General features: G+C 39.7%; 4 protein-coding genes, 1 long non-coding RNA gene and 2 pseudogenes across 5 annotated transcripts; 4 read left to right on the top strand and 3 right to left on the bottom strand.

The window, feature by feature from the left end:
- Positions 1-24,337: 24,337 nt before the first annotated feature.
- On the top strand, positions 24,338-27,138 carry LOC134224373 (putative uncharacterized protein DDB_G0277255). Its single transcript, XM_062703700.1, has 5 exons — positions 24,338-24,508; positions 24,655-24,789; positions 24,930-25,024; positions 25,136-25,903; positions 26,217-27,138. The coding sequence occupies exons 3-5, from the start codon at positions 25,004-25,006 to the stop codon at positions 26,922-26,924; spliced, it is 1,497 nt and encodes a 498-aa protein (XP_062559684.1). The 5' UTR covers positions 24,338-24,508; positions 24,655-24,789; positions 24,930-25,003; the 3' UTR covers positions 26,925-27,138.
- Positions 27,139-75,378: 48,240 nt separating this feature from the next.
- Positions 75,379-75,910, bottom strand: LOC134224372 (uncharacterized). The gene is made up of 3 exons (XR_009982928.1): positions 75,681-75,910; positions 75,546-75,615; positions 75,379-75,492 (listed from the first exon to the last, which is right to left on the bottom strand). It is a non-coding gene; the product is annotated as an uncharacterized LOC134224372 (long non-coding RNA).
- Positions 75,911-85,342: 9,432 nt separating this feature from the next.
- Positions 85,343-88,304, top strand: LOC134224371 (UNC93-like protein). Its single transcript, XM_062703699.1, has 6 exons — positions 85,343-85,706; positions 85,905-86,197; positions 86,599-86,999; positions 87,106-87,370; positions 87,947-88,109; positions 88,182-88,304. Exons 1-6 carry the CDS (start codon positions 85,426-85,428, stop codon positions 88,264-88,266), a joined length of 1,488 nt encoding a protein of 495 aa, XP_062559683.1. The 5' UTR covers positions 85,343-85,425; the 3' UTR covers positions 88,267-88,304.
- A 9,000-nt stretch (positions 88,305-97,304) lies between these two features.
- Positions 97,305-104,786, top strand: LOC134223132 (uncharacterized; annotated as a pseudogene).
- Positions 104,787-107,827: 3,041 nt separating this feature from the next.
- Positions 107,828-227,982, bottom strand: LOC134223131 (uncharacterized). Its single transcript, XM_062702270.1, has 11 exons — positions 226,547-227,982; positions 167,129-167,373; positions 166,752-167,045; positions 165,192-166,050; positions 148,416-149,014; positions 135,729-135,909; positions 134,959-135,015; positions 134,032-134,115; positions 133,726-133,874; positions 109,377-109,471; positions 107,828-108,932 (listed from the first exon to the last, which is right to left on the bottom strand). Exons 1-11 carry the CDS (start codon positions 227,980-227,982, stop codon positions 108,915-108,917), a joined length of 4,017 nt encoding a protein of 1,338 aa, XP_062558254.1. The 3' UTR covers positions 107,828-108,914.
- Positions 111,214-112,315, top strand: LOC134221406 (putative nuclease HARBI1). The gene is made up of 4 exons (XM_062700596.1): positions 111,214-111,341; positions 111,406-111,844; positions 111,903-112,043; positions 112,181-112,315. Exons 1-4 carry the CDS (start codon positions 111,214-111,216, stop codon positions 112,199-112,201), a joined length of 729 nt encoding a protein of 242 aa, XP_062556580.1. The 3' UTR covers positions 112,202-112,315.
- On the bottom strand, positions 116,288-117,311 carry LOC134224368 (uncharacterized; annotated as a pseudogene).
- Positions 227,983-243,510: the final 15,528 nt, after the last annotated feature.

Below are 243,510 nucleotides of genomic sequence, written 5' to 3'. Positions count from 1 at the left end.
TGCAAAATAGCCTTTGAAAATTTTCTTTCAGAAATTCCTTTGGAACTTCCTCAAGGAATTCCTTCAGTAAACCATACAAAATTCCTGCAGGAATTCTAATTAGAGGAATTTCAAAGGAATTTTCGAAGAAATTTCAAAGGATTTGGGAGTAAGAGGAAGCAGAAAGGGACCTAAATGTGTGAAAAGAGATGGAATACAGAAAAGGATTTTATATTGAAGTGGATAGTCACCTAGGATTGGGTAGACAGAATATAATTTAAAAGCCCAAACTATTTCTCTGGCTCTTAGACCTGTACGCACCTAAATTGACCTACCAGAAATATTTGGAATTATCTCTTAACACGTGAGTAGGACGGTGATTATTATATTGTGAGTGCTGAAAATGAGAATTTGAGTGATCTTTGTGAATATCACCATTTTGAAATCGTTTCCTGAGGTCAGTTTGTATGTACCTTCGACTAACTAAGTCATGTGCAGCTAGTTACTTCCAAAGGAATAAAACCGTGCTCAATGCGGGTGTTCCGTTGGAACCCAAAACGAAAGTATCTCCTATACAACGTGCTTCCATTGGATTTCGGTAATACGACCGCTTTCCGTAGTGACGTCAATCCTCGCAACGCCAACAACGGGCCCAAACGTCACGTGATGTGCTAGTCAAAGCGTGTAAAACCATCAGTTCGAGTGAGACGCCATGTGTTTGAGGCGTAATTTTGATAGATCCGAAGCGATACTCCGTACGCTATTTCACCAAATCGTAATTGTGGAAGGAAATTTGAAATAGCCGTTGACGACGGGCAGTGACACAGTGGAAAACAACAGCAAAACAGTGTAATACGACGAAAAGGCCAACTAGAATTCGGAGGTGTCGTGAAACTGCGGAAGATCAGCCACATGCCCAGAAAACTAAGGTCGATGTTTCTATATTGCATCTAGCTATAAGAAATCTAAACAGAATTAGGAAAATCGGTGTGACGTCATCCCAAGATAGAAAGCGATAGCTACAGCAAAAAAATATTAAAATGTGACGTAACGCTTCGAAACGTACTCAATAATTCTATGTAAAATGGATTTAACGTATTTTACACCATATTGATGCTTATGTACATCGCTCAACGTAAAACACGATTGATGAAAATATTTTATGCCGCGTAAAAAATCGCAAATTACCTCTTATTGCATAATACATAAGAAAAGCTAGCATCATGTTGGTTCAAAACAAGGGTAATATTCATAAAAAGGATATTGCGCGTAATCAATGTAATAATACCGGAACGTGATCACAACTGTCACCTCGGTCGAGCTATAAGTTTTCACTTTTCGTCTGCGGAAAGAACAGTCCAGCAGCAGAAGCAGAGCAAAATCTTTTGAAGCGGAAAAAACGCACGGGTCTAAATTTACTTTGCTGACTCGATGAACAAACGACAACGCGGAGTGATACGAAACAAGGAAATTTTAAGGTAAGATACTCCCCAGATGCATGAAATCGGAAACAAAATTTCTATATGATCTTTCCAAAGAGTTGCTTGTGAATCTTATTTTTTTTGTAGATCCTGTGCGCTCTTCGTCGTATACTACCGGGAGCAGATATCGAAAATCATGATGAGTAAAGGCGCTTGCCAATTTAACAATTTGGGAATCTACCAGGTAAGTGATATTTTAGATGCATAGAAAATTATTCATCTGGAAAAATTACCTATTTATTTTTCTGATTATTGTTATAGCGGATCGAATGTGCTGCAGAACAAAATTTAGTTTCGACTCATGGATTTGAGAGGATGGAGGAGCTAATTATCAATTGTGATGTTGAGTGCCGAACGCGAAACAAAGCGACATCGAGGAAAGGTACAAAAAGCAAAAAAGTAAAAATATTATGAAATTGCTGTACAATTAAAATTTAAATTTTCCCGATTAAAATTTTAAGTTCTTAAATTCAATTTAACATTTAAATCTCTTCTTTAAAATTTAAAATCTTAAATTTAAAGTACAAATTACGTTTAAATTGAAATCTATCGATATTCTATCTACATCTTCTTCTATATAATCTTTCTTCTATATATTAAAATGAAAGGTCGTTCGTATCCGCCATCTCAAAAACGGCTGGATGGATTTTTTCATTCCTTCAGCAGATATGATCGTTATAGTTCGACGGGTTTATATGATATTCCTGATTCGAAAATTATGAGTAAGGTCGAGTAAATAAAAAATAAATACAGGAAATTACGGGGCAGTTCACAACGCGCATTTTCGCCTACTATGCAGGACAAGTGCCGGGTGAAAATATATTAAAATTGTATATTCAACATTTTCGTCCAGAAGTCTGTTTTAAGACAATTAAAACCGCTGTAAAACCACATTTCTTGACCGATTCCTTTGCAACAAGTTGATGATCCGGATGGATCCCATTCGATTCTTATTTGAATTGGGCATTCCTCAGTACGGTTCCAGAATTACCTAAGAATCTTGAGGGAGTTGTTTCGAAAAAGTGGACATTCTTAAACTTAAGTCAAAACAGGTTGTGACACCTCAAACTTCATGATTTCATAAAACAATGATGATATTATGTTTAGGGCTCTTGGGCCACTCGGTTCAATCGGTTACAATCCAGTGGTCCTCCGAACATCTTCAAATTGAGCCAAAAATGTGACAAACTTCAAGATTACACAACACAATCATCGGAAATATTTCCAGGATTCCTAATAGGGTTCCGCCACAATCTGGAGGGCCTCAAAATAGCATTTCCAAAATAGAGCAAATGGGTCAAGACAACTCAAACTTCATGATTTGCAAGGGAATGATAATTTAGGGTTTCATTTTTGTATGGCCACATCAGCCTATAATCCGGGGATTCTGGAATGGCCAATTCCTAAGTAGAGTCAAAATAAGTCGTTTGACACCTCAAAACAACGATGAAATGATATTTTAGGGTTTCTGGGCCACTGTTCAATCCGGCCATATCGGCCATAATCCGGGAGACCTCTGAATGGCGCTTTGCGTAAAGAGTCAAACTAAGCTTTGTGACACTCCAACTTCAAGATTTACAAAAATAATGCTAGAAAGAATATTTTAGGTTTCTGGGCCATTTTCTGAATTGAACCAAAATAGGATGTGCGACACCTCAAGCTTCATGATTTCACAAAAGAATGATCAGGTTGATGCTTTAGTCCGGGAACCTGAATAACCATGTCTAATTTGAGCCAAAATAGGTCGTGAGATACCAGTTTCTAATTTAATACTAACTAATTTGAAAATTCTCGAGGAATTCTTGGAATGGAATTTCGCTGGACTTCTTGGATAATATCAGGACAAATCACTTTCTAAATTCCAGGAAATTTTTGAGAAATTTCTTCGTACTTTGGTGGATTTCTAGTTTAGTTTTTGATCACTGAAAACATTGATGAAATTTTTGATGAACTTGCGGAGAAACTTATGGAGCAATACGAAATTGAACGGGAAGTGTCATCGATTGCAGGAATCCCTGGATTTATGTACAAATTAATTTCAATTTTCAATAGCCAATTTTTGCGTAACGTAAATAATGGATCTTCCCTTTTTTAAAAAGAGATTTTCAAAGAAATTCATGGAGGAATTTCCGACTTAATTCTTAAAGGAATAGCCGAAAGAGAACCTGAAAAGATGTTCGAACAGAGCTTTTGAATGAATTTCTGAAGGAATATCCGAAGAAGTTCTGAAAAGAATTTACGATGGAGTTTTTAATGGATTTTCCAAACAAATAGCTATTGAAATTTACATAGAAATTCCCATATTTTTTCAGAAATTTCTTCGAAAATCCGGACAATAGTAAAACAAACTCAATTTTGACTCTAGAATGCCAAGAAAACTCCCAAAATATCGAGATTGCGGATATTCAGATATTCGCAAGAATTCCTTGGGAATATATTGCAGGAGTTCGTTCGAAAATTTCTACAGATTTGTTTTCGTAAATACCTTAAATAAATCCCTAGAAAATACATTCAGGAATTAATTCGGTAAGTCATTAAGAAACTCATTCTAGTATACCTTCAAAAGTTCCGTCAGGAATTCGAATTCGAATTTCTCCAGGGATTCCCTTAAAAATCTCCACAAATGAAACCAGGTTTTTCATTGAAATTTCCCTCAGGAATTGCTTTGGAATTTCTTAGGACGTTAGTAGGCTGACCAGATCATCCCGGTGAAAAAACGGGACAAACGCACTTGCAAAACGGGACATGTCAAAAAAACCTTGTGCCAAAATTCTAGAGCTGTGGAAATTTGAAAAAAATACTACGAATATTTTCCTCTTCAAAACCTATTTCAAAACGGGCGCGAACTAAAACTCCTTCCAGAAAACTACACATTTTGATGTTTTTAAAAAAGATTATATGGAGTTATAGAAAAATCCATTCTTAAACATGCATTAAGGCGGTGTTTTTCCAACCCGGTGGTCCACGCGACCCTAGGGGAGCCGTAGAGATCTTTACCAAAGCATTACATTGCGACTTACCGTTATACCCTTGCCTCAGTTAGACCCTATCGCAACCATTTCAAAAAGTGCTAGAACCGTTATCAGAATCGTGAACAACATCAAATTTGGAGCTCTTAACACACGTCTGTTCAAATAACTGTGCAAAATAAAATAAGGCAGATCCACGAGGACCTTTTTTCAACATTTGCCATACGAAGGACAGAGTAAATATTATTTGCTTGTTTATCTCAAAAAGAAAGGTAGAAGAAGAGAGTCTCAACTTACCTAGATCAGTTATTTTTGATCATTGCAGCTTCCAACTAGAGAAAGAGCATAAACTGATCCACAATTTTGGCATATTGTTATGTTCCAAAACCTATTTTGATAGAATTTTATTCTTAGTAGCTGTATGCTTTCAAATGTTGTAAAAAGATTTTATCAAAATATGATTTGAAAATTGATTAACACTGAAATGCCAAAAGTGAGGCAATTTGAATGGATGTTTAACTTAGTCTCAAGCCTTAGATATCACAACGCTGATATAATTTGAAAGGTTGCCTAATTATCAGTACTGGTCTTGCAGTTTATGGTCTTGAAAAATAATTTCCAGACAAAAACCAAAAATTACTGATTGTTGGTCACTATCTAGAGACCTGTAAACAATTTCAACTGCACAATAAAAATATATTTAGTATCTGTTTCTGTTATAAATTAATTATTTTTGCTTAGGAAGCTAGATCAAGAAGATGATTTATTAAGTTTGCCATTTGACTTTTCGTTTTACATTACATATTTGAACATGTTGGAGTGGTTCATCATCTTGTGAGTTATTCATTGAAAAACAGCTTGAACCAGTATTGGTGTTCCATACGATTCGTATTCCAAAGTTTGCAGGGGAAACAAGTTTGAAAATTCTAATACCGTGCAAACTCAAACTTCGGACGCTTAAGCACTTTCTGATAATGCAGTTATCCTGCTTACCCAAATTTTCAATCACACCGTTTAAGTTAGCATTGTAATTAGAGGTGTGCGCCGGTCTGAAAATCGACGGCGGCGGCGTTTGCCAGAATTTTGAGTCGGCGGCGGTGGCGTTTTCGGTGACACGCCGAAAGCTATTTCAATCGGCGGCGGCGGCGTGAATCCAGCGTGGTGATTTTTTTTATAACGTTCTCGAAGATTTTTTTTATTTTTCAGGATAGCTTCAGAGACATCGCTTGGCAGGAGCATCTTTTCCAGTTTTTTACGTAAACTACGTCTAAAGGGAAGACTCTGATACAGAAGTTGTAAAACGGAAATTTCAAATTCCAGAGACCGTCACGAAATTAGGATAGATTTCAACGCTAATAACTCCTTTATCTTCAATGGATTTTTGAGATTTTATTATCAAAATCGAGATCGGCAACTCTCCAGCAATTTTTTAAACCTATTGGAATTATTAATTGTCCAATGAAAAACATTGAAAATTTCAAATCTTCGACAACCCAGTAAAATTTCACGGTTTCGTTACGACCGCCGTCTGCGGTTGGATTTTACGCTCTACTGTGCCGATGATTCGCACAAAAAAGTACAAAAAATAAGAACCAGAGCAATGAAAGCCGCAGTCGGAGCAAAAAGTGAGATGTTTATGAAGATGCTACAGAGTGCTGCAGATGCTGGACATGTTCATGTAAGACAAGAAGTGAATAATAAAATTGATCAATTTAACAAACAAACAAGGAAATTAAGTACAAAATTTCATGGGATAGAAAAGAGAGAGCAATGCAATTTTACTCCAGTCACTGTGGTAGGTGAAAGTTAGCGATATCCTACTATTTAGGCAGCATCCTTTTAAAAAACACTTCAAAAGCATTTTAATAGCCATTTAATAAGCAATAAACTATGAAATCTCGTTAATCACTTTAAGTCGAATAACAATCGGAAGAAAGCACCATCTCACTGCGGAATGATAAATTTGGGGTTTTAATGAAAATTTTTAAATTGCTCGTTTCCAACCATTTTTCATATATAGTGAATTACACTTAATTTTGGTCGAAACAAGGAAATGGATTGGTGTGCGATCGAACATGATTTGCGAAAAAACTACACATTACACGCAGCAAAACGTTTACATATACAAACCTCGCTGCCTCCAAACCCCTTATATATCAACATCCCAATAGGTTGTAATTTGACTAAACGCACGCGCCAGTTTGGAAAGCTTGTATAGAAAATTACTATGAAAACAGTAAAATTTTCGGAAAACCGTTTTTGCAACATTGGTAATTAATATCTAAAAATATATGAGTACGATTGGCAACATAGGAAACATAGCAGTAAGTGAATAAATCGTCTTTATTGCGAAACAATTCGCTGCTTGCAAGAAAGAAAATTATTAAGGAAATACTAAATCGTGGGAAATTCAATTGAGCACGTGAAGAATAACTTTTTATCAATAATGAGCAGTTTTATTTTTCTTTATAACTTTGCTTACAAAAATCCGATCGGTTCACAACAACAATCATCTTAAAAGATTTAGAAATATTCTACAAAGTCTTCGGGTTGATTATATATTTGGGGAGATTCTCAGTGCCGGACACATAAGCCGATTAAACTAAAAAAACTTTAACTATCCGGATTATATTTCCTTTTATACCATACTAGCAGAACGTACCCTGCATTGTTGCTCAGGTATTTTCGTTTAACATTCAGAAATGTCATTTTTCTGCGTTGATTGCGACGACGCCACTCTAGATCATTTTTCGAGCGATCGCATTAGGTTTTCTCAAACTCCCTATATATGTGTATTTTGACAATTTTCCCAACTTTTCCTTTAAAATTTACTATTGCTTTTCTCATCGAAGAATAGACTACCGTGCAAATTTGTCGAAGTACCAACACAAATGCTCACATGTCCAATTGTATAGAAAATAGCGAAAGCACAATCCAAAACATCATTCTTGCACCTTATTTCCACACCTTTTACAAAAGCTCTTTCTTGTAGTGGAGACGTCATCCATATATGGAGAAACTGGTGGGAGCATATTTTGGTTGGACAATATTTTTTGCATGGGAGTCGAACACGGCGCAAAATGCGCAATAACCTTATGCATATAGAAACACAGCTGATCCCAATACGAATCGATTAGTGAGGAAATCTCGCAAATCGGTCATCCTCTTCGTTATATTGCCTCAAAGGAAGAATTGATAGAAAGAAAAGAAACACTACTAAATATGACTATTGAGCCATTGATGATTCATACAAACTATATTTGAGTCATTTGAGACACGTTTTTCGACGATGGAATTTTGGTGAAAAATTTTACGATTCAGAAAAATGTCTCCTAGTACCGGACACTATTGCATCATGTTCAAATGTGACTAAGTTCCTGTTACATGAATAAAGACATAATTCAGAATAGTAATATTATTCACGTGCTTTAAGTTGTAAATATTAAAGATTGTTAGTGGAGCTTATTTGACTCTTCAGCTAAATTTTTTACATCCTAATCCAAATTCCCACTTTTTTCAATGTCCTCTTCATTTTTTTTTTTTCGGCCAAATCGGTCAACGTTTGGGCGATGCTAAACTCGTTGGAAGTTTTTATGCAAAAATGTATGCCGAAACATCCCAAAACAGTGAATTGCAGTTGAACGGCACAACTTACGATGAATAACTATGATACTCATTCAGATCTTGAAGAATTTAATACCGAATGTTATGCAACAAACCGCGAGAAGATTAAAGTTTGTTCGGCAAAGTTATTAGCATTTCTCTGAAGTGGGGTTTGAGCAAATTTCGTTTCTTTTACCTTTGAAAAGAAATAAATTCACCCCTACAACACTCCAGTAAAATGCTAATATCTTTGCCTAATAAACTCTAATCTTCTCGCGGTTTTCAGCATAACATTCTGTATTTAATTCTACGAGAACTGAATGAGTATCATGATCGTAAATTGTGCCGTCAACTGCAAATCACAGATGTTCTGCATACATTTTTCCATATAAACTTCTAACGAGTTTAACTACCAAACGATTGACCATTAACTGAAGTTTGTCCAGAGCATCAGGGCATCAAATAGAATCGAATAAAAGGGCGGCCCATCAAAAATTTGAAAAAGTGTTTTTGAGCCACCCTAAAGTGTAGTTTTGTACAAAGTTTATCACATGAAGATCTTATATTCCTTGCCGTTAGAAGCCTGTTCAATAGCTTCCTTTTGTACTTTATAAGATGAAGGAGGGACTTCTGCAAGTAGTGTCGTTTTAAGAAGTGTCCGGTATTGGGAGGTGTCCGGCACTGGGAGATCTTCCCTAAATAGTTAGTGATCCGCCTCACGTAACGATCTCTCACATACGGGGCGTTTTCTATAGTAATTTCCATACAAACTTCAAACTGCTCGTACTCAGTTATATTATAACTAGGGGTGGTGGAAATTCGCGGCAAAATTTTCAAAATTTCGCGGACAGCCAATTCAGAAAATCTAAAAATTCGCGGCCATTTCGCGGTAAATTATATTTCGGTACAAAAAATTATTTAAATTGTTGCATTTATCATTTATTTTTTTTAAATTATATCTTTGCATTACTGGTCAAAAGCACTTAGTTGGACCGCAACACCACCAAAGCAGAGCATCGCGTGTAGCTTCTATTTATTCGTGTTGTTAGTCCGAACCAACAGCCCAAACAGCGTTCGGTTGGCAGTTTGACGCGCACATTCCGAATAATTGTATATTCTTTGAGGCAAAATTGACTTTTTTCTTATTAATTCTCTTATTTAGGATAAACTTTTCTAAAAAAATCCATATTTTTAAAATCTATATAATAAAAAATGAATTTCTGTCTGTCTGAACCTTATATACTCGGAAACTACTGAGCCGATCAGCGTGAAAATTTGTATGCAAAAGGTTTTTGGGGCCAGGAAGGTTACTAAGATGATTCAAAACCCCTCCCCGTTTTGTAGAGGCTCCCATACAAATGAGACATCAATTTCTTCATAACTCGAGATCTAATCAGAGAATAAATCAATTTTAGGCGAAACGAAGTTCGTCAGGTCTGCTAGTTTGAAATAAAACAAAATTGTTCTTCAATTTAATTGTGGCTCAACATTCGACCAACTTGCACTTTAAAAAAAACTTCGAGAAGTCAAAAAATGCGTTGTTTGTCGAGTTGGTATTGACTAGGTCAAGAAATCGATTGAGGCAATAGAAAGGAATAAAATTATTGACGGGAAAGGTTAATTTCGCGGTTTTTGGCGAAAATGTTTAAATTTCGCTGATTTCACGGCTTCCGCGAAATCGTGAATTTCTACTACCCCTAATTATAACCAATTCAGTTGAAAATTTAGGAGGTTAACCAAACAGCAAATGTTATCGTTCAAGCATAAGGGAGCGCAAAAGTCAAAATTTCAATCACTCTAGGCTTTAACCAAAATAATTATCTTATGATCTGTATTACGTAGTTTCCGTCAGGCGGTCGTATCTTATATATAACCCTTCTGATTTTTTTTTTTTTCAAAAATAGGGTTTCTTACCCCATTCCCGGCCTAACATGCATACGACTGCATTACTTAATTGATATTTAGACAGAAAGCATTTTTTCCTTAATTTCGTGGGCCGTGCAATACTGCAATGGGGTTCACTTCTGCTTAAATTGCTTTTCTTGGTAAACATCGTTTGAAAAAGGCTTTATTTGATTTAAATTAACGAGGTCTAGCACTAATTTCAGGCATATCGATTTCAAATCCGAGGAAGCCCAACTAGTTCCCAGGCCTAAGCAAAATTTCGCTCAATCCTCAGCATCTTACTCTCATTCTCTCTCAGGACAGTGAAAATGCGACGTAAAACAAAAATATACGTTCAACGTCCACATGATGCCAGATGTTATTATTTATAATAATTTTTATTTGGTTAAAAAGATATATTCGCTCATTCAAATTACTTCCAAACGCTTAAAAACTATATTTTTTCACTTTTTGAAATCGAGAGAATTATAAATAACATGATAGCGTCAACGTATTAGATAGTTTTCCTATGAACGGTAAAGGATTTTTTCACACTAAAAAAAATCCTTGCCTTTTGGCAGCACGGTGCGGCTAGAAGTTCTTATGCCGAGGTGAATTTTTGTTTGGTTTGAGGATACATTTTTAAATGTATTCTGATATGTTTATATTAGTTCTAGTGAAATGAACACCTAGAAAAGATGAAAGTGCGTGAGTTTAGAATTATAATCCTGAAAATACTGTTTTGTAAAAGTGGAAAGATTCACTCCGGCTCAGTGGTGCAGCAACGGAGAGCGAATGTTCGAAATCTACATTTTTGTTTTCTATAATTGGACCAATTAGGAGTGAAATAAATGGATTTACACAATATTGAGTATTGTGCAAAATAAATGGGAGACTTTTTTAAAATTATCAATCATAAGCCTACGGCTTCCAAAAAGTATAAATCTTTAGTTTTCTGTGCAGTGAGCCGGGAAGTAGTGATTTACCCTATTGATTGTTGGAAATTATTTTCGGATTTTCCACAGGAACTATTTTGCAGCTTTTTGTAATTCCTAAGGAAAATTTGTCTGGAATTTCAGGGGAAAATCATTCAAAATTTACAAACTTTTCAGAATTTTCATGAGTTTTGTTCTTCAGAATACTCAACAAAAAAATGTCAAATTTACACTGAGCATTTGTCGGAACATCCGCGGGAGACTTTGAGAAGATTTTACAGGAAACTCGCTGGAGTTTTCACCAGAAATTTTCCGCGGGTAATTTGGAAGAACTTTCGGAGAAATTTCTGGATCAACTTTTAAAAGAATTTTCGAATGGTTTTACAAAGGAATCACGTGTCCTAGGAATTATAGTATTAGTAGTTTTCTAAACTATTCCTGGGGGATTTTCCAAGATGAGTCCAAATCTTGAGGAAATTGTGAAGGATTTCTGCAAAAGGAATTTTCGATGGAATACCGAATGGATTTTCCAAGGAACTTCCAGAATAATATTCAAAGTAATTTCTAAAGGTATTTGTAGGAGCGCTAGCCCGGCTCCTGGGGGATTTCGCTGGTTTCCAATCCTTGCACTACGTCGAATAAACTCAGTGCTCTTTCGAGGCGGATGGTAGCTATCTTGTGAGACTGTTAAAATCCCTCAAACTAAGACACTTGGTGCAACCCAGTACAAAAGGTGGAAATATTCTCGAATTGGACTGTATTAGATCGGTTTCCGTTTGTGTACTTCTCTGTAGCACTTTGTAGCAATCAAAACTCGGTTTTGTTGGTTTGGAAAAATATGCTAATTAACTCTTGTATACACAGTTTCAGTCTGACGACTGGCAAAAATCCTTAATCCTACACCTTATTTATTTACAGAAGTTTAGGGTTACGCATTTTATTTACATCACTTACTCTCTAGAAGGCGGTACCAATTTCGGCTTTACTCTGTTGCGCTATTCAACATACATTTTTCTACCCGCTTGCTTGGATGTTTTGCTGTTATATACATACATGTACCTGGATCTATAATACATAGGGAAATTCCTAGCTGCGCAAACAAACCAACAGAGCTTGGGTTTTTACGAATTGCAGGAGAGACAGAAAGTGGAGACACTTACTTTGGCGGTGGCGCCAACATACTCCCCGCCAGGCTGAGATGAATTCTCTGACGTTTTAACCAAACTTGCATTGTCACTAATAAGGCAAAACTGCAATCTTATTTATTGCTCGCTTATAAACTACTGTACCAATTTGCACTTCGACTGTTCGTACCAAATCATCCTTCCCCGGATAGGTTCTGATAATTTTACCAAGTTTCCACACCTGCGCGGGCGCACATCCTTTTCCTCAAGTAAAACAATCATGCCGGATAAACATTTAATATTTTTCTTCTATTCTTACTGCGAGTTGGAGGGATTGCAAATAGTCACGGTGCCATTTCTTCCAAAATTCGTCACGCAAACGCTGTACGTATTGCCAACGGCTGAGACAATTTATTCGAACCCCATCGTAACTGGGCTCCGAAACAGCAGTTAATGGTCTACCAATTAAAATATGACCCGGAGTAATTATTTCCAAATCATTTTGATCTGATGGATGGGTATAAAGTGGACGTGAATTTAATATTCCTTCCACCTGAGATAAAAACAGTTGTGTACAATACTCTTCCGAAGGTTAAATGAGCATCTTTAAATTGTCCTCTTGAGGTGAAATTTAGTGCTCTTGACTGCAGCTTCCACAACCCACCAAAGTTTGGTGCTTCTGGCGGAATAAATGACCAAATTATCTCTCGAGGCTGACAAAACTGGGAAATGTGGTCAAAGGTGGACTGAGACCGCAAAAGCCCATATAGTTCATGCAATTCATTTTTCGCCCTCGGAAATTGGACCCATTGTCAGAATGCATTTCTTTCGGATTTCCTCGTCGACCTACGAAACGTTTCAATGCTGCAAGAAAAGCTTCTGTACTTAAATCAGAAACTAGCTCCAAATGAATGCTTCTGGTAACCATACAAACAAATACTGATATGTAAGCTTTAACTATTTTTGGCTTGTATCGACCTTCTTTCACGTATACAGGCCCTGCAAAATCTACACCTGTTATTTCGAATGGAAATGCTGGAGTAACACGACACGCAGGTAAATCTCCCATCAATTGGCTAGCAATCTTAGGTCGAGCACGAAAGCATGACACACAACTTCGGGTTATTTTGCGCACTGACGACCTTCCATCTAACAGCCAAAATCTAGTTCTTAATGAAGCAAGAAGATTCTTTGGGCCTTCGTGCATTCCTTCAAGGTGGTAGGCACGAATTAAAAGATCGACAAGAGGGTGCTTTGGCAAAATATATGGATGTTTGGGTGGAATAACAACGACGAGTGTCTTAATCTTCCTCCTACTCTTATAATTCCATCGTGAAAAAAGGGTTCAAATCTGAAATTCGCTTACACGGATCGTGGTTTTGAATTCGTTGAATTTCATCAAAAAGCATTTCATGCTGAATGATACGAATTATTAGCTCTAAAGAACTCCGTATCTCTGGAATGGTCAGGTTTCTCGTCAAAGTCCGTAAGGCTGGATTTTTCTGACGACAATTTCTGATAAAACGCTGTACGTATGCCATGACACGTTGCAGCTTTCTGAATGAACTAAACTTTGAAAATACTTCGAGCTGATTTTCATTGTAAACCGGGGTTGCTATCATTGAACAATGTTTTAGTTCTGGTAGTTCATCATTAGGAATTTCTGAGCATAGCTCCTCAGAATAGTTATCTACTCGTAGGAAAGACGGGCCTTCCACCAATCATTATTGGATTTAAGGGCATCAGGGAGCTGTCCTCTAGACACGATATCTGCAGGATTGTCTTTTGATCTGATATATTTCCAGTTGAAATTCTTAGTCTCCTCAGTGATACTAGCCACTCTATTTCGTACAAACACTTCAAGACTAGCAAAAGGTTTTTTAAGCCATGCAAGCACGATTTGACTATCAGACCAAAGAACAACGTCATCAAACTTGATTTTCAAATCATCAAGAATTCTTGTTAATAATCTGGAGAGTAATCTAGCAGCAAGAAGCTCTTTGCGGGGTATGGTGTAGCTTTTTTTAATTGATGCGACTCTTGACTTACTGCAAAGCAAACGTAAGCGAGCTGATCCATCGGAAAGTAAACTTCTAACAAAAATCACTGCTCCATAAGCAACGGAAGAGGCATCTGCAAATCCATGAATCTCTACACCTTTACGAACAGGGAGAAATCCATATCGTGGTATAGAAATTTCTCTAACCTTAGGAAGAGCATTTCGAAAATGTAGCCATGATTCAAGTAACTCTCCTTCTATCTTAGTATCCCAACCAAGTTCAGCTGCCCATAGTTTTTGCATATAAATCTTAGCAATGACCACAATTGGCAACAAAAATCCCAAAGGATCAAATAGTCGACCAATTTCGGAGAAAGTTATTCGCTTTGTAAATTCTGTCACATTACATGGAAGCTGGACCGCAAATAAGAATATGTCTGTCTGCGGGCACCAAATTAACCCCAGGGGCTTAACTACTTCATCATTTTGGTCAAAGTTTACCAATTTCTCTCGATCATTTTCGGGTATTTGGTGCAACAATTCTTCACAATTGGAGCTCCATTTATGGACACGAAAGCCGCCAGACTCTAACATTTTACCAATCTGCCGTTGCGTTCCAATAGCCTCTGCAGGAGAACTAGCACCGGACAGAATATCATCTACATAGCAATCTTCTTTTACAGCTTTGGAGGCTAAAGGAAATTTTTCTTTTTCATCATCACACAGCTGTATCAAGCATCTGGTAGCAAGGAAGGGAGCAGCTGCGGTGCCATAAGTAACAGTTTTCATTTCTAATACTGTTAAAGGTTTGTATGGTTCATTTCTCCAAAGAATGCGTTGGAATTTAGTTTGCGAGGGATCAACTAAGACTTGTCGGTACATTTTTTCAACATTAGCAGTTAACACTATAGGATGTTTACAAAATATAAGAAGAGTGCTAAACAATTCGCTTTGGACTGGTTGGCCTACATGAAGCATATCATTCAATGATTTCAACGAAGGGCCAAGCTTTGCCGAAGCATCAAATACGACCCTAAGTTTTGTAGTGGAACTATTAGGTCTCAACACGGCGTGATGGGGCATGTAATATCGCATTTGATTCTCATCTTCAGATTCATCAACTTCTTGGCAATGGCCTAAGGTTTTATACTCATCAATAAACTTTACATATTCTCGTTTCAAACTTGAATCCTTGTGAAGTCGAAAAGCTAGAGAACGATTATCTTGCAAATCAGATACATCTTCTCTAATTGGTAATTGTACAACATATCGACCAGATGGTAAACGATGATGCGTCTGCTGAAACAATTTCTCACAGTCATCTTTATCATTTGAGGTATCTGTGTCCACAAAGTCTTCAACTTCCCAAAATTTGGTGATGGTTTTGACTAGAGAGTCAAGTGAAGCTTGGTGAGCTAAATGAACGTGATTCATATAATTTTCTATTTCTCCTGAGAAAATCCAGCCGAAATGAGTTTCTTGGAGCTCTGGTATACCTTCAGCTAGACGTAGATGTCCGGATTTAAGGAGACTAAAAAACTTGGAGGCACCTATCAACATATCAATTTGCTCAGGAATATTGAACTGAGGATCTGCAAGCTGAATCCCAACAGGTATTTCCCAAGAGGAGATATCAATTTTTGATCCAGGGATAATTCCAGTTATCTTTGGAACAACTAAACACTCGACTTCGGTAGAGAACTCTGAGTATCTTGACTGAACTGTAACTGCTAACCTTTCCCTAGCATACATTTTTGAGCCACCTACACCTGCAATCGGGACACACATGGATTCTCTGGGTACCTTCAACTGATTGGCCATTGGCTCAGAAATGAAATTAACCTGAGACCCACTGTCAAGGAGAATACGACAAGGAATTAACTGCCCATCATTATCAAGCATTACAAAAGCTGTCAATAGCATAACAGTTTTCAAACTTTTGAAATGGTTATAAGAACATTGTAGATTGTTGTTGAATCGCGGAATGTTCATTAGAAGTAGGAATGGATGAAGCTGTTTTTGAGTATGAAGGTTTAGGTTCCTGGGTTTTCGATTCAGATATAGACGGTTGGAACTTTGAGAAAGATTCTTCATGCAGAAGTGAATGGTGCTTTCTAAAACAAGTTGAACAAGTTTTCTTGGCAGAACAATCTACTACTCGGTGACCAGATCGGAGGCAGATGAAACAAATCCTCAATTCTTTTACTTTGGCAATGCGCTCTGAAACGGTCATAGCGTGGAATTTTGGACATTCGAAGTGGCGATGGATCTCTCCACAAATTAAACAAGAAATTGCTCCCTTTACAGATGTGGAAATATGAGTCTTGAGAGGGGGTTTGGTATTGGATGATTTGGTACTTGGCTCCTTATTTGAGCCTGGGGTGCGAGAATTACTACAACGATCAAGTACTTGGCACTCATTTTTAAGGAATAGCAAAGTTTGTTTAAAGTCAGGTAACTCACCGTGTTTCTGCGTCCTTTCCCAGAGCTGACGAGTGTGGTCATCTAGGCGGTTGACGACGAGCTTGGTAATGATGAGTCCAGATAAGTTGTCAACTACCAAGCCTTGGTACTCCAATCCCGCGACGTGGCGATCGCAAGCCTTAATCAGCGACACGAGATCCTTGAGGCTTCCTTTGCTACCGGCTTAAGCTGAATCAATCCTTCGATGTGAGTATCTACGATGACGCGGGGATTCTCAAACTGGTCAGTGATTTGCTTCCACACTTGCTGGAAATTGTTGTCCTGGATCATTTTCGCGTTGATCAAATCAGCTGCATCGCCGACTAGAGCTTTGTCTAGATGATGCAACTTGACGGCGTCCGAGTCACGGCTTCGACCTACCAAATCCTCAAACATGGCCTTAAACTTAGGCCAATTTTCTGTCTTACCGTCGAAAGTTGGTATCGGTGCTCTCAGAGGCTGTTGTTGCACTATCACTTGAGGTGCTGAGGTATCAGCATACACTTGGTTTGGGTAGCGTGCAACTGCAGCCTTAGCGAAAGATTCCATCAGTCGCTCAACTCGATCCAGTGCTTCGGTGTGAAGCAAATCAAACTCATCCAGCTTCTGGTCTTGCTCTTCTATCTTCGTTGGAGGTGTTGCCGCAATCACTTCACGATGCACCGCTACATACTCATTGTAGTGCATCTCGAGCTTTTTCGCAAACACTTTTAGCAATGACACACTCACTTTTGATGGATCATCTTCACCCTCCTCAATGGTTTTGTTTATCTTCGTCACTTTTCCTTTGATTTGCCCTCGTTGGTGGATCAACATCTTCACTTCTTCTTGATCCACGGATTGCTTCTTCGGCGTATGTTCCATTGGCATTTTGACACTTTTTAGTTCACTTTTTCACTCTCACAAAATTGGTCTTTTTTCCCACTGTATCACTTTAACGTCACTTTTGAAATTTTGCTGCTCGGTACTACACGTTCACAGGTGTTCCTGATGGATTCGGCTCTCGAAGGACCATGTAGGAGCGCTAGCCCGGCTCCTGGGGGATTTCGCTGGTTTCCAATCCTTGCACTACGTCGAATAAACTCAGTGCTCTTTCGAGCGGATGGTAGCTATCTTGTGAGACTGTTAAATCCCACTCAAACTAGACACTTGGTGCAACCCAGTACAAAGGTGGAAATATTCTCGAAGTGGACTGTATTAGATTGGTTTCCGTTTGTGGACTTCTCTGTAGCACTTTGCAGCAATCAAAACTCGGTTTGTTGGTTTGGAAAAATATTCTAATTAACTCTTGTATACACAGTTTCAGTCTGACGACTGGCAAAAATCCTTAATCCTACACCTTATTTATTTACAGAAGTTTGGGGTTACGCATTTTATTTACATCACTTACTCTCTAGAAGGCGGTGCCAATTTCGGCTTTACTCTGTTGCGCTATTCGCTTATACATTTTTCTACCCGCGCTTGGATGTTTGCTGTTATATACATACATGTACCTGGATCTATAATACATGGGAAATTCCTAGCTGCGCAAACAAACCAACAGAGCTTGGGTTTTTACGAATTGCGGGAGAGACAGAAAGTGGAGACACTTACTTTGGCGGTGGCGCCAACAGTATTCTCGAACGAATTCTCAAAAAAAATCGAAGAGTTCCTCAGAAGGATTCCAAAATGAATTTATGAATGTATTCCCGAAGTAATTTAGAAATCAATTTCTATGGAAATTTTAGGAGAATTTCCGAATGTACAAAGAAATTTGTAGAAGATAAACTCTCTAGAAATGATCGAAAAAATTTTCGGAGAGGTTACTGGAGGAATTCTCAAAACAAATACTGAAAAAAATCTCCTCTAGGAATTTTAGAAATAATTTCCAAAGAAATTCTTGAAGGAGTTTATTAAAACTTCCAAATAAATTTGTAAAAGAATTTCCGAAGGAACCTCTAAAGGAATTTTCCTAAGAATATCCAGAACAATTCTTTAAAGTGTTTTCTAAAGTTTTCGTAAATAAATTTACGAATGAATTCCTAAAAAATCCGAATAATTTTCCGAATGTGTTCCCAGTAGAAGATAAGTTCTAAAACGCTAGTGGCACTGTAACCATTAAAATTATTTAGCCATTTAAAATAATTTGGCTTCAATAAGCTTAACTTGGCATATGTTGTCTATCATGTTGTAGTGTATGATTGGTTGCATCAACAACCTCGGTTTGACACTTATACTACCGGTTTTTTGCTGTCATGTTTGATTGAGCACAATACTGCCCCCACTCGCATAACAGTCCCAGTTGACTTTTCGTCTCTTTTGAGTTAACCTAATGAATAGGGTTCATTTCTGATGTACTTCCATAAATCATAATAAAAATTGCGATTTTGTATGCCCATGAGTGAAAAAATACCGAGCCATAGTCCCATATTGAAAGTACTCGTATAACAGATCAACTGAGAATTTACATGAACTTATTGCTCAAAACTAAACAATGTTTCGATCAAACTAAATCGCTTCATGGTAATTCAGCGAATGATGAACAACATTTCAGCAAGATACGATGATGTTTCAATTTATTAAATTTTTTTAAAGTTTCATATTGAAGATGTGATTTTTAACCTCAATGGCTATTATATCAGTATGCGAAAAAACGGTATGGGACTAATATGTGAGTGGGGGCAGCATAAATGTTGGTCACATGAACTGGAGCGACAAAAGCAGTTTTATACTTTTTCATCATCTGTTTTTTTCGAACGAATTTCTAAATGAATTCCTTAAAACATTTCCGAGGAATCTGAGAAGAGCCAGCCGTGGGCTGAAAATCTCATTAATAATAAAGACATTAAAACTTTCGAGAAATGTGCTAAAGGAACTCGTAAAAAAATTTAAAAAGGAAGCGTCAAATGATTTTCTGAAGGAATATCCGTACGAAGTTCTGAAGGAATTTTTGATTGAATGATTAAAGAATTTTCTGGATGAACTAATTTACATAAAGCAAAACCATGCAGAAAGCGGCTGGGTTCTATTCCCGATCAGATCTAGGAAATTTATGGGTTGAGATTTTTTGACCTCCCTGGTCATATAAATGTATCATCGTGTGCCTCACGATATATTAATGAAAAATGGTAGCCCGGCTTAGATAAACCGCGCATTTGACAACAGTGGAAGTGCTTAATTAACACTATAAACTGCGAGGCGGCAATGTGCAACCTCTGCCAATAAGAAGAAAAAGATGACGAGAAAAAATGTTGTGAGGCCACCAAAAATTTCTTTTGAAAAACGTGTTTCGCAATATTTACTTGTTTGAATTGGCTGTTTTGCTGCAAAAAATCGGTATATGGCCCGTTTGTTTTTACTTAAAAAAGAATGTAGAGTATCTAAGCAACAGGAAAAAGTAGGGAATTTTGTTTTTACAGTTGAGTAGACTGTTCAACTAAAATTCAGAATTTATATGTGAAATATTTTAATTTTCACGGAAAGTTTACGTAATTTTTTTTCGGAAAGATTTTGGATTTCTACGGAAGATCTTTGTGTTGTCAACAAGAAATTCTTCCAAAGTTCCATTGGAAAATATTTAAAACAGGAAAGGGTCGTCGACCAAATGACATTTTCAGCCAAATAACTTTGGACTAGATGGACTTCGGTCAAATGATGTGCTTGGTCAAACTACATATTCGGCCTAACAACTTTCGGCCTTGTGGCTTTCGGCCAAATTACTTTCTAGGTTCAAAAATTCTATTTCAGCGAGAAATTATTCGGAATTTCCACTCACAATTTTTCTAAGTTTTTACGGAGAGGTTCTTTGGGGTTCCAACGTGATGATGTGGGGATCATTCAGGAAAAATCTACTGAAATTCCACTGAGTCTTCGGAATTTCTACGGGAAATTCTGCGGATTTCTTCAAATTTGAATCGGCGTGGAAAATCAAGATCGGCGGCGTGACAAAATTTTGAACGGCGGCGCGCCGATGCAAACATGCCGGCGGCGGCGGCGTGTCAAAAACTATCGGCGGCGGCGGCGTGGCGCGGCGGCGCACACCTCTAATTGTAATCACTAAGTATAGTATTCATCTTTGACCTACGTATTTAATATGTGCAAGATATTGCGAAGAATGTTTGCAATTTATGAAAATGTCCGGCTTCTGTTTGCTTCAAACCTCGGTCATCGGCGGGATTGGATTCATATTTCGGACACAAAGATTCAAACTTCGGACACCTGATTACACAGTATCGGGAAAAATAATTGAAAACAATTCCCACTGCACCTGAGTCTGAGCTGTCTTTTAATCATTTCGTCGTTTTGTTTTAACATGTCTAATTAGAATGTAATTATACTAAAACAAGCAAAAATTATTATTCCTTCCGATTCAGCTTGACGAAACATTTCGATGAAATATTTCCGAAAATTTCCCATACGAATTGAAGCGTCCGAAGTTTGAGTGTGTCCGAAATTTGATTATCCACGGTACCGTTTGCTTCTACACTTCTACACAAAGCTTCAATGAATTTTTAACACATCCCCAGATAAGCAAAGGGAGAAAAATGTTGTTCATGATTTCAGCATAACATATTAAGGGGGCCGTAGGCCACTGGACTGATTGTCAAGGGGGTCGCGATACTGAAAAGGTTGAGAACCACTGCATTAAGGATTTTATTACTGACCAATATCAAAAACTTTTATTATTCTGAACAATTGAAAATAGCAAAAAATAGTCAAAGTAAAAGCTAAAAGTAAAAAAAAGGGTCCAAATCCTGTGACACTTTGGCCAAACTGTAAACCAGTTTTAAAGGAAACCAGAAAAAAGTTCCCTTTTGTCATTAACTGTTAAAAACCTTAAGAAAGGTCGATCAATGGAAAATACCTACATAACGGCATAGATAGCATTCTTTTGAAAGCTACACTAATAACATAAAATCTCACACATTTTTGATGGGTTCCGTCCACTTTCTTTGAATTTTAGTTCTAGATTCCTTAGATTGAATTTGTTTGAATAATAGAAGAATCAAGAAGAATCAATGAAAAAACGGGACAAATAGAGGATTTTTAAGATTACGACGGGACAGCCCAAAAAGGTCTGAAAAACGGGACTGTCCCGTTAAATACGGTACGTATGGTCAGCCTAGACGTTAGGAAATTTCTTAAGGAATTCTTCTGGAAATTCTTTCAAAAATTCTTCAAGGATTATCTCTGACAATTCCATCAGAAACTCCTTCTGAAATTCTTTTTGGAATCTTCTTCTTCTTCTTATTGGCATTACATCCCCACCCTGGGACAGAGCCGCCTCGCAGCTTAGTGTTCATTAAGCACTTTCACAGTTACTAACTGCGAGGTTTCTAAGCCAGGTTACCATTTTTGCATTCGTAAATCATGAGGCTAGCACAATGATACTTTTATGCCCAGGGAAGTCAAGACAAATTCCAATCCGAAAATTGCCTAGACCGGCACCAGGAATCGAACCCAGCCACCCTCAGCATGGTCTTGCTTTGTAGCCGCGCGTCTAAGGAGGGCCTCTCTTTTTGGAATACTTTCAAAATGTTCTACCCATATAGATGGGTCTTCCCCACATATGTAATGGATTCGACGCGCCCATCTTCGGAAAGCTCAAAAGGATTGCGAATCTATTTATTAGTTCTCTATCCCGCGGGCTTCGCCTAAGTGTCTCTGCTGTACAAACATATATACTAGAGTGGGGCGCAGTTGTATGGAAAAACACATACTTCGTCCGATCAAGTGAGATCAAGGTTTTTCTGAATCGTTTTGTGACGCCAATCAACTGTGCAAAATATGGGCTCGATTGGTTGCAACCTCGCATGCCGCATCGCGTTTTAAATTTACATGGAGATTAGTATGGGAAAACGTACTTTTTACACTTTTGCTCTTAGCGGCTTCATCGGTTATCGAAGGGCAAAACCCATCTTCCTTCTTGTCGGATTTTTTGCTTTGTGAAATAATTCTGGATAGCTCCCATTAGCTCTAAAGCCCTATAATATCAATTATTTTGAATTAACACTCAGTTAAATTATTGGTCTGCGTAGTACGGCAGTGCTGGCAGAATAAACGATTTTTTGCATGTGGTTTGAACACTCAATGTTCGAAGCGTTATAATTTTTTTCGTGGACGTTTCAGCAACTTGCCTTCTTCAGCAAAGTTTTTCGGCATCCTTTGGGTTATACTTTAACGCAATGTGCCACTTGGTTTACGATGAACTGAACCTCTAGTAGTAGAAATACAAAAATATACGTTCTCCCATACTAATTTCCATACAATCTTCAAACGCGATGCGGAAAGCGAGGAAGCAACCAATCGGTCCCAAATTCTGCACAGTTGTTCAGGACCCAGAATGGCTTCGAAAAACCATTGATTTGAAAAAATGACCATGACGCCTCACTCTTATATATACATACTTTTAAAATATTCTACAACATTTCTTCGGACATTATTTTAACAATTCCACTGGTATTTTTCCAGGTATAATAGGCTTGTAAAATGTCATCTGCATGTCATTTGACTAATTTGTTAATAACTTTCTTCAGAAGTAAAGTTCACATCATAATTTTAGCTGTACTCATAACGGTTTAGTAGGGCTATATTTTTGTTCAAGGGTACATTGCTCTAAATATAACATCAGGCTAGAGACTGAATACTCTCCAAAATGTCACGTGTCATTTGACATAATGTCATTTGAATGACATTTTGTCTCCCACGCCCCAGATTATATATTTACAGCAATGTCTTGTTAGACAAAGTTGTAGGCACATTAAAGCGCTATAAATTCGTTATAAATCAATAATCAATAGCTAACTTTTGAAAAAAGTTCTAGAAAAATTATACAAACGAATGCAAATGAAATTTTACAACACTGCGGATATGACATTCCATTCCTTCGGAAATTCATCTAGCAAATCCTTCGGAATTTCTTTCGCCATTTTCTTCCAAAATTCTAGGAGGAATTTTCAGAAAGCTCCGTACATTCCTAGAGCAATTTATAAAAGAACTCCTAAACGAATTACCGACATTCTTCAATTTCTTAAAGAATTTGTTTGTACATTCCTCCAAGAATTCCTTCGGAATTTTCCCCAGAAATAACTTCGGAGATAAATCCAGAAATTCCTTAAGACTCTTTTTTTCAGATATTCCTTCAGAACTTCATCCAGGACTTCCGTCGGAAATTATTTCAAGAAAACCAAATAATTTCTTTGCAGATTGTTTATCAAAATAAATCGAAACCAGCTTTCTTTTAGAACAAATCTGGCAATTCAAGTACAAGGAGGAGGTAAGAAAATGCACAATTTGGTGGGTCATGTACCCCACCGTGCTCCAACTGCAGAAGCCAAGTTAACATTTTTGCATTCGCATATCACGAGGCTAACACATTGATAATAATGCTCATTGAAGTTAAAATAAATCTTACCAGACTGTAAATCCTAATCCAACATTTATTATGGTGTTGACTTGTAGCCGCGTATATAAGCACTAGGCCAATTAAGATATGTAACATTCAAACCTTTGAGAAGATGATGAACTACCCAATGGGTCCAGAATAAGGTTATTCCACATGAAGTTACATATGAGATTAGAAGTTCATCGCTACGCTTGTTGATTTGTAGGTCTGTAGCCAAGAAGTTCTTGGATGACCCAACATTTAACAGACCAATGCGGATGAAAGTGACAGAGATAAAATCAAACAAATGTGCTAAAGATATAATAGCTATTTAATTAATAGGTTGCCTTGGTTCGGCAGATAACAGAAAAAATAGATTAGTTAATTTGCTAAAAAAATAAAAGAGACACTAACCATATGTTGCTAAAATCGAGAAGGGACCGTAGTATACAACATAGTAACAAACTATCTGGTGATCGGTCTAAAACTATTTACCCGGTGATGGCAATACCTGACAAGTATTCAATCAAACTTCAATTCACATTCTGTGCCATCGCATATTTTCACATTTATTCAGGTCCCCACCCAAACCTGAGCCAGATGCGTCGGAAAACATCCAACAGTATGATAAAACTGTCCGATGGCGAATCCGCCGGTTCTTCGAAAAGCGAAACAGTATTGATCTGCTCAAACTGTCAACACAAAATGGTATCATCATTGAGAAATTCTTATTTATTTAACTGACTAACATTTAACTCATATGTTTCGTATTTTTTTCTTTTTTCATTTTCATGGTTTATCGCTTTCTAATTTGATTTAACCGCCTGTGTTTCCCGTTGTACCTGATTTAATAGTTATTACTTATGTTAAAAAGCCTCAAGTTACACCAACGCAATCAGCAAACACAACAACAATCACCTCCAAAGAACCTCAGCAAACAAGCGGTGATAGAAATGAGAATGTACCGCCAACTGGTACAGATGTAGTAGGTATGACTGAACTGAATCTTATTTTGTATTCACAGCTCCGAATTAATGACCACAACCGAACACGATATCCATTTCACTTGATGTGGCAGCGAATATTCATGAGATGGTTCTGATGATTTCGTGTGTTTGTTATATTTCAGTTACTGGCGGATCGTCGACTGCTGGAGAATCCCAAATAGAACCCGGAGAATATGAGAACCTACCCTTCCATGGTATGCAGACTCCTCCTAAGAAGGTATGTTACAAAACACGGTGACTTTATTTTAATCGAACTACCACATTAAGCTGATTGGCTTCAAACTAACCGCAACCCTTGAATGAATTCGTGAATGTGATTGTGTTTCAGGCTATGCTAGCAAAGAATAGTCTCGCTCCGGCAGTGAAGTGTCCTAACAAGTCGCTGACACCCTCATGTTTCCCAACTCATCCGTACAACTACATCAACTATCAGCAACGAGACAGCAATAGCAAACCAACCCCAAGCCTTTCATCCTACAACACAAGCCAATCGACTGTGCTAACTAACCAAAGCAATATGTCCTCGCTGTCCAACAGTCAGGACTCGTCAAGCAACACTAACAACTCCTATCTCAGTAAGACCGTTGATCGGAAGAAACCAAACCAACACCAGCAGCTGCTGGACAACAGCGATACTCTTTCGACCCACAGTTTCTCTTCGGGGAAATCGCTCAAACGGCCGCCAGGTCCGGCTGGAACCTGTGGTGAAAACAAAAAGCTTATCGACCTTGAAACGGTCACCCCGCTGTACGAGAACCTAACCGACTCGATCCAGATCCACGAATCGCCGATGGGAAGCGCCGGGTGTGGCATCGGAGCCAAATTTGCAATCGACGGCCAGGAACGGTACAAAATTAGTTTGCGAAAGCCGCGGAAATCGAACAGTCGGTCGAACAGTGCCGTGTCCAACAGCTACTACGACTGCATTAAACCCATCCCGGCGCCACGACACCGGAAGTATGCGTCCACCAATTCGCTGCTTTCGAAGAATATCCAAATGTACAGCAATAAGCTCGATCCGATCTACATGAACCTGCCGGTCAGCTCCGGCTACGAGACGGATCCCCGATCGAACGATGAGTTCAACGGTGCCGAGGTAGGTATGCCAAATAGGCAAATTTGATAATCAATAAAAATACACTAAGCTTTTGAAGATAAATTGCTGATTTTTGAATGAGGTTTCGGATGAGAAACGGAAATTCTTCCAAATTTCCGCTGAGAATTCTTCTAGAGCACAGTAGTGGAGTGTCTTCACTTAATAAAGTATTCATAAGTTTTTTTATACCGAATTGAAACGGAATCCAACGCACTTGGATTGGTTTTATTAGTCCAGTTATCAATATCAGCATTTAATTATCTTCGGCTTGTTTGCATGCATGTTCTAACACAGCTTTTAAACTGACTTTCAGTGCCCCACATCATATGACAACCAATACTTTGAGATCACACAACACCAGACACGAATCCTGATACCGAAAGAGCTCTTCCCCGTAGATAGAAGCAACCAAGTCAAGATTAATCAATTACTGAAAAAGAACCTAGTTTCCTCGAATCGACGTCACATTAAACTGCCTTTACAAAAACATCATAGCTTTAATTTCCAATCCTCCCAAACCGTGGAAGCGACCGTGCGCGATCTCAAGATCAAGTCACACTCGATCAGTTCAAAAACCCTGCGAGACTATCGAAACAGCAGCAATATCAGCAGCAGCGGCAACAACAACAACAACCACGTCAACAGCAGCAGCAGCAGCAACAATATCTGCGGCAGCGCCCACAGCAACAACAACATCATCAATAGTAGCAATTTTATCAGTAGCAATAGCAATAGCAAGTTCCCCATTAACAGTTCCACCAATCCGTTCATCAACAGTAGCAACACACTGGCAACCCTGACCAGCAGCAGTAGCAGTCGTCGATCGCTCGCGGTGGCCCGTCAGCATACCACCCTGGCGACGGCCACACTTGCCACGGTTCGACAGCACCCGACCAGCAGTCAATCGCAGAGCGAGGATGAAAGCAGCAGCGATCAGGAGCCGATCAAACCGCCGCCACCACCCCACTCTATCATCACCAGCAGAGCAAACCCAAGCACTTGCACCACAGTTCCCTTGTAGTAGGAGGCGGAGGAGTAGGCATGATCACATCGACGGCGGCCGCGGGGCCAATCACATCACAAGTCTACAAGTATGATACTAACTCGATAGCCTTCAAACCTATCACTCCTGTGCCAACGAGTACTCCAGCAATAACTAACTCTAAATCAACGGTTAATAATATGTGTAAAGATAAATTTGCTATTAAATAATAAAACTAATTACAAAAAAAAACGGAGACGGATAGAAAAGCAAGCAAATGGAAGTAAGACGAAGCAACTGAAATCTGAGATAACAAAGCTAACTAAACTGACTAGAAGTGTGGTCTGCTTTCGGGCACGTGTTTTATTCGCTTTTGGTTTGTTTTATTTGATTTTTGTGGTGGTTGATATAATGCATGATGATGACACGAGACTTCAGTGCGTAGAAAACAAGTAAGTATGCGACTATGGGTTCCAGAATAGGTACCTAATTGGAATGGAAAGCTTTTACTAACAACTGTTAGCCTTTGTTGCTTCTAAACTATTTTGGATTTATGTCTAAACTACTGCTGGCTTAAAACTCAAACAATTTGCACTTTCACGGCCCTTTGTTCATGCTATAATGCTCATTGATGCTAACAGTAAGTTAGTAAAATAACCTCTTCCATATGAGAACCTGAGGTTTTCACATCGTGAATTGTTGAAATTGATGAAACCGATTTCCAAAATGAGAAAAAGCATAATTTTATCAATACTTAGATGTTTAGATTTGCCGTACAAGTTTGAAAACGCTTTATTTGTAGTATGTAATTGTCGCTTGTTAAAATTTGTGCAAATATCAGATATATATATTTTGACTCGGTTGGCCGCTTGGGAATTCAACAACCGTATCAGGCATGGTGGTATTATGAAAACCGATTTTGCAAATTTATAGTTCATTCCTTTTCTAGTTTGTTTACCAAATGCTCATGTTAATTTTTTCTTATTTTCTCAGTTGAGGGACAAAATATTTGAATAAACAATTTTTGAATAAATTTTAGACTAGGTATTCTAGGTAAATATACCTAAAATAAGTGCTTAGCAACCATGATGCGAAATGTTGGTTCGATGTTCCATGGTGGAATACAAAATTTGATAAGCTAGAAAAATCTTCCGCAAGGAAATTCAATTGATTGATATTCTCACCGCAAGGCTCTGACAGAGTACAATTAAGAAACACTAAGAGTCGATCTCTGTAGTTGTAAGACTCCATTAGTATCGAATATACGTGCAGAAGGTACTGAATTTGATGACTCTATTACTCGTACTACTATTGATATTGCATTGTTTGCAAAGTTTGAGTATTCTGGTAGCAGAGTAGAAAGACAAGACTAACCCTAAGCATTTGAACCGATCGGTCATGCAGAAATGTGCGAAGAAGGTATTTTTTGAACATATAACTCCTGATTAATACCTCTCTCTGAATCCCGATTTGATCACCAAAGCGGAAAATATATTACCTCAGTACTGCTTATGGTCGGGGTTCTGCTGATGCGGACCAATTCTTGATGAAAAATCATCCAATAACAGAGCACTTAGATAGGAGTTCTGTGGAGCTCCATCTGCAAGAAATCTTTCAGTAGAAGTTTCTCCGTCGAGTTTGACATCTTGATTCCTGTTTTGCTAGAAACATTTCATTCGTTTGATAGCATGGATAAAGATCCGAAGTCCCTTGGCAGCTTCTGCTGTAACTTCGTATGTTTCACGCCGTTGTAGGCTACGGAAAAATCTTCAAGCAGCACTAAGGTAAAGTGACCAGACGTCCCGGATTATGTGGGACAGCCCCGGATTCAGACTACATGTCCCGCATTGCCAGGCGTCCCGGAAAACGTCCCGCATTATATGATAAATCTGTAATGCCTGGAGTAGCTATGGAACCCGTAGAAAATGAGATGCCAAGAAAATCTGTAACTGATCCGAGTAATCAGAAGTGAATTGGGAACTTCGGCAGTCTAGAGGGTCTATTGGTGGATTAAGGTTAGAGTAATTTTGAGAATCTAGACAATTTCTATATGCATTAGCATATCTATGCATCCAGAAGGATAAACAAAAGTTGAGTTGATTTGTCAGACTTTGGACGATCCTTATATCTCTGGAATCTGAAGCATTTAGATAACCTGGATGGTCGAAAAAAAAATTTGGGAATATTAATGATGTGTACGATAAACAAAATCAAAAATATCTGGAGATATTTAGAAATATTTAAGTCACGATAATGATCTGAATCGGAAGGATCTGAGTCAGTTCAAGAATCTGGAAAAATGTTATATCAGAAAATGTGTTTCATCTGCACCATCGTTAAATCTGCACAGATATAAAAATTTACTTACAGAATCAGGAGAACGCCTGAAAGATCCGAAGGTTGAAAAGACCGTATTCAACTAGTTGCTGTATAGATCGAACACTTTATAAGACAAATATCCACTAGGTCAGGGAAGAATGTTTCGTTCATCAAAGAGCTTCCATGACAGGAGCGGGAATCGAACTACTAATTTCATTATTACGCATTACTTTCAGAAGACCAACGTCGCTGATTGCGTGGCCACGAGGTCTAGATTATAAAACACTTTTTATGTGTGTGTATCTTCAATCTAACCCCCACTGTCCGGCAGTGGTATTATGGAAGAAAGTTGTCTTTAATAGAGTCAGCTTTAGCCCGGGAGTTAGAAGGTGCTAGCTCTACTGCAGCTCCAGTGACCCATTTCAGACTGCCTGGTAACTCACGTCCAGTCCGAGGTCACTTTCACTAGCAATAAGCCCCGCCTGTTTATGCTACCATTATCAATTGGATAATGGATCCATAAACAAACTTCCGGATTTTTTTTAATCCAGCGTGCATTTAATTTTGGAATCATATAAAAACATATTGAAACAATCTCACCAAATTGATCCAATCACTTCCACGAACAATTTACTTCACTATTTCAATCTCTGGTATTATCACACAGCCACACATATTTCAACAAAAACATCCCCGCACCGCATACACAAACGACTTCGCGCACTCAATTAAGAAATACATTTTATTAAAGGTAAATTCCAAACTTCATTACACTTTTCTAGTACATGCAAAATATAAACATCAGCCGAATCTGTTTCTTGCGCGAACGAACAAAAACGTGACAGCAAATTCAAAACCAACCATCCACACGCATGGCTTGCTGCGATTCAGGTCTAGATTATAAAACACTTTTATATTAAAAATATTTAAGAAATTCAATGATTTTAGTGTGTTTGTTTCTATGAAATCGTGAAGTTAGCATCATAATTGGTGTTTTTTAGGGAAAAAATGGAATCGATTTAATATGCTTTTAAAGTAGGGTAAAGAACCATTTGGGCACCACCCCTTTTTCCCGTCAGCAACGTTCATTACTCGAGCTCATTACAATCGAGTTGCTTGTTTTTTAGTTAGTTTCTGTCGATATCTAGTGATGTACAAACAATCAAGCAATTTGGTTGGAACGCGGTCGAGTTATTAACGTTGCGGACGGAAATAAGTGCAGCCCAAATGGTCCCCTCCCTGTTATTATTTATTCAAACTAAGGCCGAAGTGGCCTGTGCGGTATATAAGAGTCTTCTCCATTCGGCTCGGTCCATGGCTACACGTCGCCAACCACGCAGTCTACGGAGGGTCCGGAAGTCATCTTCCACCTGATCGATCCACCTTGCCCGCTGCGCACCTCGCCTTCTTGTGCCTGTCGGATCGTTGTCGAGAACCATTTTCACCGGGTTACTGTCCGACATTCTGGCTACGTGCCCGGCCCACCGCAGTCTTCCGATTTTCGCGGTGTGAACGATGGATGGTTCTCCCAATAGCTGATGCAACTCGTGGTTCATTCGCCTCCTCCACGTACCGTCCGCCATCTGCACCCCACCATAGATGGTACGCAGCACTTTCCTTTCGAAAACTCCGAGTGCGCGTTGTTCCTCCACGAGCATCGTCCAGGTCTCGTGTCCGTAGAGGACTACCGGTCTATGAGCGTTTTGTAGATTGTCAGTTTGGTACGGCGGCGAACTCTATTCGATCGGAGCGTCTTACGGAGTCCAAAGTACGTACGATTTCCAGCCACTATGCGTCTCCGAATTTCTCTGCTGGTATCATTTTCGGCAGTCACCAGTGAGCCCAAGTACACAAATTCATCTACCACCTCGATTTCGTCACCACCGATGCCAACTCGCGGTGGGTGGCTCACATTGTCTTCTCTTGAACCTCTTGCTATCATGTACTTCGTCTTCGACGTGTTGATGACTAGTCCGATCCGCTTGGCTTCCCTCTTCAGCCTGATGTAGGCTTCCTCCATCTTCTCAAAGTTACGTGCCATAATATCTATGTCGTCGGCGAAGCCAAATAGCTGGACGGTCTTATTGAAAATTGTACCACTCGTGTTAATCCCTGCTCTTCGTATTACCTCTTCAAAAGCGATGTTGAATAGCAGACACGAAAGACCATCACCTTGCCGTAACCCTCTGCGGGTTTCGAAGGGACTCGAGAATGCCCCTGAAACTCGAACTACGCACATCACCCGATCCATCATTGATCAACCGTGTCAGTTTATCCGGAAATCCGTGTTCGTGCATTAGCTGCCATAGCTGGTCCCGATCGATTGTATCATATGCGGCTTTGAAGTCGATAAATAAATGATGTGTGGGCACGTTGTATTCGCGGCATTTCTGCAGTACTTGGCGAATGGCGAACACCTGGTCTGTGGTGGAGCGTTCGCCCATAAAACCCGCCTGGTACTGCCCCACGAACTCCCTTGCAATTGGTGCTAGTCGACGGCATACAATTTGGGAGAGTACCTTATAGGTGGCATTCAGCAATGTGATTGCGCGGTAGTTGCTACAATCCAGCTTATTGCCCTTTTTGTAGATGGGACACACGACACCTTCCATCCACTCCTGCGGCAAAACTTCCTCCTCCCAAATCTTGGTAATGTCCCAGTGCAGCGTTCTAGCCAGTGCCTAACCACCGTGTTTAAATAACTCTCTTGGTAGTTGGTCAACCCCAGGGGCTTTGTTGTTTTTCAGCTGGCCAATCTCCTTCTGGGTTTCCTGGAGATCAGGAGCCGGTAGAATTATGCCCTGCACGCGTTCTCCCAGGTCCATCACCATACCGCCATCTTCGTCTGCCACATCGCCATTCAGGTGCTCTTCGTAGAGCTGCCGCCACCTTTGGATCACCTCAGGCTCGTTCGTAAGAAGGTTCCCGTTTATGTACTTACACATATCAGGCTGTGGCACGTGGCCCTTACGTGAACGGTTTAACTTCTCATAGAACTTTCGTGTGTTATTAGCGCGGTACAGTTGCTCCGTCTCTTCACGGTTTCGATCTTCCTGCTGGCGCTTCTTCTTCCGGAAAATCTAGTTTTGTCTGTTTATATCGTGCCTCCTTCGCCCTCGTGCGGTGTTGCAGCAATCTCGCCCATGCTGCATTCTTCTCTTCCACTAACTGCTCACATTCGCCGTCATACCAGTCGTTTCTCTGATCCGGGGGCATCGTGCCAAGTGCAGCGGTTGCGGTGCTTCCAATGGCGGATCGAATATCTCTCCAGCCATCTTCTAGAGACGCTGCGCCTAGCTGCTCTTTCGTTGGGAGTGCCACTTCCAGCTGCTGCTTGTATTCTTGGGATAGTCTACCATCTTGTAGCCGCCCAATGTTAAGCCGCGGCGTCCGACTTCGACGCGTGTTGTACACCGTCGAGAGTTTTGAGCGCAGGCATACTGCAACGAGGTAGTGGTCGGATTTAATATTCGCACTGCGGTAAGTGCGTACGTTCGTGATGTCGGAGAAGAATTTACCGTCGATTAGAACGTGGTCGATTTGGTTTTCCGTTTCTTGGTTAGGTGATCTCCATGTGGCCTTGTGGATATTTTTGCGGGGGAAGAAGGTGCTTCGGAATACCTCGGGCCACAATATTCACAATATTGTTTACGTACAAACGCGCTTTCGAACGAAAGCTGATACGCATTCTCGTTTACGCCAGCAAAATCAAATGGGAAAACGATTCGAACGAACTGCATTCGTTCGAAAGTTTCGTTCGTCCGTAAGCAAGTGATTGGGTGAGTATCCAATAGTTCCTTTCAGGAGGCATCATTTTATTAGCAGAACCAATCTTCATAATAATCATTCTAGGCTAAATGTGAATCTTGTTGTAACTCAACCAAAAACTCACTGGATTATTTTTTTTTTCGAGCCCACCTATCTCAAAAACTCCCCAAAATCTGGAAATTTCGTAAAATGCTAAATTCAAAAAGCTTCTACAAGAATTTTCGGAAATCCTGAAGTAATTTTAGAAAATCCTCCACTAATCACCCTTATTCTTGTTCACGTCCATATCGGACTTTCAAACGAACGTCTCGATTCGAATGAGTTCGAAAATGGTATTCCAGCTTTCGATCGAATGCTTTACGGATAAGATTCGTATGCGAAAAAGTGTTGCCCTGTCGACAATCAATTTCGCAACAATTCTAAGCTGTCAAAAAACAAAGATCAAAAAGTTTCCGGTTAGAATGTTTTAATTCTAAATGATCATCAGTTTCTTTCGCAATTTTTAATCAAATATCGCGATAACGGTATCGGAAAGAACTATTAAATTAGACGGGTTATCAGACGATTGTTAGGAATCCCGCACCGGTGGGTTCCAGCTGCTGATGGTACCTACGACCAAATTTGCCCAGCTTGTTGCGGATATCCAGTATATGCTGACCCTCGCCTGTATGGAATCATTTGCGGGAAAATACAACCATTATTCGAAGGATCTGTTACCACGAATCTCCGAGGATTACATAACGAGTGACCAACATTGTGTCATTTCCAGAAACAGCTGTTTCAAGAACCGAAAACAAGACGGAGAGGATTACGGTGCGCTGAAGCATTCCCTGCTATCCGTCGCTGGGATTAGTTTTATAATTTTGCATGTTTGATTGAATGATATTTTAGGTGTGAATGTTGAGTTCCGTACAATACAACATTCAAAGAAATTCTAAAAATGAGTTCCGAAGAGAATAAAATAAATGCTAATGGTGTTAATGAAACAAATATAAATTAAACCCTAACGTATAAATTTATTGAAATCCGTTGATTTCTCTAATCATAAATAAGGTGCTCTACTATTAAACAATTACATGTGAAGTCTTGAAACGAGATTCAGATTTTCATTTCTTCTTCTGGGATTCTTCTGAAAATTCCTCTAGGAATTCCTCCAGAAGTTCTGCTAGGAATTCCTCCGGAAGTTCTTCCTGGGATTCCTCCGGAAGTTCTTCCTGGAATTCCTCCGGAAGTTCCTCAAGGAATTCCTCCGGAAGTTCCTTCTGGAATTCTTCCGGAAGTTTCTCCAGGAATTCCTCCGGAAGTTCCTCCGGGAACTCATTCGGAAGTTCCACCAGGAGTTACTTCAGGAACTTTTCTTGGAGCTGCTATAGAAATTCCTCAGGGAGTTTCTCTAACCCAAGTAACATTTTATGTTTTATAACGCTATTGTAGACCATTATTTACTCTACAAGAATGCATAATATCAAAATGTTACTAGGGAAGCATCCCTTCGGGAGTTTCTCTGAGCATCCCCCCGGGAGTTCCTCACAACATCCCTCCGGGAGTTCCTCCAGGGTTCCTTTCGGGAGTTCCTCAAAGACTTCTTTCGGAAGTTCCTCTAGGAACCCTTTCGGGAGTTCCTCCGGAAGTTCCTCCTGGAATTCCTCCGGAAGTTCCTCCTGGAATTCCTCCTGGAACTCCTCCGGAAGTTCCTCTTGGAACTCCTCCGGAAGTTCCTTTTGGAACTCCTGCGGAAGTTCCTCTTGGAGCTCCTGCGGAAGTTCCTCTTGGAACTCCTGCGGAAGTTACTCTTGGAACTCCTGCGGAAGTTCCTCTTGGAACTCCTGCGGAAGTTCCTCTTGGAACTCCTGCAGAAGTTCCTCTTGGAACTCCTCTGGAAGTTTTTCTTGGAACACCTCCGGAAGTTCCTCCTGGAACTCCTACGGAAGTTCCTCCTGGAACTCCTACGGAAGTTCCTCCTGGAACTCCTACGGAAGTTCCTCCTGGAACTCCTACGGAAGTTCCTCCTGGAACTCCTACGGAAGTTCCTCCTGGAACTCCTACGGAAGTTCCTCCTGGAACTCCTACGGAAGTTCCTCCTGGAACTCCTACGGAAGTTCCTCCTGGAACTCCTACGGAAGTTCCTCCTGGAACTCCTACGGAAGTTCCTCCTGGAACTCCTACGGAAGTTCCTCCTGGAACTCCTACGGAAGTTCCTCCTGGAACTCCTACGGAAGTTCCTCCTGGAACTCCTACGGAAGTTCCTCCTGGAACTCCTACGGAAGTTCCTCCTGGAACTCCTACGGAAGTTCCTCCTGGAACTCCTACGGAAGTTCCTCCTGGAACTCCTACGGAAGTTCCTCCTGGAACTCCTACGGAAGTTCCTCCTGGAACTCCTACGGAAGTTCCTCCTGGAACTCCTACGGAAGTTCCTCCTGGAACTCCTACGGAAGTTCCTCCTGGAACTCCTACGGAAGTTCCTCCTGGAACTCCTACGGAAGTTCCTCCTGGAACTCCTACGGAAGTTCCTCCTGGAACTCCTCCGGAAGTTCCTTCTGGAACTCCTCCGAAAGTTCCCAGTTTCCCCAGGAATTCCACCGGAAGTTCCTCCAGAAAATCCTCAGGAAGTTCCTTCTGGAATTCTTCCGAAAGTTCCTCCAGAAGTTCTTCTAGAAATTCCTTCGTTTGTTTCTCCAGGAATTTCACCGGAAGTTCCTCCAGAAAATCCTCAGCAAGTTCTTCCAGGAATTTTTCCGGAAGTTCCTCCTGAAGTTTCTCTAAGCATCCCTCCGGGAGTTCCTCAAAGCATCCCTCCGGGAGTTCCTCAAGGGTTCCTTTCGGGAGTCCCTAAAGGGTTCTTTTCGGGAGCTCTTCAAGGGTTCTTTTCGGGAGTTCCTCAAGGGTTCCTTTCGGAAGTTCCTCAAGGGTTCCTTTCGGGAGTTCCTCGAGGATTTCTTTCGGAAGTTCCTCCAGGAATGTAAGCACTACCTCCTGGATTTCTTTCAGGAATTCCTTCAGGCATTTCTCCGGCTGTTCCTAAAGAAGTTCGGTCAGGAATTACTTCGGAAGTTTCTCCAGGAATTCCTTCGAAAGATCCTCCAGGAATTTCTTCGGAAGTTTATCCAGGAATTCCTTCAAACTTCCACGGAAAAGTTTCTGTATTTCCAGGAAAAGCTCTACAGAAATTCCACGGATTTTTTTTTGCCACGGAAAATTTTCTAAACGGGAAATTTGTCTAAATTTGCAAACTCTACTGCATTCCCTCAGGACATGTATCTGATATTCTAGGAAAAAATCTCCTAAATTTCCACGCGATTTTTAATTCCAAATTCTATCGAACATCTACGGAAAATTCTTCTGAATCTCCTCGGTTAACTTCTGCACTTCTACTTCCTTTTCTTCTTAATTTCCACGGGAAATTTTATAGAAAAACTTTCACGGATAAGAATTCTGAAATTCCACGCAAAATTCTCCTTAGATTCCATGAGAAAATTCTTCAGAATTAACTCGGAAAATGTTCCCGGGTTTACACGGGATGTCTTACTGAATTTCCACGTCAAACTCCTCTGTATTTTCACAGAAAATTATTCTGCGATTCCAGTAAAAAAAATCTGATATTCCACGAGAAATTCTGTCGAATCTCTACACGGAAGAAATAAACTACCCAATAGTGAGTTTAATTCACCCAACCTCGAACATCCGTACGGGAAGCCAAAATTGAGTAAGTAGGGTCGAAGTAGTTTTCCTTTACTCCCATGTTAAAAAAGTACCCAACGGAAAATTTATTGACCCAAATTTAAGTTTAATTCACTCAATTTCGACCTCAGGTAATAAAACTCAAAATTGGCTTCCCGTATTGCACTGGCGTCGTTGGATTGTTTGGCTCTTTTGTTTTTGACAACAAAAGAAAGAGTGGATGAAAGCGAAGAGAAACAATAACTCAAAAGTAAGTTTAAAAGTACTCAATTTTGGGTACTTTTTTTCTTCCGTGTATGGAAACAATTCTGAATCTCTACCGGACACTATTTTGAAATTCCAGAAAAACGATCAGAATTTCCAGAAATCTTCAGAGATTCCATGAAAAATTGTCTTGGAATTCAGGAAAATTCTTTTGAGTTCTCACGGGAAATTATTCTAAAATTTCAACGTTTTTCAATTTCTGAGATTCCAGAAAAATTGATCTGAATTTCCACATATATTTATATTTCCACAATTTTGAGTTTTATCGGAAAATTATTCTGCATTACTCTGTGAAATTCCTTTGCACAGATTCCAGTTTCTTGGAAACGATTGATTTGCAATAAACGCATTTCAATTCGCAAGTTCAGAGTGACGAATTGAAAAGGTATCAAAATACGCGTTCGAACGAAAACGGGAATGCGACAAACATTCGAAAGAGTGAAGTTCGAAAAATCGAATGGTTAGAATTGGTTCGAACGAAAACGGGAATGCGAATTAGTGAAACGTTGTCACGTATTCATTTCGAACGTAAACCAGAATGAGGGTGAATATCTACATCTTACATGTAACTCTGAATAAATTCTAAAGGGCATTCTTCTAGAATTCTGAGGAATTTATTATTAGTTCTAATGATCCGGGGATGTTCTTTTTGAAATTATGGGAAATTTATTCTATGGAGACAGGAACGGCTTCCAGTGAAGATCCTAAAGAGTTTTAAGTTAGGAAAAGGATTCCCATTGAAGAAGCTGGAGGATTTTTCAGTGATGCTCCTAAACCTAGTAGAATTCTGAAAGGAATTCCTGGGAGATATTGCTGAAGATATTACCCCAAGAATTCGTTGAAGAAAACCTGAAGGAATTCCAAGAACAGAATCCTTCAGAATTTAATCCACAAGTCCTCCAGAAATTCATTCTGAATTCCCCCAGGAATTCATTCGGAATTCCTTCAGGAAATTCACAAGAATTCCTGGAGAATCAACTCCCTTTTCTTCTAATTTATCTGATAAGAAGTTCTCGTTTCATCGGTGATCCATTGTTTTCTCTGGGTGCGCAGTTCGCCCAGATAGTTCTCGCTGGTGGCGATGAAGGCATTCTTGACGGCGTACCATTGGTCTATCACGCTACCACCTTCCGGAATATTCACTTCACTTCATAAGCGCGGAGTTGGCTTCCTACAGCGCTCAGGCACACTCTGCGCTTATGAAGTGAAGTGAATATTCCGGAAGGTGGTAGCGTGATAGACCAATGGTACGCCGTCAAGAATGCATTCATCGCCACCAGCGAGAACTATCTGGGCGAACTGCGCACCCAGAGAAAACAATGGATCACCGATGAAACGAGAACTTCTTATCAGATAAATTAGAAGAAAAAGGGAGCTGGATTCCTCCAGGAATTCTTCTGAAATTCCTGAAGGAATTCCGAATGAATTTCTGGGGGAATTCAGAATGAATTTCTGGAGGAGCGGGAGCGTGTTTACCTCTTAAACCAGAGTATAGTCAAATTTTTTTAAAGTCTCACCCCACACCAGGACTAGGCTGGTGCGCTTTGAGCGACACACGGTCGCTTTGATGGGGCCTGCTTGGGACACATGCAGCTTTTTATAAAAGTTCAACAGAGCCCACTGTCGAACCCCACCACATCCTAGGCAGACCCCACATGCTATTTTCTGCCATTCCAAGTATCAGTGCCGTGACAGAACTTGCTGCACATGTTTTGATGTGACTGGATGATTCGATTTCGATTTCTCAATCGATTTGTGATACTGCTCACATTCGATTGTCTTTTTTCTCAAAATGTATCCATTCATCTTTCTCTAAGCTTGTATTTTTTCCTCTCGTTTCTCTGCCTGGCCACCATTATCGACATTTTGGATAGCTATTTTTCGTAGGTTAGTGGAGAAAGCACCTGTCTAGCATACTGGGGTCGCGAGATCAAACCCCACCGAAGGAAGTGGCTACCTCCAATACATGTTTCGAACTACATAAATCTCATGTTGTACATATGCACAAATAGAGTTTCGTACACAATAAATTCTATTGGCAAAAGATTTGTATTTTTCAATGCGTCTAAAATAAAGCTTCTTGAATATATGTATATTAGGATTGATTTTTCGGCGATTTCGGCGAGAGTAGTCTAAATAAGTAGCAAATACTTTGTTGCTCCTAGATCCGACGTTTCGGAGTATTTATTTTACTGTCGGATGCAGGAACAACAAAGTATTTGCCACTTATTAGGATTGTTATCGCCGAAAGAAATAAATCTGAATAGCAAAACATCAGTCGTCAACTCCCAGATAAAAATCGATTTAGCGCGATTGCCTCTGGTTTCAAAAGCTCTAATAGAGAAATATTTGCTAAAATTTTAAACAATTTTTCATATATGGTTTGAAATATTATTTGAGCCTTACAGTAATTCTAATTATAACAAAAATTCTATCTGAGAATGCTTCAAACTATTCCATGTTCTTACGCAAGATAGCTAATGTGATTTATCATGGTTTCGAATGCTTTTTAATTGATCGGCAAACGCTTATCTAACCAGGCCCATCTAACATAATCACCTTGCAGCAAAATAAAAATTGCCCCCTTTCCCCGCTGTGTAAAAATTTGCAACCAGAAATTTTCCCTAAGTTCATTTCAATACCGAACGATCCCTAAAACCGAAATTCTTCTCTTCATTTTCTAGGAAAAGGAAGCAATCACAGCCAAAAGTAACACCTACATATACTAGCAGTTGGAATAATATTTATTTGTAAATTTCTAAATTAATTAGGGCATATTTTACTATAAGCTAGTCAGTTCTCGAGAAAAGGAAGAATCGAAATCGAAAAATCAATGTTTCATTAAAAATGCTTCTTATTATCATCGACATAAGTTTTCACCCTTTGATCAAAGTCGAAAATCGAGGGAATCACAATATACCGTTTCTGTTATCATCGTTGTTGGAGTAAATAAAATTTACAATTTTTATTTTGCACACATGCCAATCTGTTCTATTCGTTGTTCATTGCTGTTATGGTGTTTAACTAAACACGACTGTTTGTTACTAAATTAATAATAAAACGAATTCACATTTTCATACGCTGGAAAGATGCTTCCTAGCTTGAGCACGTGGTGATTTGGAATTGTAAGTAACAAATTTTTGCCAGAAATTAGTACAAAAGCAGCCTAATGCTGATTGCTATCATGTATGTGTCACGTGAATCGATTGAGGGAAATTTGAGCAACTTTTCAAATTTCTCATTTCTTCGAACAAACAGCCACTGCACGACATCGCAGACGATCTGGTGTACGCCGACCTGGACGAGAGCAACTACGGTCCCATCAACTACAAGGCCGCGTCCATCTACAACATGGTGAAGTTCAAGGGACGAACTCAGAACTAATATTTCGTTTGATTGGGAGAATGGGAAGGGGTGTTAAACTGCTGTGCTTTTGTAACTTTTTGAATAATTGAAAGAAAATTTGCACTCATTGCAAACTATAATCCGTGAAGTGACGTGACTGTGTTTAATAAAGCTTATGCGTATACTATCGAGGATCAAAATACGATACTTCTATGCTTTTTTACATCCGAAACAATTCATGTCTTTTTGGGAGCAAAAAATCATTAAAGCAACGGATGGCGTAGCCAGAGGGAACGATGCCTTCTCCCATAGCTTCGTACAACACCTATTGAGTACGCAGTCGTTAACAGGCTGTAATACGTCGTCCTTTCTACTCTGGAAAGTTGAACGATCCATCTACTGGGTAAACGCGCCACTAAGTGTATAGAACAATTTGACGCTTTCCGGACCTGGAAGGCCAAACCCATACGGATTGACCATTATTCCAATACAGCCAATGTATCATTGCCTGTGCGGTAACATTATCTTCGTCAACCTGTTCTACAAAGCACAACTCTAAAGCTTTGTTAATGAAGCAAAGAAGCAGAAATCCCTCGAATATGTACTTTGATTTCTATTTGAGGTCAAGTCATGTCAAGGTCAAGGTCAAGGTCAAGGTCAAGGTCAAGGTCAAGATCAAGGTCAAGGTCAAGGTCAAGGTCAAGGTCAAGTCAAGGTCAAGTCAAGGCCAAGTCAAGGTCAAGAGGTCAAGTCAAGGTCAAGTCAAGGTCATGTAGAGGTCAAGTAGAGGTCAAGTAGAGGTCAAGTAGAGGTCAAGTAGAGGTCAAGTAGAGGTCAAGTCAAGGTCAAGTCGAGGTCAAGTAGAGGTCAAGTGGAGGTCAAGTAGAGGTCAAGTAGAGGTCAAGTAGAGGTCAAGTAGAGGTCAAGTAGAGGTCAAGTAGAGGTCAAGTAGAGGTCAAGTAGAGGTCAAGTAGAGGTCAAGTAGAGGTCAAGTAGAGGTCAAGTGAAGGTCAAGTAAGTCGAGGTCAAGTAAAGGTCAAGTCAAGGTCAAGTCAAGGTCAAGTAGAGGTCAAGCAGAGGTCAAGTAGAGGTCAAGTCAAGGTCAAGTCAAGGTCAAGTCAAGGTCAAGTCAAGGTCAAGTCAAGGTCAAGTCAAGGTCAAGTCAAGTCAAGGTCAAGTCAAGGTCAAGTCAAGGTCAAGTCAAGTCAAGGTCAAGTCAAGGTCAAGTCAAGGTCAAGTCAAGGTCAAGTCAAGGTCAAGTCAAGGTCAAGTCAAGGTCAAGTCAAGGCCAAGTCAAGGTCAAGTCAAGGTCAAGTCAAGGTCAAGTCAAGGTCAAGTAGAGGTCAAGTATAGGTCAAGTAGAGGTCAAGTATAGGTCAAGTAAAGGTCAAGTAGAGGTCAAGTAGAGGTCAAGTATAGGTCACGTATAGGTCAAGTAGAGGTCAAGTAGAGGTCAAGTAGAGGTCAAGTAGAGGTCAAGTGAAGGTCAAGTAAGTCGAGGTCAAGTAAAGGTCAAGTCAAGGTCAAGTCAAGGTCAAGTAGAGGTCAAGCAGAGGTCAAGTAGAGGTCAAGTAGAGGTCAAGACAAGGTCAAGGTCAAGTAAAGGTCAAGTCAAGATCAAGTCAAGGTCAAGTCAAGGTCAAGTCAAGGTCAAGTCAAGGTCAAGTCAAGGTCAAGTCAAGGTCAAGTCAAGGTCAAGTCAAGGTCAAGTCAAGGTCAAGTCAAGTCAAGGTCAAGTCAAGGTCAAGTCAAGGTCAAGTCAAGTCAAGTCGAAGTTCAAGTCAAGGTCAAGTAGAGGTCAAGTCAAGGTCAAATCAAGGTCAAGTCAATGTCAAGTCAAGGTCAAGTCAAGGTCAAGTCAAGGTCAAGTCAAGGTCAAGTCAAGGTCAAGTCAAGGTCAAGTAGAGGTCAAGTATAGGTCAAGCAAAGGTCAAGTCCAGGTCAAGTCAAGGCCAAGTCAAGGTCAAGTCAAGGTCAAGTCAAGTAGAGGTCAAGTCAAGGTCAAGTCAAGTAGAGGTCAAGTAGAGGGCAAGTGAAGGTCAAGTAAAGGTCAAGTCAAGGTCAAGTCAAGGTCAAGTCAAGGTCAAGTCAAGGTCAAGCCAAGGTCAAGTCAAGGCCAAGTCAAGGTCAAGTCAAGGCCAAGTCAAGGTCAAGAGGTCAAGTCAAGGTCAAGTCAAGGTCATGTAGAGGTCAAGTAGAGGTCAAGTAGAGGTCAAGTAGAGGTCAAGTCAAGGTCAAGTCGAGGTCAAGTAGAGGTCAAGTAGAGGTCAAGTATAGGTCAAGTAGAGGTCAAGTAGAGGTCAAGTGAAGGTCAAGTGAAGGTCAAGTGAAGGTCAAGTAAGTCGAGGTCAAGTAAAGGTCAAGTCAAGGTCAATTAGAGGTCAAGCAGAGGTCAAGTCAAGGTCAAGCCAAGGTCAAGTCAAGGTCAAGTCAAGGTCAAGTCAAGGTCAAGTCAAGGTCAAGTCAAGGCCAAGTCAAGGTCAAGGTCAAGTAAAGGTCAAGTCAAGGTCAAGTCCAGGTCAAGTAGAGGTCAAGCAGGGGTCAAGTAGAGGTCAAGTAGAGGTCAAGACAAGGTCAAGGTCAAGTAAAGGTCAAGTCAAGGTCAAGTCAAGGTCAAGTCAAGGTCAAGTCAAGGCCAAGTCAAGGTCAAGAGGTCAAGTCAAGGTCAAGTAGAGGTCAAGTATAGGTCAAGGTCAAGGTCAAGAGGTCAAGTCAAGGTCAAGTAGAGGTCAAGTATAGGTCAAGTCAAGGCCAAGTCAAGGTCAAGAGGTCAAGTCAAGGTCAAGTAGAGGTCAAGTATAGGTCAAGGTCAAGGTCAAGTCAAGATCAAGTCAAGGTCAAGTCAAGTCAAGTCGAAGTTCAAGTCAAGGTCAAGTAGAGGTCAAGTCAAGGTCGAGTCAATGTCAAATAAAGGTCAAATCAAGGTCAAGTCAAGGTCAAGTCAAGGTCAAGTCAAGGTCAAGTAGAGGTCAAGTATAGGTCAAGTAAAGGTCAAGTCAAGGTCAAGTCAAGGCCAAGTCAAGGTCAAGAGGTCAAGTCAAGGTCAAGTTAAGTAGAGGTCAAGTGAAGGTCACGTCAAGGTTAAGTCAAGGTCAAGTCGAGGTCAAGTCAAGGTCAAATCAAGGTCAAGTCAAGGTCAAGCCAAGGTCGAGTCAATGTCAAGTCAAGGTCAAGTCAAGGTCAAGTCAAGGTCAAGTCAAGGTCAAGTAGAGGTCAAGTAGAGGTCAAGTAAAGGTCAAGTCAAGGCCAAGTCAAGGTCAAGAGGTCAAGTCAAGGTCAAGTCAAGTAGAGGTCAAGTGAAGGTCAAGTCAAGTAGAGGTCAAGTAGAGGGCAAGTGAAGGTCAAGTAAAGGTCAAGTCAAGGTCAAGTCAAGGTCAAGTCAAGGTCAAGTCAAGGTCAAATCAAGGTCAAGCCAAGGTCAAGTCAAGGCCAAGTCAAAGTCAAGGCCAAGTCAAGGTCAAGAGGTCAAGTCAAGGTCATGTAGAGGTCAAGTAGAGGTCAAGTAGAGGTCAAGTAGAGGTCAAGGCAAGGTCAAGTCGAGGTCAAGTAGAGGTCAAGTGGAGGTCAAGTAGAGGTCAAGTAGAGGTCAAGTAGAGGTCATGTATAGGTCAAGTAGAGGTCAAGTAGAGGTCAAGTGAAGGTCAAGTAAGTCGAGGTCAAGTCAAGGTCAAGTCAAGGTCAATTAGAGGTCAAGCAGAGGTCAAGTCAAGGTCAAGTCAAGGTCAAGTCAAGGTCAAGTCAAGGTCAAATCAAGGTCAAGCCAAGGTCAAGTCAAGGTCAAGTCAAGGCCAAGTCAAGGTCAAGTCAAGGCCAAGTCAAGGTCATGTAGAGGTCAAATAGAGGTCAAATAGAGGTCAAGTAGAGGTCAAGTAGAGGTCAAGTAGAGGTCATGTCGAGGTCAAGTAGAGGTCAAGTGGAGGTCAAGTAGAGGTCACGTATAGGTCAAGTAGAGGTCAAGTAGAGGTCAAGTAGAGGTCAAGTGAAGGTCAAGTAAGTCGAGGTCAAGTCAAGGTCAAGTCAAGGTCAAGTCAAGGTCAAGTCAAGGTCAAGTAGAGGTCAAGCAGAGGTCAAGTCAAGGTCAAGTCAAGGTCAAGTCAAGGTCAAGTCACGGTCAAGTCAAGGTCAAGCCAAGGTCAAGAGGTCAAGACAAAGTCAAGTAGAGGTCAAGTATAGGTCAAGGTCAAGGTCAAGTTAGGTAGAGGTCAAGTGAAGGTCACGTCAAGGTTAAGTCAAGGTCAAGTCGAGGTCAAGTCAAGGTCAAATCAAGGTCAAGCCAAAGTCGAGACAATGTCAAGTCAAGGTCAAGTCAAGGTCAAGTCAAGGTCAAGTCAAGGTCAAGTCAAGGTCAAGTCAAGGTCAAGAGGTCAAGTCAAGGTCAAGTAGAGGTCAAGTATAGGTCAAGGTCAAGGTCAAGTCAAGGTCAAGTCAAGGTCAAGTCAAGTCAAGTCGAAGTCAAGTCGAAGTTCAAGTCAAGGTCAAGTAGAGGTCAAGTCAAGGTCAAATCAAGGTCAAGTCAAGGTCAAGTCAATGTCAAGTCAAGGTCAAGTCAAGGTCAAGTCAAGGTCAAGTCAAGGTCAATTGGAGGTCAAAGTCAAGGTCAAGTCAAGATCAAGTCAAGTCGAAGTCAAGTCGAAGTTCAAGTCAAGGTCAAGTAGAGGTCAAATCAAGGTCAAAACAAGGTCAAGTCAAGGTCAAGCAGAGATCGAGTCAATGTCAAGTCAGATCAAGTCAAGGTCAAGTCAGGGTCAAGTCAAGGTCAATTGGAGGTCAAGTATAGGTCAAGTAAAGGTCAAGTCAAGGTCAAGTCATGGCCAAGTCACGGTCAAGAGGTCAAGTTAAGTAGAGGTCAAGTGAAGGTCACGTCAAGCTTAAGTCAAGGTCAAGCCGAGGTCAAGTCAAGGTCAAACCAAGGTCAAGCCAAGGTCGAGACAATGTAGAGGTCAAGTCAAGGTCAAGGTCAAGTAAAGGTCACGTCAAGGTTAAGTCAAGGTCAATTCAAGGTCAAGTCAAGGTCAAGTCAAGGTCAAGTCAAGGTCAAGTCGAGGTCAAGTAGAGGTCAAGTAGAGGTCGAGAGGTCAAGGTCAAGTCAAGGTCAAGTAAAGGTCAAGACAACCAAGGCCAAGTCAAGGTCAAGTCAAGGTCAAGTCACGGTCAAGTCAAGGTCAAGTCAAGGTCAAGTCAAGGTCAAGTCAAGGTCAAGTCAAGGTCAAGTCAAGGTCAAGTCAAGGTCAAGTCAAGGTCAAGTCAAGGTCGAGTCAAGGTCAAGTCAAGGTCAAGCCGAGGTCAAGTAGAGGTCAAGTAGAGGTCAAGTGAAGGTCAAGTAAAGGTCAAGTAAAGGTCAAGTAAAGGTCAAGTCAAGGCCAAGTCAAGGTCAAGAGGTCAAGTCAAGGTCAAGTCAAGGTCAAGTAGAGGTCAAGGTCAAGTAAAGGTCAAGGTCAAGGTCAAGGTCAAATCAAGGTCAAGTCAAGGTCAAGTAAAGGTCAAGTCAAGGTCAAGTCAAGGTCAAGTCAAGGTCAAGTCAAGGTCAAGTCAAGGTCAAGTCAAGGTCAAGTCAAGGTCAAGTCAAGGTCAAGTCAAGGTCAAGTCAAGGTCAAGTCAAGGTCAAGTCGAGGTCAAGTAGAGGTCAAGTAAAGGTCAAGAGGTCACGGTCAAGTCAAGGTCAAGTCAAGGTCAAGTAGAGGTCAAGCAGAGGTCAAGTAGAGGTCAAGTAGAGGTCAAGTGAAGGTCAAGTAGAGGTCAAGTCAAGGTCAAGTAGAGGTCAAGTAGAGGTCAAGTCGAGGTCAAGTAGAGGTCAAGTAGAGGTCAAGTAAAAGTCAAGGTCAAGTGAAGGTCAAGTCAAGGTTAAATCAAGGTCAAGTCAAGGTCAAGTCAAGGTCAAGGTAGAAGTCTAGTAGAGGTCAAGTAGAGGTCAAGTAGAGGTCAAGTGAAGGTCAAGAAAAGGTCAACTAAAGGTCAAGTCAAGGTCAAGTCAAGGCCAAGTCAAGGTCAAGAGTTCAAGTAGAGGTCAAGTCAAGGTCAAGTCAAGGTCAAGTCAAGGTCAAGTCAAGGTCAAGTCAAGGTCAAGTCGAGGTCAAGTCGAGGTCAAGTAGAGGTCAAGTAGAGGTCGAGAGGTCAAGGTCAAGTCAAGGTCAAGTAAAGGTCAAGACAACCAAGGCCAAGTCAGGGTCAAGTAGAGGTCAAGTAGAAGTCAAGTAAAGGTCAAGTCAAGGTCAAGTCAAGGTCAAGTCAAGGTCAAGTCAAGGTCAAGTCAAGGTCAAGTAGAGGTCAAGTAGAGGTCAAGTGAAGGTCAAGTAAAGGTCAAGTAAAGGTCAAGTCAAGGCCAAGTCAAGGTCAAGAGGTCAAGTCAAGGTCAAGTCAGGTCAAGTAGAGGTCAAGTAGAGGTCAAGTAGAGGTCAAGTCAAGGTCTAGTCGAGGTCAAGTCGAGGTCAAGTAGAGGTCAAGTAGAGGCCAAGGTCAAGTGAAAGTCAAGTCAAGGTCAAATCAAGGTCAAGTCAAGGTCAAGTCAAGGTCAAGTCAAGGTCAAGTCAAGGTCAAGTCAAGGTCAAGTCAAGGTCAAGTCAAAGTCAAGTCAAGGTCAAGTCAAGGTCAAGTGGAGGTCAAGTAGAGGTCAAGTAAAGGTCAAGTAGATGTCAAGTCAAGGTTAAGTCAAGGTCAAGTCAAGGTCGAGTCAAGGTCAAGTCAAGGTCAAGCCGAGGTCAAGTAGAGGTCAAGTAGAGGTCAAGTGAAGGTCAAGTAAAGGTCAAGTAAAGGTCAAGTAAAGGTCAAGTCAAGGCCAAGTCAAGGTCAAGAGGTCAAGTCAAGGTCAAGTCAAGGTCAAGTAGAGGTCAAGGTCAAGTAAAGGTCAAGGTCAAGGTCAAGGTCAAATTCAAGGTCAAGTCAAGGTCAAGTAAAGGTCAAGTCAAGGTCAAGTCAAGGTCAAGTCAAGGTCAAGTCAAGGTCAAGTCAAGGTCAAGTCAAGGTCAAGTCAAGGTCAAGTCGAGGTCAAGTAGAGGTCAAGTAGAGGTCAAGAGGTCAAGGTCAAGTCAAGGTCAAGTGAAGGTCAAGTAGAGGTCAAGCAGAGGTCAAGTAGAGGTCAAGTAGAGGTCAAGTGAAGGTCAAGTAGAGGTCAAGTCAAGGTCAAGTAGAGGTCAAGTAGAGGTCAAGTCGAGGTCAAGTAGAGGTCAAGTAGAGGTCAAGTAAAGGTCAAGGTCAAGTGAAGGTCAAGTCAAGGTCAAATCAAGGTCAAGTCAAGGTCAAGTCAAGGTCAAGGTAGAAGTCTAGTAGAGGTCAAGTAGAGGTCAAGTAGAGGTCAAGTGAAGGTCAAGAAAAGGTCAACTAAAGGTCAAGTCAAGGTCAAGTCAAGGCCAAGTCAAGGTCAAGAGTTCAAGTAGAGGTCAAGTCAAGGTCAAGTCAAGGTCAAGTCAAGGTCAAGTCAAGGTCAAGTCAAGGTCAAGTCGAGGTCAAGTCGAGGTCAAGTAGAGGTCAAGTAGAGGTCAAGTAGAGGTCAAGAGGTCAAGGTCAAGTCAAGGTCAAGTAAAGGTCAAGACAACCAAGGCCAAGTCAGGGTCAAGTAGAGGTCAAGTAGAAGTCAAGTAAAGGTCAAGTCAAGGTCAAGTCAAGGTCAAGTCAAGGTCAAGTCAAGGTCAAGTCAAGGTCAAGTCAAGGTCAAGTAGAGGTCAAGTAGAGGTCAAGTGAAGGTCAAGTAAAGGTCAAGTAAAGGTCAAGTCAAGGCCAAGTCAAGGTCAAGAGGTCAAGTCAAGGTCAAGTCAGGTCAAGTAGAGGTCAAGTAGAGGTCAAGTAGAGGTCAAGTCAAGGTCAAGTCGAGGTCAAGTAGAGGTCAAGCAGAGGTCAAGTCAAGGTCAAGTCGAGGTCAAGTAGAGGTCAAGTAGAGGCCAAGGTCAAGTGAAAGTCAAGTCAAGGTCAAATCAAGGTCAAGTCAAGGTCAAGTCAAGGTCAAGTCAAGGTCAAGTCAAGGTCAAGTCAAGGTCAAGTCAAGGTCAAGTCAAGGTCAAGTCAAAGTCAAGTCAAGGTCAAGTCAAGGTCAAGGTAGAGGTCAAGTAGAGGTCAAGTAAAGGTCAAGTAAATGTCAAGTCAAGGTCAAGTCAAGGTCAAGTCAAGGTCAAATAAAGGTTAAGTAAAGGTCTAGTAGAGGTCAAGTAAAGGTCAAGGTCAAATCAAGGTTAAGTCAACGTCAAATCAAGGCCAAGTCAAGGTCAAGTCAAGGTCAAGTCAGGTTAAGTAGAGGTCAAGTAGAGGTCAAGTCAAGGTCAAGTCGAGGTCAAGTAGAGGTCAAGTAAAGGTCAAGTAGAGGTCAAGTAGAAGTCAAGCAGAGGTCAAGTAGAGGTCAAGTAAAGGTCAAGTAAAGGTCAAGTCAAGGCCAAGTCATGGTCAAGAGGTCAAGTCAAGGTCAAGTCAGGTCAAGTAGAGGTCAAGTAGAGGTCAAGTAGAGGTCAAGTCAAGGTCAAGTCGAGGTCAAGTAGAGGTCAAGTAGAGGTCAAGTCAAGGTCAAGTCGAGGTCAAGTAGAGGTCAAGTAGAGGCCAAGGTCAAGTGAAAGTCAAGTCAAGGTCAAATCAAGGTCAAGTCAAGGTCAAGTCAAGGTCAAGTCAAGGTCAAGTCAAGGTCAAGTCAAGGTCAAGTCAAGGTCAAGTCAAAGTCAAGTCAAGGTCAAGTCAAGGTCAAGGTAGAGGTCAAGTAGAGGTCAAGTAAAGGTCAAGTAAATGTCAAGTCAAGGTCAAGTCAAGGTCAAGTCAAGGTCAAATAAAGGTCAAGTAAAGGTCAAGTCAAGGCCAAGTCAAGGTCAAGTAGAGGTCAAGTAGAGGTCAAGTAGAGGTCAAGCAGAGGTCTAGTAGAGGTCAAGCAGAGGTCTAGTAGAGGTCAAGTAAAGGTCAAGGTCAAGTCAAGGTCAAGTCAAGGTCAAGTCAAGGCCAAGTCAAGGTCAAGTCAAGGTCAAGTCAAGGTCAAGTCAAGGTCAAGTCAAGGTCAAGTCAAGGTCAAGTCAAGGTCAAGTCAAGGTCAAGTCAAGGTCAAGTCAAGGTCAAGTCAAGGTCAAGTCAAGGTCAAGTAGAGGTCAAGTAGAGGTCAAGTAGAGGTCAAGTAAAGGTCAAGGTCAAGTAAAGGTCACGTCAAGGTTAAGTCAAGGTCAAGTCAAGGTCAAGTCAAGGTCAAGTCAAGGTCAAGTCAAGGTCAAGTCAAGGTCAAGTCAAGGTCAAGTCAAGGTCAAGTCAAGGTCAAGTCAAGGTCAAGTCAGGTTAAGTAGAGGTCAAGCAGAGGTCTAGTAGAGGTCAAGTAAAGGTCAAGGTCAAATCAAGGTCAAGTCAACGTCAAATCAAGGCCAAGTCAAGGTCAAGTCAAGGTCAAGTCAAGGTCAAGTCAAGGTCAAGTCAAGGTCAAGTCAAGGTCAAGTCAAGGTCAAGTAAAGGTCAAGTCAACCAAGGCCAAGTCAAGGTCAAGTAGAGGTCAAGTAGAGGTCAAGTAGAGGTCAAGCAGAGGTCTAGTAGAGGTCAAGTAGAGGTCTAGTAGAGGTCAAGTAAAGGTCAAGGTCAAATCAAGGTCAAGTCAAGGTCAAGTCAAGGTCAAGTCAAGGTCAAGTCAAGGTCAAGTCAAGGTCAAGTCAAGGTCAAGTAGAGGTCAAGTCAAGGTCAAGTCGAGGTCAAGTAGAGGTCAAGTAAAGGTCAAGTAGAGGTCAAGTAGAGGTCAAGCAGAGGTCAAGTAGAGGTCAAGTAAAGGTCAAGTCAAGGTCAAATCAAGGTCAAGTCAACGTCAAATCAAGGCCAAGTCAAGGTCAAGTCAATGGCAAGTCAAGGTCACGTCAAGGTCAAGGGTCAAGGTCAAGTCAAGGTCAAGGTAGAGGTCAAGTAGAGGTCAAGTAGTGGTCAAGTAAAGGTCAAGGTCAAGTAAAGGTCACGTCAAAGTTAAGTCAAGGTCAATTCAAGGTCAAGTCAAGGTCAAGTCAAGGTCAAGTCAAGGTCAAGTCAAGGTCAAGTCAAGGTCAAGTCAAGGTCAAGTCAAGGTCAAGTCAGGTCAAGTAGAGGTCAAGTAGAGGTCAAGTCAAGGTCAAGTCGAGGTCAAGTAGAGGTCAAGTAAAGGTCAAGTAGAGGTCAAGTAGAAGTCAAGCAGAGGTCAAGTAGAGGTCAAGTAAAGGTCAAGGTCAAGTAAAGGTCAATTCAAGGTCAAGTCAATGTCAAGTCAAGGTCAAGTCAAGGGAAAGTCAAGGTCAAGTCAAGGTCAAGTCAAGGTCAAGTCAAGGTCAAGTCAAGGTCAAGTCAAGGTCAAGTCAAGGTCAAGTCAAGGTCAAGTCAAGGTCAAGTCAAGATCAAGTCAAGGTCAAGTCGAGGTCAAGCAGAGGTCAAGTAGAGGTCAAGATGTCAAGGTCAGGTCAAGGTCAAACCAAGGTCAAGTAAAGGTCAAGTCGAGGTCAATTAGAGGTCAAGTGGAGGTCAAGTAGAGGTCAAGTAGAGGTCAAGTAGAGGTCAAGCAGAGGTCAAGTAGAGGTCAAGTAGAGGTCAAGTAAAGGTCAAGGTCACGTAAAGGTCAAGTCGAGGTCAAGTAGAGGTCAAGTGGAGGTCAAGTAGAGGTCAAGTAGAGGTCAAGTAGAGGTCAAGTAGAGGTCAAGTAGAGGTCCAGTAGAGGCAAGTAAGTAAGGCAGTCAAGTAAGTCGAGGTCAAGTAAAAGTCAAGTCAAGGTCAAGTAGAGGTCAAGCAGAGGTCAAGCAGAGGTCAAGTAGAGGTCAAGTAGAGGTCAAGTAAACGTCGCGTCCAGGTTAAGTCAAGGTCAAGTCAAGGTCAAGTCAAGTAGAGGTCAAGTAGAGGTCAAGTCAAGGTCAAGTGGAGGTCAAGTAGAGGTCAAGTCGAGGTCCAGTAGAGGTCGAGGAGAGGTCAAGTAGAGGTCAAGTAGAGGTCAAGTAGAGGTCAAGTGAAGGTCAAGTAGAGGGCAAGTAGAGGTCAAGTAGAGGTCAAGTAGAGGTCAAGTAGAGGTCTTGTCAAGGTCAAGTAGAGGTCAAGTGGAGGTCAAGTGGAGGTCAAGTAGAGGTCAAGTAGAGGTCAAGTAGAGGTCAAGTGGAGGTCAAGTAGAGGTCGATAGAAGGTCAAGTAGAGGTCAAGTAAAGGTCAAGGTCACGTCAAGGTTAAGTCAAGGTCAAGTCAAGGTCAAGTCAAGGTCAAGTCAAGGTCAAGTCAAGGTCAAGTCAAGGTCAAGTCAAGGTCAAGTCAAGGTCAAGTCAAGGTCAAGTCAAGGTCAAGTCAAGATCAAGTCAAGGTCAAGTCGAGGTCAAGCAGAGGTCAAGTAGAGGTCAAGATGTCAAGGTCAGGTCAAGGTCAAACCAAGGTCAAGTAAAGGTCAAGTCGAGGTCAATTAGAGGTCAAGTGGAGGTCAAGTAGAGGTCAAGTAGAGGTCAAGTAGAGGTCAAGCAGAGGTCAAGTAGAGGTCAAGTAGAGGTCAAGTAAAGGTCAAGGTCACGTAAAGGTCAAGTCGAGGTCAAGTAGAGGTCAAGTGGAGGTCAAGTAGAGGTCAAGTAGAGGTCAAGTAGAGGTCAAGTAGAGGTCAAGTAGAGGTCCAGTAGAGGCAAGTAAGTAAGGCAGTCAAGTAAGTCGAGGTCAAGTAAAAGTCAAGTCAAGGTCAAGTAGAGGTCAAGCAGAGGTCAAGTAGAGGTCAAGTAGAGGTCAAGTAGAGGTCAAGACAAGGTCAAGGTCAAGGTCAAGTCAAGTTCAAGTCAAGGTCAAGTTAAGTAGAGGTCAAGCGAAGGTCACGTCAAGGTCAAGTAGAGTTCAAGTAGAGGTCAAGTAGAGGTCAATTAGAGGTCAAGTGAAGGTCCAGTAGAAGTCAAGTAGAGGTCAAGTGAAGGTCAAGTAGAGGGCAAGTAGAGGTCAAGTAAAGGTCAAGTAGAGGTCAAGTGAAGGTCGAGTGAAGGTCAAGTAGAGGTCAAGTGGAGGTCAAGTAGAGGTCAAGTAGAGGTCAAGTGGAGGTCAAGTAGAGGTCAAGTGGAGGTCAAGTAGAGGTCGAGTGAAGGTCAAGTAGAGGTCAAGTAAAGGTCAAGGTCACGTCAAGGTTAAGTCAAGGTCAAGTCAAGGTCAAGTCAAGGTCAAGTCAAGGTCAAGTCAAGGTCAAGTCAAGGTCAAGTCAAGGTCAAGCCAAGGTCAAGTCAAGGTCAAGTCAAGGTCAAGTCAAGGTCAAGTCAAGGTCAAGTCAAGGTCAAGTCAAGGTCAAGTCAAGGTCAAGTCAAGGTCAAGTCAAGGTCAAGCCGAGGTCAAGTAGAGGTCAAGCCGAGGTCAAGTAGAGGTCAAGTAGAGGTCAAGTAGAGGTCAAGTGAAGGTCAAGTCAAGGCCAAGTCAAGGTCAAGTCAAGGTCAAGTCAGGTCAAGTAGAGGTCAAGTAGAGGTCAAGTAGAGGTCAAGTAGAGGTCAAGTGGAGGTCAAGTAGAGGTCAAGTAGAGGTCAAGTAGAGGTCAAGTCAAGGTCAAGTCAAGGTCAAGTCAAGGTCAAGTCAAGGTCAAGTAGAGGTCAAGTAGAGGTCAAGTAGAGGTCAAGTAGAGGTCAAGTCAAGGTCAAGTCGAGGTCAAGTCAAGGTCAAGTCAAGGTCAAGTAGAGGTCAAGTAGAGGTCGAGTCAAGTCGAGTCAAGTCGAGTCAAGTCGAGTCAAGTCGAGCCAAGTCGAGTCAAGTCAAGGTCAAGTCAAGGTCAAGTCAAGGTCAAGTCGAGGTCAAGTAGAGGTCAAGTCGAGTCAAGTCGAGTCAAGTCGAGTCAAGTCGAGTCAAGTCGAGTCAAGTCGAGTCAAGTCGAGTCAAGTCGAGTCAAGTCGAGTCAAGTCGAGTCAAGTCGAGTCAAGTCGAGTCAAGTCGAGTCAAGTCGAGTCAAGTCGAGGCAAGTCGCGTCAAGCCCAGACAAGGCGAGTCGAGTCAAGTCAAGTCAAGTCGAGTCAAGTCGAGTCAAGTCGAGTCAAGTCGAGTCAAGTCGAGTCAAGTCGAGTCAAGTCAGGTCAAGTCGAGTCAGTCGAGTCAAGTCGAGTCAAGTCGAGTCAAGTCGAGTCTAGGTCAAGTCGAGTCAAGTCGAGTCTAGGTCAAGTCGAGTCAAGTCGAGTCAAGTCGAGTCAAGTCGAGTCAAGTCGAGTCAAGTCGAGTCAAGTCGAGTCAAGTCGAGTCAGGTCGAGTCAAGTCGATTCAAGTCGAATCCAGTCGAGTCGAGTCGAGTCAAGTCGAGTCAAGTCGAGCCAAGTCGAGTCAAGTCGAGCTCGAGCCGAGTCAAGTCGAGTCATGTCGAGTCAAGTCGAGTCAAGTCGAGTCAAGTCGAGTCAAGTCGAGTCAAGTCGAGTCAAGTCGAGTCGAGTCGAGTCGAGTCGAGTCGAGTCGAGTCAAGTCGAGTCAAGTCGAGTCAAGTCGAGTCGAGTCGAGTCAAGTCGAGTCAAGTCGAGTCAAGTCGAGTCAAGTCGAGTCAAGTCGAGTCAAGTCGAGTCAAGTCGAGTCAAGTCGAGTCAAGTCGAGTCAAGTCGAGTCAAGTCGAGTCAAGTCGAGTCAAGTCGAGTCAAGTCGAGTCAAGTCGAGTCAAGTCGAGTCAAGTCGAGTCAAGTCGAGTCAGGTCTAGTCAAGTCGAGTCAAGTCGAGTCAACTGAGTCAAGTCGAGTCAAGTTGAGTCAAGTCGAGTCATGTCGAGTCAAGTCGAGTAAAGTCGAGTCAAGTCGAGTCAAGGTCAAGTCAAGGTCAAGTCAAGGCCAAGTCAAGGTCAAGTCAAGGTCAAGTCAGGTCAAGTAGAGGTCAAGTAGAGGTCAAGTAGAAGTCAAGTAGAGGTCAAGTGGAGGTCAAGTCGAGGTCAAGTAGAGGTCAAGTAGAGGTCAAGTAAAGGTCAAGTCAAGGTCAAGTCAAGGCCAAGTCAAGGTCAAGAGGTCAAGTAGAGGTCCAGTAGAGGTCAAGTAGAGGTCAAGTAGAGGTCAAGTGAAGGTCAAGTAAGTCGAGGTCAAGTAAAGATCAAGTCAAGGTCAAGTAGAGGTCAAGCAGAGGTCTAGTAGAGAGGTCAAGTCAAGGTCAAGTCAGGTCAAGTAGAGGTCAAGTAGAGGTCAAGTAGAGGTCAAGTAGAGGTCAAGTAGAGGTCAAGTGGAGGTCAAGTCGAGGTCAAGTAGAGGTCAAGTAGAGGTCAAGTAGAGGTCAAGTAAAGGTCAAGTCAAGATCAAGTCAAGGCCAAGTCAAGGTCAAGAGGTCAAGTAGAGGTCCAGTAGAGGTCAAGTAGAGGTCAAGTAGAGGTCAAGTGAAGGTCAAGTAAGTCGAGGTCAAGTAAAGGTCAAGTCAAGGTCAAGTCAAGGTCAAGTCAAGGTCAAGTAGGTCAAGTCAATGTCAAGTCAAGGTCAAGTCGAGGTCAAGTCGAGTCAAGTCGAGTCAAGTCGAGTCAAGTCGAGTCAAGTCGAGTCAAGTCGAGTCAAGTCTAGTCAAGTCTAGACAAGTCGAGTCAAGTCTAGTCAAGCCGAGTCAAGTCGAGTCAAGTCGAGTCAAGTCGAGTCAAGTCGAGTTAAGTCGAGTCAAGTCGAGTCAAGTCGAGTCAAGTCGAGTCAAGTCGAGTCAAGTCGAGTCAAGTCGAGTCAAGTCGAGTCAAGTCGAGTCAGGTCTAGTCAAGTCGAGTCAAGTCGAGTCAACTGAGTCAAGTCGAGTCAAGTTGAGTCAAGTCGAGTCATGTCTAGTCAAGTCGAGTAAAGTCGAGTCAAGTCGAGTCAAGGTCAAGTCAAAGTCAAGTCAAGGTCAAGTCAAGGTCAAGTCAAGGTCAAGTCAAGGTCAAGATCAAGTAGAGGTCAAGTAGAGGTCAAGTAGAGGTCAAGTAGAGGTCAAGTGAAGGTAAAGTAAGTCGAGGTCAAGTAAAGGTCAAGTCAAGGTCAAGTAGAGGTCAAGCAGAGGTCTAGTAGAGGTCAAGTAATGGTCAAGGTCAAGTCAAGGTCAAGTAGAGGTCAAGTTGAAAATCATAATTTACTCTTCAAGAGTGTTATAAAACCAGCATGAACCCAAAATACTACTAAGGCATAGTTTCCCAAAGTGGTGGGTCGCGGCCCCCCGACTTTGGGAAGCTATGTATTAAGGTATACTATCAACTCCTCGTGCGGCCCTACAGCTCTATTAGTGGAGTGTCTTCAACTGTCACAAGACGAGTTTAGTACTTTCCATTTGATTCCACCACGTTTTGTAATCTTTGCAGATACGTATTGCGGCCTCAACTGTGAGGCCGTCTTCAGTGTCTCGTACATGACTCGACTGACAGTTGAAACAAAAATGTTCTAGCTAAATCCAAACAGAATTTCATAATGTTCTGGCATCAAAAATAAATAAGTACGATTGAAATAAACATAATGTTGCATTTCAAACGACCATAATCTATTTTAAATCAAGCATGCATTTCGAACTGAATCATTTGTTTGAGAATCAGCAGTTATCCATTTTAAACAATTACGAGGAATCAACAAAAAGCTGTTTGTCAAAAATGGCACTGAGTCTTTTGATATAGATGAATAGCTTTATTATATTCTAAGATAGTTTATTTATTTTCAATACCAAAGATAGTATATTGTAAGATCTACTGCCACAGAAATAAGGTTCGCATTCGATTTTATCGTCAAAGCTTGTGAAAAGTAAAGTTGAACGCTATGCGCCGGAGATCGAGTGTAATCGAGTATTAAATTAATTATTTGATAATGTCTTAAGCGCTTCATCATAGCCATAAATCTGTTTATAATCTAAATAGGCATTTGACGTTTGAAGCTTTCTTAACATTTTCCTTTAGGAACGCCATTAAAAGTGGGCTGCTTATTATGGTGATTGTTGTCATTAATCCGCAATAAGAATTGAATAAAACTAAGAAGCACTAAGCATCTAAGAAGTAGTTGTTACTTAGGATAGCCATTACGTACTTAGTGTACGAGAAAAGCAGAAACATAAAGCTTTTTATCTCGGTAGTTGGTGAGCTATTGTGTAATTTATTGTTGAAATTTGTTTTACCCAATTTTTTAAAAAGCTTAAATTTGAAGTCCAGCCTTTCTTGACAGCCTGTTCGAGCAAAAGTGACGACAGCGACAATCATCCTCTTCAGTTTACTATCTCTATAGGTTTGTATCATGCCATATGCTTCAATCAAGCTATTATGTGATGCTCTTTTCAAAGTGGCAAGATATCTCGCGAGAATTGAAATGTCACCCCACCATAATTCACTTGGCAGTATTTTCCATCCCGAAAGGAAATTCCCTACGGATAAATCCACTCTACTAACTCCATAATGCAAATGCCGCCATCCGTTTCCCTGCCCGGCATGTAGCTGCAACAACCGGTCGCAGACATTTGCGCAACATCACCACACCGACCGTCCGCGCGATTGCCTATAAAAGTCCCCCATCGCGCCGAGTGTCCTTCCAGAACCTCATCAGCAATCGGATATTCCTCATCGCTAGTGCTGGCACTTTCGTTGTTGCAACGGGTGTCGGGGAACGATGAAGGACTAACGTAGTCTGCAAACATCTTTCAAAAAATAACTATTTTTGACCGCTCCTCGGCAACAGAGAATTAAATTTCCTGGCTGGGGAGGCATCTCCTAATAAAAAATTAAACTTTTTGTGTTTGTTCTAATAAGTTGCACCGAAATGTATTGAACAAGAACAGTTCAGTGAACAACGTGACGCGAGGAATACAAAGCGCATGTCGGACCACCGGAGGATGACCGTTACGCTTGGATTAATCGTCAAAGATGGTGGATACGTCCCCCACTATGTGGGGATTTGCGAAAGAAAATCAGAATGGCTGCATAATTTCAAGTGAACAGTGAAACGGTGCTTTAAAATGTTTCTTTTTGTTTAAGTTGATTAGATTAATGAGAATTTCAATTGTCAATGTTATATTCGAAATTTTATTGGAGTAAATAAGTGGCTTTCAATTATCTTTACACAGTATGATTGTCTAAACCTGCTATGAAAACTATTAACGATAAAGTGAATTTACATTTTTTCGACAAAACGGATAATGTGGTTTTCATTGTGCAGGGCTTCAGCATTAACAAATTGAGTTTAGTTGAATAGCAGCATGGACTGATGTTCACACAAAACGATCAAAAAATAGCAGTGTTGTTTAGGCAATGATCTAAAAATAGAGTTCAGGAATTTTAAAATCTACAATTTTCCAATTACGATTATTGCACTCCATAATAAGTAATAAGTCGAAAAACGGCAAAAGTTTTGCAGTTATTCAAAATTGTCTTGGGACTATGACGTTAAGAAACAAACCACTATGGCAAAGTAATTTGTCTTTGTTTCTTACGCATTGATGGAGAAAGCGATATCTAATTGATTATTATGAACTTCGTCGGTCTGAAAAATAGCACTCAACTATTAGACTTTATTATTCTTCCATTTAATTCCACTATAATAAAATTTTGTGTATCAACAGATACGTACCTATTTCGTTTTCTACTTGAAAACTTTTTCAGTGATTTGTTATCGACGAACCACTGAAGAAATTTTCAAATAGAAAACGAAATACGTTTCTGTTGGTACACAAAAATGGACTATAGTGGAAGTAAATTTAAGATTATAAAGTCTTATAAGTGTGTAACATTACTCCTAAAACGCTCTAAAACAATAAGTCAGCATTCAACTATTAGATCATCAAATTTAAACTTGAAAATTTGTGTAATCCAATATCATATCTTGACTTCCAGAGCAGATACAAATAATGTTCATATAGAGAAAATCTTGGCAGTAACTTTTCCTACAACTTTGATGTATCTGTATAAATGGAAGAAGAAGAATTTCTATTATACTTTTAAGGAGAATTAGCATAAAATAATTTGAATCAATAACATGAACTCCTGGATTAAAAAATATGGCAACGTTTTGACGAGGAAATTGTGTCTTTTTCCCCGTTTCGAAAGATTGGATAAAGAAAATACTAGTTTTGAAATTAGTGCCGTTCAATAAATATAATAAAAGTACAGTTCGTCAGGAATTTCCTCGAAAATTTCCCCTAAAAACATCTCAAAGAATTGTTTTGGGAATTCTTTCCGAAATTCCATTGCAGATCTTTTTTTTTTAATTTCCTTTATTCGTTTATTTGGAAATGTTTTTGAAATCTCTTTTGATAAGAGTTCCTCTAGAAGTTCCATTAGAAGCTTCTTGAGAATATCCTATTATTACAAGAGAATGGAATTGTGAGCCCCTGATCATTAGTAGAATTAGAAATGTGTTCGATTTGTGTGTGAATTCATCTTCCGTGTTCTTTTGCCTGCCAATCGAATAAATAACGATAAAACAGCAGCACGGGAGTGATGGAATTGATGTTTCCGTTGCTTAAAAAGTGAAACACCGAAGGAAATCCTTCAGATTCTTTTTTTGGAAATCCTTCAGATAATCCTTGAGGAATTTCCTCAAAAAGTGACATTACAAATTCCTTTGGAATTTTTTTAAGACATCTTCCAGAAATTCTTTCCTTTTCCTTCAAAAATTCCTTCACGAAATTCTTTGTAAATTTATTCACGAAATGTTTTGAATTTTTTGGGAATTTATTCTTAAATTTATTTGAGAAAACTATAAAAAAAACTTTTTAAGGATTTTTTCCGGAACCTTTTCAGATATTCCTTTGGAAACTCCTTCACTTTTTTTTTCGGAAATACTTTAAGAAATTTCTTTGTGAATTTTTGCAAGAATTCCTTCGAGAAGTAAAAATTCTTTTAGGAATTCTTTTGGATGTTTCTTTTAACAAATACTTCACAAATTCCTTAAGGAATTGCTTTTGGAAATTTCTTCAGATTCTCCTTAGGAAATTTCTCCTGAAATTTGTTTTGAAAGACTTCTAGGAATGATTATGAAAATTTCGCCTACAATTTATCTAGACACTTTTGTGATTTTTACGGAAGATCCTTCAGGAATTCCCCCGTAACGCCGGATAAACACCTTTGCGTGGTGTGCAAGATAACGTGCCCCATCATGACTTAGCTCAACTGGTAAAGTAAACTGTAAACTGTGTGAGACTTGCACAGTCGCTGTGTACTGTCTCACCTGCGCAGTCTTGTCTTTTCGTGGCATTATCAATGCAAATAGTAGAAGCTTATGTAGAACAAATTACTTAATGCGTGGCCTTACGGTTATTATTGTTACAATTCATACAATTTTGTCATTGTTGTGCAATAACTCTCACAAAAAAAATTAGAGAGTGGTAAAAGTGATAAAACGAAAAAAGATTTTCATCTAATAGGCAAGATTTTCGTTTATCACCTAAGGCTAATTCTAGAGGAAAGTTTCATGGGTGAAAGATGATCCTCAACATAAACAACAAAAAAAGATTCTCCATTGGCCCGAAAAACGAAAAGTCGAAACCCTGGTAAATAACTTTACCTCGAACTGTCCTTTCGGATCGCTATAATTGCGAACGTGTCCAGAATATGTCCAAAAGAATCGTACTTCATTTAGATTTTTTCTTTTGTTTTGATGGCGAAACAAAACAATCCTGACTAATCCACCTAGCGGTGATGGTGCCTTTCTCGTGCGTTGAAAACTTTCGATCCCATGGTCCGATCTGGCTAATTTTCAATAGGAAACAATGGAACAGGGGCCTCCTTAGCCGTGCGATAAGACGCGCGGCTACAAAGAAAGACCATGCTGAGGGTGGCTGGGTTCGATTTCCGGTGCCGGTCTAGGCAATTTTCGGATTGGAAATTGTCTCGAATTCCCTGGGCATAAAAGTATCATTGTGTTAGCCTCATTATATACGAATGCAAAAATGGTAACTTGGCTTAGAATCCTCGGAGTTAATAACTGTGGAAGTGCTTAATGAACACTGAGCTGCGAGGCGGCTCTGTCCCAGTGTGGGGATGTAATGCCAATAAGAAGAAGAACAATGGAACAGGATTCCCCATCGAATCCAAATTGCGAGCAAATCGGTTAAAGATAAATACTTAAAATATGAATGCGCTTTAATACACACTAGGGTGGCTCAAATTAGTATGGAAAACACTATTTTTTTTATGGGCTGCCCTTTTGTTAGGTTCTATTTGATGTCTTGATGCTCTGGACAAATTTCAGCCAAATCGGTTAACGTCTGGGCGATGCTACACTCGTGACTCGTAGGAAGTTTATGTACACGGAACCGCGAAACAACGCACTTTACGGTTCCTTTCACTCAAACCCGCCCCCGCGTGGAAGAACCCAAAAATAAGTAAAATGCGAAAAAATCCGGTGAGTACTTTACCTTTACTCTCGTGTTGAGTTTTCACCCACTATGAAGTTCCACCAACTCAAATTTATGTTATTTTTACTCACCCGCGACTATGGTGAAAACAACTCAAATTTGGCTTCTTCCACGGAACAGCACACGTTGAGTCGATGCAGCTCTCTTTGTTTATAATAACATTCAAAAGAGAGAGTGAGAAAACTACCTACTATTAAGGTGACTCCTGACGGAATCCAAGTTCCAAAGTGCTCGCGTTTTCGGGGGCACATCACTCGTAGAGATGTCGTAAAATCACGATTAATCGATTAGTAACTAATCGATTACTCTCGATTCTTGTCGATTATTGAATCGATTAATCGTTGTATATTAATCGATTCAAAATTAATCGATTATCATAACGATTCATCGAAGTAAATAATCAATTAGCGACATCCTTATGATGTCGTAAAATCCTGATTAATCGATTAGTAACTAATCGATTACTCTCGATTCCTATCGATTATTGAATCGATTAATCGTTGGGTAGTAATCGATTCAAAATTAATCGATTATCACAACGATGAATCGTAATCGATTAATTTTTGACATCTCTAATCACTCGATTCAGAGGCGGCGCACAACTGTCATTTTTGTTAATTCAGCTTTGCTGCGTCGCAGCATGCGTGAAATAATAAAAATGACAGTTGTGCGTTGCTGCCGTGTCGAGTGGTGTGCCCCCGAAAACGCGAGCATTTTTAATCTTGGATTCCGTCAGGAGTGACCTTAAGTTAAAAATTTGAAACAGCGGTTTGAAATTAGACGGCACAATTAAAGAACTATGATACTCATTCAGATCTTAAAGAATTTAATACAGAATTTTGTGCTGAAAACCACGAAAAGATTAGTGTTTGTCCGGCGAAGTTATTAGTACTGCTCTGAAATGAGGTTTGAGCAAATTTCTTTTCCTTACCTTTGAAAAAAAAAGTCACCCCTACAACACTCCAGTAAAACGTTAATATCTTTGCCTAATAAACTCTAATCTTTTCGCGGTTTTCAGCATAACATTCTGTATTCAATTCTACAAGAACTAAATGAGTACCATGGCTCTTCATCGTAAATTGTGCGGTCCAACTGCAAATCACTGTTTTTCGATGTTTCTGCATACATTTTTCCATATAAATTTCCAACTAGTTTAGCACCGCCTAAACGTTGACCGATTTTGCAGGAATTTTGTCCAGAGCATCAGGCCATTTAGTAAAATTTCATAAGAGGGCGGTCCGTCAAAAAAATTGAAAAAGTGTTTTTTGAGCTACCTTAGTACACACATGCCTACACACAAATACACACACACAGACAGACATCATCTCAGTTCATCGAACTGTGTTGATTGTTATACATATCAAACTATGGGTCTCCGAGCCTCCTGTAAAAAATGCTTTTGGAGTGAACATATAGCCTATCGGAACACTTAGTGTACGAGAAAAGCAAAAGCATATTAGAGTGGTCAAAATATCACTTAAGTGAGATAGATTCCATTTTTTCCATCAGTTAAAGGTAAGTCTCTAGAAATTAGCGAGTTTTTTTTTGCGACGTACACACATGCATATGCACACACAAACAAAAACAGACATAACAGATTTCATTCGCGTTTCCGAATGGAATCATTCGGCGATAACAAATAGAATTCTCTGCTTCTCGCAACGGAATCTATCTGAAGCTTGGAACGGAATTCATCTGCGATTTCGAGAGTTAAGGCCTAGCTACAATTGTGAGCGCAGCGGCTCGTTTTAATAGAAAATACATGGGTTAACTGCTAAAACGTACCGCTACACTGTTCGAACGAATCATGTACATTTACATCAAATATCATGCACATAATTGGAGCATGATAAACGATAGAAATTTACATTTTATTTTATCTTTGCATCACTTATCATCTCAAATTTATGTGTTGTTTTAAATTTACATGTTCTATTTTATGCTATATAAATAAAAAAACGGTTAACATGAGAATCGAACTAAGGTCCGCAGAGTGATAGCCCGTTCTGATACCACTCTACCGTCTTCACTTCTTGAAACCAACATTGCCCAAAGAGTAACAGGTTCTGAGTTATGACGATTCAATCATACAGTATCGAACCCGTCGTGATCGGGTTCTAGCTAGGTAATGTAAATTTACATGCTCTGAGTAAGCGCATGCGCATCGCCAAGGGGAAATATCTGACTGGATGAAGTGCAAGAATTTGAAGTTTTTCCATCGATTTAAGAAAACGCCTGATGAAGTACACCGATGAAATGCAGCATCATGGATGCTGCTTCGTAGTAGTAATGAAAAAAACTTCACTTTAGTATGACGGTGGTCGTAAACAAAGGTTTCCCGCTGCATTTGCGGCTGCCTTGATGGAATTGAGTGTTTTGTTTACATTCTACCGTGATCGTGCAAGCGTGGCCATATCTTTAGTTTCGGTTCACATAATATCATGTAAACTTAATGGTTTATAAATGAATTTTCAGGGTGAATCAAGTATTGTTTTCAATAGAATGTAGTAATCATGGAAATGTGATGTATTTATACGGTTCAATTCGTGCTCTGTTTATGTGCATGATTTTCAACGCATAATTATATTGAGAAAACGATTACATGATCTGTATTTACATTAGTTTCATTGATTACATTACCAGTAAAAATCAAATTTTTTTGGTGTGTATAATTATGATAAATCTCATTAAAACCCCGCTACCTCCACTATTGGTGCTACCTCCACTAAGGGTACGGTTACCCTATAGAAAATAATTATTCTTTTCTAGATTCAAAACGGAATTTTTCGGCAATGCCGCACGAAGTCGTTCTGCGATTCCAAACAGGTGTCTTCTTCGATTACGAACGGAATTCAGTTGCGATTCCTAAAGAATTTTTTTTGCGATTCCGCATGTTATTCTTTTGCGATACCGAACATAATTCTTCTGTGATTCCTAGCGGAATTCTCTCGCGATTTCAAACGAAATCCTTTTGTGCTTTTGAAAGAAGTTCAATCCGAGCGTAATTCATTTGCGATTTCGAGCATCATTCTTTTGCGATTCCGAACAAAATCCGAACGGAATTCCGCTTTTAGATGGAATCAATCTGGCATTTCAATCTTTTGTCCGTTGTATAGAAAACAATTCTCGTGTGATTTTTGAAAACGTCGTAAGTCCAAATGAGAGACTCTCTTTCATTACGCTCTCTTTTGCTAATATCTAGGCTAGTTTAAAATTTGTTGTAATATTTTCACCTCAGCACACTAGACAAAGCTATTTTCTTCAGATCGGTGCTGGAAAATCCAATGTAAATGTTAGTATGCCTTTGTAATAATCGAAAGAGAAAGTAAACAAAGAGAGCCTCTCTTTTGGACTTACGACGTTTTCAAAAATCACGCGAGAATTATTTTACAACCGAAACTGCGTATCTGAAAAGTGCTTTTTTTAACTTTATTATAGTTAAATTTCTTGTTAGGAAGTTCATCACTTTTAAAGGTGTATTTTTCGTGTCCAAACGTAGTCATTGTTCGAACCGGAACGGAATCGAATGAAATCTAACGGAATCTGCTGTTGCAAGCAAATCAGTTCCTTTTTGCCTAAAACGTATTTTGGCCAATACTTTCCATCTCATACTCCAATTCGATCAACATGCAAAAGGAAATAATGCGACTCCCAGTCGAATGCATCTTCTTGCAAGCAAATCTGTTAAGGTTAAATGCCTAAAAAATAGGCTTTACTTTTTGCGTACATACATGCATACACACACACAGACATCACTTAACGTTGATTGGTAAATAACACGATGGGTCTTTGGACCTTCTATAAACAGTTTACCTTTACGTATACTTTGTATATGATAAAGGCAAAACATCTTTAACAAACCATACGTGAAGTGCCCACCATCGGCTTAAGGGGCCCCACACACGCTCCGACATGTTGTACAACTTTGACTCCGCCCCCAGCAAATTCGGTTCGGTCGGAGTAAAATCGGACCGTCTGTGGGTAAGTTAATACGACTGTTGGACAGATGGTTTCAAAGTTCGTCGGATGATTTTGCTCAGACATTTTTGAGGTTCAAAAAAATCCCTGCACTCTACGATAAAATTTTCGGAATAACCATTTTTGCAAATGTTCCGGATCTTCCTTGGTACCACTCAGTAACGGGTTAGTGTGTGGTCATAACATCAATGTGATTTTTTATTCAACATTAGTTCATCACCTACAATTCAATACTCAGGGTTCGACAACAATAGGTTTCACAAAAAATCCAGACGTTCTACGAAGAAACTTACCAATTGATCTGGTGGACACAATGGTCCGTTTATGGGTTACAACAATTCCACATTCAGGGTTCGACAAGAAATGGTTTTAAAAAAATCTCGGCGCTCTGCAATGAAATTTTTAAATTGACCATTTTTATGGATGTTTCGGATCTTCCAGGGGACACCCGGTGGTCACAATGGTCAAAACATCAAATCCGTACTCAATGTTCAACATGGAATTATTCTAAAAAATTCCTCCGCTCTACGATGTAATTTTCGAATTGACCAATTTTATAGATGTTCCGGATCTTCCAGTGGACCACCGGGTGGTCAAAAATGTCCATGTTGGGAGTCATAACATTAATTTCATATACAGGTTTCGACATCAAATTATGAATTGACCATTTGAAATTTTGACACAAATCGTAGAACTTTTTGGAAAATCGTGCTGTACGAAGCTGCAAGACCGGAGACGAGCCAGCCTCGGGCTGAAAGTCTCCTTAATAAAGACAAAAAAAAAGAAGCTGCAAGACCGCGTTTTACCCTAATGTCCCTTATTTGTTATGCTTCCCGGAAGACCTTGGCCTTTTGGGTTACTTGAAGATTTTTTAAGGAATATTTTTATAACATTAACGGAAGAATTTTATATCTTCGTTGAAAAAATCTAATCCCTAGGAAATTATTCCAAGTTTTTCGAATTTTTGACGGTTAATACTCTGAAGTTTTCTTCTTTGAAATTGGCCGAATAAAATGTCAAGGCGAGAGTTATCTAGCAAACTTCCATTTGGAGGAAACGGTTTGGCCAAAAATGTCATTTGGCTGAACAAGAAATACGGGCGAGGTGGTCAAACGGTCGAATTGATAAATTGAAATTGGTCAAAAGAAATTCAGTCGAATGATATTTCGTCAATAGACATGACGTCGAATAGATTAGGTCATATGACCATTTGGTCGGAATTCAATTTTCGGCCAATAATTAACGAATTATGGTTGGAATTTTATTCTGAGCTAATGATTGTATAAATATTGAGTGAAAAAAAAGATTTTCAATGGAAAGAATAAGAAAACCATTTCCATTCGACTAAACGTCTTTTCGATGAAATGTCATTTGACCAAATGCCATTAGACTAAATGTTCCAAAGCCGACTACGATAAAGTATTGGCAAAATAACATTGATATCATTGGTTTTTGACCATGTGCCGAAAAATAGATTAGAGGGTATTTCACCATCAGTACCTAATATTTTGCTATTTCTGTAGGTTTTCAATTTTTTTATAATCCATCAGGGTCTCCAGAAGTTTCTGTTAGCTCAGGTGAAAAATCCTCATTAGCATCCGTATTCGTTTCTTCCGCTGCTGATTGAACTTCCTCACGTCCACTGAATTCCTCTAATCAGTTTATCAATGTATCTTGTGGATTATTTATTCAAATTTAACCAAAAATCTATTGACGAATTATCTATTTAACTAATTACCTATTACCGACTAAACAATTTCAACATTCGACTAAATTTCCATTCGACTAAATGTCCTTTCGACTAAATGTTCTTTCGACTAAATTTCCTTTCGACTTCATGTCCTTTCGACTAAATGTCCATTTTAACTAAGTTTCTATTCGACTAAAGCCTGTCCACGTTAAATTTCGGACACTGAGACAATGCCTAATTGATTTGTAACCATTTTATCACTTTGGATAAGAATGAAAACACGCTGAACGAATCACATAAAGCGGAGAGATTGAGCTGTCATGTAAATTGATCTTCTCAGTGGTTTGTGAAAATTAAAAAAAATCGCATTGGATGATGGGTGCCTGAAATTTAACGTGGACAGGCTTTAAATGTCCATTCGACTAAATGTCACTTCGACCAAATGTACTTTCGACTAAACGTCATTCGACATGAAATCTCATTCGACGAAGCCACCTGAATCTGCTGGCGCACACCCTTATCCACCGTGGTCGTCCGGAAGATCTGGAAGATCTATCAAAAAGGCAAATCTGCGAATTCCATCGAAAAAGCACCAGGTTTTTTTTTTAATGCATTGGATTTCATATTCTGAGTATGGATTTGATGTTATGGCTTCTACATGTTTACTGTTACCCTCCGGAAGATCCGGAACATCCGGAAAATGACAAATTATTAAATACCATCGCAAAGAACCATTTGCGATGACATTATTATAATGCAAATTATTTCATTTATTCAAACTAAGGGCAGTGCAGAACACTCTGCAGTACATAACATCCGAATCCATTCCTCTCCACAAATCGTCTTCCACGGATTCATTCCACCTTGCTCGCTGTGCACCTCGTTTTCTTGTTCCCGTCGGATCACTATCGAGAACCTTTTCCACCGGGTAATTGACCGACATTCTGAGTAGGACCCAAGTAGGCCATTTATATCGAATCTGGTTACAGCAACTTGATTGTGACCTAACTTGGTTTAACATCAGTTACGCGAACGACCTGGAACATGTGTGCTTCTAAGGTGACATGGTTGTTCATATATTGATCACCTTGGCCACTGATCCTTTAGAACATCCGGGACATCCATTTTATCGTGGACACGAGCACAATTTTTCTTACTATGAGTATGGAGCTGGTGTTGTAATTCATACATGGCACACCTTAGGTGGTTAGCCATTTTTTTTTCATATAAATATTCAGGAAGACCATTTGGTGGCATTAGTCACAATACCAATGCCGTACTCAGAATGAACTTACAAATATTTCTAAAAAATCTTTGAAATGAAGTAAATGAATTTGCCACTTTTATGAATGTTTGATTTTGGATCCCTTAGAAAAGCGAGAAAGGCACTATCACTACTAGGTGCATTAATCTGGCTTTTTAATATAAGTGCCAGACATATTGGGTACACTACGGCTGCGTTCGTCTTGATTTTGTGTTATGTTGTGCCAAACACGGCTAATATTTTTATCTTTGTATGATTTCGGATAACCGAACCATTTTCTCCGGATAATCAATTCTGCCCTGTAGTTAGAAAATAATAGGATCGTAGGGTAAAATGGTAAATATTTTAGCTTCTTTGGTCATAGTGTGGATAAAACTAACTCCACTAGATTCCCTGGAAAATTCTAGATCAGACTAGTAATGTGAGGTTATTAATAATTAATTTGAGAAATATGAGAACGTGGGGTAAAATCAGCAAGATCTCAATCCCCAACATCGTGCAGTAAACAGAGCTCACATAACACGATTTTAGGGTAAAACAAGGTCTTGCAGCTTTGTGCGGTGAACGGTGAATAAATGAACATAAGCACGATTGTTCAGAAAGTTCTACGATTTGTGTCAACATTTGTGCGCAATCCTCCCATACCGAACCAAGATATTGAATTTATTCGCGTTATGAACATCTTTTTCCCATTACGTAGAGTCTGTATAAAAAGCTTACATTTCGTATATTGAAACCTTGTAGAGTTGATGAGAAAATTACTTTGAGCTTTTAGTGGAATGTCTTTTCTTGTCATTAGACGAGTTCGTACAATTCCATTTAATTCCACCACTTGATTGTGCCTGCTTCAGTGTTTCGTATTTCTTGTCTTTCTTGCATGGTTGACTTAGTTGACAAGTCGAGTCAAGTAAGAGACACTGAAGACGGCCTTACTGATGATGTCAAATTACGTATCAGTCAAGACATAATTAAGTGGTGGAATTAAATGGAATTGTACGAACTCGTCTTATGACTTGTCTTTATCTCGATTTTTTTTTACAAAAATTTCAAGATTTGTTTTCTGGATGTACTTAAAATTAAATGTTTACAACAAACCAGTGACCACTCTGTCTATCTCTCTTTGTCATTTTAATTATTCTCAGCTTTCTAAATAATGACACAATTGAAACCTTCGTACATGGTTAGTATAAAGTAGCAAATATTTACTTTTTTCTCTTGCATCTCCCGACCCTTTGTTGTCATAAAATGAATAGCAAAACTACTCTACAAGAGCAGTAAAGTGTGGGAAGCCAACGTTAAGTAATCTCATGTTCTCAAAAGCAAAGTTAAATTTACCTAACTTTTTGTCAGTTTCTATTTAAAATTAAGTATATTTCAAGAAAAAATAGTTAATTTTAGGTTCCCGCTCTCGATTTGAGTGAAAGTTCCTAATATTAGGTACTTTTTTTCTAACCGTGTAGGATTTCCCATATTTGCCATATTTTGCTTGATTAGCAAGAGTGAGGCAAACTTAAACAAAACAAAAGTTCATTGCTGGGGGCAAACGTTTTTGTGCGAATCGGTGTTTTGTAATTTGTATGCAATTTAGTAGAAATCATACATTGCAAAGCTTAAACCAAAGTCATTCGTGAATTCATATTTTAGAACCAATTCCAACTCCATTAACCACCAGACACAATCAGCCAACCTTATCACCAATCCGATCATAATTCATCAAACCGCCACCACCCACAATCACGCTTCATAATTGCTTAATTCGCGGCACAAGCCAATTCCATCGTGATGAATCTCTGTTTTGCTTCCCCGCATCACTAGGGCATGTGATAGATACTTTCTACATTGGCGATAATAAAAACCCACCGAAAAAGGGAACGTCAAGCTCCTAAGAACCATAACCCCTGTCTCCTTGCACCGTGTAAAAGAACCGTAAACTTCGGTTGAATGATTCACTATTTAAAAGCAAAAAATACCATCAGTTTCTTTAATGAAAAATATAACGTGATGAAATGTTTCGCAGTACAGCATAATTTCTAAATATTATAAACAATATTTCAAACTATTCCCATATGCAATATCACGAAATTCACCTTAACACTAATCGTGTGTCGAAGCTAGGTACATTGATACCTGGGACAAAGAATTTAAGAAACAAAAATAACGTTTCTATATTCAACACCAGTTTACGGTAACCTAAGTGCAGTACCCTCCTCTGTTGGCAGTAAAGTGCGACACAACGCTGCCTCCAGGGAAAACAAGATTGATAACATCTCTTTCTAGGTGGGGTGAAAGTACCCTCTTTGCAACACATGGACCAAATGATACTTTTGCATGGGATGACTGCCTACCGCTGGATGTTCGCTGGAAAATGTCTGGAGGTTGTTATTACAATGATAATAATATCGGGAACAAGTGTATCAAAATGAAATCAGCTACAGAGGGGGACTAAAAGCGGTTTCCTGGTCTTCCCGCCAAAGAATTGGCGATGCACTTAAGATGAGTTTGAATGGTGTGCATTAAGAGACATTAAACTTAATTGGATTATCTTTGTTGATAAATAAATTGATCGACTATGGAAGGGCACACGAGTAGTGGGCCATATGGCGTGTATCAATTGGCGTGTTGGTGTTAACCCATTCAATATTTAATATGAATTCTCAGTAGTAACGTGGAATCAAATAAAGAATTTGTAATCCTCAAATTATCAACACAAGATTAGTATCAGATTTTCACCAATGTTCTTCAAGCGTCGACAACCATCCGATACCGAACCACTCACCAGTGTTAACGCGAACATAGTTCCATCTTCATAAATTGGCCATTAATCTTGCCAGACGACTGTAGTCCGTAACTTTTGCACTACACTTCCTGGTTTCTCAATCGACACAATCCGCGGCGGCTGCTGGCTGTGGTGAAGTTAATGCAGAAATTATCTACGGATATGATGGTGACCTTACGCCGGATGGCTCGGTGTGTTGGCAAACATGAGAAGTGTTTTCACCCGGCACGTGCCCCGGCTTTGCGGATGGCTGATTGCGATTCGAGGGCGCCACTCTGGCAGTGATAAAGTCAGAAATGTAAGAACGTAACAATGTGGCGTAGTTTCTCCATTGCTTATGCATAAAACAGGGCTATCCAATCCAAGCTATGGTATATTAATTCTATATTTTGGTCTATCACGTGGTCGATGGTTTAATTAAAGATGGATTAAAGCATTTTTGACATTTAAATTAACGTTAAATTTCGAATGTTACATTAGCATATAACAATCTTAACGTAATTTGAATAAACGTCGTTCGCAACGTAAAAAAGTTGAAAATATTATATGAAAATCATTATTTTGCACAAAACTGAGCTGTTTATCAATGTTCATGCTGTAATAAGTTATTACTAATAACATTCTCTCGCGGACACGAATGTCATCGAAGTGATAAAGTGTCTTTAATAAACTAAACTAACTAAACTAATAACATTCTCTGTGCGTCATGCTCATGCAAACACATCGTCACTATCGTCGTCCATGCTGCCAGCTACCGTTCGACCACCGTTGCTTCATACATTTAGCTCCGCCTACTGTTTTTGCCGTTTAAATCGCACCATTCGCTTTACACCGTCCGATGGCAAAGAGTGCGTTTAGTGCTTACAATGCACAGTGTTCGATTTCGTGGTTTCAACGATCAAAATTGAATAACTTTCAAACTGTTGGTTTTGGATATTTGGTATCTTCTACAACACAGACACATCTTTTGATGTAATGAGTTTGATGAATAATCCACCTAGAAGTGAGATGAAAATTTTCTTTTCACCAAAAACATAAATAATGTATTCATTTCTTCAGAAAAGGTTAGAGTTCGATATTCCGAGAAATTTTGTAGAGCATTCCGAGGCTCTATCTATTAAAGGTATCGAAATATGAGCGTTATCTGAGGATGACCCCCTTAAAACAGTTTTTATAATATAACTTTTCAACCCGATTTTTTTACATTATCGTTATCAACAAAGTTTTTCGGGCCGGTAAAATACGCATTTTGATTACTACAGGTAGTTCCTTTCTTCAAAGTTATTCATATTTTCCATTATTTCTAGACTAATTTTTACCTAGTAGATCCTCCCGGCGCAAAATGGCGCAGTTGGTTCAGATGGCACCCATCCGCTGGTTGGGTGTACTGTTAATGTTTTTATTAAAATTGTAAAAATTCGTTACGAAAATTTTGAAGAGTATAGCAAAACTCTATCTGATCCAAGTGTTGAGATATGAAATGCTTTCGATCTTCTCCATAGTTGTTTAATATGTTTGGATAACAAAACAACCATTTCCTAAAGATAGTAAGCCCCTATCTTAAAAAATAAAAAAGAAACAGAAACTATGTAAAGCCCACCAATTGAATAGCCTTCTTGGGATTAGAAAACCATTCTCACTGTACATTCTATGGAGTTTTATTAGCTCAAGGCCAACGATGTTATCCCTTATGCGGCCAACAAAAAAACACACGTGGATGGCCGACAGGGTACCCGTGTTCCCATACATTTATTTGGATAATTTTGACAGTTTTGGAAACAGAAACTCATATACTTTACCAATTATCATATATACATACAAATTGTCAAGGTTTACAGCTTATGTCCATGGTTGTACAGGAAATCTTTGAAGTAAGGCTTAAGAGTCTACACGTGTAATTAAAGGCCATTCACCCGTTTCAAATATGCTACAAGCTGTTTGCGCTTCTTGGAGTTGAAAGTGTTCACAGTATATGCTTCGGGTAATTAAAAAAATCCCTGAAGTGAAGTCTTAGTCATCCGAGAAATCTCTGGAGTGAAGCCTAAGGATCCGCTCTCGTAACCAAAAGCCCATTATCGAAATTCAAATACACTACATGCTCTTTGTGGTACTTGGCATAGAATACGTTTACAGTATATGGTCCGAGTCATCCAAGAAATCACTGGAGAAAGGCTTTAACTCGCAACCCTGGACTTGTCTCAAAAGTGGTACATCCTCTTTGTGCTCCTTGAAATCAAACGAGATTACTACATATTTTCTTCGCTATCGAATAAATCTCTCGGATAAGTCCTCAGTCATACAAAAAAATCTGGAGAAAGGGTAAAGGGTAACGCGTAACCAAAGGTCTGTCAATTGGTTTCAAAAGTGGTACATGTCCTTGGAAAATAATACGATCACAACATATGTACTGCGATACCTCTTTTTGCCCCCAAAACGGGGGAGCGTAAATGGAATCAGAGCGTAAAAAGAGGGAGCGTTATTTTGAATTTGGAGCGTAAAAAAAGTTTGCCAGCTTTTAGGTATACACAGTATGATATTAAACTTACTTTAAGTCTTAAGATGTTTCTTTTGACAATTGCGATATATGGGTCGTCCAAATTTTTTTCGTTATCATGGTCGTCCAAAGTTATGAGTGCTGATGCCTTAAGATGTTCTCGGTACGCCGAGAAATCAAGAAGTCATAAGGGGTGCAGATGCTTGATGACGCACAGTAAGACGTTCAGCATCATTTTCAAGTATTTAAAGTTTTTCGAGATCATCCTGGAGCTTGGACCTATGTGTTTTGTGATTAAGATCTACACGCGTAACCAGAGTTCTTTCAGATTGTTTCAAAAAATTGGTACATGCCCTTTGTGGTACATAGAACAGAACGTCTTCATTGCATATGTTCAAGGTCATCCAAACAAGGCCTTAAGATCTTCAAGCGTAATCAGAGATCTTTCGGATTGTTTCAAAAGTGGTACATGCCCTTTGTGGCACGAAAAATAGAATGCGTGCATTGCATAGGTTCATGATCATCCACGAAACCCTGGAAAAGACCTTAAGATCTACATGCGTAACCAGAGATCTTTCGGATTGTTTCAAAAGTGGTGCATGCCCTTTTTGATAAATAGAATAGATTGCATCCATTGCATATGTTTATGGTCTTGAAAATGATAGAATAGGCCTCAGGATCTCCTCAGGTTACCAGATAAATTTCGGATTGTTTCAAAAGTTGCATATGTCCTTTGTGGTACATAGAATAGACCGCTTCCTTGCATATGTTCAAGGTCTTCCAAGAAAACCCTTGAACAATCCTAAAGAACTTTACGGAGCCCACGACATCGAAAATAACTACTTAAAATACAGTGAACTCTCCCTAACTCGATGTTTTGTAACTCGATATTTTCCCTTACTCGATGAAACTCAAAGTCCCTTGAATTTAGCATACTGCGCTCCCTCTGTAAGTCGATATCTCCCTTGCTCGATATTCTCTACGTTGAAGTAATTTTCCAATGTATTCTCGATAACTCAATGTTGTCAAAAACAGTACATGCACGATATAGTTAGAAATTGGAAGTAAAAAATAATAAGCGAGAAGTGAGAAATAAGTAGATAGAAGTAAGAATGGAGCAGGGGGGTAATATGCGGTGCATCGCGCCTCCTCTGCATGTAGTATGAAGTAAATGTAAATAAACAATCCCACATTTTTTTCGTTAGTCAGCAGTAGTGTAGGTTAACCAATATCCTACAAGAATCCAGTTCGAAAAATGTTACACTTGCCAAGCGGGGTGGCCCAGGGTGGCCCGCCTTTCCCAAGCGGCGAGGCCCGGATAATACATCTTAGGTAGGCTAGATTTGTTCGTGGATGACAGGCTTACTCCCCCCCTGGAATGGAGAAGGGAAATATGAGTAGTGAGAAGTCAGAAATCCTAAGTGAGAAATGAGAAATGAGAAGTTAGAAGTGAGTAGTGGAAAGTGAGAAATGAGAATTGATTCAAATTGCGAAGTGAGTAGTGAAAAGTGAAAAATTAGAAGTTAGAAGTGGCCAGAGATGAGCCAGCCTAGGGCTGAAAATCTCTTTAATAAAGATAAAAAAAAAAAGGTTAGAAGTGAGAAATGAGAAGTCAGAAGTGAGATATAAGAAGTTAAAAGTGAGAAGTGACAAGTGTGGAATGATAAGTAAGAAGTGAGAAATGAATAGCAGGAAGTGAAAAGATAAAAGTGAGAAGTAAGAAATTTGAAGTGAGAAATGAGAAGTAAGTAGTAGGAACTGAAGAAGTGAAAAATGAGAGGTACGGAGTGAGAAGTTCGAAGTGAGTAGTGAGAAGTGAAAAATAAGAAGGGAAAAAGAGAAGTGAAACCTTAGACATTAGAAGTGAAAAGTTATAAGTTAAAAATGAGAAATCAGAAACGAGATATAAGAAGCTGTAAATGAGAAGTGAAAATGAGGAATGAGAAATTAATATTTACAAGTAAGAAGTAAGAAGGGCTAAGTGAGAAGAGAGAAGTAAGGAGTAAGTAGTGAGAAGTGAGAAGTGAGTTGTGAGACGGGAGTAGTAAGAAGTGTGGACCAAGGAAAGAGGAGTTATCATCTCTCACTTCTCACCCCTTGCTTCTGTTTTTCTTACTATTCACATCCTCACTTCGCAACTATCACACCTCACATCACAAAAATGGTTCTCACTTCTCATTTCTCACTTTCCACTACTCACATGTTACTGCACGCATCTCACTACTTAATACTCACTTCCGTTTCTCAGTACTCCTTTCGAACATATAATTTCTCACTTCTCAGTTCTCGCTGTTCACTATTCACTTCGAACATCTCACTTCTCACTTCACTTAATAAGGAAACAAATTTTAACTGTTCGGCTAAACGGCATTCGGCCAAATATAAATGTGTTCCCTATCTCGATACCTTCCTAACTCGATGGTCCCTTCAATATCGAGTAAGGGAGAGTTCACTGTACAAACATATACCAAGAAGGGGTCTCACAACTTCTTTATTTTCAAATAACTGCCTTCATTAAAAAGGTTGATCCACCGACCTTTACTCTATGGAGTTCATAGACTACCTCAAGCCCAAGACACCAACAAGAACTACTTGGAATACAAACATATACAGTATACCCCCGCTGATCCGACAATTCCTTTAATTTTCCTGTAATAGTGTATCGTATTTCATGTTAATTGTACAGTCAGAAGTTTTAATTATCACTATCAGTACTATTCAAGAATATTAGTTTTTACCATCTTCTACTCACGTTTAGTCCCGCTGTGCAGGGTTTATGGGGAGAAACCTATTGAGCCGACAATGATCGGTAATCGCTATATGGTGCTAATGATGAACTCTCCGTACTTTATACAAACATCCGTACTAAAACAATTATAATAAGTCTCTTGTACATATTTTAGATAAGAAATAATTACCTTTGCATGTAGGTATGTATGGTATAACGTAGCGTTTAAGTTAGAATAATTCAATAGATGTAAGCTAACACTAATAAAGGAAAAATGAATAGTTCAATAATTTTAATAAATCTCCTATAAGATATAAACTATTACCTAGCAGAATTCACACTTGCTCTAAATATATTCGTGGATATTTAGATATAAGAAGGGGGATTTGCACTATGCACGTTATAATGTTATCTAACCACTATTTATCTGTAGAGGCTAAGAATGACGTGTCGGCCAACGCTCCCGACGGAAGGGTTGTACTGTACCTGTTCGCGTTGGTATGGGTTAGTCGGCGGGGTTGGATCGTGAGGTGCGCAACTACGTCATAGGTGTACGTAACACGACTGTCAAATCCATACAAATGAATCAAAACAAATTCACAGCACAAATTTGAAAACTGACAGTATAATGTGATTTACAATGATATGGAAATGCTAATATCATCTTCCAAACTTGGACGTACATGTTCATGATAGCATTAGAGGCGAAAGTATAGAATTGATAGTTCCGTTAGGATACGGCAGGCATGAAGAATGTTTTTATAGAAGTCGATTTGAAAGCGAGCGGAGGGCAATATTTGTGATGGCACATATCGCACGACCTTCCTTCTGCCAAGCTCCCGTATGAAGGGGGAGGGAAGAATATCAGTGTGGAAGCTGATATATCTCCACTGGCAGAGGAAGGTGGTTTGACTTGCTCATATGCCATCGCGTGCGGAAGGATTTGCTATCGACGAGTACTGTCTCCAAATTTCTAATATGACATCAGCATTTAGTCGAATAGGATTTTTATTGCACAGTTCTGTTTTCTCATTGCGTCCGTCTCGTCGCAACCAACTTGGCTGCCTCGGAGAGAACAAAGCAGAGAAAGGCACTGCTGCTGTACCGTCGACCAATAACAGCTTAATTGATGGATGCCCCCACCAAGGGTAGTACAGGTCGGACTCGATTATCCGGAGACTCGATTATCCGGGGACTCGATTATCCGGGGTTCGATTATCCGGAATTTTAGACTCGATTATCCGGAGTATTTTTTTTCTTCAAATTTTTTTAATTCTAAATTTTTATTTTCAGTAGGATAATATACACTATGATTATTTTAACAATGTAGCGTATCTAGGTTGTGGGAGGGGGTTGAAAAAGGGTTCGTTTTGTAAATTGAAATTTGACTATAGGCTTGTATATCAACTTCATGAATTCAAATGATTATATTACTATTATATTCATACAAAATAGGATTATATGAAGAAATATGAACGTAGCTTGTATGGGATGGACTGAAATAGGGTTGTTCTATATATTTATTTTATTTGGATGAATCAATTATTTTCTTCAGAACATGTCCACAAACTTCTTGCTTCAAGAACTTTTCCGTGGTCGGAGACGAGCCAGCCTCGGGCTAAAAGTCTCCCTAACAAAGAAAAAAAAAACATTTCCGTGGAAGCCTTGCCACCATAGAACGGTGTGTTTGGATGCATAACATTGGTTGAAGAATTCGCTCTCAATTAATAATTAACGACGATGGACATAAAGCATAAGGCTTTTTCTTTATCATATCAAGACATGAAAACAAATTGCTCGTCACCTGATACAAATGCGAGAAAAGGGGCAGAGAAATATTTCCCCCACCGACGTTGTGATAAAACGCTTCGTTCTACTACAATTTCCATTGAAGATCATGTGCAAAACAAGTCAAAATGCTCCATCAGCACCAATAACTTTTACCTATAATTACTATAACCTTTCAATGAATCGACTGCTTTGAGCGTGCTTACAGCGGCACACAAGGAGTTAACTTTCTGAAATCAGTATGGCGAAAAGCATCTAAGGTTCGATTTCTCAAAATTAAGCACTTTAATCGAAAAAATATTTGGTATGCGTAGTAGCGGACACCATCCCTCATAACCGGTACCAAATAGTTTTTCATGAAAAGTTCCTAATTTTGAGAAAACCAGCGTTAGATGTCTTTCGCCATACAAATTTCTGGTGGTTAACTCTTGCTGGCTATTTTGTGCATATACTATAGCGCCTGGATGTGGCTGCGGCGAGTAGAGAATCAGCCACTGCCAATAATTCATTGAAGTTATCGTAAAGGAATTTATCTTGCAGAATATCACCCTTTAAGGAATAATCCATTAATTCTTCTTCTTCTTATTGGCATTACATCCCCACACTGGGACAGAGCCGCCTCGCAGCTTAGTGTTCATTAAGCACTTCCACAGTTATTAGCTGCAAGGTTTCTAAGCCAGGTTACCATTTTTGCATTCGTATATCATGAGCCTAGCACGATGATACTTTTATGCCCAGGGAAGTCGAGACAATTTCCAATCCGATCTTTGGTCTTGCTTTGTAGCCGCGCGTCTTACCGCACGGCTAAGGAGGGCCCCTATTGGCACTTATCCTTATCCAATTTGCTTGCGACTGGTTGCATTTAACGGAAAATCTTATTAAGTTCCCCCTAACACACGTGACTTGACCGAAAAATTGCGACGCGATTCTAACGCTTGGCAAACGCGATTCTGTCGCCGTTGGAGTGAAAGAGTAACTGGAACATTGCCTACAGCGACCCAACGATAAAATCGCGGCGACTAGTTTTTGCCGTTGAGGTGATGAAATCACTCAGGTCTGGGGGAGCCTGAAAATTGAAAATTTTCCTATTGAAAAATGGATAGATCGGACAATTGACTCAAAAGTTTCATAGCTTTTTGTTGAAAATTGACTAGATCAAACTTTGGGTTCAGAAATAATGACCAAAATACTATTTTTGTACAAAAAGTGCGTAAATATTCTAGTTATTTTTTTTGGCACCTATTCTCAAGCATCAAGTTCGATTCAAATGGGAATCCTGTCTCATCATTTCATATTGAAAATTGGCTGGATCGTACTATAGACTCAAAAGTTATGGCAAAAATACTATTTTCCATTGTATACCAGAAAATCACTGATACCGTTAGGCGGATTAATCAGGGTTTTTCCAAAATAAATTCTGACTACACCACTGCAAATACAATAAAACATAATCTTTTCGTCATTTAATTGCAGATTTGATTTTTGCCTTTCTCGTATACTAAGTATACGTAAAGGCTATAATTTCACTCCAAAACCAAACTTTTGATAGAAGGCTCGGAGACCCATAGTGTTATATACCAATCGACTCAGCTCGACGAAATGAGGTGATGTCTGTTTGTGTGTATGTATGTATGTGTGTGTGTGTGTGTATGTGTGTATGTGTACAAATTTTGTAGACACACTTTTTGGAACTTAGCATTACCCGATTTACTCGCAACAAGTCGCATTCGACGGGGAATGCGGTCCCATTGTTTGCTATTGAAAATTGGCCTGATCGGACATTGCATTTCGGAATTATTGAAAAATCATTGTTTTTCCCAAGGGTCCCTGGAAAAAAAATTCAAAATCGAAACAAATTTTTTTTTCAAGAATGGTGGGAATGCATAGTAATTAATGCAAAAACATGAAAAATTATAGAAAATATGCGATCTATCCCCCTAAAGTGCTTTTTTGACCTTTCCTATGTGATTTTTTCAGTACATTTTACGATGCACGAGAAAGGCATCATCGCCGCTAGGTGGATTAATCTGGGTTTTTTTCTAGTGATTCGATTATCCGGAGGATTCGATTATCCGGAGTGAAAAAAAAATCGATACTCCGGATAATCGAGTCCGACCTGTACACTAAATTAATGTGTACTACCCTTGGTGGGGGCATCCATCAATTAAGCTGTTATTGGTCGACGGTACAGCAGCAGTGCCTTTCTCTGCTTTGTTCTCTCCGAGGCAGCCAAGTTGGTTGCGACGAGACGGACGCAATGAGAAAACAGAACTGTGCAATAAAAATCCTATTCGACTAAATGCTGATGTCATATTAGAAATTTGGAGACAGTACTCGTCGATAGCAAATCCTTCCGCACGCGATGGCATATGAGCAAGTCAAACCACCTTCCTCTGCCAGTGGAGATATATCAGCTTCCACACTGATATTCTTCCCTCCCCCTTCATACGGGAGCTTGGCAGAAGGAAGGTCGTGCGATATGTGCCATCACAAATATTGCCCTCCGCTCGCTTTCAAATCGACTTCTATAAAAACATTCTTCATGCCTGCCGTATCCTAACGGAACTATCAATTCTATACTTTCGCCTCTAATGCTATCATGAACATGTACGTCCAAGTTTGGAAGATGATATTAGCATTTCCATATCATTGTAAATCGTTTAACTTCACGTAGAAGTAACACACACGAAATCATTAATTTAGAGTATAATGTGTTTAAATGGATGTTCATACTTTTTAATCCGGAAAATTCCGAATTAGCGAGATCCGGACTAACGAGTCGTCGGATTAGTGAGGTCCAAATAAGCGGGGGGATACTGTATCAAGATGGGGTCACAAAACTTATTTATTCTTCGATAACTGCCTCCATTACGGAGATTGATCCACAGATCTTAACTATATGGAGTTCGTAGACTATCTGGAATCAATGACAACACTCAGAACTACTTGGATTGCAAACATGGCTTAAGAAGAGGTCATTGGATGAGATTTGTTCGATGTACCGTTTTTGAATTTGCACGATAGACCTTTGGTTACGTTAGCAGACCTGGCTTTGGGACAGTTCGTCGAATGACATTTCGTCGAATAACGTTTAGTCGAATGACATTTAGTCGAAAGTACATTTGGTCGAAGGGACATTTAGTCGAATGGACATTTAGTCGAATGGAAATTTAGTCAAATGGACATTTAGTCGAATGGACATTTAGTCGAAATGACATTTAGTCGAACGGACATTTAGTCGAAAGGACATTTAGTCGAATGTTGAAAGTGTTTAGTCGGTAATAGGTAATTAGTTAAATGGATAATTCGTCAATAGATTTTTGGTTGAATTTGAATAAATAATCCACAAGATTCATAGATAAACTGATAAGAGGAATTCAGTCGACGTGAGGAAGTTCAGCGGAAGTGCGGAAGAGCGGAAGAAACGAATATGGATGTCAATGGGGATTTTTCACCTGAGCTAACTCTGGTGTATTGTAGAAAAATTGAAAGCCTACAGAAATAGTAAAGTATTAGGTACTGATGGTGAAAGTCCCTCTATTTTTTTTCGGCACATTATCTAAAACCAATGAAATCAATGTAACTTCTTCATCGTAGTCGGCTTTGGAACATTTCGTTGATTGACATCTAGTCTAATGACATAATGATGAATAATCGGGTAGTCGTTCTGTGGGACTTTTTAGGATGTTATTAAAAATGAGTAGCTTTTAGAAGACAGTGGCAGTTGTTATGAACTTGGTCTAATGACATTTCGTCGAAAGGACGTTTAGTCGAAAGGACATTTGGTCGAATGAAAATGGTTTTCTTATTCTTTTCATTGAAACTCTTTCTTTCACTCAATATTTGTACAATAATTAGTTCAGGATGAAATTGTCTTCCAACCATAATTCGTTTATTATTGGCCGAAAATTTAATTCCGACCAAATGGTCATATGAATTTCTGGTGAAAAGGCGACTGAATTTCTTTTGACCAGGTGGTATAGATTCATCGTAGTCGGTTAGAGGGGTTCACCAAAGTCAATATCCAGTCGGAAATATTCTCGGGATATTCACCGTTTTCGTATTATTTTTTGGTTTTTATGGACTCATCATTCTTTGGACAATATTGGAGCAATAATTATGTGACTTTTAGGAATCCCGAATAAATCATTTATTTTTTTATTGTTGTTGACTAAAGTTCTTTTCTTTCAAATAGCCATTCGACGGAACATTGTTAGACCAAATTTACCAAGATTTTTAATTCGAAAACTCGCATTCGACCAAACGTCATTCGACCGAATGTGCAAAGATTCTTCATACTAAAATCAGATTTCGACTAAATGTCCATTCGACCAAATGTCCTTTCGACGAAGTGTCCTTTCGACCAAACGTCATTCGACCAAATGTCCTGCGTATCTAGTGCATAAAAAAACATTTTCGACTAAATGTCCTTTCGACCAAATGTCCATTCGACGTAATGTCTTTTCGACCAAATGCCATTCGACTAAACGTCATTCGACGAAATGTCTTTCGACGAAATGGTATAGATTCAGCAGACCTTACGATCTTATTCAAGGAATTTTTCGGATGTCTGAGGCCTTACTGCCAGGGGTTTTTGGAGACCCAGAACATATACTGTGAACACTGACTATTTTAAGAAGCGCAATGAGCATGTAATATATTTGAAACTGGTTGATAGTCCTTTGGTTACACGTGTAGACTCTTAAGCCTTACTTCAAAGATTTCTTGTATAACCATGGACAAATGCTAAATACCTTGACAATGGACAAGAAGTATATGAGCTTCTATTTCTAAAACTGTCAAAAATATCTAAATAGGTAGAAATTTTTTAAAGTTATGAAAATATCAATTTATGGGAACACGGGTACCCTGTCGGCCATCCACGTGGTAAAAAAAAATCAGATGCCCCTCCCTACGTCCCTCGTCCCTGTATCGACGTGATTTTTTCACAGATGCTACATTTTATGGAGTCCTTAGATGTCACCGAGTTTCAGCTTTCAGCTACAAAAAGACATTGAAATATCACCACCAAAAAAAATATCACCAAATATCACCACTGAATAACGAACACGGGTACCCTGTCGGCCGCATAAGAGTAATAGATCATCTAGTAATCTGTATTCGATTCTCTAGTAGTTTGTCAATAACTCATTCCAAAGGCTGAACTTCAAAACGTGATGTATGGTATGACTTCTATTGCGAAGGTTTTTCTACAACTCTGTTCAATGGCTCGTTGTTTGAATTCCACCAAAAACGTTGTTATAATTTACAATGTTGTGAAAACTCATATGTGAATATCTGGGTGGTGCGGATAGAATCGATTTGGTTGTCAAACTGAAGCCAAAATTTTCTATTGTGCCGGAGCCAAACATTGAAGATTGTGGTTATGTTCGTTTCTGATCTAATATTGAGAAGTATTGCTATTATTTGGGGAAAAAATAAAAATAAACTATGTTTGAGTTTTGTATTCTTTGTAACTAATATTCTTACATTATATTTCGAGTGTAAAATTAGTAGGAATGCAACTAAAAAGCACTCGTTACGTAATTTCACGAGATTCAGCAGCTGATTGGAGCATGAATGTATGTAAACAATCGTAAAGTCATGTAGAGTCTAGCGCATTTGTGCGCCCTCATGCAGCGTGGAAAGAGAAATTCGAAGAGCGGGAAATGTTTGACAGCCAAGTAACTGCAAAATAATTTTGTTTGTGGGAGTGATTTCAAAATATCCCTCTACTCGCTTGAGCGCAGAAAAGCGGCTCTATCCGCAACACCCAGGTGAATATGTACGTTATGTGAAAGATATTGATTTGAAAAATGTATTGGAGGTAACCACTCTCCCTTCGATGGGACTCGAACCCATGACCCTACAGTACGCTAGACTGGTGCTTTAACCATCTAAGCTACGAAGGACCTCCGTCGGCCTTCGCAACCTAGCGGCTGCTGAACGAGCTCGAGATTCCCAAATTAGACGCATAGTCAAATCACTCGCAATCCATTTCTCAAGCCAACACTTTCACATTAGAGGAGCGTGAGTATTTAGAATGTCTGGCAGTATACACATTCTTCATCAGCAACTGTACTGATCAAGTGAGGTTGTGTAAGCTATTTGCCAGTCGGTCGTCAAGCTCAGACCCGACCGCATTGCGTAGCCAAGAGCACGCAACTCAGGTTCAGTTCAATTGTTATAATGCTAGTTGAAGTGGCTTGAACTAAATTATTATAACCGCAACAGGTGCTTCAGCTCCGTTATAAGTAGAATCTAAACAACAAATCATTAAGCAGATTTGTAGAAAAACCTTCGCACAAGAAGTCCACCATCAGTACTGAGATTTTCATTTTCAGTTTATTTTTCAATCTTATCAAATTTATCATTATCAAAAATAGGATTAAACAAAAGAAGAATAATGTTCGATCCGACCTAACTCAACACAATATTCATATTTCGAGATTTAACAGAAAAGACTAAAAGAGGAATTTATGTTGGTGCACGGCAAATGCTGGGTAAAGCGTACCATTGGTACTTCGCGTACCTGAAGGTATAAAATAATACCCCATCTCACAGTCCTTAGCCTCTTACCCAGCAACTCCTAACCCTACCTCCCCACGGTGCTGGCCGCGATATAAGCAACCTTAGGGAAAATCGGGTAACCAACACCGGTGGGTGCAACTCAGCATTTGCCATGTCATCATCATCTAAGTATGTAGATATATCCATGACTAAAAGGTGGCTTCCAATATCGACTCTTGGAGGGTTGTCTATACGTCTATACCATGTTAAGTTGTTCGTATACACTGGAGTCGCTTTTTTACGCGGTTTGGTTTTGCTTGTTTCTGGTCTTTGAAATTAATACAATGTTCATGAACCGATGAAAAATTTCACAAAAAATTGAAGAAAAATCAGACGTTATTGAATGGGAAATTAAGGAGACCGGTAAAATCCATCCACTTAAAAATTTCCCTCTCACAGGAGTTTCATTTTTCTCTTAGAAGCATCTGAAATTTTTTAATTGGTTGTCATGTTGCAAAAAAGTCTTCCTACTTCCTTCGAGCGTGTCGTAATTTATAATTGATTCCATACTCAATCTAAATCTTCTAAAGTTTCCTACACAGCTTCTTTATTCTTCTTCTCATTGGCATTACATCCCCTACTGGCACATTGCCGCCGCGTTGCTTAGTTTAGCACTTCCACAGTAATTAACCGCGAGGTTTCTAAGCCATGCTACCATTTTTGCATTCGTTTATCGTGAGGCTAACACGATGATACTTTTATGCCCAGGGAAGGCGATACAGCTTTCAAGCTGGAAATTGCCTAGACCGGCAGCGGGAATCGAACCCAGCCACCCTCAGCATGGTCTTGCTGTATAGCCGCGCATCTTACCGCTAGACCAAGGATCAGCGCTAGCATTTAATCTCAGCTCTGTTGCGCGTTGCTGTGCATTTTACCACTGAACTACAGAAGATCTCATTCTGGTTACATAAAATCTCTCCTGTCTAAATCAATCAAATAACAATCGAAATATAAGCAAAGCTTGCTGAGCGTTCACAAAGGAGTATACATATCGGGACCGCTTTGCGATTTGGGCGTAACTTATTTTGTAAACAAACATTATTTCATGGATTCAGCAGAATGCAAGCGATTTTCCCCAAAACTAGTTCCCCTATCTGATAGAGGAAAGCCTACTCTGTCGAATACATACCGTGGCTTTCTCGGGAAATGCCTCCTGGAGCAGGAATTCGCCTTCCAATGTTTGTTTACAAAATAAGTTACGCCCAAATCGCAAAGCAGTCCCGATATGTAATATTTTATAACTTTCTTCTAATCACAAAGATAAATCTGTTACAAACACAAACCTGTATGCACAAAGCGTCATGATACCAATTTGTGTATTCCTTCTTCCCAAATGCAGTCTGGAAAAACCGACCAACTAGACTCTTTCTACCGTTTATCTTTAATTCCTCACTCTCGGCGCTGTCCAAATTGAATGATCTTCACCCACTATACGGCCCCAACTGGATAGCCCACAATCAAACAAACAAGCATTTACGATATCACTGATTGTGCCGCGTTGAGCCGTTCTCGACCAATTCACGTAGTAGACAGGTTTCGCGTCGCACCCGTCGAGATTGAAACCAGTTTCCGTATTCTGATCACTAATCGAGAGACACCCTAGCGGTTTCAGCTCATTTCGGTACACTGCGGCGCCCACTTAGTAGGGCGCAAGACGTTAAGTAGAAAGGAAGTGTTTGAGCTGAAGTGTCCGTAGGCCGCATTTGCACGCCATGGACAACGGAAACCTTGCCGAAGGCGAAAGTAATGGATCTGCCGTTACGGCTGTAGTTGCCGGAAAGGATGCGGAATTCGGACCGCGGGAAGGTTATCGGATAATCAAGAACATTGCGATTCTTGGGTTCGCCTTCATGATCCATTTCACGGCATTCCATGGCACGTCCAACCTGCAGAGTTCCGTGCACAGCGATGGATCCCTGGGGGCGTTTACGCTAGCGTCCATCTATGGGTCGTTAATTTTGTCAAACATCTTTCTGCCGGTTATGGTGATCAGGTTTGTGTGGTGTGATTAATTAGTTGAAGCAAAGCCGTTGATCGGTCATCTGGCGAATGAAACTTGTTTGCGGCGTGAGCCGTATCGAAAGTGAATGCAAAATGCTGTTCTATTTGTTTTTATGTTTCGAATGTCTCATGTGCAAAATTTCAAGGCCAATGTGATTGATCGAATGTTTTGTACTCGTTGAATTTCCAGGTGGCTTGGATGCAAATGGACTATCGTCGTATCGTTCGTGGCCTACATGCCCTATATTGCGGCACAATTTTACCCACGATTCTACACGCTGATCCCGGCTGGGTTAGCAGTTGGATTTGGTGGAGGACCGTTGTGGTGCGCAAAATGCACTTATCTGTCGGTGATTGCCGAGGCCTTTAGCTCCATCAAGAAGCATAAGGTGAAGGCTGATTATTTGATTGTGAAGTTTTTTGGGCTGTTCTTCGTGTTCTACCAGTTGGCTCAAGTGCTTGGAAATTTGATTTCATTTTCGGGTGAGTCATAGATAAGTGATGTAGCTCCAGAAACACGTACACAGAATTTACAGTCAAACCTCCATGAGTCGATATTGAAGGGACCATCGACTCATGGAAATATTGAGATGAGGAATAGCAAATCTTTGGAAAGCCGTTTGAAGGGACCATCACAGTAACCCAGAAAATATTTTTTAATATGGCATAATTTACTTCCATGAGTCGATATCGAGTCATAGAACATCGACTCATGGAGGTTTGACTGTAATTGGACCGTGATTTACATGTTAGTTAGCTGCTGAAGTGCTATACCTGTAACTAGATTTTTTGTTTAATATTCGTTATAAGGGTGTTTTTTTATCGTAAAAATAAGCTCGACATCAGTAACTAGATAACTCAAATAACTGTCTCGTGAATTTCAGTGCTTTCGTATGGAGACGAAATCGAAGTGTCTCAAAATGTCACCACTGCAAATACCGTCAACATTTCGGAAACATGCGGAGCCAACTATGTTGCTCCGGTTGATCGTCAGCTTCAAAACGATTCAAATTCGAACTTTCATCGACCTGACACTGCCAAACTGAATGCGTTGACCGGCATTTTCCTGGGCTGCATGGCACTGGCTAGCATTTTGGTGGCAGTTGGCGTGGACTCGCTCAAGCGGTACAATAGCACCCGAACTGGGTCAGGATCGGGAATTTCCGGCGTCCGAATGTTGGTGATCACTATGAAACATTTGGGGAACAAGTATCAGATTTTGTTGCTTCCAATTACCATGTTCATCGGTGTCGAGCAGGCGTTCATTGCAGTTGATTTCACAGCGGTGCGTTCGAATTTATTTTCAATGTAGGAATGTTGGTTCAGTGGATTGGCATTCACTTGAAGTCGTGGCTTGAACCATTCTAATAAAATGTAATTATTCAAACTAGTCGTTCGTCGCCTGTGGACTCGGGATCAGCTATATAGGTTATGCAATGATTAGCTTTGGACTGGCAAACGCATTTGCAGCGGCAGTTACTCCATCGATCACCAAAGCGATCGGACGCTTCCCGATGATCATTGTGACGGCAATCTTCCACCTGGCGCTGATTGTGTTCATGCTGCTATGGAAACCCACCGATGATTACTACGCCTACTCGATTATTGTCGCTTGCTGGGGTCTTGCCGACGGTGTATGGCTCATTCAAATTAATGGTGAGTATTTCCAGTCTAGCGCTTGATTAGTGGAGTATCTTTACTAAGACGAGCTAGTACTATTTCCTTAAATTCCACTATAAGATTGTACGCATTTCCGAATAGTATTAAGTCGTTTAATGACAAGTGAACAAGATAGCTGAAACGGGAGCAGCTTAATCCTTCGACATTTATTACTATTATTGTACCATTTATTAAGTTATAATAACAACCTTCTAATGATTGATTTATTGTTCTACTCAGCTATAAGCATCTTATAATATAAATGTTTGAGCAGCTTTCGTATTCAGGACATCAGTTTTCAACTATGAATGTTTTGGATATTATTGCACAATGCACACCAACACGCTTTTTCACAGGATATGTCTCACCCCAATCGTTAATTTCTCTCGCGCTGAAATGTGAACGCATGTGATGCTAAGCTTTAGATAAATTTCCCCTCTTGCTTTTTTTTGTGAATGAACGCTAACTCCATCTACCACATTTCCATCACAACTTTTTCCAAAAGCTTCCCATATATTTATCCGTACATTGACTGACTGCGTTCTTCTTTTCCCATCGCTTTTATTCATTCAGCATTGAGTGGAATTCTGTTCCCCGGCAACGAAGAGGCTGCGTTCAGCAATTTCCGTTTGTGGGAGGCAACCGGATCGGTGATTATGTACGCAACCAGTCCAGTATTGTCGACTTTCACGAAGCTTGTTGGAATTATGTGCGTTATGCTGGTTGGAACCATTGGGTAAATTAATTTAAACTTAAAACGATTCGGACACGATTGAAATCTAATGATTTTATTATGTTTTCGTTATAGCTATACAACTATCGAGGTGATGGAGTATCGAATAAAGAAAAGTGCTGCCGGTAAACGTTTCGAAATGATACAGCAACAAAACTAATGTAAATAAGATGATCGAAATACAAAACCAATTCAATGAACTAATTGTGATATTGCCTTTTTCTCAATCAGCCAAGATACAAACCTTGTATGGTTCAATATACAATTTTGTTAATAATTTTTAAGCACAATGGTTAATCGTTATCAAATTGAATAGTGATCAACTAGGCTTTGCCCTATGTCAAATGCAACTTATTGCAAGAAAATGATTATATGAAAAGGTGGTTAACGTTTTTGTGCACACCCAAAAATTAGAGTGAACTGACAGAGTTAAGGTGTGATAAGTTGAGAGTTAAGTAATTGTTAATGAATATTAGGCGAAAAATTATGTGAAAAACAAACAAACGAACAGACGCGTGGAAGTTTGCTTGAAGGACTAGACTCAACAAATTGGCGGGGCCGAGCGCTACTAAAATAGGCAAAATAGCGTATCTGGAAGATATTCGTAGCGCAAAAAAAAGTTAGTCCGGAACTCACCGGAATATGTCTAATTAGATGAGCCGGAAATTTTCCCCTAGCACAAAGATAAATGCGAGTCCGGTTTCATCGTAGCGTCAATATTCCGATATTAGTTACTCCAGAAGTGAAAAGCTTCAGGCTGGTCATTGGTCACCATTCATAGTCATAGTCAAACAATAAAGATCGACGTATCATTGGATCAAAATCCGTACAGCAACTTTTTGTCTGAACATGTAACAGGGTTACAAAAAACACCCTACCCTTCCCTATTTTAATCATGGCCAAGTTTGAGCAAGAACCGTTCTCAGTCACTGATTCTCGTTTTGGTTATTGGTCTGAAGATAGAGTTGTCAAAACAAAAACAAAAAAAGACAGCACAATAAGACCACCGGATGAAGTTAGCCGAATGCGAACCTGACGACCAATTGACCTCGGGATAGTTCGTTATAGCTCGATGTTTAAGAAGCACACTCTTTCGAAGACGATCAGAATGCAAACCATGAAGCAGTGAAGACGGTACACAAAAAGTAGTTCGACAATTAGACACGCGGACTTATTGCAGTAAAGACAGAATCACTAGTTAGTGAGACAGAAGATTGAGTTGCGGAACTTTAAAAGGTTATCGGGTTTGTAGAGTGGAACGAATAAAAGAAGAACTAGTAACAAAAAAATGTGTTACAGAAAGGAGACAAAAGAGACAGCGACAGATTAGTATATACGACTAGACATTAGGGTGACCAAGTTTCTTGAATCGCTCCTCGGCGGCTATCGACGCCCCGTGTATAAAAGCTCTGGCAACTGATCGTTTGTCGCTGACGTCTGAGCTTCTGCAACGAACCGCCCGAAAGTGCAACATCCGTCAACATATGTTGCACGCCTGCGACAACAATCGCGTGCAACATGAACCAGCACATTCGTCGTATGAAAGCCATCCTGAAGAACTCCAAGTAAGACTACTAACCCCCATGCGTAGCAATAAATTTTGTAAAATTCAAACAGACCTGCGATAGGAGTTTTTCGTTATTGGCCAGAGAATATCGTCCAACTGTAAGATGGAAAGTTAAGACAGTCGTTGTTCCATTTAGTTCGGTTTTTTCCTCGTTCATTTATATTATGCCCTTTAGATGGTTTTAACGGTTATTTAGTTGTTGGGTTCCAAGTGGTATCGCTGCCACCGTAGGTTTTGGTGAACTCGCCCTGAGGTCTCATACCCGGAACGGGAACTCACACTTGAGATCGTGCTCCTCCACGACAACCTCGTTGTCTGGCGCTTAAGTGGAGGTTGTGATTATCCCTATGCTGATTATAAAACCCCGTCCCGTTACATTTGGCGCCCAACGTGGGGCCCGAACCCACGATCCTGAGATTAAGAGAATTTGAATTATTGCATTGAATTATGAACTTAGATAGATAGATTGGAAAATTAATTCGGATTTTGTTTGGAATATTCCCCTTTAAATAAGTCTTCTATCTTTCCATAAATATTAGCAGTGAACCATGAATAATTTATTAAAATTAAGAAAAAGAATATTAAAAAAAACCGATCGACTAAACTACACTCAAAAATATTGCAACGTTAAATGTACGTGAATGTGCGCTTAAATTGGAAAATAATTCGAAATTATGATTGTATGTGCGGCAGATATGAATCATAGAACACCATATGCTCTTTATGTAATATTTGAATGTAGTTTACCAAACTGTCATATTCATATTACGTGAATCAGCATGCATCACAGCAGTTGTCAAAAATACGTGATTTTCTTGTGTGAAAATTCAACATGGCTGAACTGATGCTTCAATCGTTCTCGTTATTTGTGGAAAATTTTAGAGTGTAAGAAAACAATCTACCTATTGTTGAACTTTAATTAATTTAGTTGTTGTTTGTAATAGGAACATTTGCCTTGCACAAGAAGCCGGAATAGCGGAAAGCGAGAGTGGATAGCAGCTGAAACCCAAACAGCAGCAGTCAAAAACCCGGCAGGTATATGCCAATTTCCATGACCAGCGGCCATTACAGGAAGCAACAGAAGAAATGTTGCACTCAGCAGCGAGCTTCATGGCAAAGTCAGTTGCCAATCCGGCTCGATTCAGGGAGCTATCGGAGCTGATGCGACAGCAACGATTCTGGCCAAGTCAGCCACACCAGACTAGTCGACTAATCAAATCGACAGCTTCACTCATATCCGCCAAATCCGCATCAAAAACAGCCATGTCAAGCCTCTCCGCACTGGTCATTCTCAGACTTGATCGATCCGCATCAATACAATCGGTAGAGCTCAGTTTGTGCCACTCAATGCAAGAACAGGCAAAATAGCATCAACCATTCGTTCCTAGCCAATGATTATTTCAATAAATAGTCCTATAGTTGTGGTAGTACGAATTTTAGAGAATAAAGAAATTAATCACAGCAACCCATCGTACCGGTCAATTAATTGACCTGTCATATTACATTAGATACATAAACATCATTGGAATTTCTTTGAATCGGTAAAGTATCTTTAAAATAGCTTATCTTTTTCTCTCCCTTGCGCCAATAGTTGCGAATCCCATATAAAATCTATGGGACTCGCAACTATAGGAACACGAATAACAAAATACCGCAACTATTGGAACACTGCACCAGTAATTGGAGGATATATTTCAGGTAACAATAATGGATTATGATGCAGTTATGACACGCTCCGTGTAAAATAGAGTTCATGAGCTTTCAGATGATCTCTCAAGGTAAGAGAAATGAAGTATAGATGAAGTGTAATCGACCAATTAGTGTAGGATCGTGCTTAGTTCCTCCACTATTGGGTCATTTACCCTATGTTCTTATTTTCTTTTAAACGAAAACTCGTGAATTTTCTTTACTTCTTAATATTCTAAAGAGATACATAATATCGTATGATAAAACATAATACATTACATAATGATATCTACACAAAAATCCATTATCCTTTATTTGAAAATATAATCAATCAAAGGGGATTTTCACCTAGTCATACCATGGAATGGGTTGACGTTTGACATGTTTTGCTTTATATTATCATCCCGTAGCATTTACGTGAAAAGTGCTGTGGAAAAAATCCATGTAAGTTTTCACGTAAACCTTACGATATTATTTTTCAGAGTGTACTTCTATAAATAGTTCGATACGCACCTTGAGAAGCGATTCCTTTGGTTTTCATTCCACTAATCTTATTTTTTTCATTGCGTACTGCAATTTGAACTAAGGCAACTCGCGAACAAATGGCACACGAAACTGCGCATTTGCTGGGAGCGATTTGGTTTTGATTTTTGTTATTTAATTTTCAAAGCCTACTTTCCATTCCAATGACCAAAAAGCTCACTCATTTAATTTATTTAGTTTACATCTAAACAGATAAGACTGAATCAACAATTTAACGCCACAATACACAGTTCGAGGCCGCATCTCTCCATCCTCGAATGCGCCCCACGCTCGCCACCTGCCGGGTCGGAAGCGAACACCATCTTAGCAGGGTTACTGTCCGGTATTCTTGCAGCATGCGTTGTTCATCGTACTGGGCGAGCTCGTTGTTTATTCTTCGCCGCCACACATCGCCTTTTTATACACCGCCAAAGATGGTCCTAAGCACCCGTCTCTTAAATACTCCGAGTTCAGACCGCATCGTGCTTTCGTGCTGTGCGGTTCTTTCTCTCTTTGCGGAAGGAAGTTTTTAATACTACCCGAAGCTATTTTAATTTCAGCGGTGCTTCTTAGCGCTATTTGTACCCACTGATCCCGTTACGATCTTTGCAAGGACCCGTGCCTTCGTTTTACGTTGGACCCGTTTGCGGAAGTAAAATTCCGACAAGCGGTGGTAATCCTGCAGGGACACCGTTCTGGGAAAAAACTCTTAGAAGGTCACGTCTCCACGCTCAGCAATGAGTGTTAACAGAAACAAGAGGAAAAGAGAGTGTCTGAATGCTCCACTTCCTTCAAAGAAACAAGGTTTCAAGACCGTCCTGCCCAAGCGCGGAAAAATAGAAGGAAGCTGGAGAATTCAGATATTCCTTCTAACTCTAATATCGGAAATAATTCTTCTCCAATCGAACTGAGCAATCAGTTCGATTTGATTAATGATGAAATTGAGCAAATCGAATCTATCTCTAGCCCAGGTGATTCGATTCATGCGAAAAAGCAAAGGATTCCGCCAATTGTGGTATCTGTTGCCGAGTTTTCTGGCTTCCGGAATGAGATTTTGAGTAACCTTCAGGGGATCAAGGTTTCATTTCAGATTGCTAGGAAGGGTGACTGCCGCGTTTTGCCGGGATCCTTTGACGATCGCAAACGTCTTCTTCAGTATTTAACTGAGAAGCGCCATAAATTCTTCACATACGACGACAAAACTGAGCGATTGTTCAAAGTCGTTTTGAAAGGTCTCCCAGTGATGACAAATCACTGGATGATCTTAAAATGGAAATGTCTCAATTACTTGGATTTTCACCAGTCCAAGTAATTAAGATGAAAAAGAAATCCCATTCTGGTACTTCCCAGAGGGGCATTTCTCAAGAATTTTATTTAGTTCATTTTAACAAAAGTGAACTAAATAATATGAAAAGTTTGGAAAAGGCCTGTATTATGTCTCATGTTCGTGTTACATGGGAACATTTCCGCAGGCCTGGGGGAAATTTCCAAAACCCTACCCAGTGCCGTAAGTGCCAAAAGTGGGGTCATGGAACCAAACATTGTCACATGGATGCTAAATGCATGATTTGTGGTGGAACCTCTCACGCCAAGGACGCATGTCCTGTGAGAGAAGATTTCAATAAATTTAAGTGCGCAAACTGTGGGGGCAATCATAAATCCAATTTCTGGGAATGCCCTTCACGCAAAAAAGTTTTGAATTCCCGCGCAAAATTGATGACGGGAAATTCCAATCGGATCCCAGATTCGACGGGTAGAAATTTTTCAAACGCTCAAATTTCGAAACCGGTTACCGGTCGAGCAATTCATACCCACCACAATTCACAAACAAATTTTGCCGCTCGTCAACGGGTAGCAAGCACTTCAGTAAATTCCAATTTTTCCAATGTACCTACGTATGCAAACATCACTGCTGGTAGACCAAATTTCTCTTCTCAAAATAAGGTTTATACCCATGTCCCAACGGAAAATAACGGTCATGTTGCCGATTCAGGTAGCATGACTGCTTCCGATTTTGATTTTTTAACTGAACAATTGCATCACATGATTGATGCAATGTTCAAAGCAAATACCATTCCTGAAGCTGTTCAGGTTGGTATAAAGTACACACAAAAAATTGTTATCGGACTCCGTTTCAATGGATCCAAATAATTGTGTGAAAGTTCTAAATTGGAATGCCCGCTCTCTAAAGGGTAAGGAAGATGAATTATTCAACTTCCTTTCAGTTCATAATGTGCATATTGCCATTATAACTGAAACGTATTTAAAACCAGGACTCTCCATTAAAAGAGATCCAAACTATTTTATCTACAGAAATGATCGTCTTCTTTTTCAAAGTTTTTTTTCAAAAATTAACTTTTAAAAATCACATTGAAGGCCTTCAAGCCAAATGTAACAAATATATTAAGTGTCTATATCCACTTATAAACAGAAAATCAAAACTTTGTCTTAAGAACAAACTTTTGATTTACAAACAAATTTTTAGACCTGCCATGTTGTATGCTGTGCCAATATGGACTAGTTGCTGCAATACCAGAAAAAGGCACTTCAGAGGATTCAAAATAAAATTCTGAAAATGATTCTGAAGTTGCCTCCGTGGTATAGTACCAATGAACTTCATAGAATTTCTAATATTGAGACATTGCAACAAATGTCCAACAAAATAATTTCCAATTTTAGACAAAAATCGTTGCAATCTTCTATTGCAACGATTAACTCCTTGTACCCTTAGTATAAAATAGGTTAAGTTTAATGATATGGAAATGCTAATATCATCTTCCAAACTTGGACGTACATGTTCATGATAGCATTAGAGGCGAAAGTATAGAATTGATAGCTCCGTTAGGATACGGCAGGCATGAAGAATGTTTTTATAGAAGTCGATTTGAAAGCGAGCGGAGGGCAATATTTGTGATGGCACATATCGCACGACCTTCCTTCTGCCAAGCTCCCGTATGAAGGGGGAGGGAAGAATATCAGTGTGGAAGCTGATATATCTCCACTGGCAAAAGGAAGGTGGTTTGACTTGCTCATATGCCATCGCGTGCGGAAGGATTTGCTATCGACGAGTACTGTCCCCAAATTTCTAATATGACATCAGCATTTAGTCGAATAGGATTTTTATTGCACAGTTCTATTTTCTCATTGCACGCGATGGCATATGAGCAAGTCAAACCACCTTCCTTTTGCCAGTGGAGATATATCAGCTTCCACACTGATATTCTTCCCTCTCCCTTCATACGGGAGCTTGGCAGAAGGAAGGTCGTGCGATATGTGCCATTGCATATTGCCCTCCGCTCGCTTTCAAATCGACTTCTATAAAAACATTCTTCATGCCTGCCGTATCCTAACGGAGCTATCAATTCTATACTTTCGCCTCTAATGCTATCATGAACATGTACGTCCAAGTTTGGAAGATGATATTAGCATTTCCATATCATTGTAAATCGTTTAACTTCACGTAGAAGTAACACACACGAAATCATTAATTTAGGTTAAGTTTAGTTTAAGTTGAAAACATTGTAATTCCTACATGGTTCAATTCAACCAGAGGAAAAAATTCTAACTGCCAGAGGCAATTGAAATGTATTAATAATAACTAAAAGCGTAACATAGCAAATAAGGATGATAGTGTTAAGAAAACACGGAACACCTAGTCTAAGAGATGAATGCATGTATTAGATAATTAGCAAATAAAATTAGTTAAAAAAAAAAAAAAAAAAAAAATACTCCGAGCGCTTTCTAGGAGAGATCGACTATGATGTTGATATTTGAGGTTATGGCTTTCAGTCTTCTTATGCTCAAAAACGGGTTTTACGTTTTTATCCGACGTTTCGGTTACATATATTGTACCTTTATCAAGGAGTCTGTGGACAATGGTGGATTATGTAGTTTTGATGTGATATGATGCTAGCGGAATTGAAACTCGTCGACCGTGCCACGGAAATGCGGTTAAAAACGTACAAAGCTACTTCCCCACGAATATACGGTGCCCCAAAAGCACACAAAGAGGGCCTACCACTTAGACCAGTGGTACCGTGTATGACGTCACCGTCGTACACACTGTCGCAATTTGTGGGGAAGATCATTCAAAAATCTATCGTCGGCAGGTACAACGTAACTGATTCGTTCAGCTTCTGCCAATTAATAAACAACGTGCAGCTTCCTCCCGACTACGTTCTAATATCCTTGGACGTAGTGTCACTGTTCACATACATTCCCAAGGACTTAGTGATACGTGACGTCATCGACAACTGGGACAACTTAAAGAAAAACACCGACATCAATTTTGACTTACTCCTTGGACCTTGAGATTACCGATTTCTGCATAGACTGTAGTTACTTCCGGTTCAAAGGGAAATATTTCCAACAGGTGTTCGGAACAGCGATGGGTAATCCACTTTCCCCCACCATTGCGGACCTAGTAATGGAGGCTCTTCTGGACACGGTAACTGCAAGAATCAACTTCCCAATCCCGGTACTGAGAAAATACGTAAACGATTTGATTCTAGCGGTACCCAAGGAGAAAATTGAACAGGTGAGAAAATCATTCAATGACTACCATGACAAAATACAGTTCACGGTCGAAACTGAAAAAGACGGTCGAATTCCGTTTCTAGATTTACTTCTAGCACGACAGAACGACCAAACAGTCAAAACAGAATGGTACATGAAACCCATAGCATCGGGTAGGTTTCTCAATTACCATTCTGCACACAACACGAGACTGGAAGTCAATGTAGCAATGAATTTTATTCAACGCGTCAAAAAATTCTCCACCAACATCGACACAACACAAACACACAACATATTTTTATCCCAACTGAAATTAAACGATTACCCCACACGAGTGATTAATCGCCTAATCGAACGATCACGAGAACGACAAATAAACACCACCAACAACGATGACATCACGGCACCAAACGAGACAATATACAGATCTATGGTGCACGTGAGGCAGTTATCAAGCAAAATACAAAAATCCTTGAAAACAGATTACCCAAACGTCACCTTTAGTGCGAAAAATTAGAAGAGCGTCGGCAACCGGTGAAGGACAAGATAGACCAAAACGACCGATCAAACGTCAAATACAGGATCCCATACGAGAACTGTTCAGCCTGTTACGTGAGGATGACGTCAAACAAGCTGAAAACAAGAATTGTCGGCCACCGCTCCTGTTCCAACCGATTACAAACTATGTGGGATCAAGGGAAATCAGCATAAGATCAGGAGGTAGCAGCAATGCGAGAACGAACAGCGTTACACGATCGAAAACCATCATGCTTTCGCATTCGATCGCACACAAATTCTAGACTCTAGTCTTAAGAAACAAAACCTACACCTTCTAGAAACATGTCATATTATAAACACACAGAACACAGTCAACAAGCGCATAGACACAGACAACCTCAGCAGTACGTATGCCGGCATACTTCACACATTCAAAAACAATCAGTGTAATAGAGCAAACAGACAGACAGAAACCCCATCACAACACAGTTCGATACGTGGCGCTAAAAAAAGTACTACACGATAGTTCCTGGTGCCCGGATAAATTCAAATTTCGCAGCCCCTACCGAAAAATAGAGGGGGCGATGTAAGTAAATTTATGAAGACCACCTACACAGTGAGTGCGCCTGTTACAATCAGTGTTTCTCCTTCTTTGCAGTTAACATAAAGTTGTGACAAAACGTTCTATCACAGAGAAACAGACGTCTCACTCAACACATGTTCCATCGTTCACTTTTTTAACGGTGGATTCAAATTTTTGTAGGTGGTCAATCGACCACCGATAGCGCTTCCATCGGATTTGCTTGTGTTTGACGTTTGCACACTATCGCCATCTGGTTACCGTTTGGCCACACACACTGCATTTAGCACTGGGCGATAATGCTTCCGTGACGATGATTTTGATTGCATATTGTTTTAAGTGAGACGTCTGTTTCTCTGTGGTTCTATGCTAAGACAATGTAACAATAAAACGGGACTTAGTTAGTAAGTAATCCTGAACATACACAACATACAATATATGTAACCGAAACGTCGGATAAAAACGTAAAACCCGTTTTTGAGCATAAGAAGACTGAAAGCCATAACCTCAAATACTGCAAGTCCTCCTCGACCATTGTCCATGTTTTATGTCCGTAGAAGACAACCGGTCTTATCAGCATTTTGTACATGACACATTTGGACTGAAAAATGGAGGGTTGACACCAAGGAAGGAGCGCCCAACATAGCTCTGGTTCCAAAAAGTTCCTTCCAAGTTCCTTCCAAAGCTTCCACGGGTCGTCCGATGACAAAAGACCGCTGGTAGTGCAGCCTGGGTATTGTTGTCCTTTTGACATCAACTAGCGTGAGAAGGTACGTCTCTAGCGTCACCAGGAGGTGCGGATGAAACAGCGTTTGCCTGGTACCCAGCGGCTGATTAACGAAATGCTGTATCGCGTCAGCTATACCTAAGGTGGCAGACCCACCAGCGCGATGTAGATAACGCGACCCCGACTTCCAAGTACCACGAAAAATGAAGATAGAAGAAAAAGAGAGCGTTATTTTTGATAACCGATCCGGCAACGAAATAAGGACTATGATTGGAAACTCGGTACCTGGAATGTCAAGACCCTAAGTGAACCAGGACGAGTGAGCCTTCTGAGCTCATTAGCGAACGAATCTGTGTGTTGAAGATACGGGACTAATTCTTCAATTACAGCCTAATCAACGTTTACGCACCGACAAACGATAAATCCGACGACGTGAAGGACACGTTTTATGAATGTCTTGATAAAGCCTATGGAGAGTGCCCAAAGCATGACGTGAAAATTGTTATCGGAGACGCTAACGCTCAGGTCGGTAGAGAGGACGTTTTCCGTCCCATTATTGATAGGGAAAGCCTTCACTCCGTTACCAATGACAACTAGTAAATTTCGCTTCTGCCAGCTGGATGGCCATCAGTAGCACCTTCTTAGCACGAAAGAACATCCGAAAGCACACCTGGAGACACCAAAATGGTGAAACTTGCATCCAGATAGACCATTTTCTGGTGGATGGGCGCCATTTCTCGGATGTTATCGATGTGCGGACATACGTGATGAACTTATTGTAAACATAAAAAATCACGAAAAAAAAAAGATGTGCGGACATTCAGAGGTCCGAACATTGACTCTGATCACTACCTCGTTGTCAGTAAAATTTGATCACGGTTGTCAACTGTATCGAACGAAAGATCACAGCGGATGATGCGTTACAATATCCAGCGATTGTCGGCGGAAGGAGTATCGGTTAAGTACCGCCAGAAGCTCGACGAACGGATAAGTGCAATCAACGTTAGCGACAACATCAACGATCTATGGGGGTCGATCCATGGAGCGATGAGCACAGAACGAGAAGTGGTAGGCACTGCACAGAGGCGGTTCAGGATGGGTTGGTTCGATGTGGAGTGTCACAGAGTGACAGACGAGAAGGACGTTGCCAGAAGCCGGATGTTGGTGTCGGGTACCCGATCGAATAGAGATCGGTACAAGGAAGCAAGAGCACCCGAAAAACGAACCCACCGCAGGAATAAAAAACAGTACGAAGAACAAGTGATTAGTGAGGCGTAGGAAAAAATGGGCAGAATGATATGAATGATCTCCCGTCATGTGCAACGACCAAGAAGGGAATTTGCTGACAGATAAAACCGAAGTGGCTGCCAGGTGGAAGCAACACTTCGCGACTTTGTTGAATAGTGGAAGTGACGGTACAGTGCGGTAAGACGCGCGGCTACAAAGCAAGACCATGCTGAGGGTGGCTGGGTTCGATTTCCGGTGCCGGTCTAGGCAATTTTCGGATTGGAAATTGTCTCGACTTCCCTGGGCATAAAAGTATCATCGTGCTAGCCTCATGATATACGAACGCAAAAATGGTAACCTGGCTTAGAAACCTCGCAGTTAATAACTGTGGAAGTGCTTAATAAACACTAAGCTGCGAGGCGGCTCTGTCCCAGTGTAAGATGTAATGCCAATAATAATAATAATAATAATAAGAAGAAGACGGTACATTAGTGAATAGAATTGATATTAGCGACGATGGACAAGAGTTGTTTACACTAGATGAGGTTAAAAAAGCTTTTAAAGAGCTGCGGGTATGGACCAGCTCCCGGCTGAACTTCTCAAACACTGCAGTGAACAGCTTTATGAAGTTCTGCACCATATTATGTCGAACATATGGGAAGACGAGGAATTGCCTGTTAGCTGGTTGGACGGCCTCATTTGCCCTCTCTATAAGAAAGGGCACATACTGGAGTGCATCAATTACCGAGGAATAACCCTCTCTAATTCGGCGTACAAAATTATTATATTGTTCAACAGATTGAGACCTGCTTTCTTTTGTACCACATTTCATATGGGGTCTTTCTTTCTTCCAGAGCACCTGTTGGACTTCGATTCATAATGTAGACTGCTGTAAGGACAGCTCACCCCACATACTCTTCGGCAAACCAGTATCTTGCAGAATGGATCGAGGCTTGTCTAACAGAGTGCGATTTAATCGCTCCGCCACACCATTCTGCTGCGGTCTATACGAAACGGTTGTCTCCATACGGATACCTTCCGTGCGGCAAAACTTCTTGAATTATTTTCCAGTATACTCCCCGCCATTGTCGCACCGGAGTCTTGACACCTGAACTGAAGACCTAATAAGTGTTCTTCAAGCGATAGAGATCTCAGATAAAAGAGATCAAAGCAGTGGCAGAGATCTCACAGAACAAATCAAAATGAGACAGAAGTTAGCGTACATGCAGTTTGCGAAGAGAAGCAGGATCAAACACTGATTTGTTTTTAAACACATTCAGGAATTAGGCTTTTTGGTGAAAATGTTAGTTTATGTTGGGGGGGCAAAACATCATCGTCTGTGCGAGTGCAGAGTAATCGCGTGCCTTCCTAATAATTGTTGAGAGATCGCAGATGGTACAGTTTTTACAGCGCAACAGTTACTTGCACTCGCCTCGAATTGTGTAGGTTACTCCCACGCTTGTTGTTGGAAATGAAAAATTGATTTCCTAGGACCGTGACAGATTGTACGATTTGCTTTGAAGTAGTGTCTGTTTTGTTGTAGGAGTTAATATCCATGATAATAATGTGCAATTGAAGTAATCTAGAAAAACGAATTTTACCAATCAGTAACCAAGCATACTCGCATACTATAGTGCTCTCTCCTATCGATAATGTATTTTTAGCATAGTAGTAACAGAAAGGACTACAGTTCATTGGATTTCATAAATCAATCATAACGAAGTTTCCATGATTCTATTTACTCTAGATATTTGTTAATCCCTGATCCATCGTAGCTTAGCATCAATTGATATTTGAGTAGTACGTAACAATCATGTTGTCCTGAATATTGGAATTAGTATTATTAGTGATAATAACTCATGTAGCATTAGAATATAATCTCATTTTAACGATTCGAAATCATGATAATAGAAAGAAATGCAACTCTCCAACATAAACTAACATTTTCACCAAAAAGCCTAATTCCTGAATGTGTTTAAAAACCAATCAGCGTTTTAATTCTGCTTCTCTTTGCAAACTGCATGTACGCTAACTTCTGTCTCATTTTGATTTGTTCTGTGAGATCTCTGCCACTGCTTTGATCTCTTTTATCTGAGATCTCTATCGCTTGAAGGACACTTATTAGGCCTTCAGTTGCATGAAATAAACAACCCCAAAGAGCGTAATTGTCCCGGAATCTAGAATTGCGTCATATTTGTTTTATTGCAGCCCAGTATTTAAACGGCCGGAAAATGCCCCGAAAACAAACATCGGGCTACGTGGTATCTACCAGCACTAGAATCCTGACCAGCGCAGGTTTGCATCAACCATCGAAGGCGAATACTGGCGAAGCGAAAGCCAACGACCAGATTGTTACGTTCGATAATTTTGCCAGTCACAGTGGAGTCGCTGAACCGATGTCTGAGGAGGAATTTCACGAGTTCAGTTCAGCAAACGACAGAATACGCATTAGGGTGCAACCGACAACGACAACCCCTAAAGAGGGCATATCCACTTGGGTCCTTCTCAGTGAGAGCAACTCGCCTACTACTACCGAATCAAAAAAGAGATCTTCACTACCACCAGACCACATACCACTGCCACGACTAGACGAACAGTGACCACCAGTGCGCGGAAACCGCTCACTACTGCAAGGCGTCGGACAACGACAATAAACACTCGAACGACAACCGTTTCGGAAGAAAAGAAAGACAAGAACAATAAGTTCATGACCAGAATCAAGGTGACTGATGGACCGAAACCAAAATTGGAAGACAAACTAGATACTATAACCAAGAAAGCAAAGAAACCTTTCACGCCAACGACCACGACAACTACTGAACTGTCTGTGACTGAGTCTCCTCTTGGACCAACCGCGTCTGATGAACAGAATTCCTTGGAACCTAAGGATGCTCTGTTTGATTTGCCAGAAAATAGATCACCGTCCAAAGTAGCAAAGAAGAAAGTTACTCGGAAGCCAGCGGCTGCAGCTAACAAGAAGAAACCAGCTCCCAAGAAAAAGAAGCCAGAAGTGAAGGACGCTGCTCTTAAACCGAGTGAAAAGAAACCACCTGTGAAGAGCAAGCCAATGACCACTCAGATAATGAACTATCTCTCCCGTGAAGTCATGCCAACAGTTGGTGTAGGCTTGGTAGGGCTGATGATTACTGCAGGATTAGCATCTTACTTCCTTGGTAGTCCTTTGACAGCTGCATTGCGGCGATCCGACGAAACTAATCGCAAAGACGATGTCTACTATTGAGTAATTCTCGCTGAAACCGGGCCACTATTTGCATGAGGTTCTTAAAAATGCCTAAATTTATATTCTTTCGAAAGCTTTCGGCGAGTATATAAAGGATCCGAGTTAAATTCTTCAGAAAGATGAACCCTTCGTTAGTTATACACGAAATCATTTTAATGGACCCCTCGATTTTTGTCAATTCTTGACTCACCAAAACTGTCATAACTCCAACATTTCTCAACCGATCATAGAGATCAGCATATCGTTAGAAAGAGGAAGAGTGTATCCTCAATTTGCAATAATAACAATGGGGCAGCCATATTATATTTGGCCGCCATCTTGGATTTCTTTTTAAAAACTATTTTTCCGCCAGGTTCGCAACCACCGATTTTGAATATTAATACATCGATGGAAAGCTTAGCTTATATTGTGCATTGTGTCCGAAAATCTCAGGTGTATGTTTTTTCTATCAAAAGTTATGTACGATTTACCAAATTATATTTTGAAGGGCCATCTGACCAACGAACATTATTTTTATGGTTAATATGGTACTACGACGTCAGTTCCTTGATTTCATACACTATTCTAAGCCAAATATGTTTCAAAAATGAAAAGCATATCTACAACAGTATTTCATTTGAAGGGCTCAAAAGTTTTGAGCATAACGGAGCCGTATTGAAGTTATTGTATTAAATAATTCAAGAATTTTGGTATTGGTAAATCGTACATAACTTTTGATAGAAAAAACATACACCTGAGATTTTCAGACACAATACACAATATAAGCTAAGCTTTCCATCGATGTATTAATATTCTAAATTGGTGGTTGCAAACCTGACGGAAAAATAGTTTTCAAAAAGAAATCCAAGATGGCGGCCAAATTCAATGTGGCTGCTTATATTTTTATTATTGCAAATTGAGGATACACTCTTCCTCTTTCCAACGATATGCTGATCTCTATGATCGGCTAAGAAATGTTGGAGTTATGACAGTTTTAGTGAGTCAAGAATTGACAAAAATCGAGGGGTCCATTAAAATGATTTCGTGTATAACTAGCGCGGGGTTCATCTTTCTGAAGAATTGAACTCGGATCCTCAATATACTCGCCGAAAGCTTTTGAAAGAATATAAATTTAGGCATTTTTAAGAACCTCGTGCAAATAGTGGCCCGGTTTCAGCGAGAATTACTCTATTCCAAAATTGAAGATTACGCCACATCTGATGGCCAGAACGAGGAAGAAGTTTTCGGCAAATTGATCGCCGGGATGCCAGAACGTTTTTACTACCGTAATACGTTGAGACGACGAGTGAGTCAGCCAGTGGGGACTTGTCATCAATATGGAAACTATCACGTACAAAGCTATTCAGTTAATAAGTACCCTCAAATCAACTACCGTAACCAGCCGCGTCCATCTTATGCAGGAACGCCAAAATGTGCACCAATTATAACCGCCAAGTGCAGGCCAAGTCTCATAACGAATTCTACTATAATACTCCACCGAGCTTTTACACCAAATCCAGCTCTCCCGTTTATGTAGCTCCGAAAAGTACAACCTTTTTACCTAGCACTACCAGCAGCACTAATGTCCCACTAACGAGCGCGGAACCCGTCTCAGAAGAAATTTCCCAAGACATTTCTGAGCAAGACCACGAACTGCTTCCAAACCCAAGGGCCTACACTGCAAAGCATAGCCCGGAACATCACGCTCAGTATGTCGTTGGAAGTGTCTACCATCAGGACAACAGTTTGATCGACATCATCACTTCCGCCTCTGTTCCTGAGCACGGACCCCGACGCCGAAAGCGTGACATCACTAGTGCGGAAAACGAAATCGTTAACGAAATCGACAACGAAATCATCGGAAGTGATGATAGAAAGCCAGAAGAAAAGATAACCAGCACAAGTGCTACAACAACGACCGCCACAGAAATCATGGATATGTTCGTCCCTACGACCGAGGGTGAGACAGGAGAGGTCAACCCTGTTCCGAGCTGATCCGGAATACCGTCAAGATGAAACTGGTCGTAGGCATCAATCTGCTGCAGCACGTGACGAGTCAGTTCCAGTGATATCTGCATGGCGTCCAGCATCGTGTCGAAGAGCACTTCAATCAAACCAGCAGCGTGGTGCAGCATTGACATCGGCCTCTGATACTCAGCTGCTTGGCATTTAAGACTCACTCAGTGCACAATATGCGAATGAGAAAGTACGGTTCTTTATCGAAAAGAGTATAACTTCCGGGTACGAGTTTGAGGACTGAAATCTCGTTTGTCGGAGAACTGGCTCGTCGTTGGAAAGAAAATTGAGAAAATTCCCTTAACCCCCTTATCTTTATTGTCTCATCTTTCGACTGACTTATCAAACCAAAACTTAACCAAAAATGGGTAATGAGAATTCTTTCCTGATTTCGTACCGAATTCGAATACTAATCGAAGTAGGTGTCGTAGCCAAGCAAATCCGTCTTCCGATTTACCTTTTACCAACGAAAACAAGCGCGGAACACCGAAGGATAATTCGCATGTTCACGCCTCAAAAACATAACACTGAATGATCGTTTATTTTCACCGTTCGAATCATCTAGAATTCCTGTCAGCCTACTGAGATTGAATTTCAAATTTCTTCTCATTAGCTTCTTAGTATGCTGGCATTTCAAATGCCAGCTACGATTGAATTTCAAATTCGTTATCATTTTTTCTATTAATGTCATTTTTAAATATTTTAGTTTATTTCATTATTTCATTATGTAAAATCCATGGCATATTTGTTTCGGTGTAAAAAGTTGAATGGCTTGTTGCTGAAGGCTATTTTGAGACGGATATTCACATGTGTACCATTTTTATTTAAAATCCCAGTTATTCTGCACCTTTTTCAGTGAAAAATAAAACGGAAACGAAAGAAGGCAACCGACATAAAGTAAAACAAATAAGAAACATGGCGATGGTGTTGTGAATTTTATTTATTTATTTATTTTTTTCGACATCGTTGTACATAAAATTTATGGTGTTTTATTCTTACTTCTAACCGATAATACATGGAAATGAGTTTACTTATTGTGTCTGTGGAAATAAATTATTTATTTTAATACATACACATATTGGGTGTTCTATAAATATAATAAATTAGGAAAGTTGACGCATATTCTTGCTAGAAGTTAATCAGTCCAAAAGAACGAGAAATTCAATATTCTATCGAAGTAGCACCACACAGAACTCCGGTTACAGAATATTGCTTTAGGTTTCATGCAGTGTCTATGCTTTCGTGAATGTATGTCCGAAAATCCTTCAGAACATCGGTTCTCAATCCTGGGCTTCATTCCAGTTAACGAAAAATACAGCATAAGTCGTCAAACGGTGCAAATGTTGTTATTTTAAAAGTTTAGTAAAAGTTTTCATGTTTTAAAAGTCACACGACAATTTGTTGACAATTTCTTCTCTACCTGATCAATTATCAGAAGAAGATAATTTTTTTTATCACTTGAAAAACGAAGTTTTGCATTAAAATAACAATTCTTTGCATTACAAATAGCACGAGCTATCGATTCATTAACCGTCCACGTGGAAACTAAAATTTTCGAAAAATCGTTTTCCTTACATTTTTAATGGTTGAGCGGCTATCTCTATGGTATTAAAGGGATTCGAATTTACAGTCTATGTTGTTCAAACATTATTTTTGTAACTGTCCCATGTTTCGGTTGTGTTTGGCAACCTTCTATTCTCAGAAGAAGGCGAAACATCAGGCAATAATTTTTTGTTTTAACCACATGAATTGTAAAGCTGAATCCCATTACATAATCTTTTATGTTGTTAGCAATGATTTATTTTACAGGCAGCTTATGGTGCCTGCACAGTGCACATATTTCTTGTCTAGATGGGAGACGTCGGGTCTGGTCTGTTAAGAGTCCCATCCAACACCAGCCCTTGCGCTACTGCGGTAGGCCGGGCATTTAGCTAGTATGTCGAATAATAACCCGGTGATCTAATGACACCTCAAATTTTTTCTGCGCCTAATCCTTCGATTCGAGCAAATAGACCATCGTAAAATGGCTATACTGCCGCTAACCGCAAGTCGAGCACATCTGTATATGGAGCCCCATATACAGATGTACTCGACTTGCGGTTAGCGGCAGTATAGTCGTCCATGAATGACACATAATAGCGCTTACCGTTCCACGTTGTACACATCAGAGTGGTTGAGCTCCAACGGTCTACATGAACGTCTATCCACTGCGTTGTTGAACGGTTGTCTCGTTTGTCTACTTGCCAAGCAAATTCACACAAACATCTATAGGGCCCTCCTTAGCCGTGCGGTAAGACGCGCGGCTACAAAGCAAGACCATGCTGAGGGTGGCTGGGTTCGATTCCCGGTACCGGTCTAGGCAATTTTCGGATTGGAAATTGTCTCGACTTCCCTGGGCATAAAAGTATCATCGTGCTTAGCCTCATGATATACGAATGTAAAAATGGTAACCTGGCTTAGAAACCTCGCAGTTAATAACTGTGGAAGTGCTTAATGAACACTAAGCTGCGAGGCGGCTCTGTCCCAGTGTGGGGATGTAATGCCAATAAGAAGAAGAAGAAGATCTATAAGGCCAATTTTGAATTTTTGATTCCGTTTCAATCATCTTGTGCTTCCATAGATTCTTCAGGTTCGTCTCTCCCGGGTGGCCATACCGTCGATGCCACAATTCAAAGCTTTCATTCTTCTTGTCATTGTGCTTGCTAAATTCTTGCTGTCAGGGTAACACACATCCAAAGCATAGAGTTGGGAGAACCATCCATCGTTCACACCGCGAAAATCGGAAGACTGCGGTGGACCAGGCACGTAGCCAGAATATCGGATAGTAATCCGGTGAAAATGGTTCTTCACAACGATCCGACGGGCACAAGAAGGCAAGTTGCGCAGCGAGCAAGGTGGATCGATCAGGTGGGGGACGATTTGCGGACCCTCCGTAGACTGCGTAGGTGGCGACGTGCGACGTGCTTTTATGTAATGCACAGGCCACTCCGGCCTTAGTGTGAGCAAATTAATAAAAATAGCTTTATTTCCCATTACATTGCTCCTGCGTCACGCTAAATAAAAATGCGTTCCAGTTTGGGTTAGGGTTATACTGCGCATGCATTTATGATTCTCCAGCAAAAGAATTTCGGAAGTAATAAATATAGTTCCATATTTCGTAAAGTTTTATTTATCGAATTCCATACAGCATAATATCCACAGGTTTACTCCATACAACTATTTCCCCAAACCCTTCCCCATTAGTGCATCGTCGCTTCAACTCAATCACCGGCTTCCTTTCTTGCTACTTGGACTTATGGCAAATGCAATTGAGTGAGTACTGAATGTGACTTGTGTGAGTGAGTTTACTTTGATCTGTTTTGGTTTCTGAAAAGTAATTGTTCTGTCTGTTATACCACCGTTCAAAATGTATGCAAGTATTGTATATTTTACATATCACATCCAATATGTTTTTTTTTTCTTTCCGGTACAGGGATACTAAACACTCATCTTAAACAACTAAATCTATGAGGCGCGTGTTTTCCGTATTCTTGACGTTTAAATATTCTATTTCAAGTAATCTCTGGCCGGTTTGTTACAGGATAGACAAATTTACACCGGTTTTGTGTGATAACAGCGTTAGGATGATTTTTTCTTTCTCCGATTCGTAGACTATTTACATTTCAGACGCAGTGTGAGATATGAACCGATTTTGTTGGCTGAGATCCTACCACGATGAGCTGAATTCCGACGATCAAAACTATGGTGCAGTTACAAAAGCTATCATTTGATGCCTTTTCGTAGAAATTTTTCTAATTGTGATGGTACATACACGTTTACGGGCACATGACACAGGGAGCATCGGTGATTAGGAAGAGGGAAAATTTCGAATCAGGGACTGTTGCCAATTGGAGAGACCATTGAGAATCTCGTTAATGTTTTTGAGTACTGCCAATTTATTTTCACTTCTTAGGATTTTTTGAAAATTCTTATCGTGTTCATCGCTTTCTATAGCTCACTATACATAAATTTCCTTTGAAAGTCTGACCTTTTTATTGTAATTTCAATATTAGAAATAATTCTTCTGTTTGTTTCCGGTATACATGTCATGTTAAATTCTCATTTAGTCATGTTTTGTTTTCTGGGCAAAACGAAACTTTGAAAATATTTCTGTTCCATAAATTTCTTATATAATTTCAACTAAAACTATGGCACGTTCAGCTGACGTAGATGAAGATTTTTTGGCACCTTTCTTGAGTCCGAAACTTTGTTTACTGAGTAATTTTCAACTGTTTGAACAAAGAAGATGTGGAAAAGTTAGAAAACGTAAATCGATCAATATCATACAACTATTACTATATTTTCGCTCATTATAAAATGTATTAGCATCATCTGTTTTTATAACTCTTATACTTAATTTCATAGGAACTTTGGTTGCATCATTTCTAACTCAATTGAAAACTAGTAGAAAGTACATTCTTAGTACGTTTACGCTGCCTAATTGAACTAATAAAGTGATGAATATTTCGTTTTCTTAAAATAAATAGCAACTTTTATTTCTCAATCAATGAATTCCACTAAATCTCTCGAATCGTTTAAATAAAAATAAAATATTCAAACAAATGGCACGTGTTTGCAATGAAAATAAGATGAATCTTCTCAAAACCGAAACAGTGAAAAACAAATCCTTCTTATGAGCTTTCCATTTTGAAATTTTTCGACATCATTCGTACCGTGTTTTTCAGGGCTTGCCGCTTGTTGCAGAACCAGATCCGAATCACCTCCCGCTCGTAACCCAGCTGGTGCGCCAAACCAGTGATTTCCGTTCCTGGAAAAGAAGATATAACTAGTTTAGCGCTCTATTTTTCTAGTGTAAATATAAGGAATCGGGTTTTTGGGTATGAAAAAATCAGATTTTTTTATTATTCATTTTAGTTATTAGTTTTTAGATCCTTTTTAGGCTTCGAAGTCTATGATCACGGGCACCTGAGTTCTAGATTTCCAAAGTTAATAATTTTGTATGAAAGACGGCTTTTACCAAGCTAGTTACATGTCACAGTTTTTCATGGATTAGATTTGATAGAGATTTCGCTGAAGTCAACATGGTGCGAGTCTCGGTAACAAATGAAACCATAGCATATTCTCGACGCTCTTAGAATATTTGTATCCTAATTAACAAGGAGCGTCCAACCTAGTCCATCCTAGTTTCAAGAAGCATATACTAAAAAAAATGTTTTTGTAGGGGAAGACACTCCAAACGCACAGGTAGGAAAAACCAGAATTTTCTGCATTTGCACGAAACATCTTGACATAACATTCCACAATGTACTACGCGTCTCCACGCGATGTAGCAGCATAAAGTCTCACCTAATCATACACGACGGGACCGCTGCGCGATTCTATCGCTTGGCGACTGTGATTCTGTCGCGGTTGGCATGGAAAGTGAAATGGAATAATGCTCAAAGATCCAAACGCGGCGACTAGTTGTCGACATCGCGGCAATGAAATCGCTTACGTCTGGGAGAACATTAAGAACGCTAGAGGTGCTGTTGCTGATAAACATGATTCAACCACAGTATCCCAGATTATGCGTAAAAGGTTTGGTCGATACCTTTAAGAGCAATCCTTAAGGAATCCAAATTTAAATCCACTCGCGTTTTCAATACAGAAGCAATGCACAACTATCATTTTTATTATTTCAGCTTTGCTGCATCGCAGCATGCGTGGAATCATAAAAAATACAGTTGCGCATAGTTTACGTAGGTGTGTTCTTGAAAACGCTAGTGCATTTAGTTTTGGATTCAGTGAAGATTGTCTTTAAAGCCAAATTTATTGTTTTGATTTGTTATTCTCAAGTATAAAATTTGGGATACTGTGATGAAAAAACATTTATCTGCTTAGCTTAGCTTAGCTCAGACTGACTATACATATCAATGGTTGCTACTCCGTGAATGATGAAAAACATGTTTATCTGGCACATAAAGTACCGTCTAGAACGAAACTTGTTAATCACATGATTTGAAGCACTATTAGCGATCTAATACTTGTGTTTATTCTATGTGCCGTGGGAGTCGAAACGACAATTTCCGTCTCGTTGTCCCGTGACAGTTTTAGCTCTATTCCGAAAGTCGACTCGCGTGAGGTGAGAGATTCATTTCATATCGAGTGAGAGAATGAATTTCCAGAGTAGGCGGTGTTCATTCACATAAATGTCAAACTTCAAGAAGTTTATCGGAATTCTATGATTATGGCTTATTTTTTAAACAACAAAGTGCATTTTTATTTTAACTCTTTTTAATATCAAATTTAGGTTGGGAAAAACTTATGAAGGATATTTACAAATGTATATGTTTTATTTCACATCGTTTGAAAAATTTTCTACTGATATATTACTGAATTTATTTTATCATTTTGATGGTATGACCTAATTAAAGTATAAGTCATGTTAATAAAATATGTCTGAGAATTTGTTTAGATTTTCTAAATGTAACAATTTTTATTAGTTACTGGTGATTAGCAAATACAGTAGGAAATTTTCCATTTTAGTAATTGTTTAAATGCAGGCATAAAATGAGCTGTGTAGAATACTGGTTCAGTGATGACGAGAGTGATTCCGGAGAAGACGATTCCGGACCTTACCGTCTCGAACGACGAAGATTGAGAGATATAAGTAATCCTCTGGATCTCCCACACGATTCGTAAGTTTCTGATAAGGTGCTGTCGATTAACTTCATAACTTAACTTCATTGTTCTCAAACTCAGGTTTATGGAATATTTTAGAGTATCGAAAGAACTCTTCAGATATTTACTGTACTTTGTAGAAGATAAATTAGGAGGCGTTAAATCTACGTCTGTTCCAGCGACACTGAAATTATCTGCTGCACTGCGATTCTTCGCCGAAGGAAGTTACCAGAATGGTGTTGGTAACGATATGTTTGCCGGAATGGCCCAGCCGACGCTGTCAAAAATCTTGACGTCTGTTATTGATGTTTTTGAAGCAGAACTCTGTCCCACAGTCATACAGTTTCCAGTGTCAGACGAGGAAAAAAGTGAAATCAAGCGTGGATTCTACGAGAGAACCGGATTTCCAGGTGTGATAGGATGCGTTGATGGCACACACGTAAAAATTTTCAAACCGATGAAAGATATCCAGCATCTTTATTATAACAGAAAAGGGTTCCACAGCTTAAACGTAATGATAGTAAGTTTCTTGAACCTATACTTTTCTACCATTTTTAGCATTTTTCTGCATATTTTAGGTCTGTGATCATCAACAAATCATTCGATACGTGAATGCCAACAGCCCTGGTGCAAATCATGATTCGTTCATATGGAACAATGATCCGTTAGATGGAGTGTTACACCAAAAATACCTTAATGGCGAGCGAAATACATGGCTTGTAGGTGAGATATTTGTTTTCTCATAAAATATACACATAATTAGCCAATTTCGATAAACCAATTCCCTATCCTTAATATTCTTCTCCCAATTGTTAATTGTATTCTGAAACATATTTTTATTATCTTTTTGATATAGGCGACGCAGGATATCCTCTGAAGCCATACTTAATAACACCATTCCGAACTTCCGTTAATGCACCGAATTCTTCAAGACAAACCAAATTTAATGATATCCATTCAAAAACAAGGATGATAGTTGAGAGAACATTTGGTGTTATGAAGAATGTTTTCAGATGTATTTTAGCAGCTCGACAATTGCACTACAAACCAGAAAAGGCAGCGAGAATTGTGAATGTTTGTTGCGCATTGCATAATTTGAGAAAACGTTTTAATGTGCCGGAAAATCACATACAATGGGAACCCGAAGATGATCTACTAGTTGAAGCTGACTATGGCGAAGAAAATGATATGGCAGCGAGCGAAATACGACAAGAAATTCTGTATAATATCACATGACAACTTTCGCAAATATGGTAATTAGTATAACTAGTATAACTAGGCATGTTATTTACTTTCGTTTACTTTAAAGTTCATAAAAATTTGAATTTGATAATATGAAATCAACTTGTTGGAGTTCTATCAAAACATGGAAAAGGAATAAAATAAGTTCGAAAACCGATTTATATATGTGAGTTCTAATTACTTCGGATCCCTGGAAATTTCAATCAATCAATTGAAAATATCACTCAATCATATCTACTAGTTGGTGCGGACACTTTTTTCTAGACCTCTACATTCCAACTGGAACTTGGTGCTTTCAACTTGAGTCACTAACTGGTGTGGATTCATTTGAACTTATTTGATTTTTCATGCGTAAACGAGAATGCGCATCAACTTTCGTTCGAACAAGCGTTCGTACGTAATCAAGAATACGGGTGTATAGCACATATTAATCTGATTTGTGTACAATAGAAGACATTTGAAGAGCATCAGGGAACTTTGGTCTCTTCCGGAGAAGTGGTCACTTTATGAATGGTTCTGAATCCCAACTTTTAGGATTTTTTTTCCAGTCGTATAACTTAACTTGTAATCAATAGTTTTGCCTTTCTCGTATACTAAGTACACGTAAAGGCTACATACTCGCTCCAAAAACTAACTTTTCATAGAAGGCCCGGATACCCATAGTGCTATATACCAATCGACTCAGTTCGACAAATTGAGGTGATGTGTGTTTGAGTGCATGTTTGTATGTATGTGTGTGCGTGTTTGTGCGCAAAACGTCGCAAAACGTCGCAAAAATTTTCATTCATTTTTTGGCATCCTTAACCGATTTGTTTGCAACAAGTTGCATTTGTTATTCGTACCAACATCGTCTTTTTATATCCGTATCGCGGAGAAAATTTATTTGCGATGCCTCTGAACGAATATGGAAGCATGATGGCCAGTTTTGGGCACACTAGAACCGGTTCCGGGACTCTAGCTGGGGACACATATCAGAATACCTTCAAATATATCATGAGGCATGTCAATCATCAGCATTTTTTGCGAATGTTAAATTATAGGAAACATCCCGGGACACTTGGTAACGATTCCGGAGACCCTGTGGAAGACTTGAATCCAGTTTTTGAAAAGAACATAGCATGTGACATATCAAACTTCATGATTCTTCATGACAAAAATGTCGGATAACATTTTTTTTGGTATTCATACTACTTCTGGCCACTCGAAGGATTTGAAGTTCGTTTACAAGACTTATGTCCAACATCACCAAAGTTATTAGTTGTACACATATTTGAACTTTCAAAATCAGATCCAGAAAAAAAACAATGGCGTGACGGTGCGGCGGCGTGGGTCAGCGTAAGCATATTTAGAGCATTAAAAACTCTCCGAAGATCCTTCAGGAATCCATCTAGACACTCCTCCAAAAGTTCCTTCAGGAATTTCTACTGAAAGTTCCTCCAGGAATTCCTCCGGAAGTTCCTCCATAAATTCCTCCGGAAGTTCGTCCAGGGATTCCTCCATAAGTTCCTCCAGGAACTCCTTCGGAAGTTCCTCCAGGAATTCCTTCGGAAGTTCCTCCAGGAATTCCTTCGGAAGTTCCTCCAGGAATTCCTTCGGAAGTTCCTCCAGGAATTACTTCGGAAGTTCCTCCAGGAATTCCTTTGGAAGTTCCTCCAGGAATTCCTTTGGAAGTTCCTCCAGGAATTCCTTCGGAAGTTCCTCCAGGAATTCCTTCGGAAGTTCCTCCAGGAATTCCTTCGGAAGTTCCTCCAGGAATTCCTTCGGAAGTTCCTCCAGGAATTCCTTCGGAAGTTCCTCCAGGAATTCCTTCGGAAGTTTCTCCAGGAATTCCTCCGGAAGTTCCTCCAGGAATTCCTCCGGAAGTTCATCCAGGAATTCCTCCGGAAGTTCCTCCAGGAATTCCTCCAGAAGTTCTTCCAGGAATTCCTTCGGAAGTTCATCCAGGAATTCCTCCGGAAGTTTTTCCAGGAATTTCTCCATAAGTTCCTCCAGGAACTCCTCCGGAAGTTCTTCCAGGAATTCCTTCGGAAGTTCCTCCAGGAATTCCTTTAAAAGTTCCTCCAGGAATTCCTTCGAAAGTTCCTCCAGGAATTCCTCCGGAAGTTCCTCCAGGAATTCCTTTGGAAGTTCCTCCAGGAATTCCTTCGGAAGTTCCTCCAGGAATTCCTTCGGAAGTTCCTCCAGGAATTCCTTCGGAAGTTCCTCCAGGAATTCCTTCGGAAGTTCCTCCAGGAATTCCATCGGAAGTTCCTCCAGGAATTCCTTCGGAAGTTCCTCCAGGAATTCCTTCGGAAGTTCCTCCGGGAATTCCTTCGGAAGTTCCTCCGGGAATTCGTTCGGAAGTTCCTCCGGGAGTTCCTTCGGAAGTTCCTCCGGGAATTCCTTCGGAAGTTCCTCCAGGAATTCCTTCGGAAGTTCCTCCACGAATTCCTTCGGAAGTTCCTCCAGGAATTCATCCGGAAGTTCCTGGAGGAACTTCCGGAGGAATTCCGGGGGGAACTTTTGGAGGAATTTCTGGATGGATTCCTGACGGAGCTTCGGAGAATTTGTAATGCTCTAAATATGTTTACGCTGACGCTCGCCGCCGCACCATTACGCCACCACTGCTGGCTCAAGATTATTTATCACGCCGCCACCGATTCAATTTCAATCGGCGCTTCAAGTCTTCCACAGAGTCTCCGTAATCGGTGCAAGGTGTCCCAGGATTTTCGCTATTAATCCATATGGGTCAAAATTGATATCTAAATTCAGTTTCAATATAACATTCGCAAAAAATGTCGATGATATGCCTCATGATACATTTGAATGTATTCTGATATATGTCCCTAGCTAGAGTCCCGGAACGAATTCCAGTGTGCCCAAAACTGGCCATCATGCTTCCATATTCGTTCAGAGGCATCGCAAATAAATTTTCTCCGCGATACGGGTATAAAAAAACGATGTTGACGATGAAACGAATGACAAACATAAAAGTCAAAAATGTTCTAAAAGGCCACCCGACAGACCCCACTGGGATTCTGCATAAATCCGAAATCGTTGGACTGACTGATCGATCGATCATCTGAAACTATGATAATTTTTGGTTTATGTCTGAAAATTTCAAACAAATCGGTCAAAAATGGAATGAATTAGAGCAAAAACATCATCAAAATGTTGATGCGCAAAAGAGGTTGGGGCTGCAAAGGTTAATCAACCCTCTTGATTATCATTTCCCATTTCGGTATATCCTTTACTATTAAAGACGACCGCATACTCCACATTCGTCTAATACTCTAATTGATCTCCTCGAGTTTATACACAAAACTGCAAATGATGTACTATTTCTTTGTTTAACCACATTTAAAATGTATGGATGATGGAATATCATTAAAAAATGTGCAAACTTATACTGTTCCGTCCCGTTTTTTTAACTTGCACATAGAACAGCAATTACATCACAGGACAGTGCGATGAAATTCCAAATGAAAATGTAAAATCAATGAAAATCAATGTTTTGTAATATCCCCATATTTGTCAATTGTCTATATTTGTTCTTATTCATCGCATCGCATTTATTTATATTTATTTTAACGACAAAGCCTTACAAAACCTTCCTTACGACAAAACCCAAAACTTATCCCCTCCCTCTCGCTCGCATACTCTTACAAACACACACACACACACACACACACACACACACACTCACACACACACACACGCACACACACGCACACGCACACACACACAATTCAAATTACTTCTTCTTATTCATACGTTCCAGAATGTCCAGTTTTCTCTTCTTATATTCCAATAGCTGCTTATTGTATTCAAGCTCATCCTTTCTGGCTTTCTCTTTCCTTAGCTCACTTTCGATGCGTTGTCTGGCTTCGTCTTCTCTCAACTTATAACTTTTCCGCGCGTAGCGAGCTATTTCCCCCGTATGTTCAACTATCTTTTTTATATTTTCCGTTTGCTCAACCAGTAAGTCCAGACGATCATCCCTGGTATCTGTATTCCGCCGCTTGCGTTTCGATGAACGATTAACAGTTTTCTCAATATCCACTGTTTCTTCTGCTTCTTCGATTTCGTTGTTCGGAAGATGCCCCTGTAAAGTACTGCTAAGCAGTGGCGATCCAAAAGTTGTATGCTGATGGCGCTCTGGTTGTGATGTTGGTGGTGACCTTGCTTGCGGAGACTCACGACGAGGCAGGCCATATGAAGTACCTAGAATACTTTTAAGTATATTACTCTATAACAAGACAATTTCCTTTTACATACCAGCATGATTAATCATTTTGTTCAAGGATAATAATTTAACTACCACTTCTTCCATTGGCGACAAAATTTTCATTGCATTCGGTCCGCCACCCGTAGCATTGGCTTCGCGTTTATTATGCGCCAACTTATTTTTTATACTGTTTTTGTAATCAGTCCAAACCTGCAAGTATAATAGATTAGATAATTAATAATAAAGTAAAAAGATTTGATATGTTAAAAAAAACCTTTTGCCAGTCCTTTTCCGTGCGAGTCCCAGACTGTTGAGGCGGACGGTGAGATCTCTCCATATATCGTCGTATGAATTGCGGTTTATTCCGGACGCTTCGCAGAATTTTAAACCCCTGGCCACCGCCGGTTGAGCCTCCATTTGGGTAACGAGCAAGTTAAACTGCTTTCGGTTAGTTACTCGCACTCTGAAACAAATTATTTTTACAATTAAATCAATATTTTTGAGCAGTTTTAAAAAAAACTTACCGTTTCACCTCCATATTTTAATTTTTAAACTGCTCTCGATTAGTATAACGGTATCGACAAATCTTACACAGAAACAGCACTTCAATTGAACTTTTGTCGATGAACGAACATCCATACTGAGAATACACTGAAAGTTCATCGGAGCTCATTCACATCGACATTAGTCACGGCCAAGATGAATACACAGCTAGGTGATTCAATTTACCCAATTTATGGACAAGAAGAAGGCGGGGGTGAAAAATTCATTTTCGGTGCAAAACATAAACAAACCGGCTGGCTCTACCATACTAAAATCCAAGATGGCTGAATCGTGAATTTGGCAGATTGGAACACCTAGTGGTGTATTCATCTTGGTCACGGCATTCGTAAACGGGAATCGGAACAAACAGTCGAATCGACTAGTTTCGTTTCACACGGCACGCAGAATAAACACAACTAATTGTACATACTAATTGCTTAATATCCGTGTGGTGCGTTATTCTCTTAGAGCCGCCAGCCAAAAAGCGTTTTGCCTCAGGACCATAAGTTTTCTGGCATTCCAGTACGAACAAACGTCGTTTCTATTGATTGTGTTGTTCGCGATCGAAGGCGTAGGATTGCCAATCTGGAGATGGCGATGTTTACGGATAGGAAACATTCTCGGCTTCCTGCCTTCCCGCCCTTTCTCTGCAATGGGTAGCAAAGGAAACCAGATGTCGATGACATCGGCTGAAGATCAGCAACCGAGTGGCTCCAAGCGGCCGCTACATGATGATGCCGACCTGTCGATGATAAACGCTAGACTGCTAGCAAACAACAAGTAGGGGAGAATGGTCCAAAATGCACCCCTGGGGCAAAATGGCCTCACTCATAAAATCACTCATATAATCTGTTGTACTACATTTATGAACGAATATTATAATTACAATTCATAACTAGTTATCCATCATTGATCACCATTGGAAAAAATAAGCAGAATCCCTTCATATTCACTCAAATTTAACGATTTGCTATTCTTCCACCACATCTGTAAGATTGTAAGTCAATCCATTAAGAAAAAACAAACAACCATGCGTTCACCATCATTTTACATGCAATTGAGTCATTTTAGACCACCATTCGGGCGTTTTGCCCCAGGCCTATTTTTAAAACATTTTTTAAATGCGTTAGAAAGTCATGAAAACCTTATTATTTTGAATAGGAGATCATTGTGAAATGTAGCTGGGTTTGTAAATGTTGCACCTATACGTTGAAATGGTTGGGTATTTTTGTTTATATGGGCGAAAACATCGAAAAAGCTTAAGGGGTGCATTTTGGACCGTTCTTCTCCTATGCTATTTTGCCGGACTAACAAGCAGTCTATGCAGCTTTCTGTGGGTCAGTTTCAGTGTATTAAAAAGATGTGTGCGCCAATTTGCGCCGAAACAAGTTACACGAATCCAAAACACCCCTAGAAAAACACATTTTCTCAAATGACTTCTCAGTTTTAAGGTCACTCCTGACGGAATCCAAGTTTCAAAGTCACGTTTTCGGGGGCACACTACTCGATACGGAAGCAACGCACAACTGTATTTTTTATTTTTTCACGCATGCTGCGACGCAGCAAAATTAAATCAACAAACATGACAGTTGTGTGTTGCTTCCGTATCGAGTGGTGTGCCCCTGAAAACGCGAGCACTTTGAAACTTGGATTCCGTCAGGTGTGACCTTAAGGTAGAGATGTTCCACAAAACCCAGAATAATCCACCTAGCGGTGATGGTGCCTTTCTCGTGCATTATAAAATAAGGAAATACATAATAGTAACAAGAAAAGCACATAAGAGAGGTCAAAATTCCACTTTAGGGAGATAGATTCACTTATTTCCATCAATTCACATTTATTTGCGTTTATTAAAATGCATTGCAGCAGTCTTTGAAAAAATTTCGATTTTGAATTTTTTTTCCAAGGGGACCCTTGGGGAAAATGGGGAAGAAATCAATGTTTTTTAATAACTTCGGAACGCAATGGCCGATTGGGCCAATTTTCAATAGCGAAAAATTAGGAAGGATTCCGCGTCGGATGCAACCTGTTGTATAAGGCTAAGTACAAAAAAGTGTGTCTCACATTTTTTGTACACACACACATACATACAGACATCATCTCAATTCGTCGAGCTGAGTCGATTGGTATATAACACTATGGGTCTGCGAGCCTTCTATCAAAAGTTCGGTTTTGGAGTGATCCTATGGCTTTTACGAATACTTCTTCTTCTTCTTATTATTGGCATTACGTTCCCACACTGGGACAGAGCCGCCTCGCAGCTTAGTGTTCATTAAGCACTTCCACAGTTATTAACTGCGAGGTTTCTAAGCCAGGTTACCATTTTTGCATTCGTATATCATGAGTCTAACACGATGATACTTTTATGCCCAAGGAAGTCGAGACAATTTCCAATCCGAAAATTGCCTAGACCGGCACCGGGAATCGAACCCAGCCACCCTCAGCATGGTCTTGCTTTGTAGCCGCGCGTCTTACTACACGGCTAAGGAGGGCCCCAATTAGTATACGCGAAAGGCAAAACGTGTATTTTTGTTAGCCAAACAACTTTGTAAAAGGTGATAAAAATGCCTGAAACATAGAAAAAAAATTTATGCTCGAAAAACTGATTTCATGGACCTTCCACAGAAAATGTCACATATATCGTACTATATAAGTCATAGATATGGGGTGTCTTTGACAAAGTGACTTGAAATACCATCCGCTACGTTTTTCCTGAAGACTTTAGGCTCGTATCTGGTTTCGACCGGCAACTACACTCCATCAAGGAGGCGATCTCGTGGGCGCAGGATCAACACTTACTAGTGGTCCGCCAGGTAAGCACAGACCTAACCATTGACACTCTCACCAAAGATTTGATTCGTCTGCGGAATGTTAAACGAAGGCAATTCCAACGCACCAATCTGCCTTCTTTGACGACAGACTGCAATCGCTTGACCTCAATTATCAAGGTCAGAATGGTGGCCCAAAGAAATAATGATTTTTTTTTCTAAGATTGCATAGTTGACAACCATTGCACTTTCGCATGTATTTCGAATGATTTATGGACTATTATCGTATATTTAAAATATTTCAACCCGTCAACCCATTTAGTTTGGAAACATGAAACGCATCGATGTTGCAGCTATAGAGTTACCTTAGTAAACGCGTAATAAGTCAAATTCGCTGAAATTTTGAATGGTTGATGGTTGAAATTATGGGCCGAATGGCTCTATGGATTGCTTTATACCACCTGCCGAGAAGGCTACTGATATAGGCCGGTACTTCGTAGGGGAATTGTGGGTAAAACCGACACTGCGGGTAAAACCGACACCACTTCAAATCTCTGATTTCAAGTGGTTATTGGACAGAATTTCGACACACTTTGAATAAACGTTTAATTTTATGTATTTCTAGTCATTTTGTAACTGGCGGAGACGTGTAAAAGTCATAATAAACAGACAATTAGCATTGATCACCATTGAGGAGGTGAGTTATGTAAAATTTTGGCATCGGTGTATAAGCTTTTTCGACAATAGTTTGTTGATTATCAGTATTTAATCAATCTCTGATCCATAATTGAACATCATTTTGTGTATGTTGTGGAAAAAAAGTTAACTTTTCTAATTATAAACATCAACATGTATCTCATCATTATTATGCTATCAGTTGGGGTAAATTCGACACCTGCCATCAAATCACGAAATACCTCTGTTTTATTAGACTCATCATTCGCATAATATAAGTCAAGTATTGGAAAACGAGGCGCCGGGGAATATAACTTTATCATAGACTGGTTACATACCTCATCATCATTGGGCGTGACAATAGGTCTAGGGGGTGCTATTGAGTCATCATGGAAAACCTGCATGTCGGATAACAATAGCGCTCAAAGGAGAACCGTATTTTAAGTTTCTTTTGCTCTCAGATATATTTAATCCGTTCTCTAGTGTTGTTCTTTCGTGATCAATTTTTACTCCTGTAAACATGTAGCTTGTCACCTACGGAACTAGTCATTTTCATTTCTTGTCATAACTGTACCATAGGCATTTATTTTAAATCATCATTATAAACAACTTTTTAAAATAAGTGAAATTTAAATGTAGGTCAATATTTACAGTAGTTAGTAAATATGTTACTAACATTCTTATACTCTATATATTTCTCACCCGACCCAATAAAGAAACTAAATAAAATATGATATGTGGTGATGATTTTAAATATATAAAAAAATCAGCCATCGTTTATGAGTGACCCCTAAACATGAATTTCATACACAAATATCAAAATGAATGTTGTTAAACATTTTCAATTATGTTGCAACATCATTTAGAATTGTTCTGATGTTCGATTCCATAACGATTTGATGTGTCGGTTTTACCCTCATGTGGTGTCGATCTTACCCGCACCCCAGCTGGTTGGGCTAGAAGATGGACTGTTCGCGTTTTCATCATAAATCAAATTCTATCAAAAAATATTGTTCTGAGACCTCATGGACTGATGCATGAAGAGCCAAAGTATGCTTGTATGAAATTTCTAGACCGGAAAATTGCTTCATAGATTGGGGAACTGTAAAGTTGCTTAGGGTGTCGGTTTTACCCACTTTTCCCCTAAGCTCCCACAATCTTTGACACAGCATTATCAGTCCGTAAGAAAGTAAAAAAATCGCATAAAAAGCGATTCGTGTAATCGGGTATGAAGCGTTGACTCTTCCTTGATCGAATGGTCCAAGTAAATTGGAAATCCATTGAGAAACGACTGAGATATTAACGTTCAAAGTCTATCATATTTTCGTGACGCTTTTCGAATTTTCGACAACGACATTCCGGGTCTCCATCGGCGGAGCTACATCTGCTGCGCACCGCATCATCGCAGGCGTTCCCCAGATCAACGAGGCCGATAAAATACTTCACCATTAGAAGATTTGCATTACCGCGGCTATGACACAGACCATCATCTTTCCCCACGACTTATTCCGGCTAAAGATTGCAAAATCATCTTAAACTGTATACCGGTGAAATAGTCCGACAAGGCTGATCTTCTGTTAACATTTCATTGGTGGAAACACTGGCAAATTTGTCAACGACCAGTCTACTGATACTCTAAGAATTAGACACCTATAATTTTAATCTGTCGAGCGCCATGCGCGGCTGTAAGTGTAGATGAGATTCATGGCTTTGTTCCAAACCTTTTTTAGGATGTGACTTCAGCTTCCTTCGTAGTCCAGGCTGATACTGTGAGAAGCAAATTTTGGCAAACCGCTTGTATAAATGTATGAATGATTTATGAGTAGTGCCGTTTCAGTGACATTAAATTTTGAATAAACATTAAATTTTCTCAAGCCTACTATTTTATATAACTACAGTCGTCGAAGACAACTAGTTTGCAACAGGTGCGTGAGGAGGACTATACTGTCACTGCTTTGGGAACGTGTCTGTCAAGATACAGGTTACAGGCAATTAATTTTGATTGTACTGATCAACCGATCAACGAGCTCTTTAAGATTTTTCTCAACTACTAAAACAAGAGCTAAACATATGAAAATTTAAATATCACCGGGAAATATCACCAATCCCGAATGGAATAGTTCCCCTACATAGCTATAATTAGGGTGCCAAGGGTGTATGGGAAAAAATTGACCTCCGAATTTCAACAACGGATAGTCAAAAGTTTCATCTCCTCAAAATCTCCATGAAAAATTTAAGCTCAATCGAACTTCGTTAAGGGTTTGAGGGTTTGTCAAAGCTTGACTTTTTTTTCAACACAAAAATTTCCCAGGAGGGAGGGGGGTGTTGGTACAGGAAAATTTTGAAATCCTTTTTTTCATGCCAAATGTCTTAGAAATGCATGAAATGTCGAGATCTGGTGTATTCTCGAAATATTTTTTTTATTTATAAAATTGACTCTGGGACTTGGAACACCACACCCCGACGTCATTTCTTTTTTTGAAAAACAAATTTTCTAGATAGCACCAGATCTCGACGTTTCATGCATTTCTAAGACCGCTTTGGTTAAACACTTAATGGAGTTTGATTGAGCTGAAATTTAGCATAGGGACTTTTTTCGAGGAGATGAAACTTTTGAGCACTACCCGTTTTTTAAATTGGAAAAGTCGATTTTCATTGGCACCCTAATGTCTACTTTCTGAAAAAAAAAAACTTGGAATTATCAGGATTTTTTTACCAACCTGGATATAGACAAAAATCTAAAAAGAATAAATTTTGGCTGTCACCCCCTTTCTAAATGTTGGTCTAGAATTATATACCGTTTTGACTCAAATTCCAAACATGATTCATATTCCGAACACTCACTTTATTCGTGAAATTTTCTCCACAGGAGCTTGAATTTATTTGTAATATTGATGCTCAGTGTGGAAAGACAATGAAAGTTTTGGTTTTAGGGCGCTAAAACGCCAGTGTTCGGAATATGAGTCTTGTTCGGGATTTGGTCCAAAACGGTACAAGAGAAAGAAGAAATTTTCTACAACACACAATCGCAGAGAAGTTATGAATTCTTCTGGTGAAAAAGACACATTTTCATTCTCTACTAATAATTCAAACAAGAAAACCGCAAAGCATGATGATATCGATAGCGGCCATAGCAGCCTTAGACCAGTATAAGAAATTCAAAAATCTATATCTATATCAGGCATTGAAAGCGTGAGTGAAGCGGACGAGCATTGATCTAATTCAATCATAGCATCCAATTCCAGTGAGTGAACAGTCTTGGTCAGATGGATACCAAACAACGAGTATGAGCGATCGTTGCTGCGTAAACAACGAGCGACAGGGTTCGCCAAGCCAGACTTGGTATGGTATCCAGGGAAGCTACGACTGGAGCATTTGTATTACGCTTACTCTACAAGAATAAAACCAAAACACATCAGGTGTTCTGCTTTATTCACTCTGCTTTCAAGTTGCTGGGATGGAGGAGAGAAAGTATCGAAGCCTCCCATGCAGTGTATCCGAGTTCCATTCTCATAGCGAACTTAATTTTCCTAATGTCTGAAAAGATGTTTCTAACACCGTGTGGTAACAACACTCATTGTTAGGTTACCAAGTGATTTGCCTCGCTCAGTTGTCTCCCAGTGGTGTGCGATGAAGATCTTGAAACATTGAATCAACGAACGCCAAATTTCAACGATCTAGAAAGCATCAGCGATTAGACTGCAAGAGAACATCAAGTTGGCATGAATTTAGCTGATTTTTACTCATGATCTGTTTTTTTTTTCAATGCCTGATCTTCTTCTCTTCTATATACAGTCGACTCTCCACATCTCGATGTTCTATATCTCGATATCTCTCCCTATGTCGATAGTTTCCTCAGTCCCTTCAATCTACATACATTTGGGCTTTCTACATCTCGATAACCTCCCTATCTCGATACCTCTTTATCTCGATGGGCTCTGATCATATTTTGTTCAGGATTCACTCTCCTTATCTCGATATGGTCAGTTTTTAGGCTACTAGACCATCTTTGGATAATAACAAACTCATCAACAACAGGAAACGACATTTGTTTTGTTGTCGTTTTTCATAGCAACGAGCTTTTTTTGGATCTAGTACCCATTTCAATTTTCCTTCCATTCCTCGATGGTCCTCCCTATCTCGATGGTCCCTTCAATATCGAGATGTGGAGAGGCGACTGTACATAAAAATGAATTTCTGTCTGTCTGAACCTTATAGACTCCGAAACTACAGAACCAAACTGCGTGAAAATTTGTCTGCAGAGGTTTTTGGAGCCGGGGAAGGTTCTTAATATGGTTCGAGACCCCTCCTCCCTTTGGAAAAAGGGGCTCCGATACAAATGAAACACAAATTTCTTCATAACTCAAGAATTATTCAGATAATAAATCAATTTAGGCGAAACAAAGTTCGTCGGGTCTGCTAGTAAATAAATAATTTAAAGTTTACGGAAACCTACGTCAAACTGGCTGTCGTGTCTAGGATAAATCTTTCTACTTTATGCCTTTTTGAAGTCATAGAAAAATGCTGCTGAAGAAGTATCGACATTGTGTTCGTGCATGTCGTGTAGAGAACCCAACAGAGGTATCCGAACGTCGCACAGTGCTGTGTCCCTTGGACAAAAATGGAAAAATCGACTCTCGTACTTAGTCGAATCAAGTAGACCATGATATTAACATATGTTTCAGTTATGCTGTATGCGCATTAGTATCTTTGTGAGGTCACTGGGACGATCAAAACAACTCATGTGTGTAAACATTTCTATCGCTGAAAGTGGATGATTTATCACCTGTTAGTGAAAAGCATCTTTTCCATTGCCTAAGTTTTCGAACGGTATCTTTCACTGTGAAAATCGATATGAAAAGCCTAAAATCAAGTAAGTAAGATCCAATTAAATGTGTTTCAGTGGGACATATTTCGATCATTGTGATAAGTGAAGCTTCCAAGTATTGGGCATGACATTATATAGGAAGAAATAATCTACAACTTTAAACAGCTTTACAGGACATCAAAACACATCTCTGAAAATCGCCCCAGATCTCACTTATAGTATTCTTAAGAGAATGGAAGTGATTCCAGATGCTCTTATTTGCTCTATTAATAGCTGTTAACGATTTTCTAGATGATACTCTTGCGCTCAATAACATGGATATCCAACTTTCCATTCTCACCATAATGGCGACTGCTATAAATTATTTTGACATTAACTGCTTCCGACGCTGAATTCATTTCGACGCTTAGTAGTATCTTAGCAACCATTTAACATTGTTTATTTATTGAAAGCTGGAAAACAGATAAAAAGTTGAAGGTAAATGCCTGTGAATTTCTAATTAAAAAAATGTATATATTTTAGCATAGAAGCATGAAACCATTTCGATTGACGAATGTTAATGACCTCTATATGGGTTGCAATGATAATTAAGATTTAGCTTTCAAGCAACACACCGCAGACGAAGCTATATGAAGCTTGTTTATCTATTGGATCGGATTTAATTCTAGATGATCTGGTAACTCTCTTGATTGTCCATCAGTTGTTCTGTAGATAAATGAATTAATTATTACATAGTGCGGAGTTCGAGTTCCTGTAATGGCACGTTTTCTTGCGAACTGTATAATATACTGGTAGAATCAAGAAGGTGAGGAAAAAAGGATTTACAAAGGTAATTCCTGTTTGAAAATTTCCAGGGCCTCTCTTCAGACGCTAAACCCGTTTCAATCGTATGAGTAAGCACTGTTTAAAGCCCTGAACGGTATAGAACGTAACGGCGACAGTAAAGAGCTGTAATGAGCGGAGATGAAGCAATTGATCCCTAGAAGCTCATTTAAAAGTAAATACTATACGGTTGTTAAATCATATTTCGATGAATTCAATGAAAATAAATTAGATTTAAAACCATGTAAAACAAAATTAAATGTTAGCAATAGAATATGTTTTCCTTGATTATTGTGAATATTCATATTATGAACTATTCAAATCAGCCTTTATGTTGAGAAAATATAATCACCTCATATCTTCTTTCCAAAGATATGAATTATAATAATTCAACAATCTCCCTAACTTTACCAATTTCGTTGTGTTATAACAATTTTTAAATCATTTTTGTATGCAGGTTATTTACAGGCGTTTTTTCTTGGATTTTACTTTCACTATGACGATTTTCCCTATATTTTTACTCTCAGCATATTTCTATCCATTTTCTACGCTGGTGAGGGCTGCTAGCGGGAGTGTTTTAATTATTTTCTGTTAATTTTTATTTATTTGAAGGTCTGTTCTTGAAAAAAAGTAGATGTTCTCTGTTTTCTAGGAACATGGAAGAATACAAAATGCAGATGTTTCGAAACACCGAGCGTAGATATTTGAATAAAATAAAGGCTATCAGGGACTCGAAAGCCAAGACGTATTTAAATCTCAGAGCGGCTTCATGTTTGATTGGCTCGCCATATGTCGAGCGTTTATGATTGCGTAAAATGCTCGGTTGATTTCTGTCGTCCATAAAACACTAAATTCAAAAAGATCACAAAGACTTTTCTTCAATGCTTAGACGCTGAGACCTGAAATAATAAAATTTTAAATTAAAAAAACTGCACCTTTTCAATTTTTTTCCTGCCATCAATAAATAAACAAATGGTAAAATGGTTGCTGGGAGACCGCTCAGCGTCGGAATTATTGAGGCGTCGGAAGCAGTTACTGTCAGAATTATTTATAGCAGTCGCCATTATGGCTAGTATGGAAAGCTGGATAGACAAACAATAGCTTTCCGTTGATCCGTCCTAACGAAAAGCTCGTGTGTTGAAGTTTCTGTCTGATTTATATAATCCAGAAGATTTCTCCGAGGAACTTGAGAAAGAACTAAAGCAGTTTTGCAAAATCTTTTGTTTGAGTATTGATCAAAAATGGTTAAAGAGCTTTCGGTCATCCGAGAAATTGAGCTTGAGCTTGAGCTTGACTGCTCGTAGTTGCTACTCCATTATGACCAGATCAGCTGTTCTTGCACAGGGAACCAACAGATGTTTGCTTGGGACTAAACACACATCTTCAATGTACAAGTACTGGTGATCTCATTTGCTAGGTCATACTGGCGCATGCCACGTCGGAATGCAAGTCAATGTAGGGAAGGGGGAGGAAATGATGATGCAATAACTCGCCCACTGCAAGCCGAATATACCTCTGCACTTGCCACGAGTTCATGCGGAATTTGTTGGAATTTTTGGGTTAGGTTCGAGAGGCAGAGGTCCGTCTTGGTAAACGAGCTGCCAATGTGATAGATAGGAGAAAGCAACTGATGGAATTTCTAATTGGATGTAGGAAACGAGGTTTATAGCTCATTTCCAATTCTAGCAGATTACTGCTAGAATATTCAAGTTGAAGGTATAGGCAGAGCCGTAGCGTGGAGTCCCAGCGCCCTTGGCGAAACGTTATTGGGCGCCCCTTACTTTCATGCATGTTCAAAACAAATGCCATGATAAGAGCTGTTTTTTTTTCAAAATCGACTTCCTCTATGGCTTGCATGTGTTCCAATAGGTGCAAAGATTAAAAAAGAAGGCCAGAACATTTCTAAAAATCCCTTTTATAGAGATTTCAATGATTTTCTGAAAAAAAATATTAAATAAACATACGCAAAAAAAACTAGTTTCAGTAGTGCGTGTGTTGCCGACACAAAATCCAGACTTCCTTGTGAATTCACGCACTAGTGGATCTAGCTAGGCCAATAAAATCCATCTCTCAAGTGTACCGGTCAGTGATTTGATCACTTTCGGACGTAGTCACACCAAGAAGAATCCCACTTTGGAGTAGATTGAATAACCGTCGGAATCTGAATTAAACCTTGGTCGGTGGTTTGAAAGAACTACTGGACTCATGGTGTTAGGGTAGGGTGTTTTTCGACTGGATGAGATCTAATACTCGAAACTTGGCTTTCTCAGTCTAAAAAATCAGGACGATGTTTTTTTTACTTGCCCGACGTTTCGGCCGATGAGTTGTAGCCTTTTTGAAGGTTAGTATAGTCTGTCGTCTATCGTAAATAATTGTAAACCACTTTTGATCAGTGGTGGAGAAAGTGCTTTCATGTTTGCTTTTTGGAATAGTGATTTTAAGGTTGTGTTTGTTTTCTAACATACAACAGCTGCAACGTCGGATAAGTAAAAAACCAAAACGGACAATTAAAAAACTACTGGACTTTAAATGAAATTCAACTTGGAGAGAATTGGTAGAAGGTAAGAATAGTGATTTGACCAAGTCGTATTAAAAAGACAACTCCGGGCCTATTTGGATCAAGATTTATCAATTCCTAGAGTGGGCGTATCGGTAGTTTGGTGGCATTGGTTGACTTGGTTAGGCCAATAAATATCAACTTTGAAATAGATCAGTTTCCATCATTTCTGAGATCCGTCGATGCAGATTCTCGTATTCAGCATGTCAAATCAAATTTAAAATATCATCGAATATTGAACACCTTTGTATGTTTTTTCACCCTTATACAATTGTCTGGTTTAAAGGAATCGAAAAGTTCACAGTTTTTCTTAAATTAAAATAAACTCCCTATCACTACATCTATTATTTGGAAATGGCTTTGATTTACTATTCACGAAAAAAATTATACGCGTTTTTTACAGTCTACTCTGTGTTTTGCCTTTGGCGTGCTTAAGTCTTCAACTAGGGCTTCCTCTTCAGAAACTTGTTCCAATCTTTCAATCCAATCTTTTCATTTATATTTCCTGTTCCTTTCTATTTTCACTTGTTCCTCCTTAAGGTAAATGATAAAAAAATAGTCAGTGAAGATGCTCCCTGAGCCTACGTTCTGATACCTGTATCAGTTATTGACGGAAAAGGGCCTTTCGAAAATTAGTTCAACGGTTGATTGCGGATGTAGTCCCCGAGGGAAACGTCTGTTAAAAGCTTGAATCTGAAACACTTTGAATCGATAAATTTGAGAATATACCAAGGTTTTAAACACGGTTTGATTTTAGCCGATTGAGACCCTCAGCATCAGTAAAACAAGGAATTAACCTCACCACAAAATTCAAAAAAATCAAACGAAATTCAAGTGGTAGGTATCCATACAACCGCGTAAAAAACCTTGATGAGATTTGTCATCATTTCCTATAGTTCTATTCTGGATTTTGGCGCCCCCCTAAGGCCTAGCGCCCTTGGCGGGGGCCAACCTGGCCAACCACACGCTACGGCGCTGGGTATAGGAATAGAAATGGAAACGGTATGGAAGTCCATTTCCAGTTCTAGCGATTGCTAGAACATGAGAAATATAGAGAAAGATACAAAGTAGGAGAATGGAACGGACCTGGGATTGAGAGAAATTCAAGAAGCAAAACTCTCTGATTGTCTTCGTTGGTAAATCTTCCTCGCAATCCGAAAATAAATATTGAAGGAATTGCCGAGTCTTCATTCAACATCGCGAAGGGTAGACCTCAAAAACCGTTTCAGGAATGTTCGATTAGAACCAAGAAACTACGTGTTGAAGACCTTATCAATAAAAATGAACCTGAGGAGCTAGCATTTGCGGCCAATATATCAAGTAGCTCAAGCGCAAATCATGAAAAGGTAATGACAACGACACAAGTACTGGCGTTGTACATTGACTTGAGTTTATCCGACAGAAAGTACAATCTGCTGCAAAGTACTTTAAACGAGGTGCATGCAAATCTGCTTCCTAGCCTTTACCCGTTGAAAAAGGAAAAGAAAAAAAAAACATTCCTAAACAGGTTTCCGCGTTTAAAACGTCCGCTGAGGTTAATTTGCAAGACCTGATGAATTGTACCTCGCCAAGCATTATGCAGAAATTTTCGGTAGAGAGCTCAAGGACGGTGAAACTTGAATGGAAATAGGGTTTTGATGGACGCATAGGACATAGACCTACAAACGAACATTCTCGGAGGATATTGATGAAAATCTGCTTGTTGCTCTACTGCCCATGATTTCATAGTTAACGTAGTATTTCATAGTTAAAAGCAAATTTCCTTCATTCTGATGATGATCCCAGTCACCACGAGTACGCTGGCTTCTACCCCTCTGTTACTAACTTCATAATAAGATGATATGATTGTACATATCACAAAGAGCCATGGCTCCGTAAAGAGTTAGACACGCCTGAGCCTACCAAATAAGCAAACTTGGAGAAAAAATATAACAAGTTCCAATGATTTCTGATACCGTCGTTAAAAAACAATCCCTCAAATCAACACTAAGGATATTCTGATTCTTTATAGTATAAAACATGAGAGCTGGCGTTTAAGTCACTTATGAGATGATCAATTGGAAATTGGTCAATTGTTGTAATTAAAACTGTTTGCATACCACATTATAATATCACATATTTTTCGTAAAAAGATCCTGGTTTTTTGAGGCATATCGTAAAATCTGGCGTTTACGGCATTTATGCAATTATCTGTTCACCATAGGTCAATTACGCAAGTAGTAGTTTTTATCATAAGTGACAATTTTCCCAAAACGATCTCGATTATACGAAGTTTTTTTTTTTTGTCTTTATTTAGGAGACTTGCAGCCCGAGGCTGGCTCGTCTCCGAATTATACGAAGTGTATTATATGTTATGAAATTTGGCGTTTACGCCACTAATGCAATTATCAATTTAACATTCAATAATGCAAATAGTTTACAATCATTTTCTCAAAGACGCCATTGAGTTAAAACGTGTAGAATGTAAGTTATGATTTTTGTCCCGTAGTTCCATACGTTCGAAGCGCTGTGCGTCGGCTCCAGGGGCAAGTTCACCTCAATTTGGGTGATTTGTGCCATCGCGTTCCCATCACACACATGACGGAAAAGAAGTTAACAAAACCCAGATTAATCCACTTAGCGGGATGTGATGCCTTTCTGGTTCATCATAAAATGTACCGCTAAATGTTAGAGAAACTAAAATAGCAATAAATGGGAATCGTTAGTTTGTTTTCAAAACTCAGGCGTCGTAGCTGTCAGCAAATTGATGGTAGACGAAATTGGTGGCAGACCAAATTGGGGCGTGATAAAAATCGAGTCATCACTGTAACTTGTACATATTCAATTCATTTTTGGAACGATATTGTACCGCTCATAAAAAATCTACTACTCCGCTTATTTTCAATCGCAACAAAAAATGGAATCTATGACAAAAGGTCGAAAGACAAAAGGTCGAAAGGACAAAAGGTCGAAAAGACAAAACGTCGAAAGGGACAGAAGGTCGAAAGGACAAAAGGTCGAAAGGCACAGAAGGTCAAACGGGACAAAAGGTCGAAAAGGACAAAAGGTCGAAAGGGACAAAAGGTCGATCAAGAACAAGTTGATAACAAGTTGGGTATATTCCAAAAGAATTTATGAAATGCATTTAACTTCAAGCAGAAATAAAACACTGATTACATCAATCAAAGTTGAAGAATGAGCAATTTTCAAAGAAGGCGTTATTACTATGAAACAATATTATGAATATCTAGATAGTTCTGTTAGTGATATAAACATTGTTGATTTAGGAAATGAATAAAACTTGAGTTGTCCTATATAGTTGGCAAAAAAGTTGCTCTTTTATTTTAAACTATTTTAGTGTCGCTTCGAGCTGTCAAAATAGCGTACTCGGCAGCCACGCAGGCGCACGCATTGAAAAAAACTGGCGTGTAATATACGCCGATGTATTTGATGTGCGGCGTGCACCATTTTGACATATCGAAGTGACATTTAGAAAATTCAACATCCATCTATTAGTTGTACTCACTGAATGAATTTTATTTAATTGTTAAACATTGTGAAAAATAAAAGAGCAGAGTTTTTGGGCAGGGCATAGGGCAGTTCTGATGCTAGATTGACTCTCTCCGTTTCAGTTCCTTGTCCATTTCGACCTTTTGTCCCGTTCGACGTTTTGTCCTTTCGACCTTTTGTCCCTTTCGATCTTTTGTCCTTTTCGACCATTTGTCCCTTCGACCTTTTGTCTTTCGACCATTTGTCCTTTAGACCTTTTGTCTTTCGACCTTTTTTCCCTAACCCCAAAAAATGAGCGCCAAATAGTCACCTAAGAAAAACATACCTCCAGGGAAAAAGCTACTTTGATATGTTTGAAAATTCGGCCCCCACGTGGTGGATTGTGGCGATGAATGCTTTGATAGCACATGTTTTTTGTACTGCGGATAAATTTCCCACATCTATGAGAGCATTGGAAATACACCCAGCTTGTCATAAGACGAGTTTGTACAATCCCCTTGAATTCCACCACTTAATTGTATCTTGACAGATACGTATTTCGACCTCAACAGTAAGGCCGTCTTCAGTGTCTCGTACTTGACTCGACGGCCTTACTGTTGAGGTCGAAATACGTATCTGTCAAGATACAATTAAGTGGTGGAATTCAAGGGGATTGTACAAACTCGTCTTATGACAAGTGAAGACATTCCACTAAAAAGCTCAAAATAATTTTCTTAACAAAATACACCCAGGTTTTTTTTTACACGGTTGGAATTCATTAATCTCTTGGTTAACTCGAACTTTCACAGCTTTTTAAATACCACCTGAATTTTCTTTAATTTTTTTGTGAATTTTTTCGTGGGTTTAACTCATTGTTTTATTGACGCTAAAGGTCTATAACGACTAAAACCAAACCGCGTAAAAAAAAACCTGGGTGTAATCACAAGAGTTGTCATTTGGTTGCAAGGCACAATACCTTGTAAAGCAGTAAAAGTATTATGATTTTCAGCATTTTTATTTGAACAAATACTCAAGTCCAAATGCACTCTGTTTCGATAGAAGCCAATAATATAGTGCTTTATCAATTGATAAGAAGAATATTGATGTCAAAGTTCACATATTATATTATAGTTTTATATTGTATCTAGTTATAAAGCTTGTAATCTGAATAGATTATTAGCATCATTATATCATATTTCTAAATCTACCAAATAACTGAATTTGGGCAAAAAAAGCTACCAAGAAAAACTTACAAATGAAATATAGTCATCAGCTTATCAACAACACTTACCAGACGGATGAGTATTCCGCTCGAAATGTCCATTTAACAACTCCAACGCCTGAGGCGTAAAAGAGGTTCGCCTTTTCCGCTTCTTCGATGGTTCCACCCCAATGAAGTCGGTCAAATGGTTCTGGCCTGACTTAAACCTTGAAGAGTGGCTGTAAAACAACAACACGCGACGGGTTAGAAAATTGTATTCAAGTTTCAACGTCAGTAATCAAACACAAAAGACACTAGGCGAGATTTGAGTTGCACATCGAGAGTTTTTATGTATAAAAGATTTAAAAAGATTTGCAGAAATTCAAACAAACGTACCTTTCCTCGGCCTCCTTCATCCAGCGCTCCAGAACGGGCTTGATCTTCTGGGCGCTTTTGGGGGTAATGTCAAGTTTTTCAAACCTTCGTATTTTCAATTATTGGATGGTTGCCCGTAAAGGGTAGAATGGGGTGCAAAACAGCACAGACAATCGTGTGTTTGTGATTAGGAACATTATTACGTTTGAATGTGATTTTATTAAATTTCCAACAAATGAAAGGAAGAAAGAACAAGACAAAAATACATTAGGAGAAAAAGTTAAATCAAATGAGTAATCGGTTTTCGAATCATCTTTGATTAATAGAGTTTCCAATCAAACAAAAAGCAGCCAATAGATTTCAGTATATTTTGAAGAATGTTGATTTTACTGTTTCGTAAAGCATTGGAATTTGCCAGGACATTGAAATTTCGGTAATTCTTGTTGCTTAGACATTTTTTTTTTGAAAAATAAACGTTTAACATAAATAAAATTGAAAGCAAAACAATGCCCTGGCCAATTCTTGGGATGATGTAAAAAATAATAAACGAAGCATTCCATGCACTTATTAGACTAAGCTATGAAGTTAGACACATTCCATCGAATTACTCACCTGAGGGTCTATTGTTACATATATTTTACTAAAAGTCTACTTATGCAAAAAATCTTGTACATTCTCAATAAGTAATTTGTGAGAAAGTTGAACAATGCCATGCCGCAGTGATTCATGAGATTAATATCCTTTGACCAAAAAGGAACTAAATGTTGATCCCAATGATAAAACTTGATGCCAAGCGGAACAGAAAGCCAATAAAAGTAGAGCAGACGGAAAAGCAAACAAACCAAACAAATAAATGAATGATAATAAAAACTACAACCTTTTCTACACATTTATAAGAATAAAAAATGGAAAACCGAACGAAAAAGTAAGTGTTGACAAAATACATACATTTGCTGCTGCTGGGACGAGAGTTGAGCTGCACAGTACATCTGAGCTGCAAGGGCGCTGCACATCGGAGATCCCACGTCAGAGGAAAATTTGCATTTTGGCACAGTGGCACACACAGAAATAGTAGGCGACGGGCGGTGACCATGGTGATGCGGTAGGCGGGAACGATGGTGTGTGACGTAGTAGCAGTTTGCATTCGTAAACGAAAACATTATGATGGAGCAAGAAGATATGATGTAGAGGTACGTATAATTCCGAATGCGGTGACAACGAGAAAACACAAACGTTGCCCGAAATCAAAATGAGCGAAAGAAAGAAAAACGAAAATTAATCCGCTAGTCCATTGATTATGAATAATGATTAACGTAAATGAAACATAAACAAGGAAGAACAATGTCCTGGCACCGTTTTTACTCATTCTGTCTCATTTTATTCTGTCGTAATCCTTTGCCGAATTTTCGCTGAGAGCTTTCCAATTTTCCTTTGCTTTCACCTGTGATTTTTTGTTCACCGGCGGCGTCTGCTCAACCTCAACCACCACCACCCTGTACGATTATTTAAAATTATTCGCAGCCTGTAATTTACGGACCTTGTGGCGATTTAATCAAATGAGGACGACGAAAAATATGCAAATTACGGGCACGAGGACGGTGGTGGTTGAAGGCGTTAAACAAGGACGGAATCGAAACTTTCGGGCGAGTCAAGAATCGAGCGTTGAGTTTTGGGTTTGTGGAATGAGCAAATTAACGAGAATTTCACGGCGCATTTACCTGCAGATGGCACTTTGGCTGTAGGCCGGCCCCTCGGTGACGGATAGCGCTTGGCCCACTTGGGTTTGCGTGAGGCCCAGTGACAACCGGCGCAGTTTGAAGGCCTTCGCGAACTCCTTGATGTCGTCCAGGTCGATCCCGTCGACGACGTTGCAGTTGGTTTGGTTGATTGTGAGTTCATCTATTTGGGGAAAATGTATTTTAATGATTTGATTTTGATCACAGGTATTTGAGTTGTGTAAATTTATTGGTTGAGATGTCGTATAGGTATGTCATAAAGTCATATAGGGTAACGCGGCCCATAGCTTAGTTGAACTGTTGGATATACATATTCTTATTTTGAGTGCTTCCAACTCATATGTTCCAAATCAAATTTATTGATATTACGGGGAAACAACTGCTAAAGATCAAATTTAATAAACAGGATAAGTTCCAGTATGAATGTAGAGCCATAAAACAACGATGTAAGTCAATAATAGCTGCACAACAAATCAAAAGTAAAAAATCTATTATTACCAAGCCGATCTGAGATTTCTCAACCATAGGCCCTAATTAGCCATGCAGCGGGTTGCATTCGACTGACGGTGTTAGGTTAGCAATCAATGTGTGATCCCAATAAACGCTCCATTAGGAATCGATTTAAATATTCTGTCCTCAATACCAGTATGAACCGTTGACGTCTATGAAGAATGCATCTACCACACACGCCAGTTGCTCTCGCTCTCTTTCTGCTCGCGCTTCGGTAATAACGAATAAAGCACCGCACTTAGACAACTGTTTAGCGTAAATTAAGCGTTAATGGAGAATGTCAAATTAATTGACTCGGAAATTGAAAAACTGTGGTGTTCTTAAATTGGTTGCTTCATCATCGGCGGTCTCGTGTTTATACACACACTGCAAGAATCGGAGGGTTGTATGAGCAAGCAGCGTTCAAGTGTGACAACATCAACCGTCTTGGCTAATTCGAGCAGCATCATATCATGCTGCGTACATAGGCGTACCCAACGAACTAGCAGTGCTTAGTGTTTTACGACCGCCAAATTGTTCTCACATAATCATAATTCCTGGTAAAGTATGTGCTAACGATATGTGTCATCGATAGATCTATAAATAATTAAATTTGTCCCAGACAATTATCTAGCTGACAAGAATTTAACTAAACATTTCGAATGATTTAACGCTCAAGATTTAACTATCATTTCGCGTTTAATAGTGTAATATTATATATGTTTGTTGCATGAAGTTGAGGGCCTAATCATTGCCGGTACATCACGTCGATTGCTGAACGGTTTTTTTTTCAAATAGTTTATTTATTAGGCTCATTTCTGTACTACAAAAGTCTGTGCCAAAAATGGTAAAATAGTGAACATGTAATTTGTTACTCTAACTATTAAAAAAATTAACCTATTTTCCTATGCACGCACTTCTTTTTCGGGCGCGAACTTTTTTATTACTCTTCATCAAAAAGACTTCAGCCCTAGGCTGGCTCTTCCTGTTTGCGAAAATATTACATACATTTGATTTTACATAAGTATTTTAAATTAAATTGAGAGGAAAATAACACATTATGTTTGGACTAGAAGAATTCCATCTCTAATTAATTTTATTACTGTTTCAAATCAGTCATTAGGCGCGAGTGCCGGGAGGGGATCGTTTGCGTACTGCTTGGTTCGGTCGTTATCGAGTTTCGTAATGTGCGTCGGATTTGTAGCGGAGTCGTCATCTTTTGTCAAAGAGTTGAACATGCCTGATGGAGGGAATTTGGACCCATCAGTACCCGCTGAGCTGCGGAGGACGACGGAGGTCCTTCGTAACCTAGTAGGGAAAGCACCCGTCTAGCATACTGGGGTCGTGAGATCCAACCCCTCCGAAGGGATTGGTTACCTTTCAATACATTTTTCAAAGTAAACCTCTTACATGTTGTGCTATTGCACAAATCGAGTTTTGGACATAGTAATCTTTAACTTTTGTGTGGCCGACTGGGTACCCGGGTACCTTTTTGGAATCCAATTCGCGATATCTAAATGAATTTTCATAGTAGGAGGTTGAAACTCTGTCACATCCACAATAATGACGGCCAAAATCGATTGTACGGGTTAACTAAAATTTTGATTCAGTAGAGGTGGAGGGAGGGGTTCCGACATTTTTTTAAACTTCAAACAAGTTCCGGAACAAGTTCCCAGTGGGGCCAAGAATACCCATAAACATGTTTCAATGAAACCTCAACAATATGGACATCAAACTTCTTGAAATTGCCTCAGCAGTTTGTTTCTGATTCTTTTAGGGCCCCAGATGTGCTAACTTTATAGTTTCCATTCCAGGACAGGTTCCCCGTAGGCTGTTAACCCGTGTGTTGAGAGCAACCCGTTTTTTTTGTAACCCGTGTGTTGAGAGCAAAATCAATGCGAAGACCACCCTTTGAACCCAGAAGGCAACTAAGTGGTCCACCATCAGGAGAAATGACCAGGTGTAGAAGATTATATTTTGAAGCTGCGATTTTTTATAACTCTAGGTATTTGTCATTTGAAAAGGGCGTAACAGCCAAAATTTATTCTTCCTGATTCCTCATCTACATACAAAGCTTTATACATAGACGAAGAACGGGAAAGAATAAATTTTGGCTGTTACGCCCTTTTCAAATGTTGGACTAAAAATCTATTGTTGGCGTAATGCCAATTCTGGAAATCCGTCCTAGAAACTATTACTTGTTGTAATTGTGAGAGTAAAATCATTGCATGAACAACGCATTGACCACGATTGGTCATCAAGTTGCACTGAAGGTCCGGGACACCCGGAGTAAAGATAAATTCTTGAAAATCGTCCTAGTATACAGTGGTTTGTTATGAATGTGAGAGCAAAATTCCGCTAAATGGTCCTCCGAGAACTCCGAAACATTCAGAGAAAGGGCCTATTTTTAAATTCATCCTTGTAGACCGTACTGTTTCATAAAACGATTTATGCATCAAAATGAGAGAACTATAATTGCAAGAACCAAACGTTGACCCCGGGAGGCCAGTAAGTGGTGCTCCAGAAGCTCCGGAATAGCCGAAAAGGTAATCAATTGTAGAAACTCGCCCTAGAAAGCTGCGACTTTTTTTTGTAGCAGTGTGCGATCAAAATCAATTCGAGGATGTGCCAATTTTTTAGGTAGTCCTAGAAAGTTGTGAGTTTTTAGAAATCACTTGTTGAGAAATGTGAGAGCATAATTGATGCAATCTAAACGGATATCCACAAGGTGGACCTTCTGAGGTTCTAGAAAATCCAAAGGAGTGGCCAATCGTTCAAATACACCAATAATACTGGGACTTTCAATAAATCGTTCGTTCACTTCAAGTGGCGGAATAAAAGGGTATAGTACGAAATCGTCTTATGACAAGTTCCAGACATTCCACTAGAAGCTCTAAATAACCTATGACTGACGTATAGAGCTCCATAATTGTCAATCTTGGGTAATGTTCCTTCAGTTTTCATAATCGTTTAGGGTTCCCAGGTCCGATTCCACCGCGTGCAGCAGCTAGCGTGTTCGTGGCCCTCCATGAAGTCTATCCGGATCTCTGGTCAATATTATTTTGCTATTCTTTCTTCCGACATTAGTGACCGGCCGACATTAGTGAGTGACTGGAGTTTGCCATATTGTATACGATTCACAATATTCCCTTCTTTATACACATGATACAGCTCGTGATTCTTGCGTCTGCGACACACATCTTTTTTTAGTTTCCCATCGAGAATTGTACGTAGCACTCGAAAACGCGAAAAGCTTTCCGGTCCGCCTCTTTTTACATCCTTACGATTCAGAGTTGATGGTTTAGCCTATCCTCGCCGGCTCCCTCTTCATTAGGGCAAAAGCCTCCGCAACTATCCTGCGATCGTTACCAATGCAGTCAATGTCGTCCGCAAATATCAGGAGTATATGCGACCATGAGATGATAGTGCCATTCTCCTTCACGCCAGATCTCCTAATCATCCCCTCAAGTGCAATATTTAGAATAAATTTGAAAGTGCATCACTCTGCTTCAATCTTTCCACGGTCACAAACGCGGTTGATATGTCGTCTGCAACCCGACTACTTTATTTGGAGCCATCAAGCGTTGCACGTATCATCGTAATCAGCTTCGCCGGAGAACCATGTTTAGACATAATCTGCCACAGCTAATTTCTTTTCACTGAATCGTCCGCTGCTTTGAAATCAATAAACAGGAGATGAGTCTGAATATTTAATCCGCCATTGATTGGCCGTCACGGGCAGAGAGGTAGATGAAACTAATTAGACTAGTTGGTTTCTTCATCTACTGAGGGAACGCATCTAGTTACATTTTTTTTTCACACAGATTATCAGTCACGGTGTGTCTGTGACCATTATTAACGAAAAAAAATGTCCATCCATTCTGAACTCGCCTTTCGAAAGATATAATATCCAGGCGTCTGCTATGAAAATTTCAAAATCTTTCATCTAGGGAATCAAAAGTTATAGCAGTTACAAATTTAATGATTTTTGCGTTCGATGTCTCACTAATACGCAACCATATATACCGTGAATTTCCTCCTAATTACATCCAAATAAATTATCATCAAATATGCAATTTGCAACCTCAATCAACTATAACCTAAAACCTATTCTTCGAATAATAGAAAAAAAAATAGCAAAAGATGTTATAGATAACATTGTACTAATATCGATGGTAAAATAGACAATACAACCAAAATACAGTATTCAGAATTATTGTACTTCAATCTCCTAATCATACCAAAGTGTGAATATTGTCTATGACAGATAAGTAACTACACTCTGTATGATGATTCTGCTTTTATAAAATATGATAATAGTTGGTAACATAGAATACCGCGCTGAAACAATTTTGTCTTTCATGGATACTGGGTAGTTAGTAAGACTAGTAACCAACATTTAAACAACAATGTACATCATTTGTTGTCAGTTATACAACAATCATCCAGTTCGATTCAAGCAGTGGTACGAAAACGAGTTCCATTTGGAAAAAAAATGGGAAAGGCTAGATCACCCGAGGAAAACCGCTTTTTCCGAGAACGGTAAACGGAAGAAGCATATATGCACCACTTTGAAACGTTTCAACAATTTAACTGATTTGCTGAAAAACGATGCATTTACTTCATAAAATAATGCATTTACTACATAAATTAATTTACAATGTTATGAATACTTATATGTGAATATGTACATTTTGTGGAAGATAATGAATTGAAAATGTATTGGAGGTAACCACTTTTCCCTCGGTAGGACTCGAACCCACGACCCTGCAGTACGCTAGACTAGTGCTTTAACCAACTAAGCTACGAAGGACCTCCATCGGCCTTCGCAACCTAGAGGCTACTGAATGAGCTCGAGATTCCTAAATTGGACGCATAGTCAAATCACTCGCAATCCATTTGTCAAGCCAACACTTCCATACGTGTATAGTACACGTCCACATTAGAAGAGCGTGAGTATTTAGTCTGTTGACCTGTAAGGTCGTCTTCAGTGTCTCGACTTGAGTCGAGTCAAGTACGAGACACTGAAGACGAACATACAGTTGAGGTCGAAATACGGTATGTAATATGATTTGGTGGAATTAAATGGAATTGTACTAAAATCGTCTCATGACAGTGAAATATTTCTTAAATAGTTTCAGTCTTTTGAAATCTCTCATTTTCTTACCTGGCTTCATGGAAATGCGATGGTTTCCATCTTCTAGTCGGATACTAGTATTCCCTGTGTCAGTTAATTTATGTAGTAAATGCATTAATTTATGAAGTAAATGCATCGTTTTTCAGCAAATCAGTTAAATTGTTGAAACGTTCCAAAGTGGTGCATATATGCTTTTTCCGTCTACCGTTCTCGGAAAAGGCGATTTTCCTCGAGTGATCTAGCCTTTCCCATTTTTTTCCCAAATGGAGCTCGTTTTCGTACCACTGCTTGAATAGAACTGGATGATGGTTGTATAACTGACAACAAATGATGTGCATTGTTGTTTAAATGTTGGTTACTAGTCTTACTAACTACCCAGTACCCATGAAAGACAACATTGTTTCAGCGCGGTATTCTATGTTACCAATTATTATCATATTTAATAAAAGCAGAATCATCATACAGAGTGTAGTTACTTGTTTGTCATAGACAATATTCACACTTTGGTAAGATTAGGAGATTGAAGTGCAATAATTCTGTAATTTGAATACTGTATTTTGGTTGTATTGTCTATTTTGCCATCGATATTTGTACAATGTTATCTCTAACATCTTTTGCTATTTTTTTCTATTATTCAAAGAATAGGTTTTAGGTTATAGTTGATTGAGGTTGCAAATTGCATATTTGATGATAATTTATTTGGATGTAATCAGGAGGAAATTCACGGTATATATGGTTGCATATTAGTGAGATATCGAACGCAAAAATCATTAAATTTGTAACTGCTATAACTTTCGATTCCCTAGATGAAAGATTTTGAAATTTTCATAGCAGACGCCTGGATATTATATCTTTCGAAAGGCGAGTTCAGAATGGATGGACATTTTTTTCGTTAATAATGGTCACAGACACACCGTGATTTACTTTGTTGCAAAAAATGGTTCACGATTACGCAACTGTTGAAAACAAAATGTAAGAAATGACGATTGATTCGGGAATTCCGGTATTTCAGGAGGACTTCTTGGTGGCCACTCGGGATCAATGAATGATATTCTCGCGCTTAGAATCATTGGTCGTATTTGTATTGATCGGTTTATTTTCGACGATGTTTTCTTCTTATCAATGTAGTGAATTGCGGTAGTTTGCCAAAGGTTCATGATTGTAATGAAGGATGATTTCATTTTCCACCTGAAGCAAATATAAAATCGATGAAGAGAAATCGATCAATACAGTTACGCCTCTATGATTCTAAGCGCGAGCAAAGACTCTGCTTCTATACTGCTATTACAAACGATTTTCGAAAGTTTCTAGAACGAACTGCAATAATTGACCACTGCTCTGGATGTCCCTGCACTTCTGGAGCACCATTTGGGGACCAGCCCTTGCATTAATTTTGCTCTCACAACAAATGACGAATTTCAAGAATTGACCACTGCTCCGGATGATCCGGAGCTTCCCAAGGATAACTTAGTGTCCACCTGGAGTGAATTAATGGCCCTGCACATTACTTTACAACGGATTGTTTATAAAAATACGAGAAAGGCAAAAAGGCGCAAATTTCTAGAATAAACTTTCGTAGTACCAGATAGAGGCCACCTACGATCGAAGAGTAGTGCATGTATTGGTTTTAATGCGGCAATGTTTTAACAAACGGTTTATGAAAAGTCACATATGTCTAGAAGAATTTCTGGAATCGATCATATCTCCGAGTGTCCGGAATCTTATGGTGGGTCTCCTGCTGGTCACCCGGCGTCAATGAGTGGTCCTTGCATTGATTTTGCACTCCTATTGCTAGAAAAATTGATTTAAAACAAAATGCAGCTTTGAAAATGTTTATGAACACTCTTGACTCCTCAGGGAACCTATTCCGGAATTGGAAATCCGGGGTGAACTTGTTTGATGAACCCAAATAGATCAGAAATAAACACTTGAGACAATTTCATGACACCCATTTTGTTGGGGTTCCAATGAGAAATGTTTTTGGCCAACCGCGGCTCCTGGAAAACCTTTTCCAGAATGACCCCTCCGGTGTCAACTTGTCTGGTGAACCTAGGATCATGAAGAACATGCGCAAGAGTTTATTTCAAGGAGTTTGATACCTATATTGTTGATGTTCCATTGAACAATGTTCATGGCTACCTATGACCCCTCGAGGAACCTGTTCTATTATGGCCAAACGAAAGTCTGCACTTCTAGTGGACCCAAATCAATATAAATCAATCTACTGATGAAATTTCAAGAAGTTTGATACCCATATTGCCGATTAGCTACCGAAATCCACGATCAGTATCATTTATGCAGGACATGTTCCTGGAAATCCGGATTTTCCAGGAATCGAATTGACCGGATCGGTTCATTCTGATAACGTCTCGATAGAAGAGAAAATTATTAATCGAATAAGCCCAAAATTGTTGAAATCGGTTGTAAATTTCCAGAGATATAAGCATTTTAGTTTCGTGGGTACCCGGGTACCCTGCCGGCCTGTTAAGTGTGTTGCCGGCCACACAACGGTTAAAAAACTTGGTCAACTTCCATTGTCGCAACGCCGTTATGGGGAAAAACCCGTTATGGGGAAAGTATTTGTAGAAAAATTGATGAAAATTAAATGACACATGAAATAATGTCTAATGTAGATTTGCTGTAATTACAACCGTCATGTAAATTTAAATTTATTTTTATTAAAATTTCAATATGCTTTATGTTCACACGATCGTGAAAATTTCAATTGATTTAGATTTAAAATTACAGCGCGTTCGTTTACTTTTACTTATATTTTCATGCTCCAAATATGGCATTAAAATAAACGTAAATTTACATATTTTTTTCTGACTGTGTTCCCATTAACAAATATTCCTTCCTGTGATTATTGTGGAGACGCAAAGGTAAACAAAAACCACCTACTAATGATCATTTCTTTTTTCTTACTGACTGTAAGACGTGGCCGGCACCGTTATTGATCTTTGTGTTTGGCAAATGCTGGGTAATGCGTACCTGAAGGAATAAAACGGACCCCATTTCGCGGTCCTTGGCCTCTTACCCAGCAACTCCTATTCCTACCTTCTCGTGGCGCTGGCCGGCATACGAGCAACCTTAGGAAAGATCGGGTAACCAACCCAGGTGGAAACTATGATCGTATGCTGACAGGGAAGGGAGGATTTGCTAATTTCCGGAGGTTTTCTATGTTAGGAGCGGCTCACAAAAGCATCTGTTACCCATTTTAGTGATATAGGTAGCGCAACCTTAGTAAGGTTACTACAGTTACCAAGAAAGGTTAAACTAGAGCAAACGGATTGATTCACGGATTACATCCTCAGCATCATATTTCCTCTGGAGTGCGTAGACGACGGAGTAACGGCTGCAGTCATTCACCAGCGTAGGGTAGAAACGTTCATTTGGCCGCCCAGGTACATGTGAATCTGCCCACCAACAGCTTCCGCTTTTGTCGCAGACGCCTTAGGAAAACAAACTCTACTCATCAGCCCTCATAACAACAGCCCTACACAGACTGCACATCACACGAGCCCATCTTCAACCTATGTAACAGATTTTCAAGCACTGTGGTCAACACTGTGTTCTCGGTGGCCGAAACAAAGATGCCTAAAGTGCTGACATAGTTCCAACGTTTCAGATCCACCAATAATGCCTGTTCTGGAAGCCTCAGATGATCTATTGACACAGCTTTTTTTCCTTTAGGACTTTACACTCGGACTTGTTAATGATGATGATACGTCGGCCCATGGCTGCACGTCGCCAACCGCAATTCGTCCTCCACCTGATCAATCCACCTTGCCCGCTGTACACCACGCCTTCTTGTTCCCGTCGGATCGTTGTCGAGAACTTATTTCACTAAATTACTGTCCGACATTAAAACTACGTGTCCGGCCCACCGCAGTTTTCCGATTTTCGCGGTGTGAACAATGGATGGTTCTCCCAACAGCTGATGCAACTCGTGGTTTATTCGCCTCATCCACGTACCGTCCGCCATCTGCACCCCACCTTAGATGGCACGCAGCATTTTCCTTTCGAAAACTCCCAGAGCGCATTGGTCCTCCACGAGCATCGTCCAGGTCACGTGTCCGTAAAGAACTACCGGTCTAATGGGCGTTTTATAGATAGTCAGTTTGGTACGGAGGCGAACTCTATTCGATCGGAGCGTTTTGCGGAGTCCAAAGTATGTACGATTTCCTGCCATGATGCGTCTCCGAATTTCTCTGCTGGTATCGTTATCAAAGGTCGCCAGTGAGCCCAAGTACATGAATTCTTCAACCACCTCGATTTCATCACCACCAATACAAATTCGTGGTGAAACCAAACAACTGGACGGACTTCGTGGAAATCGTACCACTCGTGTCAATCCCTGCCCTTCGTATTACTCCCTCCAAAACGATTTTGAATAGCAAACACGGAAGACCATCACCTTGTCGGGGTGCATCAGATGCATCCTGAACAGAACATTAGCCAAGAGTGCACCTTGGTGTGCTTAGTTTTGAACTCTGTTTTCCTAGGATACAAGTTGCTATGTTAGGTCAGTGCTCTTGAACATTTACTTATCCATATTTATTCTTTTTTCTCGAGCTCGTGCGTTCTGCTGTAGCCCACAGTATCGAAGTGCGATTGTTTACCAGCCGATGATTGCTACAACGACTCAAATTGATAGCGTATGGTTATTACATCCAAGTGTAGTAGCGCTCGGCTTGTCCCACACACTCATAGGACAATATGTGACGGATCGCCGTAAGGTTCTCACTGGTAGGCTGTGGATATTTTTGCATAATTCATAAATATTATATCTATCCTAAATGAAAAAAAAAATACAACATTCCTTCAAAGATTCCGATGAGAATCCTTTAGTGATTCCGACGGAAATGTTCCAGGGATTCTGACGAGAATCTCCTGAGATTTCGACGGGAATCCTCCAACCATTCCAAAGGAAACCTCCTGGGATTCTTAAGGCCGAAATGAGAATCTTCTAGGGATCCTCCATCTTCCAGGAATTCCAACGGGAATTTCCAGGAATTTGAACAGGAATGTTCCAGTGATTCTGACGGGATTATTCCAGAAAATTCAACGGAAATGTTTCAGGAATTTCCATGAGAATATTCTAGAGATTCAGAATGGAATCCTCCAAGAATTCCAACGGTCCAGAAATGCCGTCGGAAATCCTCCATGAATACCCACGTGAATGTTTCAGGATTTTCGTAGGAAATATTCCAGGGATGTGGAAGCAAATCGTCGGACTTCGAATTAAGTTACTAAGGAATCCGGAAAAGAATTCTCCAGCGGTTCCGAAGGGAATCCTCCAGGGAGGTTGAAGCAAATCGTTGAGAGACTCCGAAGCAAATCATCGAATGATTCCGAAGCAAACCGTCAGAGGGATTCCGATCATCGATCGATTCCGAAGAAAATCGTCAAAGCATTCTGATACAAATCGTCAAGGAATTCCGTATCAATTTTCCGAACGATTCCGAGGCAAATCTTCGAACGATTCCGAAAGAATACCGAAGCAAATCAACGAGAGATTCTATAGAAAATCCTCCATGGTTTGAAGGGTCTCCCTCTATGAAACCGAAAGGAATCCAGTGTGAATTCTGAAAGGAATTTTTCAGATATTGCAATTAGAATTCTTCTCGCATTCCGTTGGGGATTCCTCTCGGATTCTGATAAAAATCCTCCCCGGATGCTGATGGGAATTGTGGATATTATCATGCTGCTAGGAAAGCAGAAGTCTGCTGGAAAACAATCACTCCAATCCTTGATGGACAACCACATGCCACGATTGCTTTGATTGATATTTTTGTGGCTCTCCATTGCTCTTCATATCAAGCTTACTAATGCTTTCAAATCAATTAAGCAGGAATGGATTTTTTTGCATGCAGTCTTTAAAGTAAGCTAAGTACTGAAATATCTATTCCTGCTTTAACATAAATCAGTCGATTACAGTCATGATAAAATCAATTAGAAATTGCCTTTGTATAATTAACACTAAGTGCAGCTTCACTGACACACAGCCACAGGAATCTTTCTCAGAAATGAGAAACAAGCTCATTTGCCTTCCACTCATTTCATTATGATAGGATAAATATGGTAGACAACACTTTTGTATTCAAACTTTTTCAGTACTTCATTATGCTATATGTTTAAAATTGATATCACTGCTGACAAACTTTTCAAATCTGGGGGCTATTTTTTTCTAGGGACCCTTCCCTCTTATTTACACCAATGGGAAAAATCGACTAAATATATGGGAACATACATACTTTCCACTTTTTTGCTGCTATGTGGCGCTGTAGTTATTCATTTCCGCTCATTAGTGACATTTACAATCTTTACGTTATTACGAAGAGGCATCCGAAAACCGCGAGTGATTTTGTCAAAAACTAAAAAAGTTATAATATGTAGTTTTGCTTGTTGAGCACCCACTTGACGTGACGGATCCGGCTGAAATTTTTACAGTAACTGCTGGGAGTAAAAAACTTTATTTTCAGAGGGTATACGTCTCTTTTTTAGGTTCTGTGTACTGCTTCGACAATGCTGGGGTTATTCATCATTAGAGACATAGCACCTGAGCCAAGAAAGCCGCTTTCACCTTGACTTTAAGTTTGTTCAGAAATTATGTAACGCATTTGAGGGAGGTGGGGAGATTCAACTTAAGTTCACGAGTACTAGTATTAGACAACGGGCAGCAATACAGTCCCCTTGCATTTCGGAAGTTTTCAGAAGAATGGATGTTAGAAAATCGCACTTCGAGTCAACTACAAGTTGAGTAGAAGAGGGATTCAAAATGCGTCCCTAAACATTGCCTCACCACACCACTGACTTCACTTTTTCTTGAACTCGATCACACATATTATTATGTGCATATCGTCTGCTCATATTGTTCTAAATTAGCTATAATTGCCTCAAGTGTTCGCGACCCCTCTACCTCCTCTTCATTCAACCCAGTCCAACTGATCCTCCGATGTCATGTGTGTTGAAGTGTGTATGTTTGTGAGTGAACTTGCTATTACTTAAAATCGGAATAAAAACGAAACCTTATCGCTTACTTGGAGAGTCATCCAGCTCATGGTTGGCGGAATGGTTGTCCTCGTCCTCGCCGTCGTCGTCGTCGTCATCGTTGTCGCCCCGGTGCGAGTGCTGTATCGATCCCGCAGGACTCATCTTTCGCGGTGGGGGCGTTAGACTTCGATGCCGCTTGGACGACGACGAGCCCACCGAGTGGGGGGAAATCTTCTGCTCCACGTCGTCCAGGGTGAGGGAGATTACACCGGGCGTGACGGCGGCGCTGGTGCTGGTGGACGACGCGGACGGTTTCAGCTGCAGACCCTGTTGCTCTTTCGCTAGGTGGTGGTGGCTGTCGCCGGCGAGGAGGGCACAGGACGACAATGACGACGGGGCGGACTGGGTGCTGACTGTCAGCGCCGAATGTGTCGAGTTGTGACTGGATGGCACTGAGAGCTGATGGTGTTGCTGCTGTTGATGCTGCTGGTGTTGGTGGAGATCTCTCGCGTGATGAATCAGTGGTTGGGGCGAGATGGATGGATTGAAGTGCAACGATGCGGGATGATTTTTTTGTACTGATAGGGGTGGGGTGGGAGGTGCTTGTGACTTGGTCACCGTGATTTCGCCGTTTGACGTTGAGATTCTGTTGATTTATGAAAGGGAAAGAGAATAGAAAATATATGAGTAATATACCATTAGGGTAGACAGCATTTCATATATACTACTAGTAATACACTTCTGGCTATTCTGGGTCAGTGAACGATTTATTTTTTTAATTTGACAATCAGAAACAAACTTGGGATTTCGTTATGATTAAAATATAGACATCATACTTCTAAAGAACTTCTTTTGAGTTTCAAACATGTACTTAGATAGTGAATTGCAGACAGATCTTCTATGTCTAGTTCTTATACATCCCCACATATGAAAATGCAGAAATGTATTAAAATGATTATTAGAACTCAGTTGTGTATTTTATTCATTTTAGTTTTAAAAATGCAATGTTTTGAAAGAAACATAAAAAGAGCCCTTGTGCCATCGCGCGACGGCCTTCTGCCTCGCCGTTGAGTGTTGAAAAGGCACATAATAAAGTCTAGTAATAAAACCAAGTTACTATTCCTGCATTCCAATATCATAAAGTCAACACTATGATACTCCAGGATCAGGGAAGTAAAAAAATCTCACATCCACCACCTTTGTGGTCGTGCATCTAATTGCTAAATCAAAGAAGTACCATGTAAGAGTTCTCCTGCGTATTTTTAATAGGAATCACTCCAAGACTTCTTCCTAGAGCAATTTCTGGACAAATTTCATTAGACATTTTTGAAGAGGCAATCCAGGAGAACTTGTTGGAAATAATCCTGAACGAATTCTAGGTGAATTCCTTGTTGTTTTTTTATATACTCGCAGAAATCATTAGGTACGTACTTCATGAAAGTTCAAAACAACTTGCTTTGAAATTCGGAAGAATTTTCAATTGAAATGCAATTTTTTTTCTGGTGGAAATTTAAAAGAAGATTACTCGCTAAATTTGTTTAGGGAATTCAGAGAAATTGTCGATGAAATATCAAAAGATTTTCCCAGGAAAATTCTAAACAAGCTAATTTGGAAGGTAAATATACAAAACAATAAAACAATAAAAAGAAACTTCAAACATTTTCCCAGAAAAAAAAAACCATTACTCGTGGTAAAACAGAATAATTTTTCGAGAAAGCTTGAAAAACTGTTTGAAAATAAGTAATCCTTGCTCACCATAGCTTAAAACGCTATTAAAGTATCGAGGGCCAGCACTTATTTGATTCTAGACAACGATCCGACGGGCACAAGAAGGCGAGGTGCGCAGCGGGCAAGGTGAATCGATCAGGTGGATGATGACTTGCGGACCCTCCGAAGACTGCGTGGTTGGCGACGAGTAGCCATGGACCGAGCCGAATGGAGAAGACTCTTATATACCGCACAGGCCACTTCGGCCTTAGTCTGAATAAATAAATAATACTAACTTATTTTAGTCACTGGGATTGCCTTTCCGGCATACTTCAAGTAACCTCAGAAGACACTACAAAACCAATTTTTTCACGTTCTCACCATCTCTCAGAATGGTAAAAAGTGACGGCGTGTATAGACGTTTTATTTTTCTATCGCTTATTTAGTAGGCTCAGTTGTTTTACAAAATACTCTACGGAACCGAAGGCATTTAATTTAAATTATATTAATCTGAAGATATTTCAGACATGCGATGTGAAACATCTTTACGAGAGGTCTATTTCGGAGCCGACCGGACTATGGCTGTAACCTCAGCTGCTTGATCCCTCCGTTGAGTCGTTGGTGGCTTTTGTTGCTTATTTTCACGTACCATATCCGATCGATGTAATGACTTTGTTGAGACATAAAATGAGCATTACCAGAATTTTTTAATTTTGATTTTACCTAGTTAGAACAAATCATTTAATTAAACTCAAGAGCCTAAAAGCATAACGGAGCCAAATTCATTGCATTTGTGTTAAAACTATAAAAATCGATCAGATTTTGACGATAACTTGATCGTTCTTCTCTGCATTATCATTGTATACATATAATTTTCATACATTTAGACTCTTTTTAACGCATTAATAATTCTCGCTTAACTTTTCAAAAGGACCTAAGTAACATTTTTTTTTCATGAATTAATTTGAATAGCGCAATCGAAAGCTTTCATGTTGTTCTATTGATTGCGCTATTCAAATTAATTCATGAAAAAAATGTTACTTAGGTGCTTTTGAAAAGTAAAGCGAGAATTGATCATGTGAATGAATACGTGTGACAAAGTCTCTGACTAATGTTGTAACAACTCGAATTATGTAGTAGGGTTACTGCTCCTGGACTTCATCTCATAGCTCCGATATTCATCCTAAGAAAAACATAGCAATGAAAAGGTATTTGATTTATTGATTAATTTTTCAAAAGGACCTAAGTAACATTTTTTTCATGATTTAATTTGAATATTGCAATCAACAGAACAATATGAAAGCTTTTGATTGCAGTACTCAAATTAAATCATGAAAAAAATGTTACTTAGGTCCTTTTGAAAAGTTAAGCGAGATTTGTTTCTGATTTTATTGATTTTTTCAGCTGTGAGCACGCATGCTAACAAAAAGAAGCAACGAAATTGGTGCCGTATTTCTTTGTTTCACGTTGAGATGAATATAAGTTTCAGTTTGATGGAAAACGGAGTAGTTCCTCTATATAACAATTATTTTGCTTAGACACTTTGATTTGTATGCTTACTCTACACTCTATTGGAATATCGCGTGATTTTTTTTCTGAAAGAAACAAGATGCGAATTTGTTTTGATTTATGTATTTATAAATAAAAAAAAACCTAAAATGAAAAGGAAAAGGAACGCATTTGAAAACTCGTTAATGTTCTTATTGAATTCCTTTGCCAGTGAAACAATAGCCGATGTTGTTGTGTATAAGATAACGAATAATTACGCCCTCTTAGATACACCGGAATCGTGTTTTAATTGAATTGAATTTAGTTGGTATTGGTGGCTATTTTTATTTATTTTATTTTTATGTAAGGCTATGCAGGAAAACCTGCTCATTGTGCATTTCTCTCTTTTCAAAAGGATTCTTGTTCGCTGATGTGTTGCGAAAAATATTTTTTTAAAGGAATCTCATACGATCATACATGAAGACATTACTTTTATTTGTCGAGGTTAGTCACCATAGGCACCATATGTTTTATATCCTACCTTACCATCAGCCGGGTAAATGCATTCCACAAAAGAAGGGACCATATATCTTTCTTTTTTCTTTAACGAAACGAATGAACAAATGCCTGAATTGAAAGGAATCATATTCTCTCTTGCCATCTGCCGGACAAAAGCATTATTCAAAAGAAGGGATCGTATCTTAAACCGAGCATATGCCTGAATTGAAAGAATGAATCATATCCTCCATTGCGTTCTGCTCTTGTCTTAAAACGAGCAAATGTACAAATCGAAAGATGGAGTCATATCCTCTCTTGCCTTCTGCCGGGCCAATACATTATTCAAAAGAAGGGATCACATATCCACTTGCCTTAAACCGAGCCTGAAATAAAGGAACCACATCCACATCCACATCCAGGAACTACATCGTCTTCTACTTTCTGCGTTACTTTCTGTATCTCCCCTTGCCTTAAATCGAGCAAATGCTAGCATAGAAAGAAGGAGTCATATCCGCTCTTACCTTCTGCCAGCCAAATGCATCTTTCAAAAAAGGGCTGCCATTAAACGGGAAATAAAATATCAATTTCCCGGGATTTCCCGCAAAATCTTATTATTGAAAATTTTCTAACGTCGATCATTCTGTGACTCAGCCACTTATTTTTTGACGTGGAATTACGCCTTTCGGTAAGATAGGGGGGTTATTCCAAAGTTTCAATTGTGGGACTGTCACACAAAGACATCAGGAAATAAGAGCCAATAGCTCAGCCATTTTTCAACGGATTCTGGAAATTTTGGTAAGAATCGTTCAGTTAACTCCCTTGCCTCAAAGCGAGCAAATGCCTGAATCGAAAGAAGGAGTCATATCCTCTTTGCGTTCTGCCGGGCATATGCATTATTGAATGCACTTAATGCTGGAAGAAATCATAACATTCCTTGCCTTATACTGAGCAAAGCCAACGTCTCTCTCATTATGTTAAAGCGACAAAAATTATAAATAATTGAACATATTTCACATTATTTCCGAAATTGGCGATTACACAACTATGACAAACGGCATTCTGCCAAACGACCTTATGCCAAATGATCTTCCACCGTTCCGGCATAAGAATTGTGTCTTCTACGAGGGTAATTTTTTGTTTTTTTCGTTGTTTATCGTTGTGTTTAATTTAACTTGAACAAACAGATTGAACGGATGGATTAAACGTACCAAAAAAAAACAAACAAACGACAAAATGTCGAGTAAATAATAAACTCGTTGTAATATTGCAAGCTTGAGTGGCCGTTAAAAATATACAAGTGAGAAGTAAAATGATCAAAGTTAATAGTGAAGCAGAGAAGGGAGAAATGAGATGTTCAAATGAATACAAAGTAGCGAGAAGTTAGTACTTAGGAATGGAAGTGAGTACTGTGTTGTGAAATGTGTGCAGTTGCAAGTAGGAAGTGAGGAATGAGAAATGAAAAGTAAGAGAAAGTATTGAGAAAACAAACAGAAGTGTTTCGAGTGAAAACAGGAAAGGCATCGCAGAGATGCATGTCCGCTGCGAAGCCAATGGAGTCAGGAGAATTTCAAGAAGTCGACATTGTCGTACGCTGGAATAGTTAATGGAAGCCAGGAGCATGAAGAAGATATAAATGACGGAGTGAATATTTTGAATTATACAAAAATAAGGAGCATCTACGAGAACAAAATACGCGGCTCGCAAAAAGCGCGAAAAACAGCAGTATATTATAAGCAAATCGGCTCGGTAAAGTTTTATATAAAACAAACGAGCCTTAAATAAACGCATTAGAAAAAACACCATTCGGCCAATTCGCGTTTAACCGAATGGCATTCTAAAAACAACAACTTCAAAACCAACCAAAAAAAGAGAATATCCCACTATTATAGAGTTGAATGACTTCTGAGAGCAAAAGTTTACGCAGTGCGGGATTTTTTTAATTTAAATGAAAAAGGTGATGCGACTTTTACATATTTGCCCCTCTCATTCTCAATAGAAACACAAAGGCATGTTGCAATAATTTCTCCAATTTTTGACGTAAACTACGTATAAGGGGAAGCCTCGGATACAGGGTACAAAATGAAAATTTCCAAATTGGGGCCGTCACGAAATCATTTAAGATTTCAAACATAAAAAACGACTTTATCTTTCGATGGATTTTTAAGATTTATATATCAATCAATTCGCAAACTTTCCACCAATCCGCTAATTGTATTAAACCTATTGATTATCTACGTCAAACTATTAAAAAATTATTTCTTTCACGCCTGGTAAAAAAATTAGAAGGTTGTTTTAAAGACACGACCGCAAATTGAACGCAGAATAAATTGCTTATCTTTCGATAGCGGATGCGAAATTCATTTTTTGTGTGAAAAAGTGAAATTTGAACACTACCTGCCGAAATTGGATTTTCAATAGTTAAATGCATTGAATTAATTGTTTACAATAGTTTTATGAAATCTTAGAGAGTTAACTGATCGATTCATACCAAAACCTCCAGAATCCGTTAAAAAACGGCTGAGTTATTGGCTCTTACTTCCTGACCTCTTTTCGTGACGGTCCCAAATTTGCAGCATTGGAATGACCACCCCCTCCCCGGTAGGATACGAAAGACGTGTCAAAAAAATCAGAGCTAATCAATTCCGTTCATGCATGCCCAACACGGACATCATAAAAAGAGTCGTGTCTTGCGCGCGCGCGTCATTTTCGTTCGAGATTTCACGGCGAGCGGACGCTCTGCTAGAGCGTGGATCGTCTGGTAGCGGTTTAGTAATAACGGCTCGGTGGCGTTTGCGTTCGGTGGTGTCTGTGGCGATCGTGGCAGCATCAGCAGCGCGTCATTTACGTTGCAACGAATCATCGGACAGCGGTCGTGGTACAATTAAAATTAATTTACCGGTGATGGATCGACAGTATGTTTAATTCTATTTATTGAACGGCTACTCAGTCTTACAATTTTCACAACGAGTTTATTATTTACTCAACGTTTCAAGGGGACAAAAAGATACAATTCCCGTGTCGAAACGTCGGGTAAATAATAAATTCGTTGTGAAAATTGTAAGACTGAGTAGCCGTTCAATAAATAGAATTAAAATTAATCGGTCCTTTGTTAGGACCACCATTATGTACAGAAGAGAAATTGTTCTACAGATAATGTCCACCGAAGTGAAAATTCATCCAACAATGGCGGCCAAAAAAGAAAACTCGTCGTCAGTAAGAACATCCCTCAAGTGAAATCGTTGCTCACATGCTGTTAGTAATTAAAAAATCGGTCCTTTGTCAGGACCATTTACTATATACAAAGAGAAGGGTTTGATTTGTAGTGTTTGATTGTGATGCTATATTTCCGAAATGACTTTATACTGCTGAATGGTTACAGATGATAGCACGCCAAATAGTTCTTATGCAGCAACTACCTCCGACGCCATAATAGCAACTTTCAGTTTGAAGAGACAATTCGTCTCAAATCAAGTATCTTCCGATCAAAATGGGGATCATGAAAGAAAGCGACATACGCGGCTGGATGCGCCTTTACAACCACTGACAGCAACCAAACGGTTATCCAAATCTGATGAGAAAATTTCATTTCCTACTGCTAAATGGCTGCATCAGCTACCAATGCTAATACATTTCCATCACCTTTGTCGACGGCCATCACTGATGCTGTTGGGATCGATAACGACGCAATCATTGTCTTTTAATTGTATTGCAGTTCAAATCAACTCTTCCGTTTAAAATTGGGTTCTGAGTAAGGGTATGCGATAACACACTTTTCCCTAACGAAACGAAACGAAACGAAATTTAAAATGTCTATGTTGATTCGAATCGAAACGAAACGAAATATAGATTTACTTTCGAGACTTCGAAACGATACGAAATCAAGGTTAATTTAATTCGAAATTTTTCGAAACGAAACGAAATTTTAATTTTTTTTCCGCGGAATTTTTATTAAATTGGTTTTACATTATGTACGCAATTTTGATTTCACTTTTTCGAAGTCAAATAAATGTTTTGCGACCAACAGAGTTGTAATAACAGAAGAGGCAGTCTGTGATAAATCAACGCATTTTCGCCGCATATGACATTGACGATAAGGCAATATCCCAGAATTTATGTCGTTTTCAAAAGAATTCATCGTGGAGCGTGTGCTGTGCTCCCGAATATGATCAATTTTATATCAGTAAATGTAAAAAATATAGAAATTGTGCGATTTTTCATATACGATTTTTCATTCAAATTTTCTTTAAAACCTTAGTTCACTTAAAAATAATGTAATTATGCTGAAGCATACTTCATATTGTCTTGTCAGTGTGGTTTTATAGTATTGAGCTAAGTCAAAATTAGAAAATGAATGCATAGAAGAATCCTGTGCACCTTTCTAAAATGCACATAGATATGTATTTCAGATTTAATTTCACAGTCCCATAGTCATATATACAATCAGATCAACGATCTGAGCTATTGTCTGTGTGCCCATGGCTTATGAGAACAGCTGTTATGGTCAGTATGAGCTGAAAACAATCATAAGTAAAGAACTTTCAGCCATTTCAATGATCTTTCAACCCGTTCTAGAATTTTTTTGCGATTTCCATGCGAAGATCTAGAAATGCCCACAAATCTTCAATGTTCCTTACTGAACACATCGTAGTTGCTAATCTTGATTGGCCGAGAAACAGCTCACCAATTAAATAATTTTCTTGGGCCACAAAAAAGTTATTCTTATTGTAAGGTACACTGGGGGAAGTGGAAAAGGAAAAATCGATAGTGCATGTTTGAATTAGTGTAAAACCAGTTTAAATGATCTAAATGCGTTCAATCAAAATGGGCTATCAAAAACAGTCAATTTTGCACCAACTGTGCGGTAATTCATACCATTTCAGTCGCTTGAAATTTATGGAAATAGATTTTAAAATTAGGAGTTGTTTTTCCACTTATCCTAGTGGGATGGGGTAAGTGGAAAACCCATGTTGTCTTGACCTTCAATAGTGATGAGTAGTTACATATAACTAAAATCATTACGATGATTGCTCTGAGAATCTTTTGTGGAATAATTTCATTACCTCAACGGAATAGATCCTCAAGGAGTTCTCGTGATAGCTAGGGGAGGGCTGGTTTTGCTTTCTCGAACACTAAGTGTACGTAAAATCTATATGTTCGCCACAAAGATGAACTTTTTAAAGAAAAAATGGGACTTACAGGGTTATAAACTAATCAACTTAGTTTAAAGAATTGAGATGATGTCTGTATGTGCGTATTTGTATGTATGCGTGTGCGCAAAACACGTACAAAATTATTTCCTATTTTAAAGCACTTGTTCTTAATCAATTTGTTCGCAAAAAAATTACATTCAAAGGCGAAACTTGTTATGAATAAAAATTAATGTGAATTATCCAATATATTTACCTATCAGTGCTATTTTTAACTTTCTTATACATTTTTTTCATATCTAAAACATGTGAAAGGCATCAATACCGATAGGTGGATTAATCAGGCATTTTCTCATTTATATTAGTCCAATCACCACTGGAATCCCAATGATGACAAAGAAGGAACATATTAGGATTCATAGCTATCGAAATAAACCCTGGAGGGAAGCAAAAAATTGCATAATTAGAACATTATCCACTTCCCCCGCAGTGTTTGATACCTGGGGTAAGTGTAAAATCTTTGAATTATTTGCTTTCTTGGTACAAACCACTACCAATTGAATGGGATTAGTTTAATTGTATTAAAACGGTCACCTGTGATATAAATTCACTTGAAAAAAGGACAATTGGTGCAAATAAGAATTGATTTTGTGAATGCAAAAATCAACTTTTCGCGAAACCTAAAATTACAGTTCAAGCGTTAACCGGGTTAGTGTATATATTATTCAAATTTTAACATAATATTAGTGTGAGCATCAAAGTATATTCTTGCATAATGTTATGATGTGGTAAAAACTTTAAAGTATGTTTGATTCCAATTTTTCGAGTCGATTTTTACACTTACCCCCTTTTTCCACTTCCCCCAGTGTACCTTATATTTACTTGCTTCGGAGTTTCCAATTCATGGCCAATAACGATGCTGGTCACATCCTTAAAGTCAATTTAGGATTAGGAGAGGAATATTAGTTTAACACTCATTGTTATAAAAGACCGAGGAATGCCCTGCATCTCCGTGAGCGCTACGGGAAAGGAACCGTTGCTTAGTAGAGAAGGTTATTCATGTGAAGCCCCTTGGTAAGCGACTAAATATTTATTGTAAACGAAGATATTTTGAAAACAAGAAGACGAAAACTGTGTTTTAAATCAATCCAACGCAAGATCAATGTGCTTCGTTTAATAAGTTTCTACTAAGGGTATGCGATAACACACTTTTTCCTAACGAAACGAAACGAAACGAAATTTAGAATGTCTATGTTGATCCGGATCGAAACGAAACGAAATAGAAATTTACTTTCGAGACTTCGAAACGATACGAAATCAAGGTTCATTTAATTCGAAATTAATTTATTCGAAATTAATTAATTTTTCCGCGAAATTTTTATTAAATTGTTTTTTTATTATGTACGCAATTCTGATTTCACAGTCAAATAACTGTTTTGCGACCAATAGAGTTATAATAACAGAAGAGGCAGTCTGTGGTAAATCACCGCATATACCATTGACGATAAGGCAATACCCCAGAATTTGTGCCGCTTTCAAAGGAATTTATCGTGGAGCGTGTGCTCCCGAATATGATCAATTTTATATCAGTAAGGCCGTTACAAATATTTAATTCAAATTATGTCCTACTGGTCTCCAAAAGGTCAAGGGGGGGGGACAATAAAAAATAAATATTAAAATGAAAAAAATCGATAAAACTCCTCGGATTTGTTAAAGAATGTTTTGAATATCCTCAAAATTGTCCGATTTTTTTTGTTGTCCTTTCAAAATATTTTTTTGGGCAAAAAAACCGAGAAGGGGGGGGGGGAGACATAATTGTTTTTAAATATTTGTATCGGCCTAAGTATAAAAAAAAATAAATTGTGGGATTTTTCATATGCGGATTCAAATTTCGTTTCAAACCTTAGTTCACTTAAGAATAATGTAATTATGCTGAAGCATACTTCATATTGTATTGTCAGCGTGATTTTATAGTATTGAGCTAAGTCCAAATTAGAAAATGAATGCTTAGAAGAATCCTGTGCAGCTTTCTAAAATCATAAAAACGATAACATAAATGCCCACAAATCTTTAATGTTCCTTGCATATTGTGCAAATAGTCAAAGAAGAGCTTGATTGGCCGAGAAACATCAAATATGCACAGATCACCAATTAAATAATATTCTTGGGCTACAAAAAAGTTATTCTTATTGTATACTTGCTTCAGAGTTTCCAATTCATGGCCAATAACGATGCTTTTCACGTCCTTACAGTCAATTTAGGTTTGAGAGAGGAAAATTAGTTTAACACTCATTGTTATAAAAGACCGAGGAATGCTCTGCATCTCCGTGAGCGCTACGGGAAAGGAATCATTGGTTAGTAGTATCATGTGAAACCCCTTGGTAAGCGACTAAATATTCACAATTATTTACATATTATTCGGCAACTCGGCCGTACGAAAATCAATTTTTGTTAAATATCTTGGCTGTTATATATGATATTTAACAAAAAAAGACTAAATATTTATTGTAAACGAAGATATTTTGAATACAAGTAGACGAAAACTGCACACTTAGTTTTTACTTCTGCAGCTCGGCAAAAATCCGCACAGCCGTGCGCCAGCAAAATAATAAACTGATATTCCGGTAAAAAATATGTATGTTAGCTGATTTTCAGCAAATTATTTGCTGATTTCCAGCAATTTTGACAGAAATCTCGGCAAAAAAAATGTTTGCTGGGGCACGGCTGTGCGAATCTCGGTAAAAGTTGACCATTTTGCTGAGATCCCGGTAAAAAACATTAAGTATGTGCTTCGTTTAATAAGCTTCTACAATATGATCGATTCCGCACTAAATAATTGTGTGCTCTTCGATGCAGACATCAACTAAGTAACATTTTGAGTTATATCATACTCTATTAGCAGTTTTGGAGGGCAAATTTTGAAGACTAGCAATTAAACTAAGATTTACATGGCAACCTCTTGAAGACCACTACAAGATTATGTTAAGACCAAGTGGACCACTCTTGAGAACGTCTTCAAAGCAAGCTCGAGGTTGTTAATAAAGCTACCATTCGCGAAGTCGAAGCAAAATTCTTCACACAAACAATGACAGTTCTTTATGGGTTTTTACAGTAGAGCAACAGAGAGGAGGGGATGGCGGCCATGTTTCACTCAAACTCTGACAGATAGCAATGGGATTTCCCATAGGAGGGAAGAGCAGAATTTGCTTCGACTTCGCGAATAAAACCGCTGTCAAAAAAGGGAATTTCTCTTTTGTCATTGAACTGGAGAAAAAGGAAAATCGTAGGAATGGAAGAATGAAAAAAAAAACAACATTCAATGGGAGGATAAAACACAACGTTCATGGATATTTTTTAAAATAATATTGAATCATCGGAAATTGGATGCCCCAGAACTCGCTCGCCTGCATACAATTTTGGTGCGCCTTCGAATTTCTGGTGAAACCAGGTAAGAAAAGCAGTTTATTTAAATGCGCCGTCGCAATATCGTGATTTACGGAAATATCAATTTGAGCAAATCATTAATCAATATATTGTTTTTTTTTTATTTGTGGCATTTCGATTCGCACTGAGAAATTTCTCGTGCTCCGAGATTTGTAAATAATTCTGAAATGCAGCGGTTTCTTCATATGGTAGTGAATACCGCAAAAGATTTTTGCCGAAATGAAATCAATTCTATACTACCATCATGGCTGCTACTACACCGTGGGTAGTTGTGATGGTCAAAATACAGTTTTGCGTATCTTTCAAGTATAATAAGTACTTGCTAGAAATTGCTAAATAATTTATTGTACAAGTAAAATTAGTGCAATAAATGTACTGTGAGAAGATGTTTAATTTTTGCCATTCCTGATGCTGAATGGCGTCTGAACTATTTTTAATGTGAACGATGTTCAAGCCATCAAGCTGCAAATTCAGGCTACAAGCGATCAAGTTACCGGAGTTCACAATAATTGCATTTGAGTAGTGCTTCCAACACCGAGAGTAGAACTTCTCAAATATTGGTTATCGCATCACTTGTTTCGTGCTCATATTTATACTACATATCTTAATTTAACGGAAATAAAATGGCATATTCGGTTAGTTTACTCGATTTTCATTATCTATTCCATTCTCAGGAGTGGGATTTGACCTATGGATTTTATTATCAATAAACAACAAAATTTCAAATATGCGGATGCCTAATTTTCAAAGTTTATGTATTCATTGTGGGGGAACAGCGCCTAGATTTCATCTCATGGCTCCGATGTAAATCTCATCAAAAACAAAGCAATGAAAAGGTGTTTGATTTGCTTCTTATTTTTGTGATTTTTTTCAACAGTGAGCACGCATGTTTACAAAAAAAGCTACGAAAAAAGCGATGAAAATATGTTCAGTGAGATGGAAATTGGGACATTTCCCCTATTTATTGTTTTCTTTGTTTAAGTTTTCGAGAAACTTGTAGCAGAAACATTATGATAGAAACTTTTGTTTTTGGCCATTCGGTTGGCCATAGTGCGTGAGACAAGTCTATGACCAAAATATCCGGTTTTATTACAGTTTTCAGAATTGTTTTTATTGGAGCCCTCAAGATAATCATTAGCCCACTCATAAGTTTATGAAGCTTTTGACATTTGTGGTTTTATTAGACGTTTTATTGTCGCGCTTATCTTTTTCTAGAATGCTGCGGCGGTCTTACACTCGCAGGCTCGATTGCGAAGGTAAACGTCAAGATAGTCGCCGTGTTAAAAGATAGGCATAATTTTCCCGCTCAAAACAAAACAGCGTGCTTTTCGCGAAATGACAGCAGCGTTCGATTGTATTAGTGAGAGGCAACCGGAGTCACTAAGTAAATCAAGAGTGTTTATTATGGCAGGTGCATACGGTGGGTGAGATTTTCATTGACTCTGTTGTGTTTAGTGACCGTTGCGATTACCTGAGAAGCCACCAGCAGGAAGCCGCAGTATTCTATTTTATCTCGAGCATAATATTATGGTTTTGGAGATAGCTATTAGTCTTCAAACAAAGCTAATCTTGCAGCATTGAACAAAGCAGCGATAAAACCGTCAAAAAACTTAAATAAATCCATGAAGCCTTGAAATTGTTACTTGGGTTGAAATTGTTACTTGGGCAGTGTTATCACTTCGCGTTCTCTCACACTAGCTGGCGTGATCAACATCAACAAGGTCGATTGTACACTGGTTAAACAAATTTTTGCTACGTGAGGTAGATTTTTTTCACTTTGCGTTCTCCCGGACTAGTTGCCGTCCCATGACACGATCGATTCCGCATTCATATTGTACAAATAGTAAAAAATATCACAAAATATAAATTTGAATATTGGAAACACTGAAGACGTCTTATAGAAGAAAACTACATACGTATTCGTCGACTAAGAATAGGGTTATGTAGTAAGCGTTAATAGAAAAAAATGTATAACCTAAAGTTTTGAAAACAACGATTTTGTTCAGCGGCGCAGCCAAAATTTTTGATAATATAAAGTATGGTTTAAATTTAAATTTGTTTCGAAATTCCGCGGAATTCCGTTAAATTTCGTTAGAAGCTAGTTTTTTCTATCGAAATTTTTGTTATTTTACGAAACGAAACGAAATCAAGAAATCAGATTTCGCCATGCCTAAATTCCACGAAATTCCGTGGAATTTCGTTTCGAACCACTTGAAACGAAATTTTTCGAAATACCGCATATGCTTAGTTCTGAGAAGAACTGATTTATGCTTCTTAAGACCTTGTTGAGCATTCATAACTACTAACAACTAACCGATTGTCCGAATCTTGCGAGAATATTTCACTTCTCATATCAGATTTTTCGTAATCCACTATTATATAGGGGGAAAGACGACTTTGGCAGGTTTTGTTCTATTTTTGGCAGGGGGGTTTTTGTCGACCAAATTTTTTGAAATTTGGCCACAATATTCTTTGATATGCAAAGAATGTTCAGGCCAAATTTGAGCCTAGTCAGTCATAAAAACCCCCCTGCCAATAATAGAACAAAACCTGAAAAAGCCGTCATTCCACCTACAAGAGCAAGTTTTATATTAAGAGAAGTTTCATCATATAACGACGCACATTCTCATGGTGACAGACTCCGACGATTGCCGACTGCCGACGACCGCTCTTCAAGGAATTTCGAACAAAAGGGCTCGCGCACGCTGAAAAGCTGCTTTCTTGTATTCAATTTAGTGAGCCCGATGCCCAGCCCCTTTGTTGTTCTTTATGGCTGCAAATTTTATGTGCCCTCATTATTAATAACAAAGGGGCGGACCTGATGAGCTTACTTCAAAAGATACAAGAAAGCTGCTTTACCACGCGCGAGAGCGAGATTTTTCGTCGAGCGATCCCAGTATCGACATCAGAGGTGTTCGCTCGTGTTATTGACGGATGCTGCAGATCCGGTTTGATGTAAATAATCAGCAACATCATCAAGATATTGAAATTCACCCAACATTGATGACCGTCGGCGGTAGTTGTTGCAGAAATCTCGTCGTCGGTGGGAGCAGTACTGGAGCGAAATTTTCTCGCATACTAATAGTGAATGGCGGTCCTTTTTCAGAACCATCATTTTATAAAGAAGAAGGTTTTGTTTACTGTATTGGAAATTGTCGCACAAATGAAATTTTCTCGCAATATTCTTACTTTAGTTTTGCTGCTGCTAGTGACTGGGAAGGGGCATTAAGAGGAATTTTGCAGCAGAATTGTGCAAGTGCAATTTTATCTCTCATTTTTACTGGCTGTCGACAAACCTGTTCTACTAAAAATTTTAAACAAATTCTTTTGAATGCTGCCAATGCTGATGACAACCGCACGATAATTACAAGAAAAACCGCAAATGCGCGCTGGAGAGCAGCTTTTTGGATTGACTTGAGACGATGTCTGCGAAGGTAGCGGTCATCTGTGATAGTCGATTGAAAAAAATATTTATGCTGGGAAAAGATTATGATATTTTTTGGTTCAATACGCGATTGTGTCATGTAAACAAGCTAAAATTCATATGATATTACGATTCTCATTGCACTAAAAAGTTTAACGTAGCTTACGTCGAGCGGTTGTGTCTTGTATGTACACAACCCTTCTAATTTTTTACTCCTCACTACACAGTACACACACCTCATTTCACACTTCTCATTGCTCACTTCACAATTTACACTACTCATTTTTAAGTATATAGGAGAATGAGGGGCAATATGCCCTAGCTAAGCAAAGACTACTTAAATGTCTTAGCTGTAACTATTTTCACGGGTATTTACCTCATGCAACAGTTAAACAATATAGCTGATGCCAAACTGATGCCATCTCAAAATCGTAATTGTTAAGAAAATTATTTTGAGCTTTTTAGTGGAATGTCTTCACTCGTCCTAAGACGAGTTTGTGCAATCCCATTTAATTCCACCACTTAATTGAATCTTGACAGATACGTATTTCGACCTCAAAAGTCGAGTCAAGTACGAGACACTGAAGACGGCCTTACTGTTGAGGTCCAAATATGTATCTGTCAAGATACAATTAAGTGGTGGAATTCAATGGGATTGTACAAACTCATCTTATGACAAGTAAAAATTGTAGAAAAAGTAAACTCGTAGGAATAACTGTGGAGTGCTAAATGCACACTATTCTGCAAGGTAGCATTGTCCCAGTGGTGGATATAATGCCAATGAGATGAAGATTAAGAAATAGCAGTATCTGTGTCTTACGGTTTATTTCCTATTTGAGTCACCAATTGAAAAAAAGGCAGTTACAATCATTTTGAAACATCAAATCCTTTTGAATTTTGCGTAAAAGCAATCATAGTCCGATAACGGACTGATTGTAAATGAAGCTTGAGAGATAACAATAAAATAAGACAAAATGCAAATTGTGACAGCGTCTATGTATTGTTTATGGCGTGTGCTACATTTGCGTGGTTTTTAGCTTTTAAATCAAATGACCCTCCCACCCTGAACTGAAATACCATCACCAAAATGTGGAACAATTTTGACGTACACTCACCTACTGATCGCATTGTCCGACGGCGAATGGTGCGGGCTGGTCAAATTCTTAGCCACGTGAATCTGCCCGTGACCGATGCTACCGCCGCTGCTCAGCCCGCTTATGACGCTGCTATTGCTGCCCCCGCTGCCGGTGCTGCTGTTACTTCCGCTGCATGCCGCTATGCTGGGCGAGGAAGTTCTTTTCATCTGTGGCGATTTCTCGAAAACCGACGCAAAACTGTTGCTGGGTGGTCGCGATTGGGGCGTGAGAGTAATGGGCGACGGCACCTTTGGGGACTCCAGCTTGATGCGCATCTCCGGGGTGGACCGCTCGGATGGCGTCTTTTCGTGGGTGGATAAATTTTTAAACTTGTCCGCCACGTGAATGGCCGATGACGTCGAAGAAGATGACGCCGACGAAGGTAGGCCCGCTGGGAGACCAAGGTGCAGATGTTTCGTCTGCTGCGATTGATGAAGTGCAGCCTGTTGCTGTTGTTGTTGGAGCTGATGCTGCTGTTGTTGTTGCTGCTGTTGCTGGTGCTGATGCTGGTGGTGATGGTGATGATTGCTATTAGCGGCGGCGGCTGCGGCCAAGGCCAGTTGATTCGTAAGTAGACTGGTGGTATTTATTGCACTATTGACTGTGACGGGGGACTCGCGAGTTGCCACCGCGGCGGCCGCTGCAGCCGCTGCCGCAAACGCCGCATTGCTCGGATGATGCGGATGATGATGGTGGTGGCTTGATTGGTTCAACATATCGTTGAAGTTGTTGCTTGCGACGGTATTAAAATTTAAACACTGCAATAAATTCTCGCTGCTCATGCTTGATATCACCTGTTGGCCCACGGGGATTGTCAGGATGGTTTGGGTGGCGATTCCTGTGCGTGTGTGCATGAGCAGTGGCACCAATTGGTGGGGTTGGAAGAAAAACAAATGGGAAATTGGTGTTAATATCGGATAAGAGATGAAAGCAGATACAAAAGTAAATCGCACTTGAGCCGAGTAAAAGGGTATGCGATATGAACTTTGAATGAATATTCGAATAAAAAATCAAATTGAGCCACATTTCGAAGCATAAATTGATCAAATAGGTGAAACTGAAGGAATAACAAGAAAAATGTAAACGACATTTTAGTCAAAATTTACACAAGTTCAGTAATAGTTATTTGGTTCTAGAGCATTTCGGCATTATAACATATGTTTCGCTGTATTCATGATGCAACAATGATAAAATTTGACTTCTAAAAGTGCAAAACTGGCTTTTGTTTACTGATTACTTTTACTAAATTTGCATCGTGATTTTGCTTCTACTAACAATAATACTAAAACATTCTTTTAAATTATTTATATAGCTTTATGATGAATTTTGCCCATCAGCGCTGGTTAACGCCTCTTCTATCAATTAATCCCACCCCTGTTACAAAGCAATGAAAAATGCTAGAACAGTTCCAATGGCAAGATGGCATAACATAATCTATTTCAATTCGATTAAATAATAAATCGTAATACAAAAATGCTATTAATTTTTATTCCACTTTACGGAATTTCATAATGCTATCCCGTGTTCATGTTGACTCACCTTGTGACGTTGGTATGAGCAGTTGGGCCCCTTGAATTCCTTGGACAATCTGTCCAGACGCTAGAATCATTTGAGGCATTTGGGCAGCTGCAGCTGTCAGAGGTTGTGAGGCGGCCCCCAGTGCCCCCATCACAGGAGAATGGCTTTGCGCTCCTAGACTTAGATTGAGTGGCGAATTATTAAGTAGCGCCGACGGTAAACCAGCCGTCGGAAGTCCTAGCCCTGGTAACACTCCCGCTCCTCCGGTCAGCTGCGCCAAACTCTGCAGCTTCTGTAGGTTCAGCATATCTTGCACTGGGGACGAAAAAAGTATGACTCATGTAGACCATAGTGGAGTTCTTTACGAAGGGTGGTTTTAGAACTCGATATGTACTCACTAGTTCCATTTAGATGCACCTGGGCTGCAGCGGCGGCAGCTGCAGCAGCTGCCGCCTGGTTGGTTACCGGGGATCCACCCGTCGGCAGGGATAGGGGCGACATTTTTTCACGACTTCGTAGCGCCGCGGCTACTTTCGCACGGCTTGACTCGTCCAGTGGACTGTTTGATCGGCTACAATTATCACTTCTTTCACGGTCCTGCAAATTGAAAGAGAACATAGAGGAAGGTGTGAGTCGAGCTGGGCTGATTGGATGGTTGAGTGAGTGGTACGAGCTGATTCGTCGTGTAGTCGGTCATGAACAAAACTGCGGCGGTGACGACAACGACGATGACGACAACGATGAACGACCCGTGACAACGACAAGGCGTAGAAAATCGTAAATGTCGTAATTAAGGAACGGAAATTAAAATTGACAAATTTCAAAAACTCGTAATTAGTCACAATTATATTTAATTACGGTGGCCAAAAAGTGGGGAAAATTTAATGTCGTAGGAAGCGTTAGTCGGTTGGCGAAAACGAATGTTGATATGTAATGATGACCAGAGTGTTTTCTAGGATCTTTCCATCAGGAACACAACCAGATGGAGTGACATTTACTAAATAATTTTATTTAAAAATCTGAAGTGACAACATAACATCATATTGCCGGTAAAGGTAACAGTTCCAAATTAATACTTGGTGAAGAACTGGATGAAATACAAAAGTCATGTAAATAAAAAAGATTTTTATTAAAAATGATGAGAAATTATTTTGGGGAATCACAAACGGTGTCGCGATCATGTGTCATACATTTTGCATTGTGTCTTCGATAGTGTTATAAACTTAAAATTTGGGAGTTACATATATTCAGAACTTTGCTTTCAATATTCATTATCGATAATTATACAGTATTCAGACTAAATATTATTATCGAAGCTAATTTTGACTTATGTATCTTTTTGAGTTACATAATATTCATGTTATCATCCTGTATGCGAAGACAGACATAACGGTTTTCTGACTGAAAAAAATAAGACGTTTCGTGCGCTAATGAGATTGTTAACGGATGACTCAATTTCGTCTTCTAACAAAAACAAGAAACATTTTTTCAATGAAAAAAATCTTCCCTACATTGACTTGCATTCTGGCGTTTGTTGGTAGCAAGTACAAAACGTTTTGCTACCGCCATCGGGGTGACAATGGGTCTGGGGTGAGAATGGGTCAGCGGCCTCACCGACAGTCTAAAGGTCGCAAAACAAAATCGTTTAAAAAGGTCTCTTATAAATCTGTTTTCTTGTCCTCAGAAGTATTAAACCTATTCTACAAGCATTCTATGCAGTTGAAACAGTGACCCATTCTCACCCCCATTTGACCCATTGTCACCCCGGACGACGGTACTATTTTTGCCTTCCTCGTTGGTGTGCGACGGTAAATGCAATAACATTGATCATGAACAACTCAGATAGTACCCGGCTGCGGATCTACAACTCTGACAACGAGTTCTTTAGCGATGGAATACTCCCTCGAAAGCGTCAACCAGTTTCCGAGGAAGGGAGTTGCGTAATCCGCACTACTCCTACAACTCGTTGTATGTTTCAGATCACTGCTCATATTTTACCACTTCAATTGGATTGTAGAATTCGGGGAAGGGTCACTATCTGACCGAAACTCATTTGACCGAAATACGGCCGAATATTTGGCGGAATAGAGTCAGTGTTTAAATTATATGGTGCATGATAGGACGCACAACATTTGAGAAATCCGAGTTTGTGCTTGTGCTTTATTCGATCAATAAGTGAAGGCCTGTTTGTGCGTGTTCTCGAAAAGGATGCAGGATGATCGCGCTATCATACATAATAATTTGTTATGCTTTGTGCGGCCGGTAAGTACATTAAGTTGTGCGGACTTGGTTGTATTTGAGGTTGGCACATCGGTTCGATATGAAGGAATGTAGTAGAATTTTTTAAATGTGCTTAATTATCCCATAGATCGCATCGCTTGCCAAAGTGAATACAGATAAACTATCCTTTGTAAACTATCCCAAGACAATCGTGGAGATGCAGAGGTATGCTTGGTCTCTAGTGGCAACGAGAGTCAGATTAACAATTCTTCCTTTCGTATATGACCGTAAGGACGTGGACGGCACCGTTATTTAGCATTAGATTGGACACTAGTGATACTAATCTTTTACTTTTGAGATCCTTATCTAGAATGCTATCAGAAATAAAAAAAATAGTGGTCCTTGATTCCAGTATTAGACAAAAATAACAAAAGCATGAGGATTACTACTCCTGGCAACGCCCATCTTCACCGTAACTAGGGAGAAGAAGGAAGTGTTGATGTGGTACTTACTTAACGAGCGGCCACCGACTTAGCGACACCCTCATAAGTACAACGGAGTTGGATAATGAAGAAAATGAGTCAGGTATTCGTTGGGTCAGATTTGTTTAGAAGTTGATAATGTAACGGTAGATTTACCTGTATACATATGTTCACTGTATTGAATGGTTGTTCTGTATGAAATATACAGTTGAATATGAACATTTAACGTCTTATCATCTAACCCTTATTTGGAACCATTATTGGAGTTAGATGATAAGACGTTAAATGACATATTCGGCCAAGTGACCTTTTCGGCTAAACGACCTGTTCGGCCATATGACCCAAACGGCCAAATGACGTATTCTGCCAAATAATCTCTTCGGCCAACAGGCCTATTCTATGAGCATTATGACCGTACAATTCGTAGTTGCTACTCCGTGTTTGACAAGAATTGTACAGAGAACCAAATAAATGGGGCTTGGGATTAGCCATCCATTCTCAATGTACTCGTTTCGGAAGTTCAAATATTTTCAGTCAATAACGGTGCCGTCCACGTCCTTACGGACCCGTAATACTGGGTAGACACCTTTACATGGTGTATTACGGGGTAAAATCTACCACGGTTACATTGTCAGCTACATTATTTCCACTTAGGTTCCAATTTAACCATTATTTCTCTCTTCTCACAGCAAAAAGTAAGAAATGAGAGGTTGGAATTGATGAGTGAGATGAGTTCTTATTTCGCTCTTCTCACTTTTTACAGAGAAAAAGGATGTGAGACGTCTCACTTCTCAGTTCGAATTACTCATTTATAACTTCACACTGTAAAGAAGAAGAAGTGCGAAGTGAGCAGATAGAGATACGTCTAACTTCCTATTTCATACTACTCACTTTTCACTGTGGAAAGTGAGAAATGATAAGTGAAAAGTGAGATGTCACATTACTTACTTCTCACTTTATACTGTGAGAAATGATAGATGAATAATGCAAAGTAAAAAGTTAAAGGCATTACTTCTCACTCATCATTTCTAACTTCTTATTTCTCACTTTTCGCAGAGAGGAGTGAGAAGTGGAAAATGGTTATTGAGAAGTTAGAAGTTTGTTTTTGTCTTATTGTTCTGTGTAATACGAAGCTATGGCCATCCGGAAGATGCTCCCTGACGAACCACAACTCGAGCTCGACGCTACGCCATACCGTTAATGACGTCAAATACCCGGATGAGCAGCTGTAATACCTCAAACCTAAATCCCAACCTAGTCCGTCGTGAAATTACGCAATCTAACCTTGAGTCGCCACGAGTATCTTGATCTATACCCTTTCCCCTTACTAACTGTTGATAATAAGATGATATCGATTGTAAATATCATAAAGTCTCGGCTCCGTTAAGTGTTATACACGCCTGAGCCTGTCAAATAAACGCAATAGATAGGAGGAGAAGTTAGAAGTGACTTATTTGACGAAACGACAAATGCTGCTGAACAACCTATTCAGCCGATTGATCTATTCGGCCAAATGACCTACTCGGCTGTATGACCCTTTCGGTCAAATGACTTCGGCCTTATGGCCTGTTTGGCCAAAAGTTATATTCGACATAACAACTTTTGGTCTAGTGGCCTTCGACTAAATGACATTCAGCCGAATGCTTTTAGTCCAAAAGGCCCTTCCCCGTCGAATTCAGTCTAGAGATTCGGGATTAACTCAGTCTAGTCCTCTGCGTTAAATCTTGACTATTCCGAAGAGAATTTCCCCTGCTGCGGAATGCCTCTGAAAATGGTTTCCTATGTCCTTGATCCATTTAGTTTCCAGCTTGATCGCAGACTACTTAGGGAGTGAGTGCTAGTAGTGGACCCCGTACGTATAATGGACCCCCTGAACAAAATCCCAAATTAAACGCTGGAATCGACAATTTTCTGCAATCTTCCGTCGGGTGAAGTTGCTTCATGTAACAGGACATCAGTTCCATACATTATCTATGGACAGAGAAACAGAAATTTAGTTATATTAACTATTTTGTTAATGTAAACATGCTAAAGGGTCCTTCACTAGCACACAAGGGGGGGGTGTCCATTATAGGCAAAAGGAACATGGAACATGTAAATCAAATGGGGGACCATAATACGTATGTAAACAAACTCGACCCTGGTGTGGCCATAATAGGCATGCTAGCTACATAGTTTTAAAATGCTTTTTTATTGGTAAAAATGAATGTTTTGGCTAGTTTTATGCACGAAACACGAAACTGGTAACTGTTGCATGTCATCTGGTGCAGCAGAACTACAATTTGTCAAGAGAGCGAGCCTAGCGAGTAAAACGACTGAAGTAAATTTTAGTCGTTAAGGGGTCCATTACTAGCACTCACTCCCTAGATATAGATATAGTAGATAGATATAGATAGATATAGTTCGGAAAATCCCGGGATGTAATGCATCCCGGATCACGGGATTTTTTAACATGCATCCTGGGATTTCTCGAAAATGACAAATAATATGCATGATAACAAAACGATTTAGGATAAATTAATGTATGTTCTGCATAATTGCACGGATTCTAGTTTGTTAGCCCATGGGCTTTCATATTGCACACATGTCTTTTGGTGTGCAAACATATGTACATAACAAGCACACACAGCTATCTTCTCAATTCGTCGAAAGAGTGATTTGTTTTTGGGGCGAACATACAACTGATAAAAATAAGAAATCATCTTTCCAGATTTCACAATAACCGAGCCGCCATCTAATGCAACTGCGGCTATGAAATTTTCTTTAATGTCGAGACTAATTAACAGTTGCTCCATGGATTGTTTTATCTTGGGATTGCGAGGTACGACAATTCGGGACAACCTCTGATTTACGGATCGTTTCCGGCGGAACGATCCGTAAATCAGAGGTTGTCCCGAATTGTCGTACCTCGCCTCATTATTCAGGACGTTCTTCATCGAAGTGCTCTAAGTTCTCGATAGAGAAGATGATCGATTATGTCGGAATCAAAATTTTCAGATAATGATGACGACGATTGTTTCATCAACATCGATAATACTGAAGAATCAGATGACGAAGTCAATCCGTTCTAATTCGGTAATATCTGAACTTACAATATTTTTAATTTTTTTAATATCTTTATTAGAGGGGTTTGCAGCCCTGGGCTGGCTCACCTCTTTTTTAATATTTTGATTTTCCTAACTTATTTTTAAATTTAATTCACGATTATATAATATCGATTTAAGAGAAACTCTCAAACGGATCTGAAACATTGTTCGAATGTCCCGTCGATCGCCAGTGAAGAACACAATGTTTCAGAGAAAGGTTGAAAACGGTTAGGGGAACAACTTCATATCGAAGGCGCTGGGCGGTCATGACATGATGCTGTTGACTACAATTTTCGCTATTCAAACATAACAGCTAGCAAAACTCCTTCACCTCAAAATTGCACAATGCAATTTAAAAACGGGTAGATGAGCGCCGAGGCATCAAGCTTGTCTCACTTATGAGATGGCTTCAAAGTGAAGAAAGGTAATTTTAGAATTCAGCTGAGCCTCCGATCGCTTCCTTTTACTAGCTGATTAGGTTTGTTAAAGAACAGTTTGGACGGTTTCATAATACTCCATCAGATAACCTGCTGATCCACATACCATTTTCAGAATATGACAGGAACTAGACATCATCTCACAAAGAAGAGTTGAAAGCTATGATTCAGAAACAGGCTGAGAAGTCGTAGTTTGAATAATTTTATCTATAAGGAGCATGCTCCGTTTGAATTAACTGGAGAACTAGCATCGAGTCTGGAGAAGTTTTTCATGGCATTGAAGTTTATTAAACTCCCTTCGATTGATAGCGAGCGGCTATGCTCTGATTTTGATTCTGAAATAACTCCACTAAGAACGGGTTGTCTTCATTGTCGGATTGAAGCATCAACGCCTAAATATTTATTAAATCGTATTGCAAACGAGTAGACAAGCAGGGATTCGTTCGTAAATTAAACTGATACATATATTACCATTCCCGAAAATTCAATAAATAATGAAAATGAAGTTTGCAAGTATTTTTATTTTTATCCCGAGATCCCGTGATATCCCGGGATAACGAAAAAATTAATCCCGGATCCCGGGATTTTTTATAGTCTAGGAAACAAGACCCTCTACTTAGATAGTCACCGGTGGCAGATCTATCCTACACACAACCAGCCAGGGTGGCAGATTTTAAGACGTGATGAACTTATAATCCTAATATAAAAAAATCACGGAAATAAAGCACATATAAAAAAAAATAGCAGGTTTTAATACAATTTTGCATAAGAACCTGTCAGAGACTGTACAACATTTGGCATACAATTTCGAAAGATTTCAATACAACCATAGTTTTTATAACTATCATTTATTTGGAACTAGCTTTATGTACCCGGCCTTGTCCGGGATTGCCAGTTTGATTCCGCAGCTGTTGGAATTGCAAATGTTATTTCGCTAAAACCAGTTGGTAATTGATAAGCCCCGTGTTTTCTTGTTGATACTGCCCCAATTGACGAGAAGATCAAAAGATTAGTTAGTCACTTTGAAAAAACATTAATTCTGACAAACAAATTCTTGTTATATTCTAGAAAGTGATATTACCGAGAAAAAAAAATTTACCGAAACTGTCATATTCGGAGAAGTGTCATTTTCAGGGAAATGTCATATTTGGGGAATTGTCATATTCGGGGAAATGTCATATTTGGGAAAATGTCACATTCGGGGACATATTATTTTAAAGAAATTGTCATTTTGGGGAAACGTACATTATGTTCGGGGAAATGTCGCGTTCGAGATAATGACATTTTCAGGAAATGTCATATTTGCGGATTTTTTTTTTGACGAATGGCATATTCGAGGAATTTTCATTTTCAGGCGAAATGTCATTTCCGAAGAAATGTTTTCAAGGATATGATATTTGCGCAAACTTATGTTTTCAGGGAAATGTTATTTCCGGGATAATATTTATTTTTTTGTGATTTTTTTCTAATTAAAAGGATTGGTTTCCGGATAATTTTGCAAATTACCTAACAAAAGAATCGGAAATTTGAAGTATGCTCAACATTAGATATGCATATCGTACGTGTCTTACGTTTTTCACGCCTGACGTACTGATTCTTAATCTCGCGCACCTTACTCCTCCTTTACACCTCCTGTTTTCCATTCTACTCCATCTATAATCGCCTGCTAAGGATAAAGAACATATGTCCCAATTTTTTAGGATATTGATAAAAGGAGTTCAGAAGTTTTACCGCTTTTTTAGTGACCCTCCAACACCTCTATAATCGTCCCCTTAGGATTGAGAGTATGTGTCGCAAATTTGGTTCGAACGGACCCATGCATTTAAAAGGTACGTAAAACGTTCATTTCATTCACATGTCCCTCCCTCTTTTCTCTCTTGACCCTCCCATCTATTATATAACCTTATGTTACAGAATATGTTTTGGTGGGGATATTCATCGATTTGTTTTCGGCGAAAAATTACATTACTACTGTCTGTTAGAAAATAAGTGACTGGAAGATTTGTCCGCAGAAGATGGTCGAAGGCCAGTAAATCTACCGAAACGTCCGTCCGGAGTTTTGTTTTGTCATTTTTCGCCGAAAACAAATCGATGAAAATCCCACCAGCAATTTCGCGGCGATTGATCCATTGTAAACATCAGAATATGTTTTGGTGGAAATCGGTTGAGGGACTCAAAAGATACAAAAGATCTTAGAAAATTATTTTGAGCTCTTTAGTGGAATGTCTTCACTTGTCATAAGACGAGTTTGTACAATCCCATTGAATTCCACCACTTAATTGTATCTTGACAGATACGTAGTCGAGTCAAGTACGAGATACTGAAGACGGCCTTACTGTTGAGGTCGAAATACGTATCTGTCAAGATACAATTAAGTGATGGAATTCAATGGGATTGTACAAACTCGTCTTATGACAAGTACAAAAGATCGTTAATTGAACAATACACCCCGTAAATCCTCCCCCTTTTCCTAATGACTCTCTCAACTCCTTTGTTATCTTCCCCTGGGGATAGAGAATGTTTGTTCCAAATCTGGTTGAAATCTGACCTGGGGTTAACAGTTATACTATTTTTTTTCGTATTCTAATGAGTCCTCTTCCCCACCCAATCTCTCTTTCTACAATTACCTTCCCTCCCCCTTTGTTATCTTCACCTGGGAAAAGAGAATGTGTGTTTCAAATTTGGTTGAAATCAGACCAGGGGGTTAAAAAATACAATGTGTTGAAGCCACTTTCCCCTAATTTGAGTTCCAACCCTTGTATTATAATGCCTATGTCAGTGCCAGTATTTTGGACATAAACCCCTCCCCCGGAGACAAAATTTTTAGAAGAAATTTTTTTTTCGAAAAAAAAATGTTCGGAAAATCGCCCTCCCCCCCCTCACCAATTTTCTGGCTACGCCACTGTCCCTAAGTATACCATAAAACCGAGCATGATGAAAAGCTTTTCGCGGTATCTAATGCTTATCAATAGGCCAGTTGTATATATTCTGAAATCCTTTGCGGGCAGCATGAAAAGGCTACAAGGACCGCACTTTGGGGATCACTGACCTAAAGCAACTCAAAGCAAAAAGGTACTACCCCATGCGGTTTATCGACTCTGCACTTTCAGTATGGAACGATTAGTCCACATACCTTCGTGATGGGCCAGCTCCTGTTCCCTACTGCTCTTCAACTTTTTTATTAGGCTGATAACTTGTGCATGTATCACTCTGTTCTATGTAAAGCCTGTAGAACTCTACTTTTAACTGCAAGTCCTTAGTCAGATCTGAACTTCGAAATATTATGATGATATTCGATTTGACAACGTTCCGATGAAAGGTGTTTTGAGCGCCATCGTTACTCAACACAACTTAGCTACGCCATCAATCAACATTTGTCCCCAGCCCCATGCGTTGACAACTCATGTCATCTACACTGAATACTAATTTCCGAAACGCCGGGTCTCATGGCAGCCTGTCGCCACATTACTGGGGCGATCACGCATAAAACTTTCCTCGCAGGCTGGTGTTGAGTATCTATGGCCTTCTACTTGCTTCCTGCCCTTCCTGGTAACCGTCTGCCAGAGACCATCTAACCGCTGATTATCTTGGTCACTCTTATTCATTGAATCTGTAGAAAGGGATGTATTTTCCGTCATTACGCTCTCGCGACGGTTCTTCGCTTTGGGTGTCATGCGTCCCTGATGCTATTTTAACACTAAGTGGGTAGGTGATCGTCTCTTGTTACATTGTTAGTGTTGCTGCCAACACTGTTGACGGTTGGCAGCTGCCACCATAAGAAAAATTAATAGATGAGAATGATGAGAAAACATATTAATACATACATACTAAGGACTAGTATCACATGGCGTGTTAATTGGGAAAGTAACTAAGTGAACTGCTAGGCCTTCCTAAGCAGAGCGGTAAGATGCGCGGCTACAAAGCAAGACCATGCTGAAGATGGCTGGGTTCGATTCCCGGTCCGGTCTTATTTCGGGTTGAATTTTTGTTTTAATTCCCTGGGCATAACAGAATCATCTTGTTAGCCTCATGATATACAAATGCAAAAATGCAGTTATTTACTGTGTAAGCGCTTAAATAACACTAAGCTGCGAGGCGGCAATGTCCCAGTAGGGGTTGTAATGTCATTAAGAAGAAGAACTGAGTAAACTAAATAATAAAAGATTATTTATATTTATTACATTCACTATAATTGGTATAACATCTAAAGCACCTTTGTTTAGTAAGTAGTGGTCGAATTTATTGGTAATTACCAGGAAATCGATTTTTCTGAAATGCACTTGCGAAACAAACGATAAAAGAGAACCAACGACAAAGCTTTGTTTTTGTCGGAGATAATAATGACAAAGATTCGAAACATTTTGTCAGCAACAAAAAAGAAGACAATCTTGTTGCTAACTTTTCATCCCGTTATTTTGCATTATTTCTAGAGCAAATATTTGTTTTATGCTATCATAGTTTCTAGTTTTATGGACATATTCGAGAATCGAACAATGATTACAAAATTAGCATCGTATTCTCGGAAATATTAGAGCATGCAAGGCAAATGATTCTTGTCATATTGTGTTCGGGTTCTGATAAAGGTTTGTCGCTAGGTGCGTTTGTCAGTAACAAACTCTGTTGATGACAAAGGGTATATTGTTAGGCGTTGCTCGAATATTGATTCCCTGTTTGATACCGATGAGTTTGGCAAAAAAGTGTCTCTTTCATTCGTTTTCGAGACTATGACGAAGGGACGAAAATGCCTGCCTCAACCCTAGGTGTTGCGTCGTGCAATGTTATGACGATACGGAGGCGACGGACAACTGTCATTTTTGTTGATTCAGCTATGCTGCTTCGCAGCATGCGTGAAACAAAAAAATGACAGTTGTGCGTTGCTTCCGTATCGAGTGGTGTGCCCCCGAAAACGCGAGCACTTTGAAACTTGGATTCTGTCAGGAGTGACCTTAACCGGTGCAATTGAGGTGTATTATGGTTTTAGATGGGATTGTAATTAGTAATTAGTAATTAGTTTAATTATTTTCTATATATTGGCAAAAAATACTCGACGCGTTTCTGTTAAATTGAAATGTTACCGGGATTAAAATACGTACTTCAGTACTGCTTATAGTGTAACCTTACTCGGATGCAATTAAATTCATCTCGTTTTTGTCTAACGGTAATGTGGTGAGTAATACTAATAATACTGGCAATGTGTACTATAAAAGAACAAATTATTTCACAATTTTAACAATATGCAGACACTTGACTTATCAACGTTGACCCCATCATCCGTAGACAGAGAGGGAAGGAAGGCCGAAATTGCATCAAAAAGAGCATTTTTTTATGAATTTTTATTGAAAAGCTTTTGCGCGTAGAGGCTTACAAACATTTATTGCCTTCAGCCGCTTTTGATTTGGCGACTAAATTAGAGTAATTTACTAAGAATATGAAATTTGCATTTTCACTGCATTTGACTTAACCGGTGGATTTTATACCTACATATTTCCTCTAGCTATATCCAACGGTTATGAATTTCTTCCTATTTTGCCCATAATCAGAAAAATGGAAAACTTAATTTCCATTCAAAAGAATCGAACGATGCATTTATTGAATGCGACATCATCGGACAACGGAAAATCGAAAACCATCATCATCATCGTCAACCAATCGGCATTGTCCGTCTATTTCGCGTCGCGATTTGCAAAACAATTCACCATTCAAATAAAGATTGAAACTGTCGATTCGGTGTTAATTATTTGATTTAATTATTGATTTTTGTTTTCATACCATGCTACGCCGCCGCCATCATCGTCCCCCGAAAGACTATCGCGGCCCGTTGACGGTGCATCCAATCGCAAACATTATTCATTATTATCGTTACTTTTGTCCATTGTTGATTTTTTATTGAAATCCATCCATTCACGGAAAATTCGTCCAGGTAGGCAAACGATTCTCCAGCTCGTGGCAAGCAGCATCAGGCGACGACGATTCGATCCTTTCTGCGGACACCACACCGACCGCCCGGTCGTAGACTCTGCCACGATTTTCATTTTGTGACTCCTTCTTTGCCTGCTTCACATGTCACTCTCCAGGTGATGGAAACATTCGTCCCACAAAACTGCAGAGACGACCGAGCTGCAGTTTTACACCCCAACTCGATTCAATTGCAACGGAGGGGTCGTCGAAAGAACCGAAAAAAATGTATATCAAGTGCGCTACCATCCGAACTTGACAATGCAGTCAGAAATAATTTGCTTTTTGCATCGTCACATGCATCGATCCCCACGACTTCCGCCGTTTTTTTCCTCGGTCGAACCGTACCATTTGAACACATGGAAGAAGGGACTAGCAATAGGCCTTCGATGATGATGAATCGAAGTCGGGATGACATTTCCATTCTAATTTGGAGTAATTCGGTGAAAATGTTTGAACAATTAGTTGCTTTGTTCAGGTGCTAATCAAGCGTCGTGTGAATTGAATTTTTTGTGTGTAGGATTTTTTCGCAATGAAGTTTAATTGATTTGTAAATGGATGAAGCGTGATGCAGAAACAAAGTGTAGTTATCCGTGATAAATAATTTTACATCCCATTATAACTAGCAGTAGAGTTGAATAGCATTCTTATTGAACTTTTAACATTAACACATGTACTTCAATTGACTGATCAAATTTTTGAATGATGATTGATATATTTGTTTATAGAAACACTTTATTGTAGTTTTCGATCAAATAATGTTTTAACATTTGCTTGCGATTGTGGTGCAATATTATAACAATATATTTGTATTTCGTACAAATGTTGCACTGGAAAACTTCTCTCTGCTAAAGTTTTGTACAGTATACACATTGAATGCTAATTCCTTTTCTAGTGTAGTGCTTCTTTGCAACAGCTTACTGCTCTGAAAAAGTATTTAAAATATTTGGCGTCTTGAATGCAAAACCGAATTTAGAACATCTAAATAGATGACACACTCATTGCTCATTGTTTCAAGAATTTTATAATTCCAATGGTATTCAGATCTGCTCCAATCGATCGATGCCTTGAACCCGACTAAATTAAAAAATCCAAAATGTCTTTCCCCCGGTTGGAAACCTCTCCCTTCGAACAACTACTTCATCAATCATTCTAATTGCATGCAGCAAATTAGCTCGAAGCGAAGAAAATTCGCTCCTGTGCAGTGTTCGAATAGGAACGCAAATACACCATCAACAAAAAATCATCCACCGTTCGATACGTTCTGTTTTCATTTCCCGATTCCCGACCAATTCACCGACTTGTCCTTTTGCAATGCAAACCATTGCCAGCCCCATCTCCAAGGAAGGGCTCCCGTGTGCCGCGGTACGTCAGCTTCCAGCAGTCAGTCGGTCGGTTTCGACTCATTCAGTCCCACCTAGTTAGCATAGAGTGACGAGAAAAAAATCACATTTACACCATCCAGTGAGCGAGCGTCTACAATTTTTTCACCTCCCTCGCGGCGTGACCCTCTTCATCGCAGCCAACGTGGTTTGTGATGCGTTCATTGCTGGAGGCTCATATTAACTGCATTGCACGCCTCTCCCAGTGTACCCCCCCAATCCCCCCTCACCAGAATAGAAGGAGTCTCTTTGGATTTAATAAAGTTATTGACACGCCACACATCGACCGTTTCGCCGTTCATCGCTGATGCAGAGCTGGTCCGAGGCTGCTGCTTCTGCTTCGGAAGGGGAACGGAACGTACACCTCGTTTGCATGTAGAACGGTTCCGGCCTCCGTTCGATGGCCAATGACCACCCGTATGGATAGGTTCGACGCCATCAGACTCCAGACGACCGAACGGTGTGGCCACCTTTCCACACGAACCGGTAAAGGGAGCAATGTCGCTACTTGATTTTTTGATCTTCCGTGTACGATGTTCAATCTATTTTAATTATTTCACCAAATTAATGAACGTTCATTCGCTTGCCGGGCAGTCGATGGCAGAGAGCGCATTCTAAAGGAGCGTATCCTTTTTGCGGGGCAATTTCCACCACCACCCTCGCAACACATACGAATAGGTTCATGGGCATGGATGTTCTGCTCAGGTTGCTCAGTTGCTGGCCACTGCAGATTTGCATCATGTTCCCAACCTTTCGGAATCATTCGATGGTGATGCCATGGTACAGAAGTAGTAGATGAGTAGGAGTCATTAAGTCAAAGCTTATGCATCTTCCAATGGATTCTTCCATGCTTCCATACAAGCTGATATGTTATCATTCCGAAGGATAATATTCATTTGTTGCGGAATATTAGTAGCTGGAGTACGTTGAGCTCTTCCTTATTTGATATTAAAAAGCCGTCGAGTAAGAAGGACATTAATTAAGAGACAAAGATGTCATTTGACGAAATATTTTTCCAGATCATTTTCAATTAATTATTTTTGGCATCCCCAATTTTCTTTTGGCGTTTTATTTTGAACATCCGTTGTAAAGCAGAGAAAGCTGTAAGGAAGGGTGTTCTACGTCAAGTAGCATCACGGGGAAAACGCTTTAGAAAATTACTTATTGGGAATTTTCTCTCGAAAATTTGGGTTAAAGTAGTCAACACTGTCAGTTTTTCGAAAAAAAAAATAGCGATACCCGAAAAGCAACGTCGCGAATTGATTTTGAAGAAGCACTAAGGTCATATCCAAAACTTTCATGGAAAAAAAACTCTGGACCGTGCAGTTATCGGTGAGTTGCGTAATTAAACGATACTTCGAAACTCTGAGCATCGAACGGTAGATAAAATGCTTTCAGAATGGATGTTCTATTAGTGATCAGGATCACAAGAGTTTCGTAAAACGGTTAACCGAAATCCCAATGCTTCGGTCAGGATGTGGCCAAAAAGTTGAATCAATCAAACTCTTCCGTTCAGAGATCCAAGGACCGGGAGGGACTGCATACCTACAAAGTCAATAAATACGAGCTTTGGTAAATGTTTTGCTCATGTGTAAAACGGAGTGCGCCGCTCATGACTATCGGCACTGTAAACGGAGAGATCTACCTCATGGAGTGGTGTGACTTATAGCATGAACACGCCTAACATACCACATTTCCTCAGTCATATTACAGACCATATTAGCCTTAGCAAGGTTGACTCAGTGAACAACGATTTATTCACCGAGTCGGTCGGGCAAGCGACTTCGCGAAGACGGCACAGCATGACGGGTGATTTTACGGAGGCAATTCAAAGTGCACATTTTGGCGACCGTGACAGGGCTCGAACCTGCATCCAAACGTCTCTTCCTCTGCGTTGGTGGGACGCCAATAAGAACGGTGCTTTTGTGGATCCGATGAATCACAATTCTGCGTTGGTGGGACGCCCACATTCAAACGTCTATTTCTCTGCATTAATGGGACCCCACAAAAAGAATGTTATTATTGTGGAAATGATGGTTCACAATTTTGCGTGGTGAGACGCCCGCATTCAAGCGTTTCCTCCTCTGGGTTGATGGTATGCCCGCAAGAAGAATAGTGATATTACAAATCGGACGGATCACGTGGTGTGAAGCCCGCATTCATGCGCCTCTTCCTCTGCATTGGTGGGACGCCCGAAAGAACAATGGTGTTATTGTGGATCCGATGGATCAAAATTCTGCGTGGTGGAACATCCGCAGTCAAGAGCTACATACTTCCTCTGCGTTGGTGGGACGCCCGCAGGATAGTGTTATTGTAGATCGCTTGGATCACATTCGAGCATTTCTTCCAGCGCCCGCGAGAAGAATAGTGTGGAACCGATAGATCACAATTCTGCATGGTGAGGCAATTCAAGAATGGTATCGTAGATTTCAAAAATCGTAAGTGGTCGAGAAGTTTTGTTTAGTTGATATATGTGATATGAGCTGTGCACTCATAATTAAAAGCTCTTTATAAATATGTTTCCGGTTACGCTTTCTGTCAATAAAAGCCGGTTGTTCGATAACTGTAAAGGCACAGTGAAATAGACGTGTTCTCGAAGAGAGTAGAGGCAGTACTAGTAGTCATGATTAGTAGGTCAAGTGAAATAGTGTTATTAGATGCGAGTCAAGGAGCAAATTGCACGGGAGTGTATTAGGAGGAGCTTCCCTTGGCAGTTCGGTAAGATGCACGGCTAAAAAGCTAGACCACGCTGGAGGTGGCTGGGTTTGATTCCCGGAATAACGCAGCAGTGAAAGTCGTGGATGATTTTACAATCCTTAGGCGGATTGTGCTTAAGGGATTTGAAGTGCGGAAAGATGATGACCTGGGTCTTCGCCGCTTTAATATAGATCTTCCTGCTGGGGAGGTACTCTGTCAGGGCATCCAGGTCGCGCTGGAATTGTGCCACTAGCACTCTTAACACTCTACCCCCTATAGAAGAGAAAGAAGTCATCTGCGAACCAAATTCTGATGTTTCTAGCTTGTCGGAGGTGAGCAGATTAAACAGCAGCCTTCGGTGAATCCCTATTTTTAATAGAGAGAGAGAATCCTTTCTAGGCTTCCGGATAGGGATGACTTTCATCGAATTTCAGGATAATTTGAAATAGCTGTAATAATGTAAGGTCTTCGGCCACCATTGCTGATGTGCTGGCGATTCATTTAAGCAAAGAAAGTACGCCAATCTCTTGTCGAAAAGTCTGACGTTCCAAGTATCTCCGGACAAAGCAGAGAGCTTCAACCAACCTTCTCGCAGGCAGAGCTCGATTTCGTGCTGAAGAAAGAAAAAGGCAAGTCTGCCGGTCCTGACAGCCTGGGTTATCCAATGCTAAAGAACCTGCCCCGGTTTTTTTTTTCTTTATCAACGCGTTTTTTTTATTCTCGATTAAGTTCAACCCTAACCTGACCCCGGTTGGTAAGTGGCATATTCCCAGTAGAGTGGAAAATCAGCCTAGTCGTCCCAATACCCAAGTGCCAAGGCCCGACCAACGAAGCAGGAGGGAAATCGCCCTATGTCATTGACGAATATTGGAGCCAAAGTAATGGAGCGTCTATTGAACGGTAAGCACGTAGAAACGGTATCGCTGGACATTTCCAGAGCGTACAATCGTTTCTTGCATCCTGAAGAAGCTGGCGCTTTGAGGTATCTCCAGAAACATCCTCAACATCATCAAAACCTTCCTGCTCGACCGCTCCTTCCGGGCCTAACTCGGTGAGCATGCATCCAAGATCTGGAAGTAGTAGTCCGAGGCTCCCCAGAGCTTAGCGGTTGCGGTTACAATTTTCAATTGCTATGCAGGAGGTATTTTATGGTAGCCTCAACAGCACACATATTTCACATAGGTTACTGCTACTCATATGTGACCGGATTCAGTCATAACCAAGTTGCCGCAACCATTTTTGTCTTACTTGTGCTGCTCGGGAGGACTTCTATGTCACTTGATGTTGCGGAGCTGCCAGGTAATGGAAGGTTTCAAATGCATTTCCTAGTTTCTCGCAATGTCCTGATACTCTATAATTGATTTTTTCATGTTAGCAAGGATGCTTTGAATAGGTAATAATGCTGGCATAATTGAATAGAACAAGGACGGGTAGATGGCGATGATGAAGGCAGCAGCTGCTTTGGCCAAAATATACGAACAGATGTCCGGAAGATTACCCAAGGCAGTGCTGTTGTTTCCTCCAGTGACCCCAATGCTGACTTCTCGACCTGAAACTGATCGATTCTCATTCCTTTGCTCGTAATTGATGAATTCTATGTTTATAAGCTCGACCAACTACCTTCTGAGAGCCACAGAGAAATATACACTTCAGAAATACTGCGTTATGGAGCTGTTGATATGGCTTTAGATGAGTGCCAGCTTATCGCTTCATGCCAGTGGACTCGCGCAATAAGGGGGAGAACGACGCCGTCCATCGTGTGCAGAATCCGGTCCTCTTCGATAAGAAAAGGAATCGTGATATTATCCACGTGCGAATTGGAGCATCGTCATATCCAGCAAGATTGTGGATGTTTGGAAGAAAACACATTGATCAAGGCAGCGAGAAAAGCGCCACAGCTCGACCGTCACAGCCAGAATGGTCCCATGGGGTACGCTAGTCTCCACCGGAAAAGTCCTCTAACCGTAGTTCCCGATCAGGACTTGGAAAGAGCGTCCTATAAAAAAATTCCCAACAAAAGCAAGGGTTCTGGCGGGAAATCCTCACTTGCTCAACTGCTGAAGGACAAAGGGAATCCATATCCTGTTGAATGATTTTGCTATTCCAAATGTCAAACACGTACTGCATTGCAATGTTAATGAAACATTGATCACAACTCGAACGTTTTTGACATCTTGATGCAACTTTTTTGTGCTTTGATATTTTTCCAAAGCCTTTAATGAAACTGAATAGAAACAAGGTGCTTTTTGGAAGATGTCGCGTGTGCTACTTGGGAAGAGATACTAGGTCTGCGTTTTTGCCCTCGTTGTAAGCATATCAGAATGGTAGGAACTTTTTTGTTACTTTGGCGCGCCTGGAACCCACAAGTGTAGAATGGTTGCTTCCCACTCTTTTCGAGTATCCTCCGAGTTTGACAACAAATCTTTCGAAGATTACATCCAATGTAGGTCGGTTACTTCAAACCCTGGTCTTGAAAAAGACCGCTTGGATTTTGGCTTAGAGAAGGGATGGACTCCACTACATAAGTTACGAATTTTAAAGATCCGATTGTGTGAGACAATGTCGGCAAGTTGTTCTTAACGGAAAATCGGGCACGGTGTTGAAGCCGTAATCTGAGAAAGTGACATAAGTGCCAAATTACAACATGCATGTTTTCCATTTTTCTGTTAAAAAGCTTGATGAGTACTTCTCGATGACACCAATTTTGGAAAATGACGTGTACGTCACTTTTTCAGATTACGGCAATGCGGGGTGGCGGTTTTCGGCAATCATTGTGTGGACTTGGTCTGCGGAACCTCATAGATAATACCAAGAAATGCCTTCATTAGAAGTTGGAAGAATTTTACTAGGGTAAGAAGAACAAGTAGTCAAATTGTAAGCAACTTTCATCCTCTTACTCTGGTACATTCACTTCTTTAGGCAAAGTGATCAAAGATCTTCGATGTCCCAGATTACATAGCCAACGAAGAGCTTCGAGACGGATTTCTTGTACGAGTGCAGCAGATCTCCGCCTTTTCGCTCCCACTATAGATAGTGGAATATATAGATGAGCGAAGATAAATCCTCTGTCTCCAAACGAACTGTCAAACGTGTCTCCAAACGAGCATGACGTCACGATTTCAATGGAAACGTTAAGGGCTGTGACGTCATATGCGCGTGTGCACGGGCAAAAAAATCGACTCAGCCTTGCTTTCGCTCATCTATAGATTCTACTATCTATAGCTCCCACCGACTTTTGCTCCCATCAGTAGTCGATGGGATCGAAGTGTGCCGCGCGCGACGGATGTCAACATTTTTCTACACTCGATTTTTTGTCTGTTTTGGCTGACGGGGGCTCAGTTTTAGTGAAGTGTTCCTGCAGTACGAATTCACCGCAAGTGAATTCAGGGGTCACATGCGCAACATGGATCGTGCGTGGAGCACTGATCCAGAGCTCCTCTCAACAAGATTAATTCCTGTGAAATGTATACACAGTTCTAGTGGATAGTGTATACTCGCAAGTGGATAAATTTGATGAGATTGTTTCAATATGATATTACTACTATTTCTTCTTGACGAGCAATAAGGCTTAAATATATTTAAAATTACTAAACTAATTCCCTTCTCTGTTATCTTGCCGCTATGGGTGGGCTTACGCCATTAGCACTGATATGGCAACCAAAGACATATCCTGTCTGGTATCACATGTTGTCTATTTTTATTTAGTGCCGCGTCACAAATAATTCAGCATTGACGCAATGATTTTACGCATGTTATCTAACGGACATCATGTCTTGAAACCCTGGATCGTGGTGCAGTCAAACAGGCCTCTTTCCTCAGTGATGATAATGTTAGAGCTCTGCTTTACTGCAATACTTTTACGAAGATTCCCTGATGTTGATTGGTCGAAGCCACGATTAAATCTAGCTGGTTAGGGACATTATACGAAAAATATACATGCTTTTATCATCACATTAGTGTTGGATTCATAGAGTGGATGTTTTTTTCACAACTAGGAACGTGGCACCTGTTTTATTTTGTTGTGTCTCATTTGACTGACCTATAATACAAAAAATACCACAAATTATAACGTTGATACGGAAACCATTTTACCGCGGCTTCATTCTTGATATTTTTTCTAATAGGCTCCAAGAAACTATAAATTCAACTTAACATTTAAATTTTCTACAAATTTCACTTTTTGGAAAACAATTATTGTATATTTGAAGCTTTTGTTATTTGTCCGGTTCATTTTTGACAGACACGTAGGAAAATGACTATGGCAATAGAAAAAAAAAGCCTCACAAAAACAGGAATTTTGGAACTCTGCTACCTAAAGGGTGTACGGAATCAAATTGCATCACTTTCAAAAGTCGATAACAGTTCGCCTTCTGGGCTGATTTTAACGAAATTTTGTGGAAGACGGCTTCAGCATGTGTTATTCACACTGCGTGAGTTTCATTACAAAATTTCCAATTGTTTATAAAATACAGCCAAAGGAACAGGGCGTGTGCAAATAAATCTTGCGCATTCACCTCCATATTCCACATCTTATAAAAAGATGTTAGTAATCCAATTTTGTGCCTATGATCCCAAAATCACCAGAATTGCGGCCGATCGAAAGATACTGATCGAGAATGAAAACACGAGCTTCGGAAGCCTCCAAAATTGATCATTACGGAACATAAAATGTTGATTTGGCCTTTAACATCAACATTTCGTATTGGTTTATAACTCCAACGTCAACATTTTCGATTATCCGACTAATACAGGTAAACTTTCCAACAAACTTTCTATTTAGTCGCTTCTTTAGTAAAAAACCAAAATCAAAAAATTAGAAAAGCGCTGAAATCCAATTTTGGACTGATATTTGTCAGATTTTGGGAGAGCATCAATCTTATTATTCAGGCCGGTTCACACTGCAGCACTTTTTTTGATTTTTTGTTTTCGATTTTTATAATAGTTAGAGCCGTTAAAAATATGGTTTCTTTGGAAAAGTTGACTTTAATTAAGTTAAATAATCGACTGAGAGAATAAAATTAGTTATTTTTTTTTGTTGGGATAGATTGCAGGATGAAAAATGTTAGTTAAAGACGTGTACAAAATCTTATGAGTTTATTTAAGAAAAAAGATTCAGCATTTGGATGTATTTGAGAATTACAGTGAAACAGTTATACGTAGTCAAAGCTTACATATTGTATTTCAGTCCCTGAAAATTTCATGACAATCGGTTGATAGACTAATTTTTGGCGAGTAGTTCAAAGTGATGCAATTTGATTCCGTACACCCTTTATTACAATACAAAAATAATGGTGTCGATAAATGCTAAGTACTGGTCCTAGTAGAATCAAAACTTCCACACGGATTCAGGCTTGACAATTTAAGCTACCGGGTGGCTCCAGCTGGAAACCCAAAAAAATATGATTTCTAAACTGAATACGCACTGCATTATAAAATCCGGTAGTTTATTTATGGATCCATTTTCACTATCCGAATTATAATGGTAGCATAACTGGACGAGGCTTGTTTTAAACATGTTGATGCTGGAAAGCTGCCTCATTTGATGCCGCCTCATCCGGAGATCACGGAATCCCTCCCACGACAAAGCTAAGAAGCGTGGCTGGCACCAGTCTCCCCGCAGTGACGCGGATCCACTAGCACTGAGCCAAAAGCTGGCTGATGCAACCAGTCAAAATAAACTAAACCATATCCGCACGGTTCCGAAGAGGAGACTACATTGAGGAACTAAGAAGGTTTAACCAGCACACGCCTTCGGAACCATGAAATTCGATACACTGACGGCTCCGTGTCCAGTCGAAGGATCGGCTTCGGAGTCCTAGGCAGGTCTGGCAGTCTGGCATCCCAGTGCAACATCTTTTCCGTCGTAGCCGCCGCAGTTTCTGTCGCGGCCAGCCACAGCCCATCCTGGTATTCACGGATTCCGCTAATGTGATTGCTGCCCTACGAAGCCTCCCAAACACCCCTTGATCAAGAAAATTACCGCAGATATGTTCATCGGTACCACCATTTCCTGAATTCCCGGCTACTGATGCATTAGGGGAAACACCGAAGCTGATGCCCTAGCCAGTGTGAGACACAAGGAGTTGCCTTACATCCGTTCCGTCCCGCTGGCCGACATTAAAAATGAACGATAAGTGTCATCGGCCAGGACTGGGCTCCGATTTGGAACAGTGGCAACTCACTATTTTTGCGAAAAATCAAGGGATCCACCGCCCCCTGGAACGATCCTGCTGCTCAGAAAGAGGGTCTCCCACAACTTAGGTCGAGACCTTTCCGGTCCTACTGTGATCTTTGCGGAGTAGTGAACAGTGTAGAATACTATTTGCCGGTGCCCCAAATACGAATACCTCCGAAACCTGCTTTTCTGCTACCTGAAGAATTCTCCCGCTCACATCATCCCTCGCCAATTTAGTATTCTATCAGCATTTCCTCCGTTATTCATTGAAAGCTTTTCTATGCCCGCCGTTGCATGAGTATGTATCTTTGTGGCAAGTACAGTGGACACACTATGCCCAGGGTGTCGAGAATGTTTCCAACTCGAAAACATCCTAGACCGGACCAAGAATCGAACTCGCCATTTCCGGATTGGCAATGCTACGCCTTTGCTCGCAAGGCTACTGGAAACCCTATTAGGATTTCTGAATATCGCCCCAACTACTGAAAGGCGACCTGATCCTTTCTAAACAAAAATAAAGGTCGAACAATCCAAAAGAATAATAATTATTATAATTATCTGTCTGGCAGCTAATATTGGCGAGAATGGTTGAAACATGGCATTCCCAACCTCGACCTAAATCCTTCAGCAGCAAGTTAACACACGGCCGTGGAGCTACGGGACAATCGGTGATGCAGATGGACCTGATTCCCACCATCCTAGGATAAGGAGCCATACAAAGCGACAGGAACCCTAGGATTTCGGTCCTCATGGAGAAGCCGGAAGCTTCATACCTTACTTTTACTTCTACTATTTCATCATTAAGTTTATTTTAAAGTGTTTAGTTGAGCTACAATCATTTTAATGTGGTAATTTTAATTCAAAATATTTATCGAAGTTCTTGGTTGGCTCGCAAGGCGGCCCTTCTGGTCCGGCCTTCCTCTTAATTTAAATTTTCATATCTTGCTATTGGCGAGACCCAGCTAATTTCCAACCGCGGAAAATTAATAAATAAGGTATCGACTATTTATTTCGATGCAATTATTCTCCAGGCAACAACCTTCCCACTACCAAGTTTACGTTTTTACGTTGTATTACACTTGCTACTCTTTGTTTTGAAATATTCACCATGAGGTCATGGAAGAATGGTAGTTGTATGGGAAAAACTGGAATTGCGCAAATTTATGGAAAATAGGTGTGTTTTAGAGGAAAATGATGATCTTGTATGAAGAATGAGGTGAAAAGCAATAACCTTAAAATATTGAGTAGATATAGAAATTACTTTTGTCAATTAATCAATCATGAATCGACATGAAATAGGTATTTGGCTCTCTTATAAAGAAATCCGTCCCAGAGTATAATTTTAGTTCCTAGATACAACTCCTGTAGGCGTTCCTTTGGAATGAATAGAAAACTTTAATGAAAATGGATAATTAATGTAAAGTAAAACAATGAATCAAATTAATAAGTAAAATGCTGGAACTTCAAATAGTTGCTGATTAATATTGGCAAAACTGTCTACATAAGTCTCATGCGATAAAACTCGAAAGCTCATAAATGATGAAGGAAAACACCAATATCACGTAATCAGTACATGGACAGCTTCAGCCTTGTTACCCATCAGGAATCATATCCTCTAGCTTTCAACCCCCCAAAACCAATCTCCCCGGAGTACCGCCGCAACGCTACGTGAGGTTGGGTGGTTGACTTTCGATAAGTATGTGTATCGGTCGAACCTCTTCTCCTCGTCGTTGGATCGCAATGTCGTAGCTGTACGGTGCCTGCCGCATACACTCTTCTATCGTAATCGCGCTTTTTGAAAAGATATTCCCCCCCCCCGCTTGCAGTTGCATCACAATCCCCTCCACACTCCCCACCTTCTGTCTCATTTTCACATCCTCAATTACGACGGAACACGAATGGGCCCCAACTCTGAACCGTGGCATTCCGGCTGATATCGTCCATGATGTATGCGAAATGAACGGAGGACCAAGGATGAGACAAGGCTTTCCTCCTACTTTCAACTGATCCATATTTCTCCGCTTGTGCAGTGCGATGAGGAGCTCGGTACCATTGCCGGTCAACCGTCGATGATGATGAAGGGGTTGCTCTGCATGATGACCTCCTCCGCCGCCACACCGTCGCTCGTCGAGGCACTATCTATCTGCCGCATTATAATCGCCAGCTATAATGATATAAGGTGTGGGTGTTTTAAATTCTGTTACCCGTCGTTCTTCATTCCGAACGGTGCTGTGGAGACTCGAGGGAGTTCGGGTGAGTGTGAGTGACTAACGGTGGATTTTTTGCCTTTGCCATCGTTCACTTTCTCATTTTATCAGTCCACACTCCGTGGGGGTGGGTGGATGGCTGACTGACTGACTGACTGCCGGCGAGGCTGACCATTGGCGGGACCTAATTGCAAAGCGGGATGGGTGCACAATTACGTTAACTCAAGGCGAGTTGGGATAAGCAAGAAACGGTTGATTACGATCAACATTATAATGACGACAACGACGACGGGAAGGTGGGACCGCGGTGGTGGTCGGCAGCATGTCCTGTTCAGCATAGAGCGCGCGGATCGGCACAATGTCGAACGGTGCCAAACAGGTTGTGCACATATGATAATACCTACCGGGTTCTCGTTATGGATTGTGGGTGGTGCTCCTCGCTGCGGAACGGTCGGCGGAACATAATTAACAACGCTGATGGTGATGCTACTTGACTTCGGATCGATTCCAATACGAGGGAAGTTCTTGTGTAACCATCGATCGATTATGAACGGAATCCAGTAAATATGGAAATAGTAGCTTAATGTTTCACTCTTCCATAAACAATGAAGACTTTTACACCCATCCAGGGAGTGCTAGTTTTTAGAGTATTGCATACCTTAATTTGTTTGATACAGCACTTATTGATTTTTCGATGTCTTTGTTGTCCTCAAAATATGTTTAAGAACATTCAAACAAAACATGTTTACACTACGATATTTCTAATTATACTTCTGTATCATAAGAAGTCACGCAGCAGAGCTAAAAGCAAAAATAATCCTCTATTATACGCGTCTTGTTGTTGTCTTGTCAGTTGGAATTTTGGCGACGCACATCGCCTGAGCGATAGTTCGCCTTTGTTCGAGGATCTCTTGCCCGAGTAGCTGGCATCATTTTTCATAAAGAGGAAGGTTTATTGGATCTTTTCATGACAGATTAGAATCTTCTTTAAACAGCCTCTACTAGTTTAGTGATCCAGAATGAATGGCAACTAAGGGTATGCGATAACACAATTTTTCCTGACGAAACGAAACGAAACGAAATTAGAAATGCTACTGTTGGATCGGAACGAAACGAAACGAAATTCAAATTTTCTTCCGAAACTTCGAAACGAAACGAAATCAGGGTCCATTTGATTCGAAATTTTTCGAAACGAAACGAAATTTAATTTTTTTTTCCGCGGAATTTTTATTAAATAGTAATATAGATAAGGCAAAAAATGAATAAAAAAATCCGCGTTGAAAATAATTTTGTTTAATATTTTTAGAGTCAAATAAGGTCGATACAAATATATTAAAAGAGTTTGCCCTCCTAGAATTTTTTTTTCTCTAAAATAAAATTTGGAAGCGACAACAAAAAAAATCGGAAAATTATTTTGATTTTTTTTTTATTTTTGTTTTTGATTTTGATTTTTTTTTTATTTTAATATTTATTTTTTATTAACCCCTCCCCCTTGACCTTTCTGGCATCAGTAGGGCATAATTTTTATTGAATGTAACGGGCTTTGAGCAAAACCAGCAATGCTCATTTTAAATATGAATCTGAAACATTTATTTGCCCAGCAGCTTTTTTAGTTTCAGACACCAGTCAACTGTCAAAAACTGGCAAAACGCTCAGTTATATTTTCTGCAGATTTGAACCACCAATGAATCACGAGTTTCAAATATTTTGGTTTATGAATGCGTCGTTTTATCTACGGATCAACCCACTTTGAAATTACGGCGCCTTTCTTGGCAGCAACATAATCATTTTATTTAATTGAAAATTTTAAAAACATGTGCTGGGGAAACAAACGTGTTCGTTCTATTTTGCTCCAGATTGAAAGTAGAATAATGATCGAAAATTTGAAATGAAACTGAATCACTACTGATTTCATTCTACATAATTGTTACCCAAATGCCATAAGGAAAATGTGACTTAATTTTACAAAAGGACATAGGTAAGTAACAGATCATTTTGGATCTATTCACCATTTTCAAAAGTATGGCCCTCACCATAAACATCGTGAAAATATTCTTAGCTAACCAACAAATTACCAACAAATTTCATATTGATTAGATCTGTTCACCATTTCGAAAAGAATTACAGATTCAAAGTGCCATTTCATCTTAAATAAAGCCTCTAAGCAGTATGAAAGCTGTAATATAACTGGACTTAACTGGACTGCAATACAAAACTGGACTTTTTTAAAAAAAATTGCTAAGGTCTGTTGGAAATATTACTTTATCATTTATAGTAATTTTTTTACGTTGTTATGGTGAGGGGCATTTTTCATCCATCACTTTTTTATGGAGTTAGCCGTGGATAATAAACGAAAATCGTGGCTGCTGTAAGAGTCAAATCGTTTCGCAACAACCACTGACTTTCAGCTTAAAAAGCATTCTACAAATTTCAAATATAAATTATATTCAAATAGTTTATGGGCCACCTCAGGAAATATTCTTTCACGTAAGTGGCGTTTTCCATAGCAATTTCCGTATAATCTTCAGATGACGCGTGCACAGTCAAATTACATCCAAATTAGCTAAAACTTTAGGAAGTCTATTAAAATGACAAAACCAATCGTTTGAGCATAGGGGAGCGAAAAAGTAAAAATTTGAATCACTCTAATGTAGGCATTACGTAGGCTAACAGTGGCCAAACGTCTCGGATTATGTGGAACTGTGGCACAGTCTACTTGCCTCGCATTTCCTGGTGCCCCGGAAAACGTTCCGTATTCCATGATGATTTTGTAAAGCCGTTATTTCTGCAGCTCAGCAAAATAAAGAACAAATTTCCGTTAAAAATATGGTTATTTGCTGATTTTAGCAATAAAATGAAAGCTAGGACATGATACAACAATTCAATCGAGACTGCCTTGTTACTATTCAGTCGGTAGCTCTGAAAAGGTGATCGCCAGTGTAAACTAATTAATTTGGCACAGAATCTTCCAAATAGGGGTCCCGTGGCTTAGTCGGTTACACGTCTGCTTTATAAGCGGATGGTCATGGGTTCGATTCCCAGCCCCCAGGGCCGGATTTAGCCGGAAGGGGGCCCCGGGGCCGACGGTATGTGGGGGCTCCAAAATGTACAAAAAAGGTTGGTTTTGGTACATAAGATTTGTGGGGGCCCGGGGCCACGGCCCCCCCGGCCCCCCCATAAATCCGGCCCTGCCAGCCCCCCATCAACCTCTCGTCAATCGCCAGAAGTGCAGCAATAGTACGGCGTAATGGAGAACGCGTCTGACCAACATAGCTACCTGACGGCGACTGACAATCTGACCCTCTTTTCGGACGACTCGGACTCGAGAACGGAGAACGGAGAACGGAGAACGGACTCGATACAATGCAAACGGAACAAAGCATCTACATGGACTCACAATATGGACGAATGAACGGACGATGATATAAACAATAGGTGGTCATCTAAAAATAGATTCTTTGTGGATTCTAAGAGACAAGAATACCACAGTAGATCACGGCACAGTAGCGGTCGTCGAACACAGAGTGCCTACTTAATAAATAAAGGAATAAATAAAGAATCTTCCAAATACAGGTTGGGCTCGATTATCCGGAGTATCGATTTTATTTTCACTCCGGATAATCGAATCACCATAAAAAATTAAATCTGCAATTAAAAAACCTATGTTTTATTTTACTTGCAGTGGTGTAGTCAGATATTATTTAGAAAAAAAAATTCTGAATAATCCACCTGCGGCTTTCTGGTGTATTATGGAAAAATAGTATTTTTGCCATATCTTTTGAGACCATAATCCCGTCCAGCTAATTTTCAATATGAAATGATAAGACAGGATTTCCATTTGAATGCAACTTGTTGGTTGAGAATACGTGCAAGAAAAAAATGGCTGGACAATTTATACGCTTCTTGTACATTACTTACATGTACTTTGGCCATTACTTATTTTATGCCAACAACTCGAACGCAGACATTTACGATTATTGCTAAATATTAACTAGCTATTAATTAGTATTAATTAGTAAGTTTATTATTAATTAATTAGTACTAATTAATTAATTGTTAATTATTGTTCATTAATTATTAATTAATTAATTAGTATTAATTATTATATTAACTAAATATTAATTAGCAGCAGCACGTCCAAACTAACAACAAACTGCCCTACGGAAAACGCACCGCACCGGCACGATAATGACAGAAAATCGGTACGATTTTGAAGCATTTGAATAATCTGGGTCTGAAGGATCTAGAAAATGTGAGAAAATTATAGATTTACATGATATACGGAATCAAAATTATTACAAATTATTTTTACTTCACTGAACAATATTATTATTATATTATTTGCATTAACAAATATGCATTACGTTTTATACTTGAATACTTTTAACAAAACATCGAAGAAATTTTCAAGCGGAAAGCTAAATGCGTTTCTGTTGAAGATACAGAATTGTATTACGTAGTGAGATTTAATGAAAGAATTTATATGTATAAAATATTGAGTGAAATATGATTGGCTTCATTGTGCGGCGCAGCCGAATTTTTTTTTATGATGTAAAAATTGGAATTATTAAAAATAAATTTCGAAATTTCGCGAAATTCCGTTAAATTTCGTTAAAAGAATGATTTTTCTGCCGAAATTTTTGAAATTTAACGATACGAAACGAAATCAGTAAATCAGATTTCGCCATACTAAAATTCCGCGGAATTCCGCGGAATTTCGTTTCGAATGCCCTAAAACGAAATTTTTCGAAATACCGCATATGCTTAATGGCAACAATAAGAGAATGACGTCTCAAATAAAAAAACTCTAGTAGCATGAGTTTTGTCGTACGTCGTTATAATTTTTAACGACTTTATACTGCCGTGTCGAAATTATTTTTGGTTAAAAGAAACTCCAACTGAGTGAAGGCTTTCTTAACCCAAGTAAACCAAACAATGAGTGAGTTTTATTGTTTTTCTGCCAAAGAGAACAGTCATTCGTACTGATAAGCAATCACAGCAATACATACATTTATCAAAGGGAAAATCGTGCACACTTATCACACTCAATACATTCTCAATCACTTCTTGACACATACAGTCAGTTACGGGTAGGGCTTCCATTCCCGGAAACGATTTCCCGGGAAATCATATTTCCCGGGATTCCCGATTCCCGGGATTTATGTATCAGTTTCCCGAATTTCCCGGGAAATGAACCTACTCAAATATTTTGTAATAATTATCTTATTTTTTTAAAATTTGATGATAACTGATTTTGGGATATCAATTATATTTTTTACTAGCATCATTTCACTATTTATTTTACTTTTGAAGTTTAAGAATTTAAGTTATAACTAAAAATGCTACAGAATCATACGTTTTTATCTATTGTTCGTTTATTCAGTAGGTCGAATTCAGTCGAAATAAAAATTTAGTGTCTGTGGTGAAACAGCAGAGCTACCAATGTTCGCAGATATTCAGGCAATAGCAGTGACCGCTTTGGCAGGTGTGTCCTACATTATTGTCAAATGTTTTTTAAGACTTTCAATCCTTTTTTTTCCAATTCCCGAACAGACTCATATTCCGATAACTGTATTTTGAGATATTTCTGAAATATTTCATTTGAATATTTTATAATATTGGTGAATTAACAGATCTTGATGGAAAAACAGATTTTAGGTCTTTAGTATGCGATCATTACTGTCTTACAACAAATACACGCAAAACTTTTGCAATTTGATGCGTTTTAGGTGCTGTTCGCCCTTTTCAAGCAAAGTTTGACTGAAAAAATGTTATAGTCAGTATCATTAAAGTACGACAATCAAGCACTCGCCTGAAAGTTCTTTTTTATTTTCATTTCAAATATTTCATTCGCCTGTGGAAAATGGTTTATCCTTCAAAGTTTACCAGATGACTCTATGCACTAGAAAAAGTAGTCGAGTATAAGAATAGTTCTTGTTAGAAATATTTTGGCGATAATAGAAGAGAGTCTCTCGAAGCCGTCGTTGTCCAAAAACTGGAAAAAAATGCGGATACAACCTAAAAAAGTTTTTAAAAAATATGGAAAAGTAGCACATAGGAGCACTCATCAAGACACTGCAGATCTTACTCTTGAGCCAGAGTAGATGCTGATACTTATTTCGAACTGAACCAAAACTTTCTCAGGCATTCAACAACTTTTCATCATTTTAGGACAAAATAGCAAGCATCCCTGATGTCGAATGAATATTTTCGAAATCATGTTTTACGAAAAAATATAAACTACGATTTTGAATTAGTTTCGAGAGTTTTTTTTTATTTCCCGGGATCCCGGGAAATCCCGGGAAATTATAATTTTATTTCCCGTTTCCCGGGTAGTTGATTCCCGGGAAAAATGGAAGCCCTAGTTACGGGTGCTAATCAGCACTAATGAGATTTTACATATGCTTATGTTTCCGAACAACTGATGCAATCAAAAGCGTTGGGCCATTTGACCGAACGAGTCGTTTGGTCGAATGCCACTTGACCCAATAGCAGCTATTCACGGCACGATATTGCGCTCACCCCTCTAATGCCACAATTGCATATTTTTAATTTCAACTAGAGTTTTGGCAAAATAGTGTTTATGTCTTTGGTTTCTGATGTAGTGCTGGAAATTGGACCCTGCTGGGAATACCATCCGTATAACAATGACGTTCCTTCTTCCACCGTTCTCTCGTCCTTATTTCTTTCTGCTTTTCTCGTATACAAAGTATACGTAAAGGCTATAGGATCACTCCAAAACCGAACTTTTGATAGAAGGCTCGGAGACCCATAGCGTTATATACCAGTCAACTCAGCTCGACGAATTGAGGTGATGTCTGTGTGTGTGTGTGTGTGTGTGTGTGTGTGTGTGTGTGTGTGTGTGTGTGTGTGTGTGTGTGTGTGTGTGTGTGTGTGTGTGTGTGTGTGTGTGTGTGTGTGTGTGTGTGTGTGTGTGTGTGTGTGTGTGTGTGTGTGTGTGTGTACAAAAATGTGAGACACACTTTTTGGTACTTAGCATTATTCGATTTGATCGCAGTCGACGCGGATTGCGGTCTAGTTGTTTCCTATTGAAAATTGGCCCGATCGGTCATTGCGTTCCAAAGTTATTGAAAAAATATTGTTTTTCTGCCAAAAGTCCCCCTTTGGAAAAAAAAATTCAAAAACGAAATTTTTTTTTTTCAAAGATTGCAGCAATGCATTCAAATGACCACAAATGCATATGAATTGATGGAAAAAAGTAAAATCTATCCCCTAAAGTGCTATTTCGACCTCTCTTATGTGTTTTTCTTATTTTTCTTAATGCGCGAGAAAGGCACCACCAACGCTAGGAAGATTGATCTGGGTTTTTTCTTTTATCTACTTTTCTTTTTTTCTTTTCTATTTTTCCCCATTTTTCTTTTCTTTCTTCTCACTACTTTTATTTTCATCTTGTTTTCTTTAATTATTTTTCTTTCGTTTTTTTCTCTTCTTCATTCTTCTTATTTTTTTCTTTCTTACTTTTTTCTATCTTTCTGCTTATTTCGTTTTGCTTTTTGTTTTCTTCTGCTTTTTTCTTTATTTTCTTTTTTCTTCTACTTTCTTTTTTCCTCTTTACTCGTTCTTATTTTTCCTATCTAATTTCTTCTGTTTACATGTAAACTTCGATAGTACAGTATTACTATTTCAAAGTTGTACGTTATATCGAATTGTACGTAATGTCGCATGAATAATCATCCTTATTTTTCCCTACCTTGATGTTGTTCCACCATATACTTTATGACCATTTTTTTTTAACAGTATTCAACTAGCAGTGTGAAACAGCTTTTCTTTTGGACAATTCCTTCAAATTTGTTCGTCATTAGGAAAAATTGTATTCTTTAAGGAAGGAATTTTCAAAAAAATTAATGAAGGAATTCCTGAAGGAATATTGGAATTAACTCATGAAAGGACCAACAAAATGTTTGAAGGAATTTTCGTTGTATTTTTTTGCGGAATGGCCAAAGATTTCCTGAAAGGGTTTCCGAAGGAATTCCAAAATAAATTTTCAAAGAATTAAATGAAAGAAATTTCTAAAGGAATTCTCGAAGGTATTCCTATACGAGTTTCCAAATTATATCCCAAAGAAATTCCTGGAAACAAAGAAAAAATTTCTGAGATTTTTTTAAAGGAATTCTGAATTTCTGGAGAAACTGTCAAAGAAATTTCTGAAAGATTTACTGAAAAATTACTGAAGAATGTCACAAGTAATACTTGATGGATCTCCTGGAGGAAGTTCTGAAAGATTTGCTGAGAAATATTCCAAAGGAACTCCTGGAGGGTTTTTTAGGAAATCTAAAAAGAAAAATATATTAGCTCTTTTAGTGGAATGTATTCAACCGTCTAAGACGAATTAAGTACTGTCCATTTAATTCCACCAGTTAATTTTCGTTATCTTTGCAGATACGTATTTCGACCACAACTGTGTGGTCGTCTTCAGTGTCTCGTACTTGACACTGTACGAGACACTGAAGACAACCACACAGTTGTGGTCGAAATACGTATCTGCAAAGATAACGAAAATTAACTGGTGGAATTAAATGGAGAGTACTTAATTCGTCTTAGACGGTTGAAATATCAAAATATTTTCTAAGGAAATTCCTAAAAGTACTTCTGAAATAATTTCCCTAGGAATTTCTGGTGGATTTTCCTCTTTGAGAATTTGGAGGAACATCGGAAGAAATTTGAAAAAGAATTTTAAGATATATTTCCAATGTTATTTCCAGAGCATTTTTAAAGGAATTCCTGAAGGAACTTCTGAAGAAAATCTTGAAGCAGTGCTCAGAGGAACTCTTGGAGAAATCTAAGAATGTCGGAGAGTACTTCAGGAGCTCCATTGAAATTTCCATAAAAAATTCGTTCAAAAATTCCCCAGGAACTTCCTAAAATTTTGTTCCAGAACTTTGAAAGGAATTCATAAGATAAGTTCTATATGTTCTATAAGTATTCCTAAAGGAATTCCCAAGTTTTTTTTCTCTAAGAAAAATCCCAAAGGAATCCGTTACTGGATTCATATCCGGAGGATGTTTTGAAGAATTCTTTTCCTGACGTAATCTTCTGTTACCGAACGGTAACTTTTTAACCTTCTGTCTGTGCTCAAAAAAACTTACGTTGTCTGTGCTCTGGGGTCAAATTGACCCCAAATTGAAATTGCTATAACTTTTTAAATGTTTGGTCGATTTTGGATTTTTGGGGCTGTTTCGAAAGATAATTTAATCATCTTTCAGGTCGTAGCAAAATTGGGCGGGTACATCGCGGGGAGGGGTTTTAGTGAACAAGGGTACAAAAACTGATTTTCATGATTATTTTACTTATATCCGATAATCCTTCCCATTTTGAACTGCACCTTTTTCAAAAAGGTTATGCAGGAAGGCGTGTGCTTTGGCATGAGGCGTTGAACTTGGCCGCCAGGTGGTGGTATATTTGAAATCATTGTTTTAGACTACTCAAGATATTCCAATATATAGAATTCTCCTCAGTGTAAATATTCTTATCGTACAAATTTAAAATTTGTTAAAATGGCGTCTTGATCAAAGGTCGTCTAGTGGGAATGGACTGTCTTGTGACAGAAGTAATAATTAGAATTTTACTAATAGGCGGCAAATTGGGTGATCTTTGGTTACGCATGTAGACCCAGCAGCCTTAATTCCAGGGGTTTCTTGGATGACCTAAAAAATATTCTGTGAACACATTCTATTATTTGCAGCATCGCTGGAGCAGGTTGAATACAAAGAAAACTTTTGATAAACTCTACCACAACATTTATGTTTGCCAAAAATGCTACCAAACCAAAATACATCAGATCTCACATGGAACAATATACTCAAATATAACAGCTCACTAGCGCCGCATCTTGGAAGAAGTGCTCATTATATTTAGCACCGCTTTGTAGTCCTGGACATCCTGAACAATGTTGCCGAATTCAACTTGGGTGTAGGTGTTAGGGATCTCAAGCTAAAGCAATATTTCAAACATGCAAAAATATTGCAAGTACACTAGCGCTGCCTATTTGTAAATTTCCTAATTATTTATTTCGTCATATGACAGTCCATTCCCACCAGACGAACTTTGTTAAGGACGTCATCTTTACAAATTTCAAATTTGTGCGATAAGAATATTTACAATAGGGAAAATTCCATATATCGGAATTACTTGAGTAGTCTAAAATAAGGAATTCAAATATAACGCCACCTAGCGATCATGCTCTAAACTAATCAATGCCTCATGCCAAAGCACACGCCTTCCTGTATGACCTTTTGAAAAGGTGCAGTTCAAAATGGGTAGGATTTTCAGATATAAGTAAAAAAAGCATGAAAAATCACTATTTTTGTACCCTTTTTTACTAAAACCCCTCCCCGCGATGTACCCGCCCACCTATAGTCAATCTTTGGTAACAACTGAAAGATGATTAAATTATCTTTCGAAACAGCCTCAAAAATTCAAAATTGGCCGAACATTAAAAAAGTTATAGCAATTTCAATTTGGAGTCAATTTGACCCCAGAGCACAGACAACGTAAGTTTTTTGAAAAAAGTATACTGTAGCGCATATTTTCGAGATTTTTCAAGCGAATTTGCACCTAGGAGACAGATCTCGGCGAGCTTTACCAAACTACCAAAAATTAGGAGAATCGGTTGAAAACTTAAAAAATGGCAGCCACTCAAAGTGGCCTGGGGTCATATTGACCCCAGAGCACAGACAAAAGGTTAATAATTGGTGTGGGATCGTAGGGTTAAATTTTGTTCAGATAGTAATCAACGGGCACTTCAAAATTTGCTCGTTTGACGATGGTTACCAAAAGCCATAACGTTACCATAACGAGTGGTGATGCAGATCAAATGCGAAATTGGGTAACTATGTGGGCAGATGTAGCGAGAGTGAGTACCGAGTGGGCGATGGGAGATTTTGCTCTGTGGAAAAGGTGGAAGCGACAAAAGAGATGAGGGCTTGACAGATCACTCGTGGAGATTCCTGAGAAATTGGAAAAAAGTGTTTTTTTTTTGATAATTCGTTCGAGTGGACTGCCGCCGAGACCGCGAGGCGGAAATCGTTGTCAAGGCGACAGTAAGAACGCATTTGATGCCGTCCAAGTCTTGAAACGCCATCGTTTTTCGACATCCGCCGCCAATAAAGCCACTCGACGCCATCCTTCGATAGACCACCAGTCGGCTACTAACGATCCACCATCCAAGCCATTTCTTGCTTCGGGGCTGTCCATAAACCACGTAGACTCTTGAGGGGGAGGGAGGGGTTTTGAAAAAGTCTACGATAGTCTACGAAGGGGGACGGAGGGGTATACCTACGTAAACTTTTTAATTTATTTTTTTAAAAGCGATTTATACAACAGCTTCGTGCTTGAAGTTCACTTGTTTGATTTTTTTTAGGATGTTGTGTTTTTTTTTGCATGACTTTACAGAAAAAATCTTTTGCATTTCTCCTTTAAAATTTAATGAATTTCACTATAGTAAAAGTCTGAGCTACGGCTTAAAACTATCATGGATTGCACCAGGAAATTCTTCTGTGTTGAGCAAGAAAATTCTCCAAGTATTCTATAAAACCTTTCAATTTTTTTTTCAAAATTTTCACTTGGATTTTACTGCAGATTCTACTTTGCAAACTATGGAAATTATGTCGTACTTCAACGGATTTTTTTTTAATTTACAGAGGAAGCATTTTGGAATATCCAAGAAAAAGTCTTTGGAATGCCCAAAAGATATTCTTTGGAACTTGTAAAGGAATTCACCAAAATTTCCGCGAGAAACCCTTCAGAATATTCACTGGAGATTTTCTGGGAAGTCTCCGAAATTTTTTGCTTAATTTCGGAAATTCTTCGGAATTTTTGCGAGGAATTCTTTGCAAATATAAGCAAAATTATTCGAAATGCCCGTGGAAAATTCTTATTCGTAAATTTCTTCGGCAGTTCTAATGCAAATTCTTTGGAATTATCGATGGACAATTTTCGGAATTTCTAAATAAATTACTGAAAACTCCCACGAGAAATTATTTGAATTTCCCACCAAAAACAGTTAGAGTTTCCACAAAAAAAATTGAAATTTTTGTGAAAAAGCTCTACTAATTTTCATGAAAATTTATTCGATTTTTTTACGAGAAGTTCACAAAATGTTCAACTGAAAATTCTCCATAATTTCCACCGAAAATTATTCAGAAAATATTTTTTGGAATGCCCATAAAATTATTTAAATTTCCTCAAGAAATTGCTCCAAATTTGCAAGACAACTTAAAAAATATCGTAGGAAACCATTCTAAATTTCCACCGGAAATATTTCGGAATGTCCGTTTAAACTAAAAATTACCTTGGGAAATAATTCTAAATTTTCACGGAAAATTACTCGGTTTTTTAAAAGGGAAACTTTTGGAATTTAGAAGAAACATCCTGGGATTTCAACAGATGATTATTCAGCGGGATATTGCATGGAATTTTCAAGAAAAGCATCGGAATTATCACGGAGAGTTATCAATTGGGGAATTTTACGAAATTTCCAAGCAAAACTTATTGGAATGTAGACTTATAGGAATCTAGACATTCTCGAAATTTCAACTCGAAATTTTTCCAAATTTTGTAATTTCACGATTTTTACAATTGTGAACTGGCGTTGAGAATTATAGGTCAGATGCGTGACAGATTTTATCAGTGGTGCGTCGATGCAGAAATATCGGCGATAGTGGTGCACACTTCTAGAAGGAGTTGAATTCAACAGTAAATAAATTAATTGGCTTTGAGATTTGATTTCAGGAGTTATGAACAGAGGATTAAATTTGATTTCGTTTCAATTTGATTTTTGTTTTGTTGGATTTTGTTCAGTGTGATTTTGTTAAGTTTGAAATTCGAATTTCGAAAACGTGGTTGATTTCCATATTTTTCCAATCACATGAGATCTTTTGTAAAATTTGGTAAAGTCTACGTAGACATCATGGGGGGAGGGAGGGGTTTTGAGAAAGTCTACGAAAGTCTACTAGGGGGACAGGGGGTGAAATTTTGGTCTACGTGGTTTGTGGACAGCCCCTTTCACAATTCTTGGGCCAACTATCGACCCCCATTCAGCCGCTTTCAAGCCCGTTGCGGACCGCCGCGTTAAGCTACGACAGTTTTTCTTCATATAACCCGTTCGTCAACCGTGGAACTTTCATCGACGCCGTCGTGAGACATCAAGCCAGTTCCGGACCACTCATTGCTTGCTTCCCTGAAGCCATTTCATGCCGCCAGAAACTTTCGACTAGCCAACACTACACCCTTGCTAAGCTCGCTTGTAAGCTATCCGCAGCCAACGCCATCTTCGATTGAAGCCATTCGCCGCCAGTGGCGTTGCTCGACAGGCCATCAGTCGGCCATCATTGATCGCAAAGCCCACTTCACTAGTACCGTCGCTTCTACGTTCCCCGCCGTTATCAGCTTTCGAGAAGTCACCACTCGACCCCACTCATCTGGTCGCCCACCGTTGCCATCTCTACCCTGGTATCTCGTCAAAGCTGTGTTTCGAAGCTCACCGTCACCGGTAGGCACCGAATAAAAAGCTTAAAAGGTAAATCAACTTAATTTTTATTAGGACCACCCCACCGAAAACTCTCCCTTCCATACAACGCCCGGGGACCCGGGAAAAAAAGGTCTTGTGTACAAACCCCGGAGGTTATCGTTGGCTATAGACCAGCGGCTTTTGGATTACGCCCGTTCCTTCAGGTTTTTTTAACTCCTTCATGGAATCAGTAGGAAATTTTCAGGAATCGATTCGGAAATTCCTCCTAAAATTCATTTAGAAGTTCTTATAGGAATTCCGCCGGCACACCCTTTAAATTTTTTTTTGGGAATTTCTCAACAAATTTCATCTAGGAGTGATTTAAAAAAAAAATCCGTTATTCATTTTAAGCTTGGATCTACAATTCCTTTACTTTACTCGACATTGGCTGACTTAGATCTGAAAGCAATTCGACATCAGTTCTAACTTTGACAGAACTTTGCCGAATATCGACTTACATAGAACATGCATAGAACCTCATTAGTAACAACAATTTGAAATTAGACTTCGTAAGATGATATCATCCCTGTATAAATGCTCATGACAATTTATAAAAATATTTCGGAATTAAAATTAATATCCGCAGAAGCACCACATATTGCATCGAGATCCAGGTGAAGGTTGTGAACTGCTGTTCGCAAGCGAGAAAGTCCTGGATCCATGCGTGTTTCAGGTGGTGGCTTTGAAGAGCAGCGATGGCAATAGCAGAATCAGTTAGAACTAGAACCGAATCGTCGGAGGGAGTTAGAAAAAAACAAAGATGTTAGACACTGTTAGGTGGTTCCCTTTAACGACTAAGTAGACCCCCTTTCTCAAAAGTAAACCGACAGTGTAGCGGTGCTCGGTTGCTAAACTCTGTATTTTGCAGCACGGCGACCGATTTTCATAGAGATTCCGTGCAGAGTGTATGTAATTAAGAGTGGCGACACTGTCAGAATTGGAACAAAATTCATCTGTCATTCCCATACAAAATCGTGTTCCATACGAGCAGGAGAGCTGTTAATGGTGGCACATGTCGCCATTCTTAATTACATACACTCTGTTTATAACGAATTGTTTGATTCTCCAACCACCAGCAGCTTAAGCGCCAGTCTCGACAGAGAGAGGCTGCTGAGGATTGTTTAAGAATTCGGCCGAGGCTCTTTCTTAGGGTGAGACAATATACTTCCTCAAACACCAGAAATCACTCAGATCTACTTTCCGTGGAGCAACGAAATCTAAAATTCTTCATGAACCGAATTTGAACCAAGGGTAATATTAGGGTTGAGAATAACGGCGGACTCAATCATCAAACTAGACTATAAATAAGACTATTATGAATATCCAAACAATAACTAGCGACTCGTAAACCTTGCGGAGAATACTACGAGCGATTTAGTTTCAACATCGTATATTGATTAAAACATTCGATATATACACAGCAAAAAAAAATTTGTAATATCACATCGGATTTGATGCACATCATCGCCGTCGTAGATTGCATGTAATATTACATCTGTTTTAATAATAAGACAAAAGTGACGTACTTGACATTTCCTCCTCTAAATAAAGGGATGTAAGCGATTTTCGACGTAATATGTTCGACGTAATAATAAAAACGACGTAGAAAGCAGCCGGCAGAAACCTCGCTTTCGGCGACTGGGATAAAGGGGTGTTCAGGAATTTTCTTTTATGCTTTCAAAATACATTTTGAAGAAATGTAACGCATTATTTTATTTCTCAATATGTTGTACAGCAATTTAAAATATAACAAAATTTTTTTTTCTCGTTACTTTACGGTTTTGTTTTTGGTATTTTTATATTCTGATTTTTACAAGTTAATTTTGATAGGTCTTTGCGTCGATTAAACTAATGTCGGTGGCATGACAGATCACATTTATTCGATGGCGTGGCGGAGTAATGCCGCCTACATTCGACGGCAGCTTGGATCGGCGTGAACTTATTCAATCAAATTTAAAAATTAGACCTGCGCGCCGATTAACACTACGAATACCGTGATAAAATTACTAACGCGGACTACCGTGATCATAAAATCACGGGAACTAATTTTCAAACAGCTGATGGTTACCAGGCGTCTTTTGACCGATTTTCACAATTCTTTTACAGATGTCTTGTCCATCTCATCGAGTTTTATTATACCGGTGAGTTATGATTCTAGGGGTGCTCATTTTTCCCTAGAGGGGCGTGAGTAAGGATGTTATTTTCAAAATATAGTAAAATTTTCTTCACATGACTTTACATAACACTATTCTAGTATTGACTGTACTATGTGTGAACAATATGCTACTTCTGGACATCCCTACCGACCGCAAAATGATCTTTATGACTGATGAAAGATGATATGCAAATTTTGTCGAAGAAAACTACGGAAACCCATGTCAATGAACCCGTCATGTCCATGCCAGTTTGCAAAGACAATATGTACGATATTTCACTCAGTTCTGCCCAAACCGGATGTCCTAGGTTATCCAAACTGTTCTGGTGTTGGAATCAATGCGTCTACCAGGTCAACTGCGCTCGATAGCTATCTGAAATAAACCAGTCAAGAACATACAAGTCTTTAGGGCCCACGCGTAAGATTGGCACCTCAGATCTACCCACACCAGATGTTCTAGGCTCTCCAAACTGTTCTGGAGTTTGGAACAATGCGTCTTCCAGGTCAACTGCGATCGACAGATATCTGCGATCAACCAGTCATGATCATAAACGTCCTTAGAGCCCACGCGTATGATTTGCAACTCAGATATACCCAAACGATATTCTAGGTTCTCCACTAGGACTGTTCTGGAGTTTGGATCAATTGGAATACCAGGTCAAATGCGTTCGATAGCTATCTGAAATTGACCAGTCATGTCCATTAAAGTCCGTAGAGCTCACGTATATGATTTGAACCTCAGATATATCCACACCGGATATTCTTGGTTCTCCAAACTGTTCCGGAGTTTAGCTCAATGTGTCTACCAGGTCAACAGCGCTCGATAGATATCTGAGATCAACCAGTCATGACCATACAAGCGTATGATTTGCAACTTAGATATGTCCAAACCAGATGTTCTAGATTCTCCAATGTGTTCTGGAGTTTGGATTAATTGATCTACAAGGCAAACTGAGCTCGATAGCTATCTAAAATCAACCAGTCAAGCCCACACGAGTCCGTAGAGCCTACGAGTGTAATATGCAACTCAGAAATACCCACACCAGATATTCTAGGCTGTCCAAACTGTTCGGGAGTTTGGATCAATTGGTCTACCAGGTTAACTGTGCTCGATAGCTATCTGAAATTGACCAGTCATGTCAATTAAAGTCGCGAATGATTTGCAACTCAGTTATTTCTCAACCAGATGTTCTAGGTTCTCCAAACTGTTCTAAAGTTTGAATAAATTGGTCTACCAGGTCAACTGCGCTCGATAGCTATCTGAAATTAACCAGTCATGACCATACAAATCCTTAGAGCCCATGCGAACGTTATTCCGCTCAGTTTTCTCGAACCAAATATTCTTGGTTCTCAAAACTATTCCGGACTTTGAATCTGTTGGCCTACCAGGTCAACTGCGATCGATGCAAATCTGACAGCAAACATAATCTTATATATAAAAATGAAATGGTCTGTGTTCGTATCCGCATAACTCGAAAACGGCTGGATGGATTTTTTTCATTTCTTCAGCAGAAACATTCGTTTTAGTTTCCGATGGGTTTATATGATATTTCTTCCTACGAAAATCACGACTAAAGTTAAGTAAATTGTAAAAAACTAAAATAAAGATTCGTATGGAAATTTTGTTTGGGTAGTTCACAGCGCGCATTTTCGCCTACTACGCAGGACAACGTCTGCCGGGTCGACTAGTATACATACAAATACTGAAAGAACACGCGTATGATTTGAAGCTCAGTAATACCCGGAACAAATGTTTTATATTTTCCAAATTGTTTTGAAATCCCTCCCGGAATACCTCCAGAAAGTCCTCCAGGTATTCGTCGGGAAGTTGTTCCGAGAATTCCTTTGAAAGTTGTTCCCATTGGAATATCAGGAATTTCCAGAAGAATTCCTGGATGATTTTCCGTGGAAATTCCTCCAGGAATTCTTCCGAAAGCTCCTCCAGGAAATCCTCCGGAAGTTCCTCCAGGAATACCTCCGGAAATTCCTTCAGGAATTCGTTCGGAAAATCCTCCAGGATTTCCTTCGAAAGTTTCTCCAGGACTTACTCCGAAAGTTTCTCCAGGAATTCTTCGGGAGCTTCCTCCAGGAATTCCTCGGGAAGTTCTTCCAGGAATTACTCCGGAAGTTCCTCCAGGAATTCCTCCGGTAGTTCATCCAGGAATTCTTCCGGAAGTTCCTCCAGGAATTCCTCCGGAAGTTCCTCCAGGTATTCCTCCGAAAGTTTCTCCAGGAACTCCCCGGGAAGTTCCTCCAGTAATTCCTCAGGAAGTTTCTTCAGCAATTCCTCAGGAAGTTTCTTCAGGAATTCCTCGGGAAGTTCCTTCAGGAGTTTCCAGGAAGTTATTCCAGAAATTCCTCGGGAAGTTCCTTCAGGAATTCCTCGGGAAGTTCCTTCAGGAATTTCTCCGAAAGTTCCTCCAGGAATTCCTCCGGTAAGTCCTCCCGGAATTTCTCCGGTAAGTCCGATGGTGATCGGTGGCAGCGGCGTGAACTGATTTCAAACGTCGAAAATTCTCAAAAGTTTCTTCGGACGTTCCTCAACTAGTTCGTTTGGAAGTTCATCAAGAAATTCCTCCGGAAGCTCCGTCAGCAATTCCTCCAGAAGTTCCTTCAGAAATTCATCCGGAAGTTCATCCAAGAATTCATCCGAGAATTTTTCTAGGAGTTCATCCGGAAATCCTCCAGGAGTTAGTCTGGAAATCCTCCAGGCGTTCCTCAGAGAATTCATACGGAAGTTCCTCTGGATGTTCATCCAGGATTTCCACCGGAAATTCACCCATGAGTTCACCTCCAGGAATTCCTCCGTAAGTTCATCCAGGAATTCCTCCGGAAGTTCCTCCAGAAGTTCCTCCGAAAGTTCCTCCAGTAATTTCTCCGGAAGCTCCTCCTAACATTACCTCAAAGACTTTTCCGAAGGTTCCTTTTTAAATTCTTCTGAGAGATTCTTCAAGCGTACAAGCGTTCTTCCGCGAATTCCTCGGGCAACTCCTCCAGAAGTTCCTCCAAAAATCCTTTAGAAGTTGGAATAGCTTCTAAAATTTCTCCAGGAATTAACCCTCCCTTATCGATTCCTCCAAATATCCCAGGAATTCCATCGCAAATTCCCTAAAATCCTCTGGAAAGGAAGGAATTATTCCCTGGAAGTTCCTCCGATTTTCCCTAAGAATTTCACCAAAAAATCATCCGATAATTACTTTAAAAAATAATTTATTAATTACTCCGAAATTGACCCCAGGCAATCTTCCAGACATTGGCTCCATCAGTTTCTCCGCAAGTTCATCAAAAAATTTCATCCGATGTTTTCAGTGATCAAAAAACTAAACTAGAAATCCACCAAAAGTACAGAAAATTTCTCAAAAAAATTTCCCTGGAATTTAGAAAGTGATTTGTCCTGATATTATCCAAGAAGTCCAGCGAAAATTCCATTCCAAGAATTCCTACGAGAATTTTCAAATTAGTTACTGGTATTAAATTAGAAACTGGTATCTCACGACCTATTTTGGCTCAAATTAGACATGGTTATTCTGGAGGTTCCCGGACTAAAAGCATCAACCCGATCATTCTTTTGTGAAATCATGAAGCTTGAGGTGTCGCACATCCTATTTTGGTTCAATTCAGAAAATGGCCCAGGAAACCTTAAAATATCATTTCTATCATTATTTTGTGAAATCTTTAAGTTTAAAGTGTCACACATGACTTAGTTTGACTCTATTAAGTAAATCGCCATTCCAGAGGTCTCCCGGATTATGGCCGATATGGCCGGATTGAACCCGAGTGGCCCAGAAACCCTAAAAATATCATTTTCATCGTTGTTTTGAGGTGTCACACGACTTATTTTGACTCTACTTAGGAATTGGCCATTCCGGAGATCCCCCGGATTATGGCTGATGTGGCCATACTAAACCCAAATGGCCCAGAAACCCTGGAATTATCATTCCCTTTGCCTTGTGAAATCATGAAGTTTGAGTTGTCGCACGACCCATTTTGGCTCTATTTTGGAAATGGCTATTTTGGAGGCCCTCCAGATTGTGGCCGGAACCCTAGTGGCCCAGGAATCCTGGAAATATAATTCCGATGATTGTGTTGTGTAATCATGAAGTTTGTCACACGACCTATTTTGGCTCAATTTAGGAAATGGCCATTCCGGAGGACCACTGGATTGTAACCAGATTGAACCCGAGTGGCCCAAGAGCCCTAAACATAATATTTCCATCATTGTTTTATGAAATCATGAAGTTTGAGGTGTCACACGACCTGTTTTGACTTAAGTTTAAGAATGTCCACTTTTCTCGGAGACAACTAACCTCAACAGGTTCTGGAATAATTCTGGAAGCGTACTGAGGAATGACCCAATTCAAATAAGAATCGAAAATTGGAATCCATCCGGATCGAATGCAACTTGTTGCAAAGGAATCGGTCAAGAAATGTGTTTTTTTTTACAGCGGTTTTGATTGAAAGCCCTTAAAAACGGACTTCAGGGACGAAAATGTTGAATATACAATTTTAATATATTTTTCACCCGGCAGACGTTGACCTGCATAGTAGGCGAAAATGCGCGTTGTGAACTGCCCATACGTAATTTCCATACGTATTTATTTTTTTTATTTACTCGACCTTACTCATAATTTTCGAATCAGGAAATATCATATAAACCCGTCGAACTATAACGATCATATCTGCTGAAGGAATGAAAAAAATCCATCCAGCCGTTTTTGAGATATGCGGATACGAACACAGACCATTTCATTTTTAATATATAGAGAAGAAGATTATATAGAAGAAGAAGATAGTAGATAGAATATCGATAGATTTCAAAATTTAAACGTAATTTTGTACTTTAAATTTAAGATTTTAAATTTTAAAGATGAGATTTAAATGTTAAATTGAAAATTTGAAACTTAAAATTTTTAATCGGGAAAATTTTTAATTTTTAATTGTACAGCAATGTTCATAATATTGTTACGCTTTTTTGCTTTTTTGTACCTGTTCCGTCGATGTCGCTTTGTTTCGCGTTCGGCGAAAAGCTGCACCGACATCACAATTGATAATTTCAGCTCCTCCATCCTCTGCAAATCGCATAGGTCGAAACTAAATTTTGTTCTACGGCAACATTCGATCCGCTATAACAATAATCAGAAAAATAAATAGGTAATTTGTTCCAGATGAATGAATTTTCTATGCATCTAAAATATCAGCTTACCTGGTAGATTCCCAAATTGGTTGAAATTGGCAAGCGCCTTTACTCATCATGATTTTCGATATCTGCTCCCGGTAGTATACGACGAAAGGCGACCACAGGATCTACAAAAAAGAAAATAAGATTCACAAGCAACTCTTTGGAAAGATCATATAGAAATTTTGTTTCCGATTTCATGCATCTGGGGAGTATCTTACCTGTAAAATTTCCTTGTTTCGTATCACTCCCGCGTTGTCGTTTGTTCATCGAGTCAGCAAAGTAAATTTAGAGGTCCCGTGCGTTTATTTCCGCTTCCAAAAGATTTTTGCTGCTGCTTCTGCTGCTGGACTGTTCTTTCCGCAGACGAAAAGTGAAAACTTATAGCTCGACCGAGGTGACAGTTGTGATCACGTTCCGGTATTATTACATTGATTACGCGCAATATATCGCTTTTTATGTAATATTACCCTTGTTTTGAACCAACATGATATGCAGCTTTTCTTATGTATTAAATTACAGCAAATAAGAGGTAATGTTGCGATTTTTTACGCGGCCTTAAAAATATTTTCATCAATCGTGTTTTACGTTGAGCGATGTACATAAGCATCAATATGGTGTAAAAATACGTTAAATCCATTTTTACATAGAATTATTGAGTACGTTTCGAAGCGTTACGTCGCAGCATTTTAATATTTTTTTTGCTGTGATAGGGCTATCGCTTTCTATCTTGGGATGACGTCACGCAAACTGATTTTCCTAATTCTGTTTAGATTTCTTATAGCTAGATGCAATATAATGAAACAGTCTGACCTTAGTTTTCTGCTTCAGGCATGTGGCTGATCTTCCGGCAGGTATTCACGACACCTCCGAATTCTAGTTGGCCGCTTTTCGTCGTAATACGGTACACGGTTTGCTGTGTGTTTTCCACTGTGTCACTGCCCGTCGTCAACGGCTATTTCAAATTTCCTTCCACAATTACGATGTCTCGCACGGTGAAATAGCGTACGGAGTATCGCTTCGGATCCTTATCAAAATTACGCCTCAAACACATGGCGTCTCACTCGAACTGATGGTTTTTGCACACGCTTTGACTAACGCACATCACCGTGACGTTTGGGCCCGTTGTTGGCGTTGGCCGAGGATTGACGTCACTACGGAAAGCGGGGGGTCGTATTACCGCTTGGAAATCCCAATGGAAGCACGTTGTATAGGAGATACTTTCGTTTTGGGTTCCCAACGGAACACCCGCATTGAGCAGCGGGTTTTATTGCCTTTTGGAAGTAACTAGCTGCACATGACTTAGTTAGTCGAAGGTACATACAAACTGACCTAACAGGAAACGATTTCAAAATGGTGATAAGTTCACAAAAGATCACTCAAATTCTCATATTCAGCACTCACAATATAATAATCACCGTCCTAGCTCACGTGTTAAGAGATAATTGCCAAATATTTCTGGTAGGTCAATTTAGGTGCGTACAGGTCTAAGAGCCGGAGAGAAATAGTTTGGGGCTTTTAAATTATATTCTGTCTACCCAATCCGCTAGGTGACTATCCACTTCCAATATAAAATCGCTTTTCTGTATTCACCCATCTCTTTTTCACACATTTAGGTCCCTTTCTGCTTCCCACTCTTACTCCCCAACACCCAGTATTTTTTTTTTGTCGTATAGTTTTTTGACTTAAATAGATTTTTTAATCCACTTCTAGCCTATCTAAATGAGATCAGAGTGGAGGTTCTCGCTTACATTGTTTTTTTCTGCGAAAGCTCAGTGGTCTCATTTCCCACAACGAGATGCTTCATGTTGGAGCCGTACACATCTTACGTAAGCACTAATGGGGGGAGGGGGGGGGGTCAATATCTCACGCTCCATATGAATAAAAATTAATGTATATGAAAAAAAATCTTACATGGGGGGAGGGGGTTTCGAAAAACCCAGAAAAATTGCTTACGTAATAAGTGTACGACCCCTTGATGAAAGTTTAATCAAACCAATATTAGAGATGCCTATTTTCTTTATTAGCTTACATGTTTATGTTGACTGTTTAGAATATGAGATTCCCTTGAACAAGAAGAGAGATTTTGTGATTTCCGGATGTGGTTTTGGCAGCCGCCTACATAGGATGACGGAATAGGAGGACACCTGATTCGGCGTAAGCAGCCTCAGCGGGTGTGGAAAGAAGCAGTTCGAAAACCTTGCGAAGGTACTGGTTGTAGACTACAGGGAAATTACGCTGAAGCTCCCGACGCAAGTCAGCTCTAGTCCATACAGCAGTCTGCTGTCAATCAACGCTTGGCCGATACGATACCAAGTGATGTTATATGAGCGATGCGGTCTTAGTAAGGTTTTAACAACGTTAATCGTCGATCTACAGCCGGTTTTGGCCGCTCTGAAATGAGGAATGAGCCACAATCCTCGGTCGATGAAGATTCCGAGGACTTTAACTTGTTTTAGGTTTGGGATCGATTGCCGTTTTATCTTGAGCCTAGGACCACTTTTTTTGTACATATGCCCGGCCCCCATAGCAAAGTCGACCAACGAGACCCACCGAGGAACTGCACCAACCACTGCCAGTTGGTTCTGGCAAGAGGGAAGGGAAAAATCGCTGACCATTTAGCGTATTAAATGTCCCCCATAGTTATCTTTCTCGGAGCATAATTATCCTTTTCGGGAGCGCTCGGAGGGCTATTCCTTCCGACCTTAACAGCATGATGCGTTTCGTCGGACCATCAACGAAAAGCTTTGTGTCCTGTCCGAGAACGTTTCGGAAGGATAGAAAGCGTCGAGGTTTGAAGGCGGAAGGCGTTTCACAGCGAAGGTAGACATCCACAATGATTATAAAAATGCCTAAAGAACGATCCGAGGGTCTTCTGGAGGATTCCTATGTCCGTGGAGTGCCGGATGTCCTTACCTATCTTGCAATCCCATTTGTATTTGTCTTTAGGGAAGCGATCCTTGGAGACTACCTGGAGGGCTAACATCCATGGTGAACTATCGTTGGTCATCAGTTCCAGGTTGGGCACATTGTTCCAAAAGTCGTTGATAAAATCCAATGGAAGCGTAGGAGAGGCGGAAGTTTTGTTTGGATCCGTACCCGACGCAGGTAGTGGTGATGATAACGATGGATCAGTTTCGTTGCGCTAATCAGAAATAAATAGTAGGAGTCGGGCTTTGGAGGTATCCGAAAGGGTACTGCTGTAGAAGGTAGTGTCTTGGGTGGTCGACCCTAAACCAATGCATATTAAATACCAATTGGGTCTAGAGACATATTTCGCGGCAGTTTATATTTATTAAAAAAAAAAACTAGCTTTGCAATGCACTTTACCAAAGTGCCATCGTTCAGCTTTTATTGTTTAAGTGCAGGAAATGTCACAACAAAGCAACGAACTATGGACAATTTCAGTCAAAAGGCGAGCGCACAGAAGCGTAGGGCGCGGACACAAATTAATTAACGAAAAAATACTTCTGTAATAAGATAACGTTTATCATCGTGTATGCACCGGGTGGACCACATGCACATGGGACGCTTTTAATTTTGTATTTGTCCTTTTCCGGTATTCATTGCTCCGGCTGAGGCTGCCGGGAATAGAGTCGACGTTCAAAGATACAAAAAAGACAAATAAATTGAAGTTAAATAAATGGCATTTGTGTGTGCACCGACCAGCGGAATTGCTCCTATCGGGACATGGTGACCGGTGCATATGCGTTCCGTAGCCTCTGTAGAACGGCGTCGGTTTACGAGAGGTGTGCATACGTATATAATATCATTAAAAAATCCATTTTACACTGCCACCGCGAGAAAAACATTTTTTTTCGCGCAGCTTCCGGCAGATTCTACTGCAGAACGAGGGCTTCTGAATCCGATTTCTCTTAGCGATATAAATTCTCTGGAGGGTGCCCTCTTTCCTTTCGTTATCCGGTTCTAGTAGCAGTCACTTTCTGAGGCTCTGCCCTTGTTCTGATTTCCGTCATAGGTGGTTAAACTGTTGAGGTTCCATTTCATAACAATATGTCCCCAGATTCGATGATCAGATGCGATGAAACTCTTATAGCAAAATTTGTTTCTTTCAATTGATCTTCTGATTGGTCACGAAAATAGGATTACGACCAAAAATATTTGCTGTAACCCTATATGTGTAATGCCAATAAAAGCAGAACCAATTTTTGGCAATTTTTTTCTGCCTCCATTTTGCATGGAAGCGACGCGTATATTACACTCAACCTTAAACGATGTCTGTTGGGCGAGAAGGTCCTTCTCCTCCCTACACAATAACGTACGCGGCTTAAAAAATAAATTAAAATGCCGAAGCATAACTATGCGCGATGTGCAAACGGTTGTCTCCTCTGAGGACACCGACTGAAACCACCACTAGGATTGCTTCTCGGTCGTAGTCAGATGGCTTTTACGAACAATTTTGGCACACCCACCAGCTTTTTTTTATAATCACCTGCCCCTGCACACGTTACTGGGGGAGGAGGTCTCACCCTTTCCAGAAATCAAACCGTCTTTTTTTCCACGCGATGAGCAGGCGCCAAACCCCACGTAATGACATGGTCTCCTTCGACGGGCGATGGTCAACGATGTTCGTCAGGACCGTCATCCTCGTCGGTCGCAACGCCATAGGAGACTCTGCCAAGCGTGAAAAAGTCAACCCCGTAATAAAGCACAAGCATTGCACACATTATGAACATTGAACGACGGTGGTCGTCGTAACAGGCAGCGTCGCGTCGTCGCGAAGCGCGAAATGATAAATATGTGATGTTTTCACGCTCTTATGGAAGGGACAATCCTTCTAACGGGCTCACTGGAGTGAGGAATGAGCAAAATGCGTTAAATTTTTGTACTGCCTAATGAAACTTTTTCTATAGAATGGGTGCAGATGAAGCAAAGTTTTAGGAAGTTAGATCACTTTTGGTTCACGGTTGTTCAAAAACTGTACTCTATTTCTACTTTATTGGCGGCACATCTTACCTATCCGGTTTGAAGCTATGTGTTCATAAAGCATTTCCAAAGTTATAAGCCGCGTATTTTTTAAAGTTAAGTGAAAATTTTCTTATTCTTCTATGGCTCTACATTTCAACTGAAACTTGAACTGCTTTTTAAACACAGTATTTTTTTAGCATTCCCTCAGGTATAGATTAAAAGCTTTTCTTTGCCCGTCGTTGCATGAAAATGTATCTTGCGTGGCAAGTACGATGGATACAATATGCCCTGGGAGTCGAGAATGTTAACCACCCGAAAACGTCCTAGACCTGACCGAGAATCGAACTCGCCATCTCCGAATTGGCAATCCTACGCCTTCGCTTACAATAGTGTAACTGGAGCAAGTCAAAATGGTTTCCATAGCAATCCGTGGAAAATGTCATGGAGCTTTAATATCATATGCTAATGAATGCAGCTACTTGAAACTTGATGCAAATAGTGTTTGCTTTCAAAAAATATAGTTAATTAATGAACACAATCCTTGGTAATAACAAAAGTCTCGATATTGCTGTATTCTACCAATTGAGTTCGGTGTAGCTACAAATGTTTTGGAATAAAACAAATAATAGTTCTCAATTCTGTGTGTTGAATTTAAATTCAAATTTTCTCCATAAAATTATTGGCTTGCCTAATACACTTTATCATCATGCCTCGTCTCTCCGCAGAAATTATATTTTCAGTATCCCCATCCAGTCTGTCATACTATGAATATCCGTTAAAAGCCATCCAATTGAATCGAATCAAATACTTTTTCATCCCAAACTAAAAATACGCGGAAGATATGTACCCAGCCGTTTCGGGGGTGCATCAGTTATCGTATTTCATATGCAGAAACTCAGGAGTCCACCCCTCCAATCGCTCATCCTCACACCACCATCGGTTAGATATTGAGGGTAGCAACTTGAGTCAAAGCTCATAATTTCATTTTTTTTGCGAATGCTCACCAAACCAAATTTCCGAATACCCCAAAGTTGGCGAAATGACTTGTTTGGCAGGTTATTCCGTACCGAATTTCGCATTCCCCGATAGCTTCCGATACGGTGCACTACCCCCCACTTCCGCGTCCCAGAAGTATGATTCATTTTTGACGAGAGAGCACACTTGAAGGAGCGAAATTAATTTCCCCATTCGATCATTTTAGCTTTAGTTTTTTTAATTTATTAAAATAGTGCCTCTCTCTTATTTCACACATACACGTCGCTTGTGTCCGCCGAGTTCGAGGGAATCGAGTTAGCATCGGTTGGCGCTTTTTTATCCTCGACTTGGGGACTGGATTCGACGGTCGCGAAAATGTTCTCCCGCACCTCCTCCTCATTGCTCGACCAAATCGAAGCAGGCTGTGCATCATGGTAACCGTTTCGCGGAAGTGAACTTCTTTTTTTTTTATTCGCGGTTATGTCCACTTGCTCTTTCGCGCTCACATGTGGAATGTACGATGCCTATGAACCATGTGCTCGTGCATGGAGGCAAACGCAAACTTAACTCCGGGTGCACCGTAGATGATCACCGCCGTTCGTTCGGCCAAAAGTAGAGCCAGTTGCCGTAGCGAGGGTTTTTTTTGCCATTACCTATCCCGAACTGAAGATAGAAATACGTGATTTGTGATTTATTTTCTTATATTTTTATTTTAATACTCAAAAAAAAAACAAATCTTACAATTATTGTATAAAATCTTGGCATGTTCAATACTGCAAGGTTTTATTTAAAAAAAAAAAAGTTATTACAGATACTGAATTAAAATAATTCAAAATTGTAAAACTTCAAGACAATGGTTTTAAAGTTTCTAAAAGATTGTTATGCGGAAATGTATTAAAATCTGTCATCTGCTGTCTGGGTGCATTTTTTCATCATATCGAGTTATCAGCTATAGGGGGAGATCCCCCAGCGCCGGACACCTCACAATACCGGACACTTCTAAAAATAACACTTGCAAAGATCCTTCCATTATCTTATGTAGTACAAAAGAAAGCTATTGAAAAGTCTTTTACCTGCATGGAATATCAAATCCTCATGTTGTAAACTTTGTCCAAAATTTAAATTTGAACAAAAATGCCAAAAATTTTCATGTTTCGCCTTACTTTAGAAGGTCTGAATCAACAATATTAAAATCAATCGAATGCATTCTGATTATGATGAGATGGTCAATATTAGTCATATATCAAATAGTGATCATGAATTGTTAGATATATAATGCATATATAGTGCAAAATCAATTTCTGTATTTCGGTAGCTGTCCCCCGGGCCCGGACAGTGATTTTTTTCATATGATCAAATGTAATCAAATGTAACAATTTAGCTCAGCTCATCACTGTTCGAACGAAATAAAAATTTGAGAAGCCAGAGCAAAGTCGTATGCAGACCTGTTCTGATTTAGGATGTTCTTGACTCGAGTAAACTGGTGAACGGTTGATCGACCAAGTGGAAAACCAAACTGTTCCTCGTGCCGGTTGTTGTTTACTTCGACTAACTCCTGTTGTCGGCTGTAAATAGCCTTTCCAAATAACTCATCGAGCTCTTTAACAGAAAAATGGTAATTATGCATGTTGTCATTTGGCGCATACGTCACTTTCTCAGATTACGGCAGTTTGGCTGACTTCCAGGCAGTGGGTAGGGGAAGGGGGGGCAATATGCCCTAGCTAAGCAAACACTGCTCTATTGTCTTATTTGTAACGCTATTCATGGGTATTTTTACATTATGCATCAGTTAAACAAGATAGCTAGTTGATGCCATTCAAAAATTGTCAAAAATCTCAATCATATTGATAATATTCACATTTCAAAAAAGTGGTGATATTTTGTTGCCGGAAAACTCATGAGGCAAAACGCCATTCAGCTGGCGGCTCCTAGGGAACAAAGAACCACGCGTCGGCGAATCAGCATTCTAGTATGGATAGTCCGTGGAGACGCAAGTACTTTGTAGGTTATTGCCACTAGGGCGTTTTGCCTCGCCAAAATATTAGATGTTTCTTCAAAATGTGGAAATTTTCGGTTTTTCCGACCTTCCCATGCACTATTTTGAAACTTTCTTCGCCTATCCTACTTAATTTTAGATCTAGTTTTGTTACGGACATATTAATGACGGTAAATATGAGGGAAACCACAAAAGGCGTTTTGCATCGGGGGAGGGGGGGGCGTTTTGGGGCCTCTTCCCCTAAGTAACTAAGTAGGCACTGATTGAAAATCAAAACAAGGTCTTCAAAGAAGATCATACATCCTTCTTCAGAACATGTATTCTGGAGTCTTTAAAGAACTGCTTGTTCTTGTGCCTAAGCTCCAAGTTGAAGATGTTATCGAATCCTGGGACTTTAATATTTGATAAGAAAATTATTTTGAGCTTTTTGATGGAATGTTTTCACCTGTCATAAGACGAGTTTATACAATCCCATTGAATTCCACCACTTAATTGTATCTTGACAGATACGTATTTCGACCTCAACAGTAAGGCTGTCTTCAGTGTCTCGTACTTGACTCGACTTGACTCGACAGTCGTCTTATGACAGGCTTTAATATTTGTTAGGTTTCGACGAAGGTCGACAATTTGTCAGCTGTTATAACCAACTCATCCGAGAAATCATTGGGAAGTTGATAGAGTCTGTTTTCATATTGATAAAACAGCTTCTTTCGGACTAAAGATACTTTAGCAAAGACTGTGAGAGCTATTAAAGTGTCGTCGAATCTCAGCAGGAGTTCATTATGCAATTGAGACTTGCTTTTATTTGTAAGCTTGCGGAGCGACTTAGCACAGACTGGGGAAGCGCGGATCTTACAAGAAAAATCACTATTTCTGAGATTTACCATCTTGGCCTTGCATTTCTGGTCATGCGATTGCAAGGAATAGTCGTCGTTTCACACTACGCATACAGATTCAATCAGTGAGTGTCTTGATGATTCAGTTGTTGCTTACTGTCCACCGTTAAATGCTATTCCCTTGCCAGCGAGGCCGCTTCCTCGATAGAATGCAGCTGTCTCAAATAGAGCCTCGTAACGTTTGCATTTTTTAAAAAGGACAAAACTTGCCGATTTTACATAGTTTTTACCTAGACCTGTGCGCCGGTCATATAATCGGCGGCGGCGGCGGCGTGGTGATCACTTTATCCCCGGCGGCGTCACGGCGGCGCGCCGTTGGCTTTAATCGGTGGCGGCGGGGTGAACCGGCGTGGATTAAAAAACAATGGCTAACAAAATCAATTTGATCCCGGATTTTTTTTATTCACACGGTACGAGTCACCCGTACAAAAATCGACTTCAGTTACAATTGCAATACAGTATTGACCCGATTTTTTCTACCCCCGATTTTATCACGTCCGGAAACCCCTAGAGTAAATTCTAAGAAATTTCCAAAGTCATTTATAAAAAATCCGAAGGAATGCCCAAAAGAAACTTCCGAAGAATTCTTAAATTAGTTTCCGATGAAATTTCTGAGCAATTTCCGAAGGAACCCGTGAATGAGTTTCAGAAATAATTTTTGAAGGAATTCAAAAACAATTTTCGAAGGAACTTGTAAAACATTTCAAAAGAAATTTGCGAAGAACTTCCGGAATCTATATTCGAAAAGCAATTCCTGATGGAATTTGCTAAGGAATTCCTGAAGTAATTCCAAAAGAAATTCAAAAACAAATTCTTGGAAAAAGTTCTTAAATAATTTCTGAGGGAATTTCTGAAATAGTTCTTAGGAACCCTTCTTTGAATTTAATTTTTGGAGAAATTTTAACATTTATTCAATTTCTAGATTCATTTCCTAGAGGAATTTCTAAACGAAATCTCGACGGAATGTCCAAAGGAATTCTTGAAGACATCTAAGATTTTCGGAAGTTTTTTCAGGAGTTGTTTCGAAAATTCGGATATTTTCTCAGGAACTTGTTAAGGAATTTTCTAGAATTTGTCCTAGAGAAGAAATTTTGCAAGAAATTTTAAAAAAGTTCTTAGAAAAATTTCTAAGGAATAACCAAACGAATTTCCCAATGCTTTCCTATACAAATTTCTGAAGGAATACGTGGACGAATTTCCGAACTAATTCCTAAAGGAAATTGCAAGAAATACCAGAAAGAATTTTCGAAAGATTTCTGGAATTCGTTTCCGGAGTAGTTTTTGTAGAGCCAATTTCCAAGGGAATTACCAGACGAATCTCCAAAGGAATTTCTGGAGGAAAAGGCGAATAGATTTATATTCCGAAGAAATTCCTGGAGAAATCTACGAATTACGTCAGAAATACCAGTAGACATTCCGTCTGAAATTGTATTGGGTATTTCTTCTTAAACTCCTTTGAAATTCCTCCTAAAATTTCTTCAAAAAATCCTTCAGAATTTGTCTTATGGATGCCTCTGAAAATTCGTTAAGGATTTCCTTTGGAAAGTATTTTAGAAATACCTTCAAAAACTCTTTAGGCAGTTCTTTTAGGAATTATTTTCGAAAATCCTCAATGGATTTCTTCAAAAATTTCTTAAGAATCTCCTTAAGGAGTCTTCGAAGGAATTCCCAACAAAATTCTCGTAGGTTACATTTTCGTATGCATTCCTTCATAAATTCCGAATGAAATTCGAAAAGGTTTTTCTAAAGAAATCGGTAATGATAATTCCAAAGGAATCTTCATAGAAATTTTGTAAGGAATTTCCGAAGAAATACATAAAGAAATTTCCGGAAGAATTCCTGAAGTAATTTTTTAAGGTTTTTTAAAGGAAACTTTTCGGAGGAATTTCTGGAGGAGTTTCCAAAGAAATTTCTTGATTTTTTTTTCCGAAGTAATTTCTGGAATATTTTCCGAAGGAATCCCTGATGGAGGAAATTTCGAAGAAAAACTTAAATGAATGTCGATACGATGCTTCTTCGAATATTCTCAGAAACTTTATAAATTAGAAATTTTTGAAGATACGTTTCTTAGAGCTTTTACAAAGTATTGAACCATTTAAAAAAAATTTAATTAAAGTTTCGTAATGTTTGTAACTGCTTGACGTTTAACTAAACAAGTTTACTAAATACTAAGCGGCGTGGAGAGGCGACAACATCCCAGCTCAGGGTTATAGTGGCAGTTCATAAGGAAAAAAGAACCGTGGTGCTCACAACATACTAAATGGTTGTGTCAATCACATTTAAAAATTTATTTTTATTAGTTACTCGGGACAAAACAAATGGAAAGCAGTCACTGTAGGGATTTAATTATTTTGCTAAATTTTGCCAAAAAAGTCTTATGTCCTAATAGCACAAATCTAAAAACAAACAAAACTGTTGATTTTGATAAATAAAAAAGTAAATATTGTCAAGATAATGACTGTGCTACTAAACTTGACATTCCTGAACTGCAATGATTTGCTTTAGGAACAATAACTACTGTTACAGGTTTGGTTCAATGATTAAATCAATACAACAACTCTATATTTTTATAATTTATATTATTATTTTATTAACTATATACCAATGATGACGAGATATCTCTCGAGAAGGAACTTTTCAAGGATTACATTCTATCCCAGATCCTATGAAAATTGTTTAGGTGAATGACTGAATGATGCCATAGCTTAGATAAATTCCGAAAATTAGTTTAAAAATGTATGTATTATTTTACTAGATAAAGCCACAATCAAACCTCAAACTAATCAACCAACTTATTCATTAACCAAGATAATGTATGTCACAACACCGACTTAGAGACACCATCACTAGAGGTAGATTTGAAATTGAATTCTGACGAGTTCCACTTAAACATGAAGTGTCATAAGACATATTTAGTACTATTCCAATTAATTCCACCACGTTGTATTGCTTTACAGATACATATTTCGACCTCAACTGTTAAGCCGTCTTCAGTGTCTCGTACTTGACTCGACAAGTTAATTGATTTTTTTATTGAGATTAGTCATCGGCGTGGCAAAATTATGACCGGCGGCGCGTCGACCCAAAATCGTCGGCGGCGGCGGCGTGAGTAAACCAACGGGCGGCGGCGGCGCACAGGTCTATGTTTACCATCTCCCGCACTAACGAAACTACCAATGCAATATCCATCATAGTAATCCATGATCGAGCAGACAAAATTTGACAGTTCTAGCTCTATCATTCGAATTCTAACCGTGATGGCAAAAACAGTGAAGCAACTCCGTTCAGAAGTGTGCGCGTTCAAAGAACGACACGCCGCCGTGTTGAAAACGGACATCTTGACACTAATAGACAACAATCAGAGCACCGAAAGAAAGACCGGTTTCAAGCTCCAAAGTAAGTAGTGCTGTGCACCGCCACGCCGCGGCCGCCGACAATTTTTATGCTCCGCCGCTGCCACCATTTTTGACCGATGTGCCACTGCAATTTTTGAAATGATTTCAGTGCCATCGCCTGGGGGTAGTTTTGGGAGTTCATCACCCTCCCCCAATTTGTTAGAAAAAAAAAACTCCGTTCAAAGTCAAACCCTTATAGATTTCAAAAATTTCGGCTGCGCCGCTGAAAAAAGCGTGTACACACAAACAGTGATGGGAAATGTCAAAAAAATGTCATGGCATTGCTATTACTAATTTTGTAATAACTTTTTTCAAAAGTCATTTACAGTTCGGATTTTTTGATCAACATGTAGTACTTAAAGGGTCCTAGAACTTTGTCGAACAGATCATTGTTCTAAATACAAATTGTGAGCCATGAGAGCGAGATTAAAAAAATGTCACGGAATGTCATGACATTAATGTCATCTGACACTAATTCGGCTCTCACGCCGCCAATATCACATTTAGAGAAATTACCTATTAGAAAAAGTTTTCGGGTCATTTGAAGGCTACATGTTTATATGCAAAACATTATTGTAAATGACTTGTGAGAAAAGTTATTAGCAAGTTAGTCCCATGACATCGATATGACATTTCCCGTCACTGCACACAAACCTCTTTTTATGTCACTTTGTTGGGAGGGTGCAAAAAGAGGATGCAATAGGAAGAAATTCTCGAAAGACCTAGAATAAAATAATGTTTGAGGGCATATTCATTTTGGTTCTATGGACTAAGTACAAGCGAATTATCCGTTTTGAAAAAGAGATAACAGGCGTTTGCATATGCGTGTAGACCTCCATGCCTAAGCTCCAGGGAATTCTTGAATGAACTGTAATGGAAAAATTGTTGAACGCTCATCCAATTCATTTCTGTGGATCACAGTCTGCATAAACGAATAAAAAAATATAAAAATATTTTTTTTACACGGGAGGTATTCATTAATTTCCTGCCCAATTTGAACCTTCACAGCTTTTTTATACCAGATGAATTTTCTTTGATTTATTTGTGAACTTCATAGTTTAATTGACGCTAAATGTTTTAATCGACTAAAAACCATCCGTGTAAAAATAAGAACTTGATGTACTCCAGGCAATTCTTGTATGGCATGGGATGCATTTTTTCTTTATCGGTAGGGATGAGTTTTTTCTAATTATCTTAAAAGAAAACCGTTGCGTTGCGCTCAATATTTTACTTGCTCAAGATAAGCTTAGAGAATAAAAAAAATCTGGATAACTGTATTTGAACGAGGTGGAACACAAAGTCAGACAGAAACATAATTCTTAGTTGCTTAATCGAACTCAATACAGAAGTCCCTCCTCTCTCCAACAACGAAATTTTCTCGCTACGCCACTAATTTACAAGATCTGCTTTCGTATTTAAAGAAATCTGATTTTGTGACTGATTACAGACGTAATGTAATGTGCCATCAAATGGTTCGATACGGAGATCAGCATTGAATTTCTGGCAATGACAAAACCACCATAGAGCCATTTCACACAGAAATATTTTACATAACTGGTATAAAACTAGGAAATCCTCCAGGTACATTTTTAGCTAACCCGTCCTAGGAAATTTCTTCTCCCGCAATTCTGGAAAATTCATTTCTGGGAATCTGAAACTGTGAGAACTCCGCCATCAGCGATTCTTTCTGCAGAAGCTCTCGAGATTCAAGACTCCTTCAAAAGTTCGGGAGAATTTCCACACTAAGAGTTTTGAGGAATTTGCTACGTTAAGAATTTTGGATTCTTCAATTTTGAGAAAATCTCTTCCCAGAAACTCTGCGAAATTCCTTCTTTAAGGGGTTGGGGTGTAGCTTCCGCACTGACGGGGCCTCGGCTACTCGGACGCTCAACTGCGGCCATTGTGTTGGTGGTGGGTGTTTGCGATCGAGAAGTGACGATGGTAGGTGGTGGATTTGTGTTCGCATTCGTGATTTGAGTAACAGGTACTCTTGTGTAAGGCTCAGCTTGCACATTTCCATGGTTGGTATTAATTGTGGGGTAAGGATTGAAGAGGAAAGTGGAAGGGTCTTGTGGGTTTTAACTATGGAAATCGGGCGGCGAAACTGAGCCTTTAAACCACTTACTTTGAACTCTTGGGTACTGCACCACGTTTCGTCTTGGGACCACACAGGGAGGAATCGCTGCTGTCCTCTGTGTTCCTTAACGATCGTTCGCGCTTGGGCGTTTGCTTCGGTGTCGTGTCCATGCTGTCGTCTTCTGAGAAAATGTCGTACGGGTCGTCTACGATTTGAATCTTCTCTTTGTCCGCCTTGTTTTTCTTGTCGGTGTTCTTTTTGGCCTTGTTCTTGTTCGGTTCCACACTTGGTTGCTTGACCATAGCCTTCAGCTTTTCAATGATGCTGTCCTTCACAGCCAGCGATTCCTGGAGCTTGGTTATTTCTCCGGTGAGGGCAGCTACCTTGCTAACGAGGTCCTCGATGGTACCGCTGTTCTGTACAGTCTCCAACCTATTACCGACTCCGACTTGTTTCGCTTTGTTGGCCAGCTGCAGTTGGTTGATCTTTGCCCTGAGCTCCTCGATTTCTTTGTCCTTGCTGGAGTTTACGACCTTGGCGAATGATCCCGTTTGACCGGAAGCGCAGCGCAGTTCGATCTCCCTGCGGGCTTGCGGGTACGAGATGCCTTGGTCAACCTTTACGCGTTGTACCTCAACCTCCTTCAGGTACACCGGGCATTTCCGACTTGAAGTGGGGTGGGAACTGTTTCTGCAAAATTTACAGAATTGCGGTTCCGTACACGGGGGTCGGTTGATTCTTGCTTCACCGTCGTCGATAGCCATGGCGGCGCTTGTCGGGTGGTGCTTCGAGCAGTTGCCACAGATTTGCTCCTCGCTGGGGCACCTCTTGCCCGTGTGGCCGAAGTCCCAGCAACGGAAGCAGCGCATCGGGTTCGGATAATAGTTCCGAGTTGCACATCGAGACCATCCGAAGTGGATGTACTCGGGGATTTGCGTTCCGGAAAGGGTAAGGACAATAGCGGGTGTGTTTATCAGCTTACCTTCTGGGTTTCGCCGCTTGATTCGGTAGATTTCCCTTACTCCCTGATCCTGGAGTTCCGACAGAAGGTAGTCGTCGGGCAGGTCTACCGCATCGATGCAGGAAACGACGCACTTCGACACATTGAGTGTTGGGTGTTCGGTGACTGTGACGGGGGTCTCGTCGCACAAGACAGTCATTTTCAGTAGGCGATTGAACTGAGCTGTGCTACGAACCTTCAAAGCGTAAGACGCTCCGCGGTTCTCCTTCGTTGCACCATCGATAGGCCCGCCGAGATAGGACTCGACCGAGCGGCGGATCAGGAATGGGTTGGGTGGTAACGGTTTACCAACGCCCGACAGGCGAAGGATTTGGAGCGGGCCGGAGGTACCGGTGGGGTCCATAAAATCCGGCAGTCTCCTGCCGGTGTACTCCCCGTCACGACAGTTTGACACTTTTTTGTTGCCATTCTCGGGGCCCCCTGGGTCCCCTAGGCGATAGGAGTGGCCAGTGGCCAACTCCATCTTATTCCACTCGCGCCGCCAACCGGCACGGGCGGATAGACCACGCTGGTCTTAAACACTCGCAACGAGTACGCGACGACTGTAAACGAGGCGCGAACGCGAACTGAAAAACTACCGTGCGTCTCCACCGAATGGAGGAAAAAAGTTTCTCGCACTACCGAGCAAGTCACTCAGTGACGTCACACAAACCCGGATCTCCGGTTGCCGCTGACCGATCGGACCGGTTCCGACCTTAAAATGTTTATCGCACCGCCAGAAGTGCCCTGTCCAATTTTTGTGCGCCGGGGGCCACTGAAAGTCACTTTTTCACTCACTCGAAAATACGGCGTCCCACCCGCCGAAAGTGCGCGTCACCCGCCGAATGACGTCACACTTTTGGGATCGGAAAGGAAATTCTGGGAAATTCACATTCCAGGAATACTGGGTTATACCTTCTTTATAAATTCTTGAGAATTCCTACCTAGGAGTTCTAATAATTTATTCCACCAGAAATTGTGGGGAATTCTTCCTCCAAAGATTTCAGGAAACTTTGGCCCCTTGCAGACTGTCATTTTTCTTTAATTTTGAACAATTTCTTTAGGACTCTAGGAAATTCCTGCTCCGTGAGTTCTGTGAAACTGAATTTCCAATCATTCTGGGTTCTTCAATCTCGAAGAATTCTTGGGGTTTCCTTCCTCAGAAGGTCTAAGAACTTGTAAAGATTACAACATGGTAGAATTAAATGAATTAGTACTAAACTCGTCTGAAGACATTGAAGACGTGAAGACATTCTACTAAAAGAGCTTAATAATTTTCCAGCAATCCGGTTGAGGCGAAAGATGAATGGCATGCTACAAAAATCTGAAAAAAAATTCCCGTGACAGGGCATGAAAGTGTGCAATATCTGTTTTTGTGTGTTATACCACTTTTAACTCAGTGAATTAAAGGAATATGATTAATTTATCGACTAGTTACTATTCTTCGCATACATATATTAAAATAATTTATAAATTTTAATTTTAAAATAAAGCACAACATCCTTTCATGACTGCCTTTCATGCAAAATTGGTCAAAGAACCTGGTTGCCTGAAATAGAAAAAAAGCGCTTTGCCCTCTGACTGCGTTTTCGTCACTGTGGATAAGCAGTAGAAATCGGAGGATCTGAATCGATGGAGTAGGCAGCTGGGAAGCTTGTTGATGACTGATCCGGTACCTTGTACCGGGGGACGAATAATGTTCCTCTGTCTTCGGTGGTGTAAGACGTCTTTGAGGTCAACTTCACGCGTTTGAAGCAGTCGCAGCTACATGGTTTGAGGCACATTGAAGCAATCCTGCGTTGCGTAGCTGCCTTTGCACTGTTTTCACAAACTCTACTCTCAGTTAGGCTGTAAGAAGGCAGAGACGACTGATTTTAACGATTACTACCACTCGCAATTCTTTTTTCTTCATTTTATATTATTACTTCATCCACCTTTCTTTTCCTTTTTCTTTCTACTTTTTTAATTTTTCATGTTCCCTTCTTCGTTCTTCCACATTCCTAATTCCTTCTTCCTTTTTCCTTATTCTTTCAATATTTTTTCTTCTTACTTCTTTCTTCTTCCTTTTTCCTCCTTCCTTCTTCCTTTTTCCTTTTTCCTTCTTCCTTTTACTTTCTTCCTTCTTCCTTCTTGCGATTGTGATTGTGCCTTATTTGTATACAAAACCCTTCTTCCTTCTTACTCTTTCCTTTTCCTTCTTCTTGCTTCCTTATTCCTTCTTTCTTTTTTTCTTTTTCATTTTCTTTCTTCCTCCTTGTTTCTTCCTTCTGATTTATCACTCTCCCCTTCCTCACTTTTTGTTTCTCACTTTTCATTTCACAGTTTTAACTACCCACTTCTCACTTCTCAAGCCTCACTTTTCACGAATCACTTCTCACATCTTACATCACACTACTCACTTTTACATTCTCACTTGTCATTTGGCATAATGAATGACCCGTCACCAAACGGAACGATGAACGAAAATGAACTTGGCGAAAAGCGCTAGCGAAAAACACGACTCTAGCCTAAAGTGCTCAGACGTCCCGGATTTAGCGAGACAGCCCCGGATTCAGTCTACTTCTTCCGCATTGGCAGGCGTCCCGGAAAACGTCTAGCATTATATGATGAATATGTAAAAACTGGAGAATCTATGAACATGTTGAAAACAAGATGTCTAGAAAGCCTGTAATAGATCCGGAAAATCAAAAGAAATAGGAGAACTTGGACGGTCTAGAGCAGCGGTTCTCAACCTGGGGTACATGTGCCCCTGGGGTACCTTCGCCGGGCCCAGGGGGTACCTCGGACAAAGATGCATAATGGCGGAATATATGCAATTTTAATCAAAACTTATTGATAAAGTATGGATATATGCATATTTTTTTTTTTCAAAATTTGCCATATATCCTTGGCGATCAGTAACATAACGATCAGTAACTCAAGTTCACTTATGGAATCCTCCATTTGAGAGACATGAGTGCTTTTTTCCGAAAAGCTTAGTTGTTTCGTTGCAAGAGGAAGCCTCCTTTCAAGAGGCCCGGAAGCCTCCTTTCAAGAGGCCCGGAAGCCTCCTTTCAAGAGGCCCGGAAGCCTCCTTTCAAGAGGCCCGGAAGCCTCCTTTCAAGAGGCCCGGAAGCCTCCTTTCAAGAGGCCCGGAAGCCTCCTTTCAAGAGGCCACGAAGCCTCCTTACAAGCGCCCCGCAAGCCTCCTTTCAAGAGGCCCGGAAGCCTCCTTTCAAGAGGCCCGGAAGCTTCCTTTCAAGAGGCCCGGAAGCTTCCTTTCAAGAGGTCCGGAAGCCTCCTTTCAAGAGGCCCGGAAGCCTTTTTTCAAGAGGCGCGGAAGCCTCCTTTCATGAGGCCCGGAAGCCTCTTTTCAAGAGGCGCGGAAGCCTCCTTTCAAGAGGCCCGGAAGCCTCCTTTCAAGAGGCCCGGAAGCCTCCTTTCAAGAGGCCCGGAAGCCTCCTTTCAAGAGGCCCGGAAGCCTCCTTTCAAGAGGCCCGGAAGCCTCCTTTCAAGAGGCCCGGAAGCCTCCTTCCAAGAGGCCCGGAAGCCTCCTTTCAAGAGGCCCGGAGGTCTCCTTTCAAGAGGCCCGGAAACCTCTTTTCAAGAGGCCCGGAAACCTTCTTCCGAGATGCTCTGAAGCCCACTTTCAAGATGCCCGGAAACATTATTTCGAGATGCTCTGAAGCCTATTTTCGAAAAACTCGGAAGCCTACTTTCAAAAGGCTCGGAAGCCTTTCTTCAAGGCGCTCGGAAAGGCGAGGATGCCAAAATTGCAGGGGGTCAGAGGCGCCCTTTCAAGATGCTTAGAAGCCTCCTTTTCAGTGGCAAGAAAGCCGTAATCCAAGAGGCTCGGAAACTTTTCTCCAAGAGCTCGGATTAATGAAAATTTCAGCCAATTTTATGGAGAGGCATATATCCCGTTAATTTTTAGTTGCTTTTTTCATATGTCTTATGAGTTACACTAATTTTCATTTAACAGCAAAAATGTATGTCCTCAATGTATGCAAAGATGGGAAGGGGTACCTCTCACGAAATAGGTTGAGAACCGCTGGTCTAGAGAGTCTACTGAACTTTAAGAATGAAAGTTTGAATATTATTGGGAATCCAGACAGTTTCCGTAAGTATTGAAGATTCAAGGCATTCTGAAGGATCAACAAAAGTTACGTTGATTTTTCAGATATTGGATATCGCGGAAATCTTCGGAATCTTATCCAATGATCTGATTGAGAAAGAATGCCTGAATCATCTGAAGATTATGAAATTTCACGGTGCTGAAACTAAGTATACTGTCTGAGCACTTACATGAACCGACGGACAATACCCAGTAGTACAGTGCAAATTTTTCGCTTATTAAAGAGCAACCGGATTGGGATTTGGATCTTCACTTCATAATACACTACATAAAAACAGACGGCGCTATTTGGAAAAGATTTAAGGGCTTGTAAGATGATTAGGGTCTCCAATAGCCTTGCGAGCTAAGGCGTAGGATTGCTAATCCGGAGATGGCGAGTTCGATTCTCGGTCCGGTCAAGCATGTTTTCGGGTTGGAAACATTCTCGATACCCTGGACATCCATTGTACTTGCCATATAAGATACATACTCATGCAATGGCGGGCATAGAAAAACTTTCATTTAATTAATGAGGAAATGCTAATAGAATACTAAGTTCAAAGCAAGCCAAGTTACAGTTGGAATGTAGAGCCATTGAAGAAGAAGAAAATGATATTAGAATTTCCATATCTTTGTTTAAGGTTCCGAGTTTCCAGCAGATCGAGTAGTTAGCGTCAAGGGTGTTAAAAGTTGATAGGAGGAAAAACTTTTGTAAAACTATTTGATACGTTTTGAAAATATATTTCGTAACGCTAAAGAATTTCGTAACGCTAAAGAATTTCGTAACGCTAAAAATTTAATCGTCCTTTCTATTCTCTGCAAACAACTAACGATTTCTATAAAATAAGTTTGTTAAGGCTTAATAAGCCTTTACGACATGAAATAATGCATATTCCGTGTCCTGGATTGACTCAAGAAAAATCTGGTCACTTAGTCTAGCCACTTGGTCGAACTTGAATCTAATGACGGTTTATTTTTTTTATTTTCGATGTTGACCTTCTGAAACACGGTCGCAACTTTCTGGAATACGGTCATATATTACTGATTATGGATCGACTGTGCGATTGAGTTATATTTATTGAACCGTGTCGAAACGTCGGGTAGATAATAAACTCGTTGTGAAATTGTAAGACTGAGTAGCCGTTCAATAAATATAAGTCAGCGTTTTGCACAAATTCGTAGGTGGTACAAGCCGAGATTTTTCTCTTTATTTTTTTTTAAATCTTTATTATTGTGAATTGTGATACGGACATCAGTTCTCCACTTGACAATGAAGCCCATAAGAGAGAGACACTCTTCAAAAGAAAGAAATTCAGAACAGGGCCATCCTCAAGTCCGAAGTAGGGACGTCCCAATTAGCAGATTAAAAAAAAAAACAAACAACCTCAAGTTTAACATATTACAATAAAAAATAATTTTGTTCAGCAATAAAACTGATCAGATGAAACAGGAGGCTGGACAAAGTGCGATAGGTTTACCGTCTATCGAAAACCAGTCCTCTTCTTCAGTGGGGAATTTTGATTTTTTTTTGGACAACAGACGAAGTATGATTCGTATAAGGATATATTGGACAAGGGTGCACGTACACCTACTTTAAAAGTATCTACCTGTCCGTAGAAAATCAAAATATTTTTCCTCGAAAAATAAAAAAAAAACCAGGATGTTTTGAAGAATATACTTTGGAAATACGGAACCGTGAAAATTTTAAAGGATTTCCTTTCCTGCGAAAATATGGAAAACTTTTCCACAGTATTGCTCATTCTGGCATCTTATGCTAGCTACGCCAATGGCAATGACAGCGCCAAAGCAACAGCATCTAAAGCCTCAGCTGAGCGTTTCTGCAACAGCAGAAAAAAATGAATGATTTTTCCCGTAAATAAAAAAAAAATACACACACAGTATCCTTTTTCGGGGTGTAGTTTTGTTCGGTTCTCTCGCTCCGATCCGCGAGGATGGGGTGGTGCTGTTCCGTTTTGTTCGGTTCGACTCGGCAACTGGACCGGTTTGGCTTGGCTTTGGCTTGGCGGTTGCAGTTTGGCTCAGAGCTCAGCTCAGATGATTCGCCGCGCGACCGGTCAGTGCCGGTGTGCACCAGCGAAAATGGAAACGTCCTCCGTAGGAAAAACGACGAAAAACTTAAAAAATAAAAATCCGCGTTGTTGATATATTTTCGTCGTTTGTTATGTATATTTTTTGCTTCACGACGTGGATTTTTTACTCCGCTCATCTGCGAAAGCTCGGTCTTTCTGCGAGGCGCGCGGGCTGTATCCACGCGCGCGATGCACATCACCCATGGCGGTGCTGATCGGAGGACAAAACCGACAAACTTCATGGATGCCAAGAGGAGGGTGGCAAACAGCGGGGCACTGGTCAGCAAGCCGGCGTAGATATTTTTCTCTATTTTTCAATAAAAAAAAAATAACACAATTTGGATACTGGCTATACGATTGCTTTTAACTTTATGTGAGACCTTCTCCCGTCAGTGGGACGGCGTGGTGTTCTCTGTGCATAAGCCATCTCTTGACGTGTCCTCGTGCTGTGATGTTGGCCTTACCACCCTCGGGAGCACATACACAAACTGCCTGGCCGGTCGCGGTCATTTCGCATTCTCAGTTTTTATTTTCTGGTTGCCTCTTTAGGAGAGGTCGAGGTGAGTGGAAAACAATACATCCGTGCACTCACACACGCATCAACAACGCGTTTATGCTTTCGGGCAGGACGACGAAATAGGGGACCTTCTATCTGGACGATGAGTGTTAGACCCCTTCCAATTTTATGTGTTACCTGTTTGTGCGAAATATGCCAATAATCTTTTTATTTAGGAGCTGATAAAATGCACTTTACTTCGTTTACGAATAATGACATTTTGGAGATCTAATTTTCCTGAGTTTATCCATGAGTTAATTTGTTTTTCATTTGGTGCATGTGAATGATTATTAGTGCAAAATACTTCTGTCGCAAAATTATTTCCCGATTAGATCTTCTCTCCCTTCTAGATTTTTGTCTATTTTTGGCAAACGCAACAAAAATAACGAGTTTACCAGGTTTACAAAATAAAAAAAAAATGCGTTTGCTTCTGAGATGCAAATTATATATTGTATATTTAACTATCATCTTTAAAGTAATCAATAACTATGCCTAGCTTGTGCATTTGAAAGAGGAAGTGACATACATAGATACAAAATCAGTAACGCAGATTATGCAAGTCATTGTTTTTCAAAATTGGATTTCAAACAGCTTCTCGGCAATTTGTTAGCATTCACTAATTTAAGAAAAGTAAAGCAGCATTCGGAATGTTGAGCCAATGAATTATTTTCCATTATTTATCCATTTAGTCGAATTGGATGGTTGCTCAAAAATGTCCTTCAGCCGAACTGGTGATTAGGCCGAAAAAGTCGTTTGGCCAAAATGATCGTTTGGCAGAAGCAGTCATTTGGAAGAAAATGGCATACGGCCGAACAATAGTGAATGTGAAAACGGTAAAAGATAAATGTGAAGTAAGAAGTAGGAAATGAAAAGTGAGAAAAGGAAGTGACAAGTGACAGACATAGCAGGATGCATTTATTGGGGGGTGTATATAAAAAAATCTTGAGACATAGTACTTCTCACTTCTCATCTCTTACATCTGCATCTGCAAAAAAAATAGTTAAATACTATGCGCATGGATCTGTTTGTGTTGCACATTGGCAAAAACGAGTGAGCGTTACGAGATTCCTAATTTCAATTGACGAACATTGTTACCCCTTCAAGGAAATTCAAAAAAAAAATAGCTACGTATTACTGTTTGTAACTGTAATGTATCCGTGTTTTGGAGTATCTTTTAAATTTCTACGCAAGCCTGCCCGTTGTACGAAAGAGGAAGGCCAGATTATTAGAACTTCTTGAAGGCAAAAATCTATGATTTATAAAGTTTTCCCCATTCAGATGGATTCGAATCAAATTAAACAAAGGGTCTTCAGCTTTCTTGAGGAAACTATTGACAAGATTTCAAATCATTGACTACTTCTTCGCTAGACTATGTGTGCACGTCTCATCTTTATCGTCAGATTCGACATTAAACGGCTATTTTCTGGAAGCTGTAGTTTACATTCAACCCTTAATTTTTTTTTTTGAGTGATAAATTATCGAACTTTTGTGAGTACTCACGCTGCGTTTAAAGACCAAATTTTATCAGATGGAAGCAATTGGTCAAGATTAATTGAGACGTAACTGTAAAGCCTATTCGAAGGATCACTTCTAGTACTGCATTCGGTCCATCGATACCTAAATTTGATAGTTCTGATGAAACCCCACTTTTCATCTACCATGATGAGTACTATAAATAAGGAGTCTGTAATAACCAGTCAAGCTTGTGTACCGACTGTGAGTCTGTTTTCGTTTGTCGGAGAAAATTTCCAGCAATTTATATTTAGGTCGTTACAAATATTTATTTAAAATTATGTCCTATCGCTCTCCGAAAGAGGTCAAGAAGCGCTGTTTTTTTACGTTTGGCCTGATTTTGAACAAACATCGGGTGAATTTTTCAGGCCGGTTAACACGTGCAGCACTTTTTCGGTTTTTGTTTTTGATTTTAAAAATAGTTAGAGGCTTCAAAAAATATGGATCTTTATGAAAGTTGACCTTAAATAAGCCAAAGAATCGTTTGAGCGAATAAAACTTTTTGACGGGAAAGGTCAATTTAATCCTGCCCTTCACAACCAGCACAGTGCATGCATAAAGGGCTGCGGAACAAAAGATCAAACGGCAAAACGTCGAATGCGCAAATTTTAAACATCTTAAATGTAATCTACCTGATCTAAGCGAAATGTTGAATAATATGCTGAGAATATGCTTTTGAACTAAGATCTAGATTCTTAAGGTCGAGACGAGGCAGCCTTCTGCTGAAAGTCTCGATAATAGAAACAAAAAAAATAGAATCTTAAGGTTCGCAAGCCTCCTTTTAAGAGGCATGAAAGATTTATTTTCCAGAAAAGCTCTCTATGCCCGTCATTGCATGAGTATGTATTATTCCAAGGGAGTCGAGAATGTTTCCCACCCAAAAACATCATAGACCGGACCGAGAATCGAACTCGCCAACTCCGGATCGACAATCCTACGCCTTTGCACGCAAGGCTATCTGGAGACCACGGTTGCTTAGTTGCAAGAGGATTAGAAGCCACCACCTACGCTTCTCCTTTCAAAATGTTCAGAAGCCTTATTTAAAAAAAAAAAAAAAAATCGAAACTGGGAAGCCTCCTTTAAGAGGCTTGGAAGCCTCCTTTCAAGAGGCTTGGAAGCCTCCTTTCAAGAGGCTTGGAAGCCTCCTTTCAAGAGGCTTGGAAGCCTCCTTTCAAGAGGCTTGGAAGCCTCCTTTCAAGAGGCTTGGAAGCCTCCTTTCAAGAGGCTTGGAAGCCTCCTTTCAAGAGGCTTGGAAGCCTCCTTTCAAGAGGCTTGGAAGCCTCCTTTCAAGAGGCTTGGAAGCCTCCTTTCAAGAGGCTCGGAAGCCTCCTTTCAAGAGGCTCGGAAGCCTCCCTTCAAGAGGCTCGGAAGCCTCCTTTCAAGAGGCTCGGAAGCCTCCTTTCAAGAGGCTCGGAAGCCTCCTTTCAAGCGTCTCGGAAGCCCCATTTCAAGCGCCTCTTTTCAAGAGGCCCGGAAGCCTCCTTTAAAGAGGCTCAGAAGCCTCATTTCAAAATGCTCGGAAGCCTCCTTTCAAGAGTCTCGGAAATCTCCTTTCAAGCAGCTCGGAAGCCTCCTTCCAAGAGGCTCGGAAGCCTCCTTCCAAGAGGCTCGGAAGCCTCCTTCCAAGAGGCTCGGAAGCCTCCTTCCAAGAGGCTAGGAAGCCTCCTTCCAAGAGGCTCGGAAGCCTCCTTCCAAGAGGCTCGGAAGCCTCCTTCCCTCCTTCCAAGAGGCTCGGAAGCCTGCTTCCAAGAGGCTCGGAAGCCTCCTTTCAAGAGGCTGGGAAGCCTTCTTTCAAGAGGCTCGGAAGCCTTCTTTCTAAAGGCTCGGAAGCCTCCTTTCAAGAGACTCGGAAGTGTCCTTTCCTCCTTTCAAGAGGTTTGGAAGCCTCCTTTCAAGTGGCGCGGAAGCCTCCTTTCAAGAGGCTCGGAAGCCTCCTTTCAAGAGGATCGGAAGCTTCCTTTCAAGAGAATCGGAAGCCTCTTTTCAAGAGGCTCGGAAGCCTCCTTTCAAGAGGATCGGAAACCTCCTTTCTAAAGGCTCGGAAGCCTCCTTCCAAGAGATTCGAAAGTCTTCTTTCAAGAGGCTAGGAAGCCTCCTTTCAAGAGGCTCGGAAGCCTCCTTTCAAGATGCTAGGAAGCTCTCGTTAGACCACTATTGAGAACCATTGATTAATTAAACATTATTGTTGAAGCTATCATGAACTTGGATGAAAATATGTTTAATTAAATATAATTAACAAATTAAAAATATGTAAAAAAGAAACTATTTTGTACTTAAATGTTTTCGGGTCCAATTCTGCGTGACTCTTTATTTTGTTCTATATTGAGGTAAGTATGTGTTACCTATGCCATAATATGGCATCATCAGTAAACTTTATTCTCTTCAAATAATGGCTTATTCGCAACGCGTGGGACCATCTCACTTCTCACTGTGAAATGGGAGAAATAAGAAGTGAGAAGTGATGAGTGAGAAGAGAGGCGTGTTCCTTCTCACTTTGCTTTTCCCACTTTACGCAGTGAGAAGTGATAATTGAGAAACAAGGGGTGAGAAGTGAGACGTCTTACTCCTCATCTCATACTTCCCACTGTGAAAAGTGAGTAGTAAGACGTTCAACTTCTCACTTCGCTTTACTCACTTTTCACAGTGAGATGAGAGAAATAAGGAGTTAGAAGTGAGTAGTGAGACGTATCACTTCTCACTCCTCATGTCTCACTTCTCACTTTAAAAAGTGAGAAGCGCTCACTTCTCACTTTCCACAGTGAGATGTAAGAAATGAGAAGTGGGACGTTTCTCTTTTCACACTTCATTTCTGAACGAATGACCTGTTCGGTCCAATTACCAATTCGGCCAAATGTTCTAATCCGCCAAATGTCTTAATCGGCCAAATGTCCTATTCGGCTAAATGGCCTATTCGGATGACCCGTCCGGCCAAATGACTTTCGGCCACATTGGTTTCGGCCTAATGGTTTGTTCAGCCTAGTTTTTTTTCTTTCTTTTCCATGATTGATGTCAATAAAATCAAGATGCATCGACCCAACCGGGGTTGCACAGCATAATGACTGAATTATGAGTAAATTATTTTATTTTGAATTTTAAGTTTTATATGGATAAAATTTGTGCACGTGGATTAAGGCGTAAGATTTTTTTCTTTTTTCTCCTTTTTTCGTGGCATTTGAAAGGCTTCAGTAAGCTTCCTTACCAGGGTTACGTTATCTACATCGCGCTGGTGGGGCTACAGCCATCAATTTGCACTAGACCGCTTCATTTTTTGAAAAAGTATCGAAAATTCAGCCGGTCACCCCAGAATCACATTTCTTAAGCTAAAATAAGCCTCCTGTCAAATTTTCAGCTGATTAAGTAAAAGCATACAGACATATGGTACAATGAACCAAATTTGGAAGTCGTTCGACCTATTTTAATCAATTTAGAAATGGCCTTCAGGTCCTCGGATTGTGGCCGAATGGATCCGAGTGGGGGAACCCTAAAAATATCATTCTCATCATTGCGAAAATCATGAAGTTTGAGGTGTCGCACATTATTTTGAAGCAATTTAGAAAGGCTTCCGTAGGTCCCTGATTGGGTATGCGTGGATTGAATCCAGTGGGCCAGGAACCCCAAAATATCATTCTCATCATTGTTGTAAATTCATGAAGTTTGAGGTGTCACACGACCTATTTTGAATCAATTTAGAAAATGGCCATTCCGTTGGTCCCGATTGGGACTGATGTGGCATTGGATCCGAGTGGTCAAACTCAAAAATTCATTCCATCATTGCTTTGTAAAATCATGAAGTTTGAGTGTCGCTACGATATTTTGAATCAATTTAGAAAATGGCCATTCCGTAGGTCCCCGGATTGTGACCGATGTGGCCAGATTGAGTCCGAGTGGAGGAACCCAAAAATATCATCGCATCATTGCTTTTGAAATCATGAAGTTTGAGGTGTCGCACGACCTGTTTTGACCTAAAATTATAATGGCCCTTATTCCGGGACAACATGGAATCTGGAATAATTCTGAGACATGCTGTGGATTGCCTCGAAACTAGTATAAATCAAAATTGGATCCATCCGGATGGAATGCAACTTGTTGCGAAAGAATCATTCAGAAATGCATTTTAACAGCGTTTAGATTTTGAAGCCCTTAAAACAGGACGGGGACGGAAAGGTTAAAAAAATACGAAGGTTCATAATTTAATAAATTTTCCGATAAACCTCGAAATCTCCTGAAAAATTAAATTAAACCTAATTCAAATTAATCGAAATGACATTTACATTCCTTTTCTATCAACCATCTTAATTTACCGTAACGCCATCGGGGGTGACAATGGGTCTGGGGGGTGAGAATGGTTCATCGCTCTTACTGGCAGCCTGGAGGTCGTAAGCAAAATCGTTCAAAAGGTCTCTTATATTTAGTCTTCTTTCCTCAGATACATCATATGCTACAAGCATTCTATGGGGTTAGACAAAAGGTTGAGATAGGTAAAAATAAGTCGAAATTCAAATCAGCATAACTTTACACTCTGGTGCTTCACCCTATTTCAGTCCAGAGCAAGAAAGCGCAGAGAGCAGAAGAGCATACTGCTGTTCAGTATGAACTCAAAGAAGTAAACCTAATAAATATTTAAATTAGCCACTCCCAATAAACCAACCTCATCAAATAATGTAATCATAGTTAAGCACATCACATTAAACACACGATACAATAATCACGGATGACAAAGGATTGGAAAGGCATTGGAGTTGGAAAGGATATAGGAAAAGGGAATGGATGAGATTGCGAGGGAAAGGAGGGTCTTAGGTCTTAGCTACTGGGTAGAAGATCACTCTTTCAACTACCATCATGATCGGATCAAGTCTACGGAACGAGAGTTAAAAGTTAAAAAGTTCCTGAGCTTCAAACGACAGCATCTTTGCTGCTTTAAGAGTGGTAATACCACATCGCGTGTTTTGGGATCATTCAGAGCATTCGAGCAATCATTAAGCATTGCTTAATATATTGGAGTCAGGTATGAAACCAAAGAAAACCCCAGTAGCATCACCCTTCCTTAAATGCCCTGTCCAACATTTATTAGGACCCATCAGTGCTTACCGCAGAGGTGTGATTCTTCCACCAGCGCTGGATTTGGTCCCCGTACGGCCAATCACTCGCTTTTGTGCCGCCATCAAAATCGGGAAACGTACCAGTCGTGAGGCGACATCGTCCACCAGCAGCCATCTTGGGCCAAAAGACCACGTTATTTGGTCTGGAGTGCATGAGCACCGCCCGCCAATCCATTCTACCTCAAGCATCCCGTCATCCTGGCCAGCCACACTATACGAGACACGCCACACAGTAAGTGACAATAAAACTAATTATATAAAAGTGAAATCGCGTGTAGTGTTTCTATGTTCCCTGATCAGCAGAATGGCGAAGAGCCGGCCCTGGGAAAAGATTGGTTGTAACCCCAGACGACTTCCGTGGCCGTGACCAGAAGTCAGTACCCCGTGGTGAGGCCCTTCTGGCCAAGTCACCCTAAAAAGTAGTATTGTTTTTAACAATTGGCGCCCATACTAAAAAAGCTGAGGCTGATCAGAGTTCAAAGGGAGTGGTGAAGGTTAGATTTTGAGGTTTCAGAAAACCAGATTCAAGAATTAGGAATAAATTAAATGCGCTCGGACTAATAAATAGGGTAACAATTGGACTTGCATGAGTACGACATCTCTGCGATGCTATTGAAATTGCTTTTACTAGTGCGCGTATCGACAGAGCAAATTTATAAACGAAAATTGTGCTAAATAGGGCGCGAATAAATTATGGTTTTCTAATTTAATTTTCATTCTCGATCGATGGGTTCTGACTCAGGAAAACCATTTAATTGTTGAATTGATTTTGCCCAGCAATAAGTTATCGTAAATTTAAAATTGAGATTGATCCGTTGTGATTTTCGCTGTTTTGGCATGATTTACAGGCTGAATACGGAACTTAGATGTACTCATCTCGCGGTAGATGAAGTAGAACACAGGCTTTATCAGAAATTTGCTTTTCATTTCGATGATCACGATAGTGTTAAACGTCGTAAGTTAAAGAGAATGAAAGAGGAAAAAGTATTGGTTAATCACTGCCTTTGCAGAACTTGCGAACGGCGAAGAAGAGATCAGATTATCAGATCTCACATCAAAATTATCGGTGGGATACTTGCGAATCCAAAACCGATGCCAGGCAAAAGGAAAAATGAGAACGCGCATCTGCATTATCGGGTGAGAATAGGTCAGTTGGCGAGCCCTGATGCACAGGTTATTTACAACAGATAGAAATCAAGATCAAATCGATCAGATTATAGTAACTCATTTACGAAACCGTCCACACATACCAGAGACTAGCAAACGAAACCAATAGGTGATAAAATTACAGCAGCTTTACAGAAATCGAGGATAACCTTAAATGATACGGTTGCGAATCTGAGAAGTGATGAGGGGATAAGTTAGATGAGGCGGTAGGGGAGTTAAACAAATTTGATCGACAATAGGAAGAAGGAAATAGAAGCTTCAAAGAAGAACGGAAGAAATCTTAGAAAATTGGATGAATACGAGCAAGGAAAAATAAATTTTGATTTTTGTTTTGCTTTCAGAAATTTGATTCAATCTGAACAGCAAAACAGACCGAGAAAAAGAAATTAAAGAGCGAAGAAAAGAAAAAAGTGAATTACGAATAAGAAGAAAACAAAATTTGGAAAAAGATTAACAGAATTAAGAGAGTTTAGAGCAACAGAACTGCCTATCAATGAGAAGACTAGATACTGCGCCTCCATCAGATATATCTGAAGAGAGAGCACAGAACAAAGGAAGCGAAATTATAAATCCAAAACCATCATTGAGACAAGAAATAGAATGAAATATCAGAATAGCCCAAAGAGCTCTAGTAACAAATGAATTTTCGAAGGAAAAGGCACGGAAGAGTGGCAAGAAGGAAAAACGAAGCGGAAGAAAACCAGAGCGAAGAAAAGGTAATTTACGATCTAGCTCGTCTGAGGAAACTCTGTAGAGCACTGAAGAGAGCTAGAATCTCCAGTTTGAGCTCGGATAGTTCAAACTCAACAGAGGAGAAGGAGAAAAGAAGAAAATAAGAAACAGTATCGGAGAGAATGACAAAGCGAATTCAGTAGCAGAATGGAAATTAAGATACAGTGGAAAGACGCGATGAAAATAGCAGAATTTCTAAAAGAGGTGAAAATGCGATGCCGGTCCGAAGACGTTCGGATCTAGTGTTCGATCTGCCATTCATTTATTTTCCGCACGTGCCAAAGATTGTATATTGACGGGGTAGAGAATGGTGATTTCCGAATGGTCGAGTCAAGAGGAATTGAAGCGAGAATTCCTTCTGACATCGATTTTCAGTTAGAAATTCAAGCTACTACCGACTCAGGTCCGTGGGAAAAATTTTCTGATTATTTCCGAGATACAAGATTTTCCAATCCATGACAAAGCAATTGTCAGAAAAGAAATTTAGGGATAGTTTGGCAATGCGTCACGATTATAAAACTTAACAGGAGCGGAGGTTAAAACCTTAAACAACTAAGAAGGTATGGTAGAAGTGACGAACGACTTTCTGTTCAAAGGCAAACCAAATGCCAATTCGTCACCGTAATCAAGTGGGTGAGATAACGACTACGCAGACGAAAGGAAAATCTGGTAGCTCTGGAAATAATAGAGAGTTTTTATTAACAGTCAGAGATCAAACAAACCTATTACTGCGGGACAAGGAAGAAAACGTAATATAACTTCT

The sequence above is a fragment of the Armigeres subalbatus genome, chromosome 3 (assembly GCF_024139115.2).
Source record: "Armigeres subalbatus isolate Guangzhou_Male chromosome 3, GZ_Asu_2, whole genome shotgun sequence".
NCBI lineage: Eukaryota > Metazoa > Arthropoda > Insecta > Diptera > Culicidae > Armigeres > Armigeres subalbatus.
This window is presented reverse-complemented; position numbering and strand designations above follow the sequence as displayed.

What these genes read in the sequence shown, in the direction of transcription:
- LOC134224373 (XM_062703700.1), top strand. Translation starts at nt 25,004, where the DNA reads ATGCAGACTCCTCCTAAGAAG. An exon ending in TGCAGACTCCTCCTAAGAAG is followed by an intron (nt 25,025 to 25,135) that starts GTATGTTACAAA and finishes ATTGTGTTTCAG; the next exon opens with GCTATGCTAGCAAAGAATAG. An exon ending in ATGAGTTCAACGGTGCCGAG is followed by an intron (nt 25,904 to 26,216) that starts GTAGGTATGCCA and finishes ACTGACTTTCAG; the next exon opens with TGCCCCACATCATATGACAA.
- LOC134224371 (XM_062703699.1), top strand. Translation starts at nt 85,426, where the DNA reads ATGGACAACGGAAACCTTGCCGAAGGCGAAAGTAATGGATCTGCCGTT. An exon ending in CTGCCGGTTATGGTGATCAG is followed by an intron (nt 85,707 to 85,904) that starts GTTTGTGTGGTG and finishes TTGAATTTCCAG; the next exon opens with GTGGCTTGGATGCAAATGGA. An exon ending in AAATTTGATTTCATTTTCGG is followed by an intron (nt 86,198 to 86,598) that starts GTGAGTCATAGA and finishes CGTGAATTTCAG; the next exon opens with TGCTTTCGTATGGAGACGAA.
- LOC134221406 (XM_062700596.1), top strand. Translation starts at nt 111,214, where the DNA reads ATGAGCTGTGTAGAATACTGGTTCAGTGATGACGAGAGTGATTCCGGA. An exon ending in CTGGATCTCCCACACGATTC is followed by an intron (nt 111,342 to 111,405) that starts GTAAGTTTCTGA and finishes TCTCAAACTCAG; the next exon opens with GTTTATGGAATATTTTAGAG. An exon ending in ACAGCTTAAACGTAATGATA is followed by an intron (nt 111,845 to 111,902) that starts GTAAGTTTCTTG and finishes TGCATATTTTAG; the next exon opens with GTCTGTGATCATCAACAAAT.
- LOC134223131 (XM_062702270.1), bottom strand. Translation starts at nt 227,982, where the DNA reads ATGGAGTTGGCCACTGGCCACTCCTATCGCCTAGGGGACCCAGGGGGC. An exon ending in TCGGACAATGCGATCAGTAG is followed by an intron (nt 149,015 to 165,191) that starts GTGAGTGTACGT and finishes ATAAATCAACAG; the next exon opens with AATCTCAACGTCAAACGGCG. An exon ending in ATGAAGGAGGCCGAGGAAAG is followed by an intron (nt 133,875 to 134,031) that starts GTACGTTTGTTT and finishes GTTGTTTTACAG; the next exon opens with CCACTCTTCAAGGTTTAAGT.